At 38.3% G+C, this 288,358-nt stretch overlaps 7 protein-coding genes across 15 annotated transcripts in view; 4 read left to right on the top strand and 3 right to left on the bottom strand.

Annotated features, from left to right (window-relative positions):
• Nucleotides 1-5,742, top strand: part of rasd2.L (RASD family member 2 L homeolog) — a 6,515-nt gene extending 773 nt beyond the window's left edge. The window contains 2 exon segments of the mRNA NM_001092617.1: nucleotides 2,745-3,024; nucleotides 3,995-5,742. Of these exon segments, the coding sequence (NP_001086086.1) occupies nucleotides 2,754-3,024; nucleotides 3,995-4,524 (801 nt within the window). The 5' untranslated portion in view covers nucleotides 2,745-2,753 and the 3' untranslated portion in view covers nucleotides 4,525-5,742.
• A 57,414-nt stretch (nucleotides 5,743-63,156) lies between these two features.
• On the bottom strand, nucleotides 63,157-93,466 carry LOC108714465 (ubinuclein-2). Of its 3 annotated transcripts, none has more exons than XM_018258737.2 (17): nucleotides 92,801-93,464; nucleotides 91,074-91,166; nucleotides 87,042-87,143; nucleotides 86,464-86,601; nucleotides 86,200-86,306; nucleotides 84,937-85,417; nucleotides 82,782-82,852; nucleotides 82,295-82,424; nucleotides 81,295-81,413; nucleotides 80,582-80,695; nucleotides 80,348-80,491; nucleotides 78,108-78,158; nucleotides 77,582-77,624; nucleotides 75,656-77,404; nucleotides 72,296-72,542; nucleotides 70,492-70,581; nucleotides 63,157-65,935 (listed from the first exon to the last, which is right to left on the bottom strand). In XM_018258737.2, exons 1-17 carry the CDS (start codon nucleotides 93,230-93,232, stop codon nucleotides 65,886-65,888), a joined length of 4,161 nt encoding a protein of 1,386 aa, XP_018114226.1. In that variant the 5' UTR covers nucleotides 93,233-93,464; the 3' UTR covers nucleotides 63,157-65,885. The 3 variants fall into 3 exon arrangements, with proteins under 3 accessions (XP_018114226.1, XP_018114228.1, XP_018114227.1); XM_018258738.2 differs by lacking the exon at nucleotides 63,157-65,935 and adding an exon at nucleotides 69,707-69,889 and having other exon boundaries at nucleotides 92,801-93,466; XM_018258739.2 differs by lacking the exon at nucleotides 70,492-70,581 and having other exon boundaries at nucleotides 92,801-93,466.
• Nucleotides 93,467-97,097: 3,631 nt separating this feature from the next.
• ttc26.L (tetratricopeptide repeat domain 26 L homeolog) lies at nucleotides 97,098-126,613 on the bottom strand. Its single transcript, XM_018258736.2, has 18 exons — nucleotides 126,445-126,613; nucleotides 124,078-124,215; nucleotides 123,049-123,141; nucleotides 120,847-120,961; nucleotides 119,805-119,854; nucleotides 118,362-118,507; nucleotides 116,247-116,418; nucleotides 115,398-115,472; nucleotides 114,940-115,042; nucleotides 109,989-110,044; nucleotides 108,749-108,802; nucleotides 104,128-104,191; nucleotides 103,068-103,156; nucleotides 102,785-102,868; nucleotides 102,122-102,191; nucleotides 99,740-99,846; nucleotides 98,773-98,906; nucleotides 97,098-97,740 (listed from the first exon to the last, which is right to left on the bottom strand). The coding sequence occupies exons 1-18, from the start codon at nucleotides 126,445-126,447 to the stop codon at nucleotides 97,629-97,631; spliced, it is 1,665 nt and encodes a 554-aa protein (XP_018114225.1). The 5' UTR covers nucleotides 126,448-126,613; the 3' UTR covers nucleotides 97,098-97,628.
• Nucleotides 126,614-126,740: 127 nt separating this feature from the next.
• Nucleotides 126,741-129,588, top strand: shld2.L (shieldin complex subunit 2 L homeolog). Its single transcript, XM_018258735.2, has one exon. The coding sequence runs from the start codon at nucleotides 126,935-126,937 to the stop codon at nucleotides 129,296-129,298; it is 2,364 nt and encodes a 787-aa protein (XP_018114224.1). The 5' UTR covers nucleotides 126,741-126,934; the 3' UTR covers nucleotides 129,299-129,588.
• Nucleotides 129,589-129,732: 144 nt separating this feature from the next.
• On the top strand, nucleotides 129,733-137,685 carry LOC121403087. Of its 2 annotated transcripts, none has more exons than XM_041590643.1 (2): nucleotides 129,733-131,980; nucleotides 134,554-137,685. In XM_041590643.1, the coding sequence occupies exon 2, from the start codon at nucleotides 134,635-134,637 to the stop codon at nucleotides 136,885-136,887; it is 2,253 nt and encodes a 750-aa protein (XP_041446577.1). In that variant the 5' UTR covers nucleotides 129,733-131,980; nucleotides 134,554-134,634; the 3' UTR covers nucleotides 136,888-137,685. The 2 variants fall into 2 exon arrangements, with proteins under 2 accessions (XP_041446577.1, XP_041446576.1); XM_041590642.1 differs by having other exon boundaries at nucleotides 132,337-137,685.
• An 8,837-nt stretch (nucleotides 137,686-146,522) lies between these two features.
• On the top strand, nucleotides 146,523-198,124 carry gucy2c.L (guanylate cyclase 2C L homeolog). 2 transcript variants are annotated; one of them, NM_001085865.2, is made up of 27 exons: nucleotides 146,638-146,857; nucleotides 155,656-155,768; nucleotides 155,856-155,923; nucleotides 159,284-159,496; nucleotides 161,193-161,314; nucleotides 161,824-161,920; nucleotides 171,038-171,152; nucleotides 171,444-171,579; nucleotides 171,851-171,936; nucleotides 173,485-173,596; nucleotides 175,066-175,147; nucleotides 176,268-176,373; nucleotides 176,910-176,972; nucleotides 177,291-177,359; nucleotides 179,263-179,367; nucleotides 180,696-180,782; nucleotides 182,643-182,775; nucleotides 182,912-183,049; nucleotides 184,065-184,153; nucleotides 184,261-184,352; nucleotides 185,173-185,331; nucleotides 186,677-186,869; nucleotides 188,698-188,872; nucleotides 192,221-192,319; nucleotides 194,738-194,832; nucleotides 195,596-195,672; nucleotides 197,691-198,124. In NM_001085865.2, the coding sequence occupies exons 1-27, from the start codon at nucleotides 146,659-146,661 to the stop codon at nucleotides 197,863-197,865; spliced, it is 3,198 nt and encodes a 1,065-aa protein (NP_001079334.1). In that variant the 5' UTR covers nucleotides 146,638-146,658; the 3' UTR covers nucleotides 197,866-198,124. The 2 variants fall into 2 exon arrangements, with proteins under 2 accessions (XP_041445057.1, NP_001079334.1); XM_041589123.1 differs by lacking the exon at nucleotides 195,596-195,672 and having other exon boundaries at nucleotides 146,523-146,857; nucleotides 197,691-197,846.
• Nucleotides 198,125-204,599: 6,475 nt separating this feature from the next.
• On the bottom strand, nucleotides 204,600-264,094 carry atf7ip.L (activating transcription factor 7 interacting protein L homeolog). 5 transcript variants are annotated; one of them, XM_018258729.2, is made up of 16 exons: nucleotides 263,414-264,094; nucleotides 230,668-232,052; nucleotides 230,028-230,114; nucleotides 224,302-224,492; nucleotides 224,057-224,191; nucleotides 223,353-223,418; nucleotides 222,585-222,664; nucleotides 221,284-221,366; nucleotides 220,488-220,628; nucleotides 218,934-219,542; nucleotides 214,316-214,383; nucleotides 213,895-213,961; nucleotides 211,907-212,056; nucleotides 211,304-211,492; nucleotides 207,725-207,828; nucleotides 204,600-206,411 (listed from the first exon to the last, which is right to left on the bottom strand). In XM_018258729.2, the coding sequence occupies exons 2-16, from the start codon at nucleotides 232,043-232,045 to the stop codon at nucleotides 205,995-205,997; spliced, it is 3,765 nt and encodes a 1,254-aa protein (XP_018114218.1). In that variant the 5' UTR covers nucleotides 232,046-232,052; nucleotides 263,414-264,094; the 3' UTR covers nucleotides 204,600-205,994. The 5 variants fall into 5 exon arrangements, with proteins under 5 accessions (XP_018114218.1, XP_018114221.1, XP_018114220.1 ...); XM_018258732.2 differs by lacking the exon at nucleotides 263,414-264,094 and adding an exon at nucleotides 263,092-263,287; XM_018258731.2 differs by lacking the exon at nucleotides 263,414-264,094 and adding an exon at nucleotides 248,975-249,194.
• Nucleotides 264,095-288,358: the final 24,264 nt, after the last annotated feature.

Here is a 288,358-nt window from a genome sequence, read left to right as displayed (position 1 = left end):
AAGAGAGGTACTCTGAACAGTCCAATACAGAATACAGACCAATAATGATATGCAGAACACTGAAAAACTGTCATAAAAACTATCAGTGATATTGTGACATGTACCATGTGCAGATACTGTATGCAGAGCATTGTGACAGGTGTAATATATATATATATATATATATATATATATATATATATATATATATATATATATATATATATTGATAGATAGATAGATAGATAGATAGATAGATGATAGTGAATATGGTAATAATTGATAGATTGAATAGAATGTATTCATGCAGAACAGAATAGACAACTGAAGACAAAGCAATTGAATATAATAATATGCAGATCAGTGTACAACATTCTGAGTAAAGTGCAATACGCAAAACATGTTTACAGCATGCAGAGCAATGTAACCACAAGCACAAAATTGGGAAAACATCTGTAATAATTGTTTATTATAATATTGCCATTTAGAGCAATATAGTGAAAAGTCTAATATTTTAACAAAATGCAAATTAAAATGAGAGGCAGAGCAGCTGAAGTTAGAATAACTTATAAGCTTGCAGTTCAATACAGGGAATGCAGAACATATTAACAATTAAGATGCACAGAGATTTGCAACAATATGAACTGAAATGACATGCAGAACTCTGTATCATAGAATAGTATAATACATACAGAGCTATGTAACATGCAGAGCAATATAGTGACACACACCACTGTAAATATAATACAGAAATGTAGGTGCATTCAGAGAAGTGGAGCGTTGCATTAAAATGCAAAGTAATGCACACACAAAGCATTGAAACTACATGCAGAGTAATAAAGAAGTACAGAAATACAAGAGAAGAGAGTACAGTGAAACAGCATTTAAAGCATTGAGAACATTGCAGTGATATAGTAAGAATGCAAAGCAATGTGACACCAGACAGTAATATTGAGAAACATGCAGAGCAATGTGACAAGAGAGTAATAAAGGACCATGTAGTGTATTACAGTAATATAGTAAAAAGTGTAGCACAATGTGGCACCAGGAGAAATACGATTGGAACAAGCAGAGCATTGTACAAATATAGCGAGACAATGCTAGGCAGTATAATAAACAGACTGTAGACAATGCAAAGCAGTAATATAGTGAGATATGCAGAGCAATACAACCCAAGTAAAGTAATATAGACCATATCAGTAATAGAGTAAAACACTGCAGTACGGGGTAAGAAAAGACATGGACAAATGGGCACAGATCCATTCAGATAGATGTATCTATGTGTTGTACAGAAATAGCAACAAGCCTGGCATGTCCTATGCTGTTATATGCTGTCGAAAATGTATTAGCCAGAAGGACCATCAAAATTTGGATCTGTAATACCTTCTGCCTTGTAAGGTGTATCGATTACTGGCCTGGTTTATGGAAATCTCCCATTAATGAATTGTGTTTAGGCGAAGGATACCAAAGTTATTCAATTTGGTTTCTGATAAATCTGGTATTTCTAGCCAAACACTGAGCTAATTCTTAGCCTTCATTTACATATTCACAGCTGGAATTTCAGTTCTGTATGATACTAATGTTCCAGCTCAGTGATAATATAAAACTTAAAATAAAAATCCACCAATTAATGGAGGCTAATCATATTGTGCATTGTCCAGCAATACAGACTGATTGACAGCACCTTTTGTTATCATCCTAAATTGTATGCTTTACTATATGATTCTGTACCCTCTTTGATGCTTATCTGTTCCACTGGAATAAAGGAATATTTCAGGCCAGATACTTCAGTTCAGGTCACTTGTCTTTCATATTTTAATCCATCATGAAACACTACATCCCTGACATCCCTACTACTTCCCTACATCCCTGCCTGTTTCATTCTGCCTAATTTTAGATGAACTTGCAAACCTACAGTCTCTACTGTTTGACGCATTACTTTTGTGCCATTGATTTGCTATGAAAGCTGCAAATCAATGCACTGTAGTTGAATAGAATCTACTTCATATTTGTCACAAAAGCAGCTATGTCATTTGAGATATTGTCTCAGTAGCTGGATGATCGATCTCCTTTATGATGCCTTTAATTTTACAAAATAATTGAGATTTCTCACTTTTTTTATTGAATGTTCTAAACAATAGCTTTGTTGTTTGGGAACTGAAAGCATTTTGAAGTGAGATACAGCTCTTTGTGAAGCAGTCTCAGCAGATGTATAAGCAGACAGAAATAAGCAGACAATTGTGCGACAGCGGCATACATAGAAATTACTGTGCTCTGCTGCAAAAACTTGGGTCAAAACTTGGGGAGATGTTTAAATATTTTTAAATTGTATATTGAAAGAAATTGCACAGAATTCCTGGACCACCCAGCAGTCACTCTTACTCCAGGGTCAGAGTCATTTGAACCCCATGTTGTACCAGAAGGTTATGCCTTATCTTAATACTGAGTGTATGTGTAATATAAGGTATTCAAGAGCACAGACATTGATTGTCCTTGCAGGTAATGCCCTTCTAGAATCTGGTGCATTTACCACCTAAAGGCACTCAAGTGGAGATAATAGACTTTGAAAGTAAAAAAAGGTTGGCGATATTTTGGGACGTGCTTTTGCTCAAGGGTTTAGAGAAAAGATTATACTTAAATATTTGGGTTTTTTGTGTGTGGTGGGTGCAGCTCATGGGGTCAGTTTGTAGAGTTTAGACACGTGTTGAGCACATGCTGAGAAAGCTAAGGATTGCAGTCAAGTATAAAAATATTCTATGTCACAGGTTGAAGCCATGATGAAGACTCTCTCCAGTGGGAACTGCACACTCAGTGTCCCAGCTAAAAACTCTTATCGGATGGTTGTCCTTGGAGCATCCAAGGTTGGCAAGAGCGCCATTGTTGCTCGCTTTTTAAATGGACGATTTGAAGACCAGTACACACCGACCATTGAGGATTTCCATCGTAAGCTCTACAACATCAGAGGAGACATGTACCAGCTAGACATTCTAGATACATCTGGAAACCATCCATTCCCAGCCATGAGGAGGCTGTCGATTCTCACAGGTAAAGAAGGTGCACGTATATAATGAATTGAATGGTGGTGATGCACAGTGGAGTTGATTTTCTAAGATTGGCGCTAAAATACAACAAAGCAGCCCATAGCAAAGCGTTTCAATCCTGATCAAAATGAATTGCTGATTGCTATAGATACCAGTAATTGCACTTGTGTAAGTACAGGAGGTGACCAGAAACATTCAGCTTATGCACTAGTGTAACCAATTACATTCAGCTTATGCACCAGTGTAAACAAATTTTCAATTCTTCAAAACACATGACTTTACCTTGTGTGTTGTCTCACCTAACATCATAGATCACACTGGCAAGAGTAATGTATGCTAGAAAACTCTAGAAACAGGTTTTTACACAAGTGGACTGGAGCTGTGTGCAAAATAACAAAATAAAATCATAGGAGGTGCTACTTGTGATAAACTGCTTGGCTAGCAGTGGGTTAAATTATTCTTCTGTGTTAGTCCAAGTGAAGCAGACAGACAGTAACGTTTGGTACATTTATAAGAACATAGCAGGTAATATGACCTCCTCCAGGCTTGCTCTCAGCTTTAACAGGAAGAGGGAAACAGGAACAGGAATATGAATCATAAGGCAATAGCAAAACAGCAGGAATGACCTTAACCAAAATGTCCACACAAGCAGGTTACTATACTGCTAAGTTCCTTCAACACTTGTATCCCCAACGTTTCCACAACATATAAACAACTCTACTACAACAGCTGTTCTCACTGCCATATTAAATCCATATTAGTTGCACCACTCACATGGATGCCAACACAAAATACAGTATATAGAAAATGACTGGGATGACTAGTGAGTGGTCTTCAGTTATGTTACAATAAATCATTGTTTACATTTCTCCCTTGGTGTGCAGAAGCTAATAGCTGGGTATATGTAATAGCTAACAATAAGATATGTACCAGCATATGTACCAGTGTAACTCCAACATATTCTTTCTTTCCAGGTGATGTGTTCATACTTGTTTTCAGCATAGACAACCGGGACTCCTTTGATGAAGTTAAGAGGCTTAGAAAGCAGATTCTGGAAGTCAAGTCTTGTGTCAAAAACAAAACGAAAGAGACCGGTGAATTCCCTATGATGATTTGCGGCAACAAAAGTGATTATGGTGAGCATCACCGTAAGGTGAGAGCTGAAGAAGCGGAGCGCCTGGTGTCTGGAGATGAAAACTGTGCTTACTTTGAGATTTCTGCAAAGAAAAATGTAAATGTAGACAAAATGTTCCAAGTCCTGTTTAGCATGGCAAAACTGCCCAATGAAATGAGCCCAGCTCTCCATCGGAAGATCTCAATGCAGATTGGAGATACATTTCACCAGAAATCTTTCAGGCTGAGAAGACTGAAGGAGGTAGATGCTTATGGCATGGTCTCACCTTCAGCTAGACGTCCCAGTGTCAACAGTGACCTGAAGTACATCAAGTCAAAAGTACTGGGAGAAGGACAAGGACGAGATAGGGAGAAATGCTCTATTCAGTAAAGATTCTGTTGTGCTGGGGGCATCCCAAAGTGCCTTTTCAGTTGAGAGGACTGTGAATGGAGAACATTCATTTTGGCAATATTATGCCTGCTTGTCCTGAGCTTTGTCCTGCTCAGTAGAACAAAATCCTAATTCCTTGCTTTACAATTATTTATTAATTAATGCCAAAGGAAGAGTTCACTTTGAAGCCTTTCACTATACTGGCAGATCAGTGGATGGTTATAGATGGTGTCAACACCAACTTGAAGAAACTGCACAACTCTACCGTTTCATTACAATTCAGAGATTTATCTGATTATTTAAAAGAATGAACTGAAATTTAAACAGTATATGGACATTTGGTTAGAGATTTGATAGTTACATTCATGCCCCTAACCTTTAGTGAAAGGATTTCTCTGGACTCTTTGCAATGTCTCCGCCTGGTTTTCCAAAGAATTAAAGTAGAATAGATGAAGTTATACTTGAAATATTCCCCATTTCCAAGGTAGTGGACATTAACAAACACTGACCATGTAAATTAAGCCATTTTGTTTGTGGTTTGCTGCATGTGAGCCAATGAACATTTTTGTTTTTGTGATTGTGAACTTCAGCCATGAAGCTTCTGTACAACAGCAGAAGTCAAGACTTATTTCAATCATTCAGTCTCCACTGTCCTGGGGAACACGTTGCAGCTGTTTAAGCACCGGATGGGAAATTGGACAGTGGAGTTTGTGATCAAAATGCAGCTTTTAAGGACCAAAAACAGAACAACTTATTTTGATTTCTTTTATTGAAAAAAACATAGTCCCAGTATAGACCCTTTAGGCCATGCATTAGGACAACCCCCCCCCCACCAATATAAAGACATAAATCATTCAGCTAAGATGGAAATATTGAACCTAGTTAGTCTGTTTGGGCAATGCAACAGTGGAACCATGTTTCAGCATAATTGACAATATTTTAGAATACTTTTGTTTTGGTCATATCATAAGGTTGATTAAACTGTATTTTGTTTTTAATATCAAGTATAATGTGTGTACATTTGTCTTTTCTTGGTGCATTCTTTACAGCTGTAGAGCTGTATCCAAAAAAGTGACATCAGAGTGCAGCACTGGAGCACTTTGTAAATCTACCTCATATTACACTTATGACATCAGTGGGCACTGTAAGTAGCTCTAGGGTAGTGCTGGTATTAAATGGATAATATTATCAACAATAAAGCGTATTTGTTCTGAAAAACTGTGTGCAATGTTTAGTAAAGTAGTTTAGTTTTTGGGTAAAAACATTTTGAAAAAGCTATACACTTTAGTGCTTGCATGGGTTAGTATTACAGTGCTTTAGTCTCCTTTCTTTCTCTGTCTTTAAACCATAGAGGCTCAATGGCAGTAATTAAATGAAAACTATTTCCCCTGAACAATATAGCTCTCTATAAACATGTATTGCAGAAAACAGCTCATAGGTAAAACATTGCTTCATGTCAATAAATCATTTTAAAAGTAATATACTTTTTTGTAGTATTTCCCATTAGGTAATTCTAACCAAAAAATTGCCATTTTAATAACTAAGGGACGTCCCCTGGGATCCTACAATTCACGGTGCACACAAACACAGCGCCGGATTTTACTTCTGGGCGCCCCTAGGCCGCGCGGTCCGACCAGGCGGCCGCGCGGTCCGACCAGGCGGCCGCGCGGTCCTAGCGCCCGCCGGCGAAAAAACGCCGGCGCAGCTGGTGCAGTTGAACGGCGGCTGGGCGGCATGCCGCCCCTATTTCTTTGCCGCCCTAGGCCCGGGCCTATGCGGCCTTGCCGCAAATCCGGGCCTGCACAAACAAACCATACATGTTAGATCACATGAGCCAATTAACAGACAGAGTTGTGTATTTTGCTTCCACACTTCTTCCTGTTACAGTTAGAGTTGCAGTATTTCTGGTCAGGTGATCTCTGAGGCAGCACACAGACCATCATGAAATGGTGACTCAAGGTCAGAGATGTAAAAGGACAATATTTACTGATATTTACAGTATATTCCAGTTTGGTAAGATTCTTTAATAAGATACTTAATATGGTATTTGTTGCTTGTGTATTCAAAGTTTTCCTTTAAGATGTGAAAAGGTAAGACACAAAATGGAAAAGTTCACCGGCATTTTTATATATGTAGTTCTATGAAAACAGGTAAAATATAGTATAAAAAACATTTGGACAATAGTATAGTTTTAAGTACAAATTTGACCACTTAGAGAAGAGTTTACAGAGTGTTATTTTTGCCTACTCATTAAGTGGTCACAAGGATGAAGTTAGGAGTATAGGGGTCACTTGTAAACCAGAAGAGCATTAAGAACTGTGGCTGCCTCCATGAATAAAGCATTGCCTGTGTTTTGGCAGCATTGTATTTATGAGAGGTGGAAAGCACATAGGCATCCTACTTCCTGCCCCATATCCATCCATAACATGCAAATTAGACACAACTTACCTCCTAACCTATGGCAGGCATTAATAACAGGGCAGGCCTCTGGCCCAAGGAAGAAGTGCTATCTCAATGAGCACTAAAGGGCGTTCTCTTGCACTTCTGCCCCTGGTCTTAGCAAATGAACACTTATATTTTGGTGGCAGCTCATGGTGAAAAGAATGGCATTTCAAGATGTAATGACTAATTTACTAATTATATAAATTATACTACCACACTGCAAACCCATTAGTACACATGTTACTTGCACATGGTGCTAGGTGCTGAGCTGTTGCGCTCTGCACCCTTCTGCACCTTCGTTTGCACATAGGTGCAAGGGGCATTGCTCCATGTACAAGGGAACTGTGCACTGAACAACTGGCAAGTATTACATGCAGGGTTCCGAACCCACTTTGTGGGCAGAATAGCACCTTTTAGCCCTGCCACTTACATGGCTGGTACAAGTTGAGCTTTATGTGCTATTTGATCTTTACATTTGAGAACTGTGCAAGGCAGAAAAATCAACGTTACATTCACAAAAGCCAGCTGTGGTCAAAATGGGACCACTTTCCCATCTTACATCAAACAAGAAACTCCAGTACACAGTATATGGTGCTTATCGTTACTTTACTAATGCATCCCTTGCTTTTTGTTATTGTTTCTTGACACAAACATTTCAGGAGGGCTGGACACAATTAATTCTGCTTGAGTATCCTGGAAGAATGGTATGCACAGGCTGCTTTTTTCATTTACAATCACTGTTTCTTATAACGACAAATACCTTCTTCTTGCTGCTGGTAGCTCATCCCTGCTCATTCTTACTGTCACTGTACTGTGCTACATGTCACAGCTCATTATAATGCTGTAACCTCTACAAGTCCCCTCATTATTTTGCCTTCTAATGGAAATCATTGCAGAGAAGAGAATTTAGAAGGAGGAGGAATCCGCACCAAGTCAGAATGCATCAGTCAGCTCTAAACCATGAAAGGACTGTGGGAAGGCATAAATATAATATGTTTTCTGGGCCACTAGATTTAACAGGGAGCCCTTTATAACAATTTCTGTCACACAGAATAAAAACATCAACAAATTATTCAATAATTCAGAAATTACAAAGTAATATAGGAATAAATTAATAGTAGCAGTATATTTCATGCTCTGGCTCTTACATATGCCTCCACGGCAGAAAATCCAGATCCCAGTGAGATTTGTCGTATTGGACTTCAGGTTCTAACAGGTTCATTAAAGTGAGAGCTCTATGACAGCCATCGTGGGTCATTTGCTCTTGACCCTACACTGCAAAATTACAAACCAATGCTATTTTAAGCAAATTTCCATTGCACTGGGACCCTTCCCATTTCTTAAATTTTGTGCTGATGAATGTGGAAAAAACTATATCCAGTATCATAGATTTTGTGCGCTAGCGAGAAAGAGAAAAAAAGAAAAGTGTCTGGAATCTTCCCATACCTTCCACCCCCAAAATCCTGCCAAAAACAGGAACAACTCACGTCAGAACCAAATCTAGGGGGAGACAGCAGAGTCATCTACCAAGGGCACAACTATTTTAGAATCAGTGAACTGAGATTCCTGATGACATCTCATAATGTTTACTGATGTTTTCTAAATCCAATTAACTATTACTAATAGTGCCTTTCACTTTAAGAAAACAACATCCATGGTCTTCAAAACAGGCCCTGGGGTGTCCTACAGTATATGCTTGGTGAAGAATCACCATTACATCTCTTAATAATCTGGTCAGCCTGGTTCTGTTATGTAATGTCCCTGGCATTTTGCAGGTATAATCAGCAAAGATTTAAAGAGAAGGACAGACATTGGGGGTCATTTATCAACACTGGGCAAATTTGCCCATGGGCAGTAACCCATGGCAACCAATCAAATTGCTGCATTCATTGTTCTACTTGCAGCTGGCTTCAAAAAGCTAATCACTGATTGGTTACTATAGGTAACTGCCCATGGGCAAATTTGCCCAGTGTTGATAAATGAGCCCCAGTGTGTTCAGTTGAGGTCAACCAGCCTGGCACAGCATTCACCCTGGTTTGCACAGCAGCAGGGCCAGATTTGTGCTGAGGCCACAAATGCCCAGGCCTAGGATGAGAAAATGTCGGGCCGCATTCTAAGGAACACTGGGTAATGGTGTTGTAGGGCTGTGAAGGAGAAACATGTTGCAACCTTACCTTAGATCCCAAAGCAACTTTAAGCAGCATACTGTGTGAAGAGAGCAGATTTGCCAAAATATTGGACCAGCATACGGCATGCTATATATTTTGTGTAAGCGCAAGGAAAACTCCATAGGCATTGTATACAAAGGGGCAAATTCACTAAAGCGCGAAGCGGCTAACGCTAGCGCAAATTCGCCAAATTCACCAAATTCACTAGCGAAGTGGACCTACTCTAGCACTACTTCGCACCCTTACGCCAGTTGCACTATGGTGAAGGGAAGTAACTACGCTAATTCACTAACTTGCCCATTTTACTGAACGTTACCTCTTGCGCCAGACTTTACTTCACCACCTCAGACCAGGCAAAGTGCAATAGAGTAGATAGGGATTGCAGTCCCAAAAAACGCTGGCATCTGGGCACATGTATAGGGCAAAATAACAACTCTATTTTATTTTATGAAGGTTTCCCAGCCTTGTGTAGTGTAATGTATTTGCTGCTACACATACGTCCATTGTACTTTAACTTGGCGCCGTATGCAAATTAGGCATCGCTAGCGTAACTTCGATTTGCTTGACGAATTAACGCTAGCGCAACTTTGCTACCTTTTGCCTCCCTGAGCGCAACTTCGGATTTTAGTGAATTAGCGGCATCCTGGCGAAACTTTGCCTGGCGAAGTGTCGCGAACTCCGCAGGTTAGTGAATTTGCCCCAAGGACTTGGCAAAGTGCAAACTAAAATAAAAGCAGACTGTTTTTTAAACGTTGCCCTGTAGGTTGTGCCCACAATGCGTTATACTGAATGCTGATTATTTGCCATGGATTACCGCCCAGGTGCAACATTGCTTAGTGTTTATAAGATCACCTTACCAAACCCCCTTAATTTGCTGCTTTTTAAGAATTTATATTTTAAGTGTAAGTGCCCCTTAAAGTGAAATCAAATAAATCTATGTATTTCTGCTTATTAGAAGGTCTTATTTCACATAACAGCACCTTGATGTTTGCAATATTAACACTTCAATAGTGAGCCAACTTCAGGAGAACAGAAGCAGACAAGATTAAGACTAATTTACACTTGATTATGTCTGGCAAACTACGTCAAATGGGAGAGGCCAAGCTGAGACAGACAGTAAGGATATGAATGTACTAGGTGCAGACGCAGCCCAAAGTCCCACTCCAATCAAGTCCATAGCCACAGCGTATGATTAAAGGTGGGCTAAAAACAACTTGAGAAGATATAATCACATAATAAAGAGCAACATGCAACCAGCATATAAATCTGCTCCACGCAGGTACAATCAGCCATGGGAACAAAATTCTTATTATTACCTTCCCAGGAAAAACAAGCAAATTCAACTCTAAAACCAAAATCTGCAGACTCCCACACATCTGATAGGCAGCTGTAACTAGTAAGAGTACAGCATGAGGCAACTCCCATAATAGTACGAGAGGAAAAAGAGAGCACGTGTGTAGGGCTGGGCAAATTTGACCCATTTTGTTTCTCCAAAAATACGCCGCCAGCGAAATGTCGTCGATGCCCATTAAAGTCTATGGGCATCAAAATCTGTTTGACTCGTGGCGAAATTTTTTTTGACGCATGCTGCAAAACAAGTCTATGGGCGTCAATTACACGGTGAAACAAGCCGAAAAAAATCGCCAATCCCTACACGTGTGCTAATATGAGCACTCAAGCTCTTCTAAGGATTCGTTTAGAAATTATGTCCCTCATGCAAAGGGATTGTTTGTGTAGCCCAGGATCTGTATTGCCCCTTAGCGTCTCTTCTTCCAAATCGTGCCTGACTTTCTCCCTCCTGCTCCAGACAGTCCCCAAACATGCTTAAATATTATTATTTTTTCAATCTGTAGTGCAGGTAATTGAGATAAAACAGGAACAACCCTGTTGTAATCGATGCCATTTCTTTAATGCAGGAAGGTACTGGTTACTTCAGAAAAAAACTGTTAAAAGAGGAGACATATTATGTAAAAAATAAGAATGTACCAGTGCATTAAACTCTTTTAAATATAGAACGAATGTGCTTTAGAAAGTTGTGTTTCTGGTTACTTTATTGAAAATTTCTGCAAAAACCCTACTAGTCCCACCCATCAGTTTCACTTCCTACTGCCTCCTATCGCAGGCTATGCAGGGGAGCACTCAGCACACTGCACTATAGGACAGGAACCAATCAGCAGCTAGGCTGACCTGATAGGGAACTGAAGCCTGTCTTTGCTTGTGTGACTTCAGGGCTGTGATTGGCTGTCCATCTCCTACTGTTGTTCTAGCAGGGACCGTTAGGACACGCCCACCCCTCACTTGAAACACAGACAGGGACCAGAGAACCTCTATAGGAAGCTCCAATAAAGGGGCTATTTTTGAAGTCTGCATTAATTTACAGCCAAAAGTAAAATGAGATCACCATATAGTATACATTATTGCCTACAAAAAAGGGGGGGTTTCATTTATCCTAAATGTCTTCTTTAAAATACTTATAATTAAAAACATTCATATGGTCAGATTGCTATGATATTTTCTACATTTCATGGTTACATTGAAGCCATTGCAGCCACATGTATCTGAAATGATTACTAACTCGCCACACAACATGTTTTTATGTACTAATCCTTGCTTGTCTGCTTACAAAAAAATGAGGCCTTCTTCTGTCTCATCTCCTGTCTATCGAACAACGCCGACAAATTAAAACATTACATTGCAGCGATTAATAATTTATGTACATCTTCAGCCCCTCGTGAAAAGGCCGACACAACCTGTATACAAAATGATGTTTTTTTTTGGCATGATGGAACGCATGGGAAAATGTTGAATTCATTTAGGAAGAATAGCGATTTCCTTCAGCTGGTGCCCCAGTGTAAGGACCCTGTGATGCCCTGTAGTGGATCTTTCCTGTGTTCCACCACAAGGTAACAAAGGAAGAAAAACAGCCCATTTTTTCAGATTGGGTTGTGCTCATTCGGGAGCAGGCTAGCGCAGAATGCAGGTGGATCGAAACTTAATTTTGCAGTAAGATGAATATCTCCTTTTTTTTGTCTGCTCTGTTTGAACCTGAGACCTAATACTTTGCAGCTTTCTGTCCTTACCTCTATCCAGGCATGGACTGGTATTCAAAATAGCCCTGGCATTTCAAGTACACAGAGGCCCAAACAGCCCCTACCAGCCCAATAAATAGTGACTGTCTATGGCATCTTACAGCAGCCAGAATCAACTAATTTCCTGCCTGAACTCTCTGAGAGAGAGACATATGGTGCACACCATAGACAGTTGTTTCACCTTGGTGCCTAAGCTAAGAAATAACACAAGCAATGCAGAAGAACGGCACTCACAAGACTTGCTGAATCAATCTTCCAAAGGTTTATTTTGCTCAACGTTTCTGTCCCACACAGGGATCTTCGTCAGTTGCACTCTTTGATTCCTGACGAAGGTCCCTGTGGGGGACCGAAACGTTGAACAAATTAAACCTTTGGAAGATTGATTCAGCAAGTCCTGTGAGTGCCGTTCTCCTGCACTGCTTATATATATACATATATATATATATATATATATATATATATATATATATATATATATATATATATATATATATATCATAATCTTGTTGGTCTACCCTCCTGTTTAACACTTTCCAATCACTAAACATTTAGGTTAGTATTACTAAATAATACACAAAAGCCATGAATATCTTGTAAATTATATCCTTATAAACGGTGAGTAGTGATGTCATCAGTTATAAACGGTGAGTAGTGATGTAATTTCTGTCACATGACTCACTAAAATTTGTGTATTATAATTAATAAAGTACCCCCAGTTGTAAAATATGAGGATATTATAAGTTACCTCGGAGTTCCATGACCTGTATAAAAACACTCGGCCTTCGGCCTCGTGTTTTTATATGGTCATGAAACTCCTCAGTAACTTATAATATCCTTATATTTTACAAGAGGGGGTACTTTATTCACTATATTATTGTCATAACTGAGAGTCTGACAAAAACCGTTTGCTAAGGTTTAAGTTGACCAGCTCATTAATAGTAATACATTTACAAAAAGAAAAGGAAAATATATACTGATTTTCTGTGCCACTGAAAAGCAGAAAACAGTCAGTCAGTGCAGAAAGAAAATTTAGAAGAAAAACAACTTAAACACTCTTATAGAATAAGTGAAACATTCAGCCAAAATTGCTGCTGCTATGGGTGTTAGCAATCAGCAGACTCTGGCTGAAAAAAGCAATTGTGTATGGAGAATGAAAGGCTTGTTGGAAGGCTGGAGGATGCAGAGGGAGCCATTGTATCTTTTGTTCCATCCTCCAGCAGGACAGAGTTAAAATTACAGTTAGACAAGCAGAGTACTATAACTGCTGCTTTATAATATACTATACTTAATGTGCCTGATTTTGAAAGCTGCAGAGTGGCAGGTACATGCTATTTGGGCATGTTTACAGAGCCAAAGAAAATGTAGTTGATTTAGAAACCTTGGGGATATAGGAATATGATCACCATGCTGCTTTTGGGAATTATACACAGAAAGACCTATGCAAAGTTTGACTGGACTGTTTTGTTTGGCTGGGCAGATTTATCAAGGGTCAAATTGAAAATTCGAAATTCAAATATTTTAATTTCCTTATGGTCAGAACTGTCAAATTTGACTAGGGAGTTATTCAAATTTGATAACTTTTTTAAAAAAATTCTAATTCGATTTATCATACTCTGGCCCTTTAAGAACTCAAATTCGACTATTCCCCACCTAAATCCTTCCGAATGGTCAATGGGAGAGGTCAGGGATCAATTTGGAGTTATTTGCAGCCTTCCTGACATTCGATTTTTTTCAGAGAAAAAACTCGAACCGAGTTTTTAAAATTTAAATTGAATTTGATTCAAGTTTCCAGGTCGATTCCATACATCCGAGTTTAAAAAATTACATTTTAATAATTAATTTAGATTGGTCGAATTTCCAGTTTTAAAAACTCGAATCGAATTTGATTCGAATTTGCGAGTCGATCGTATAATATTAGATTTTTTTTTTTTAATAAATTGAAATTGGTCGAATTTCGAGTTCATGGGAGTTTTAAATAACTCCCATGAACTCAAAATTTGACCCTTGATAAATCTGCCCCTAAGTGTCTGCCCAAAACCAATAAACTAAAATTATGAATTGAAAAGGGCAAAAGCAATAATTAAAGAAATTCTGTCATGATTTTTATGGTGTAGTTTTTATCACTAAATGACACTGTTTACACTGCAAGTAATTCGTTCTATATATAAAATTGTATTCTTGAACCAATAAGTATATTTTTTGTTGTAATATTGGTGTTTAGGCAGCTATCTCAGGTCATTTTCTCTGATGCAGTGCTTTTAGAAAGAGCCAGCACTTCATGGTGGAACTGCTTTCAGACAGGCTATTGTTTCTCCTACTCAATGTAAGGAGCCACAGGGGGATTTGGCTTTTTACCATTGAGTGCTATTCTCATTTCTCATATCTACCAGGGAGCTGTTATCTTGTGTCGGGGAGCTGACACAGGGGGAGGTGATATCGCTCCAACTTGCGGTGCAGCTGTAAAGAGTCACTGAAGTTTATTAAAGCACAAGTCACATGACTGGGTGCACCTAGGAAATTGACATGTCTAGCCCCATGTCAGATTTCAAAACTAAATTTAAAATAATCTGTTTGATCTTTTGAATAACTGATTTCAATGCAGGATTCTGTTGGAAGAGCGCTATTATATGATACATTTTGTAAAAAACATGGTTTCCCATGACAGGAACATTATCCATCAAACAAATATAGAATAGCAGCCATAGAAGGCCATGCCACAGTATTAAGAAGCTTCATCTTTAAGCTTTCAAAAGGTCAAAGGGACCCTTTAAAAAGGGAAAAGTCTTCAAATGCTTTACATGTGGGCAAGCTGGTCATACACATAGACACTGTGATTATTTTAAAGCGAAAGCTACAGCACCATCAGCTGTCCCTTCACACGGGAATTTGTGACAAGAATTAGCAGAGATAAAAAGTAAATTAAAAAACAGAGCAGAGATAAAAAGTAAATTAAAAAACAGAGCAATGCAAACTTCAATTCATATTGCTGGGCCCAAGTTCCATTTGAATTGCTATACAATTCCCAGTCATTCTGCTAATGTTCCTTTGTGGGAATGTGTAGCCTCCATCCCTCCTGTAGTGGAGGGGTATTTGTTTATGAAAATGGAAAGATCTGCTTTCATAGTAAAGAAAAGCATTGTATTATCACTTACTCATACCTCCCAACTGTCCCATTTTTCTCGGGACATATCCAATAAACAATCAAAATTGACCAATAAACAAAAGAATATGTTTTTGATAATAAATCCAAAGTAAAACTATTTTTGTATGTATATTTGAACTGTTTCGGGAAATCTGGTAAAGATTTCCTCTCTGACTGGCACCTGGTGAATTAAATATAAGAGACCACAGGCCTACTGGGTAATTTTTTTTTTTAATTCAATAGCAAACTATCACTTGCGTCCCAAAAATACATGGGCTGAAGGTGACTAGGCAAAATAAATTTATGTTGAAATTCAGAACTGGGAGAAATGACCACACACAGCATGCTCATATTTTTTAGATTTCCCAAAATGGTTACTCCAAAATGGTTACTCCAATTTTCAGTTCCCTTACCTCTTTTGACCTTAAATGAACATATGCTCATGCAACAGACCACCCAACATATCCTTTAAATTAAAAAAAAGACAAAACAGTCAAAGGAGGCAACCAGGAGGCAGATCGAAACAGCTTGGTGGGATCAAGTATGCAGTGACTAGCAACATCAATTTATTTGGATATGATATTTTTTAAAAATATTGATCCTCATTCAGATTTCAATTCAAGTCAAGTCAAGAGGATTTTATTGTCATTTCAGCCATATACAGTAAATACAGTAAATAGTACAAAACGAAATGACGTTCCTCCAGAAATCCCCGCTAGTACACAGTCATGCTGGGCAAAGTGGACATTTCAGTTCCTTATGAATATATTCAGTTCAGTCCTTGGGAGTTGAGATACCTGATCAGCGCTCAAATACTGCGGTATCTTTTACAGGATGGCAGGAGGGTAAAGAGATCATGTGCAGGGTGGGTGCTATCCCTGACAATGCTGGTAGCCTTCTGGAGACAGTGGGTGTGGTACATATCCATAATGACAGGAAGCGAGACCCCAATGATCTTTTCCGCTGTCCTCACCACCCGCTGCAGGATCTTGTGATCTGATACAGAGCAGTTTCCATCCCAGGTAGTGATGCAGCTGCATAAAATGCTTTCAATAGACCCTCTGTAGAAGATAGTGAGAATGGGTGATGGAAGGTGGGCTTTTTTCAGCTTTCGCAGAAAGTAGAGACGCTGCTGTGCTTTCTTCACTATAGAGCTGGTGTTAACGGACCAGGAGAGGTTCTCCGCCGGATGTATCCCAAGGAATTTGGTGCTCTTGACAATTTCCACCGGAGACCCCTCAATGTACAGTGGAGAATGATCCCCACGTGTTCTCCTGTAGTCAACAACTATTTCCTTTGTTTTGTTTGGATTCATAGACAGATTGTTGACTTTGTACAAGTCTGTTTTCACCATTTCACCTCTTGTCTATATGCTGACTCGTTGTTCTTGCTGATGAGACCTGCTGATGAAAATATTGTTTACCAGTGACTATACATATAGAGGGCTCTCTTTGTGGATTTGTTTGCCCTTTATGGGGGATTTGTAAGAAATAACTCTGAAGTTAGCTTGCAGTAATTTGCTCTTATTAACAGGGCTGGATTTACATAGCTGTGCCCCTAGGCCCTCTGTTCGTCACATGGTCCCCTCCCTTTTATTCGATCAAATTTTCATCTGGACCGGGATTGGCACACAGGGAATTTAAAAACGATCATACCTGTGCATCCCAAGTGTTTCTGAACCAATGTCGGTGTGGTTGGGCAGCATGCCACCCCCTAAAATCCTGCCGCCTTAGGCCCAGGCCTTGTTGGTCTCTCCACAAATCCGGGCCTGCTTATTAAAGGAGAAATAACTGGAGGGGGTTGAGGATGGGCTATGGCTTTGTTTTCTTCAATGACAAAGAAACAGGTGAAAAGCCATAGGCTTAGACAAGAGGTCCCAAACTACTTAAGGATGAGCAAACTTTTTCAAAATAAGTTTTTTTTCTGTGAATCCACACTAGAATTTCTCCATGCAGTCTGTTTCACCAGGAAAAACATTCTCCCAGCAGACATAATTATTCTGCCCCTTGCCTTCCACATCTGTTGCTTTTTTACACTTTGAAGAGACAGCTGCATTCACTACAGTGCTTCTCTATTTAATTCACTACTTAATGCTTAAATTATATTGATAATTTGGGGAGATTTAGTCGCCTGGCGACTAATTGCCTCTTCTGCGGGGCGTCAATCTCCCCAAACTGCCTTCTTTCTGCCTTCCACCTGCTTGAATGAGAAAACGCCAGTGCAATGCACTCGCGGCGCTACGGGTGATTTCGGAAATCAAAGCGCCGCGAGTGCATTGCACTAGCGTTTTCTCATTCAAGCAGGCGGAAGGCAGGAAGATGGCAGTTCAGGGAGATTGTCACCCTGCAGAAGAGGTGATTAGTCGCCAGGCGACTAAATCTCCCCGCATCTGCCCATCTGCCTCTACCCTTAAGGGTTTCAACGTAATGCATAAATCACGGTTATCTAAAGCTTCTTGTGATGTTGTGCAAAAAGCTTGTCCTAAGCCATGTTAAGACTGAGAGATAACAGGATCTTAAAAGTCTTCCTTTATCCATTATGCGAGAAGCTTTTGTAGCCAAGACAACTAGGGCCCACACTGATTTTTGTTTTGCCTGTTTAGCCGGATATCCTGTGGGGGTTTAGGCTCCAAACAGTATGAAAGATAGTCCAATGTACCCTATGGAGTTTTGGAGATAACACCTCTTTGTACAGGGGTTTATCTCTAAACACAACTCTGCAGGCCCAGAAACTGATTTACAGCCAAAGACTAGTAACTAATATCACTGGTAATTGTTATTTGCAAGTGGAGTATAGTAAGTATTGTTCATTAGGTTATATTACTTGTTATATTACTTGTTAGGTTATATTACTTGCAATAATTTGCAGCAACTTTTGTGATCTTACTTGCTAGATTGCGGACTTTTACCTGCTACATTAGGATTTATGGTTTGAACTGTACATTGTTTTTGGCTTCGTAATATTAGATAGTCATATTGTCAATAATAAAGTACAATCTGGCAAGCCAGGTAGAAGGGCGAAGCTGTTGCTAAAAAAATATATCAATACATGAACATATTATTGTTTGATTCTTTCCTGTGACTTTATTTTATAATGTGTATCATTCCTTGCCATGTCTCTCTTTAAGATGTATGGTTAGAATATTGTTATTGGTTAATATTAGTATTATATATTAATATTATCAAAATGAATAAATAAATACACTCTGGGTGTATGGCACCCAAGTATATGGGTTCCAGTGGCTGGTGTAGGACCTCAGATGGAATATGTAGGTTTCTCTGATTGGTATCAATGTAAGCCAGCTAACCCAGCTCATTGGATTGTTGGTTGAATCCAAGTGGCTCAGGTCAGATTGATATCTAATAAGGTTTTATGGGATGTGCACAGCATATTGGACTGACGTTGACCTGACTACGGGGAGAAGGTAAGGTGAATTCCTTCATAGAGTTACCTTCCAACATGTAAAGTCAACTTTAGAATCGTTGTTGCACTATTGGATAAAAAAGGAAAATGATACTATTTGTAAGCAGCCTGTACAGATGTTACATGTGGGCTTTTATTGTCTTTTAGGTGCTTGGAAAGATCCTCCAGTGGGAGGTTTTAGTATATGTGACTGGGTAGGACCAGGGGCGTAGTAATCAGGAAGCAGACCCTGTGGCTGCAGGGGGGGCCAGGAGGTATAGGGGCCCCATGAGGTCCTAATTCATATACAATTTATATATTGGTAAAACAGATCAAACTCTAAACATTTTGGGGACCTGAAAAATAGTTTGCTGTGGGCCCAGTAATCTCTAGTTACGCCACTGGGTAAGAGTTAGGCTTATTCTTTGCATGGTGGGTGGATTTGAGTGCAATAGGAAGGGCAAGGACCCATGTGAGTGCATGTTAATAAGAGAGAGAGAAGTTTAGAGATCTGTTGTATGTACTATGTTAGCACAAAGTAGTTGAGTAAAGATGGAGCGCTAATGGAGCTAACAATATGCAGGTTGTGAAAGAGTAGTATAGAGTTCTCTAAAGTGGCCCAAGTGAGAACCAGTACAATCATGTCCAGGGGAGCTGCAGAACCAATCATGTTAACATGTAAACCTCTGTTGACATTTCATTAAAAAGCAATTTGAGGAACAAAGCTGGTGCCTTTATTAGATGTACCCTGCTCTTTTCTTCACCCTTCCATGATCCCATGTGAAAAGCTTGCCACGTTACATGCGTATGCCACAGAACATCATTAGATAAGCTACACATCCATATAGCACTGTACACCCAAAAGTCTCATGAGAACTAAAATAATATATTAAAAAACAAAAGAAAAGAACAAGGTCAGGTAATTTTCATGCTTTATACAAGGCAAGGTATTTTAATGTGTTTTATGTAATAGATACAATTAAATAAAATTAAAGACAAAAATAACCATCCCGCATCTGAAGCATTATCTGAAGCAGAGTATTAAAGCATGATTAATTCCCAAGTGTATTCTCACTAATGAATAATAATTCTTACACTAATTATAAAACATTAAGAAATAGAAAACATAGACATTTTTCAATGAAGTATCTTGTGTGTGTCTTATCTGTAGTAAATATGATCTGTTTTCTCTTGTAAGAGAAGATAATGTTCAAAATCAGGAAATCTTGATGTTCTGCTGTATGTGGCGATATCACGCTGAGACATATCCATAATCCCTAACTAGCCAGATTCTATGAGTCAGAGTTGTTGCCTTCTGCACATTGTTCCCCCTGCCTGGAGGAAAGGAACTGGACAATGTATAAAGCTGGAATTGGTTGGATTAGACAGCAAGTCCCACTGTGAGAACAAAACGTTTCAACTACAGTTTTTTTCCCTAGTAATTTCTTTTATTAATCACTTGTTCTGCTCCCATATTAAGTGAGACATTTTGTAATCTGACTTTGAAATAGCACATTTTCCATAAATGTTGGATAAATAGAAGTATATGTTATGTAACACACTGACAACTAAAAAGCTGAAATGATGATAGTTAAAATTGAATAAGTCTAATTTAGAATTTGGTACTGCAGTTATTATGGTATCATACACCTGCTGCTTTGTATGGCTGCCCATCCATGGCATGTCTGAGTGTGTGCCCACCATGTCTCATGGCTTAGATGGGCCCAGCTTTGGCACTGCTGATGTTGCAGAACTGTTCCCCTTTACACTACTACAGGGATACAGGATGTAGTTTTACATCATTTGAAATGCCTGGCTTATAGTTTGTACAGTTTCATCTATTTGTCGCTGGGCAATGTCAAGGCAAACAGTTGTTTTTCCAGTACCTGAACATCATGTACCTAATAACCCTATAATACACTAAAGCCATGAATATCTTGTAAATTATATATCCTTATAAACGGTGAGTTCTGATGTCATCAGTTATAAACAGTGAGTTCTTATGTCATTTTTGTCACATGACTCACTGAAACTTGTGTATTATAATAAATAAAGTACCCCTTGTTGGAAAATATGAGGATATTAGAAGTTACCTCTGAGTTCCATGACCTGTATAAAAGCATTCGGCCTTGTGCTTTTATATGGTCATGGAACTCCTCTGTGACTTATTCGGCCGAGTGCTTTTATACAGGTCATGGAACTCAGAGGTTACTTCTAATATCCTTATATTACAAGAGCCCTGGGTGGAACTGAGCACTTAATCTGTATTGTAATTATATTTTATATTTATGTGAATTGTATTTCTAATAATACACTTATTGTTACTTTTTATTTTAATCCCCCCTTGTTTGTTACTACTACTTTATTGTTTTACTGTACAGTGCTTTGCCCTCAAGGAGCACTATACAAATAAAAATATACATACATGGGACCATTTCCCAAGAAGGTACCAACCAAACTTTACAAAATAAAGGAATACTGGCCCATTCTCCAGTCTGGCAATTCCCTGCACTTCCTAAACCCATACATCACCATGCCTTGCCACCAAAATATAAGAGGAGGATGGTGGGATGCTGCTTCAACCACTGCTAAACAGACTGAAGTGCTGTGTCCTTCCTTCTTTCCTCACTCAGTAACCAATCCCCCTTGCACCACAGATTACTTAACCCCTTCCTCCCTAAGCCTGCTTTATCCACTCGAAGCTCCGCTACCTCAATTACATTCATCTGGGAAGCTCTAGTCTTAGGGCGAAATGAAATACAATTCGCAAAGAGCAAAACTTTGCACATAAAAATGTGCCTGTCGCAATGTAATATTCTTCGTTAGGCTTTTATTGCATTGTGAATCTTAATTGCGTTGTTTCATTAAATATTTTGTCGCGAAAAACAGTTTGCGATTGCAAAATTTTATTACATACACTGTGAATGTTCATGAAAGCAATTTTGTCACAAACCTTGCGAGCAAATCGTTGAGGTCTTTAATCAGTCAAAAATGGCGCAAACATGGTCGCTAAAGTTCACATCTTTTTTTTGCTAACAAAGCATATTATATTCCCCCTTAAGACTTTTGGGCTATATTTATGAAATTGGAAAATCCAAATTATGCTTATTTTAAAAGCATGTAGAATTCTAACTTTGATGATCTGGATACCAACTCTTAATTCCACATCTTTGCCCCACTATACATAGGACATACTAAAGACAGTCTGGCATTAAATTAAATGTCAGGCCAGAAAAACCCAACCCACACTGCTCTTTAAAAATTCAAAAAACATATGGATGTTTAATAAAATATGCATTGCATAAGGAGTTCTACCCTACAGACTGAACAACTGCAGCCATTAAATGCCTTTATTGCTCTATCACTCACGGCATAGCAGGAGCAATGTTTCATACAAGGGTACAAACAAAAATTCATGCTTTTTTAATGTACTGTAATAGACTGACTGCTGTACACTTAGGAACATTCTAAAAAGACAATTAGTGCAATTAACCAAATTGTTGTGAAAAAATATCTATTTATGAATGGTCGCAGCTGGTATAGCCTTTGTGACCGACCTTTCTCACACGCATGACGCATGTACTAAAGTTGATTGAGCATTTGTGTTAAAGATGAGTACTTTTGTGTTAAAAGGATACTGTCATGGGAAAACAGGTTTTTTTCAAAACGCATCAGTTAATAGTGCTACTCCAGCAGAATTCTGCACTGCAATCCGTTTCTCAAAAGAGCAAAGAGATTTTTTTATATTCAATTTTGAATCTGACATGGGGCTAGACATATTGGCAGTTTCCCAGCTGCCCCAGTCATGTGACTTGTGCCTGCACCTTAGTATGGAACTACTTTGGGCAGGTTGTTATTTCTCCTACTTAATGTAAATGAATCTCAGTGGGACTTGGCTTTTACTATTGAGTGTTGTCCTTAGATCTTCCAGGGAGCTGTTATCTTGTGTTAGGGAGCTGCTATCTGGTTACATTCCCATTAGGGTTGCCACCTTTTGCTAACTTTTTTACCGGCTGGTGGGGGCGGGTACAAAAGGGGCGGGTGTGATGTCAAAGGGGGCGGGCTGTGTCATAAAGGGGCGGGGTCACGGCTCGGCCAGGACAAAAACGGAGGAAAAAGCTAAGTTTACAGGGGATTGGGGGCGGACCGAGGGGTCTTTTTAAGGGTATTACAAATTTACCGGCAGCTACATTGCCAGCTAGGCCGGTAAAATACCAGCCGGGTGGCAACCCCTAAATACCATTGTTATTTTGTTAGGCTGCTTTGTGGGAGGGGGTGATATCACTTCAACTTGCAGTACAGCAGTAAAGAGTGACTGAAGTTTATCAGAGCACAAGTCACATGAATGGGGGCTGCTGGGAAACTGACATGTCTAGCCCCATGTCAGATTTCAAAATTGAAAAAAATCTGTTTGCTCTTTTGAGAAATGGATTTCAGTACATAATTCTGTTGGAACAGCACTATTAACTGATGCGTTTTGAAAAAAACATGTTTTCCCATGACAGTATCCTTTTAACACAATTTGTCTTTACCCGTGACAACATGACAGATGGTTTCCTAGCTGTTTGTAACCTACACATACGTCAGTTGTCTCCATTATTTTGCCATGTAAATGTAGTTGTTCGTGTTCCTTGTCATAACATGAAGATATAATTACGGATGCACCGAATCCACTTTTTTGGATTCGGCCGAACCCCCGAATCCTTCACGAAGGATTCAACCGAATGAATCCGAACCCTAATTTGCATATGCAAATTAGGGGTGGAAGGGGAAAACATTTTTTACTTCCTTGTTTTCTGACAAAAAGTCACGCAATTTCCCTCCCTGCCCCTAATTGGCATATGCAATTAGGATTCGGATTCGGTTTGGCCGGGCAGAAGGATTCGGCCGAATCGGAATCCTGCTGAAAAAGGCCGAATCCTGGCCGAATCCCGAACCGAATCCTGGATTCGGTGCATCCCTAGATATAATGGACATAGTAAAGGTCATCTACTCTACCCATTAGCCCCCAAGTTATGTTTCTAGGTTAATTAGTGCCTGTTGTGGAGCGGAATCCAACACAATATTAAAACAGGAGTGGAGATACACACAGCCTTGTGCTTTGCTTATTGTTATTGTAGAGAACATGGCAGGTGGAACCCTCATAAATGCATTTGGTGAGACATTGTTTTCTCAGGAATTACCTTCTCTTGGAAAGTTTTCCATATAGTGGAATGAATGAGGGTATCAAAGGCTTGCTCAAAGTCTACACATGATAGACATATCTGTAAGGGAGAGCAGACGTCCAAAGATTGATTATATCATTTCAGGATACGTTTTTTAATTTAAATCTGTTTATTCCTTCCTTTATTAATATGTCACTGACACCAAAAAGGCAGTTATGATTATGAAGAATAGTGGCAAACAGAGTAATTGGAGTTGGAGGGCACCATCTTTTGCGGATTAATCTTCTCTTGCAAATGATCACTGACACTGAGCATGCACAGATTTAGCAGCACAAGATTGCAACCTCCAATCCGCTGTCCTACTCTGATTTCTCTCCAAAGGTAATGAAAATGGGGCAGTATTGGGAGGGGAGTATCTGTTCTCTCCTTGCCTCAGGCATCAGTGCCCAGCCCACAAGTTACCAGGTACGGCAAAAAAACAAAACAGAAATTTGGCTCTTCTAGTGCAGAGAGAGCAATTGTGCTCTCTGTGCTCCTGACACGGCACCCCTGGACCCCTTCTGGCGAAATAAAGGGGAACGTGCTGGGGAAGTGCATTGCAAAAGCTGCTTCTGGGAGCTTTTGAACTAGAACCTCCCCTGAGGTGTAATGATGCAGTTCAAGGGGGAGATGGGAGGCCTTTTATCAAGTCTAGATATTTAATAAAAGAATTAAAGTAAATGTAACTAATTCATTCTGTGTTGTAACCAGTCTACACCTTGGTAACTAGATGTTTCAGGGCCCCACTGCAAATTCAATTTAAGGCCCAAAAATATTGATCAAAAAATAAGATATATTTAAATTGTTCATTAATGAGGAGCTCACTGGACCCGCTACACTGCTGGGCCAGGGTCTGCTTCTTCTTCAGTTATGTCCTGCTTGGGTCTGTTCTGGAACCTCTAAAATCTAGTCCCCCCTCCCAGCAGGTCATTATATGAAGGATTTCAGCCATAACAAATACCTTCTATTTTGATTACTCTTACAACCGGTACCTTTTTTTATCAGCAAGCACAAATAATGAGCATATGCCAATCTTCTTAAATCCTTATGTTTCGTGAATAATTGATGCCCATAGCCTGGAAGCTGTGAAAGACTTCATTTTCATAATAAGAAAATCTGCACATTCAAGCAACAAAAAAAAAACTGCAATGAATTCTGGATTAAAATCCAATGTTTCCATAATTAGGAGTGACTAAGGAGTGCTACCTTGAAGTCTGTTTTTGCATGTAATTGTTAGAAAATCAAACTCGTTATTTTTAATGTCAAAATAATGCTTGTTATTATATCAAACAATAATTAGTACACACAATTTTGCAGATTTGTCCTACCTAAATTGTCTAGATGAAAGTGAAGACTGCAACTGCAACTGCTGACTGCAACGGCAACTTTCCAACACTCCAGTCAGTTTTCAAGATAGACACAATATAAACCCAATATTACATTGTTAAATCACTTGATTAGAAACGGCTAGTACTTATCCAGCACAGGAGGAACCCTTCAGGGACTGAGCTGAATAGGAACTGTAAGTAAATGATATAAAATACTTGGCTCTGGTCCTGAAAATCCACAGGCACAGTTTGACAGCACCTCCTGCACCCATAACAAAGTTACACGCTATGGGGACACTTCTTGCTTCATTTTACCGTTTCCATAGAGACTACCTGCAATATATAATGGATTTCTTGTCAGTCTGAAAACAATTTAGTCGATGATGCAATGAGACAGGTCGGTAACGCTTCAGTCTCCATGGCAATGAATCTTCACAATGGGGATCTCTGTTGGATAGAGAAGCAATATCATCTGCACGGAGAGCTTTGATCTGCATGATTGATTGGCTTCCATACTGTTTATAAGGACAGTCACACACACGAGTCACCAGAGTGCTGCAGGGAAGATGTACTGTACACACAAGCACACAATGCGTTTTCCAAAAATAACTTGCTGCTCTGACCTCACACACAACTCTCTTGCTCCATTTGTCGCAACGTAAGGAAGGATATAGCAAGAATGACTCTGCAAGGATTGTCTGACTATACCAACAGAGGCTTCAACAGATGAAAACACAGGGCACCCCCAATGGCAGAAAGGGATCCTGTAAGGTCTATAGTATACACCGTATATTGTTACTGAGAACAATTGGGCCAGAACTGGCAATGAAACATGGACACAGCTCAAATAAAACACACAGAGCTACTAGCAGCAACTACTTGGCTTCAAAATAGACAATTATCACTACTGTATATTTTTAGTGATGGGCGAATTTGCGCCGTTTCGCTTCGCCGAAAAATTCGCGAATTTCGCGCGAAATTCGCGAAACGGCAAAAAATTCGCGAAACGGCGCCGGCGTCTCGTTTTTGACGCCGGCGCCCGTTTTTTCGGCGAATTTTCGCGGGCGTTTCGCGAATTTATTCGCCTGCCGCGAATCGCGCAAATTCGCCGCAAATTCGCGCCTGGCGAATAAATTCGCCCATCACTATATATTTTGTAGCTGCGACAAGTAACGACTACTAATAGCTCTGTGTGTCTTCATCCTTAGGGGGGTTCTAACGTTCAGTGTCTGCCATAGGCATAGTTTTTCCCCATTATTTGCTATGCAATGCAATTAAGGAATTTTGGACTCCAGCTTTTCTCCATTAGGTGTTCGCTTTCATTATTCAAAACTGAGTAGATCACTCATTGATTTGTGGTTATGGGTAAGACGAGAGAAAATGTGTCCATCTCTGGTTCTTCCCTTATAAAATACTGAAAATTATACATAAAAGCGTCTGCAGATATTAGCAGTTGCCATACACACTGCATAAAAACAGGATTTCTGCAACAAAGGAAACATCTTTCATAGATTATAGACAGTATATGAATTGGAGACAACTGGCATATTAAAGTCAAATTAATGGTTAGGAGTTGTCTTTAAATGAACACATTTTAAGTGAATGTTAAGTGAACATACATTCATTATAAATTTATTGAAAGCAGCGTTTGTCTGTCCCTTTCTAATCTCTGCTCAAACTGTTGATACAATGCTGAGCAACTAAGACTTTTACAACATTGTTTTAAAACAACCAGGAGCTAAGCAAATGCTGTCTTCAATACCAATTGTTTTTACAAATAACTTTAAAAGTACTGAAAATGCTTACTAAATGTATGTGGAAAGTTGCTTAGAATTATGTTTTCTTTTATTAGACAAATAATTATTTAAGGTTTGGCTTGCCCTTGTGGGGCCTATTTATCTTATTTTCTTGAATTTCGTGTTTTTTACACCTGGGGGCAGATTTACATAGGGTCAAATATCGAGGGCTAATTAACCCTCGATATTCGACTGCCGAATTGAAATCCTTCGACTTCGAACATTGAAGTCGAAGGATTTAGCGCTATTCTTACGATCGAACGATTGAAGGAATAATCGTTCGATCACTTGGGGGCAGATTTACATAGGGTCGAATAACGAGGGTTAATTAACCCTCGATATTCGACTGCCGAATTGAAATCCTTCGACTTCGAATATCGAAGTTGAAGGATTTAGTGCTATTCCTATGATCGAACAATTCAAAGGATTTCAATCCATCGATCGAAGGATTTTCCTTCAATCAGAAAATTGTTAGGAAGCCTATGAGGACCTTCCCCATAGGCTATCATTGACCTCAGTAGGTTTTAGGTGGTGAACTAGGGGGTCAAAGTATTTTTTAAAGAGACAGTACTTCGACTATTGAATGGTCGAATAGTCGAATGATCTTTACTTCGAATCACTCGATTCGAAGTCGTAGTCGAAGGTCGAAATAGCCTATTCGATGGTCGAAGTAGCCATATTCGACCATTTGAAATTCAAAGTATTTTTTCTTCTAATCCTTCACTCGAGCTAAATAAATAGGCCCCTTAAAGAGGATATATTGCGAAAATGAAAATTTACTATAAGCTTCATCTTGCTGAAATAAGAAACTTTCTAAATATAATCAATTAAAAATGATCTATCATTTACGCAGCGTCGGACTGGGGGGCCCAGGACACCCCAGACCATCCCCCAGCCGTAAAGTTGCCTCTGCACTATCCCACTCCCACCCTGGATTGCACGCTTACTTCTTTCCGGCACAGCCGGCTTCAGGGACAGAGGGAGAGGAAGTGCAGGAGTGGGTTTGGGCCGGCGGGGCCCAAAAGACCAGGGCCCATCGGGTTTTTTCCCAGTGTCCCGCTGGTACAGTACAACCTTGCATTTATGAAATAATCAAGTTACTCTTCACTTTACTATTAAGTTACTATTCATTGTGTCTTCATGCTGAAGGTGTAGTCAGTTTTTGATTGACAGTTAGGTCTAATACATCCTTTGGGGGGTTGCACCCTTAACCTAGTTGCTCGCTCTTTAATAATAACTGGCTCTGATGGAAATCCTGTTTCTCTGAGTGCAGGGTATTTGCCAGAGTCCGTTATTTTTTTACCTTTTGTTTGTGCTGCAGTTGGTTATTTGAGTTATTCTGCTAAGGAAGGGAGCCCCCCTAAAAGAAGTATTAGACCTACGTGTCAATCAAAATCTGACCCAGAAACAGAACAAAATATCCCACAGTCTCCGGAAGCTATGCTGCTGAATCTATAAGGAAAACTTCCAAACAAAACTTTAGAATTTCTGACTTTCCAAATACTAAATGCGTGCAGACTTTTGATTGCTAGAAATTGGAAAAACAAGAAGTCCCTAGTATTACCCAAGTACAAAGAGAGATGACCAACAATTTAGAATACGAAGAAGCAGTACCGAGGAGTTTAGGTGGGAAAAATACTGTTTTGGAAGCTCACAAACTTTGGATGTCTAAGGTCAATATCTAGTTTATATACAGTTTATATGTATTGTATGAATTTAATTACCCTGAGAGTCATACAGATAATACAAGTTACACTTCCTTTTTTCTGTTTGTTTAATTGTGTGTATATTATTTTGGTTAATGCAATGTTTTAAACTGTTTTTAGAAAATGTCTTATTTCAGTGATATGAAGCTTATATTACATTTTAATTTTTTGTGATAGATCCCTTTTAATAAATTTCACATTTTTAGAGCTTATTAAAAAAAAGAGAAAGCTACAAATTTTCCATTGCACTTTTTTCATTTGGATTTTTAAATTAATCTCACAGCATTCATAGCTTGCAAGTTGAGTTGCAGTTTCAAAAACCACTAAAACCAACCGTTGATAAATAGGTTCCCAAGTGTCTAAAAAGCAGAGTAGGAAATTTTATTTCCGTGTTGCTTTTTACACGTCCTTTATAAACAGGGGCCTACAGCTTTTGCGATATATGCAAAGAGCATTTATCATCATTATTCATTTACATTAACTTATAAAAAACAATAATTGAACAAACAAGGGTTACAGTGCAGTAAATACACTTTCCACAAGCTATTTGGTTCCCAGGGCACAATTCTCAGTTTCAGACAGAAGTGATGTTGGGATGAGAGAGGGCCAAGAATGCTTCTTATTTAATGCACAGTAAGCCCTATTTATTCTCCTGTTGTGCAGGATCGGCTTGTGGAAAAAAAGAGATGCATCCGGGGAAAAGAGATATAAGGAACACTGTATTTCCATCTGATATTTCAGCACTGTGTGTCACTGCCTATTAAATGACAAGCTGTAAGGAAAGTAAGGAAAGTCCCTGCTCAAGCAAGATTCATGCAAGTTTATATTTCGTTTTTTGCTCTTGTAACAGATAGTTGGGTGCTTCATTGTTTACAGCAGTGATCCCCAACCAGTAGCTCGTGAGCAACATGTTGCTCTCCAACCCCTTGGATGTTGCTCCCAGAGGCTTCAAAGCAGGAGCTTATTTTTGAATTCCAGGCTTGGGGGCAAGTTTTGGTTGTATAAAAACCAAGTGTTTTGCCAAACAGAGACTCAATTTAGGTTGACAATCCATAAAGGGGTTCCAAATGGCCAATCACAGCACTTATTTGGCATCCCAAGAACATTTTTCATGCTTGTGTTGCTCCCCAACTCCTTTTACTTCTGAATGTTGCTCACAGGTTCAAAAGGTTGGGGATCCCTGGTTTACAGCTTCAACAGTTCGACAGATAATCTGTACTGTGCCATTGGTAATCTTTTATATATATATATATATATATATATATATATATATATATATATATATATATATATATATATATATATAAAATCCAGTAAATGGACCCGCACTCGTTCATATTAAGTGAAATAAATGTGTCTTTATTCACAGGTTCATTTCCAACGTTTTGGTCCTCTCTGGGACCTTTTTTCCTTGAAAAAGGTCCCAGAGAGGACCGAAACGTTGGAAATGAACCTGTGAATAAAGACACATTTATTTCACTTAATATGAACGAGTGCGGGTCCATTTACTGGATTGCATTATCAAACTTTGACCAACGCACCACCATCGACTGAATTATATCCGGAAGGAGTGCGTTCACTGTACCGACAGTATATATATATATATATAGATATAGATATAGATATATATATATATACATATATATATATAAAATAAAGTTATATTGTTATTTTGTGAAATAGAAGGACAGATAACTGATAACTAATCACAGTTCATGTGGTTCTGTAGTATTAAAAGTGCAGACTACTGTTTTGGCAGCCAAGAAGTGCCTACCCAGTTTTGTGCTCCTCTAATACAGCAGGCCTTACTACTCTTGGGAGGGCATCCCATTAATGCAGAAGACTTCAGGCCAGGCAACATTTGGACCCAGTACAGTGTTCACACTCTTTTCTTATCTAGTTCAGTACCTCTTGTACAGCAGTGTCCTCTTGCTGGAACTTCCCACACTCCACTAATATAGTGAGTTCAATAAAGAGCAGATAAAAACACTTAGTTAACAGATTCAAATGAGTCCACCTGTACCTTCAATAGAGACATCTCAGTTCTCTCTTTCCACTGTTTAAATATACAGGCTGAACTCCATGAACACTGGGCAAATTTGTACATGAGCAGAAACCTGTGGCAACAAAACAATTGTTTGGCCAAACAAAGCTAAGAACTGACTGGTTGTCAGGGGGGGTGAAGGACCTGGGGCCCAGAAAGTTCCACCACTGATTTCAGTGCTGAACAATAAATGATATCATTTCATATCTATAGACCTCATCTATAAATTAGCTAAAGGTTCCTTCATATATTTCCACAGCAGTGTCATTCAATTCACACCAGTGCAACTATTGTCTTGCTAAAGCCATATGCACTTCTTTGGACATTAAAGCTATTTATCTTACAGAAGGAACATAAAATACATTTGACTTATACTCTTATCTTATTCTTATATTTATATCTTATTTCACGCACTCCCTTTTTGTCTTCTCTGTTTCTTCCACATACCTACCAATCATGAAGGACATGGACGTGAGTGCCGCCAGAATTATACTCAAGCCGTTTAAACCAATTTTGTTCCCGAAGCATTAGCTCTGGTTGCAACTCTGTTATGTAGACACTACAACTCTGCCCTCAATTACCATCACATGCATGTTATCAGGCCCGGACTGGCAATCTGTGGGTTCTGGCAAATGTCAGAGGGGTTGCTATAAGGTGCCGTAAAAAGTCAGTATTTAGTGGGCTGGTGGTGGCTGTCTTGGGCTCTGTGTGGGCTGATTGGGCCACTGTGTACCTGAAATGCTAGGGCCTATTTTAATTCTCAGTCCGGACCTGCATGTTATCCATACAGCTGGCAGATGCATAACCAGCAGAAGGTCAAAATTCCCATCCACTTACCAAGCCAGATGTGCCACTGTAAGTACCCAGTATATGGCAGATGAGGCAGGATTGTAGGTAGAGTTTTTACAGTATAAGCCCATTATTAGGTCAATGGTGCAGGGGTCCATGACGTGGTTGTACCTGGCTCTACAAGTTAGTAGTAGTGGCTTACTAAAATCTAAAAATCTAGAGGATCTTTACTAATGTCCAGTACCTATTGTCATTGCTCTACTGTCACTTAATATCTAAAGATGGGCACATGATGTCAGTATGTAGGATATCTAAACAAATAGCCCTTTGGCTGATCAGTTGGATATTTCTGCACACAGAGGGCCAATTGCTTTGGTTTCTTCCCAAAGTCCATTCTGGTAGGTTAAATGGCTCTTGTACTAACAGTTTGATTAGTGGAGGTGTGATGAAGAGAGACCCTTGCGAGCTTGATAAATGCCAAGATTCTAATGTGGGCAAAGAAGATTTTGCTATAGAAAAAGTAACTTCTAAATACTTTATCACAGTGTCTACGGACTTATAATACAGTTACATATTAATGATCTCCATAAACCATGCATTCTAAACAAGATTTCCTGCTTTCTCTACCATGTCCTGTAACGTACGGCAGTTACATCAACAGCCCGAAAGCTGCACGAATTCTCCCAGGAGACTGACTCATTAATTGTAACACACAAACTGTTCCATTGCTTGCTTTTCTCCGGCTATCAGAGGATAACGCACTCATTACTGAGCCTCTGTCGTTGCCTGTGAGCTAACTGGTGGCAGTGGAGTAGAAATGACTTATATTTCTGCTCATTTGACTGCTATGGGACTCTGATTAACCACATTCTGTATGAGGAAATAACAACCAAATCTGTCAGGAGTACTGCTTGATTTCCAAACTGCAGATTCCGTGACATGTATAGCATAGTGTTAATGTGTTGAGGAATTCCCTGTTAAAAATAAAAGAAAGCAACTAAAGGAATAGTTTAGGCAGGAATGTATGAGTTTTAAAAAAAAACTGCTTGTAAGGACCTGTAAAGAGCGATTTTAGAAAAACAAATTTTATATACGGGTATAGGATCCATTATCCAGAAACCCATTATCCTGAAAAGCTATGAATTACAGGAAGGTTGTCACCCATAGACTCCATTTTATGAAATAATTCAAAATTTTAAAACATATTTTTCTCTGTAATACCAAAACAGTACCTTGTACTTGATCCCAACTAACATAAAATTAATCTTTATTGATGGGGGAACAATCCTATTGGGTTTAACTGTTTTTTAGCAGTTAGGAATATCCAAATGAAGGAAGATCACTTTTCCGGAAAACCCCAGGTCCCGAGCATTTCCTGGACTAGCATTTTACATTTTCACTCTTACGCGTTATTATTTTAAGTAATTTCTTGCTAACGCCAGGCACCTAGTCTCTCTCTCATTAAGTTGCAATTTGTAAATCACTGCAAATGCTTCTGTTTTCACAGCTGTGTGCCTTGCAAAACTTTGGCAGGTAACTACCAGATTGTGAGACTATAGTTGTGCTGATGCATTCTGTTCAGCCTCCTGTTTCTGTGTATTGGTGCAAGGCTACCCTGGAGCTACCGGAAACTGCTGGGGGCAATTTCAAGGTTCCAACTGTGGCCTAAGTCCAGTGATTCTTGCCCCTAAGGCTCCCTGAGTCGGTCGCTGTGATGCTTTGCAATTGTGCTCTCTGCTCTAGAAGAGCTGGATTTGCCACCCCTGGTAAGTTGTGGAGGAATGCTGCCTGAGGCAATACATGTAGTTGACATACGCCTGCACGGACAGATCTCATCTTTACTCCATGCCTCAAAATGGCTGCATCTCAACTTCCCCAAAATTCAAATCAAAACTTGCACAATTGTGACAGATGCAACTCCCACTCACTCACGAGTAGAAAAAAAGCTGATTCAAGCCTTCCACTACCTAAATGCTTGAGCCAACAGACACAAGATCAGCCCATTAGAGCACATACAGAGTGGATTTCAGCAGGGAAATGCCAAAGTATTTTGCTGCAAAATCTACAGTATATGCCAGCATAAAAACAACCCTTCCCCTAAGGTAAAATACTCAATGGCACCCCAACCTCTCTCCAAGAATTAGCTTAGACACTCACCCTCTGGACACTTTCAAAGAAAACATAACTGGCACACAGTCTGAGTCTTCTATAGTGTCCATTAACCTAAGACTCTTGTGGTTGAATGGAAGCAAATTCCAACATCTAGTGAGAAGCCTTCATAGAAGAGCAAAAATGTTAAACCAATGAAGGGAGGATCAACTTCATTTTCAAAACCCTTGATTTATTAATGAGATGTTAAACAGGCAGGTGTTCACATACTTTTGATAATGTAGTATATCAGTAAGGTAACAAGAGCCCAAGAAAGAAAATATAGATTGTGTAATCTTACAGCAGTGAAAATCCTGGAAGGGTTAGATTAGGAGATGCAGTTCAGGAATATATTATGCATTGATTGCAGACATTCAGCTTGGTATGAATGATTGCTCATGTCAAACAAATCTGATTAGCTTCTATGAGGAAGTAAGTTGCAAACTGGATCTGGAAAAGGCAGTTGATGTGATATAATTAGATTTCCCTAAGGGCTTTTATACTATTGAACATAATAGTATTATGCATTAAATTAGGGTGTTAGGCCTAAGGAAAAGGGTTTGTAGAAACAAGGATGACCAACTATAAGAATAATTTGTTTATAACAATGTGTGTATTTTTTTTATTGCAAGTGTGCTAAAGTTGTACCAGTAGGGTAGGATACGGTGCAGTCTTTTAATATTTATTATTATTTATAAGACACACCTAAGAAGGTTCGGTGGTTGTATCTACTGAAACCAAAAAACTTAGTTGATTATTGAATCAGAAATGAGCAGTTGCCTCATTGAGCATATTTAGGCAACTAGGCAAGTGAACTGCAGAAGGGCTCAGTGTAAATTGACCAAATGCATTCACTTAAGCCAAAGTTACAAGAAATGGATAGGGATGCTATATATATATATATATATATATATATATATATATATATATATATATATATATATATATATATATATATATATATATATATATGAAACAAGTTTTTTTAGCAGCACACAGCGTTAATCACTAGAAATAAGGCTGATACAATATAAACGTTTATAAAATGGAATTTTTTCATAGACTAGCTTAAAAATGGAGAAAAATTCGAACAGCCAAATATTAATTAAGGTAATGGATGATTTCACAACAGTAATGCCAGGACTGAACAGGAGTGTATAAAAGGTGGCCCACAGACTGCATGAGACCTGCAGGTGGCTGTTCTGTGGCCCACTGGCTTGTACGCCATACTCCTCATTTAGTTTATTCCTTCTTCAGTGAAATAGTAATAGAGCTCCTGATGGAAGCAGCACAGAATGGCAGAGCAGCGGTAGATGTTTGACAGCTGTTTCATACATTCCAAGCTGCTCTTTTGTTTGTGCTAAGCAGGATCTCTCTGCATTTTACAAAAGCAAAACAAAAATGAAGAGAAGGTAAAACGTTTACATTAGCTCCCATTTTAAACAAAGGAGGAAAGGGGATGGAAGTGGAGAGTGAGATGACTAAATGGAGACAGAAATGTAATATAAAAGAGAAAGACAGAACTAATGAGAAAATGACTAATGTGCCATTCAGGCATGGAGCGCATAAAGCTATAGGCTGTGGGGTTTCTAGATTTTACATTATGCTTTAATAAAAACATTTTTGGGAATAATATTGGAGTGCAGAACAAATTTTCATGCTTGTAATTAGAAAAGCAACTTGGGTGGGTTCAGCAGAGAAAAAGAGAGGAGGCAGGACAAAGCCAAAAAAGAAGACAACAGAGAAAAAGAAGAATTCAAGGAAAGAGAAAAGAGGAATTTTAGGAAAAAGCAAAGGGAGGAGAGGAAAAGGAAGACAGTGGAATAAATGAAGGAAAGGGACACGTTGGGCACAAGGAAAGGGAACATGGTGTAACATACTCTAAGTGAAATAAGAGAAAATGAGTCTGGGTGCAGAGAAAATTAAGCAATAAAATGTAAAAAAAAAAAGAAGATGGGGGATGAAAAAAAGTGGAAAAGAAAGGCCTATACAAGACCAAAGGTTACATTAAATGAGAAGATGGCAGAAGAAAGAGATAAGTTGGAAGAGTTGCAAGAAATACAAGACAGAAGGAGAAATAATAAGATTGGTAGAAGAGTAGGTCAATCAGAAGAGCTAAAAGTGAAGGATCTAAAGGGTGTCCACATAAATAGGCAGGGTTGGACTGACCCACCAGGATACAGGAGAGATTCCAGTAGGCTCCACCACCCCACACTTCTCCAACTACATGGATCCACTAACATGCCACCTGCCACCAGTCATTTTGTCCCACCACCAATTTGTAGGGATAGCATTTGACCAGGGTGGTTGGACCTTGGGGTCATGTTCTCTGCTGGGCCCAGATACCACAATCTAACACTGCACCTACCATTGCTGATTGGCCAGGGGCCCCATCACTTACAGTATGTAGGGTAGAATTAATATTGATAGTCTTTGCAATGGTTGTTGTTAAACCCTTTGAGTATCAGCCATGGTGGCCCCAACGGGCACTACAAATTGCCTATCATAGGGGAAACATACATTCTATAATCTATAGGGATTAAAGGAAAAAGTTGGGTCATATGAATGCTCCTCTAATCTGATCAGCTCTCCAACATCTAACACCAATACCACATGGTCCTCTGTCTGTTAGACTGTGGACAGTAATGATCTATATCCTTCATGTTGTTCGAGGAGTCCGATATCCCAGCAGAAAGGGTTTACTCCCTTAGGACAAGAGCACTAGTTAAAAATTTCCAATGATTCTCAGATAAATTTGGGAATTTTAATACACAGTCACACACTGTGAGGTGCAGCCTTAAAAGGAAACAAGGCAAATAGTTAAAGGACACATAGTTCAGCTTTTATTCCACTCCAGACACCCTCTGAGAAACAGTACAGTTCAGCCCCCCTTCTCTCCAGCTGCAGATGAAAGTCATGCCAGAAAACCACCAGTCCCTTAGGGTAAATTTGTTGCACAGATTCAAACAAGATGTCCCAAAAACATTCTGTGTCTTGTACAGCTCTAATTCTATCTTCAGTGTAGTTTATATCAGAAAAGGTTGTAGTCCATACTGTTGGTTTCAGTATTGGCTGTTTGATATCTTATCAGGGCAACGTGGCAATCAAAATACAATATGGTTTTCAGTAATTAGACATACCATCTAACACCACAGATATACTTGGTTACATGTGGTTACTGGAGACTGCAGAAGTGATGGCATTCTAGGACTCAATGATTGAATATGTATGGGTAGGGTTGCCACATTTTCTAGGAAATATATTCTAGCCTTCCTGTAATCTCTTCTTTTTTTCCTATTATTAACATTATTAACCCTAGCTATAGTATATAAGTAGTGGATCCCTGTGTTGGCTAGTGAAACAGTAAGGCAAATGGCACACATGCTGTCTTTTCCTCTGGTAAATAAAAAACATCCTTAACCACTTACCATTTAATTTAAAGGAGAAGGAAAGTGTTCTTCCACTTGGGGTGCCAAATGTTAGGCACCCCCAAGTGATTGTATTCACTTACCTGAAACCCCTGGCCGGTGCTCCTATCAGCAGAAAACTGCACCGGGTTATACCAGTGAGCACCACAGAGCGATCCTCTCCTCTTCTGTCTCTTTCTTTGCGTGGCTGCGCATGTGCAGTAGAACCTAAAGCTGAACTTTAACTAAAAACCTTGTTCTACAGCGCATGCATCTGCCCTGGTAATTTTGAAGAAAGAAGAAGTGGGAATAGGATCGCTCTGTGGTGCTCACTAGTATAACCCCGGGCCGGTGTAGTTTTCTGCTGATAGGAGCACCGGTCCGGGGTTTCAAGTAAGTCAATACAATCACTTGGGAGTGCCTAACATTTGGCACCCCCAAGTGCAGAAAGACTTTCCTTCTCCTTTAAGGCAACATTGCTCTTACAGGCAGAAAACACGTTTCATCCAGAAATACACCTATACGCATATATGGTTCTTCATGTTTGGACTCCGCTCAAAGTAAGCAGATAGATGGGCTTGATAACCTGAAGCAGCATGTTCAGTAAGGAGAAGTCTGAACCCTAAGGTCTGCTAAGCACCTTAGTGGTAGAAGTGGAAAGACACCCCATGATTGAGTGTGAGCAGGGGCGCTCCACCAATGAGGTGAGTTGAGACACTCGCCTCAGGCGGCAGCGCCCCCCTGGTTGCCAGGGGCGGCAAAAATGCCGCTCCTGGTAACTAAGAGCCGAATTTCCGGTTTTCAAACCGGAAATTCGGCTCTTCTAGTGCAGAGAGCGCTATTGCGCTCTCTGCACTAAGCGTCGCGGACTGCCCCTGCCCTCTCCGGCGCTATAAAGGTTAGTGCCGTGGGGAGGGGTGGGGGCGGCGAAAGAAGGCCGCCTCAGGCGGCATTATAGCCAGAATCGCCCCTGAGTGTGAGACAGCCAGGGCTGCTAGTATGAATTGTGAAAAGGAACCCAGGGTACATTTTATTCCTCAGGATTCAATCACTGAAGTATACACTGCTGATCACCTCCATATGTACGTATAATAAGAGTGAACAATCCAACAGGTAACAGGGATGCTGCATAATCTACATTGAATATCCAGTATACTAAGTGAAGATTTGTCTTTTTCCTTTATATTGTTGTTCAAAAAGTTCAGTATTCCTGTTTAAGAACCACTGGCTCCCAAGATTTCTTCCAAGAAAGTGTGTGTAATGCAAATGTTCACTACAGAAACTGTGGGTGGGAAATATTTACAGGAGTCAGGTGATATTCTCATATTTTACATTTATATATTACTATTATATTACTCTTTAGAATACACAAGTTTCTGGGGCTCATTTATAAACACTTGGCACCTGGGCAGTAACCCATAGCAACTAATCAGTGATTAACTTTTTTCAGCCAGCTGCAGGTTGAACAGGGAAAGCATCTGGTTGGTTGTCATGGGTTACTGCCCAGGTGCAAATTTGCCCAGTTTTTATAAATTGGCCACATATTGAGTGACAAATGAGATCACTAAGCACTGTTATAAGTATATCATGTATAGGAGGATATCCATGGCTCTTGTGTATTATTGTTAATACTGAGACAAACGACAGCGGTAGCTTTGTTCTCTGTTTCATATATACATACCTATTCTGCAGTAGCTGTATTCCTGAGTCATTTGAATTCTGATGTTATTGTTTTGCTTTACTGTATTTTTTAATTTTAATCTTTAAAGGAACTGTCATGCCAAAGCAGTATTGCGCTGTCATTATGAGGGGTTAACAATAGGGACATTTGGTTTTAGGCCACATAGAGACTCTTAATTAGACACTTCTGCAGGGGGCGATGCAAAGCTGCTATCCATGTCTGCCTTCTGAGACAATTCGGATTCACGCTATTTGGGCATGGAAGCTGTTTTTTTTTTTGTGACCTGGTGATCAAAGAACAGAGCGGTGAACCTAGAGCTGCAAGGGGAGTAGTTATGAGAAAATATGTGGATTTTAAGAAGATTTCCCCCCTCATTAACCACATATTGGTTATGAGGAGGTCACATGCTTCCTAATGATACCAAACAGGGCCAGCCTATAACCCCCAGTCAGGAGGGATGGTTCCTGGGGTATTGGAACATAAAAGCCACCGCTCATGTTTGGTATCATTCTTGTCGCCCACTTATGGATCACCCCATGCCCCTATTTTCATTATAATATTGGGTACTGGCAAGTTCCTCTATTATCTTGCAGAAAACTGGCCTAAAACCCACAACCACCTACAGGGGGTAATAAATGACACATCCATGGGCACTTCTACCTTATGCATAAGGTAAGGAGGAGAATGTCCCAGCAGGCAATAAAAAGGTGACAGATTCAGTACCCCATGTCATACAAGGAGGCTCTATACTCGTGGATTGTATGGCCAGTCGTTCCCAACTCTTGCCTCAGAGGGCACAACAGGAAATTCCTAAACTTAGTTAAGGGTTTTCTTAGTGTTTTTTATTCACTTTCGTTTTATTTACTGTCTTGCAATTCTGCAATTTTCTTTGTAACATATTTTATATATATATATATATATATATATATATATATATATATATATATATATATATATATATATATACGGTATGTATGTATAAAATATGTTACAAAGAATTATTTATATACATGCCCTGATTATTGCTGTACTATTAAATATAAAATGTAATGAGTTTTGTCCTTTTGCTCTAAGAACTCATAGCCTGTACGAATGCTTGTGTCATGCTAATTAGGTAACTAGCTGAATGCTAACAGGAGAGGGTGTTTGAATGTACTGTTTTGAATCTACTTTAACCTTTTGACTGCTGGAGTACTTGTGAATTAGTAGAACTAACCCTGACTACAGTGAGAAAGTGCCTATTAAGTGAGGTATTTACTATTATAGAGAACAGGAGAATTATAGAAGGGCTCTATCCACATAGAGGTTAAGGATAGATGAATGAAATTTGCTGGATGTTGGTATGTTTTGGACCCTGGCCCACTGGGGCTGTTGCTTCTGGCCCCCCAAACACCCCCCCCCAGGCTTCCCCCCGGCAAAGATACCTAAGGCCCCCTGCTCCGCAACCCCCCTCCAGCCCCCATGTGCCTACCTTTTTTCCTGCTCACAGCAGCAAGGGGTTCAGGGAATTTAGGGATCAGCGGCCCACTGGTGTCCCTCTGGCCCAGTTCAACCCTTGATGTTAGTCTAACCTGTATAGTCACGTGTGGCTGAGTGTTGTTTTCCTGACAGACCATTCCTCAACAGCATGGGGGCAGCAGACTAGCCATGCCTATAATTCAGAGAAATCCTCTGCAAAAGATAAAAACATAGACTCACCCCTACATTTGAACCTTTTTGTGTATCAATTACATTCTCTGTGAATGTCACACTGACATTATAATGGTCAGACTGCATCCCTCCAGCTGTAGACAAACTGGAACACCAAGGAATGAGCTGCAAGTAGTTGTATTACAATAAACATTTGGCAGACCCAGATTTACCATCCTATCTCATCAGACTCCACATCACAAAGATACCCAGTTGTATATTAAGCTGCCCTGCAGTGCATACTGTATACAAGGCATCACGTAGGCAGGGGACTGCGGATATTAGTATTATCTGCCAAATGAAATCTGGATGGTAATTTTATGATTCTAGGCTGCCACAGTAGCTTTTTTAATCTATTTAAGTCTGCATGTAAATATGTTAAATTAAATTTAGTGTCAAGTATAAATGACTGAAACAAATCTTTCAGATATCAAGATATTATAAGCTATTTCAAAAAGCCATGAGTGCCCAAACCAGCGTGAAAAGCTAAAAACAAGCCAGAGTCTCCTGGGCTACGGGGCTGTCAGTCATTGTAGTAATTCATAAAAATCTAAGTTCTTTAGCACATGACTTTATGAATAGCAACAATAACTGACAGCTAAGCTTCCCCAGAGCTGAACACGATAGGCAGGCTTTATTGCCCTGGCCTCTCCAATCGACAAGAGACTTCCCTCAGTGGCACGCATAGCAAAAATGAGATTCAGATGAGAACCTGATACTCTCATTCACTGGAAGCATTTTATTCCATGAGAAAATAAATTATAGGAAAAACACACCACTTACATATTCTCTCCCTAAAGGCAAGGGCACATTTATGACTGTTTCTTTCTCAGAATAATTGTGGCGATAAAACCCCAAGAATGATCTGCCAATGAATTCTGTGATTTGCTGAGTTAATTCCTGCATGGTGCCATAAGCTCAGTCATTGCCACTAAAGGTGCATTGGACATCTATGGGCAGTGCCACTTTCGATCAAGCAATACAGGTATGGGATCCATTATCTGGAAACCCATTGTCCAGAAAGCTCAGTTATGGAAAGGCCGTCTCCCATAAACTCCATTTTATCCAAATAATCCAAAGTTTAAATTTTCTCTGTAATATAAAAACAGCATCTTGTACTTGATCTCATTAATTAATCCTTATTGGAAGCAAAACCAGCCTATTGGGTTTATATGGGGCCCCTATACCTCCTGGGCACCACTGCAGCTACAGGGTCTGCATCTTCTGTAGTTACTCCCCTGAGTATAACTGTCACTTAAAAAATTAAAATGACTTTTACTGAAGTAGATGTTTAATAACTCTGTGATACACAGTAGCACAGGACTGTAATATTCCAGGGTGGGCTGATGGCTCCACAAAGCAACATCTAACAAGCATACTTGTCCACACTGTAATAAAATGCTGAGTATACAAGGTGTACCTGTAAAATGTACATCATAAAAGACACAGTGCTTGTTAAAGAAACAGTAACACCAACAAATGAAAGTGTTTAAAAATAATGAAAATATAATGTATTGTTGCCTTGCACTGGTAAAACTGATGTGTTTGCTTCAGAAACACTACTATAGTTTTCATAAACAAGCTGCTGTGTAGCCACGGGGCAGCCATTCACATCACAGGTTACATAGCAGATAACAGATGCCCTCTGCCGAATCCCATTATATTCCATTACAGAGCTTATCTGGTATCTGCTATGTAACCTGTGCCTTTTCTCCTTTTTTTCTCCTAGCTTGAATGGCTGCCCCCATGGCTACACAGCAGCTTATTTATATAAACTATAGTGATATTTCTGTAGAAAACACAGAACTTTTACTAGTGCAGAGCAACTACATATTACTGTATATTTGAATTACTTTAAACACTTTAAATTGTTGCTGTTACTGTTCCTTTACGAATTAGATCACTCTTGTATTACTTTGGTTGTGCCCATCGTTACAGTACAAAAAACATAGCATAGATTGAACAAAAGTATTTGCCGATCTTTAAGCCGTTTGGTCAGCAATATGCCTATAGAGATTTTCATACATCCAGGTTATGATATTCACTGTAAACTGAAGTCTACAAGTCTAGAATTCTAAAACCCGCTCACACTGCTTCTTCAGTTCAGCGGAGGCAGAGGCATAACTATAGAGAAACAGACCCTGCAGTCATAGTTACATAGTTAAATTGGGTTGAAAAAAGACAAAGTCCATCAAGTTCAACCCCTCCAAATGAAAACCCAGCATCCATACACACACACCTCCCTACTTTTAATTAAATTCTATATACCCATACCTATACTAACTATAGAGCTTAGTATCACAATAGCCTTTCATATTATGTCTTTTCAAAAAATCATCCAAGCCATTCTTAAAGGCATTAACTGAATCAGCCATCACAACATCACCCGGCAGTGCATTCCACAACCTCACTGTCCTGAGAACAGGGGGCCCCGGACTGGACTGTGGGGTCTGCTTCCTCTATAGCTAATAAGAAAACCCCCTCCCCAACTCCCCAGCCGCTCTCTTACCTGTACCAAGGAAGGGGGATGCAAATCAGCATGGATGGGGTGGGGACAGAGAGTGGGCGGAGTCAATTGGGGGAGTGGGCAAGGTTGGGTGGGAATTGAGTGGGAGGATGGGGAATGGAGTGCGCCGGGCCCCTCTGAAGACCCTAGTTTGCCACTAAGCGGAGTGAAACAGTTGACTCATGTATCATAGTAGCACTGAAGGCAGTGTCTTACTGGGACCAGGGGCCTACCCAAAAACCTTTGACCAGGGGCCCACCAATTAATCTTAGACCAGGGGCCCGCTCCCAGTACTATTATTCTTCCTCTCTTCTCTCAACCTCTATTCTCCTAGTCTCTTGTCTTTATATACTATACTGTACTCTATTATTCCATCTATTTAGTCTCTTTGTTCTCATAGAAATAGGGAATGGCCATGAAATAGGCCAAAGGTTTAGTAGCATGAGGGGCCACTGACACCTGGGCCCACTGGGACTTTTCCTGGTATCCTGGTGGGCCAGTCCGACACAGACTGAAGGAAATGTGTTTTATATAAATTTATGGAAGCTGTGCAATCACAGTGAAGGTCATATTGATGCACAATTGATGTGTTAGGTAACTAACTGTATACATGCAATGCAAAACAAAAACATAAAATAAAGTCATTAGAAGTTGCTCCTTTATACACCTATTTGCAGCATATTGTTCCTAATTACATCAATATCCATAGGGAAAATGTGACAAAGCCCTTTATTGCTATGAGTGACCAACAAAAATGCCATATGTGTGTACATAAGATTATTTAAATGGCTGTCAGAATGTTTACAACAGCCCAGAACCATTTACTCTCATTAGCAATTGCGCACTTTCTTTTTAGGAACATCCCCCCCCCCCCATTCTTTAATTCCCAGTTACGTCAGCTGTGACTTCTCTTCCAGTTTTGGTCCCACTGCAAATTCCTGAGTGAGCTAAACAGGGGCAATATACTTATTCTGACATTCTTTTCTAAGAGATCTTTGGTATGAGGATGTGTGTCCAATATCCTTATTATTTTCCGTAGGTAAAAATAGAATGAACAGCAGGTTTTCCATACGTTCAGCTTCCCCTCTTCATTAACTAACATTTTATTGCTTTTTCTTCCTCCAGGTTACAGAATTTGAGTGGGGTTGATGGTTCCATCAATATCCTTAGGGCAAGAGAATGACAGTGAGGGCTGCATTTATACTGGCGAAAATTGCAGTATTTAAGGGCTTAATAAACCTTTCTACCTTACAAGGAGACTTCATGTGTGTTTGCTAGGTTCCAAAACCATTCCTCTAACCAATGCTCTGCTTTCTACTAGCTGCCATTAGCATGTGGGCCTCTTGGAGAAATCATACTGTGGTTCCATTTATGTGATACTGTTCCCTTTTCACAGGATTGTGTCAATGTCACTTTCAGAATCTTGCATCGAAACTGAGACCTTTCCCTCCACGTCCAATCCCCACTTTTTTCTTGCTAAGAGGAATGTTGGGCTTCAATATTCATTTTTTCATTGCAGCTGAAGCTGGGATTTTGAATTAGAGGCAGAAAAAATATCCAAAAGGCTGGAGAAATTAGGAGTCATTTACAAAGCATCCTGCAGTCTGTAAAGTGCAAAAAAGGCCACGTGATGCCTTACCTGCATTGCCAAAGGCCTCCTTTTTGGAACGCAGAGACCTGGATCAACAGCTGCCTGTGTTAGGAAGCACTCAATCCAAGACGGACAGTCGGGGGGAAGTGTGGCATGAGGGTGCACCTTTCAGAAACTAGCATGATGGACTCAAGTACCAATAAAATCAGTAGAGGGCAATTACTATACTTTGGGGCACAAGTGAGGTGAGATACTCGCTAGGGGTGGCAAAAGTACGCTCCTGGTAACTTAAAGAGCTGAAATTCTGATTTTTAAATCAGAATTTTGGCTCTTCTAGTGCAGAAAGCACAATTGCACTAGTAAGGGGCCCCCCTCTACCTGCTCCGATGTGGAACGTTTTAGTGCGGGGTGGGTTGAGGGGGCAGCATAGACTTGCCCCTGAGTGCTCTGTAAGTCAGCAGTAATAGGCACACATTTGTGTCCTCCACAGTATAGTCATTGGCCTCTACTGATTTCATTGGCACTTCAGCCCGTCATATCTTTGCCTGAGCCTGAGCCTGATGTCACAGCTTCTTAAGAAGTCACTTCAGAGTCCAACACATGTAAATATTGGGGCATAAGGGAGTTGCTTTTGAACGTATGAATTCGGCTAGGTTGCTTTTTTTTGGGTTTTTTTTTAAAGATTTTTATTTTCAAGCTTGCTAGGTTAGTTTTCAAAGTGTCTGTGAGAGTGGTAATGACATTTTCCTGTAAAAAAAAAAAACCTTTAACTTTCAGTATCACGTTATTTTTCAGTCCAGACCTCACCCAGTCTTCTTAACGTATAGGGAAAACAGACCCAATGTAACAACTTACCCCCCTGGTGGTCCAGTGGTGCGGCGGGGACGCCCGCCTCGCCGTCATGCTGCTCCAGTATGCGCCAGTAACTTTGGGGCACGCGGGGCGCCTTCTGCATTTATAGGCGCATGCACGCTGGCGAGTTGATGCCAGCAAGTAATGGCGCGAAAGTTTAAAGTATTTAAAGTGCCAATATACATTTGCTCACTGCCTATAGGTTCCAGGGCCGGAACTAGGGGTAGGCAGAAGAGGCACGTGCCTATGGCGCAAAGGTAGAGGGGCGCCAGGCACTTACCTCTTCCGACGCCTTCCCCTAGTTCCAGAAGCAGTGTTAGAAGTTTTCCGTTCCTCTGCGCATGCACACTTGTGCACCCCCGACGCGTGCGCACGCGCTTCCTTGGCGCATGAGCACTTGCGCCTCCTCGGCGCATGCGTACTTGCGCTTCGCGTCCTTGGCGCATGCGCAAATGGTGGGGGGGGCGGAGTAGGCGCTGGGTTGCCTAGGGCAGCCGGCCTTCTTGGCCCGGCACTGATAGGTTCATCTGTATTGAGTTCCTGGTGCTTCTGTTCTGCGATTTTGTCTGTTTCCTGATTCCTGTTTTGACCCCTGCCTGTTTTCATGATTCTGATCTCTAAAATCCTGACCCTGCCTGGTAACCGACTCTTCTTATCTGTATCCCTCCTGATTGATCTCCTGGTTTGACCCTTGCCTGTCTGATTCCGCTCGTACTGCCTGCCCCGACCAGGTCTGATTTTACTCCGCTTTCTGCCTACGTCTTGTACTGCGAACTTCTGCCCAAAAGACTTTGCTTTTCCGTCTTGCCCTTTGCTCATCCAGAACCCTTTGCTTGGCACCTCTCTTATTAAGACCTGGCGGCATCCGATTAGCCAAGGGCTCCTCCCGAGGTGAAAGGCGGTTGTTAAAATCAGAAGCAAGAACCGAGAACAGGGTGCTTAGCATTGGTTCTGGATTTAGGGTGCCGACCGTGACCCAAACAACCACACAACCATTGCTTATTTGCAGTTCCAGAAAAAAACATTCATTCCCCCCCAAAAAAATTTTTTTTGCATATTGCTTACCTTGCGTATACTAAGTACATACTGTACATTTAAATATGTAAAAGTCAAGAAGTGAAATGCACATACACGAAAAAATAAATCAGAGGAGTAGCACAAACATATCATATGAGGAGGCAGCTACTGATACGATAGGTGGTTGTACTTCCAGCACCAGTACAAGTACAAATATAAAGAAAAAGAATACCTCTAACACTGTATGCACGTTTGATATGAATAAAAATAGAATAGAGAATAGAAAATCGAATGCAATAAAACCTATATTGATGCCAACAGACTAAAGCGGCAGCAATATCTAAGTATACTAGATGCAGATATGAGATACAAAACATATACAAAAAATGTGACTTTCCATTTGCTTTACAGTAAATGGGATCCAATAGGCTTATTCACATTGTATTCCACAGAAGACGTCCTCTCACCAGTGTTAATATGCAGACATGCTCTTAGATATATACTGCTGCACTACATGAATATTTCACACATGTATTCAGGCATCAGGTTTGGCCTATCGCCACCAACAAAAGTTTTATCGCCTTTGATTATAAGGTTTTTTTTTTATCTATTTGTATTATTGCAGGTATGGGACCTGTTATCTAGAAGGCTCAGGACCTGGGGTTTTCTGGATAACAGATATTTCTGTAATTTGGATCTTCATACCTTAGATCTACTAGAAAATTATGTAAACATTAAATAAACCCAATAGGCTGGTTTTGCCTCCAATAAGGATTATTTATATCTTAGATCAAGTACAAGATATTGTTTTATTATTACAGAGAAAAAGGCAATCAGTTTTAAAAGTTTAGATTAATTGGATAAAATGGAGTCTTGTAATACTTGTATTGCATGTGTATATATTATTAACGTTGCTCTTTTCCATTATATAATTAGAATATAGGTATATTATCCGTTACCCGGAAACACATTATCCAGAAAGCTCCGAATTACGGGAAGGTTGTCTCCCATAGAGTCCATTTTAACCAAATAATCCAATTTTTTTTTCTCTGTAATAATTAAAAAATACCTTGTACATTATCCCAAATAAGATGTTATAAATGCTTATTCGAGACAAAACAAGCCTGTCGGTTTCAATAATATTTAAATAATTTTTTAGTAGACTTAAGATATGAAGATCCAAATTATGAAAAGATCTGCTATCAGGAAAACCCCAGGTCCAGGGTGTTCTTGATAATAGGTCCCATACCTGCAGGGTCGGATCTAGGGGTAGGCAGAAGAGGCACGTCCCTAGGACACAATGGTGTGGGGCGAACCTAGGGCCCCTGGCTGGCTTGGCCCGGTGCTGCACACCTGCACCATTTCCCTCATTTAATCACACCTATTATATTCTTATACCTATTATTCCTGTATGTCTTTTAGGAAACATACCTCTTGTAACTAACCCCACAAAACAGGCATCTTAATTGCAAAGGCAAATAAATCCAAATAAAACAATATAAACAATAACAGAAGCAAATGTCTGGTCGCTATGTGGCAAATCTGCCTACTGCATAATCCGATTAGGCTCTGGTTAAAAGCCCAATAATAATAATAATTAATGTAATTTTATAGGTATAATTTTAAATGAAGATCTGTTTGTAAGATCTGCCCACGTTACAGGTAAATTGCAAGTTCTGCTCTTATTAGTCAGGTTGCAATGCAGCAGGTCTGACAGTTTTATTACAGTATGGAGTATACATTATTGTGGACACACAGGGGTATTTTCTCATGAAGACTCATGCCAAAACAAGCTGCTGTTCACATCCCATCATGTCAGCTGGAGAGAGGCCGTTGACGTTTATATGTCACAGACCTTTGATTCTTCTGGCTGGTTTCCAATGGGATTAAATAATACAGAGACTGAGGGACTGAAGGGACCAATGGTTTAAGAAAGCTAGATTTCCAGGATATACAAAAGAAAAGAACATAACGAGCGGGATCAATGCAAAGAATGAATTTGTTGGGAAAGAGAATGCAGACGCCCAGAGAACAGTTTCCTAATTTGACTTGCATCTGTTTCCTAATGACGGATCTGCTGCAGATCTGTGTTCTGGTTTCTACATGGACAGTACGACGCACAGATGAAGCACTTAGCAATGCGGCAATCACATCATACTATTACAGCAAGAAACACAGCCCCCAATAGTGTTACACTATATTGTAGCTTGCCTTACAGATATTTTATAAATTAAAAACCCATTATTTAGGAACATATACATATATAATCAAAGTTTGGAATAAAGTATTCCTGAGCCAGCACATATGGAACACTATTGGCTAAAAATTGTTAACCCTCTGAGGTCACTTTGGCGCTATTTTGTATTGTGATCACTATATAAAGTTTTATTGCACATTGTGTACTATCCTTGAGAAAGGTCCCAAGAGGGACCGAAACGTTGGAGCACTGTGATGTGTGTAAAATAAAAAGACACTTGTTTCACTAAGGGAAGTGCTGGCCCAGGAATGCTTTATTCCAAACTTTGATTATATGATTGAAAATTGCCCGTTCACCCCTGAGAAAGCTTTCTGGTTCCAATTTGGTTTCCCAAAATGGAAAACGAAAAAACAAATTTGTGGTTTACAGGTTTACAATATGATTATGAATTAATGTTAGGAGCTTCTAATACTTGCCAAGCATATATCATTTCTGCACCAGCCTTTCTGTTTTGCCCCTAAAAAACTTGTGACCCAAGATATAATTAGTTTCCTTACAGCACTCCCTCTATCCACCTATATTTCTCAGCCCCTGTGTGGAATTGTGGGTTTGAACCTTGCAAAATGTATTGCGATTGTCATTCAACTTTTGGGCAAGATCTACAAGGTCCCCTTCAGGAAAAACTTGTAACTTGTAGGAAAATATTTGTGCAGTGTTGCACTGCCATTTCATGTACCATTCCCAGGTATCCCTAGTGCTGATTTAGCCAAATGCAGAAGAGTAGAATTCAAATATGTTGCTCTACTGACTGAAAATGGACACTTGGGAGAGATAAAATGGTGGTACTGCGCTGCATTGCCCCCCCCCCCAGGTGCATTTTTTCTTTAAAAGAAGTGCAAGCATTGGGAAAAGCTTTGTAATTTGATTCATCTAGCTGCATATTGGCAGCCCCTAGGGAATCAGGGTTTCCGTGTCCTTTAATACCCTACAGTTACAACCCTGTTGGTCCAGGATTCTTACAAAGAGGCGCTTAGCCGTATTATTACTTGACTTGGATATCCAATCCTATGTATTCTGACAACTCCAATAAAGAGTTTCTTAGGTTTCCTTAAATCTGATAATAAAGAAGTAAAAATCATTAAAAGAATATGTAGCAAAGAAGCCAAGACACAGCCCTAATTAAATCAGAAAAACTCAACTGCACATCAATTATTTTTCTCTGAAGGGTTATTAAAGACAAGAGATCTGATGATGGAAAATGTTGACCTGTCAATAAACAACTGAAATAATATACATCTTCCATCCCATTGTAAACGAATTTTCATCACTCATAGTAATAGTTTGTTTGCAAAGAATAGAAATCATCCATAGCGATCTATATTTCTCAGCACTTGTTTATGAAGTTGTGGCTTTGTTTCTCTGCAATTGTCTTTTATTCTCTGGGAAAAAATCTAATTTTTGTTCCCCTGGGGTGCCCTTCAGAAGAATTAATTCCTAAAAAAAGAATATGACTAGAATGGTGTATTTTAGATTCTTAAGCTGGTTATTTATCAAAGGTTGAATGTTAGAGTTTGTTGAACTCACAACTTGAATGGTTTCTTATTTCTGCAAATTCAAAAACTCAAATTGATTGAGTTTTCGCTGAAAAAAAAAACCTTGAATTGCTCAAATCATTTGAGTTTTCAGACAAACTCAAACATCATAAAGGCTTTTAACATCTTCAAATGGTTCAAAGGACCTCTGCCGTTGACTCCTACCTTACCTCAATGGGTTTTAGATGGTGTATTTTCAGAGTTGGGGTATAATAAATCTCAATACATTTTTTTGAAAAATTCGATTTCATTTTTAACTTGAAAATATGAGTTTTGACCAAAAAAATCAACTCAAATTTTCATGGAAAGCACAACTGGAACCCTAATAAAAGAAGCCCTAAATGTGTGAATGCCACACATTGGCACAAACTTCATTCTATTCTAATGGTCCCCTACTCCCAATCACCATAAAGCCCTACTATTATAACCCTCTTATATTGTTTAGTAGGTCTGTAAATTGAGACTGAAAGGTTAAGTTTGGGGTAATTTGCTTCCTCTGGATCATCTAGCAGTTGAACAATGCAGGTTCACTTAGAAAATAAAGGTTGAACTTGATGGAAATGAGTTTTTTTGAACCTCATCTGTTACTGTGTTTAGAATTCCTGAACAAGAAAATTTATTTTGTTTGCCGCAATCCAAAAAATGATTAAATCAAAATGAATTTGAAATAGTGCATAGGTCTTAACCCCTATTTAAATGCATTCTACCCAGTATGGGAAAATATAAATACTTTAATGTTTTTTATATGACTACTTTGTTCTATTACAAGTATGGGAACTGTTATCTGGGGTTTTTCTGCTTTGGTGCTATTCTCATGTCCACCACTAGGTGGGGATTAGCAATGTAAACAAATTCTTCAGCAGAGTTGTCAGGTAGCTGCCATCTGGTTAGCTGCCCATTGTTCTGTTGATAGGCTGCTGATGGGCTGCTGGGAAGGGAGGGGTTATAGCACTCCAACTTGCAGTGTAGCAGTAAAGTGTGACTGAAGTTTATCAGTCACATGACCTGAGGGCTCCTGGGAAACTGACAATATGTCTAGCCCCATGTCAGATTTCAAAATGAATTATAAAAAAATCTGTTTGCTCTTTTGAAAAACGGATTTCAGTGCAGAATTTTGCTGGAGCAGCACTGTTAACTGGTGCCTTTTGATAAAAACATGTTTTCCTGTGACAGTATCCCTTTAAAATGGAAGGAAAAATTGTGTAACGTACAGGTAAAATACTGCAAAACAACCTGTTTGAGGTTGCTAAAAACCTGAATCTTTGGAGAAAGTTATCTTTCAGTAGTATAATTATCTCAGACACAAGTCAAAGTAACAGTGGAGTGGCTCAAGAACAAAATGATGAATATCCTGCAATTTCCCAGTCACAGACCTGCCAAAATTACTCACAAACAGTGTACAAAGCTGGTACAGTATGTGCTTGCTTTGGGTTTCTTTGAAATAAAACTATAGATAATTCAGTTTTAGTATAGTATCACTATGGCAATAGAGAACTGGTCAAGGGAATTAGTACTTTGCAAAGCACTGTATATAATCTTAATACTTGTTTTCGACAAATTTAAAGTTAGTAAAAGGTCAAAAATAAGCAGTGCTCATAACTGCACTATATCACTTATTTTCTATACTTTTTCTTTTATCACATAGAACAAAAGAGATTGTCAAGGGAAGGGTTAATCACTAAGAGGAGCCAATTTCTTAGGCGAAGGGATAGAGGTAGTCATTTAAAGAAGCCATGATGCAAAACATATTTAGATATTCTTAAAGGAGTAGTTCCCCTTTCAATTAACTTTCACTGTGATGTAGTAAATTCCAAATGGTTCTTGTTGCAGCCATGGAGTCCCAGGTTTGATGGCAACCAGGACAATATCTGCAAGGAGGTGTTCTACATAGTAACATAGTAAGTTTGATTGAAAAAAGACACATCCATCAAGTTCAACCTTATGTCTGTTAATAACCTGCCTAACTGCCAGTTGATCTAGAGGAAGGCAAAACCCCCATTTGAAGCCTCTCCAATTTGCCTCGGGGGGGAAAAAATTCTTTCCTGACTCCAAAAGACTAGTCCCTGGATCAACTTGTACTATGAGCTATCTTCCATAACCCTGTATTCCCTCACTTGCTAAAAATCCATCCAACCCCTTCTTAAAGCTATCTAATGTTATATTAGCAAGTATGACTAATTCTACATCTGAGTGGGTTTCCACCAAGTACTCTGGTTTCCTCCAACACTCCAAAACACACTGGCAGCTCAACTGGCTCCTAGAAAATCTCACCCTGCTGTGTGTATGATAGGGACATTGAACTGTAAGCTCAACTGGAGCAGGTGCTGATGTGAATGGTGTATAATGTTAGCAGCTACTTGGTTGCTAGAGCTGGATTACCCTAGGAACCAAGTCAGACTGAAGCTGAATAGAAGAGCTTCTATACAGAAGGATAAGCAAAAAATATCATATAACCTTCACATTCAGTCTGTTTTTGGGTGTCAATGCAATCAGGCAGCATCAGGGTTGGATTGGGGGGCACTGGGCCCACCAGGGCTGTTGTCACAGGGCCCACTCCAGGTCCCCTGCTCCCATCCCCCTGCTGCGGTGGACCGCAATTGCGTGTGTATGCGATTGTCTTGCCGCAACCAGAAGATCAATTCTGCAGGGAATGGGTCTGGGCTGGCAGGGCCAACAAGAGCCCACCAGGTTTTTTTCCGGTGTCCTGCCGGCCCAGTCTGACCATGGGCAGCATTTTTGGTTGTATGCAAAAGACCAAGAAGAAAAATCTGTCTGAACAATCTATGGAAAGGGAAGACAAACACTCAGCTGCACACCAATTATTTGGATTTTCTTTGACCAGTTATTAGGAAAGATATAAGGTCCCGAGTCCTGTCAATAAATAACTTGACTAATATATTTGTTCCATACCACTGTTAACATTCTGGGAATTTTGCATCATTAATATTACTATTGTGTCTGCAATGTACAGGAGGCAAAGGTTAATTAGGCACAGGAACAAGTTGTGTACTGGTGTATAGAACTATCCCTGGTACATCGGGCAGTGATGGATCACAGTGAATCCTGCTTTCCCAGCAGCTATTTATTACAGTAAACTTTTACTACACAGGTTTTAAAATAAACAAAGCTTACTGAATCAAAATTATTGAACAAATGCATCTCTTTCTCTTTATACAGGCATGGGACCCCTTAACCAGAAACCCTTTATGCAGAAAGTTAGATTATGGGAATGCCATCTGCCATAGACTCCATTTTAAACAAATAATTCAGATTTTTAAAAAATGTTTTCTTTTTTCTCTGTAATAACAAAACAGTAGCTTGTACTTGATCCCAACTGAGATACAATTAATCCTTATTGGGGGCAAAACAATCCTAATATGTTTAATTAATGTGTAAATGTTTGTAGTAGATGTAAGGCATGGAGGTTCAAATTACAGAAAGATCCCTGATCCAGAAAACCCCAGGTCCCAAGCAATCTGAACTTGAAAATGTGACAAAAAGTTCTTGAATGCAATTAATGATTCCCAAAAAAATTAATTTCTTTTTGAAGATACAACTGTCATTGAGTTCTACGTAAACTTGTAATCAGGGGCGTAACTATAGAGGAAGCAGACCCTGCGGCTGCAGGGGGGCCCAGGAGGTATAGGGGCCCCATGAGGCTTTAGTTCATATACAATTTCAATAAATATTGATAAAACAGGTCAACCTCTGGATATGTTGGGGGCCCTAAAATGAATTTGCTGTGGGGCCCAGTAACATATAGTTATGCCACTTCTTGTAATCTTTTAGCTGCTGATTTTTTTTGTATTTGGGGTTTTTGGACTATGTTGAAAGTTTGAGTTTTGGAAATGCCATTATGATGCTGTCGGGCAGATGAAGATCTGCTCTGCCACGAACATATCTGAAAATGTAATTATTTCACACCAAAAGCCAAAACCTCTCTACTCAGCAAAGGATGATTGGGTCATATAATGTATTTTCTAATGGAGAATGTGAACTATTTCACTGCACTGCACTGTTTTTAAGCCATGGCAACATTATTGGGCAAATGTAGTTGAGTTTTTGCTTTGTTTCACAGGTTTTCGTTTGTGATTTTATATATATATATATATATATATATATATATATATATATATATATATATATATATATATATATATATATATATATAGATATATATATTCCCAATTGTATTTTTCTCCACCAACTAGTTTTTCCAGAAGCTTTTCCAGAGGCTATGAATCTTCACAGGTTTTAGCTAGTGTGGTAAAAAGGTGTGTTTGGCCTTTGATTTCTCATTTCTCCCTATTGATTGAGATTTGCTCCAGGAATGGAGTTAATAAACAGAGAGTGGTTTCTCTGTTTAAAGATGGAGTGCACCTTCCACATGAAGGCTGTCCTGTGGAAAGGATTTTTAAGAATAATTGGAGTGTTAGGGAGAGTCTCTCAGCAGGACACAGCAGGTAGGAGACCTGGCTGTGTTAGAAACTGTTAGCTGGGGGTGCTGCCTGTGTAGGAGTTGCCCGGGACTGTGAGCTGGTCGAGGTTCTGGATTGAGAGTCTGGGTTCAGGAGGCTGAACTAACAGGAAAAGTCCTATGAGTACAGGGATGAGCCCAAACCTACGATTAAGTATTGTGAGAGCAGGAAACGCATAAGGCTGTAATCCAGACTTGTACTGCAATAAAGACCTGTTTTTACTACTACCGCCTGGAGGATTGCTCTTTGAGTGCCTACCCTACAAACAATATGGTGATGAGCCCAAACCAATGTTTTGTTTTGCTGGTAGTCCACAAGGGGCCCAGTCTACTTAGAGACTTTTTCAAATGTGTAAAGGTAGTGCCCCATGGGCAGGATTTTATTGTATGATTTCTGTTTCTATGCTGCAATGCTCAGCCTGTGTATGATTAAGTGACAGTGTCATTTAAAAGCTGGAAACTAAATGGATGTGTTTCTCTGAAGAAGCCTTTGTCAGTGTCTTTATGCTCCTGATCCTCTGCTTACCTGCCTACCATTTGCTAATTCCCTCAAAATTGCATATCCAAGCAGCCAGCTTGTCACACTAGTGAGAAAAAAAAATCATCATCAGTTTATGTGCAGTTTATGGACAAACAATTACTGTTTTCTTCTAAGTAAAGCTTTTTTTAGTAGATTTTTTAACAACGTATCTTAATTTTGCTAATTTATTAATATGGGTGAGCGCAGAGGATATCTTTATCTGTTTGTATGAATGATGTGGCCCGATCCTTATTGCACCCATCTCATCATTTTATACTGTTTAGTTTAGAGCAGAACTTTCCCTTTTGCTGTTGTGTGTGAATGGCATAGGGACCTTAGATTTCTGGCTCTAATGGGTCAAAACATTGAATCAGCACCATATACAGAATATTACATCTCAATAGATGAATCTATGGACTTCTGTTACCAAATCAATCTCCTGCCTTGTACCATGTTACTCATTTTTTTTTCATTCCCCCATATGTAATAAAAGGCACTAAATTTGCCCAGGAGCAGTAACTGGCAACCATAAGATAGCAACCAATAAGATGTTTGCTTTTAAACAGGTGACCAGTAAATGCTCCTGGTCAAACCTAGAGTCTTTTATTACATAACCCCCATTATGTTCCCTTTTATTTTCATTGTAGTGCTAAGTAAGTATAATTGGAAACATTGTCTATATTTTGTAGGTACACAGAAGAGCCTTTTAACCGGGGGAAAGAAACCTGAGGTCTGTGCTGCCGAATATTCAGCTTACTACAGGGCAGGCCTGGACTGGCAATCTGTGGGTTCTGGCAAATGCCAGAAGGGCTGCTATAAGGTCCCATAGAAAGTCAGTATTTAGTGGGCTGATGGGGGGCTGTTTGGGCCTCTATGTGGGCTGATTGGGCCTCTGTGTACCTGAAATGCCAGGGCCTATTTTAATGCTCAGTCCGGACCTGCTGCAGGGTAACCCCTTCGGATGGGGAGCCAACATATGGTTTCAAAATTAGTTGTCAAGAAAAGTGTGGTATCCACTGGAACAATGAGCTGTCTTTTGGTTATTTTGGTTTACTAGCAGGGTACTGTCACTTTGCAATATACTGACTGCAGGAACACTAGTAAGATGTGCCATGTGCTGCCTGTGACCGAATCCCACGAGGACATTCTGTGCTATTAATTCCAAGGGTCCATGTGTGTCTCATAGACAGTGGCAACCTGCAATGTGATGCACTGAAATGAATGGAAAGCTGTGCCATGTTAAAGGAATACAACTATTCTGAAAGATTATGTAATGTCATTTATTTATTATTCATGACCTTTTTTTGTGCAGTGTTTTAGAAGTAATGTGCAACATACATGAGTTACATCTAAACTAGATTAAGCTTTTGAGCATTTATCAAGCAAGACTCAAGTGATCTCCTGATTGTATCAAATCCCATAGGTAGGGAGTCAAAGCTGCGGTTGATTGGTAGTGATTTGGTGACAGAATTATGGTAAGGAAAAAACCCCACAATAATCAAAATCTCCCCTACAATTCTATATGTAGTTCTAATGCACCGTGGGGCCACAGGTACAATGCGGGTAAAACTCCTGGCTGCCAGTTGCAGTGTAGCAGCACAGACAATCAGCCTCATGACATCACACACATCTGCAGTATATTGCTAAATACAACATTCTCTTTCTATCACTCTCATGGCCATATGATTACCAATAGTCCAAAAGTCATCCATGTCAGCCCACAGTTCCTGCTCAGCTCCCTACAGCTGTATTAACTCCTGTGTTTCAGTCGTCCCTGTGCTGCAGAATTACTTGTCCCTAAACCAGATGTTCCAGCTGTCTGTTACATGAATAACCCCCCCCCATGTCAGCTGACTTCATCAGCCTCCTGCAGTATCTAGAACTCCCCAAGTCACCCAGCTGTCACATTCTATCAGTATATGGCATCGGGATTGTCCCAGCAGCTACTATAACTCATATCAGCCTCTGCAGCATGAACAGCCACTGGCTTATCCCATGTAACAGCTAAATCTACAGACCTACTGTAGAAGGATACCCTAGCATGCCTTCATTTATTGGCCTCCTGCTCCTGTATTATACCAATACCTGCCCTTTTCTGTCAGCTCTTTTGGCAGGATTAACCTGAGGCAGCTACTCGGGACCCATAAAATCACAGACCAATAAGCAGTTTCAGTATAAATTATTCTGAGATTTTTGGATAGGGGGTTAAAATAATTTTGCTGTTGGATCAATCATGTTTTAGTTACACAAAAATACAGAAGGATTAACCCCCTAGTCCCACACTTGACCTTCCCTACTCCATCAGATTAATGGCGGTCCCTTAGTCGTCAATCTCTGTGACCCCAGGCTAACACTCTTGCAGCAGTTTTAATCCCCAATGCCCAACACACCTGCAGTCTCAAGAACTGAATCTGTACCAAGATCTGCAAAGGATTGAGCTGCAAATAGCAATTCATTTCTCACATCCCATTATCACACAACATAGTAAAATTAAATCTAGTAACTGTACTCACATTTCGGGGGGTTATTTATCAAAGGTTGAGTCTGTGAGGTTTTTTCTTCCTCGAATATACTCACAATTCAAATGTTTGCTTACTTATGAAAAAACCCAAATGTAAAAAACTCGATTGAATGAAATCGGGGTGAAAACCTCAAATTGATCTGGTTATCGAGTGCAAACCACTGAAAAGCCCCCAAAAATCAAGAAGGCTAAAAAATCTTCAGATAGTTCAAGGGACCTCTGCCATTGACTTCTACATGATCCGACAGGTTTTAGCTGGAATATTTTCGGATTGTGGCTCTTTGCAGCTTTGGGGGAGTTTTTTTGTAACCCGAAAAATTTGAGTCTTTACTGAAACTACCCTCGATAAACTCCCTCACAACTTGACCTTTAATAAATAACCCACTTATTAAAACTGTATTATTATTATTATTATTAAAACTCCTCCCTATAAATGTCTATGCTGCCTTTATATCCAGCATGCCCTGCTTTATCCATGTAACTGACAGGAAGGTCACTGTCCCCTGTTATGATCAGCTACACTTGGCCATTGAACAGTAATTTATATATAGTGCTGGGGAAGGGGGCCTGGCAGCAGGTTATTGGTAGATCATGTTATTGGGCTGGGGGGGTACAGAGGCTGGGGATTGCCAGCTTTGGGTGCCAGTATCACCTGACCTGAACAATTCATAACCCGGAGAAGGTGCTTATAACAGGCAAACTTCTTCCCTGTAGCTGCATTTTGTATGAGTTCAGCATCTGGAACACAGAGTTGCAGGACAACCTTACATGAAAGGAAAAAAAAAATTACATTTCAGTACAGGTATGGGGCCCGTTATCCAGAATGCTCAGGACCTGGGGTTTTTCAGATAATGGATCATTCAATAATTTGGATCCTCATACCTTAAAGGATAAGGAATGGCATCCTGCACTTGGGGGTGCCAAATGTTAGGCACCCACAAGTGATTGTATTGACTTAACTGAAATCCCCGGCAGGTGCTCCTATCAGCAGAAAACTGCACCGGCCCGGGGTTATACCAGTGAGCACCACAGAGCCATCCTCTTCCGGCTTCTTCTTGCTTCAAATTTCCCGGGGCAGACGCATGCGCAGTTGAACAAAATAGATGACTTAAGTTAAAGTTCAGCTTTTCGTTTTACTGCGCATGCAAAAGCCGCACAAAGAAAGTGGAAGATGATCGCTCCGTGGTGCTGACTGGAATAACCCGGGCCGGTGCAGTTTTCTGCTGATAGGAGTTCCAGCCCAGGGTTTGAGGTAAGTAAATATAATCACTTGGGTGTGCCTAACATTTGGCACCCCTGAGTGCAGGATGCCTTCCTTCTACTATAAAATAATTTAAACATTAAATAAACCCAATAGGCTGGTCTTGCTTCCAATAAGGCTTACCTAAATATTAGTTGCAATCAAGTAGAAGGCACTGTTTTATTATTACAGAGAAAAAGGAAATCATTTTTAAACATTTGGATTGTTTTGATAAAATGGTTTCTATGAGAGACGGCCTTTTAGTAACTCAGAGCTTTTGGGATAATGGGTTTCCTGATAACGGATTTCCTATCTGTACCAGAGAATTTTACATGAAATGAAATGTGTGCAACAAATTTCTCAGCTTATCTTAAAGCAGAGGGGCTATGTAAGGATAATTTCATAAGAATCTTAATATAGCTATGTTTTCAATGTCAGTAAAACATTTAGTATGCTTTTAGAAATAATAAGGAAAAAATATGGAAATTACACTGTCTTGTGCTATAAACTAATCACATATATTCCAGTTGGTTACTGTTTAAATAAGCACCATACACAAAGATATACAGCACTGCCCTCTAGTGTACAATAGACATGACACGGTAATATATCTTCTTTATTTAATGATTATATCCCTTATAGCTGCTTCTTGCCCAGTTCCAATTGGAGAAATCCTGCCTTCTTACCACTGATCCTCCATCGTCTTTATTAACTTTGTTACACACCTTCCCAGTTCTATATTGTCACTTATATGAACTGGATAATAAAATGAGCTTAATAATTTATTTAGCACTCACACGGGTTATTGGTATGTCAGTGAATATAAAATGCATACTTATATTTGTCTTCCCACTTTCTTCCATTCAGTTGTTTTCAGATTGTTCACTAGAATAAAGATTTGTTTGACCATTTGTCTAATATTAGCATTTCAATACTCATTTTTCACCTTTTTGTGTTTCCCCCAGTGCAGCTGGGACGGGGGGGAGCACCAACTCTGTTCTACAGAAATAATACATTAAGTTTATACATTTGCTTGTAGAATCCCTCATTAAAGGCAGCTGTTAGAATTGATACAATAATTGCTAATTTTACAAAGAGAAATGCTTCAACTAATGTAGCAAAATTGTAACTGTTCAGTATCTGCACCTGAATTAATGAGCTGCCAGACAGGAACATTAAACTTTTAAAGGGGAGGTTCACCTTTAAGTTAACTTTTAGTTTGTTATATATGGTAAACTACCCCTTTAATTTGCCACTTTGCTGCCCATTTGACTAGCCCTGTGTCACAAATCTAATGACATGCATGTATTTTAACTTGTTTTCCCATAATACTGTAACTGACCTAACCCCTATTGTCTTGCTTTAACACTTCTCAAGTTGCCTGTCATCCTTTCCTTAGTACAAAGCATCCACTTCAGATAGGAACAATCTATGAATTAAAAATGCATTGGAATTAAATGATCAAATTCATGTCCTTGTGCCAGAATTGTTGTACCTAATTTCTCCATACAAATTGAAGTACAACTTCAATTTTAAAATAGTGTTAATGGGTAAAATCTTTTTGAGTAAAATTTTTTTTCAAGTAGGGTGAAGAAAAAGAAAAGTTGCAGTTCATCATGAATTTTTCATTTGATGATTTTCTGGAGTAAACACGTTACCTCCTATTTAACACCAACTCAATTGTGAATTCACCCAGTTTCTAGAAACAAATACCATGCTGGTCAGCGCAGAGATTCACGGTTAAACCTGGACACAGGACAATTTCTAAAAATCTGTAGCTTCACCTTCATTCTACAGTATATCCTGCTACCACTGGTAGTTTCAAGAATCAAAGAGAGGAGATACTGTACACTTTAGGTACTTTCATAACTTTTTTACAGGATTAATGTCAGGACTTTAACTTGGCCGTTCAAACACATAAGCTTTCTTCCACTCTACACATTCTTTGTTAAATCAACCTATATTATTTATGGTTGTTGTCTTGTTCCATGGAGAATTCTTTTGACACTTTAGTTCACAGATGGATAGCATGACATTTTGCTGCAATTTGCTGGTACATTTCAGACTTCATAGTTCCATCAATAATGGAAAAAGGTTCTTGTGCTGGAATGCAATGTTTGCCTTTTGTAGAATGAATTCTTTTCTTGCAAGCCAAAAAGTTCTATTTTGGTCTCAACGGTACACAGGACATCTCTTGAATAGCCTTCAGACTTATCCACATGGTCTTTTGCAAACTAGTCAACGTTCTTTTTGGATAGTAGCAGCTTTCTCTCTTGAAGGTAGACTCATGAATATTGACATTTGGCAACGCAAGAGAGGCCTTTAGTTTAGACTTCGACATGTGTTCTTTGAGATCTCCCAAACACTCCTTGCTCTTGTGGTGATCCCCCCCCCAAGAAGGAAAAAAAAAACCACTTATTTTTCCTGCTTGGGTGCTATTCTCATGTCTACCCCTAGGTGGGTGACCCATGCCTTGGTATAATACAATGGGAAATGGAGAAACAATAGCCTTCTCAAAGCAGCTCCATCCAGAAGTGCTGGCTCCTTCTCAAAGCTCAGGCACAATGCACTGAGATGTTTGTCTCCACTCCAATATCACAACCAAAAAACTGTCATTTAGAAATAAAAATTGTGACAGAATCCCTTTAAGATCAGATTTGGATAAGGAAGAGCCATATTTCTGTTCTTTAAATAAGACAGGGCCTCACACACAAACTTTATAATCTTCCTAGAGGTTCACTTAGTTTCCCCATACACAAATATTTAACTTTGGATAATTTTCCACAAAAAATAAAGTGTAATGTTTTTGCCCAATTTGTTGAAATTATCTAGTTTTAGAACTTGAGTGAAAAACAAATCACATTTAGGTAATGTTTATGCAGAAATACTAAATATTCAAAAGGGTTCAAAAACTTTCAAGCACCACTGAGTGTATTTTAAAAACTATAACTCTAGCTTAAAAATACACCTTGCTATAAAATGTATTTTTATTCATTTAAGAAGGCCAAATATTACAAAAATATTTTTATGGGCCACAAAAGAGTGTGGTGTTAAGGGACCCTTGTAGCCATTTAGACTAGATTCAAAATTAGCCATTTCTTAATCAAATGATCACTATTACAAAAGGACAAGCCTGTGAATAAGCCATAGACCGCCTGGCAAGCTACTTTTGAGTAGTTGCTCAGGTTGAGGTACTTCATCTGCCAATAAATCTTACAAGCTGATCTAACGAGGCTTATTTCACATTTATGTCAGAGAAGATTTGGACATCAGATTTTTTTTTTTGCCCCACTGAAAAATAGCAGTAACAGTAATAAAACAGTTCTCTGAGAGGTAACCACTCTAAAAGAGAAAATCTCCTAGACTGGCACTAGCCCAAAGAGTAGAAAAATAGCAGCACTCCCAACTTGTAAAAATAAAACAACCTTTATTATTCATACAGCAGCTCCAGATTTATTTTTACAAGATGGGAGTGCTGCTATTTTTCTACTTTGAGCTATAAGGTATGAGGTATGAGAAGGTGAACACATCTTTTGCGTGATCCTCCCAGTAGAAAATACATATATTGTGTGCTGGAAGATTGTTGTTTTTGGTGACTAGCCTAAAGAGTGACTGAAGTTTATCAGAGCACAAGTCACATGAGTGAGGGCACCTGTGAAACTATCAACATAACTATCACCATGTCAGATTTCAAAATTAAAAGCAGCACTATTAACTGATGCATTTTGAAAAACATTTTCCTGTGAGATAATCCCTTTAATTCCTTGAGAATAATTTACCAAAACCTTCAACCTTAACCCATTTGTGACTGCAGCAATTATTTTTCCATTGCAAAACAGATAAAACATTGGAAAAAAGGCAACATATACAGACATACAGCAGTCACAAAGAAGGTTAAATATGATAGATAACGTACAATGTTTATTGTAGGTGGAGAGGGCACAAATTAAAATTGCAAAAAAGCAGTGGTTATTCTTAACAGCAGAGACAGAACATACCTTTTCTTTGAACGCGTCATAAATAATCACACCAAAAGCAACAAAAAAAATATACACATTACCGAGGAAAAAAAAAAACCACAATGTAGTTTTAATAGTTTTTAATATTTAAATACTAAGTTTCTGCACATTTCTCTTGCCCCAAAAATTGCACCCACTTAACCCCCCCCCACTCAAAAAAAAAATCTTTGCGTTTCCACAATCAACGGGATTCTACTGTCGGGATTGCCAGGGTTGTGGATATCCCTACTGCCAGAAAAGGCACCTCTTACGGACACATATACATAATAGACAGAACACTCATTTTTTAAATTTTTTTTAGAGACTACCTGGATCAATTGAAAAGCACGTAAAAATGTCACAATTTTATTTGGGATCCTCTTCAGAATAAGATTCACTAGTGTTGGTGACAGGTAATGAAAAATCGATGCCGAATTTCCTCTGAGTAGACAGGGTTATAAAGTACCTGGCACCATTATGAGAATTTAAACTAAAGAACAAGAAATAAAAGGCACTTAAATAGTGATCTGTAATTTCAAAGGGTAGATGGAGACTAAAACAAAGTAGTACAACATTTGCATTATGGAATAGTGAGAGCTGTGTCAATGACACAGACCCAAGATTCTAATTGAAACTTTCCCCAACAGTTCTATATTATTCTTACAGTTACTTCCGGTCTTGCGTAAAGCAGCATCCTATTAATTTCTAGGTCTGGTGAAAGTCAAAAACGAATTACCACTTGTATCCATTTCTAGCAATCCATTAGGAAATTAGACCCGCAAAAATCCCTGAACAAAATTGTACATAAAATGGTTGTGACTAAATGACTCTTCCAAGAGGATGATGATCTAACTCAAGTTAATGGGTTATTCGATTCAGTTCAACTGTTAACAGGACGTGTGAAGTGAAACAACTGTAAACTATTTTGAAGCTTTTTCTGCAAAGGTCAGACTTATAGCAGCAACAAGGACCACTTTCTACCCCAAAGTCCAAAACTACACACTGCATTTCTCCAATAGCCAGCTGAAATACAGGTCTTCTTGTGTTAATTGTGGTGGTTAAATATATATTTATATATAAAACAGTCCATCCCTTTATTGCCCTCCAAGCAGGAGAACTGGCTCATAGCAGTTACTCTTGCTAGATGTGTTTGTAACTGTGTTCAACTTGACTGGCTATAAGAGATGCAGGAAAACCAAACCCACTGCAATGCCATCTTGATACAATAACAGAGAATGTTCAGCAATGATAATGAGTCTACACAAATAAATACTATCATCTGCTATTAAGTAAGACAGAATTATTGCTTTTTGGTAGCAAAACAAAATTAAGGAAAGGGGGTGGCCAGATAAATGCTCTTTCAAAATAACTAAATTTCGGATGAACCAAGGCTCTAAGTCAAATAAGCAAGGCAACGGAGAGAGCGAACCTTTAAATCTAAAAGAGTTCATAGAGGAGGTCCAACTTAGAGGTCTTATGTGCTCCATTGTTCTTGTCCGGAATGTCAGTTTCACATAAATCCGTCAAAAGTAGAATTATGCAAGCATTACTGAATGTCCCTTTGGGATATTTAATTACCAGTGATAAATCCAGCAAAAATCCAAGTGCAGCTGATGAATCTCAAGTAACACTGCAGAGCATTTTTGAGACTTGAGGACCTTCCAAGCACCAGTCTGAAGCCCAGTAGAAGTTTACATGATTTTGCCTGCTGCTTTGGCAGAGGCCACTTTCCTCAACATCCTCCCTTTAACTGAACACTGTAAAATAACATATCTGAAAGAATGTAACTTGCATTGAAACATTGCTTTAAGTTTTTTCTTTTTCCAAGAATTTCGGCAGTGAAAAAAACCCAATTAAACCTTTGTTATTCGATAGTTAGTAACAGCAAAATAAACCTATGTTAAAACCTATGTTTAATTGTAGAGGGTATCCACCATTTCAGTCCTCTCTTTTCCTAAATTTCCTCTTGTAGGGTTACAATAATTCTTTCACTGTTGTTTAACTGGAAATTTCAGCTTGGTCATTTCAATGCGAACATATAAATTTAACTTTACTGCCGATGCAGCACTTGCTTCAACCTATGGATGAATTAATAAATTACCTGCTCAAGACAGGGAGATAAAATGCCCACACTAAAACACGATTTGCAAAGTAATATTCTAATATTTTTTAAAAAGCTACTTTTGAAAAATATGATTTTTGGATGATTTGGATATAGCTATCTATTATGGCAAGAACTAAAGACAGACAAGGGTGGGCGCAATTATAGATAGAATTACTTTCTCTAATGATCACATGTATTATTGAAAAAAAATAAGTTTCCACTCCTCATTTTGCTCCATTTCATCAATACCTGATATTTTAAAAGAGGGATGGGGACAACATGTTCACGTTTTTTGTTTTTTTTGTAATTGAACATTGTTAAGCTTGTGCTGTAATCCGTTCCATAAAATAAAATGGAATGCAAACTTCTGAACAATGATTGCACGGTCTTTATGATCAGCAACAAAAATAAGAATCTATTTCAATGTATTAGGGAGGGGGTAGTATGCTTCCATCATTTTGTGCATCATAAAAAAACCTTTTGTAGATTTGTAGCACAGTCTTATAGCCAGTCATGCACAGCCCAGTCTTTATCCAGTCTTCTTTTTGATCAAGTAATTCTTCTGCTCTGCACAGTGCTTGGGATAAGATTAATGTAAACATAGACCGCACATGGCAGCTTGTGCTGCTGGAAAAGCACTTTCTGATATGGCAGCTCCTGGCCAATCAGAAAAACATAAACCTTTGATCTCTTCTTTCACTTTCTTAGCTGTCACCGATTTTTACGTGGTAGTTTTGCGTCTCCTTTATTTTGACCCCCATCTGTAGAAAGGGAAAATAAAATAAAGACTAGTGAGATTCAGTGTTTGAAAGCATGTATAATGTAAAAATAAACATGCTTAAAGAGATACTGACTTCAGAAATTAAACCTTTTTTTTTTTTTTTTTTACATCTACCATAACCCGTCTATGAGGGGGCTGCCATATTTGTGCAGCAGGAGTCCGTTAGCATTAGAAACTTTAACCGACAAGCAGAGATGGGACAGTCAGGTTGGAAAAACAGTCCGGTTTAGAAACTTCAACAACTCTCTCAGCAAAAAACAATCAGCATTACCTATAGGTAACTTAATGTACATATTTTAAAAAGTAGTTTTTGTTAGTGTCAGTATCACTTTAAGAGTTTAAGAGAAATAGAATTCAGTGCATTATCTTCCTGCAAGTTTCCCTGGGTCATTCATAAAATGCCCAATGTGCCACAAGCCTAAAGGAAAACGGATGAAATGAAAACTGCAAATGTGCAGAGCTGTACAGAGCAGATATTTGTACCTCCTGAAGTGTAATATAGATTATATATTTTTTAAACCCACACATTAACTATTTATCTGTGTACGTAAGTGAATTATTTTCGATCAAATTTTACATACAAGAAATGTCCTTTATAAATTAATTTTATATATAACTTATCTGTATATGTGCAATTAAGGGTGCATTAAAATATAACACTGCTGTCCAACACAAAGTGCTACCACTTTATTGTGGTATCTCTTAACCTACAGGAAACCAGTTTTGTGATAATAGTGTCCCATTGAAATCAAAATTACAAAACGTTTTTTTATTTGTACAAACTAAAGGGAAACGGCCATGAGGAGGAGAACGCCAGAGAGTGCTAGTGGGGGAACAAGGGTAGGCGAAAGAGGAAGAACGTACTTGGCACCCCACTTCGTTGCACCCTAGGCACGTGCCTCTGCTTCTTACCCTTAGTTCTGGCCCTGGCTCTAATACTTCTAATCTTCTAGGCAAAAGGGGCCTCAAAGGGCTACATTAGATCTATCAATCAAAATCAGACTACTGAATGAACAGAGAATGTAAAGAGACAGATGTTGAGATGGAGATAGCAAAGATTAACTTGATTATTTCAGACAATAGGTCTGAATTTTTAACGAGCGAGACAAAGCTTATAATAAATGCTTATTTTTGCTATATTCCCCCTTTACCATCTAATATGGGGTAATGGACAGCTCTATAGATAAACAAAAACCCAATTTAGCTGCAGGCTGCGAAACTCACTTCTAACAAAGAAATGCCACACACACTCACACTTTAATATGCATGTGTACTACATGGCAGATCCTTGTAGTTCTTAAGAACTGGCCCTTACTAATCATTTCATAACTCTTGGATGGTGACAACGCTGTACAGTGAACTACTTCTTGCTATCCAGCTGTTACAAGTTTGATGCCTACTTTTCTGAAAATTAAACTAATATTGATAAGCGTACAGTTTGATAAAGTGACCTTTTCTTCTAACTGCCGTTTTGCTCCTGACCACAGTAAACACATTACCCTCAATGCAAAAACTGGCTTTAGTAACGTTTTTTGCATGGTACTTCATGCACAAGATTGATATTGTTTATTGTGAGCTCAGAGGTACATCAATCTTGTTAATGAACTTTTATTTTTTCATAGAATGTACCATGCAAAACGGTAAACAGCCATCAATAAATACCAAATCTACACAGTTTAGGCTGGAGGAGGTAGAAGATTATGGTTTACATTTTCAGAAAACTGTTCTAATGCAAAACCCATACTGGTTACAGTGGGTCTACCTGGACAATTTTCATTTCTATTTTCACTTACTTGAAAATGTTGACAGTGCCAACTTTTGGAGGATATAATAACCAGAAAAAAATTAAAAATAAAATATTGGAAATGTGTTAATAAACGGATTTCATCTCTTATTAGAGAGTGAAAGATTTGTGGGACCAAGTTGTTTAAAAACATGTGGAATTAGGCTTTTGAGCTACAAAGGTAAACTTGGAACTGTTGCTTACGTGACTAAAGCTGGCCATAGATGTAAAGATTTTTTTAAAAGATCCGATCGTCATCGTGAGACCACTATTATGTCAAAACAACCGTACGAATTGTCCATCAACTAAAAAGACCATTTACCAGGAAAACAAAGGGGAGCTGCTTGCTTGTCCCTGCAAACATAGATAGATTGCACTGGGACCGATTTTTTAACCTGGCGGATCAATTTTCTGACAGATGTCGGCCGAAAAATCATAAGATGTACGATCGTTCGAATCCCAGTAACCACACAATAATTTCGAAGGATTGGTCGGACTTCACTAAAATCAGTCGTTCGGCAAGAAAAACCTTTGTGTCTATGGGGACCTTTTGGGAGGATAACTGCAATTCCATATAAAGACATGAACATTCCAGCAAAAACAAACACAAACTGTTAAGTATCCCCATTGGTTTGATGCATGTGAGACAAAAAAATTCTGCTAGTAAAAGAGTGTATTAAATAACGAACAATTTCAAGAAGTGTTTCTCCAGTCAAAAATATTCTATGAGGGTGAAAAATACTTCACAGGCTACAGCCACTTATAAAACAGGAAGTTGTGGTAAATGTATAGATAGAGATTATACAAAAGGGTAAAATGACCAATTAAGATACAGTATAAAGGGGTTCTGTCAATTTTTATTGTTAAATTATACTGCGTACATTGCAAATAATCCATTCTACCATTTAAAACATTATTCTTGAACCGATACATGCATTTTTTTTCTATAGTTGCAATAGTGGTGTATAGGCAGCCATCTCAGGTCACTGTGCCTGAACTTGAGCTTTCACAAGGAGCCAGCACTTCACAATGGAACTGCTTTCAGAAAAGCTTTCTTTTTCTCAATTTAACTGGAGGAATCACAGCTGGAGCTGTAATTTTGTTACCTTCCTATTGTTCTGTTGATACAACAGATAGGCTGTGGGGGGGCAACATCACCCCATCCTGCAATGCAAAAGTAAAGAGTGACTGAAGTTTATCAGAACACATGGGCACATAGCGGAGGGCACCTGGGAAACTAAGATCTTGTCTAGCGGTACATCTAAATTACATATTAAAAAAAAAAACTGTTTGCGATATGGAAAATGGATTTCAATGCAGGATTCTGCGCTATTAACTAGTGCATTTTGTAAAAAAAAGTTTTCCTGTAACAGAATCCCTTTTTAAAAATAATTTTAACGAGAAGTTATAATGTACAGGTTTTGACCTTTTAGATTATAGAATTTATGTAAATATATATTTTTCTCAAACAGGAGCGCATAATTAGTATTAATATATGTTTCTTCTCTGCTTTTTATGGCTAGGCTTGGGTATAAGCAGTTTCTAAGTTTTAATGACACTGAATCTAAGCATAGAATTGCTTTAAGTGCTCAAAACTAATTATGAAAAAAAGTTCAGTGGCATTATCTTGTGTGGTTTTGTGTTTTTGTTTTCTCCATTGTTTCTAACTTAGCAGGTCGGAGGTAAAATGCCTCTTTATTGAGTAGGAAGCTTGCATCAATAAAGAAAAACTGAAGTCTTATGCAAAATCTAAAAGTAGAGTTAAGCTGGCCATAGATGCAAAGATCCAATCGCACGAATCTCCATTTCATATTATTTTCGGGCAGTGTGTGGAGTGTCCCGACATTTTTCGTGCCATGGCAATCTGTCGTTCAGACGATCAGACAGGTTAGAAAATTTCTGTCGGCTACTGATAATATCTCTGCATGTATTGCCGATCTAACTATATCAGAGGGAGTCTGTCACTAGCTTTGGTCAGACATAACTTTCGTACGATTGCTGTCAGGGGCAGAACATCGGCTGATCTGTTCTTCTACCACTTTATTTAATCTGAATGGTTAGTGTCAGGTCGGGAGATGGCAGCGAATGATCGTTCGTCCAATGTGAAGGTAAATCTGCACATCTATCGCCACCTTTCAGCTAAAAAAAAATCTGTTACAAGAAAATAAGACAACTCAATAATTAGCTTCCTTTGCTAGGAAATGAATAGCAACAAAATATTGATACATTTCCATATGTATTTGAGTAACTAACATTTAGAAACAAGTAGAAAACTGGTTGGCTATGGCTTGATGCTTTAAACTCTTTTGTGTGGATTTACTTGACAGCACTTCGAAATTCTTTAAAACCGCCTTTAATAGTTTGCAGTTATTTGCACAGCAACATGACATCGGGTTGCTGTGCAAATAACTGCAAACTATTAAAGGCGGTTTTAAAGAATTTCGAAGTGCTGTCAATGGATATTTATTTGCTTATCATGGGAAAGCTGCTGTGAACAGGCTCCAAGACGTGCACTCAAAGTGACTAATTGGAATTGCTGTGTGGATTTACTTGCCACCAGTAAATAAAAAAAAACCAAAAAAAAAACCAAAGGACTTTGCTCATACTTTAATGTGGAAAAAGCAATATAGCGCAGAATGCCAAAACTAAAGGAAATAAATCTACCACCCCTTCCCAAAATGCAATTTGATGTAAAGAGTTTATATTTCTAAAATGAGGCAGCCATGTGACAGCTGTTTGGGAACTTCCCTTACCTGTGAACTGTTGTTGCAAGTGAGGAGGCAAACTGGAGTGAGATATCGTGGGTGTGTGTGGAGAGGTGGTCTGTAAGCCTTTTAGTAAATCTAAGAAAGGAAAAACAAAAACGAAAGGAAGACAGAAGGACTAAAGAGCAATGAGTTCCCAAGAACAGGTTTGGCATGAGTACACTACTACGTGTAAGGTAGAACAGAATGAACATGCCAGATCTGGTGCAAGGAAAGAGCTTATCAGCAGGATACTTATTTACAGATGATTAATACCAAGGCCACATTAACAGAGAGCCAATCTCCTTTACCAACAAGGCAGGGGAACACGCCTGTTGGAGGAAAATCATCTTTGTCATAGAAAGGATAAACTTGGGTGAACAGAGAATACTCTGCATCCTTAAATTAATAACTGCCTGTGCATGCTCACAATTATCCTTTACATCTATTCTACAGCTATTGCATTAACCTGCATGTAACATCCTATTGACAAAACACAAATGTACTAATTTACTAGGATTGTAATAATTAGTGGAAAAAAGCATGCTCTCAAAAGCAAAAACATAAGGGGTTTGAAACGGGTGCATTACAAAACTTTCCCTTTTACTTTTTATTGAAGGGCTGAAGTTTTTTTTGTTAAATGTAAACGTTTCTTCAGATTCAGAATATGTATATTATATATACAAGGAACTATTAGGGAGATTGAATATGCCATTCACCTTAAGTTAATATTTAGTTTAGTACATTATGGAATGGCACATTCTAAGCAATCTTTCAATTAGTCTTCGTTATTTATAGGTTTAATTATTTGCCTTTTTCTTCTGACTCTTTCCAGCCATCAAATATGTGTCACTGACCCCATCTAAAAAAAAGTGTATAGTTATTGCTACTTATTACTCATTTTTCAATTTAGGTCCTCTCCTTTTCATATTCCAGTCTGTTATTCCAATCAGTGCACAGTTGCTAGGATAATTTGGACCATAGCAACCAGAATGCTGAAACTGAAGAGTTGCTGAATATGAAGCTAAATAACTCAAACACAAAAAAGAAAAAAAATTAAAACCTATTACAAGTTCTCAGAATATAACTTTCTCATCATACTAAGGGGGTTATTTATCAAAGTCCGAATTTGACTCAATATTTTCTGCTACAAACTCCAATCAAATCCCCTCCGTTTTTTTACGCTTATTTATTACACTTTCCCGAAAATTTGCTTTGCAGGAAAAAAAAATCAGATTTTCACGATGTTTTTTAGATTTCCCATCTGTTTTTCACGGTTTTTTTTCCCGGAATTTTCAGCAGAAAACTTCAGGCTATTGCACAAAACTCAGCGCACATCAAAAAATCATTGAGACTTCACCCATCTAATTTTTTCGTGATTTTTCATTCAGCGTTTAGTAAATAACCCCCTAGTTTAGAGGTGAACAACCCTTACAGGGATAAGAAAGACTTGCCAAGACAGTAGCCTGGCTCTCCGTTAGTTTAAGAGCTTAGATCTATGGCAACACCCAAATCCTGGCTATTGTCTATCTGGAGTGGCAAGAATTCTGAGATGATGTGTTTCCTGCCAGCATTGCTACAATAAAAATAAGGATTCTAGAGATTTCCTTCCGCTAGTTTTCACCTAGTGGTAGAAGGAACATTCTATTACTAAACAAAATTTTGAAGTTATGGATTAGGGTTAAAAATAGAGGAAACCCGTTATAGTGAATCAGGGCAAGTTAATAGTTTTGGTAATACTAGTGCTTTTAGTTGCCATTTACTCATAAAATATCAAAATGATAAAAAACAAAAACAAAAACAGAGTCCTTACTTTGAGTGAGGTTGTGATGGAAAGCTGCAGAGGTCGAACCTGGAGATGTTACCACACCAGGGGTGTCGCTTCCAAAACTGAGCAGCTCCAAGGGAAACTGGAATGGCATGGTGACTGGAACCAAACCGCCAAGCATTCCAAACGGGCCAAGCGAAGCAGTCGTCACACTTGGATTTGTTACAGAGAGCGGTGATGTCATAAGGGTCAGAGGTGACGCATTTGCAAGAATAGAGGCAGCTGCTGCAGACTGAAGAGATTGTTAATATTAAAAGTTGTAATGTAACACCTATAGCCAGGTGTAAAAGTAAAAACATGAAATCATTACATTAGACAAAGACACCCTGGTAGAAGAGGGAAAATGCTAACAGCTACCACAATGTGTGCTACACTTTGGCACTGAAACTCAATATGGAAGATTAGGATAGTGATCACAATACAAAGGGAGATATTCTAACCGAGAAAATTTTTAATAAAGGAAAACTATACCCTCAAACAATGTAGGTCTCTATAAAAAGATATGGCATAATACAGCTCATATGTAAAACACTGCTTAATGTAAATAAACCATTTTCATAATAATATACTTTTTAAGTAGTATGTGCCATTGAGTAATCATAAATAGAAAACTATTTTAAACATTTTAAAAAATAAGGGCCGCCCCCTGGGATTGTAGGATTCACGGTGCACACAAACATACCAAACAAACCATACATGTTAGGTCACACGAGCCAATTAACATACAGAGTTATGTCTTTTGCTTCCTCACTACCTCCTGTTACAATTAGAGCTGTGTTATTTCTGGTCAGGTGATCTCTGAGGCAGCACACAGACCATCACAAAATGGTGGTTCAAGTCAAGAGATGTTAAAGGGCAATATTTACTTAAATATATATTCCAGTTTGGTAAGATTCTTTAATATGCCACTTCATTTGATATAAACTATCTGTTGCTCAAGTATTCATTTTGAGGGTATAGTTTTCCTTTAATGAGCAGTTACTTTGTAATAAACATTCGAAAGAGTTGGTATTTTTTTCTATCCATATATACAAGCACAAATTTAATAGGCTTATGTTGCCAGAGCCAGGTCTCTATGCCGGAAAATGAAAAGCCGATTTAACTAATGGAGCTTATCAGGTTGTCAGTGCTAGACCGGGGCACTAGGTACATTTTAGCTGTGTGCTCAGACCTAACTGTTTTTTAGAATAATGCACAGGCAATATTTGCAGATGTATGGACAACATTCAATATGACATTTATGTTGTTGTACCAATATTTAAGACTAGCTCTACAGAATTACTGAGCATGTGTGTTGCCACAGGCACTAGGATGGATCGACCCATCAAACACAGAAGAGAGTTCCAGGAGGTGCATTTAAGGGTAGGACTACACAGACGTATTCAGCAAGATCCGACGCGCTGCGACAAATGGCATGCAACGGAAATAAGAAAAGCGATAGAAATGTCTGATGAAGTCACAGCGTTGTTCATTAATGACTTAGGGGAGGGTATTGTAAGTAATGTATCAGTGTTTGCAGATGACACAAAATTATCCAGCCCAATTAATTCCATCCAGGATGTGGCATCCTTGCAACAGGATCTTGACAAACTGGCAATCTGGGCAGCTACTGAATCAGTTGTACAGGCTGATACATTAGATAGCTTTAAGAAGGGGTTGGATGGCTTTTTAGCAAGTGAGGGAATACAGGGTTATGGGAAATAGCTCATAGTACAAGTTGATCCAAGTTGATCCGATTGCCATTTTGGAGTCATGAAGGAATTTTTCCCCCTCTGAGGCAAATTGGAGAGGCTTCAGATGGGTTTTTTGCCTTCCTCTGGATCAACTGGCAGATAGGTAGTTAATAAATAAAAAAAAAAAAAAAAAGGTTGAACTCGATGGACATGTGTCTTTTTTCAACCTTACTTACTATGTTACTATGTTACAACACGACACGACTGTCTGATCCAGATCGCGTCGGATTGCGCCGAGAACGTCTGTGTAGTCCTACCCTAATACACAAATCATTTCTGTTCTGGAGTGATACATTTAATTTGCAGCATATATAGATTTTGATGCAACAATGACACAAATTGATATGGTTAGAAATGGCACATACAAGTTTGTTTCTATAGATATATAACTTGTACAAGTTGAGCTCAAAACAAACAAGAAATGTTTTTCTCCATCAAACATAGGGCCAGTGTCAATTCAGAGAGAAAAAGGTTTATCACTTTAAAACTAATGGGCAAGATTCAATTTGGGAAGCAATTCAATTAAGAAATAGGTATCTCGAAAGAACTGGAACCTAAAATTGAATCATGTCCATACGTTTCTAAAATGATAAAACCATGAAAGTTACCTTTTTCTAACCGAATTATTTAATCTGGCCCTTGGTACTATTAAAAAAAAAAAAAAAACAATTACGCAATAAGTTACAATGTGAAGCTCTCTACTGCCCATAGTGACTAAATTGTGCACCACTGGTAGCCTACTGCCAAAAACAGCAATGGGTATCTGCAGATTTGTGTAGAAGGGTCTCTGAAGGCATTGGTCAGGGAAATTTTTAAATGGTGGCCATCATAGCACCCTATGCTGCATCCTGAGCTATTCTTTCTCTGGGCTCATATACAAAAAATGACAGTTTGATCCTTTAATGTACCCCTTTAGCTATAAGAGAGTCAATAGTCAGCTGGGAAACAATGCATGCACCACCCCCAAGCAGTTTTCATATATTTTAGATGGTAAGCTCTTTTGGGTAGGGCCCTCTTCAAATCTTGCATTAGCTATTGGTTGCTTTGTTTTCAATACTGTATGTTTAATATGGAGTTTGGCCAGAGTGTGGAAGTCAAATATAAAGAGAGAGAGTTAGTTGCAGCAGCCATATCAGATTGAGACTAGCAGTACTGTCTGGGGCTCAGAACTTGCCTGCGACAGCTAATGATATGTTGTTGCCATTTCGGCCTATTGCAAAAAGCCTAAACAGCAACAGGCACTGACTGAGCAAACATCTGGTTTTGCATAGACTTAAAAGTTCAATCATTTAGTTATTAGATTATGTCTAAGGTTTTATAGAGAAAAATAAATACATGAATAGCATCTATTATCTGGGACACTGCTAGTATTTGGATAATAATTGGTGGTGCAAACCTAATAACTCCTATAAACTATGTATGATCCTTACTACAGAGGAGTATTTGTTGTACCCTCCAAAAGCATAAACAGGAACTTAATAAAACTTTTTATCATACAGATTTTTATGCTGCTGTTATAAGAAATCAGTACGATTAAGCATTACCAAGTACAAGTCCACAGAGAATAACCTTTTAGATATGAACATTTCAATATAGATTTCTTAACTCTCACCTGCACAGTGGCAGCTGCAACTGGAGACCCTGAGGCAGATGGTTGTCTATGAGGCGTTGGCTGTTTGGTAGCACCCAGAGTTCCATTACCTGCACCAGGAGTAAGGTTAGTCCTGTTTATAGAGCTTGAATTAGAAATTATTCTGCTGTTAGGAATATTCAAGACAGCATTAGCCACTGTAGTCTTAACAGTTCCAGGCGGAGTAGTCTTAACAGTTCCAGGTGGCGTAGTCTTAACAGTTCCAGGTGGCATAATCTTAACAGTTCCAGGTGGCGTAATCTTAACAGTTCCAGGTGGCGTAATCTTAACAGTTCCAGGTGGCGTAATCTTAACAGTACCAGGGGGCATACTCTTAACAGTTCCAGGTGGTGTAGCATTAAGTGGTTTTGTAGATGGAAATAAATGCTTTGGAGACTGGTTGGGTTGTTTGGGTGAAGGGCTTTGCATTTTTGGTAAAGCAATAGGTATTTTCAGGGGCTGGGCAGGCATTTTTGAGGAAGGGCTAGGTTGTCTGGGAGATGGGGAGTTTGGTTTGGGAGAAGCGTTTGGAAACTTAGATGGAACAGTTGGACTCTTTATCAGGTGTGTTGTTACTGTACCTCTACCAGCAGGCATCGGACTTACTGTGGGTGAAGAACGCCCAATATTAAGTCCACCTGGCACCTTGTGATGCGTAGTACTCTGGGAAACAATGACAACAGAACTGGAAGAACTAGTGGTGGGCTTACAAGATGGTGCAATAGTGTAAGGGGACTTAAACCCAGATGCAGATCCTTGGACACCCATATTTTTCACCAAAAAATTACTTGAGGTAGACAAGGGTATTGTACGAGGACCGGGTGCTTGCTGGTTGCTAGAGGAGGGGGAAGAGGGAGGTCGATAGCCAGTGTTTTTTTCAGGGATCTTTATAACAGGAGAAGTGGAAGATATCTGAGGACTGCTGGTTAGTCGTACAACTGGGTTAGTGTGCGACTTGCTGATAGTTGCTTGTAAGGGTGTAACATAGTTTTGTTGAATCGGAGATTGCTGATTAACTTTTACTATTTGCATGGAGGCAACATTCTGGACTTGTGAAGATGAGGAAGAAACATGAGCCTGTGAAGATGAAATTACAGATGTTGAAGGGGTAGATGACGAAGAACACACTGCTTTGGCCACAGCTGCAGATGAAGCCTTCACTTTTACAGGTGTAGATGAAGAAACTTCAGCTTGCAGAGACCTCTGCATTCCTTGTTGAAGTAACTTAGCTGGTAGTGGTTCCAAAGATACTTTGGGGTTTTGAATGGAAGACCCTGCAATAAGCCCAGAAATCACCGTGGAATGGGCTGCTGCTAGATCCTGGGGTTTCTTTGGTACAGGGGCTGAATGGCCTGCAATTAGACTAGATGCGTGTGAAGGTTGATCAGCTTTTTTAGTACCACCTAATGGCAACTTGCTCATGATAGAAGCAAGTTTCTCTTCTCTTAAGGCAACTTTGGGCCTTGAGGTGGGTGTTTCAATGCAGGAGCTTGATGAAGGGGCACTAGCTCCATTATTTAGAACAGCCAATGCATCTGAGATAGAATCTAATGAAGGTGGCTTTAAAGAAAGATCTTCATCCAAAGAGTCATCCAGACAAATGGTCTCTGAGGTGGGGGTACAGTTGGAGTTGGAAAGTCCAACAACTGGAGTAAGTGTGTGAGGAGTAGGGACACGCGCAAAGGAAGAGATAGGAGTGGAGGTCTTTTGCTCCTTTTTTGGACTAGATTCCTAAAAGGGAAAAAGATAAAACTTTGTATAAAAGGCACCTCATTGCAAAGTAAAGAAAAAACAAAGCATATAACAATTAACAAGATTATAGAAAGCTACATGTGTCTATAAAAATCAGTGCAACATTGTAATTAAGTGCAGCACGGTAACTGGAAATCTTCATTAAGTGTAACTTGCCTTGACTTTGGGTTTAGGGGCCAGGATAACTTTTTTCTTGGCACTGTGGAAGAAAAAAAAAAATATTAAAAAGGGAAATTTTAGCACCTGGCACAATTATTTTCCTTTTTCTATGTTTTAAAGTATACAGAAAGCTTTGAATAACGAGAAGTCCATCTCCCATCGACTCCATTTTAATAAAAGAAAATTTAAAAATGATTTCCCTTTTTTCTGTAATACCTTGTGTACTTGATCCTAACCAAGATACAATGAATCCTTACTGGAGGCAAAACACAGATTTGTGCTGTAGTTTACTATTTTTCACTTACAAAATTTACTAAAAACACACTTGACTAAGTGGACAAACATTTTTCTACACACAGGTAGACAATGTAAACACCTAAAATTGTTGAACTAACTTAACTATCCAGGGCATCCTGATAAATTATTTTGGTAGCCAGTACTTCATTTGCATTGGCAGAAGAGTTGCCCTGACAACAATGGATAGTTTTAACATATTTAAAAAGGAGAAATGCTCTCTACTTACGGTGCAGAAGTAAGATGATTGTGTACTTTGCGGCTTTCTTTAAACAGCATCCTATAAGAACAAATTTTCTATTTTACATTATTCGCCAACAAAATTTAATGTTTGCACCATCATGAAAGCAGCTACAATGCCCACTGAACTTGCTGAAGAATGGACAATACCTAAACTACATTTTAGATCAAACCAAAAATAAAATGTTACCTAATCAAAGAAATCCATTAAACATGTTTCAGTGCTTTTAAAGTTATATGTAAATGTAATTACTAATGAAAGTTGAATTTGTTTGTCCGCTTCTATTATCTTGACCTGATATAGAAGAAGCCAGCAGATTACCAGACCGATTTAAGCTGAAGTAGTATGACTTTAAAACATTGTTTTAAAAGAGATGAAGGAGTAAAGTAAGGGATATTCAATCAATGCTTCCAATAATTACATTTTTAAATAATTTTACAATTACTGTGCATTAAAAAGAGACTCAGAACTGAATTTTTCCATCATACATTATGTTAGTTTTGGGTTTAAATCCTTTTTAAAGGAACAGTCAGACCAAAAAATAAAAAGGGTTTTAAAGCAGGAGTGCCCATACCTTACTAATGGGTGGGCTACGGTTAGTGATGTTGTGCCATTTGGATCTACATCAATAATATCCCTGTTAGCATTCTGTTCCATGGAAAATATTACTTAAATATATTGATTAAATATAAAAGAAAATTTATACTACTAAATATAAAAAAACTATTTCTTCTGTAACCTTAATGAAAAGAATAAAACAGAAGGGTAACTTAGTCGAGCTGTTTTTTGACAGTGTCTTGAAATCTACTAATCACCAACTACAGGTCTACTGGTAGATCCCGATCTACCTTTTGTACACCACTGTTTTAAAGTAATTAATATATAATGTACTGTTGCCCCGCACTGGTAAATATGATCTGTTTGCTTCAGAAACACTACTATTGTGTAAATAAACAAGCGGCTTGTGCAGCAATGGAGGCATTTGAAACAGGGCTAAATGGCACAGGTTAAATAGCAGATAACACAAACTCAGCAGAATACCATTTTATTCTATGAAGCTTATCTGCTATGTAACGGAGACTTTTCTCCTTTGAATGGCAGCCTCATGGCTACACAGCAGATTACTTATATACAGCTATGGGATCTATTAACCAGAATCCTGGGACCGGATGTTTTCCAGATAAGGGAGCTTTCTGTAATTTGGATCACTATGCCTTTAGAATGCCAACAAGTTATTTAACCATTAAATACATCATCAAATAAACCCAATAGGATTTTTGCCTTCAATAAGGATTATGTTTATCTTAGCTGTGGTCAAGTACAAGGTACTGTTTTAATATTAGAGAACAATTAAATAAATTTTTTTAAATTGAATTGTTGGCCTCAAAATGGGCTTTATAGGAGATTACCTTGCTGTAATTTGGAGCTCCGGATAAAGGATCCCATACCTGCAGTACTATATAACTTAGAAAAATATATAGACTACATATACTTATAGCAGTGTTTCTGACGCAAACACAGCAGTTTTACCAGTGCTGGGAAACCTTACATTTCTGTTACTGCTCCTTTAAGCCAAGACAGAGGTAGACAAGAGTGCTGGCTCTTTTGCTTTCAGTCTGTGCATCTTTTCGAGGCAGAGAGAAGCAAATCTGCTCTATGCTTCATCTCCATTGATATGAATAAGATCAGCTTGCATGCAGTCACATGCAGCTGTGGTTCGAGCAAATACAGGAAAGCGGGCATTTTCAGGCTGAACTACATTCTGCCGAGTATGACTGCATGCAAGCGGTTCCAATGAATGGAGAGGCTGATAGCACCGGAGTTCACTCTCTTTCTGCCCTTGGTCTTAAGACTGTGGCTAGCAAAAAAGATGTGGGGGCTTATTTATCGAGCTGTGTTAATTATTATACATTAAGTATAAAATAAAGGTTTCATAAAGATGCAATTCACTCCTTACAAAGCCCATCCCCATTACAGAAATCAGAATCCATTAAAATGGTCAAATGATGTGGTCAGTGAATGATGAGACCATTTTTTGACAAAACCTGTAGCAGAAGGAGAGGAGTCAATACATACGTTTTTTGTTTATGCCATAAAACAACAAATGTTTCATAATATAATTTCTTTCTATAAAATAATGTAAACTTACAAGGGGTTGTAAACTACCGCACATATTTTTTTCAGAAAAGCGGTGATGGATCAAGGGCATCTAAAATGAGATGTCTTACCTAGACTGCATCCAGCCTTTGGGCCATAATGGTTTCACTTCTGTCTCCATGAAAGTTTTTAGATAATCCTCTGCAGAAATGCTTTTATTGGGCTCAAGTTCATAACATCCAAGCTTAATTCTTACAAGATTACAGAGCAATTCTCTATATAGAAATACAGAACAAAGAAAACTATAACCCCATTAACATATTACAGACACATCAAATACATACTGTAATAACATTATCGCCTACCTTAAAGCATCATCCCAGCAAAACTTTTTTCTTGGTCCCATTACTCTTTTACCAGGTTTCTCTTCATCATCCTCTTCTGATGGGTTTCGATCCTTATCATCTTCAGCTTGGTGCCTTATGGAAATAAAGGGACAACATATATTTTTGAGGGTTTGAAAAAAAGTAGATACAGACAAGTTCAAGAAGAGAGAAAAAAAAAAATTATGATATATAGCCATCTAGTCTTGAAGATTTTCTAAACCAGTCTGTCCTTTCAACTATAGATTTTTTAATAAATAATGTTGTTTTTGTTCAACAGTTTATGTTCAGATGGCTGTGACTAAACAGTGTTGATGTTTTCCATTGTGATTTGGGGCCCTTTTGGCTCTTAACATCTGCTGAAAACTATGATATGGAAGGGAGGTAGTCAATAAACAGTCCTTTACATTTTATTGTTTATGTTTTTCATCCATTATCTTCACTACCCTGTACCTTTCCCATGGAGGGAAGCAAACAGCCATGCATATTTCAAGATGTGTTGTAGTGTTACATGGACATGTTTTCCATACCTTTACACTGTAAGCAATTGTGAGCATAACAATCAGAATATCAATATCGGTATCCACAGTGCCCACACACAGCAATAAATACTGTACACTATGCATATCATTTTCACTTTCTAAATTGAAGCACATAGCACAAATATTCTGGTTTGAAAAATGAAAGGTACATACTTTGCATTTTTGGCCTGATTATGTGCTTGGCAGTCCTCTTGATATCGGTTTATCTGACCAGGCATAACATTGTTAATAGCCAGTTTCAGCCTTTGAAGAGGCACTTTTAAAAGATCGTCCTAAGAAAGATGAAAAGTACTAGTTCAACACGGCACATAAACAACTTTATGTAAATGAAAGCACAGACACATTATAGGGTTAAAACAATGTAAAATGTGGCATGTGCACGTCAGCAGTGTTTACAGCATCATTAAACCACGGGTGAAATGGCTTCTTTACCTCTCATGCTCAGTTGCTTAGGGCCATATGCTTAACAATTGGGTCAATTCCATCTAAATACCAAGTAAAATCTGGAAAAATTCAGACCATCTGAAATTGTGTTCTTAATTTTAATAATTTTGCATGCTCCCAAAACAATGCAACTAACTTTAAGGAAAGGCTTCATACACTTGGGGGTGCCAAATGTTAGGTAATCCCACCTAACCGGCCACCGGTAATGCACCAGCCCAGGGTTATACCAGTGAGCACCACGGAGAGATCCTCTTCTTCTTTCCTTTGCGCGACTGTGCATGCTCAGTAGAACGAAAAGCTGTACTTTAACTAAAAATTCGGCTATTTCGTTCAACTGTGCATGCATCTGCCCCGGGAAATTTGAAGAAAGACGACGCCGGAAGAGGATCACTCCATGGTGCTCAATGCCGGTGCAGTTTTCTGCTGATAGGAGCACCGGCCCAGGGTTTCAGATAAGTCAATACAATCACTTGAGGATGATCGTTGGACAACCCCACCAAACCAGCGCATCTTTAGTGCATGGTCAGTTTTAGGCTATTTGGAAACCTTTTCATATAAAATGTTCTGAAGAGCACAGTTACGAAGTTATTCCAAGTTACCCCCGTACGTGCATCCCTAGCAATGTGTTTGACCGTTGAAGATTTTTATGGAGTGCACAACGAAACAATATTAAAGCAACAAACAGTTTACGGCATAAGACCACATATACCTGTATATGAAGATGAAGTTTTTTCAAGCGCTTGACAAGGGCGTCTTTACTACATGGCACAAACGTCTCTATATGTCCATATACACCATTCCTGTTGCCTGGACTTAGTTCTTGTAACTGCAGTTCAATACTGCCAAAGAAAATAACTGGAGCTCAGATTAATGAAATTCTGCATCGTATTATAAAATACAATATAGTTATTGTTCTGTTAGCAAACAGTTGCATGTATGCAATGAAAAGCTCCATTTTATCCCTGAAGGCAAGAACAAGCTTACAATTTAAATTCTAAGTCTGAAATCTGCAAAGCAAAAAAATGTAAATAAAAAAAAACAAAAAAACACTTGCTAATGAGTATACAAGCAGCATTTCTACATGAGAGAGTTCCTACAGCCAATTTTAAAGTGGGCACATATTCTGTGATGCATATTGTCTTTGCAATTGTTAGGGTTAATTCCATTGAATACAGATTTTAAGAATATATACATACTCTAACAATATGTTATTAATCTCTTGAGTGAAAAATTTCTTGCGTCCTCCTTCATCAAAGATTTTTGCAGCCTGTAAAAGAAGCATAATGATCACTTTATCAAAAGCGCTATCTTGTTCAGAGTTCTATATGATTAGCCCATTACAATGCATTGTGAGCATAATAAAATCTTACATTTTCATAGATAACACTGGCTTAAAAAATATGACTTCAAACCACAATGTTACTTAACTGGGAAGGAAAAAAATCAAACATCTGTGACCGTGTTTGGTTTAAAAAAATAAAAAACACATCAGCAGTTAACATCCCTTGGTCTACTATGCTTACATGATAAACAAAAAGTCTTTATTTATGGAAAATTATATGAAAACTGAAAAAAAGTGCTGTTGAACAACCCCTTTAAATTTATAATTTGTATTTGCATGTAGTTTTGTAAGAAAACTTGTGAATAAAAAAAATTCACTATGGTTAGCAAAGCATTTCAAGGACTGATTGCATGCCTGGGAGAAGTATCTGAATATTAATGCTTTCAAAAGAATATAGAAGTATATATGTATAGGAGGGCTCAAAGCAGTACATTTTACAGTAAATATGGCATTGCAAACATTCTGCCTGCAATAAGGATAGGAGTAGAGTTTTGTTCTAGAAAAGTCTACTACAGGATAACACCAAAGCCTGTCATCTCCTTAGTGATGGCATAGTATTGAGAAAACAGCTTAAAGTATTAATCCTCACTATTACAAGTTTACCTAGGAGCGCAGTAGATCAGCAGAAATGGAGTACACTGTGATATACTGGTTATTACAGATTGGCAAAGAATTGTCAGGTTTTCTTAGACAGACCCTGTAGGCTAGCACAACCAGGGCCGCAATCAGGGGGGGCACAGGGGGGACAGTTGTCCTGGGCCCGCAGGTATTTGTGTATAAGGGGGGTCCGGCCATGCTTCACTTACTTTATTAGCCGTGCCCCCCCTGCAGTCAGCGTGCTGAACTCTTCAGTAAAGAGCAGAGGAGCTCCGTGCGTGTATGACCAGTCTCCTTTTCTCTTCTCTGTATCCTCATTGGTTGATTAAGTTTAAGTCCCGGTAAAGCTGTACAGGGATCGGATTGGTGAAGTAGGATCTTCCCCTCTCCTCCTCAACCAATGAGGATACAGAGAAGTGAAAAGGAGACTGGTCTTACACGCATTGAGCTCCTCTTTTCTGAAAATTTCAACACGCTGACAGCAGGGGGGCCCGGATAATATAGTAAGTGAAGCATGGCCGGGCCCATCTTAACCCTGGCAAGCGATTTTATTTAAATTTTGGGGGGGCTGTCCACCATTTTTTTTTTAACTTAAAGGAGGGTCCACCAGTGGATTTTAATAACTTGTGGGGGGGGGGGGACAGGCCATCAGTGTTTTTTCTTTACATTCAGGGGGGCTCCTGATCACCAATAACTTTTTATAACTTGTGGGGGGGGGGGGGTGCAGGCCATCAGTATTTTTTTTTTTTTTTTACTTGCAGGGGGGCCCCTGCAACCAATGTTTTTAAAAAAACTTTTATATGGGGCCCTGGCCAACAAAAGCTTTTTATATACTTGTGTGTGTGTGGGGTTTAACTGTGGAGTGGGTGGGATCTGGGCGGGCCCCGAAAATTTTGTTGTACAGGGCCCCCGTGATTTCTAATGGCAGCCCTGAGCACAACCATGAAGCTGACTCACTCTTGTTCTAGGGAGTGAGGGGGGGGTCAGTCTTAAGGAAGAAGACAAGAATCCTGGGAAGGCCATGTTAAATCCCCTTTAAGAAGCAAGCAAAGTATACTGGGAAGTGCTGTAGTGTTCCAACCCTCAGTGAGCATATACCCACTGATCCTCTTACAATCTGCTGCAGGTTACATTTTGCAACTTTCCTTTTAGGCAAACCCCATCAAGCTAAAATATCTGATGTACCTGCAAGCTGCCCTCGCTGTTTTAGGGAACAACTAATGATACCAAATGTAAACTGGAGCCAAAAAATAAAAAATTGGAAACAAAAGATTGTAACCAAGGATAAAAAAAGTTCTGAACCAATAACAGGGAGCAACTTACTACTACTTACTGCAAGCTTACTACGTAATTGTGTTACATTTTCAAAATTCCAGAATTGTATAATATAATTTACACCACTTGTCACTGACCACTCGTAAATCAGCAATACGTTTTTCCAATGGAACTGGAAGTCCTTCAGGAAGAGGTGGCACTTGTTTTGGTAGCTGCACCTCAGGAGGGTTTACAGATTGCCCAATGCTACCATTCTCTCCAAGGTCAGAACCTGCTGGGCTGTCATTAGATGCAGAATCCAAAAGCTTATCAAAATCAAAGTCACTTAGCATCTCCAGAGCGCTCTCTGCTTCCTGCATGAGCTCCCTCTCACTTCCAAAGATGGCAAGAACTGGATCGTTGCCAAGTCCAAGGTCAGACAAATCAGTTGAAGCAGCAGAGACTGATTTAGGAGCAGCATTAACCACAGTTACAGTCGGGGGATTCTGTTTGTTTGCTTTTTTATGTATGCCATCTTTCTCTTTTTGAAATTTTCTCAGCATGGCAGCAAGGGCCAAAGAGTCTTTATAAAGTTTTTTCTTTTTCTTGTCAGGTTTGTGGGAATTGAAGGCCATGACACTGTAAATGTGAACAAAAAAAAATGTTTTTTTGGAAAACAAACTATATCTCCAGACATGGGTCTTTGAGTATAGTGGTTTCTTAGGACCACCCTTAGCTTTGGCCACATTGACTTGATGGTCTACAAGAGCACAGCGGTGTTACAAGGCAATATCCCAAGTCTCAGACATGGATTTGGATAATTACTCATGTGTTGGCCATTACATATAGTATATACAATTTATAATAGCCAATCAAGATTTTCCATTCCATGGAACAATTATAAAACATGCCAACAATACGAATTTGGCCATGCAAATTTTAAAGCCGGCAGACAAATTGGTATTTTAGGTTCAGAGATTATATAGGTATGACCAATAGATCATTTTTGCACAGCATTATAAAAGTAAATAAAAGGGAATACTACATGTAGTCTATAATTAGGAATTCCTGCAAATTGTGATTACAAAATAATTGCTTTGTAGTCAATATGAAAATACATTTCCTCTGGGAGACATTGCTTTATATCATGACTTAACAGGTTACCATGGAAATAATAATGATAACATGACAAATAAGGGACTTGTCAGATAGACAGGTGTATTATCATCCCCTGGGAAATCTCATCTCCCATGGGTGATAAAGCATCCAAAAATACCTGTATAAACACACACTCAGTTGGGAAAACCAAATGTAAAATAAAAAATTAATTTACTATGGAACAGTACAATTACTATCCAGAAGCCCTCATTACAATAGGGACATCATCATTACAACTGATAAATGTTAATCACTAAACATACCCTATCTGTTTAGCAGCTTTAATTTTCTTCGGCTTTTCTTTCTCTGTATTCTCCTCTTTCCGCTTTCGTTTCTTCAAGGATCGCTCATCGTCTTTAATTTTTGATACCTTTGGAAAAGTACATTCAAAAGTAAAGTTTGGATTTTAATCAAAATCACCAAGACACACGTGTGTGTGTGTGTGTGTGTGTACACATTTACACAGTTTATAGGGACCCTTACTGCATGCATACAGAAAAAATATAAGAAGATTCCCAAAAACTCACTTTTGATGATTTGTGCTTCTTTTTCACAACAAAGTCTTCATTCTCGGAATCTGAAGCCTGCCTAAACTGCAGTGTTCCTGTGTTGATATAAAATCCTCCATATTTTGTATTCAATGAAGCTGGCACCAATTCATCATACTAGAAAGAATTGTGATGAGAAGAACAAAATAAAACAGTACTTTATTGACCTGTTATTCTCAAACTATTTTTCTACAATGGAAAAACAAACACACAGGCTTCCTACTTTTGCATTATTCTACAACTTAACAGTCAAGGAAACAACTATTAAAGATGCAATAAACTAGAAGTTTACATATTGCTATACTAAATAGATTCTAATAAACCATTTACAAATGTTTTGTAAACATCCTGTAGAAAAGAGGCAAAGAGAAGTTGTGTATGAAAATCCAAAAAAAGAACACACTGAATACCAATAAACATGCTTAAAGTGCAAACATTAAAATTCTAATTAAGAAAAACAAGAAAGTAACATTACAAGAGTTGCAAACTGGAAAGTGGTTAAAAGGGAGGGAAAATAAATTAAGAATTCTAAATAATGATCTGCACAGACTACTCACTGCCTCAGAGTTGTCAATAAAGGGGTCTGTCTCATCATAGCCATAACCAATATCAATCAGATCTTCCATGCGGTCTTTACGATGACGGTGACTTTTAACACCCTTGAAAGAAAAAATGCAAATAAGCTCAATATAAAACTGTCCATAATATATCTTACATACATCATTCAGAACAAAAACATCAATTCTGTTCAGAAATATATACACATTCAGAACTCCCCATACACTATTGAAAAGAAAAAATTACCATCCATTTTGTTTCTACCATCAAGATATAAAGTTCATACCATGCCTGAGACAAAGGGTATTAGCCATTTTGAAAAAGCAACAGGTTTGGTGTTTAAATGCCTACCGTCGTTTAATCCGTGAAACACATGCACATGTGTTTACCACCTTCATTTCAGAAGGCAGCAGTCGTGTCTTGCCTTTGTTAAAAAGAGCACAAATTAGTCTGCTGCTTAAAATGCAAAAGGAGGTGATTATGACGGGTTGCTGAAAGCAGCAGTTTCAGATGATCTGAAGGGAAATTTATTTTGAGTGATTTATTGCTTTAGTGACAAAGGAACTTGTGTGTCATTGCCCTCAGGAAAGGGTTCCCCCTTTTGCTTTGTTGCTAATCAATTTACCAACTCCAGTTTAGCATACTACTTTTCTGTTTCCTGTGATTGTCTCTATGCACCAAGTACTGCCTCATCAAATACTCAGTTTTAGTGATTGCATTTCAGTCATCTGAACTGGGTAAACTGTTTTTGTCCTTCCAAATACTCTTATGTTAATGCACTGCAGCTATCCAATCCCCCGTGTACAAATTCCTGCTGACTGCGGCTCATTGGATTTGCCACTAAATTTGATGCTGTGTGCCCAAATCGATTCCCGGTTGCCTACATTGCTAGTCCCTCGTTACATCTGCATTGCTGAGCTGCATCGTCCTAATATTCAGAAAAATGTACTACAAGCTTTGCAAAAATTTACATAATGTATAAATTTCCTTCATGTAACAACCTTTTCAAACAGCGATTAGCAGCAAGTTAATGGAAATACTAGTTGTTTCTGGATGTTTGAGCACTATAAACCTGCCCTTCTCCAGTGTAAAACTAGAAAACAAAGAAATAGTCACATTTCCATGTGCCATGGTGATCCTGAGAGTAACATTCAATTTCACTTAGACAGAATTCCTGTTATAGGGACAATGCTGTCATGGTGCAGTCATGTCTAGTTTAGGAAGTAGCCAGAGGCATACCAAACAAATAGCCTAAGGTCGACTCCAGGCTGGATAAGCATGGTGGTTAATGAAAGAAGGTAAGTTTAGGTCAGCGATCCCCAACCGGAAGCTTGTGCGCAACATGTTGCTCTCTGACCTCTTGGATGTTGCTCTCAGTGGCCTCAAAGCAGGGGATTATTTTTGAATTGCAGGCAAGTTTTAGTTGCTTAAAAACCAAATGTACTGCCAAACAGAGTCTCCTGTAGGCTGCCAGTCCACATAGGGGCTACTAAATAATCAAAGCCCTTATTTGGCACCACCCAGAAACATTTTCCGTGCTTGTGTTGCTCCCAAACTCTTTTTAAATCTGAATGTTGCTAATGGGCAAAAAAGGTTGGGGACCCCTGGTGTAGGTAAAGAAACCAAATGGGCATAACACAAAATAGATCGAAGCATCAGAGAATTTTAAGGAAAAAAAAAAACCACACACTTGTTACAGAAGAATAAAAGTGCACATACATCCTTCTAGGTTTCAAGTCCCGTCCTTCCCATACAACAGCCCCTTTAATGTTATGCAGATATTTGTAGTCTATTAAATAAATGGAGCAAATGAAGGGGAAAGCATATACCATCAAGCTATAATTTACATTCAATTTCTATAGAGGTTCAGCCAAGCATGCCCAGAAGCACTATTTTACAGGCAAACACGGTGTGCATATAAGCAGGAGCTGTTTCACATCTGAAAAACCAGTAAAGGTGCCCTTAAAATTTCATTAGCAATGCAGGCCTATGGTATCCATATTATGACTGAATGCGTGAAGGAATCTTATACCTCGTTTACTGGAAAGGTAACATTATAAGAATGCTGATGTATTATGTAAACATTTACGATCTCAAGATGTTCAAAATGTAACTGTATATACTTTTTATATATGCGAGTGTAAAGGTGAAGGCTATATATATTTTATATATGGAGATTAATACACCAGCATAAGGGTGGTGACACACACTAAGATTTAGGGAGACTTAGTCACCCAGAGACAAATCACCTCTTCTTCGGGCTACAAATCTCTACGAAAAGCCTTCCCACCGGCAAAATTGTAAATCGTCGATGAGATGGCACTCTGAGCGCTAAGTTCTCCAAAGTCTCCCTAGTTGCTTCACGAGGAAACTTTGGCCAACTTTGAGTTCCATCCCACCGGCGATCCCGAATCTTAGCATGTGCACCACCCTAAAGTTTCAGGATCTTGAGAACAGTAATGATTCAGGCCTTCAAAGTTGTCACAGAAACTCCCCCAAATTGGATTGTGTTACAAGTCTCAGTCTTTGGGGGCACAGAACTACCCTGTTAAGAGCTATGGCGGCCTTGGGCTGGTATAAAAACTTGAATAAACTCACAACTCGAATGTTTGTATTCATGAAAAAACACGAATGTAAAAAACCTCAAATCAGTGCAATTGGGGAAAAACTTGAATACTCAAATTGACAAAGTTATTGGTGAAAAAAAAAACAAAAAAAAACAGAAGAGAGTTTTTGACCAAAAACCACCGAAAAAAACCTGAACATCATGAAGGCTAAAATCTCTTCAAATAGTTCAAGGGACCTCTGCCATTGACTTCTACATGACCTCCACAGGTTTTAGCTGAAGTATTTTCAAATTCAAGCTTCTTGCTGCTTCGGGGCAAAATAAATCTCAAAAAAATTGAGTTTTTACCGAAACTACCCTTCAAAAAAACACAACTGAACCTTTAATAAATAATCCTCAAAATGTGTACCATTACTATCCTACAACTTTGTTTGAGTTATTGTCAGTTTCCAGCTGCCAAACTTTTCTAAAAAAAAAAAAAATATAATAATTAAAAAAGCAAGCAGATGCAACTAGAGAAAACAGTTCAAAATTAATTTTCATCTTGACCTTTTGTTAAAAAAATTGGAAACAAACTGCAATCTAAGATAAGTCCAATGTTACCTTAATATCACTTATGTTGACTGGGGTTAGATCTTTGTTCCCACAACTGATTTAAAGTAGAATTGACAAGACTTTGTCATCCATGCAGAAAACAGGTGTTTATTTGCTACTCAGACTGGATTAATGAACCACCCAGGACATTCAGAGATGTCAGTAATAGAAAATATATTTACTTACCCTTTATATAGAGTTACAAAACTCCAGTTACAAGTGTCCAGTGAAATAGATTTAGCAAACCACAGGAAACGACCAATACCATGATATGCTTGTTAATTCATATTTGTCCCTCAGCCAGCAAGTTTTAGGCACTTTATGTTGGATTTGAAAAATACTAGCACTTACAGGGTACAGTGGACTCAATACAAAACCTTAAAGTGCTGGATAACTAAGTGAAGTTGATGTTATTTTTCAAATTATGAGAAATGTATTAAGCATAATTTATGGGTGGGACCACAAAAACAACAATGTTAAACGAGGGAAAACATAAATCAGGGGATGTCAAATTAAGGTTTTACAGTATTACGAGACAACAAATCAGACCATTTCCAGTTCAACCGGTTATTAATTTTAATTTGTTATATGCTATAGATCACGGGATGATTCACAACTAGCTAATGACAGAGCTGTTTTAAGTCTTCTCAGAACAGATATTAAATTCATTTGAAAAAAAAATTATTCTGCTTTATATTCTGTTTATTTACAGCATCGGACCCAGATTGAATACTGTAGACAAACTTTCGCAAGGACCTGCCCTAAACAGCACAGCAACCCATACTGGGGCCATGACCCAAAGGTTAACAATCTAGATTTACAGAAAAATTACAATGTTCCCATAATACTTACATGTTCCCATAATACTTACATATTTGGCTTCAAACTTCTTAGCCATATTTTCTACTTCGAGCCTCTCTCGCTCGTCGTCATTAAATGGATCATGCGTTGGCGGAGGCTTTGACTAATAAAAGGAAAAAAACTGTGATCAGTACCCGAAATACACGTTTTAATCTTCTACCTTTACCAAGAGAAGCCCATCTTACAAGACCTGCATGTGTTGAAGGTGGTTCACCTTCACGGTAACTTTTAGTATGTTAAAGAATGACCAATTCTTGGCAACTTTACTACACTATTTATTTTTTATTGTTTTTGAACGCCTTTGCCTTCTTCGGACTCTTTCCAGTTTTCAAATGTGGGTCACTAACCCCATCTAAACAACATATGCTCTGTAAGGCTACAAATGTATTATTATTGCTACTTTTTATTACTTGTCTTTCTATTCGGGCCTCTCCTATTTATATTCCAGTCTCTTATTCAAATGAGTGCATGGTTGCTAGGGTAAATTTAACCCTAGCAACCAGATTGCTGAAACTGCAAATGGAAGAGCTGCTGAATGAAAAGCTAAATAACTCAAAAACCACAAATGATAAAAAAAATAAAAAACAATTGCAAATTGTCTCAGAATATCCCTTTCTCCGTCATACTAAAAGTTAATTTAAAGGTGAACAACCCCTTAAACTGGATAGTAGAAAACAAATGACCTTATTTGGTTTATGCTACAAATGTAACAGTGCAGAGTTATATTGGCAAAATCCCAGGTATTATTAACACTGACATGTTTTCTCTTCTGCTGTATCATCTTACCTTTATCATACCAGTGTTTAAGTTTAGTTCTTTTATATGACTTTTCAATTTATAAGGTATTTTACTAAGGTATTTTTAAATGCAGGATTGCCCATCTGTTCTGTGAGTGTTGTGTCATGAATTAGAGATTCTCTGTTAATTCAAATCAAGAGATTCAACCAAAACTGCCAGAAAGGGGGCAATACAAACAGGAAATAAATTCCATCCAAGGACAAAGAGTCAAGTGTCTTTATTTTATTTTTACAACACTACGACAAAAATATTATTTTCACTAACCTCTGAATTATACATATAGTCACAAGAACCCCACACTATTTGGGTAAGAGTCATTTGTCGGGTCATAAACGTTAGGGCTGCCCCTTACAGGCTAAAAGCAGTATATAGTGGAAGATCTGAAATTAGTAATTGTGTCAAGATTATAAACTAAGGGAGGGGCTGATGATCTTTGCTCTACATAGGGATGCTTCAACTTAAAAATAAGTTCTTTCCTGGACCACACGCCTATTTATTTTTTAAAAGCAAGCAACATCTCAAAGATAAAAGTTCTTTTGTTCATCAGAACCACAGAAGAACAGCTAAAGAGCCCTTTAAGATACAGGGGTTAATAATAACTTTTAAAGTCACCTTTTTTTTTTAAATAGAATTGGTCCCTTTTAAAATACAGCCATAAGAGTGTTCTTATTAACAGGTCATCCCAAGCTGGAGTTAACAAGCATACATCTACCCCAATTTAATTCATTTACTCTCTGCTTTGAAACATGCAAAGCTGAATGTCACATGACCCTTTTACACAATAGAAAAAAAGAAAAGTTTTCCAGCAGTTTGGCAGCGGGGAGATGTAGTTGAAGCAGCTCGAGGTGCCATTCTGCAGATTGTGGCAGTGTATGTGATAAGAATGAGTGCAGAGTAGAGACAAACAGGAAGGCCTATATATGTTGCTGCGCATCTCACCTGTCCAGCGACTTCCTTGGCCGGAACCGGGATCCGTGCGCGTCCTGCCTTCTGCTCGTTCTGCAGCAGTTTGGGGTAACTGAATTCCGCACAGCCCTCCTCCGTGGGGTCAGTTAGTGCCAACTCCAGCCGCACAGTCCCCGGAAGTTCGTGACTGTCATCCCCGAGGGGTTTGGGGAGCGCCTGACCGATGTCAGCCTCTAGGGCAGGAGTCGAGGGCTCACGTTGTAGCCGCTGCTCAAGCGCTTGCGGAGGAGGCCTCTGCTGTAACATGGCTTGGTGTGAGGCCCTGGGCTGTGGTGGCCTTTGTGCCGGCGGCTGCAGTGGAGGTGGAGTTCGCTGGTGCTGCTGTTCCACAGTCAAGACTGGGCCGGTCTCGCGTGGCTTCATGGGTGACAGACTTACAAACGGAACCCTACGCGGCTCCGCCATTCTTTCCTCTCTCACACACACAGCTGCCTCTAGAAAATCCTCGCGTCTCCCGCGTGCTCTTTTCCTTTATTCACAGTCTCCGTATCCGGCGCAAACTTGCGTTCCACTGGTGACGGCTCCCTTATAATTGTTTCCCAAGTGCTGCAGCCGCCGCCAGCACCTCTCTACGTGCCGCTGCCATCTTGGACCCCACATAAATAATAACAGGGCCACTCACTATAGCGCATGCGCTTCTGGGACCTCGGATGTAGGCGGGTTTGTCAACGTCATTACGCAACACGTGCTGTCTTCTTCGCGTTTGTTTTACAATGTACGATATCTACGCATTCTACGTTAATTTCGGTTGTCAAGGTAGCAGAGACGCGGAACTCTGAAGGGATAGTGATTTAAAGGGATACTACCATCAAAATGTAAATGCTATGCTTGTGGCTGTATAGTGCACAATACACACGTTTCAGTAAGTCATGTGACAAACCTTACACTACTAAGCACCAATTATAACTCATGATATCACGAAGCAATGTTTACAGTGGTGTAACTAGATGTTACTGGGCCCCACAGTAAATTAATTGTAGGTAGGGTTGCCTCCTTTTCTGGAAAAAAATACCAGCCTTCGGATTCGGCCGAATCCTTCTACCCGGCTGAACCGAATCAGAATTTGCATATGCAAATTAGGGGTGGGAAATCGTGTGACTTTTCGTCACAAAACGAGGAAGTCAAAAAATTTTCCCCTTCCCACCCCTAATTTGCATATGCAAATAAGGGTTCGGATTCGGCAATCTTTCACAAAGGATTCGGGGATTCGGCCGAATCCAAAATAGTGGATTTGGTGCATCGCTAGTTGAAATTGCTCATTATTTGGGCCTCCTGAAGTCCCATATGCCACCTGGCCGCCCTGCGGACGCAGGGTCTGCTTCCTCAATAGTTACAGCCCTGACACAAGTTTCCGCGAGTCATATGACAGAAATGACATCACTAAGTTCCGATTATAACTCATGACATCACTAAGCACTGTTTATAAGGTTACAGTTTAAAGGATATTCATGGATTGTGTATTATAATGTTTCTATAGTTGTATCAATCTGGGGGAAAAAATCAAGGAATATGCTGCAGACGGAAAACCCTTTACTAGGTCAAATACGCATACATGTTTTCACCCACAACCCATCTATTTCTTGGTGCTTGTGTGACATTTACAACTTTCTGGTACTCTAGGGCTGAGGCATACCAGACACTTTTTTGGATGTATTTGGGTCCTTGGTGCAATTGCACTTGAGCCCACCTCTGCTGGAGCCTGTTGGGAGTAGGGTTGCCAAACTAACAGAGGCAGGTATTACAAATATATTGCTGATAAATTTGTAATGCTCTCATGTTCTGCCCCTGGCCTGCCCATTTAAACCCTGATATGGACTAATATTTATCAATTTCTCTGCCCAATTGTGGAGAATCTGCCATAAAGATGCCCTTGCATGCCATCAAGCCACCTACGCACACCATTGCTCTGCCTCTTTACAAGATCACCACACCCACCCTCTTGACATCAGTGGCTGCCCCCTTCCACCAGAAGTGCCTTGGCTGGTATGAGTCATTTTAAAAGGCAGAAACCCTATATGGGAGTACTGTAGAATGTCTGCCAGAAAGCCTGCCTGAACTCTGCAACTCATGCAGCACTGTGGCAGTATGTTTCAAGAATGGAATAAGAGGCTATGTACAAAGGTGAGGTCTCATTTTGAAAATTTTCAGAGCTATGATAGGATATTTTACTGTTTAGGCATGTAAAATACTAGCCAGGTGGCAACCATAGGACAGGGCCAAAAAGCTCCCAGAAATAATCTGCAGACTTTAGATGTGTCTGCTGCTGAAGGGCTGCATTTTCGTTCAATAAGATGAAGCAGCATTGACTGTTGTTCGTCATTAAAATACATTAACTGTCACAGACCTATCTAATAACCCAAGCTTTTAGAGCCTAAGGGGCTTAATTAAGAATTAACTAGGGTTCACTCAATCCATAGATAGACTGTGCAAAATAAAAAATGTTTCTAATATAGTTAGTTAGCCAAAAATGTTATATATAAAGGCTGGAGTGAACAGATGTCTAATAAAACAGCCAGAATCCAACTTCCTGCTTTTCAGCTCTATAACTCTGAGTTAGTCAGCGACTTGAAGGGGGGCCACATGGTACATTTCTGTTCAGTGAGTTTGTAATTGATCCTCAGCATTCAGCTCAGATTCAAAATCAACAGATATGACCCATGTGGCTCCCCCTCAAGTCTCTGATTGGTTACTGCCTGGTAGCCAGGGTAACCAGTCAGTGTAAACCAAAAGAGCTGAAAAGCAGGAAGTAGTGTTCTGACTGACATGTTATACATCAAATCACTCCAGCCTTTATACATTACATTTTTGGCTAACTAACCATTAGAAACATTTTTTATTTTGCACAGCCTATCTATTTACCCAGTTTTTATTTTTTTTACACTGAAAAATTCCTTTAAAACAACAGCAACCAGTCTTAAAGGGAACAATCATAAAAACGAACATTTAATACAAGCTAAATTTTATTAAAATGTAACCAATTTAAGATTTCTATAAACAGTTTTCAATAATGTGCCACCTCAATCTAATTGCTCTTCATTCTCCCCTTCCCCTCTCAGGAGTTATCTCTAATATTTTGTCTAGGTATAGGGAGCACACACCGCTTAGAGTAATCAAACAAAATCTCACACCAACATGAGGACAGACAGATTTCTGATTATATTTAGGTTTTTTTTGTTATATATATTTATGTTTTTAAAAACACCCTCCCTCCTGCAGAGGTTTCCAGCTTATTTGTACAGAAAATCAGTTGCCTATTATATATGATGGCATTGTCAGGCAGGAATCAGTTAGGAATGATCTCTCTGTGCACCACATCCTTGCTGAAACTGATCTAGATTTACCTGGGTGAATAAAAAACACCTATAATAAGGTCACTATACTTTAAAGAAGTAAATCTTAAAAAAGAAGTAGGACAGGAATGCTGCATATAATGTTTAGGGCTTCTCTACCAGCCCCAGACAACCTCATCCCTTTACAAGATCTGTGTCTCCAAAGATTACCCCAATAGCTCCCCATACTCTGTGCTGCTGTCAATTACCTGAGCTTAGTGACTGACGTAAAATATACTGTATATATAAAATATAAAAAGTTACAATACAAGGCTGATTAGTGATTAATTCAGATTCCTGTTACATGGCAGCTCAGAAACCAGTGCAATTTGCATCAGAATTTAATAATGAGCCGTGTAACATCAGCTTCTATGACATGTGAACCTCCTTTTCTGTTTTGCAATGACCCCTAAACGTATCTTCTCAACAGCTGCCCAAACCACACTGTGCATGTGAGTGTCACTGACACTCCTAAAAAAATCCAATATGGAGAGCTCCTGTGACAACTTTGACCTGAATCATTAATGTTACAGGGCTGCTGTACCTTTAGGCTGGTGCTGTAAGTTCAGTATATAAAATATGGCATTTCAAGCATTACTTTGTTACCCGTTATACATTAGCATTAGGTGTTAATCCTGGAAGTGTATGTTTTCTTTTTTTCCTCTATCTTACATTTAAAATAATCTGCCCCAGTTTAATATTTCAATCTTCAAGTCAGTCTTGTATAAGCCTACATTGTTCTGTCTGGCTCTCCACATATCCTCATTGTGATATTCACTTTAAAGAAGCCAGTGAAAGCCAAAGATTCATCACTTGTACAGGGAAAAATAGCCAGTATTGGAATCATAGTTACAGCAGGAACCAAAGCATAAAGTTTTGTCAGCGAGCAGAGGTTTCTTAGTACTAAGAACAATAACTTGCCAGAAAAATTTCACAGTATGTTAGCCATGTAACTCAATTTTATTGAAAAAATGATCGAGTTTGCATTTTCAAGAACCAGATTAAAAACACACAAACAAACATACAAAACCATTTCTGGAACTCTGTTCAAAGAGAAGATCCCCGGAAGGGAGTGATATTCCCTAAATTCCTGAATATTCTCATATCCTGAATTCTTGTAAAAGAGAAAGAGAAGTATAGAACAATAAAAATGGAGTCCATATACCATCAAGATTATAGCAAATAGTTCCATGTTTTATATTTCCCTCCAAGGAGTTTAAATCCTCTTCTTAAAAAAACTCCAGTTCCACAAATACTTCCAGTCGTAAGTACAAAGATCCAAGTACATCTATTTTACAGGTGTCTTTGGCATGACCTAAAGTGATCTCACCACATGTTCCAGCTATGCCACAAGCTAATATATAGGGTTAACTATATATCACTGTTTTATTACAGGTTTTTGTTTTTGGTAGAAAGACTGCGTCAGAAGGATCCTGCGTTTCCTATTTCCAGGATGATTTTTTGGGTGATGATCAAACTGGTACTCGATTTTCTTTGCCCCATTTCTTCAGGATTCGGATAATGTACTCGACCTGTGTATTCCCTGTACTCCTTAGCAGATTCAGCACTTCTCGCAGTGTCTCTCTGATAATTATAACAGATGGAAATGATTTAAGCCCCTTAAGCCATGCAGGATGTCAACAGAAATCTGATATAATTACTCAAGTCATATTTTGAACTGACTTTACTTACTAATTCTGTTTATTTCTTTAGAAACAGATAGATGTGCAAATAATGCTGAGAATTTATCATTTCTGGTGGAACACTATACTATTTCTATCACTGCCTTTTCTGATTTACAGTCATTTGCTATATTTCCTAAAACACAAACAAATACCCGGCAGAACTATTCCTTGATTCATGAAATAAAGCACATCAATTCCAGTAAAAGCTTTTGGCATTCCGTTTGTTTTACTGAATTACAATCCTATATACCAACCCTACATTTTTGAGCCCTTGTCTACTGCCCTTGGCTTCCAGATGTTTTCCAGCTGGACAATCTCTATCATTTTGTTGGTGATGGAATTGAAATGCTTGTATGCAGAACATTATGGAATGAGTTTACTAATGTAGTTGCCATACTGCATGAATGCAGTTACCCATTACTACAAATCCTCCTTTAACTTTGATCAGTCTTCTACAAAATAAAATGAATAACCTAATTGACTGCTATAGGTAAACATAGCAGTATTGTATTGGCAAGGAAAGTATAGATGTAGAGGTAATCATGCTGCAGTATAGCAACACAGGAAATCAGATAGAGCCATAATCAGTGATAGTATATTCAGTGATACAAGCCTTATAACAATTTTCTTTTCCGGTTGCTTTAATTGTTATTTAATGATTTTCCTCTTTCTGTCAGTCCCTTTAAATGCTTCACATTGGACTTTTCTTAGAAATTTGAATCTGGAACACCTTTCATTTTTTTTATACATATTAATATTGACTCGATTATGTAGATTCTGGGTACATGGTGTAAGGCCAATTTAAGCCTTTTAAAACTATGGTCTTCTGAAACTGTTCTCCATTTAAAACTATCACATTCTTATTATACTGTACAGAGAGAGAAAGTTTACCATATATAATTTTATTTTAGCTCACATCATCACTACTTACTTGGGTTCACGACCTGCCAAAATCATCTGAAAGATTCCCACACAAGCTCCTCTCTTGCCTTCCCAGTATTCAGGACTGGGATCCAGTCTTTCTAGTATATCAAATGCTTTGGCGGAATAATAGAAGTGGCCCATCTGTTTAAATAAAAAAATAGTAGAGTAATAGAGTAAATAATAAGCACTAATTTAAAGGGATAATTCACATATACATTTTTAAACTTTTTGTATGATGTAAACAGCAATACGTTAAGACAATTTGCATTTGAGCTTCATTTATTCTTTATTTTTTAAATAATAAGTATTAGTAAATCGTATTTTGTTTAGCACCTCTTTGTAATTTCAGCAGAGGTTTGAATAATTGACTGGAAGATGAATAGGAGAGTTGGAATAGAAAGATGAAGTAACAAGAACAATAAAATTGTAGCCTCACTGTCTGTTAACCCCATTTGAAAGCTGAAAAGATGTTGAAAATGGTAGCAAATGATTAAAAAAACAATAAATAAATATGAAGATGAATTATATCCCTTTCATAAGTATTGTTCATCTTCCCATGGAGCTATAGCGGAGACTATTGTAGGATTGTATATCTGTAACTGAGCTACATAAACATGATCAACTATTAGACCACAAACAGGCTTTAATATACATTTTAAAATTGTTTTGTTTCACAATGTTAATTAAGGTGCCCCAACCAGTATGCCAAAGGAGGTCTCACAGACCTAGGTCACTCTTTAATGTTACAGGATTAGAACCACACACAATTAATTTAGGATCTGGAGTGCTAAATAGGCTCCAATTACTCACTATTTCTATGTGAGAGATACATTAAAAAAACCCTTAAAAATGTGTTGTTGGAATGTAACTGTAAAAAATAGAGAAAATATACTTTTTTTACCAAAAGTAAGGTTTTATATTTTTACAGGAAAATGGACATAACAAAGGCATTTTAAAAATTAAATATACCTTACCTTGTAACAATCATTTGCAATTAGTTGTAGAAGACTAAATGACTCTCCCGAGGTCTCCATCTTTAAGTATAACTCCCAGGCCATCCTTGGTTTCTTGTTCATAATATCTTATTTGAAGGAATGATAAATACATTGTTAAATGCACCTCTTCATACAGTTGCTTACAGTTTTGAAAATTACCTAGTGCCAATTATTATCATTGCTTTTGTAAGAAAAATACAAATGTCACTTCTATATACAGTTGTTTAGAGATGGGATTTACTGTATTTGTTTGTACAATATCTGCTAGAAAATTCTAATGTAGTTGGATTGTCATCAAACACAAGCAAAGTCTTTTCTTGAACCCTTTTACAAAATATTGCCATTGGGATTTTGCTCAATGCATTTCCAAGATAATCAAGTGATTTTCATGTAGAGCAAGTTGTTAGGTATTATGATCAATTCTGCATCACATGTGGATAGCCAAACTGCATGCATCTAGCACTATGCAGAAAACACAGCGGGTGGCTGGCAACCCAAGTAAGTGATAGTGTGGCATGAGAGTGGAAGTCCAGTGGTGTTTAGCACCAGTTATAGTAGACAGTTTTATAGAGTAAAACAATTAACAGGTATCTGCCTATTCTGCTGCCTGACAATGGTTTCAGAGGGAACATAGGGCTGTGGCTGTGTCACATAGGCATATTTAAGGGGATTATTTATCAAAGGTTGAATTTTAGAGTTTTTTATACCTCAAATGAACTCAGAACTCGAATGGTTTCTAATTTAAGAAAAAACTTGAATGGAAAAAACTTGAATCAGCAAGCTCAGGGTTAACAACCCGAAGCTCAAATTGATTGAGTTTTCGGCAAAAAAACCTCGAATCGCTCGAGTTGATCGAGTTTTCAGCCAAAAGCCTCCTCCAAAAAAACTCGAACATTATGAAGGCATCTTGAAATGGTTCAAGGGACCTCTGCCATTGACTTCTAAATGACCTTGACAGGGTTAGATGGTGTATTTTCGGATTCAAGCTATTTCCAGGGTTGGGAGATAATAAATATCCAAAAATTTAGTCTTAAAAAAACTCGAAAAATGTGAGTTTTTTTTTTTAAGACTCAAAATCAATATTTGACTTCAAAATATCCTCGAAAACTTAAATTTTTTGTGGAAAACACAACTTGAACCAATTTATTGGTCAAAACTCTCAAATTTGAATTGTGAATTATCCAAACTCCATTTGAATTTTAATTAGAATTTCGATATTTAACAATCCTTGGCCCTTTAAAATTTTCGAATTCAACTATTCACCACCTAAAACCTGCCAAGTTCACGTATCAGTCAACGGGTGAGATCCAGTGATCATTTGTAAGCTGTTGGTAACCTTCCTGACATTCGAGGGAGAAAAAACTTGATTTGAGTTCAGTCTAATTCTATTTGAATTCTATTCGTATTTTTGGGTCTGTAATATTCGTCCGAGTTTTAGATATTTGATTTTTTCATTAGATAACCCCCCAGTCGAATTTTGAGTATATTCGAATTTAAAAGAGTTAAAAAAAAATTTACTTTTAATAAATGTACCTCGAAGTGTGGGGGCAAATAGATGCGTCACGTGTATTGTGTGACAGTTTCCAACACATTTACATTTTATGTAGGGGGTTATTTATCAAAGGCCGAGTGTTACAGTTTTTCATACCTCGAATGAACTTGCTACTCAAATGGTATTTTCTGCAAAAAAACCTCAAATCACTAACATTTTCAGGCTCGAACATTAAGCAGGCTGTTAACACCTTCCAATGACTCCAGGTTTTAGATGGTGTATTTTTGGATTCTAGTTACTTCCAGGGTTGGAGTTTAATAAATCTAGAAAATTTGAGTTTTGATCAAAAATACAACTCGAAAACTTGAATTTTTGTGGAACAACTCGAACATTGATGTGTATTGTCAACTCCATATGCACAGAAAACTTGGCATTTGGCATCTTTCTTTTACTTTTTTTTGCAAAAACACGAATGCAAAAAACACGAAAAGTCTATTTTTTTTTTTTTTTAAATCGGACTTTTAAATAATCACTAATTTTTCGGAAATGGAAAAGTCTGAATTAGAAAATCCGGCACTTCAGACCTGTTGAGGTTGCATATAAGTCAATGGGAGAAGTTCCAATGATTTTTTGATGTGCAATACCCCGAAGTCTTTGGGTGAAGATTCCAGAAAAATCGTGAAAAATCTGATTTTTTTCCCGCAAAGCAAATTTTCGGGAAAATGTAATAATAAATAAGCGTTAAAAACCTGAGGGGATTTGATCGGAGTTTGTAGCAGAAAATATTGAGACACATTCGGACTTTGATTAATAACCTTACAGTATTTTAGAAATATAACTGCCCTGAATATGAAAACAAAATAACTTACAGCAACGGGCAAGCCAGCTCAGATAAATGTAGTCATTTTTAATCTTCTCATTCTGAATTAAGAGGAAGATCTTTAGAAAAAGAAAACGCATTAATAAACTGAACCCCACACCCATAATTCCAAGTTGTGTTCTGTAACACATGGAGCTTTAACAGAAAGCTACAAAAACAATTGTTTTGGAGAATGCCGCAAGACATTGTTTTATTAACTATTATTTTACTATACTTCATTTTGTTTCTAAATGGGTAGAACTGGAAATAAACTAGATACACATGATCCACAAAAATCTGGATTGGCATTTTGTGATTTTTGTGGAGGGAAATCAGATGAGCTCATGAGATCAGATTGGCAGATGGCCTACTAGGTTTATGTTTGCTGTTCTTTAAATTAGCATGGAGGGTACATTCTGAACTACTAGACAGCCTTATTATACAGCATTGATCCCCACCCAGTAGCTCGTGACCAACATGTTGCTCACCAACCCCTTGGATGTTGCTCTCAGTTGCTTCAAAGCAGTTGATTGTTTTTGAATTCTGGGCTTGGAAGCAACTTTTAATTGCATAAAAACTAAGAATACTGCCAAGAAGATTCTCCTGTAGGCTGGATATTTACAGGATATTTGTGGCTCTTATGTAATATACCACATACAACAATAACACTCACCTCCTCTGCCTCCTTGTAATTTCCAACTGCTGCTTTTGCTTGAGCATAATTAAAGTTAAAGGTGTCATCATTATAGAAGTAACTCTGAAGAATAAATAGCAGGGTAACCATTAAGCTTAGGTAACTATTAGCTTATATGTATATACAAACAGAAATAAGATTAAGATCAGTGATACAATATTTTTCCTACCTAATCTGCCATTTAATCCATGAGTACAGTAACTGGTCAAATTTCCAACCAAACAAACAAACTGAAACGAATAAAGAAATACACAGCACTTACCTTTACAGAGTTAAGGTAGATTAAAACATCATCAAATTGCCGCAAAAGGAAAAAGCAAGCAGCCATGCACTGCCTCCCAGGAATTGTATCTGTATATAGGAAAGAAGAAGGAAAATGTTTAAGCCTGTTTATTTCTTACTGTTTTTCCAAAATCTAAGTTTAAAATGTAAGCTTCCTGTCTCATGTGTTTCAGTCTGGCAGCTCAGCAATTTAGGTGCAGATTCTGAGCTGTTACAATTTTGCAATATTTAGTTGATTTCTCAGCAGCATCTCTGGCGTATTAGCAACTATTGTATCAACTCTAACAGCTGCCTGTAATGAAACTCAGGGACAAAGATAAGAAATGTATCAACAAAATGTATCAACTTAAATCAGATTAGAGTCTGCGACCCCCCCCCCCCCCGAGCAGCTTTAGAAAGGTGAAAAATGAAACTTTACACTTCAATATTAAAAAACCATCAGACACAGAAAATGGAAAGTAATTGAAAAGTCTTTATTTCTGGTGAATTATCTGAAACCAACTAAACTGAAAAAAAGTGCTGGAAGGTGAACAACCCCTTTAAAGCAAGTTATCCTGTTTTTCCTTGCCTTGCAGGTGCATTTAAACGTGCATGTGCTATAAAATCTCACACAGCAACATAGGAAGATTTGGGGGTGCGTTCCCTATTACTTTCAACTTTCTTACTTACTGCCAAGTAAGTTCTCCAAATAATATCATCCCTAGCAATAATAAACAGAAAGTGTTGCAAGTGTTGGCAATGGAATAATATTAAATGAAAGATCCAATGTATTTTTAGGAGTGTAAATAATCAAAGAAAGAACGTTCTATGCCAACAGTGACCTACTTACTATATTGTCTCCTTAGAAAAAACTTACCAAAAACTTTTATACTATCTGGATAGGTATGTATCAAAAGGGTAAAATTATAAAAATGCAAAGTTGTCTGGATATAGCTGATTTACGGTTATATTTGTTATTGAATGTTATAATGACAAAATTAAAGTTAACATCACCCCCATGGTATTTGTACTATGCATATAGGTAAAGCAATATCACCCACCACATTCACTGGCAGAGCCTCCCACAAGCTGGAAAAACTGTTGAGCAATTTTGAGATGTTCTCGCTGCAAACGAAACAAAAGGTTATAGTGATGATTTTAGATGCTTATGCTAGATAGAAATATTACATGCTTATGTTATATACATAATTCTGCCTCAAGAAGTAACTCAGCTATGATTCAAAAACTACAAAATATTATGGCAGAACCTACCAAAGAAGAAATATAAATTTAAAATGTATCCTTTGGACATTTCCCCTCATTTTCATATCACTAGCCCAGAAAATGTGAGACAGTAGATGCCTGATTTCTGCTGAAAACCTCTGAAGCAGGTATTTTATTTGGGCCCTGTGCACTGTGACAGATGGACACTATTCTTGTCACTCCTAACAGTCACTGGAAGAATTGGCTTCATGCCAGCCTAACTGGTAAATCACTTGCTAAGATCAGGGCCTGTATATACCAGAAAAATTTGTTATGCCCCTAAACTCCCTGCCTCATTGCAATTCCAAATTTCGTTAAAGGGGAACTGAAGTCTAAAATAGAATAATGCTAGAAATGCTGTATTTTGTATACTAAACATAAACATGAACTTACTGCACCAGTAACCTAATAAAACAAATGATTTATGCTTTTAAAGTTGGCCACAGGGGGTCATCATCTTGTAACTTTGTTATACATCTCTGCAAGACCAAGACTACGCACATGCTCAGTGTGGTCTGGGCATCTGTTGGGAAGTTAAGCTTAGGGATCGTCATAAATTATCAAGACAGCAAAGTCAAATAATATCTGCCATAGAAGCTGATATAGCAAGACTGATTAATAATCAGAATATGCAAAGAGTCTGCGGATACAAAGCGCTACACAGCCGCCAGTTGCTTTACAGGAAGACAAACAAAGATGCTCAAGTTCTGGGAAGTAAGGTGGGGGGCTCCCCCCTGCCATTTGAAATTATGATCAGTTTCCCCTGCAGAACAGTTAGAGACCGTCTGAAGTTTCCTATTCACAGCAGTCAAAGCAAGTAAAACAAAGGGGGGATTTCATTGCATACAGTCAGGTTTATTATAAAAAAAAGTACACATTTTTTAATTAAAGTATATTGGAGATAGATTTATTTTTCATTAAAGAAAGTAAAAATGGGATTTTATTTTATTTTTTTGCCTTTACATCCCCTTTAATATACCCCTTATTGTAGGAATTCAACCTATCCACTTTATTGACAGTAAGGTATCCTGAAGCAGGAGATTGTGGAGATTTACTGAGGCAGCTGAAGAAAAGAAAGGGGGCACAGTGAAAAAGTGTCCTTTTTAAATTGGAAAGTCTGTGTGTCCAACAAAAGGAAATGGGAGTTTAATTGACCACTTTTAGTAAATTAGCCCCAATGACATATAATGTAACAGAAGGTAGTGTGAAAACTTCAATTTAGCCTCCTGGTGTTTCAGAGTTGCCACAGGTCCCCTCTCTGTGGGGTGGAAGGGGCACACATGTAGGCAGTCCCCTGTTGCGCACCCTAATGTGTCATGTTAGAGAGTGGCAGAAGATGCAGGTCTCAATGGGGGCTTGTCCTTATGGCCTGCATCTCCTGACACTGTGGTCGCATTTCAAGATGGATTTTTAATCTGGTGCTATGAGCTGAGTGCAGCATTTCCCTGATCAGCATCTCTGAAACTTGGATGTTCAATACAATTTCACTTGTGACCTTGAGAGTTACAACCTAACCTACCCAACCTAACCTACACTTTTAGTATGTTATAGAATGTCCAATTCCTACCAACTTTTCAATTGGTCGTCATTATTTATATTCTATAGTTTTTAATTATTTGCCTTCTTCTGGCTTTCAACCCTAGTAACCACAAGTAATAAAAAACTAAAACAAATTGCAAATTGTCTAAAAAAGTTAACTGAAAAGTGAACAACCCCTTAAACTAAAAGATTTCCAGCCTGTGGCCTTCCAGCTGATAAATTCAACAACATCTGGAGGGAGTATTTTTGTTTACCCCTAATTTGAACTATGGGGGGTTTTGTGAAGTATAAGATTCCTATTTTGGGTGTAATGTGCACAGTATAATGTGATTGTGAGGGATTATAGTCTATGCGATGCAAGAACCATCATCTATCATGATTTTTGTGGAAGTTCCTCTATAAAGTTAGTCTGGCCAGGAGTTACTCTTGTAAACAAACATGAACAGGCAAGTTATACACACGCACACCCATAAGCTTTATTTATCTATTGTTTGGGCTGTAGAAGGAACTGATATACTTGCTATGAATACAATTAAAATGTGCGTAAGGAATTGGTATGACTGCTCCCATAGTAATAAAGATTATTGCTCTGTGGTTTATATGACACAAGAATTGATCCATGTTTACATCTTAAAGCAGCAGTGTCCTTTCACTCTGTATATGAATCTGTACTAGCAAATACAAAAGAAAAAAACCCAAAAACCTCTAAAAGCTTGAATTACAGAAAGATTTTACAATTGGAAAAGGAAAAATCCCATTAACTTCTATATGAAAACTTTTAGAAGGCAAAGTTTTTGAGTTTTTTTCCATTTAATAAATTTCATGTTTTTTTTGGTCAATAAATGATGTATTTTTCATGGTTTAGAGTTATTCATTATTTAGCGTTAACAACAATAAGTGAAAACTAACAAATACAAATGTCAGTACAACGTCCCTGTATATTTGAGGTACATGTCATAGTGACAGACCTAAGTAGATTTTTCTGTGTAGAGGTTTGCTCAGTTGCAGTAATCCATAGCAACCAATAAGATCAGTGGTTTAACTACCCATAGCAACCAATAAGATCAGCGGCTTAAAGGAGATCTAAAGCTTAACTAAAGAAGTAGGCTAGAAATGCTGTACATTATGTTTTGAGTTTCTATACAAGCCAAGGCAACCACAGCCATTTAGCATGGAAGATCTGTGTCTCCAACGATGCCCCAGTAGCTCCCCATCTTCCTTTCTGCTGATTCACTGCACATGCTCTGTGCTGCAGTCAGTTACTGAGCTTAGAGACCCACTCACAATATACAGTACACATAGAATATAAATATAAGGCTGATTAGTAATTAATACAGATAATTACTACATGGCAGCACAGAAACAGTGCAATTGACATCAGAATTTATTATTTAGCCTTGTAGCATTAGCTTATATTACAGACAAACCTCATTTTCTGCTTGATAAATTAATACAACCCCTAAGATTAGCTTCTCAACAGCTGCTCAGAGCCCACTGAGCATGTGAGTGTCACAGACACTTTCCAAGATGGTGACCCCTTGTGACAAGTTTGAAGTCCTGGATCATTGCTGCTATTGAGAAGCTGAAACTTTAGGCTGGTGCAATAAATTCAGTATATAAAAGATTGCATTTTTAGTCACATTCATTTTAAGGGTTTAGTTCTCCTTTAACTACCTATCAGCAGCCCTTGCCAGGACCCACGTTCCGCTGGCACCCACTCTATTACATGCAACCATGCCGTTGGTAACAAACAGGTACATTCTACCTGCTGATTGTTGCTATAGTTTAGTGCACCTGGGCAAACTTAGTAAGGGTAATTTACCTAACAGAAGGCAGTGTTCAACGTGCAAAAACAGTAAAAGTTCTCTCATTTTTTTGCACTATGCACACTTGTCTTTCTTCATTGCTGAATTGCTGGAGTACTTTGCATTCTCCCGATGCTGAACTCTGCACCTGCACAGCCCCATTCCAATGAGCAACATAGGGAGCAGCAAAGGCAATAAGGGCTGGGTTGGCCTGTGTCTACGGATGCTGCACTCTTCACCTTGCACTGGACTTTTTATCTTCAAAGTGCACTACACTACTACTACCAGTATATAATTCCTACTATGGCCTGTATTTCAAAGGACAAAGGATGTTTTTTTTTTTAACAAATAGAATGCTTTAATACTAAAGAAAGCGCCAGTACATTTTCGAGAGTGTACAACCCACCTGCCAGTTCCACCTCATGTCTTAAATGCTGATTGTTTGAAAAACTGATCTACTTTTTTTTTGTATCCAATAATTGGCTGTGTGTTAGAATTGTGTGGTTGCACAGATTAAAGGGAACACTGCCGTCTGGCAACTTCCATATAAGTATCTAGAAATATTGCACTCAGAACTTGCTATAAAATATTTCTTTTTTTATTGTTAAAGGTCAACCAAAACATTTTTTTTAAAAAAAAGTTTGTTTCCCATTTACCCATCCCGAACAACATGAAGCACTGCCCCAGAGGCTGGGGCAATCACAAGCGTGCTCATTGGAAACCAATGTGGTTCTGGCTTCGGGCATCTTGTTCTGACATGGGGCATTTTGTCACCAAGCTAAAAATCACATGGCATGGCATGCCAAATTTTTAAAGGTGATCAACTGCATAATCATGAAAAAAATGCTTCCCTCCCACTTTGAATGAACCACTATTTTCAGGCACAACCTTTTCCACTTCCCCTAGCAGAAGCCCCCCATCTTGAAGCCCAGTGTAATAACTCAAATGGTAGGGGAGCTTGATGCTGGAAACACCCTGCTAAATGTGTTTCTTTTCAAGTCCAAAATTGGTCAGTAAAATTTCCCTTATTAACTGCCCAAACCTTATTAAGAAATAAAACAGGAGGTTAACTCACCGAGCCTAGTTCCTGGCCAAGGGAAGCATTCACTACACCCTTTAGGATATACTCCTATGTGACAATAAAAATAATGATATTTATTCAAGCAAAGTGACATTTTTAATTATATACATAACTGCATTTGCAAGTAGAAGAAGCACATTTACAGAATAAAAGAGGTTATACCCAATTTTTATATACTAAAAATATATACAGGTATGGGACCTGTTATCCAGAATGCTCGGGTCCTGGGGTTTTCTGGATAATAGATCTTTCCGTAATTTGGGTCTTCATGCCTTAAGTCTACTAGAAATTCATTTAAACATTAAATAAACCCAATAGGCTGGTTTTGCTTCCAATAAGTATTACAGAGAAAAAGGAAATCATTTTTAAAAATTTGGATTATTTGGATAAAATGGAGTCTATGGGAGACAGCCATTCTGTAATTTTGAGCTTTCTGAATATCGGGTTTCCGGATAAGGGATCCTATACCTGTATTATATAAATATACTACAAATGTCAACTAGGGATGCACCAAATCCACTATTTTGGATTCAGCCGAACCCCCGAATCCTGCACGAAAGATTCCGCTGAATAACGAACCAAATCCTTATTTGCATATGCAAATTATGGATGGGAAGGGGGAAACATTTTTTACTTCCTTGTTTTGTGCAAAAAGTCAAGTTATTTCCTTCCCCACTCTTAATTTGGATATGCAAATAGGATTTGGATTTGGTACGCCCGGGCAGAAGGATTCGGCCAACTCCTGCTGAAAAAGGCAGAATCCTGGTCGAATCCCAAACAAAATCCTGGATTCGGTGCATCCCTAATGTCAACAGCAATACAATTACAGTAATAGTGAAATAGAGAAGGGTGCATGAAACGGTTATGTTCAGAAATTTTGAAACCCACTTTGAGGTCTAGTATTTGGTCTGGGCACCCATCAGCTCACAAGAAAGTTACAGAAATATGAACACATTATTGTATCATTTGTAGTTCAAGCTGGGCTTTTAGAAATATTTAGAGTAAATAGGCATGGTATTTTCCAGCCCTGAACTGTTATAAAGTGAACAATAAGAGCAGGGCACAACATTTAGCTGTAATAAGCGTTAATGTAGCACATGGAGCTGTGAAGCTCTAGCTTGTCAGTTAAGCTGTGAATACTAGCCGACTAGACTTTGAATGCTAGCCCACCGTTATTAAGAAATAGAAACACAAAGTCATCAGAAAAGTAACAGAACACTGCTTTGTATTCTACCTGTGGAGTCGATGGTTCCAAATCTTTAATTAAGTTAAAGGCTTCTTGAACATCATCTAAAAAAATTTAAAGAAATTATGAGTATAAAAATGGGGAGTCCCAGTCTTTTCTTAAAAAGTCAGCAGAATAAATACTGTGTGGTTATGTAAATTAAAAACCATTAATGCTTGTCGCAAGATACCCAATTCCACAATATGAGTACAACAACAGGTTATTTCACATGCAATATCAATACAAAGATGATTTATGCATATTACTGATATCCAAAATAGCAAAGAAAGAAAAGTAAACAATAAATGAAAATCTGCAAATTTTGCTGTAATGCCTAGGTTCTTGTCGCTAACTGTTCAACTCACCATGAATGGGCTAATTTATACTCTTTTAGTATGTCAGTAATGCTCTAGATCAGTGCTGTCCAACTGTGTCCTGTGGTACAGAGGGCAGGAATTTTTGTGGCCTACCTGGAGGAGGGCCGATAATGGAAGCCAGTGTAAGTGAAGTCCCTGTTTTTAATCTACACCCACTTTAAACCACACCCATGTTACTAGAAGAACTTTTAAGTCCACATCCACATTAATGGTGTTAGAACACCAAAATAAACAAATGGTCGGTGTGCACTGCAGGGATATCACTCATAAAGTTTATTATGTCATATTAAGACATGGCCTTAAATCCATATGTCTCATCCTCCCCTGTGGATAACACAGCAACCCCTAGAACATGATTATACACCTTGAGGACCCCCCTAACAAGTATTTCCAAATGCTAACAAACTCCCACCAGGTTCACCCTCCACAGGCAGTATGACACGCACTGGCAGCATAGGGCAGGCAGAATATGGCACACACAGGCAGCATGGGGCAGGTGGAGTATGGCACACACAGGGAGCATAGGGCAGGCAGAGTATGGCACACACAGGGAGCATAGGGCAGGCAGAATATGGCACACACAGGCAAGGGTGATTCTTGCTATTATGCTGCCTGAGGTGGCCTTCTTTCGCTGTCCCCACCCCTCCCCACGGCACTAACCTTTACAGCGCCGGACAGGGCAGGGGCGGTCCGCGAAGTTTGTGCAGAGAGCGCAATAGCGCTCTCTGCACTAGAAGAGCCGAATTTCCGGTTTGAAAACCGGAAATTCGGCTCTTAGTTACCAGGAGCGGCATTTTTGCCGCCCCTGGCAACCAGAGGGGTGCTGCCGCCTGAGGCGAGTGTCTCAACTCGCCTAATTGGTGGAGCGCCCCTGCACACAGGGAGCATGGGGCAGGCACAGTATGGCCCACACCGGGAGCATGGGGCAGGTGGAGTATGGCACACACAGGGAGCATAGGGCAGGCAGAGTATGGCACACACAGGGAGCATAGGGCAGGCAGATTGTGACACACACACAGAGAATAGAGCAGGCAGAGTAGGGCTCACACAGGGAGCATAGGGCAGGTAGAATATGGCACACACAGGGAGCATGGGGCAGGCAGAGTATGGCACACACAGGGAGCATAGGGCAGGTAGAATATGGCACACACAGGGAGCATGGTGCAGAGTATGGTACACACAAGGAGCATGGGGCAGGTGGAGTATGGCACACACAGGGAGCATAGGGCAGGCAGAGTATGGCACACACAGGGAGCATAGGGCAGGCAGAGTATGGCACACAGAGGGAGCATAGGGCAGGCAGAATATGGCACACAGAGGGAGCATGGGGCAGGCAGAGTATGGCACACACAGGGAGCATGGGGCAAGTGGAGTATGGCTTACACAGGGAGCATAGGGCAGGCAGAGTATGGCACACACAGGGAGCATGGGGCAGGTGGAGTATGGCACACACAGGGAGCATAGGGCAGGCAGAGTATGGCACACACCGGAAGCATAGGGCAGGCAGAGTGTGACACACACACAGAGAATAGGGCAGGCAGAGTATGGGACTCACAGGGAGCATAGGGAATGCAGAGTATGACACACATGGAGCATAGGTTGGCAGAGTATGGCACACACAGGGAGCATAGGGCAGGCATTGTAAACAATGCAGGTGCCAGTTAATCTCTGTAGTGATACCTTTTAAAGCTAACACAAAAGTAAGCAGTCACAGCAGGCAGGCGTTCTTGTGGGGGCCACACAAGGGAGGGGGGGTCACAGGTCGCCAGTTGGACAGCACTGCTCTAGAGTATACTGTATAATGTAAACTAAACCTAAGTAACAAAATGAAACTTACAGGTTTTTTTTATACACAAATGAAACAAACTATTACAGTCAGCTTTATTCCCCAATGACGTGTATCTTGGTTTGATGATACATGATTGTATTTCCCTTTAATAATTTGAATAATTAAATGCATATATATCTTCCCTAAGGGGAAATAAAATTAACAAATAAAAATTTGCATGTCGCAATGTAATTTTCTTCATTAGGCTTTTATTGCAATGCGAATCTTAATTGCGCATTGCGAACCTTTAGGACTTTTTCATTAAGAAGTTTTATTACATACACTGCGTAAACTATAAAATCGCTATCCAACTGTCGTGTGAGGGGCAAAGGCAAAATTGCCCACTTTGCAAACATTTATTTGAATTTCAGAAGATTTATTTTAGTGACCAATATTAAATTCCCCCATAAGTGCTCTTCTCTGCCCTCAGTAGCATTCCACTAAATCTTCTTTACCTTTATCACCTTTAATAAACCTGGTATCTCTCCATTAATACTATAAAACATGTAATCTGTGCTTTCCTTTTTTATCTCCCTAGAATTACTAGGCAAATACTTGTGTATACAATTTCCTGACCTGATCTGTATCACTGAAGAGATACAAATGTTTTGCGAGTCCTGAGTCCTCTCCTGTGATTGATTGCAATGTATGTACAGTATATTGGTATGTACTTTTATATATTTATTTATTTTCTTTAATCACAGTGATTTTAATTCTCTCCGGTTTAGGGATGCAACAAACCCTCTAATTCAGTATTTGGCTGAATCCACAAATATTACAGCTGAACACCAAACCCAACCCTCAGGCGAGCTGGAAAATGTTGGCGTGTGGGTAGAAATGCATGCACGGCAAATTTTTGCTTTATATAGGGTTTCGATTTAGTTAGGCTCTTGTATTTGGCCAAATCCCCAAACTAATCTGGGATTTGATGCATCCCTACTATTGCTAAGTACTCTGTGTTACTCTGTTAAAGGGCCAGTACAAATATTTTATTTATGTTTGTGTATTTATCCAGCACCTACGAATACACTGTTTCTTGGCAAAAATGTCCTATTTTACATAAGAAATGTTTTCAGTCTATAGTCCTGTGGAGAGACACGAATGACATTTGACCCTATTTATCTTTGTAAAAACTAAACCCCTTGTATTCTATACAGCTTATCTGATATCTGCTGTGTAAACGTGTCTTTTTTTGCTCTATTCAGCTTGAATGGCTGTCCCTATGGCTACATCAGCAGTTTTTTTTATAGCAACTACAATAGTGTTTCTGAAGCAAACACATATTTTTATCAGTGCAGGGTAACAGTACATTGTATTTAATGATGTATAAAAACACATTTTTTTTGGGTTTTACAGTTTCTTTAAGGACTTTTGTAAAGTGCCATGTCTCAGTACAAACTGTGTTTTCAACCCCAAAAAGCTCAGTATAGCATTACTGGCTAAAAAGGGCCTCAAATTTCTCCCAGCTATTAGGCTCACCTATCAGAGTCGAGGGTGCCCGGCCAAATTTGAAAAAGTGTGGTCCCCTTGGCTGGATATTCATCCAATGAGAATCATTTGTAACCATTAATGACCCCTGACTTCCAGTGCATTGTAGAAATGGATGCTGGTTTAATATATATGCATTGTTTGGGCTGATGTGATTATTAATGCTATATGTCACGATGATCAGATGTACACTATCTTCTTTTTGTCTTGTTACTGTTTTGAAAATGCAATAAAAATACCTTTATAAAAAAAAAAAAAAAAAGGGCCTCAAATGAATAGACAATGGGCCAACTTCACTAACCGGCAAAAATTCGCCAGTGCTGGCTTCATGCACATCGCAACACTTCACCAGGCGTAAATTCGCCTGGACAACGCTAATTCACGAAGATCCGAAGTTCCGCACAGGGTTCTGAATTCTTGCAAAGTTGCGTTAGCGAAAATACGATAAGCAGTTCGAAGTTACGCTAGTAATGCCTAGTACGTAAGTTGCAATAAACACGCAGGGCTTTGCCCGCATGCATTGAGCTCTGAGTGCCAGTTTTCTTCTTGCTAACATGCTTCATTAAGGGTTGCCGATCCCTTTCAACTGTGCACCGGGCCAGCTTATATCAGAGAGGCCAGGGAGTGCTGGTGGGTTTTGGAACTAATTACATTACACTACACAAGGCCAGGGAACCTTAATAAAATTATATAAAGTTGTTATAATGCCCTACAAATGTGCCCACAGTATAGTTTAGGTGCCATGTTAGCAAATGTAGGGGGGAAGGAGGGTACCCAAAAAAATATTTACGATCTTTTTCAGTTATCACCCTGTAAATAGGAAAAGACGCCAGCGTTTTTTGGGACTTAAAATTTTCAACTTTTTTTGGACCAAGTCCTATCTACTCTATTGCGCTTTGCCTGGTCTGAGGTGGCGAAGGCAAGTCTGGCGATAGAGGTAACGTTCAGTAAAATCAAAAACTTAATGAATTAGCGTAGTTACGTCCATTCGCCAGTGCGAAAATTCGCCTGGCGTTAGAGTGTGAAGTTGCGCTACAATCTCCTTCGCTAGCAAATTTATGCCAGCGCCCGTTAGTAAATCGGCGAAGTGGTAAAATAAAGTAACGCTGGCTAATTTTCACCAGCTTTAGCCACTTCGCCTTTTAGTAAATTTCCCCCAATGGCTTATTTGAGGGCTTCTCCAATGGTCAAAATGCACTGGCAGTGAATATTATAATAGTACATATTACACATGCATAAAAGCAATCAAAAACAAAACAGCTCTCACCTTGTCTGAGATAATAAATCACTAAATTCAACCGTGCTTCTGGAATCACATCAACCAGGGGTGGTAACACCTGCAGTGCACCTTCACCTGCACGAAAGACAACCTAAGACGAAAGATGCATTTTTTTATACTAAAGTGACTGGAAAAAAAAATCTTAACACTAGACTATAACCTGAATGCATCCATAAAGACAGATACATATACAGTTTATCTTGTGCATGGCAACTTTAAAATGGGGTATCTTGCAGTATTTGCCTACATTTTACATCATGCAAGATTTCCAGTCCTTAAAACTTATTGTGATTGTGTAATGTTGAAGGGAAAAGGTGGATTACAATCAAATTCATTTCCAATGAGCCTCCAAAATCTTGACTATTTTAGATAATTAGTACACTAATTGAAAAAAGGAAAACAGTCCAAGTTCTTGATGCAAAGAAGCATGTAGCATGAGAACTTACAAGATTGTGTTTAATCAGCTCCTTCGCAAATTCAATGGGTGATGAGGTACTGTCCATCAAACCTTTCAATTCTGCCTATAAAATACAAATTTACAAATATATATATATATATATATATATATATATATATATATATATATATATATATATATATATATATATATATATATATATATACATACATATATATTAAACAGATGTCTAGATTCATGTTTAACATTATACCCCCTTGTCCAATATGAGTGCAATGATTAGAGCTTGTGCTGAACATACTGTTTAACTATTGTGTTTAATCTATTTTTTTAGCTATTCTTTAGCTAAACAGGGCAAACAGGGAATTTGAAGCTACTTGATAATTGCCCCTTGCAAAGGTAGATATGTGCACAGATAATCTCCCTGGATTATGGACTCCTGCTAAAACAGTCACAACAAAGGGTGAAGGAAGGGGGCTTTATATTGGTTATCTGACTAGCAATGGATAGCCAAAGTGAAGTCATCCAGTTTTTATGGATATACAAATATCCCCTACAGGTGCTGTTAAGAAGTATTCACAGAGCAGATTTTCTCTGCACATATAGATTGAAGTATATATTTTTTTTTTGAAAGCTTTACTTTTTTTTAGATTTAAGTCTAACTTAATCACGGAAGAGTCTGTTTAAACTAATTTTTAAGAGGCCAATATATAGGGACACAGACTAAATTGCTCATTCATATTAAACTGTGTATGGCTATCTTTAAACTTAAAAATGAGTCCGCCCATATTGTCAACAGCACTGATAAAGGTGTGCAAGAGTCCATTTACAAAAACCCATAAATAAGTAGGTAGTGAAAGCAAAATTATTATATTACCTCAGCTGCCTTTCCATTATACAGTCGGAAATGATTGCAGGCTTTTAGATTCAGAGCTATTGTGCTGTCAGGAACCTGCTGTAAATATACAGCAAGTACCTCTTGGGAAACATCATAATAATCAAGTTTATAGTAGCACAAAGCCACATAGACATTCAGAGCAAGAAAATCCCTGCAGAAGAAAAGACAGTTTAAAGGGGAACTAAAGTCTAAAATAGAATAAGGCTAGACATGCTGTATTTTGTATACTAAACATAAACATGAACTTACAGTACCGGAATTAAACAAATGATTTATGCTTTCAAAGTTGGCTGCAGGGGGTCATCATCTTGTAACTATGTTAAACATCTCTGCAAGACCAAGGCTACGCACATGCTCAGTGTGGTCTGGGCTGCTGTTGGGAGGTTAAGCTTAGGGATCGTCATAAATTATCAAAATAGAACAAGTCAAATAATATCTGCCATAGAAGCCAATACAGCAAGACTGATTAATAATCAGAATATGATTGTTTCCCTGCTGAGCAGTTAGCGACCGTCTGAAGTTTCCAATTGCAGCAGTCAGAGTAAGTAAATGAAGGGAGAATATCACTGCATACAGTCAGGTCTCTTATAAAAATGGTAGACATTGTTTAATCAAAGTATATTGGAGACAGGTTTCTTTTTCTTTAAAGAAAATAAAGAAAGTAAAAATGGGATTTTATGTTTTTGTCTTTACATCCCCTTTAATTAAACCTACAAACACCAGCCTACCTCTTAGAGACCAACTGCAATACATGCAAAATGTTAAATGTGCCACATCTTATGTATAGATTAATGAAAGGTTTAGGAGTCTGAAAACCAAACAGCCTACGTTTTAGTCAACAATATGTCAATAGCAGAAGCTGTTAGGAAGTACCTTTGTAAGCCAGAAGTAGACAAAAATGGTTATAAAAATTGTGATATGTGATATATGTTCCACAGCAAGAAATAAGGGGAAATTTGCATCTTAACCAATCTGGTAACTAGGTTCCAAATTACCCAACCATGCATTGAGTTGAATAAGAGACTGGAATATGAATAGGAGAGGGCCTGAATAAAACTATAAACAGTAGATAATGAAAACCAATTGAAAAGTTGCTTAGAATTGGCCGTTCTATAACATAATACAAGTTACCTTTAAGGTTAAATACCCCTTTAAAGGCCGCATATATTACAAACATCTAACTCTCACTAAATCATGCAACTCTCACAAGTAACACCTGTTTCTAGGAGTTGCATGACACATTGGATAATCCTATCACAGTAACTATACAGAATCAACACCTCTGTGAATTTCTTCAGATGTCACCTCTTTGAAGAGTAACAATGGACCATTGTGATTGGTGTGGGAAGTTCTCGGCAAATAAACTCTTCCACTAATCCAGTCAGTTGAACTGAAGAAGCTGCTCGGATGAGTAGTGAAACGTCTTCATTGATTTCTCAGCAAGTCCAGTTGTTTTTAGATTTACTTATACTAGATAAACATCTAAATACCTTGTATAGTTTATCAATACAAAAAGCTAAATGGTTTTTCCACACAGTCATTTGCTTCTAGCCGATATATCAACCGGCTGGTACCTGAACCATTTGGCTTATTTTCGGCCCCAAAGTGGTTTTCCTAAGGATTTTTATGTTTGCATTTTTGTTTTGCTTGCGGTTATTATACATGTGATTATTAAAAACGTTATCTTACTGGACCGTGGCCTTTCGTGCCTTGCAAAGGAAATGTTATATTATATGCTCTACACTACATTATCAGTTTTTATTTAGTGTGTTTATAACTTAGAAGTGTTCTTTCTTGAACCTTGAAAATTGTTTTTTGAAAGACATTTTTAAGTTGTGATACAGATCTTATACAAGTATTTCAGGAGAAATATAATTTTTTTTATAATTTATCGATCAGGGAAGCCCGTCGGGGGGTCCCATACACGGGCCAATAAGCTTCCGACTTGGTCTGTCGCCAGCTTTTATCGGCCCGTGTATGGCCTACCTTAAGTAGTAGAAAAAACTGCTCTTATAGCAGAAAAAAGAAATCAAAAGCTAAAATGTAACTGCTAACATTTTAACTGCAACATTTGATGTAATTTAAACATACTACCTGTTTTCTAGGAGTATCCTCTTGTAAATATCTATGGCCTCCTGGTAATGTGATCGCATGTAATGAATAGATGCCAAACTAAGCTGATCCTCAATGACATCTTGAAGGTTCTGGTGAAACACCATGAGCTTCTTCTCATCATTGAACTGAAACAAAGATGACATATTCATCACTTTTTATGTGCATTTGGAACATTTTTTCTTAAGTCAGCTGATCAGAAGCTAGAATACCAAGCACATAACTTAATGGTTGCTCTGACAAGCACACAATTCAATTCCAATCTTTATTCACTGTACTTTTAAATAACCTCTAAGCTATAAACTCTAAGATATACAATAAGTAAGTACAATAAGTACCGGTAATTATTTTTGCTCCCTCCATACAGCATCTATCTAAAACACAGGCAAAAACTTGCTTAAAAATGAGAATGAGTTCCAAAGAATATAACATTAATGATTAAAGCGAATGCCAACTTAATAAATATTTTTTTACTAATAAAAAAAAACATTATTCTATTTTTTGCAATATTGCAATATCCATTCATTACAAATGTTCTATGGTTTTTAAGTTATTAGTATATGTATCGCTATTGTTTATCTGTCCCTTTCTATTCTCTGCCCTGATGGCTCAGACTGTTGATACAATGTAAGGCAAGGCCGTTGAGTAACAGACCTACCTGTCTTTGCTGGGACACTGAGGGGCAGATTCACATAGGGTCTTATATCGAGGGTTAATTAACCCTCGATATTCGACTGCCAAATGTAAATCCTTCAACTTCGAACATCTAAATCGAAGCATTTACCGCAAATAGTTTGATCAAACGAAAAATCGTTCAATCGATGGATTAAAATCCTTTTCGAAGGATTTAATCATTCACTCGAGCGATTTTTCTTCGACCAAATAATTGCCAGGAAGCCTATGGGGACCTTACCCATAGGCTAACATTGCACCTCGGTAGGTTTTAGGTGGCGAAGTAGGGGGTCAAAGTTTTTTTTTAAAGAGACAGTACTTCGATTATCGAATGGTCGAATATTCGAACGATTTTTAGTTCGAATCGTTCGTTTCGAAGTCGTAGTCGAATGTCGAATTAGCCAATTCGATGGTCGAAGTAGCCAAAAAAAACATTTGAAATTCTAAGTTTTTTTTATTCTATTCCTTCACTTGAGCTAAGTAAATGGGCTCCTTAGACTTTTGCAACATTGTTTAAAAAGTAACAACCAGGAGTTTAACAAATGCTGCCTTCAATAGCAATTGTTTTTAGAAAAATAACTAACAGCACTTAAAAATTTTGATATATGTATATGAGAAAGTTGCTTAGCATTATGTTTTCTTTCGTCAGGCACATTTCCATTCATGCAAAGTAAATTTGTATTCAGAACACAAATAACTGAAAAGTAATATGGTGATGCAATCATTAAAATGTTATGAGAGTCATTTTCATACCTTATGAGCCAGATGGAAAAGCAATCGATTCTGAAGGCGACTGTTGGGTGCTGAAATTGACAATAACAAGCAAGTCACTAAATGCTGTTATACACTTGAAATATAAATCTGGTCACACTGCCAATGTTTTTGTAGCAATAACATTATCTTACGAATAACACTTTTAAAGCAGAAGGAAAGGTTAAAACTAAGTAAGCCTTATCAGAAAGGTCCATCTAAATAGAACAGTAAAGCCCCAAAGTAGTGCTGCTCTGAGTCCTCTGTTAAAAGAAACACTGCATTTCTTTCCTTCTATTGTGTACACATGGGCTTCTGTGTCAGACTTCCTGCCTTCATCTTAAACCTCATTGCCCTGGGCAAGAGCATGCTCAGTTTGCTCCTCTTCCCCCGCCCCCTCCCTTCTCTGCTGTAATCTGAGCCCAGAGCAGGGAGAGACTCAGGCAGGAAGTGATGTCACACCACATTAATACTGCAGCTCCCATCCTAAACAAACAGAGAGTTTCTAGAGCTTTTTACTCAGGTATGGTAAAACATTCTACAGAATAAATATAGCATTCTAGCTTGCACTATTGCAGCTAATCTATTGGCAATAAAATGCCTTTGTAGCTTTCCTTCTCCTTTAATAACTAGCTGACTGCAGCAGATCATTTTCCCATCTTCAGCAGGCATTTACAAAATAATGAGACTGTGCTACACTTGCTACCTTCCTGATATCTTCATGTCTTCTGCCAACATCAGAGTAGGGAGTTTAACCATGATCATGACCTGCATCAGCCCCTGTACATTTATGCTTATTCACAGGTATCTTTTCTCCTGACCTGTGCATAACATGGGACATACCACTACTACTGGTATCCTGCATGACACCTGAATGTTGCCATATTTTATAGGGAATAATGTACTCCCTATTGTAAATTTTAAGGATATCATAAGTCACTGACAAAATTGCTGATCAAAGTGCATCAGTGAGGTGATCCTAGCAGGAATATCAGACAGCTGCTGATTACACTGTTTCATACACAGAGCAGTAATAATCTCTTACCTTTATCGGCTGCTTCTTCTGCCTCTTTGTACATTCCTAGGAAAAAATAGGTGCAAGCCAGATCCACCCAGACATCAGGATTACACCCTTCCTGAAGGCTCAGAGCTTTAAATACCTAAAAAAATGTCATAGCCTTATGTTAACTTTTTCCTTGTAATCTTGTATAACAAGGAGATTAAAACTATATGTTAGGGGGTTATTTACTAAAACTCAAATTTATCTCAGTTTTTTATTAAAACAAAGTCGACCTTACTCCCATCCACAAATTTAACTAATTTATAAATAATTCTTCTCAAAAAGTTGGTGCGAAAAAACTTTGCGAAAAATTTGTGCTTCAATTCGATTGTATGATTGACGTTCCTGAAAACTCGACTTTATTGAATTGTCACAGCGAATACTCAACTTTATTGGATTATTGGAGGAAAACCAGCACAGATCACTCTATCAAGAAACAACTTCAGGGACATCTGCCATTGATTTCTACATTAGCTCGACAGATTTGACATGGAGTATATTTGGATTTTTTAGCACGTTTGGGATATAAGAAAATCTCTAAAAAAAATCGAGGTTTCCCCTTTAAAAAGCCAACCAGAAAATTTTGAGGTTTAATCAATGGGCCCCTTTAGTGATGATAGATGATTGGGTGTAAGTTTTGGACACGCAAGTATATGAATACTTATAGCTGCCACACAGCCTATAGAAAAAGCATTCAGGCACAGTTAAAGTTACAGGTATAACTTTCCTTGCTGGTTTGGTTAGAGTTTCTGAGCAAAGGGTAAATTAATATGTTGCACATAACGCACACTGTTGCTGGGGCCTCAGTGAATGAAAATGCTCCTATAGTTCCGGAGTACAAATGGTGAACACCATATAATACTAAGGGGTTTAATGTTTGAAACGGTTTTAAATGCACTTCAAAATTTATTACACAGTAAGCAGTGTAGTTAACGAGGGACCCTGACATGCTGACCAAAATGTGGTATAACTCAGTTTTTGTAAAATTTATTTTAATGGATTCACACAGATTAAATTTGGGCACTGCCATTTTTTTCTCATTTGTGGGTGTTTGAGTATTTGATATTATCTGTGTGCTGTGACAGCACCTTTTCCATATGTGAGACAAAAACACCAGGTAAAATGCCCATTGGACTGTGCCTTTATTTTATTCACAAGCAGCAAACAAAAATCAAAGTTATTTGCATACAGCAAAAAACATATATAGGTTTACTATAAGACCTCTAAGTAGGCTCAGCAACTTGCAGCTTTCATGAACATTACCCATGGCAAGGCACCATCCAATGTTGTACTAACTAAGTTCAACAGAAATAAGTGTCAATTGCACTCAAAGCCCTTTAAGATCCTTTGTGCTTTCTCAGTAGCAGCTTGCACCTCACTCCCTCTCTGGTTTAGCAAACAGAAAGTCCTGGCTACCTTTTCCAAGGGACCCACGGCCATGGTTAGGGTAAATTAATCCAACACCACTGAAATGAAAGTTACATTCACAGTGTCTAGGGGTTTTCTCAGCATCTCACACAGCCAGAACTCCCCATATTACACTCAGAACAGAGCAGCACCTACCTCCAAACTACACCTTTTAATTAAACATGATTCTCATTAGACCTCATACTGAAGCAGACCCCTCATTTTTGCAGCTCTCTGTGCGGTTTCATTAGAAATTCTGGGGGGGGGGGGAGTTACACCTTCCTACTATGATTTCCCATCCGAGTAATCATGCTAAAGTACATATGAAAGGATGTCAGAGCTTATGCAATTAAGTAAAGCCTTGAGGGAAAAGCAAACATAAGAGTAAATACAAGGAGCAAAAATGCATTCAGGTCTGACAGTTGGAAATATTAACCTAAAATCAGCAGTGCTCCAAATGTAAATTAACATAACAATTAATGGGAAATTGATCATTTAATCCTGAAATGTGTCATATAAGACTACAGCTTTGATTCTTTGCCATAAAGCAAGCTGTATTATGCCAAAAAGTGAAGATTAAGTTCCAGAAAATACACCTTGAAAGCATAAACAACTATACATTTTTCATGGGCCTTTCAGAACATTGAAGCACATCCAGCATCATTTTCAAGTCATTCACAGGGCCAGATTTGTCACAGCTATCTCAGTTAGGTACAAGGCACAATTATTTACTGCAAATTATTGGAATAAATATCATTATGATAGCACATGCTTTTATACCTCCAGAGATCTTTTGTAGTCTCCCAGATGAAATGAACAGTAGCCAATCCACAATTCTGTGTCATCTTCACTTTCCCCAACCTGGTGCTTAAACTATGAAAACAAAACCAGATATCCCTGTTAATAGGCACACTGAATACAATGTTTATAATATTTGTATGATTAAATTTTGATCTCAGTTTTGTAACTGATCCTTTTTTTTAAGCTCTAAATGGATGCCGTACAACAAGCAAGACATTTCTGCGTTGAACATTTTTAACATTGAAGTTATGTTATTCTTGTTATCCTGCGTTTTTTTTCCACAACATATTGCTTTGTTAATATATAATGACCTTTTCACTTAATAACACATTCAGGGCTGAACTTTCTATATAAGCACTCAAGGGCACATGCCTAGGGGGCAGCCCTCAGGTGCCTATTTAAAATTCATGTTTTTTTTCTAGCTTGCCCCTGCCATTCAACAGACAACTTTAGCTGAATCCATCAGTGGAGCTGGGTGGAGGTTACCACTCTCCAAGCTAATCGGAACATTGACAAAGACTTCCCAAATAGATAGGGGAGGAGGTGACTGGCAGGGGCAGAGGAGAAAAATACTTTCATGAAAAAACAGTTAGATGCCAGCAGTTTATAAAGGGGTGGTTCCCATAATTAATAATAATTCCCAAATACCCATAATTGATATTCAATCTGATACTGAGTGATACTGAAGCCTCAAGACACAGTACAAGAGTTTTGCATTTAACATAAATAAGGGTCCAAATAGTCAATCCCTGCATGCAATTTGCATCAGAGATTAACAATTTGGATCGATATTGATCTGAATGCTGCTTAGCACTAAGGTGAAGTGTTAGACTGCATAAAACAGTCAAACACAATTTTACAAATTGGCGCTTTTATCAGAAAAATATTCCTGGCAGTCAGAAAAGTTATTTTCTGGTATTCTGGTACTTTATAAATCAGCCTCTAAGTGTTTGTGCTCAGTTGAAAAATAAAGTTTGAATTCCAGTGCTCAGCTATTTACAGCAGTACCTCAAGTAACGTGGTTGCTCCAGTAAAGTCTCTCTGTGCAAGAAGCTCATCCAGTTTTGGAACTTTTTTTCCTTTTTTCTTTCTCTTATCTTCTTGCTGTACATCGCTGCCTACAGCTGGTTTGGCTCGTGAAAGCATCTGAAAAGAAAGGTATATGATAAAAAAACAGTCTCAGCCTGTATGCTGGCAGCTTCTTTCTTCTTTACCTGCACTTGGAACAATTGTATACGCCCGGGTGAAGGCACAAGTGGCATATTTCGGTGAAAAAATCAAAGGTTGCCTGCACCCAGACGGACGTAATTGTTCTAGGTGCAGAGGAAGAAGAAATAAACTGCCAGCATAGTTTAATTCTTTTTTTTATGCAGCCTTGAGATTAGCCCCATGTGGCATTAGCCTAAAGGTTTTGATAAAGGGTATTGAATATGCTGTCCTAGATGTGTACTGCTGTTTATTTTATGAAACTGCTACTAAAGTAATGAAGACATTACATGCATTTACATTCAAAGAAAAGTCAGATCTACAGTATTGGAGAAAAAAGTTAAATATGCAATGAAAACTTTTTACAGGCAGCACTTTATATATTGGAAAAGGGCAGGTCTGGGCACATGGACCTGCTGTTTTCAATGAATAAATGCACCCTTTAATCAGAGATTATAACTAGGCCTTTGCATTTTCAGATATGCCATTATATAGTCAAAGCTTCATCTTTGTAGTTTTTGACTGCAACTGAAGCAGACTAATCTAGATCTGGTAAAATCAACTGGAACCGGAAAGAAAATAACGTGATTTTTTTTTTTTGTAAGCAAATTTAACTTCTAGATACATTGATTGTAGGACCATTTCACATATTCTGTAACTGCTTATCAGTCAGTGCCATAGGACCTCACCAGAACTCATATGTTCTGCTCCCTCTATAGCAGGACTATACCATACTTTACTAATACGAGGTCTAGTTTTAGTGATGTTGTGCCAATATGATCCACATCCATAAAAGCATTGTTAGCATTCTGTTTCATGGTAAATATTACTTAATTGTATTGATTTATATTAATTTTTATTACTATATTTGAAAAACAACTATTTCTTATGTAACCATAACAAACGAAATATTGAATCAAAAGAATAAAACATAAGGGTAATTTAGTCAAGCTGTTTGTTGACAGTGTCTTGAGATCTACTGACCACCAACTAAAGGTCTATTGGTAGATCCCGATCTACCTTTTGGGCACCCCTGCTCTATAGTGATGCCCCTGCCCCTGTATAAGATGGTAAGTATAATAGGCAGACAAAAAACACTATTAAACATAAGAAAATACTTTCACCATCTACCATTGAGCAAAATGGCTACAGTACACTATGATCTGCATGCAAATATATTTTCCTGAATTTTATTGCATTTTAAGTTCTTCTTTTGGCACATGAGCAGCAGCAGGCAACTAAACTTACCACCCATCAAGTTGCCGAATGGGGAACTATTGCAAAAATAAAAATTTAATAAAATGCATCATCTCATGAAAATTAGAAACGTTCAAAATTTAATAAATTAAAAATGATTAGCCGTTTCTGAAACAATCGATTTACTCTTCACTATCTCCCTTCCAATCTGGCTCTCTTCAAGCAAGAGTCGGGGTCAGATTTTGATTGACAGGTAAGTCTAGCACATCTTTTGGGGGGCTCTCTTTTCTGGCATATTTATTAGAGCTATCTCAAATAACGGAGTGCATCAGAAACAAACTATAACAAAACAGCTAACTTTGGCACAAATCTAGCATGTAGAAAGACAGCATTTCTGGCTATTTTGAAAGAGTGAGCTCAGATACATATTCTAGGTAAAGGGAGCCCTCTAAAGGATGTATAAGACACAACTGTCAGTTAAACTCTGACTCCTCCACTAGAAGAGAATCAAGTGAGTAAGATTGTAGAGTAGGGGATGCTTGAGATTAGTTTCTGAAACGGTACAGGTTTTATTTACGTTTCTTATGTCAGTGTAACAAAATGTATATTACAATTTAATTTTTGCAATGGTACACCTTTAAAAGTTGCCCCTGGGCATACGTGTATTGCAACTAGGTATTCTACAAGTGCCTGTTAGTAAATAGGTTGGCTTACATGCCATACACACAATCAGGCCCATATTCCTCAGGTAGAACAGCAAGTGCCAAATACAGAATCCAGCACAAGCAAATCTATAGTCCTAGAGTATGTGCCAAGCTTTCCTGGTGGAATAAACAGGTAATAAAACACAGTGAGGAGCCTCTTCTTTACCTACACCCCAGTGTGGCCTTTGCGATTAAGACACTGACAACTTCACAAGTACCAAACCTGGTGCGTCTATATGTGCATTGCTAGACATATTATTGACCTCACCATCTTTCCGTGGCGTTGATTGCGGAGTAGAAGCTGAAATGAAGGCTCGTGGAATCGTCACGCGCCCGTTCCTCTCTCCCAGGAAACCGGTACATAGCACAGCCGACTCTGTTACCTTAGTAACAAGGACTTTAGTTGCGCATGCGTCAAATGTGCGGTGACGTCAGCCCTGCAGAATTCTCTCCGCGGCCATGGTTTGTAAGGGCAAGGTGACTGTGTGTGCATATAAATATATTGCGATCTCACGCTATTTGACTGGCCAGTTACATCATGTTTTACTGAATTTTGATAAACTCACGGTTGCTTGTATAACTCTATTATGGGAACGTTCAACGCAGCTTCCGGTTTCGTTCATTAAAAATAGAGGCTTGAGACGCATTTGTGAAAGCCGGAAGTCAATAAAGAGATAACTTTGAAAAGTGTGCGTCGTAGCTTTGTAACAGGAAAGTGTTGAAACCTCTGCGCTATTACATGGGAATAACGAGAAAGGATGACCAGTTCGGGGAGAATTCATATATTTCTTGGCGCCCCTTTGATACCTGCTCTGTCAGGCGGTGCTGAGGAGAATGCTGAGGTGAAGCATTACATTGAAACATGGAAAGAGCAAAGATGTATTTATCAAAACCAGCGTATCTGTTTTCAAAGTGAGAATATTGCAGCATCGCATGATGGAGCCGAAAAACAGCAGCTTCAGGAAACGTATACTCAGGGGGAGTCTGGGCAGCAGGTTCATACTATATCCCATGCTCCGGCCAATACAATGGGACGAGAAAAAGAACGTGGTTCTAAAAGTATGAATGATTTGCTCTTCATTACACAACATGCTCAGGCTACCCCAGATCCTAAACGATCGCCGTTAAACCTAAACAACATTCGTACAGATGATCTCCATGCCGCTTTACCTAAAAGGCCAGAAGAACCTAAAGGAACACGAATTCCCTGTGAGAATTTGTTACCTTCAACAAACACTGAATTTCTGTCCGTTTTTACATCCAGCCAGGTAGCTGTATTGGGTAGTGGGCATGTTTATGAGCAAGATGACGAAGCCTTCGAGGAGAGAGAAATAAATAATTTAGGTGCTGAGATGGCACTTGGTTTTAACCAAGAAAATGCTGTATCATCGTGTTTGTTTCAGAAGCAGAAACAAGAATATTCAGACAGTTCACTTGAACTTTTTACACCACCAACTGATGATGCTGAAATCCCGTCCTGTAAACAAATGGCGCAGTGTCAAGGCAGCATGAAGAATTCAGAACCAAAAAACAAAAGTTGTGACATGGTGAGGACAGCTATCTGTAAAAGGCCAAGGGTCTGCGAAGATTTACCAGCCTTTTTCCAGGCTCCCCTCAGAGTACACAGTGCTAAAAAAGTTAAGCAATTGGATAACATTGATAAGCATGAGCCCAAAGATAGTAGGCATAGAAATAATCCTAAACTGAAATCATCCAAACGGGTGTTCCTTCTAACACAGTGCTCTGAAAAAAAGAGAGAGTACAACGTCTTGGTTACTGTTGTACATCCCTGCTATTTAAAAGAAATACATGTAAAATCTGGACCCAACGCTGGTTCTCTAATTCCTTTAGCTACAATAGTAGTTTTGGATCAGTCAGATGTTGAATGCAAAGTAGTTTTGTGGAGGTCTGCTGCATTTTGGACTTTAGCAGTATTTCCTGGAGACGTAATAATGCTGACAAATTTGACCGTCCACGAGGACAGATGGAGTAATGAAATTTTGCTGCACTCTACATCTCAGAGTCAGCTGCTTAATCTTGGAAACTGTTCTACTGTGAACTCTGAAGAATGGTCTCACATGGTGGACTGCACAGCCCTTCAGGAGTTAGTTAAATATTTATCAGTCAAACGTTTGTATCTAACGAACATTGTACCTCAAAAGACCCAGAAAATGGACTCTATATCTTACATAAGGCTTGAAAAATTACAGCCTGAATCATTAGTACACTCTGTCCTGAAAGTCTGTGGTATTTCTTTGTTGACAGAATGTGTGTATCACTACAAAGGACAAAAACAAAACAAAGTGATTCTGACTGTAGAAGAGGTCAAATGGCATACACATACCATGGTTCTGTGGGGTTCCTGTATTTCTTGGTGTGATCAAATCCGACTCAAAAGAGATCACATCTGGGATTTTAGATATTTATACACCAGGCGAAATCCAGTCTCTGGAGAAATAGAGCTACACACTACCCCATGGTCAACTTGTGAATGTTTATTTGATGATGATAAAAGGGCTGTGGATTTTAAAAGGACCTATTTCAAAAATGAAGAAAATTTCATTAGACAAATGGACCTTTTGTCTCTCTTAGAGGAAAAATGTTCAGGTGAGATTCAAATTAAGGCCAGTATCTCAGAATTGGAATTTCTAATTCCAGGATGTAGGAGTGTCTTCATGGATCACAGAACTCAACTTTCTGATATTTTAAAGTTTCTGCCTACAGTAATATACTCTGGCTGTGAGAAGTGTAGGCGTGAACTTAAAACAGATGAAAACCAAGTATATGAGCAGTGTTTTTTCTGCCTCCCATTTAACAAAGTAAAGACATTCTTCAGACTGGTATTAATGACTATTGTGAGTGGGGAACATGGGATCTGTGTGAATGTTCCATCAGATATTCTAGAGAAGATATTTTTGAATATATCACCTAACTTGCTGAATAAGCCTGTAGCTTTTACAACTGTAACATATGGGGTTATTGTAGCAGACCTGTGCCACTCACTTTTGGCAAAAACAGCAGAGACGTATTTATTGAAAATCAGAAGCAACTTTGTGCTGGATGAAAACAGCATTCCAATTTATCAGGAATTTTATTTACTGGATTTTCATATTGAACTTTGATGCTCAGTGCAAAACAAGTCATGGTTTATTTTTTTGACGTCTTCATTCATCTTCTGTAATCATCAATTCATATTCAAGTTGCTTAAACAGTTTTAAGTAGTGAGAAGTAAAATTGAAGTACAGGTATGATGTTACTTAAATTGAAATTTACTGTATAGTCCAGACAGCACATTCTTTTTGTATACCTGTTTTTTATTTGCAATACTATATTTTGTATTTTCTGAGATATCAATATATTTATTGATTTTGTTTTATCTAAATATGACATAATAAAATTGAATTCAGATCAAGGCAGAGAGATTTTGTTGACAGGTGATTTGTAATGGTAAAATAATATATATATTAAGAGAAGCACAGACCACACACCCTTTCTCTGTTGCAGGTTACTCAGCTGGGTGAAAAACTGTATAAATAGCAAGCAGAGATTGATAACCATTATTCATTTTATATTTTCCTCAATCTTAGTTGTAACAAATATATCTGCCTAACATAGATGTGACAATACAAAGTACTGATATTTAGAGAAATGGAACCAGCACCATTATTCCCATTGTGTACTGCTGTTCAGACTAGGCATGTGCTGGGCCGGCCCGAAGCCCGCAGTTCAGGTGGGTTTAGACTGACACGCACAAAATGTTTGGGCTGCGGGTGGGTGCCTTGCTGTCCTCCCTGCCCACAACCTAACAGAGCCCCAACCTCCATGTTGAGTTGCGCCTATATATAGACGCTTGCCGCCCACCCCTCTGTGATGTCAGAGATAGGGGCAGGCACTGGTATATAAGGAAGCATGGAATTGCTGAGTTGGGTGCGGATCTTGATGCGTCGAGTTAGGGTCGGGTGTGGGTCGAGAATTTTTCAACCAACATATCACTAGTTCAGACTGCCAGTCATTACTGTGAGCTTTGTTGCTGTTATGATATAATAGCTTCTGTTATGTTGTGTGCTATAATTGGGGCATATAGATAGTAAGACTTTTAAAAAGCTATTCTTAGCTACTAGTTAACTAATATATGTATCTTATTCATATATTTGTGCTTTATGTCACCAAAGAGCAGTATAAATAACCTAAAACTCTTCTATTAGGGAGTTGCTCTGTTGACCATCCTCACCAAGTACTCTGGGAACCTCTCTATACTTTTGGCCAGAAAAACAAGTGGATTTATGTTTCTTGACAGAATGCAGAAAGGCCATAATTGGTGCCTTAAACCGTTTCCCACTTCACTCTTATCCTTCATTTTATCCAGGATGGGCCCCATTTCTTATTATACCTGGGGGTGAAGTGGTTGTGTGGTGTGCTGCCATGGTCTTTAGGTTTCCAGTAGCCATGTGCTAATCCAGATATGAGCAATATGTCCTGGGTCATGGGTGGACAGATGACCAAACAGCAGAGGATTGATTTGAACTGATTAGCAGAACTTAATCTGCATAGCTGGAAATGAGCAAGGCTTCTCCAATAACAAGATGTTTCTCACTGCTGTTGAATGTAAACATGATAGTATATTCATTAGCTGTAGTGGAAGTTAATTTAACTTTAGCAAATGTACAGGATGCACCATCATTGATTCTACATCCGATTTAAGCAAAGGTGGGATTTGTTTGTTGTTGCAAGGAATCACTGTATTAATAGGACATTTGCAGCCTGATGTTCAAGCCAAGATTGTACTGTAGGACATAGTGCTGCTTAAAACCATGACTGGTGTGATCTTTGTTCTTGAAAGGGATTGCAAGGGGCTAATGTCTCTTCCTGCCTGAACACTTGATTGCACAAGTATGCTTCTTATCAAATACACACAAGTTGTAGACTGTGTAAACCTACTATAGCCACTCAGGTGTTCAAACATTACCAAATATAGGGTAGTTACATTGTGTATGACATCACAATGGAATCTCTTTGTTTACCATGCTATATAAGTTGTAGTACTACCCATAATAAACTGAACTTGTTTTGCAACACACAAGCCTACAGTGTCGTTCATTGCAAGTTCCCTGATCAGCACGCTTGGAGAGATGATATCAGATGGTTTGCCGTTGCATCAAGTATAAGATGAGCCGGCTCGCAGCTGCAAGGACAGTGCAGGGATAGCACAGTGGAGTTTAGTGGCCCTAACAGTTTTCTGGTGTCAGAAGTGGAACGGCTGGAAATCCAGAGGTAAGTAGAATCACTGTCTGAACTGACGGTGTTTTCTCTTACCTTTGGCTCTTTCCGATTGTCCGATTCTTTAGTTTAAATAAGTGTCTCATGTATGGTTGAGACTGTCTCATGTATGGTTGAGACAAGGGCATGATTACCAGTTTAAATAAGTGTCTCATGTATGGTTGAGACTGTCTCATGTATGGTTGAGACAAGGGCATGATTTGCAGCTAAAGTGTCTCATGTATGGTTGAGACTGTCTCATGTATGGTTGAGACTGGTTATAGAGATCCCATGGTAGTATAGTAAAATAGGGATACTCAGGTTGTGCACGGAGACCATTTCTTACTGACTGATTCATCTTTCCATGCGTATTATTGTCTTGTCTTGTCTGTGTATTTGTGTTTTAAAATATATCTGTGAACAGCTGCAGCGTTAAGAGTGATCGCGAGTTGCTAAACGGGTATTGTTGGGACCTTGATCTCAGTTCAGCCCTGGCTTCTCTGTTTCGTTGCAATCGTACATGACACGTTCTTTGATAAGAATTTAAGGTATTGATATATTTGTTTTTTTATTGAATTTAATAGTCCACATAATTGATTAACCAATATTTCTGTTGACTCTATTTCACTTCTCTTCCTTCGGCCTATTCTTATCCCATTATACACCGTAGACGTATAAACTCTGCGTGTTCAGAGTTCGAGGCTATTTTTCCTGCAAAAAGTTTAGATTTAGGAGTCCAGGCAGTAGGTGAATAAACCTGGAACAGAGAGTCAGCCTATAATATAAGAACAAATAAACAGTTCTCGTTAGGAAAACTGTGAGTTACATTTAATCATTACACCACTAATTAGTCTATCCTATACCTTCTTTTTCTCTTTTTGATACTTACTAATCTTATTTGTAGACTGTACTTGTCTTGAATCAAGATGGGTGGTAAGACTTCAAAAAATTTACCACCGCCCCTCCTTAATGAGACTTGCAAACAGTATGTGTATAGATGTAGTCCTACTGGAGGATTTTATGTTGACCCCTGGGTAGATAATCTTGCAGGTTGGTGTGAACATTTAGAGCTAGACAATCCTTTTCCACGTGATGGAGCTAATGATTTATATTATATGAATATAGTTTATCAAATGTGTGTTCAGAAGAAAGAAGGTGACCCTAAATGGGATTATACATATATGACACCGGGTGGGAAAATTGGCTCAAGATTGCCCCAGGTTGGTACTCTACACCTTCCCTCCCTAAGAACTACAATCCATGAAAAATTGGTGTTTTAAAACTATTCAACAACACAATTCACAATGCTCTACAACCTGTGATCAAACTGTTAATATTACCCCAACCCCTTACATGGCTATCTACCCCAATTTGACACATAAACCAGATACCGTGGAGGATGATGAGATTTGCATTGCTGTAGCTTCTGCTCCTATAGTACCCCAAGCTGCCCCTATAGCACTAGTCCAAGCATCCCAGTTGGTTCAACAACCAATGCCTGTCCCTGCCCCCACCCCGTATGATTAAACTGCAGCCTACCCATTGCCGGCCTTCCCCCTATCTGGCTTAGATACAGTAGATACTGATAAAAATCGAGATACCCCAAATGCCCGAATTAGAAAAAGATATGGGGATAACCAGGTTCTACATAGGGCTGCCCTGAAGGTTGTACCCCACTTTTCCCTGTCATCTCATCCTCATTCAGTGCAGACCCATACATTGTATTAAACGTTGCAGGAGTGGATTTATTATTCCTAGTGGACACGGGAGCCACCACCGGGTACTAACTCCCACTTTCCAAACACCGCCTTTACCTATTGTATGCCCAGGCTCTACCCGTACCATTTCACACCCATTTACACTCATCCCTGGGTTCCCCCGAAAAGAGATCTATTCCACAAGTTAGGATTTCAATCCATCAGAATTTCCCCTGATGGGGGCCTTTCTGCAGATATTTTTGTTTCCGAAACTAACTCTATTTTTCTAAATTTTAACGACCTTTTTACTAACCCTTCCATTCTGTCTGTATGGGCTAATGACAAATTTGATGTGGGCTTTGTTGACTGTACACCTTACAAAGCACTACTTAAACCACACTCACATCCAGTATACATAAAACAGTACCCTCTTTCACAGGAAAAGTTAGATGGTATCCGTTTGTTAATACAGATATTCCTTAATCAGGATATCCTCACTAGTGTTGTGTCTCTTTACAATACTGAGAATACAGATGAGACAGCGCACACTCTTACAGAATCCTAGACAGATAACGTCCGGTGCACAGTGTCAGGAGTACGGCTTCTCCCCTCAATCAGTGAAAATAGAAACACATTGGCACACGAGGCGATTTAATGCAGGGTTCTCCCCTTTACAATACTCCCATCAATCCAGTTCCTAAGAAGAACAATGAATTTCGATTCGTACAAGATTTAAGAACTATTAATTCACTAATTATACCAATTGCACCTATTGTGCCAGACATTACGGTTCTTCTTACCTCCATTCCGTGTGATGCTTTGGTGTTCACGGTTTTGGAGTTATCTAATGCATTTTTTATGGTTCCAGTAGACCCTGAGACACAGTTACTTTTGGCTTTTACTTTTGAGGTGTTCCAACTTACCTGGAAACGCCTCCCCCAAGGCCTAGTGGATTCACCAGCGGCTTACTCCCTGGTGCTCCAGCATACCCTTAAGTCATGGGCCCCCGGCCATGGTTCTGTCCTGCTTCAATATGTTGATGATTTATTGTTGTGTAGTCCAAACCAGGAAGCTAACCACCATGATACCACCTCACTGCTGCAACATCTGGCAGCAGAGGGTCATAAGGTTGCTAAACATAAAGCTCAGATGGGGGCTGAGACTGTTGAATATTTGGGATTCATTCTTTCCCATGGCCAGAGACAATTAAAACCCAAAGAGAGTACAAGCACTGACTAAGATAAAAAAAACCTGAAACTCCAAAGGAAATGCTGTCCTTCCTTGGCATCGTCAATTATTGCCGTCAATGGATACCGAACTGTTCTTACTTTGACAATATCTTAAGACAATGTACTAAAAAGGATGCACCACCTTACGTACAATGGACTGAACAAATGACTAATGCTTTTCATTCTCTCCTACAGACATTGGTTACAGCACCTGCGCTTGGTTTACCTAATTATGTTAAACCTTTTCATTTATATGTCAAGGACACCTGTAAAACCATGGCTGCGGTCTGTGCTCAAGAATCTGGGGGAAGTTTTCGTCCTGTGGCCTATTTTTCCAAAGTAATGCCGCTTCCGGTACAGGGGATGCCGGCGTGTCTCAGAGCTTTAGCAGCTAGTGCTATGGCTGTTGAACTGTCACAGTCTGTCACAATAGGCCACAATACTATTTTGCACACCTCACATCAAGTTACACACCTATTGAAGAACATTACCACCCAACACATGACCTCCCAAAGATTAAGTGGCTATGAAGTTATTCTATTAGGTACTGCAAATTTACAGATCAAATACGCAATCAACACTCAAGGGCCTGCTGCCATACTGCATGCTCTATTACATCTGTCTGACCCTACTAATGCTTTTATACTCGATCCTCATGACTGTGTTGAATCTATCCACTACTCTACCTCACCTCGACTCAATCTAACTGACACTCCTTTGTCACATGCTACTAACGTTTTTGTTGATGGTTCCTGCTCCAGGCCTTCCGATGACACCTACAAAGCAGCATATTCAGTTGTCCAACTCCCTGATATTGTACTTGAGACTAAGTCTATCCCTGTTAATTCTGCACAAGCAGCAGAACTTATAGCACTCACCAGGGCCTGTCACTTGTTTGCCAACCGCCCTGTTAATATATTCAGTGATAGTAGATACGCTTTTGGGGTAGTTCATGATTTTGGCAAAATTTGGCAACAAAGAGGTTATGTTACTACAGATGGGAAATCCATCGCACACCCTGCCCTCATTGATAATCTTTTACAGGCCATCCAGCTTCCTTCTGAAATTGCAATTATCCATTGCAGGGCACATACCAACAGAACTGACGAGATTTCCCTTGGTAATGCCCTAGCAGACCAGGTTGCCAAAACTACTGCATCCTCTGCCACTCCCACTGTCATCCCCATGTTTCTCCACACACCTCCGAGTTGTCCAGACAGTCAAATTCTACAGTATTTGCAAACATTTGCCACTCAGACTGACCTGCATTTTTGGGAACAGCAAAATCTTACCCTTGACCAGTTTGGTCTTTATTCCATCCAAGGCAAAGTGGGTATCCCCGAAAACAGTCTACCCCTACTTATCTCTCAAGCTCACGGCATTGGCCATAGGAGTTCTAAGCTCACTTTGGCTGAAATGCAAAAACATTTCATCGCAAAGAATCTCAGACAGCATTGTTCTACCTTTGTTAAAACTTGCCTCACCTGTCTTAGGGCCAACACCTTAGGAACACACAAAGTACACCAAAATTTGCCTCCCCCAATTGCACCTTTTTCTCACTGGCAAGTTGATTTTACTCATATTCCTAAAATTGGCAAACTACAGGAATATTTGCTCGTTTTTACCGACCATTTCTCTCGCTGGGTAGAAGCTTTCCCTTGCCGTCACGAGGACGCCAAAACCGTTTTTAAGTTCCTAGTTAATGACATCATACCCCGATTTGGTTGTCCGCAACAAATTAATTCCGATAATAGCCCAGCTTTTGTTAGTAAGGTCCTCCAGCTTCTAATTTCCACCTTACAAATCACATGGAAGTTTCACATTTCTTACCATCCACAGAGTGCTGGTGTTGTTGAGCGAATGAATCGCACCATAAAGGATAAGCTCACCAAAGCCACATCTGCCACATGGAAGTCCTTTTTACCTGCAGTACTAGCTGAAATACGTATGACACCACATTCAGTTACTAAATTATCTCCTTTTGAAATTGTTATGGGACGCCCATTTCCCACTCCCTGGGTCAAAGGCCCCTTAGTCATCCAACACACTGATCTTAATTTAATTCAGGAGGAGTATGTACGTAATCTTATTACTACATTGAATGGCATCTATGGTGATGTTTCTTTGTCTTTTCCTTTGCCCCCCCAGGAGCCGACCCATCCATTTCGCCCAGGCGATCCTGTTGTGGTTCGACAGCTCCATCGCTATCGAAAAGGGGGATTCCCATTTGGCCCACGAGTCACAGTGATTGCCATCACACGGACAGCAGTCCTCACCGATGCCAGCGACCATTGGATCCACGCTTCACGAGTGAAACTCGCGCCAACACTTCCAACGCCGGAACTGAGTAAAGCTGACAACACGGAACATGACACCACCACCAAATCCGTCACAGAAGGACCCGAAGATGACGTCTCAGGACCTCACACCCCTACCACCGATGATGATGAGGAAGTCGACAAAATATGCACTATGGTGCATAATTGGCACTTTCCTTTTTCTATTTTTCCCGATTATGATAATCCTTAACTGCATATGTTACCCAAACCCTCACAGCCCTTTGGGATCAGTTTGTTACCAGTTTTTCAAGAGCAATACAAGACTCCATCGCCATGAACGATCAAACCCCATCGCCACCTTAGGAGGTCAGTCTACTAATGAATGATAAGTTGCAATCAAACAAAGTGATGGCACTACCACCTTCTGGTATAACTCCATTGGCAAAAAATCTTAGCTCAGATCGGTGTCACCTTATTGATTGTCTTAATTTTTGTTTCATTTCTTTTCTGCTGTATAATTCCCTATAACAGGAAATTAACTTCATCTTTAATTACTTCTTCTGAGGGCTTGCAACTTAAGCTTATTCATGCTGCTAGCGTATAGTCACTTATGTGACTAAAAGGGGGATTGAAAGGGATTGCAAGGGGCTAATGTCTCTTCCTGCCTGAACACTTGATTGCACAAGTATGCTTCTTATCAAATACACACAAGTTGTAGACTGTGTAAACCTACTATAGCCACTCAGGTGTTCAAACATTACCAAATATAGGGTAGTTACATTGTGTATGACATCACAATGGAATCTCTTTGTTTACCATGCTATATAAGTTGTAGTACTACCCATAATAAACTGAACTTGTTTTGCAACACACAAGCCTACAGTGTCGTTCATTGCAAGTTCCCTGATCAGCACGCTTGGAGAGATGATATCAGATGGTTTGCCGTTGCATCAAGTATAAGACGAGCCGGCTCGCAGCTGCAAGGACAGTGCAGGGATAGCACAGTGGAGTTTAGTGGCCCTAACAGTTTTATTTTGTAATTTTTATTTTATAAATAAGACACTGCAAAGTATTGTAATATTTTTTATAGCTTTACATTACATTAGTGTCAGTTAAATGTTGTCTTATTTATATTCACATTTGTATTGATTTGAAATATATCATTATACATTTTTAATGTGGTAGTTTCCTAATATATACCCCCCTCAAGAATAAGATCAATATTTCTACTGACTGACAAGGCTATATGTGTTAATAGGGCCATGGACGGAAATTATTAAAACAGTTTAGACCTGTCAGATCTATGGCCCTTTTAGCGGTTGCAGGTTGGGCAATACTGAAATACTGATGCAGACAGGATACAACAAGATTCCTCGCTGCACAGGAACATTACTGTGATTCAAGACAATAACTACAAAGTACTTAACAAGATAAAGTATTATATACCATCATGCACAGCAATGTAATATACATGATAACATACCCAGGCAATATACTTTTAGTCTTATCAGAGCAATATACCAAAATGAAGGGCAATAAACAGACACGCAGAGCTATAAAAGAGATGTAGGGAAGATGTAATTTAATATGGCAGTAAAATAACATGGGAAACCAGCTTTTGAAAATACAAATAAAAGCTACTGCACCATTGTAAGTCCCGCAGATCATAATAAAGCCATGTGGCTTAATAATGAACAGTGAGTTAGATGTTAAGTGTTAAAATATCCCAAATGTCAATTTAAATAAACATCAGTGGGCTCTGATATCTATCACATTATTCTTGGGAAAGGCAATTGTGGGGAATTTGGCCTAGCCTAAAATTTAGCATTTAGTTCATTTTTTTAGCTGTCACATGATTTATATTTCCTTGTCAAATGAAGGTAAATGCATCAAGGTACTATATTTATAGCTCTTATTTTTATTGGTGTCTCTAGAGCTATAAATTACAAAGAAGTTGGTCTCTGGGTAATTCAGCAGTGAATCAACAGGTAAGAAAAGGCAAACATGTAACAGGAAAACAAGAGTATTTTTCTTGAGGTACTAGAAGCAATTTAAATAATCTGAAACGTGGGGGTTCACCAATCCAAATAGCTTTGGTTTACAATAATAAAACCCTGTTTCCAACAAAATTAGGAAAATTTAGTAAAATGTAAATAAAAAGAGAATGGGATGATTTGCAGATCATTTTAACACTATATTTAATTGCAAATAGTACAATGAATTTGTTGCCAGACACATTCAAAAAATATTTCCCACTGTGTTGCAACACATTTGGGAACTGAGGAGACCATTGCTGTAGTTTTGAAAGTAATAAGTTGCCAGATTCTTTCCTGATACAGAAGTTCAGCTGCTCAGCTGTTAACTTTGTTGTATCTTTCATTTCATAATGCACTAAATGTGTTCAGCGAGTAACAGGTCAGGACTGCAGACTACGGAACCATGCTGGTATAACATTTGCAAACACAGTTTGGCATTGCACTTGTGGATGCAGCAACAACCAAACTATGTTCACAGACAATGATTTTTGGAAGTATTCCTGAGCCCATGCAGTCATTTCCACTACAGGATCATGTCTGTTTTAAGGGGGGGTTCACCCTCAAGTTAACGCTGAGTGTGCTATAGGCTAATTCTAAGCAACTTTTCATTTGGTCTTCAGTTTTTCTTTTTGATAGTTTTTAATGTTTTTAAAATGTTCCCCTTCCAACACTTTTTTTCAGTTCATTTGGTTTCAGATAGTTCACCAGAAATGAATACTTTTTCCAATAAATTTCTATTTTCTACGTGTGACAGTTTTTCTAATATTGAAGTGTAAATTGTCATATTTCACCCTCTAAAGCAGGTCTGGGGGAGGGTTTCCACCTGGCCAGTATTTTACCAGCCTGCCCGGTAAAAATGATGGTTGATCCCAATGTTATTAATAGTGAAAAATTATAAATATATAGGAAGGCCGGTATTTTTTTCCAGAAAAGGTGGCATCCCTAACTACTAATGGTGTACTCCTACTCTTTGCACTTTGCCCATAACACATAAAGATAATATAACATAAAGCTAAACTCTCCATTTTCAGTAGGTCTGGTTGTCACATAATTTTAATGACACATGCAGATATATCAAGTGCTTTGGGTGCAAAGTTTTTGGGCTGCTTAAAAGCATGTTGTGCAAATCTCATAAAAGTATCCCATATACTAGGATTAGTTGATAGAAGTCTTACCTCTCCACAAAGCAGAAGAAAGCAAATCTCTAATCCAGTACATACAGTATGGATGACACCATGCTTTGGAGATGCTATTTATCTACATAACATATCACTATCCAAATTTACCCAAATCACAAGAGCTAAACAGTCTGGAATACTTTTTCCAAACTCAGTATATCTACAATAATTGGTACCATCTGTCTACTTGGCCTGGGCACTTCCTTAAAAGCTCACCGAGTGACAGACCCAGCAAAGAAGAATTCCAGTCTTCACCAACATCCCTGTGGAGCCCTGGAACTTGCTGCAGCTGCACCATCAAAGGAACTGCTGTATTTCAGAGGTCCGAACTGACAGCGGTGGAAATTGTTGAAATTCTTTGCTTTTTTTTAGGATTTGTTTAGCCAGGCTCTTGGATTCACCCAGATCCACATACTCCTGAAAAAGGCTTGGATTTGGCCGAATGCCAAATCAAATTCTGGATTCAGTTCATCCCTAGTATATTTATTATTTCATGTTACTTTAAAGGCATAATAACAGAACAATGTTCTCACAGTGATAGAATAAAAGAGGAAGTGTTATTATCAGACAACTGAGGAAGTTGACCAGAAGAAAAAACAAGAAATCTGTTTGCAGAGGATCAGTGAGATCCTGGGCACCACAGATTAATTTGCTTTTACAATCTGAAAGCTTTGTATCTATGATACTATTGTAGATTCTAATAATCCTTTTAAATTAGGTAAGACTGAAAAAGCCATATGCTTGGAGATGGTAACCTATTGCTTAGCTTCCCAGCCTTCTAAAAAATATTTAAAGAGCCAGTACACACTACAACTATTTCCTGCAAGAATAAAAATACGTATGCTGTGTAGTACCTTATGCCTAGGCTATGTGAAAACCTAGGGCGTTATCCCTACTAAGAGTTACATTTTTGACTTTGTCTCACATCAAACTACACTCCTGGACTGCTAGGTCATACCCTTCCAGCTCTTTGCTAGGGGATTGTTACTCAATAGCAACATGAGATTAGGGTCATTTAAGGCTAATATAACATGAAAGGCTAGAAAAATCTAATCTAGTACAGGGATGGAACGGAGTATATAAAAGGTATGACGAGCCATGTTATTAAGGGATTCTGTTTTTAAAAAGTTGTACTGTGTAATCTGTCACCAGGACCCTGCAAGCCAAACAGTGGGTCGTTTGCCAGGTGCTACGGTGCATGTGATTAAATGAAGACGGGTTATTGGGTGGGGGCGAGACAAAGTGGTCATAGTACAAATAAAAAACAATGACAAAGTTAAATGAGAAGGAAAGCTACGGAGGCATTTTATTGCCAATAGATTAGCTGCAATAGTGCAAGCTAGAATGCTATATTTATTCTGTAGAATGCTTTACCATACCTGAGTAAAAAGCTCTAGAAGACTGTTTGTTAAGGATAGCGGCTGCCATATTTGCTTAGTGTAACATCACTTCCTGCCTGAGTCTCTCCCTGGTCACTTATACCTCTGGGCTCAGATTACAGCAGGGAGGGGAGGGGAAGGAAGTGGAGCAAACTGAGCATGCTCACGCCCAGGGCAAGGAGGTTTAAGCTGAAAGCAGATAAAGAAGCCCATGAGTACACAATAGGAGGAAAGAATTGCAGTGTTTCTTTTGACAGAGGACTCAGAGTAGCATTACTTTGAGGGTTTACTGGTATATTTAGGTGGACCTTTCTGATAAGGCTTACTTAGTTTTAACCTTTCCTTCTCCTTTAAAGGAAGGGTTGGAAATCCTCTAGAATTATTCACAAAATGAGGTAAAAAGCGGAAGGCAAGTTCTTCCTGGGTGCTCATGCCACATGTTACTTTAAGCAAGTAGTGTAAATTTAGGGAGATTAATATATGACTTGGATATTGTTTTAGGAAGGTGGGCTTTTAAAAAACTGGCCTGATTTTACTCTTGGCTAAAGTTTTTTTAAGGGGCTGCGCTAAAGAAAACAATTGTACAGCTATAATTAAAGATGACTAGTAGGTTGGAGGAGATGCTGAATTAGACATACAACAGCTTTGCTCTAGGTATTGGAACGATATTTTTGGAATTTGCTTTGATTCAGGCACGAGTATTAGTGAGGTTTTGTATTGATACTGGAGCAATCAGGCCTGGCTCACTGCATTCTGCAAGCCAATTCAGTATAAATCACGCTTTGTGAACAAGACATTTTCATGCTGAAATAGGAAATGACCTTCCCCAAACTATTACCAGAATGTATGAAACACAGAGTTGTCAAGAATTTAATGATAAGCTGTAGCATTGAGGTTTAGTTTTGTTGGAACTCGAGGGCCCTAAATGAACCCATGAAAAACATCTCTAGGCCATTATCCCTTGGCAACATGCATTGAGGCAGGTGGAGTTTTCTGGCATGTGAGACTGCCAGTTGTTGAGGTACAATATATCTTCAGTAATCAGCACTAAAATGCCGTAGGAAACGTTGCCTTAGGCAACGTTTCGGGCTACGCAGGCCCTTTGTCAAGCCATCAAGGCATTTTGAGGAAAGTTTTTCACTTTTTTCAATAATAAAGAGCGCTGCTGTTTTCGTTGGATTTGTGCTATTTAAGCCTCCTTCCTCAGATCCCCTGTGCTGGATCATTAAAGGACACATACTGTGTGAAAACCAAGAAAGTGCCAGTTTTTTGTTCTCAGATGAAAGATTTTTTATTTTTATATTTCTCAGATTTAAATATGCAGATAAGGGTTTGGATTTTATTCAATATTTGACCCATTCTTTTGTTGAGGATTCTGTATTCAGCTGAATCCCTAATATAAACACAGATAAAAAAAAAAAAAAAAAAGATTAGTCACCCCGATGACAATCTCCCCGAACTGCCTTCCCCTACCTTCCCGCCGGTTATAATGAAAAATCGACAGCGGGATGGCACTCGCGGCGATACGTTTTCCGTAGTCACCTGAAGTTGCCTCACAAGGAATCTTCAAGTGACTTTGGAAAACGAAGCACAGTGAGTGCTATCAAGCTGGCGTTTTTTCATTATAGCCAGCGGGAAGGCATTTCGGGGAGACTATTGCCCTGAAGAAGAGGCGATTTGTCGCCGGGGTGACTAATTTCCCTGAATCTGCTGTGTGCCCTTACCCTTAGGGGCATATACAGGTGCTGTTGGCCAAGATCAAGTGTAGTATCTGTTCTTATCATGAGGGGGTGGGAGGCTCTTCTGAGACGCAGATAAATACTTGATACTCTGGCCAAAGGCCGGATGATATGGAGCCTGAGCTTTTATGCGCCCCAGGCTTTGCACATCTGGGATGCCTGACATGATCAAAGTGGTAGGAGCACCATGGTCAATCACGCCACTTGCACACTTTAAGTCTCATGCATTTTAGTGCTGGCACTGCTCTTTCAACCCAGCCATGGCTCACCTTATTTTTCCTCTTGTTCATCAGCACTTTGCACTGCAGTCCTCTGGGGCAACACTGATCTAGGGGGAGATGTGTGGCCATGTGGCTCCTTCTCCCCATGAACCTGGCCCTGGATGGGCACAAAGACTTGGACAAGCCATTAGGCCGAAAGGGATTTGGATAAAGGGGCCCCTTTGACGAAGGGGGGTTTGAAGACCCTTGCCCCTTGCCTGTGCTTCATACCGGGGGGGGGGTCAGGGATAAAGGGGTCTGCCCTAGCCTTCAAGACCTGAAGACTTCAAGACACGCTGTGCTTTTTGGCCGGTGCCTCTGAGTTTTTGAGACTATTTCCAAAAGTCCAAAGCACCCTTATGCACGCTTGCACTTTTGTGTCTGCACTTTTTGCACTGGGTGGATTGTTTTGAAGTAGGGATGCACTGAATCCAGGATTCTGGTTGGGTTTGGCCAGGATTCGGCCTTTTTCAGCAGGATTTGGATTTGACCAAATCCTTCTGCCTGGCCGAACGGAATCCTAATTTGCATATGCAAATTAGTGGCGAGAGCGAAAATGCGGGACTTTTTGTAACAAAACAATATGCAAATTAGGATTCAGTTCAGTATTCGGCCGAATCTTTCGCGAAGGATTCGGGGATTCGACCGAATCCAAAATAGTGGATTCAGTGCATCCCTATATGAAAGCACTTGCTCAGGCTTCAAAAGAAAAAAAAATCAGTTATCCAGAATGCTCGGGACCTGGGGTTTTCCAAATAAGGGATCTTTCCTTAATTTATCTACTAAAATATCATGTAAACATTAAATAAATCCAATAGGCTGGTTTTGCCTCCAATAAGGATTAATTATATCTTATTTTGGATCAAGTACAAGCTACTGTTTTATTATTACAGAGAAAAAAGAAATTATTTTTAATGATGATGATGGTGATTTGGATAAATGGAGTCTATGGGAGACTGCCTTTCCATAATTCAGCTTTCTGGATAACGGGTTTCCGGATTACAGATCCCATACCTGTATATTAAAAACTGCATATTCTAAGGTACTTTTCTCTATGTAGAAATGCACTAAGCACTATGGATCATTCTATTTGGCTTAGCAGAGTTAAGGAAGAAGACAACATTTTTTTAAATGTATGTTTTATAGCATTTTTAAACAAAAACTGTATAGTTTTCTTCTTACATAGCAATTAAGAAGAATATGGGGAAGGAAAGGAAAGTCTGAGATGGAAGATGGAGAAATGAAGATGTAGGGAGAAGATCAATAATCATCAGTTGGCAAAACATATTACCCGCCTGTAGAATTGGTATACATAAAAAAGGTTAATAATTCCTATGAGAAACAATAAAAAAAGACAGCATTTAAAGAACAAGGAAAGCCTGTTAATGATCCTTGCCAGCAGACAGTCTTCTGCATATTTAATGCAACGTTTCACTGTTTCCATGGTGATGAGTTTTACTCCAAAAAACCTATATCCTCAGTTTCTTCGCTAGGTTATTGTACATCTCTAGTCCAGCGAGTGAAACTCTGATTTCAGCGAGGTTTAATCAGGCCGCCTATTTAAACAGTACTTTTCTTCATTCATTTGTGTGAGCTTCCAAGCCTGAGAAAGATGTGCAATAATATCAAATAAAGATAGAGCGCGCTTCTAAGACTTAGTCGTTTCCTGGAAAAAAGAAACATGCCAATAGTGTATTATCCCCTTAATTAAATAGCTGTAGTTTTTGGGTAAACCTACTCCTATTTGGTAGGAAAGATAAGACCTCATTTAGGATTGTATCTCGCTTCGGTTCTGGATTGATGGATTGACCTGCCAGTGAAAAGCTGCAATCATGAAATACTGTGGGGACCTCCCTCCGGTGGCCCAGATACAAGTTATACTTACAGAATGGAAGCAGTAACACACATATCTAGAAGTTTATCGGTTGCTCTTTCCAGCCGGTCTTTCTGAAGCGGTATTTCTGACGTTGGTTTCTCAATCGCAGGGAGATGGATACCGGTCCGGTCTCGCTTTACGTGTGGATGATAACCTTGTGGTATATCCGGTTTCTTCTGCAGTCAATCTCTGTGTTTCTCCAAACTTTGCAAAACTTTTACTTAATAGTTTCCTATGAGTAAATTAGCAGATCGGTAACGGATATTATGCAAGGGGGGCTCCTTGTTTCGATAAATAGTAGAATTTTATTAATAATAAATGAATAGCCCAACGCGTTTCATATATATGTATACTTCCTCAGGGGCGATACACACACTACAGCTTGGCCTCTTTTAACCAGTAGTGGGTCATTACAAATAAATTAGCATAAATTATAGAGTAATTAGTAGTATAAATTACACAATTGAGTATACATATCAATTTAAAACATGATTAATTGAAAAGGGCATTTTTTATTTAAAAAAATGAATTCATCAATTTAAAAGATTAAGGGGGTTATTTATCAAGGTCCGAATTTATCTCAGTATTTCTAATATCAAACTTAGAGCAACTCCGAATTCCCGAATGGACCTTAAAAAAAGCCTAAAAAAATAGGGTCGGGCAAACTTCGGAGCTTTCCCCGAAAACTCTGAATTGTTCGGAGTTTTCTGCAAAAACTACGATTTTTTTGGAGTTTTTTCTGCCGAAACCCCGAAATTATCGGATATCAGTACGGACATCAGCGCAGACACTGGAACCTTCCCCATTGACTTATACAGGACCACGAGAGCTTTTAGATGCTGGGTTGCGGATTAGGAGTTTTTAGACCATCAGACTTTAATAAATCTCGAAAAAATTTGTATTTTTTTTTTGCTCCGAAAACAATGAATTATTCGAGGTTCGGATATTTGGAGCTTGATAAATAACCCCCTAAATGTTATATCTTTTAGTTCATATCAGTTAAAAAAACATTGCAAATCAATTTCAATACCTAAACCATTCGGTATGAGCGTTTTAAATTTATGAATCCAGAATGTTTTCTCTCTGGATATCAGCTGTATCATATTATTCCCACACCATTGTGGATATTTTTGCCCTATTCCAATAAATGTCAATAATGACGGGTCCGGTTTTATTTTAAAATGCGCTGATACACTACACTGATACCTTTCCGGATGTATTCTAGTTTTTAAACATCTACTTGTTCTTCCTACATATTGAAGATTGCATTGTGACATTTTAACAAAAAAACATTTTTATTGCAAGTTGTATACAATTGTGACAACTTACACAACTCTGACCTTTCTCTTCCCCAATGCCCAGCTAGAAACAGAAGTAATCTTTCATTTGTGTAGGGCGGTTAATAGTTGACCAGATTAGCAAGAAGAGGTAGTAGTAGGGAGGAACATAAAATCATTGTGGCAGGATCAGTTCCTGTTTTCCTTAGTTGTCTTTGAGCATCTGTGCTGTCTCTCTCCACTAATGCCATGCAGAAGAACTAAGTTAGAGGAGACATGAGGAAGGAACACACATGGCTTTGCTTACAGATAATACTGTGGCTGACAGACCTTCTAGAAGCAAACTGCATGAGTGGCAGTTTAACTATGAATGTCATTATGCTGAATGACTCAATGACAGAATGGAATATAAAAGCAGTTCAAGAAGCGGTATCTATTGGCATGCATGTTGTGACCAAGGATCTGGAGCGAGAGGGTATGGCTTTTTCATTTCATTTCATCCGAATCATATTTATTATTGGTATAAGAATTAGAAAAACCTCACCAGCATGTAATTCAGTGGAGGAAAATGTGGGTCACTGGTTGAACATGGGATGCCCTGCTAGGGCATATTTATTATTATTCCCCAACAGTACATGGTAGCTCTGACATATAATAATTGCAGTATTTTGTCACGTGAGCTGTTTAAATGGAGACATTGAAGTGTGTGATGACGAAGGTCTCCTGTGTGTTAGGCTAATTTATTGCATGTGTATAATAAAGATGTACATTTTTCAGGAAACAGTGACTTTTATGGCATGACATGACACTGTAGGCAGTTTCAGGTAGAATATTCTGCATTAAATGAAGCTCTCCTGTACGTATCTTCAGTATCCGTACATACATACACACACACACACACAGACATAACAGCTATGATTGTTTAGGCAACAGTAAAATGGTTCTGTATATTACTGTGTATCTGTATATAAAGCGTAGGAGATGTGCTTTATTGGGTCACACCTATGTTTTATAAAACATATCTAACTAAAATGTATTAAGATTACCTTTTCATGAATTCATTTTTTTAATATGGCTGTTCTGCTACTGGCACATTTGGCATATATGAATCCTGAAAGGCTGGGCACCACATGGCGTTTTTTTTGCTCATGGGCAGCATATGGGCAGACCTGCAGTTTCCATGATGATGTTTTCCCCAGTCTTCTGTCCACAGTAACGTCTCAGCAGGTTTCACTACAGCTTTCCCTAATTAAAGAAAACTCTGCCTTTAGAGAATTGAGATCCCTTCTCCCATATGTAATAAAAGGTTATTTAATAAAAGGCACCAATAAATCAACCAATAAGATGTGTGTTTTTAAACAGGTTACATAGTTATGAGTGACTGGCTTTTTCAGCTATCTGGAGGTAAAACAGTGAATGCAACAATTTTGATTGGTTGCCATGGGATACTGCCCATGGGCAAATTTTTCCAGTGTTGCTAAATTACCCCAATTGTGTTGGGAAGACTTGTTGTTGAATACTTGGCATAAGGACCATGTAGTGCAAGGAACTGCAAGCACCATCAATCCTTGGTTCTTAATGAAACAGTTGAATTAATGAAACCGACGCAGCCTTTTTTGAGGGGGAGGGGATTCGTTTATTGTTCATGATTTTTATTTAGCGCTTTTGTAATGGATTATAACAATATACATATATATGACATTTATTTTACATTACTTTTTACAGTTTTTAAGGGTGGAAGAAATTATTTTACATTGTATTATAAATATGCCCCGTGGCCAACATTTCATCTTTTTTTTTTATATATATATATATAGTCCCCCCAGAGGCCACCCAATGCTTTTCTACAGGCCTGCAGTTTCCATGATGATGTTTTCCCCAGTCTTCTGTCCACAGTAACGTCTCAGCAGGTTTCACTACAGCTTTCCCTAATTAAAGAAAACTCTGCCTTTAGAGAATTGAGATCCCTTCTCCCATATGTAATAAAAGGTTATGTAATAAAAGGCACCAATAAAGCAACCAATAAGATGTGTGTTTTTAAACAGGTTACATAGTTAAAGTGACCAGTAAATGATACCTGATTGATTACTATGGGTCACTGCTTCTGGAAAAACTTAGTACCTTTTATTACATAACCTCATTTATCCTTTAATCTCATTGGAGGATAGACTATAGAATCTATATATATATATATATATATATATATATATATATATATATATATCTATCTATCTATATATATATATATATATATAGTTCATAGAATGGGCGGCACTCCGCTTCGGAACATCACCCAGTTGCACGGTTAAGATGCATGCATGCCTTACCAAATATATTCCTTTCACTATTATAAATAACCCTATGTTGTTGGTTCTTTCCGAAACTATATATATAGATATATATATAGATACAGTATATATATATATATATATATATATATATATATATCTATATATATAGCCGGTAAAAATGATGGCAGATCCCAATATTACTAATAGGGAAAAAAGATAAATATATAGGAAGGCCGGCCAGAAAACGTGGCACCCCTATCCATATATAATGCATGTTCTTTAAAAAAAAAAAAAACATTTCAGGTGGCAAAAATAACTTGTGCACCAAGTGATCACAGGGTGCTCACTCCTCAGGGAACCCCAGCAAGGAAAAACAACGGGGACAGGCCTAATATGTGAAACAAACAGGGAAGGGGGTTGGAAAGAGACCAGGGAGCAGTGGAGGAGAGGAAAACATAGGAGGAGAGTGAGAAGTAGAAAGGGGAAGTGTTTAGGCAAAGTATAAGGTTGGTGAAATTAAAATAACAAGACGGGAAGGGGTGACAAACAGAAATGGTAGAAAAGAGGAAGTTGAGAGCAGGATTGTGAGAGGGAGAATGTGGAAAGGAAGCAAAAGTGGAGTCTTACATGAGACCAGCATAATGTGTAGAGGAATGGACATACTCCTAAAGGGCTTGTTCACCTTTCAACTATTTTTTGATTAAGTTGTTTTCAGATAAATCACCAGAAATAAAGATTTTTTGCAAATACTTTCTATTTGTGACCGTTTATCTAATATTGAAGTGTAAATCAAAATTTTCACCTTCTAAAGCAGCTGGGGGTGGGGGGTCACTGACTCTAAAAACTGTTCTAAATTGATACATTAGTTGATACATTTCTTATCTTTGGCCCTGCCACAGAATCCTTGAGTTTCATTAAAGGCAGCTGTTATATTATTCCCACAGATGCTTCTGAGAAATGTAGCAACTAATGCAGCAAATTGTAACAGTTCAGAATCTGCGCCTGGATTACTGAGCTGCCAGACTGAAACATCAGAGACAGGGACGTTAAACTTTAATCAACACTGGAAAAATGGCAAATGATACAAACTGGAAAGCAAAAAGACTGAAAAGACTCTTTATGTTTGGTGAACAATCTGAAAACCACTGAAATGAAAAATGTGTTCAGAAGAACAATCCATTTAAGTTAATAAAAGGTAAAATAATTAGGAAAAGGAGGAAGAAAAAAAACAAAAAAAATAGTGCCATAAAAATTGGCTTTAAAAAGAAAGTAGGTTATAACTATAAAAATAAATTATATAGTGAATAAAATACCCCTTCTTGTAAAATATAAGGGTATTATAAGTTACAGAGGAGTTTTATGACCATATAAAAGTATGAGGCCAAAGGCCGAGTATTTTTATACAGGTCATGGAACTCCGAGGTAACTTCTAATAACGTCATATTTTGCAACAGGGGGTACTTTATTTATTATAATATACAAATTTCAGTGAGTCATGTGATAGAAATGACATCAGAACTCACCGTTTATAACTGATGACATCAGAACTCACCGTTTATAAGGATATAATTTACAGGATATTCATGGCTTTTGTGTATTATAACATGATACTGAATCTGACAAAATAATTTGAATGTGGGGTGTTGCATGTTTTATGGCTATGGACTGCCATGCTTTCTTGGGTACAGGCCACTGTTAGGAATGAACCAGTAGTTTATCCATAGTTCAGTACACACAGCTCAGTGCAAATACCCTTCTTTTCTCTGGCACAGCAGCTCATTCTGATTGAAGTGGAGTGATATGTATAACTGTCACCTGTCTCCAACCACAGTGACCTGCCTGTTATCTACTAAGCATTGGGGACATGCTTTGCTATACCTTGGCACAACCAATGATTCATGGAGGGAGCCTGGAAATCGAATCTATATCTGGAGGGTGGCTGATTCCTCTGGCCTCTCCCTTGAGCCACCATTTTGTGATGGTCTCTGTGCTGCCTCAGAGATCACCTGACCAGAAATACTGCAGCTCTAACTGTAACAGGAAGAAGTATGGGAGTAAAAGACAGAACTCTGTCAGTTAATTGGCTCATGTGACCTAACATGAATGGTTGTTTGTGTGCACTGTGAATCCTACGATCCCAAGGGACGGCCCTTATTTTTTTTTTAAATGGCAGTTTTCTATTTATGATTACCCAATGGCACATACTACTAAAAAAGTATATCATTATGAAAAGGGTTTCTTTAAATGAAGCAGGGTTTTATATATGAGCTGTTTTATGCAATATATTTTTATAGAAGCCTACATTGTGTGAGGGGTATAGTTTTCCTTTCACTGAATGAAGTGCATAGCCAGTTACAGTCATTGATACTCTGGACCTTCAAAAAGATCTGTTGAACCAGCCCTGCTGAGAAGTATAAAACTGTCTTAAACTGCAAAAGTCTTTAAGTTAAGTTAACTTTTAGCATGTTTGAGAATGGCCAATTCTTCAAAAAACTTTTTTCTTCTTTTTTTCTTTTTTATACTTTTTCTTCTTCCTCTTTCCAAAATTCACATTGGAGTCACTGACGCTGGCAGCCAAATACTATTGCTCTGTAAGGCTACAATTTTATTGCTACGTTTTATCACTCCTCTTTCTGTTCAGGTTCTCTACTATTCATATGCCATTTTCTCGTTTCTCATTCTGGTTGCAAGGGTAATTTGGATCCTAGCAAAGAGATAGCTGCTGAAAGAAATTCCAAACTGGAGAGCTGCTGAACAAGAAGCTAAAACATTTAAAAAAAACACACAAATAATAAAAGATTAAGATCAATTACAAATTGACTCCAGATACCATTGCACCATACTGAGAGTTAATGTTATGGTACACTTTTAAAACAGAAAATAAATGTAAATTGTAAAATTCCACAGAGGAATAAAGAAGTTTATATCAGCTCATATATTGGGGTTTAGAATCCGTTGAATGTTTCTCATGCATTCTAATATTATATTTGATAATAGTTTATGTTTCTTATAACTTAACTCCTTTCAGATAAGAATGTAATCTCCAACTGTCTAGTAATCCTGTAGATTATCTGGATGGGGTATGGAGGTCCATCACTGCTTCTTTTAACCAGCTAAAAAGAGAAATGTATATTCTAAATATATAAATCAACAAAGTATGTATACCACACTCACAGGTCATAGAAACAAAACGAAAGGGTTTTTCATTGAAAGTGCGGTATACTTTGTAAATTTGTTTACAATTCTTTTTCTGGCCCTGATCAGACCTGAGAAGTTGCAGACTCAAAACAGAGTGATAGACATAAGATTCTACTTAACTATAGAATAATATACATGAATAACTTCCAGAAGGAGGTTATACAGCCTTCTCAGGCATCAGACTAATATTTCTCATTTAGAAAGAAAATATATTCGATTATGCGGTTAACATTACAATAATAAGTTATTATTAATAAGATGCAATTCAAAAAATCACCAGCAGATGTCACTGTAATATAATAATACAATGTACTACCAGACAAGTAGTGATTTTTTAGCATGTGATAAAAAATGTATTCTGTATTTCTCCACTAACTACTCCTGTAGCTCCACACAGCTGCAGTGTGTTTAACCACAAATGTTAAAGGTTCCTCGTACATCTGAGAAAAATAACTTTCTTAGTCCAAATACTTGGTAGATCATAATACAGTGGGGGAACTTCACATGGGCAAAATCCAAACTTTTTACTTTTTTTTTTAAACTTTTTACTTTACTTCTCCATTAATTATGTTCAGCAGAGCCCTATTCATTGAACTGAAGGTAGACTGGGGAGTGTGCTGCCCCTTTAAAACAATACAGTAAATGGAGTTACTTGTGTTTTCTTGCAAACATCATGCAAATACTGTATCTATGAATATGTCTGGTTCTAGCTACAGTAATATACACAGTTCTGTCTAAATCGGCATTAGATTTAGAACACTCTGATATTCTAAATAAATAAAGAACAGTTAAGTAACTCAGGCAGGACTACTAGAAAACCAGAGAATAATATAGTAGAATCTGCATATGATATCTCTCATATACATTATCTAACTAATCTAATGAATTCTAGCTTCTAAGCCAAATAAGTAAAAATAGTATGGATTTGAAATTTGGTCAAAGACTATAATTTTTTTCCTGTTATCTGGTAAGAAACAAAATTGTTACACTATTGAGATGTTTCTTAAACCTCTAAATCATGCTACATATCAATTACTCAATAGTGGAGGCATAGGAAATGTGATGGTGTTTAAGGGTAAAGACACATGGGCAGATTCGGGGAGATTAGTCGCCCTGGCGACAAATCTCCTCTTCTTCAGGGTGACAATCTTCCCAGACTTCATTTTTCGAAGTCGCCCGAAGCTGCATCACGAGGAAACTTTGGGAAGAAAAGGAGATTTGTCACTGGAGCGGCTAATCTCCCCGAATCTGCCCGTGTAATGAAAAATATAATGAAAAATCGCCAGCGCGATGGCACTCGCGGCACTTTTTTTTCGAAGTCGCCCGAAGTTGCCTCACGAGAAAACTTTGGGCGGCTTCGGAAAACTAATTAGTGGCTGGGGTGACTAATCTCCCCGAATCTGCCTGTGTGTCCTTACCCTAATGCGGTATGAAATAGAACTGGCTCATATGGACTACTGTATCAAATGAAGGTCGCCATCTTTTACCTAGAAACGATCCAAACAGGGGGTAAGCTTGGTGATGTCAGGGTTGGGGTCAGAGTCGATGATGCAGACCAATGGCCAGGCATTAGGTTTGGACTGGGAGTCAAAATATGCCCTGGCATTTCACGTACACAGAGGCACAAACAGCTATGGCAATTTGCAGCCCCTCTGGCATTTGCCAGAATCCACAGATTGCCAGTCCAAGCCTGTGTGCCATGCAGGGATTGACTGAATTTTCAGGGAGCAGTGTGCCCCATTTTAAACCACTGAAACCCCAGACAGGAAGTTTTGAACCGAACAGTTCCTATAAAAACTGGACTCTCCGATTAAAAAGCAGACAGATGGCAACTCTGTATGAAATTTGGTTTCAAACTGGGCCTGCCTTCGAGGGACCACCAGAGAACCTGAAACAAGGAGCCCACTCTCATACAAGTTAGATGTAGATGGTGCTACATGTTATATATTGTATATTGTGCTATGGTACAAATAAGAAGGGTTTAAGGAGAAATGTCCATTGGGGGCCACCAGGGTCTGGGTGCACAGGAGGTCCTCTGCTACTCCAGTAGGTCAGTCCAGCTCTTTTGCTTTCATACAGGCCCTTTATTTGGAGACAAATAAAATGTTTTACTAAAATATTTTTTAGTTGTTCAATTCTAAAAGGATATTCTTGTAAACCCAAATTAAAACATACTCCTTTTGCAGCTTGGATAGTAGGACACCTTTAAAAGAGGCAATGTAGATGAATACTAATACATTAAAATCTATTAATATAAGAATGGGGGTTATAGTTAAAGGAGAAGAAAAGGCTAAAATTAAGTACGCTTTATCAGAAAGGGCTATATAAATACATCAGTAAACCCTCAAAGTAATGCTGCTCACAGTCCTCTGTCAAAAGAAACTCAAAATTTCTTTCCTTCTATTGTGTACACATGGGCTTCTGTATGAGACTTCCTGTTTTCAACATAAAACGCTAGGACATGGCTTGAGCATGCTCAGTTTGCTCCTCTCTCCTCCTCCCTTTTCCCTCCTCCCCTCCCTGGTGTAATTTGAGCCCATAGCTATGGGAGAGACTCAGGCAGGAAGTGATGTCACAACAAGCTAATATGGCAGCTGCTATCCTAAACAAACAGAGAGAGCTTCTAGAGCTGTTTACTCAAGTATGGTATAAAGCATTCTGCATAATAAATATAGTGTTATAGCTTGCACTATTGTGGCTAATCTATTGGCAATATACTGCTTCTGTAGCTTTCCTGCTCCTTTAAAACTCCTGTTAAGATGATAACAATCAGGGCCTAGTTTGCCATTTAAGTTTAGTTAATACTTTCTTTTCCTCTTTTAGCATTAGCCGAGAATACATTTTATGTTTTTCTGATTTATTTCTATAATACAAAGACTGGCATTAATTTCAAACATTTTTGATCCACCACTCTTGTTATTTAGTAGCCCATTGCTTACTGGCATTGCTGTTTATAGGATAAGTAAGCCTTTTATCTTAAAATCTCCTAAAATTACTCTAAACAGCCCCCAGAATAAGATACCTTTCTTTTGTGGTCTTCATAGTCGGAGAGAGAAGAAGTGCTCAGAAAGCATAGGGGGCAGAGCTTCCCGCTAGACAAGGAAGTATCTAAAAGAGCTGCAGTTGAACTGACTGTACTAGAGAAGCGAAATAAATCTGAATGCAGGGAGAAAGTTATGTTATTATGGAAGCTGTTTAAAATAATTATAGAGATATAGGTATGGGATCTGATATCCAGAAAGCTCCAAAATACAGAAAGACCATTTTAATCAAATAGTTCTAATTTTTAAAAACAATTTCCTTTTCCTCTGTAATAATAAAACAGTACTTGTACTTGATCCGAACTAAGATATAATTAATCCTTATTGGAAGCAAAAAACAATTCTATTAGGTTTATTTATTGTTCAAATAATTTTTTATCAAACTTAAAGTATGGAGATCCAAATTACAGAAAAAACCCTTATCTGGAAAACTACAGGCATTCTGGATAATAGGTCCCATACCTGTAGTAAAAAAGGTTTACTTATTTTTTAAGTTGTTGATTCTTTTTGGTTATTGTTTTATTCTCTTGAGATATTTTGTTGGGTTAAATTTAAAAAAAATTGGTTTCATGTATTTTTTAATTTATTTACATGTAATTTTTATATTTGCAGTTTCAGTTTTAGTCAACTGAGTCTGATTTGACTGTTTCAGAGCACCTATCATTCAATTTCCATTTCACAAACACAACTTGTAAATAGTTTCTCTTTTAATTCATCTTGTCGTTATTTATAATATATTATAGGTATTAAGGTGACTATCAATGCTGATTTTCAAACATTTAATACTGACTTGTATGCAACTCCTGGATGTGTATCCAGTGGCTGTGAAGGTGTGGAGAAGCTGAAGAATCTTCGTGTAAGTTTTTCTTATCAGCTTACGGGGATATTGGTTTCCAGAAGAACATTCAGTATGAACAATTCACATTCACCTTTTTTTCCTCAGCATACAAGAAGACTGGGCTGTGTTATCCTTGGTCCAACATGTACTTATGCCACTTACCAAATGCTTTCGTGAGTATAACGAATTATGAAATACCGGTAAATGGAATTGAAGAGATATTTGCCACCATGATGGTTCAAAATGGTTTATGTCACCAAGAGACACATTTACTAAGGGTCGAAGTGAGTTCGAAGTGAATTTTCGAATTCAAAAACTTCGAATTTCAAAGTAATTTTTGGGTACTTCGATTTGAATTGAAAAAACTTTGAATATTCGACCATTCGAAAATCGAACTACTGTCTCTTTAAAAAACGTAGAATTCTACGCCTTAAACCTGCCAAATTGCTATGTTAGCCTATGGGGACCTCCTAGAACTTATAGCCAATATTTGGCTAAGTTTTTAGAAGTTTTTTTTTTTTTTTTAAATGGTTCGATCGATCGATCGATTAAACGATTTCTACGATCGATCAAACGATTTTAATTCGATTGAAAACAGCTAAAGTCAAACAAAAAAAACCTTTGGCTATCGAATTTTTTAGCACTTCGAAATTCGACCCTTAGTAAATGTGCCCCCAAATAATTTGATTGATTAATCTAGTTCTTTAAAAAAATTCTCAAACAATTACAAATATCATTTTTTAACTATAGTAATAAGTCAAATCAACTGGACTTGCTTTATATAGTTTTTGCTCTTGAAGACATTTTACTAGTTATCAGACTAGCTTTCTCAATTCAGAAGGACTTGTACAAAGAACTTTCTGGAGAATAGATAATCATCAATTGTCTGCCACATACAATCTTGTTTGGCACCTCTCCCTGGACGGTTTAATAACACCTCATAGCTTGAATCATGCTAATACAATCAACACCTTGTCTCTGAACCCATGCTAGGTATACTAAAAAGGATTATGCTGATTGAAGCAAGATTCCAGGGTATTTAACTCCAGAAATAACTTTGTACAAGTCATTCTGAATTGAGAAAGTCGTTTGAGAACGTCTTCAAGAGCCATGACCTGTATCACGGAGAACCTTCGTCGTAGACATACATTTAGGGGGTTATTTATCAAAGTCCGAATTTATCTCAATATTTTCTAAAAAAACTCTGACCAAAATCCGCACGGGTTTTTTTGGCTTATTTATTAATACACTTTCCCAAAAATTGTGGTTACAGGAAAAAATTGTGAAAAATCTGATTTTCACAATTTTTTTTGATTCTTCATCCAATTTTCAAAATTTTTCGAATTTTTCACCCGAAAACTCATTTTTCTGATGTTTTTTGCCTAAAAACTCAGAAAACTTCGGGGTATTGCATGAAACCCCGCGCACATCAAAAAATCATTGGGACTTTTCACATTGACTTATATGCAACCTCAACAGGTCTGAGATGCCAGTTTTTCTGATTTAGAGTTTTCTATCCTCAGGTTTAATAAATTCCGAAAAATTCAGATTTTTTAAAAGTAAGATTTTATATTAAAAAAATCACAAATTTTTTTGTGATTTTTGCATTCGGAGTTTATTAAATAACCCCCTAACCTTCATCTAAATGTCTAAGAAAACTATCTTACATTCTTGATGGAACAAACCATGATTCAGTAGTAGAAGTCACATTCCTTCTGCCAAAGACTGGGTATTTCTTTTCATCTTTCCCTGTACTAATCCTATCTTCTGTCTCCCCAGTCCACCAATGAAACTATCATTTCTTGTGCATAGTTTGTTTCCATAAGTAAGCAAACTGACTACTATTAAAATTATGGACTTGTTTGTAAAAATATACTTTGCCTTTTTGTGGTTCAGTTGGTTAAAGGATAAGTAAACCTTTAAAATAAGTGAATGTAAAACGTATGAGGCTGCTGTTCTAAAAAATGTTGTAATGTACATTCATTATTTATATTGTTTTTATTCCTAGATATTAAGGCATACATGTACTGTTAATATGAATGATTTTGTTACAACAGTGCCGCGTGCTGGTCATTTTCCCACCAGTCTGACCATCAAGTAGTCAAGGAATTTGTCAGGAGAAAGAAAGAGGCTGCTTTGATGTACTTCTACTTAGGAAAACAATTAGAAACATTTCTCACACCTTTCCTAAGCAGAAGAACATCAGAGCAGCCTCTTTCTTTCTCCTGACAACTTCCTTGACTACTTGCTGGTCAGACTGATGGGAAACTGACCAGCACGCGGTGCTGTTATAACAAAATTCATTCATATTAACAAAACATGTATCTAATATCTTGGCAATTAAAAACAAAATAAATAATGAATATACATTGCAAAATATCTTAGAATAACCCCATCATCAGTTTAACATTCATTTATTTTAAAGGTCTACTTATCCTTTAAGTAAACAAAATTCTACAGAGGCCAAGAGAGAAATGTAATTTAAAAGCCTATCTTAAAAACATAAGATGCCCATGCACAGGGATCGAAAAGGACCGTAAAATGACCTCATTTTGTGTCACCCTGCCACTTTCTTAGAAGTGGAAAAAAATCCCATAATCTTATAAGGCTCTTGCTTAAAGGACAAGGAAAGGCAAAAAATAATATCTCATTTCATGGAAATGAAAAAGAAACCTATCTCCAATATACTTTAATTAAAAAATGTTTACCGTTTTTATAAGAAACCTGACTGTATGCAGTGAAATTCTCCCTTCATTTACTGCTGTGGATAGGAATTGTCAGATGGTCCCTAACTGCTGAGCAGGGAAACAATCATACTTATGAACAGCAGGGGGAGCCCCCGCCTTACTTCACAGCCATGCAGAACTCAATCAGCTTTGTTTATGACGATCCCTAAGCAGCTCAGACCACACTGATGTTTACCAAAGTTACAAGATGGTGACCCCCCTGTAGCCAACTTTGAAAGCATAAATCATTTGTTTGATTAGGCTTGCGGTGCATTAAGTTCATGCTTATGTTTAGTATATAAAATACAGCATTTCTAGCCTTATTCTATTTTAGACTTTCCTTGTCCTTTAAAACATTGTCCATCACCTCCACACAAAGACTAAAATAACAGGCCAAATACAATTAAGGAGGACAGTTTTGCTCAATATAATATTTATTATTTAAACATTTTGAAATGTTGACTTTGATATTGGCAATTTTTTTTGCTCGTTGTTTATGAGCATGTAATGTTTATAACAAGAATAATAAAAATTCACTTTTACATTTTCCTCTGCTCGGTGGAATTTTGTGTATTAATGGCAATATACACTGTCTGGAGGTTTGGTGAGACACTAAAGCACAAGTTGACATTTATTGACTGGTTAGAGCTTTTCTTTATTGTGCCACTAAAATTAAACTTAGAACCCGCTACTTAAACCATTGCAATGCATTTGGTATAATGGCTGTACTGTTGGGAACATTTTGCATTCTTCCTGCAGAGCGATGAGTTATTTGGAAGTCTTGTGCTTTTTTCTTTTCTTTTTCAGGTTAAAGAATACCTTTGGTGTCCCCCTAATCTCAGCTGGAAGCTTTGGGCTGTCCTGTGACTACCACCGATCTCTGGCCCGCATGTTATTGCCAGCAAGAAAGATTACTTATTTTTTTAAAGAGTTCTGGCAATATGAAGACTTTATCAAACCAAAGAAGTGGCAATCTGTGTATATTTATAAATGGGATGGTAACACAGAGTCCTGCTTCTGGTATATTAGTCTGATTTACTTGAATAGCTGTTCAAAAAACAATGTACAGGTATGGGATCCATTATGCGGAAACCCATTATGCATAAAGATCCAAATTACGGAAAGGCCGTCTCACATAAGACTCCATTTTATCCTAATAATCCAAACTTTTAAAAATTATTTCCTTTTTCTCTGTAATAATAAAACTGTACCTTGTACTTAATCCAAACTAAGATATAATTATTCCCTGTTAGAAGCAAAACCAGCCTATTGACTTTATTTATGGGCAGATTTATCAAGGGTTGAATTGAAAATTAGAATTTGAGTTTTTTGTGGCCAAAACTGTCAAATTCGACTAGGGAATTGTTAAAATTTGATTAAATTTTTTTAAAAATTCAATTTTCGAGCCTTATCATACTCTGGCCCTTTAAGAACTCAATTTCGACTATTCACCACCTAAAACCTGCCAAATTGCTGTTTTAGTCAATTGGAGAGGTCCTGGGATTAATTTGGATTTGTTTTCAGGCTTCCTGACAAGTTTTTTCAGAGAACTCAAATCAAATTCTATTCGAGTTTTTGGGTCGATCCTATTCACCCGAGTTTAGAAAATTCTATTTTTTTGATAAATTTCAATTGCTCGAATTTCGAGTTCATAGGAGTTTATAGGATTTTTTTTTAAAAAAACACGAATTCGAAATTTGACCCTTCATAAATCTGCCCCTTAATATTTATTTGATTTTTTCAGTAGACTTTGGGGCAGATTTATCAAGGGTCGAAGTGAATTCGAGGGAATTTTCAAAGTAAAAAAATTCGAAATTCAAAGTGATTTTTTGGATACTTCGACCATCGAATAGCATACCATGACTTCGAATTTACTTAAAATAGTTTGAATATTAGCCCATTCGATAATCGAAGTACTGTCTCTTTAAAAAAAACTTGGATCTGCCCTATTCCTGAGGGCATTAGCAGGTTTCATTTTGATAGTCTGTAATGTTTGTTTGGTGCAAATAAAGAAGTCGAAGTAAAATCGTTCTAATCGTTCGATTCGAAGGATTTAATCGTTTCATGGAACGCTTTTAATTCGACCGCAGAATACCCAAATTCGATATTTGAATTTGAAGTATTTCAATTCGATGGTCGAATTTCGAAGTATTTTTTACTTCGAAATTCGACCCTTGATAAATCTGTCCCTTAAAGTATCAAGATCAAAATTATGGAAACATCCATTATCTGGAAAACCTCAGGTCTCAAGAATTCTGGATAACAGGTCCCATACCTGTACTTCATACTTTAAATATAAGGATATTAGAAGCTACCATGTAGTTCCATGCTCTGTAAAGAAATATAAAAACACTTTGTCTGTGGCCATGTGACTTTATAAGTCTTGGAACTCCTCTGTGACTTCTAATATCCTTATATTTTATGCAGCACTTTGCACAAAGTATTCAAATAATTTGTTCTTATAACACCTAATCCCAATTAATCTCCTTGTGCCCCATGTAGAATATTCTTGAAAAACATTCAATGAAATCCTAACTGATCATTCATTCAAATTTCATCTTTAATGTTCTTCTATTTCCATTCCATCATTCCCTTGTTAGGACATGTCCCATGGCTGACTGATGCAAGAAAATAGTTATTGTTGTTATTTATATAAAGTAATGCACGAACATTGATTGTACTATAGTGTTGTATTGTTGTGTAACTTTCATTATAGGTATATTAATGCTTTGGAGTCTGGAGTGTCTTATTTTAATAATGCTTTAAAGTTCAAAGAGATCTTAAGGACAGAAGGTGAATTGATGAAGGTGCTCCAAGAAAATAACCACAAAAGCAATGGTATGAGCTACACATTATCACACAATTCACGTATGTAAAGCAAATTGTCCAGTTAATAAACCAATGCACTCACAGACCTTACTGTAAAATACAATCTATATTTCATTGAAAAGTATTCAGAATTTATTTGATAGCATAGCTGAATGTGGTTAGAAGGCACACACCCAAATGATCAATAGTGAGGTGCAAATCCACAGGAGGGCTACCATCAATGTCTCCAAAGAAAATTATACTAAATAAGTAAGGAGTATTGCACACTCAATAAAAGATGAGAAAAAGCTGATTTAATTCAAAGTATCATAAGACACCATATCCTACCTGTTTCGACCAATCGGGTAGGGCATGCTGTATTATGATATTTTGACTTAAATAAACCTTTTATTGAGTGTGCAATCCTCCTTACTTGGTTTATTTCATAGCATGACCATGTCCATACATAAAGCAGATTAATAAACCTTTCCTTGATGTTTACAACTTTTGCAAAATGTTAATGGCCTTCTGTTTTGTAGTAATTCTAATGTGTGGGACCCCCAATGACATTTGGAACCTTCACAACAAAGTAGCAATACCTCAAGATAAGGTCCTTATTCTGCTCGATATTTTTAAGTAAGTATTAAGCTAAATTTTTAAAGATATGTTCCTCTAACATATTGAATGGCAGGCAGGGAAGTGCAATGTTAGTCCTATATTTCTCTAATCTACATACTTGAGATCTGTCAATAGAAAATGTAGGTGATCAAAGTTTTTTTTCCCACAATGATGCCATAAGCATCGCCTGCTGGTTGCCCCTTCTATTCCTCTCTACCAATTGTAGTACAGCAGTAAAGAGTGACTGAACTTTATCAGAGCACAAGTCACCTGACTGAGGACACCTGGGAAACTGACAACATGTCTAGTCTCAACTCAGATTTCAAAATCAAATATAAAAAAAATCTGTTTGCTCTTTTATAAAATGGATTTCAATGCAGGGTTCTGCTGGAGCAGCATTATTAACTGATGCGTTTTATAAAAAAACATGTTTTTCCATGACAGAATCCCTTTAAGCATAAAGGTTCTGCCAGATTACTGGGATTACAGAGAAGCTGTCTGCTTCTATTAACTTTATTATTGACATTGTGGAGTGCTTTGCCTGTTTGGCTTGAACAAACAATAGCTACTCTAGAACCAGACAAAGACAGAAGGTGCAAAAGTTTACCTCCAGGCAGTAAATGTATATGTTGGTGCATCATCCATGAGGGTAGTCAATCAATAGGAGGGCTCTGCAATAGGGATGTCGCGGACTGTTCGCCCGCGAACTAATTCGCACGAACATCGACTGTTCGCGTCCGCCGAATGTTCGCGAACGTCGCGCGACGTTCGCCAATTTGGGTTCACCTTAGCTGGCGCTTATTTTTGACCTCTCACCCCAGACCAGCAGATACATGGAAGCCAATCAGGAAGCTCTCCCTCCTGGACCACCCCCACACCCCCTGGACCACTCCCCTTCCATATATAAACTGAAGCCCTGCAGCGTTTTTTCATTCTGCCTGTGTGTGCTTGGAAGAGCTAGTGTAGGGAGAGAGCTGTTGAGTGATTTGAGGGACAGTTGATACTGCTCTGTATTGTAGGGACAGAACTCTGCAGGGATTTGAGGGACATTTTAGGTTAGGTAGCTTTGCTGGCTAGTAATCTACCTTCTACTGCAGTGCTCTGTATGTAGCTGCTGTGGGCAGCTGTCCTGCTGCTGATCTCTCATCTGCTGACTGCTGCCTATAACCCAATAGTCCGTGTAAGGACTGCTTTTATTTTCTTTTTTGTTTTTTACTTTGCTACTATAAGAGCCCAGTGCTATTAGTCTAGCTGTGTTGGGGAGTGGGACTGGTGTGCTGCTCCTAGTAGTTCAGCACCAACCAGAGTAATTTTTTTTTTAATATATATATATTTTTTTTATTTTACTTATCTTACTGTTCTTTAACGTGTCCAGTGCTGTTTGCTGTTCTTCATAGTAGTGCACCAATAGTAGTGCACTTGCAGGCATTGTTTGCCCAGTGTGTTCTTCAAACAACTGCCACCTAGCTGTGTGAGCTTGTTCACATTCTGTCTAAATATCAATAATAATACCGTCTCCAGAAACACCACCTGAGTGACGTTTTTCAAGCAGCAATAATATATTCCGTATCCACTGCTGTAGTGTATACGTTGACCTTGCAGACGTTGTTTGCCCAGTGTGTTCTTCAAACAACTGCCGCCTAGCTGTGTGAGCTTGTTCACATTCTGTCTAAATATCAATAATAATACCGTCTCCAGAAACACCACCTGAGTGACGTTTTTCAAGCAGCAATAATATATTCCGTATCCACTGCTGTAGTGTATACGTTGACCTTGCAGACATTGTTTGCCCAGTGTGTTCTTCAAACAACTGCCACCTAGCTGTGTGAGCTTGTTCACATTCTGTCTAAATATCAATAATAATACCGTCTCCAGAAACACCACCTGAGTTGTTGTTGTTGTTTTAAAAAAAATGCCAGGCAAAGGCAGGCCGCCACGCAGAGGCACTAGGGGCCGTGCTGCTATGCTATCCTGTGGCCCTAGGAAATTGCCCAGTTTTACAAAGGCAATTACCCTGAACTCCCAAAATGCTGAAGAGGTAGTTGACTGGCTTACACAGCACACCCCATCCTCTACCGTTTCTAACTTTGCCACAACATCCTCATCCTCCTCTGCTATGGGCACCCCACGTAACACTTCCTCCACCACCGGCGCCCCTTCTTCACTGGAGTCAGAGGAGTTATTTACACATGAGTTTCTTGAACTGAGTGATGCGCAACCATTATTGGCAGAAGAAGATGAAGGAGATGAGGACGTTACACCAGATATAATTCTGGCAGACAACACAACATAGATGGACATAATGAGTGATGAGGAGGTCCCCGCTGCTGCTTCCTTCTGTGAGCTGTTAGAAGAAATTGATGCATCTGAGGAGAATGATGATGAGGAGATTGATGTTTTGTGGGTGCCCAGTAGAAGAGAGCAAGAGGAGGATAGTTCAGATGGAGAGACGGAGAGTCAGAGAGGCAGGAGGAGAATAAGACTTAGAAGAAGCAGGGAGGACAGCTCGCAGGGAACAGTAGGGCAACAACATGTATCGGCACCTGTGGTCAGCCGGCCAACGCACCCGCCATTGCCGCCAACTTCTACTGTTACCGCCAGATTGCCAGCTTCAAAAAGCTCAGCAGTGTGGGATTTTTTTTAATGTGTGTGCCTCTGACAAAAGCGTTGTAATTTGCAGTGAGTGCAGTCAGAAACTGAGTCTTGGGAAGCCCAACACCCACATAGGTACAACTTCTATGCGAAGGCACATGAACGGCAAGCACAAAGCACTATGGGAGCAACACCTCAAAGGCAGCAGACAAACTAAAAGCCACCCTCCTTCTGGTCCAGCATCTTACTGCTCTACCTCTGCTGTCCTTGACCCGTCTGAACCACCCTCCACTCCGCCTTCCACCTTGACCACCAGTTCCCAGTCATTTGCCCCCAGCCAAGTTTCTGTGAGGGCCATGTTTGAGCGTAAGAAGCTAATGTCTGCGAGTCACCCCCTTGCCCGGCGTCTGACAGCTGGCTTGTCTGCACTCTTAGCCCGCCAGTTTTTACCATACCAGCTGGTGGACTCTGAGGCCTTCCGCAAATTTGTAGCAATTGGGACACCGCAGTGGAAGGTACCCAGCCGCAATTTTTTCTCCTAGAAGGTAATACCACACCTGTACCACCATGTGCAGAGCCAAGTCACCGCATCTCTGTCACTTAGTGTTGGGGCAAAGGTCCATATGACTACTGACGCATGGTCCTCCAAGCATGGTCAGGGCAGGTATGTCACCTAGAGATGTCGCGAACTGTTCGCCGGCGAACTTGTTCGCGCGAACATCGGGTGTTCGCGCTCGCCGGAAGTTCGCGAACGTCGCGCGACGTTCGCCATTTTGGGTTCGCCATTGTTGGCACTTTTTTTTGCCCTCTCACCCCAGACCAGCAGGTACATGGCAGCCAATCAGGAAGCTCTCCCCTGGACCACTCCCCTTCCCTATAAAAACCGAAGCCCTGCAGCGTTTTTTCACTCTGCCTGTGTGTGCTGAAGAGATAGTGTAGGGAGAGAGCTGCTGCCTGTTAGTGATTTCAGGGACAGTTGAAAGTTTGCTGGCTAGTAATCGTTTTGATACTGCTCTGTTATTGGAGGGACAGAAGTCTGCAGGGGTTTGAGGGACATTTAAGCTTAGGTAGCTTTGCTGGCTAGTAATCTACCTTCTACTGCAGTGCTCTGTATGTAGCTGCAGTGGGCAGCTGTCCTGCTTCTGATCTCATCTGCTGACTGCTGCAATAACAGTAGTCCTTGTAAGGACTGCTTTTATTTATTTTTTTGTTGTTTTACTACTACTACTACTATAAGAGCCAGTGCTATTAGTCTAGCAGTGTTGGGGAGTGGGACTGGTGTGCTAATCTGCTGCTCCTAGTAGTTCAGCAGCACCAACTTTAATTTTTTTTTTTTAATATTCATTTTTTTTTATTTTACTTTTTTTTATTTTACTACCGCTGTAGTAGTGTATAAGTTGACCTTTTAGGCATTATTTGCCCTGTAGGCATTATTTGCACACTGTTTTCTTCAACCCGCCATCTAGCTGTGTGACCTTGTTCACATTCTGTCTAAATATCCATAATATTACCGTCTCCAGAAAAAACACCGGAGTGACTTTTTTCAAGCAGCATTCATATATTTTACGTAATCCGTATCCACCGCTGTAGTAGTGTATACGTTGACCTTGTAGGCATTGTTTGCCCAGTTTTTTTGGCCGCAGTCACTGAAGCACAGAGGCCAGAAAAAATATGCCATATAAATGCTGAAAATAGTCATTTTTTGCCATACGTTGACTCAACGTATATGGCAAAAAATTACTATTTTCAGCATTTATATGGCATATTTTTTCTGGCAACTGTGCTTCAGTGGCTGCGACCAAAAAAACTGGGCAAACAATGCCTACAAGGTCAACGTATGGCAAAAAATGACTATTTTCAGCATTTATATGGCATATTTTTTCTGGCAACTGTGCTTCAGTGGCTGCAACCAAAAAAACTGGGCAAACAATGTCTACAAGGTCAACGTATGGCGAAAAATTACTATTTTCAGCATTTATATGGCATATTTTTTATGGCAACTGTGCTTCAGTGGCTGCGTCCAAAAAAACTGGGCAAACAATGCCTACAAGGTCAACGTATGGCAGTTGTTTAAAGAGAACAGTAGATTACTAGCCAGCAAAGCTACCTAAGCTAAAATGTCCCTCAAATCCCTGCAGACTTCTGTCCCTCCAATACAGAGCAGTATCAAGCAGATTACTAGCCAGCAAACTTACTATCATCTGTCCCTGAAATCACTAACAGCTCTCCCCCTACACTATCTCTTCCAAGCACACACAGGCAGATTTTTCAGATACATTTTTGCCCTTGATCCCCCTCTGGCATGCCACTGTCCAGGTCGTTGCACCCTTTAAACAACTTTAAAATCATTTTTCTGGCCAGAAATGTCTTTTCTAGATGTTAAAGTTCGCCTTCCCATTGAAGTCTATGGGGTTCGCGAACCGTTCGCGAACCGCTCGCATTTTTGCGCAAGTTCGCGAATATGTTCGCGAACTTTTTTTCCGACGTTCGCTACATCCCTAATGTCACCTACACTGCCCACTGGGTGAACTTGCTTATGGCTGGGAAGCAGGGAATGCGTGGCTCAACAACAACAGTGGAGTTGGTGTCACCGCCACGGATTGCACGCGGTTCTGCCACCACCTCTACTCCTCCTTCGCTCTCTACCTCGTCTTCTTCCTCTGCTTCCTCCTCCTCTGCTGCTGGGTCCTCCTCCTCCACACCTGTGCACCCCCAGCTCCCCCTAGGCTATTCGACATGCCAGGTACGCCGTTGTCATGCTGTCTTGGGGATGACGTGCCTGGAAAGCAGAAACCATACCGGATCTGTACTCCTGTCATCTCTGCAGTTACAGGCCGATCGGTGGCTGACCCCACACCAACTGAAGATCGGAAAAGTGGTGTGTGACAACGGAAGCAATCTGTTGGCAGCACTGAGACTGGGCAATTTAACACATGTGCCCTGCATGGCACATGTTCTGAATTTAATAGTCCAACGTTTTGTCTCGAAGTACCCAGGATTCCAGGACATTCTCAGGCAGTCCAGGAAGGTGTCGGCCCATTTCAGACGTTCCTACACAGCCATGGCACGCCTTGCTGACATTCAGCAGCGGTACAACATGCCAGTCAGGCGTTTAATTTGCGACAGCCAGACTCGCTGGAATTCAACGCTCCTCATGTTGGAACGTCTGCTGCAACAACAAAGAGCCGTCAATGAATACCTGTTTGAACTGGGTGGTAGGACTGGATCTGCAGAGCTGGGGATTTTTTTCCCCCGTTACTGGGTGCTTATGCGCGATGCCTGCAGGCTCATGCGCCCTTTTGAAGAGGTTACAAACATGGTCAGTTGCACCGAAGGCACCATCAGCGACCTAATACCCTTTGCTTTCTTCCTGGAGCGTACCGTGCGACGAGTGACAGATGAGGCTGTAGACCAGCGTGACGAGGAGCAGGAAGCGAACGAGCCCAGGCACCTGCTGCAACGCAGGGAGAGGTGTCAGAAGTGGAGTCAGAGGAGGAAGGTGGCTTTGTGGAGGAGGAGGACCAACAGGAGCAGGCTTCCCAGGGGGCTTGTGGTGACCTTTTGGGGACCCCTGGTCTTGTACGTGGCTGGGGGGAGGAGACCGTGGATGATATAGTCCTTGATAACGAGGAAGCGGAGATGGATACCTCTGCATCCAACCTTGTGAGTATGGGGTCTTTCATGCTGTCATGCCTGTTGAAGGACCCCCGTATCAAGAGGCTTAAGGAGAAGGACCTGTACTGGGTCGCAACGCTACTAGACCCTCGGTACAAGCATAAAGTGGCAGAAATGTTACCAACGTACCACAAGTCCGAAAGGATGCTGCATTTACAAACCAGCCTGCAAAACATGTTGTACAATGCTTTTAAGGGTGATGTCACTTCAGGAACTCATCAACATTCCAGGGGCAGAGGTGCCAGTAATCCTGCCACGAGCGCACCTGCAAGGACAATGCACTTTGGCCACTCTGTAACGTCAGACATGCAAAGGTTTTTCAGTCCAAGGCAGCGCCAGAACCCTTCGGGATCCACCCTCAAAGAACGCCTCGACCGGCAGGTAGCAGACTACCTGGCATTAACTGCAGATATCGACACTCTGAGGAGCGATGAACCCCTGGACTACTGGGTGCGCAGGCTTGATCTGTGGCCAGAGCTGTCACAATTTGCCATGAACCTCTTGTCTTGCCCCGCCTTAAGTGTCCTCTCAGAAAGGACCTTCAGTGCAGCAGGAGGGATTGTAACTGAGAAGAGAACTCGCCTAGGTCACAAAAGTGTGGATTACCTGACCTTTATTAAAATGAACGAGGCATGGATCTCGGAGGGTTACTGCACGCCGGAAGACTTGTTCTGACTCCCCATGCAGCTGTCCTTCTCTGCACGCCGCATGACTCCACACACAGCTGTCCTTTAGCGTCCTCCTCCCTCCGCCACCGTTACAAACTAGGGTGCAAATCCTACTGGTTTCATTTCAATCAAAACTTTTTGGACAGGTAAATCCTGAGTTTTTCTGGCCTCTGTGCTTCAGTGGCTGCGACAAAAAAAATTCATATTTTCAGCATTTATGTGGCATATTTTTTCTGGCCTCTGTGCTTCAGTGGCTGCGACAAAAAAAATTCATATTTTTAGCATTCATATGGCATATTTTTTCTGGCCTCTGTGCTTCAGTGGCTGCGACAAAAAAAAATAATATTTTTAGCATTCATATGGCATATTTTTTCTGGCCTCTGTGCTTCAGTGGCTGCGACAAAAAAAATTCATATTTTTAGCATTCATATGGCATATTTTTTCTGGCCTCTGTGCTTCAGTGGCTGCGACAAAAAAAATTCATATTTTTAGCATTCATATGGCATATTTTTTCTGGCCTCTGTGCTTCAGTGGCTGCGACCAAAAAAAATTCATATTTTCAGCATTTATATGGCATATTTTTTCTGGCCTCTGTGCTTCAGTGGCTGCGACAAAAAAAAAATCATATTTTTAGCATTCATATGGCATATTTTTTCTGGCCTCTGTGCTTCAGTGGCTGCGACAAAAAAAATTCATATTTTCAGCATTTATATGGCATATTTTTTCTGGCCTCTGTGCTTCAGTGGCTGCGACAAAAAAAATTCATATTGTCAGCATTTATATGGCATATTTTTTCTGGCCTCTGTGCTTCAGTGGCTGCGACAATTTTTTTTTATATTTTTAGCATTCATATGGCATATTTTTTCTGGCCTCTGTGCTTCAGTGGCTGCGACAAAAAAAACATAATTTTTCAGGAAAGTACACATGCCTAATTTTTCAGGGTTCTGCAACAGTGGCAAAATCGCATCTTTTATGGTCACCGCAGGTGATCAATAAAGTAGACCAAAACTGGGCCCACACTGCAGAATCAGTGTTTTTTGGTTCACTTTACTGTACATTGAATTACCTCTGCCTGACCGTGCACGTGCGCACAAGCACGGTGACTGCTAAACACACCACTACAGAAATATTGCCACCAACAGGATGAACATCCTGGAGGTGACAAGCAACTAGTAATTAAAAACTATTATTTGCTCACTTGACGGTATCATTCATGAAAGCTCTTTGCGTTTTTTTGCGTTGCAGTAAGCGCCGCGTTTTGTCTTTGCGTGTGAACAGGCTGTAACCTTTACACGACTTGATTGGCATGTAGACGCCGGACGTTTTAAAGCAGTTTATTACACAAGTTTAGAAATGTAGTGTGATTTCTGCCATTTACAGCAAAAACGCAGCGCTGTGTCAACAATGTATTTTTCAGATACATTTTTGCCCTTGATCCCCCTCTGGCATGCCACTGTCCAGGTCGTTGCACCCTTTAAACAACTTTAAAATCATTTTTCTGGCCAGAAATATCTTTTCTAGCTTTTAAAATTCGCCTTCCCATTGAAGTCTATGGGGTTCGCGACGTTCGCAAACCGTTCGCATTTTTGACGCAAGTTTGCGAATATGTTCGCGAACATTTTTTCCGACGTTCGCTACATCCCTACTCTGCAAACATAAATCATTGTGTAAAGACAAGCAGGGGAACTGTCAGACAGTTACAACAGCATGCACTTCAGCTCAGTGTGTAGCACTTGCAGCAGAAAAAAGTGGGCTTCATACACCTGCACCAAGTGCCTCAATTTTGACTCAGAGATGGTTTCATTAGGTATGGCATCATTAAAGTTAACTTGTCATCATGTCCAACAATTTTAGACTGTTCTACATGCAACTATCTGAAATAAAGCTAATCACTGATTGCTGGTTGTTAAAGGGCACTGCCAAGGTACCAATTTGTGTATATAAATGAACCCCAGTACTGTGTCCTTCAGCTCATTTATTGTCCATGTGCAAATAGAATACTGAGGACCAATAGACCTTGTAGTAATCTTGTATGTTGCACTGTGTCAATAGCCTTTGCACAATGTAAAAATCAAAGTTGCTGTTTAACCTGTTAACTTTTCCATGAACACAGAGAACACAGACTGGCCAAACATCTTTCAAAAATAATCTGTACTCTGTACAATAAGCCCTAACAATGTTTCTTTCACTCTTCCCACAGCACTGTGTACTATGATAATAAGTCCTCTCCTTACTATATGGAGAATGTCCTGGTGGTGACACAACGTCCATCCAATATGAGCAAAATATCGAACCAGACTGGAATCGCTAAACTTGTATGTCCGTCTATCAGTATACGGTTTTGGCTAGTAGATCTAAAAATCTCCATTAGGATAGAAAAATACTCATGATTAGATTAATTTATAGAAGAAAAATGTTTCTAGGATTTTTGTGCCTAGCTGTTAGCAAGACTTAGAAATGAACCAGAATCTGAACAAATATCAGTTGACCTGAAATTGTAGAGAAATTCAGACTAATCAGTGACTTAGGATTCTACTTTATGCAAGTCTCCAGTGGGTAGTGTTGTCTGTGCTCATATAGCTGCTAATTGTATTCTCTAATTCCAGCTTGAAGATAACTATGCAGCAGGGTATCTTGATGGGGTCCTTCTCTTTGGCCATATCCTAAAGAAGTTTCTTGGATCAGTAGACATCAATCAAACTTTCTCTTTCATTGATCAGTTTCGGAACATATCAATAATAGGTTAAGAATTACAATATTTTATATACAAATATACCGCCCTGTTCCTTTACTGAGTCCAACCCCCAATTTGTGCTAATGCAAAAAGTTATTTTTATAAATGTCCCTTGTGTAAGTAAAAAATATATACTGTATATATATTCTGATCGTCCTAAATTGATTTCTGAATAAGTTGTTTTCTGGAGAACATTGAATAGGTCAACCAGTCTAATTATAGTACTGTAGGACTTGTACTGCATGATTTCTACAATAACTATCCTAATTTTTCTGATAGGTGCTTTAGGGCCACTTATATTGGATGCGGCTGGTGATCGAGAGCTAAATTTGACCCTGCTCTACAGTTCAACTGCTACTAATAATGTGAGAAATGCTTTCTAATGGCATAAGTATACTTATTGACTCTTCTCAACCTATTCTGATGCTACCAAATCTAAAATTCCAGTAGCATACTAAATTCTTAAAAAAACTATGGTGCAAAAAAATGTTTGGAAATCCAGTCTTTTTCCATCTTTTTCATCAACATATTTGTAGTCCACACACCACTCCTGTTAATTTCTGGGTTTATAACCACGTCAGCCAAAATGGCTCAGTGAACAGATTTTGTCAAATTTGAATTTACTAAGGGGCAGATTTATTAAGGTTTGAATGGAAGATTCGAATTTTACAAATTGGAATTTCGAGTTTATTTTAGTGTAATTCAAGGGAATAGTCCAAATTCTATTTGAGTTTGAAAAAAATTCAAAATTTAAGAAATCAAATTCGACTATTCGCCATCTAAAACCTGCCAAATTGGTGTTTTAGCCTACTACAATCAATTTGGAGTTGTTTAGTGGATTTTCGAGTTTGCAGGTCGATCCTATTCACTCAAATTGAAAATTTTTTATTTTAATAACTTTAGATTGGTCGTTTTTTTTTCTGAATTTATATAAACTCCCATAAACTCTAAATTCGACCCTTGATAAATATGCCCCTTAATATGTTACTGACTCATGTTTAATAGTGTAAAACAAATTGTTACATGATCTTAAAATAAATACTGTACATGTGTTTCTGAAAGGCACCAGAGTTTTGTTAGGAAATATAGGTGCTACTACACCAAAGTGCTTCTCCCCTCCCACCCCTCATAAATATAGCAATGAGAAATGCAGGTACCATAGGTGGAGTCCAGTGGCCTGTGGCATTTTGGCATGGAAGAGTGCCTTTTTTGCACTTTCCACACTGCCTAGGAGATTGGAAATTATCTATTATATCTAAGCTAAGAGCATTATGATGACTAAGCTGGGATAAAATAAAATACTAAACCTAAAAACTGGAAAAAAAATCACAACCACAGCTTATACACCAAAGCAAGGTTTGGGCAGATTGGACCTGTTTCGATTCAACAAAAATTTGCGCATGGGTGAAAATTTGCCAAAATACATTACAGTCTATGGCTGAATTTTTTTTTTCTTCGGGTGCAACATTTTTTAGGACACACAACATTTTTTTTTCCAATGAAGTCTATGGGCATCAATTCCATGGCGAAACACGCCGAAAAAAATTGCTTTTCCCTAATATGTAAGAAGAGGCTAACTGTGAAAAAGCTGGAGAGATCCACAGCTGAGATGTGAGAAACTGTCCATGTTAGTAGATTACATTTGTGAGTTGGGTTAAATATTGTCTACATTATTTAGTTATTCTAAGTTGCATAAAAAAGTTAATCAGAAGTTGTGACCTCTTAAAGCAGTCATAGAAAGAATTGTCTAGCAGCATCAATAATTAGTTGTTAATATGTGCAGTAGTGATGGTATATTAGATAATGAGGTGTGGCTTATGTGGGGAGAGAAAGATACCATGGACAGTAGATGCAACTTTTTCCTGGAAGTTCATATAAGAATTTTTTACAGATGAGTGTCCATTGCTTTGCAGTATACTGAACTTATTCAGTTTGACACAAGCACCAACCAGACCACTGTGATGGATACCAGCCCAAACTTTATATGGAAGAACCACCGACTTCCCAGTGACGTTCCTCAAAGTGGTAAGTTCTCAGGAGTTCATTTAACAGTTACTCCTGCTACTATTTATTGTGTAAAACAGATAATAAGCAATAGTGGTGAGAGATATGGAGAGATGGTTAAAGCATATATACACACGGTATATTGGAATTCAGACTTTTTTCTTTTAAATTCTTTACCCAAGAATTGTTTTAACTTAATGAAAGAAAAAGGAATTCTAAGCAACATGCCAATATATATATTAAATAATATTTGTCCATGGTTTTAAGTTAAAGGAAAGAATCCAAAATTATGTTCCACCTTTAAGACAAGGATTCGACACATTTAATGGTTTCTTTTTAAAAAATAGATTTTTCTCTTTTTTTAAATAAAAAAGTCTGGCCCAACTAGAATCCACAATTGGACCTTTTGTATTATTTCAAAAGCACAATTTAATCGGATTGGGGACAAACTCAATAAAATCGTGCGAAAACCAGAATTATACGATTTTTACAATTTTTCGCGTTTTTTTCCCGAAAAGCCAGAATTTTTGCCTGAAAAGTCATAAATAGTCAGATTTTCAGGCTAATTCCAGCACAGACCACAGAAACTTCCAAATAGGATAAAGACCTCTCCCAATGACTTATATACAACCTCGTGGGTCTGAGATGCTGGATTTTCAGATTCAGACTTTTTCCAGCCTCGCAGTATAACAAATCTCAAAAAATTTTCAGTTTTTTTTTCCCACTAAAAGTTTGGATCTAATAGTTTTTGCCATTCAGTCTTTAATAAATAACCCCCGTACAGTGAGCTTCCTTAGAGTGCAGAGTTCTTTTTGCTTATTGGTTTCCTGCCTGCACAGTAATTTACTTTCCTCTATGCTCCTTACACTCCCTACTACTCCATTGAGTGTCTACCTGTCTCTGGAACTCCATATAGAAACCAGATTTCAATTATAGATTTTTAATTAAAAATTATCCTAGCAACCATGCATTGATTAAATAAGAGACTGGAATATGAATAAGAGAGTACCTGAATAGAACTATGAGTAATAAAAAGTATCAATAGCAATACATATGTAGCCTTACAGAGCATTTGTTTTTTAGATGGGGTCAGTGACCCCCTATTTGAAAGCTGGAAAGAGTCAGAAGAAAAGAGCAAAACATTAAAAAACGCTAAAAATAAAACTAATAAAGACCAATTATAAAGTTGCTTGTAAGTGGCCATACTCTGAGCTTCCTTAGAATGCAGAGTTCTTTTTGCTTATTGGTTTCCTGCCTGCACAGTAATTTTCAGAAAAAAAGAGCAAATCATTAAAAAACTATAAAAATAAATACCTAATGAAGACCAGTTATAAAGTTGCTTGTAAGTGGCCATACTCTAACATACTAAATGTTAACTTAAAGGTGAATCACCACATTTAGAGATTTAGTCTGGAGAATCCTAAATCCATCATACAAAAATCTAAATTTGGACTATATCTTATAAGCTTTGATAAAATGTATGTTTCTAGGACCTCATATCCTGACGATTGCTGTATTCACCCTCATTGTAGTGGTGATTCTTGTTCTCATCATTGGACTTCTTGTGTTCAGGTAAGTCTGTCCTAAAGTTTTTTTCATTTAAGAAGAGTCCAGCAAAGAAGTCTAACATTAGGTTTCTAAGTACAGATATGGGATTCATTTTCCAGAAACCCATTATCCAGAAAGTTCCAAATTACGGACAGGCTGTCTCCCATAGATTCCATTATAGTTAAATAATTCAGATTTTTAAAAATGATTTCCTTTTTCTCTCTGTTATAATAAAACAGTAGCTTGTACTTGATCCCAACTAAGATATAATTAATCCCTATTAGAAGCAGAACCAGCCTATTGGGTTGAATTAATAAGTACAAGATTTTCTAGTGACTTAAGGTATGAAGATCCAAATTAGAGAAAGACCCGTTATATGGAAAACCCCAGGTCCCGCGCATTCTGGATAACAGGTCCCATACCTGTACTAAGCAAGGGCTTGATATAATCACTCACAGCGATTTCAGCATTCAAACGTTCCTACTGATATTAGCTTGCTATTTATTTAGCATTATCTGCTTCTGTTAAAGGAGAACTAAACCTCAATTCCAGACCCTATTCATTGGCCTCATCCCAACACCACCCATTACTGTCAAAAGTGTTCCTATTTTTGTACCTGCTCAACAAATATAGAGTTACACAGTGGTGTTGGCAGGACCCATCACACATTGCTTTGAATTTTTGTCTGTCATAACGCTGACATTGACATTGAGCACATAGGAGTTGAAGCCTATATGTACCAAGTTTCAACTGTGCATGCTCCAGCTGTTCTCTTTTAACAGAGTCATGACCCTGTGGATAGACAAAGTATGGATGGTCAAGAAGATCCGGAGATATAAGCAAGTAGACTGGTACTTAGTTGCCCTTAGGAAAGCCAGCAATATAGGAATTCCAGGTGTGTAGGTGTGGATACAAATGAGCGCAGGAAAATCTGCTGAAAAAGGTGCCTTTATTCAAAACACGACATGTTTCGAGCTCTTGCTCTTTATCAAGTGTATGATTTTCCTGAGCTCATTTGTATCCACACCTACACACCTGGAATTCATAAGAAGGTCCATAAGATGGAGATAAGCAATCAGACTTTTGGATATACTATAAGGATAAAGACATCATTTTCACTAACCCTATCACCTTTACTGTTTAGAAGATATCGTCTAGAAAATGAGCTCAGACAGAAGAAGTGGTCCCATATCTCTGCAGAGAAAATTTTACCTCTCAATATGACAGAGACCTCTCATGTCAGCTTAAAGGTGATTTACTCCATAAACCCTGACAATCAGGCTGTGTACATTATTTAACATACTCATAAAACTATTACTGTTACTGTTTCTGTGCAATGTGACTATATATAGGGGCAGATTTTCTAAGGTTCGAATGATATTTTTGAATTTGAATTTTTCATCCCCTACCCTAGAAATAACTCGAATTCGATAGGTCGCCGCCTAAAACCTGCCGAGTTCATGTAGAAGTCAATGGCAGGTTTCCGTTGACCCATTTGAAGATGTTAATAGCCTTCCTGACATTCAAGTTTTTTCAGAGGAAAACTCGATTTGAATTACGTTCGAATACGATTAGAGTTTAGTACAAAAAACCTCACATAAACTTTGCGAAATAACCCATATTCATTTTTTTTTATTCACATTTCTCCTGGTATTTAATAAATTGGCCCATTTGTGTGAGCCATTCTTTTTATTCAGCAACCCAAATACCATACACAAATCCGCTTCTATTTTCTATTTGATTAACTGTAGTAAATATTTTGTCTTATTTGTAATTTGCTTATTAGATTGATGATGACAAAAGGAGAGACTCTGGGCCTAGATTACAAATAAGAAAATATGACAAAAAGGTAAAATATGAATTCAACATTTTTTTAATAATATGTTTGTCCTCTTCTTTAGATTTTTCTGACCTTATGGCCTGTTATGTAGAAAGAGAGATTATGTGGATGTGTCTTTGAAGTTATCACCAATGATGCTCATGGTTATTTAAAGGGTGAACAGAAGCTCAAAGATAAAAAAAAAATGTGTTTTACGCACAGCTGAGGATTTCTTCTAAATGACATTATAGAATTTGCTATCCAAAAAGTGCACAGTGCAAAACCCAAATGATGGAGGTGCAAGAAACATAACGTCATATAATCTATTCTAAATATTTTTTCCTAAAGGTTGTAATACTCAAAGACTTGAAACATGATGAAAACTTCACAGAAAAACAGAAAATGGAACTTAATAAGGCAAGATTGTGTGAGAAATGTGATGCTATTATGTATTTGACTTTTCATTCAGCATATTTAACAACCCTGATTGACATAAAAAAGAAGGCAGTGTTTTACCACTTAATATGTGATACTTACAGTGGCATATCATAGGTGTTAATAATATAGGGTTTGCGTTAGAGCTCTGTTGCAGAGGGACAGGCTCCGTTTCAGGACCTTGGACCATGGGAAAGTTCCTGTCTTCAGCTATTGGCTGGAATAAAAATGTGTCCCTTGCACTTTGCACAACAGACTTTTATAGGTATCCCCAGGTTTCACTTTAAAGATTTGGTAACCATAGAATAATAATGTATCAAAAATTACAGTTATACTGTATATATAGGATACACAGTTCAAAGCTCTGGGGTTTCCAGAGAATCTGTGCACCAACATCATTGGAAAGCAGAGAGTGAATTCATAACAAGGTAACAAGGTAAGGGAGGGCTTACATTTAGGCACTATGGCACTGATCTGCCCCCAAAATGCCACCACCCTGCCCCCTGTTCGGACTTAGTGTTTTCAAAAGGTGGCAATCCTACTTGCACTACACTGTCAAACTAAGGGAGGTTGGGAAATGGTTTGTGCTTATGTCTGATTCCACAGATTAAGTCTGTGTAAAAAAAATTATATTTAGTTCTGGAAGTTCAGATGTTTATTGAAATGACCTGTAGGTGTTACTGTACAAGACACTGTGTATACATAGTACTTTCTATACTGCCAAAGCATTAGAGTGGATGTTCCTGCTAGTGATGTGCGGGTCGGCATTTTCCCGACCCGACCCGAACCTAACCTGCCCGCCCGCATCCACTCTTCCCGGTTGCTTTTATAGACCCGCTGAAGACGTCACAAAGATGATGTCACAAAAGGGGTGGGACAAGCAGGCGCAGCGTCTATAAAAGACAAACCCGGGAAGTGGGAAGCCAGCGATGCGAGGTCGGCTCGAACCCGCCCGACTGGTATACCTGCTAATAGTTGTAATTGCTACAAAACTTAATGTGCACCTTTGCTGCATAAGGTTAAGATGTGAAACAGGTGATTTCCTCTCTGTTATTTCTATATTAGGGTCCTTCATACAGAGTAGAGGGTCTGTCAAGCCTTCCCAACCTTACAAGTTAAAGGGATTCTGTCATGATTTTTATGGTGTCGTTTTTATTTCTAAATTACACTGCAAATAATTCACTCCATTAACCATGTAAAATTGAATTCCTGAATCAACAAGTGTATTTTTTTTAGTTGTAATATTGGTGTGTAGGCAGCCATCTCAGGTCATTTTGCCTGGTCATGTGCTTTCAGAAAGAGCCAGTGCTGCACTATGGAACTGCTTTCTGACAGGCTGTTGTTTCTCTTACTCAATGTAACTGAAAGAGTCGTACTGGGACATGGATTTTTACTATTGAGTGCTGTTCTTATATCTACCTGTTATCTGGTTACCATCCATTGTTCTGCTGATGGGCTGCTGGGGGGGGGGAGGATGACATCACTTAAACTTGCAGTGCAGCAGTAAAGAGTGACTAAAGTTTATTAGAGCACAAGTCACATAACTGGGAGCACCTGGGAAACTGACAATATGTCTAGTCCCATGTCAGATTTAAAAATGAAATATAAAATAATTTCAGTGCAGAATTCTGCTGGAGCAGCTCTATTAACTGATGCATTTTGGAATAAAAAACATGTTTTCTAATGACAATATCCCTTTAATAACACATTTCACTCTGGAGAAACCATCAATCATGAAGTCATGTTTCGGATCCAAAGATTAGGTGCTCAGTTTAGCTTTGCCGTGTAAACCAAAATGAATCAGGTCATATCAAAAAGGTGGGGATATTTTCTGCTGTGATTTAATTAGGCACACAAACCACTGAATTTCCATCTCTACCTGCAGCTTTTACAAATAGATTACTACAACCTGACAAAGTTCTATGGTACGGTGAAGCTGGATAATATGATATATGCTGTGATTGAGTACTGCGACAAAGGATCACTCAGAGTAAGAATAATCTTAAATGCTTTTACCAGGTTTACAATTTAATTTCAAATCTGAGTACATACTAATGTCATGCTTGTAGACTGCAAAGGATAAATGTGACAAGGGCCCTATTTTATCAAAGTAAGTGTATTAGTAATTATGCAAGGAAAGGTCAAGTCATGGTAATTTAAAACCACAACCAGGATTACAGATCTTGACAGTACTAAATGAGGAACTATATTTTATGTAAAATAATCTGTTAGATTTATTTTCTCAACACAATTTATCGAATTATTGAACTTTTGAAAACATTTTAACACCAGTCCCTACAGCTGTCAAGGAGCATAACACTTCAGTGTTTCTCTCTTTGCCTTGTGGCAGCCGATCCCTATCCTGTGAAAGCCATTATAAAACAGAGAAGAAGGCATGTAAAATTATGAATTCTGCCTAAATGTGTTACCAACACCTCGGGGCAAATTTACTTATGGTCGAATATCGAGGGTTAATTAACCCTCGATATTCGACTTCCGAATGGAGGTTGAAGTATTTACTGCAATTCGTTCGATCGAACTATCGAACGATCAAACGAAAAATCGTTCGATCGAACGATTAAATCCTTCGAATCGTTCGATTCGAAGGATTTTAATCCATCGATCGAACGAATTTTCTTCAACCCAAAAAAGCTTAGAAAGCCTATGGGGACCTTCCCCATAGGCTAACATTGACTTCGGTAGGTTTTAGGTGGCGAACTAGGGAGTCAAAGTTTTTTTTTAAAGAGACAGTACTTAGACTATTGAATAGTCGAACAATTTTTAGTTTGAATCATTCGATTCAAAGTCATAGTCGAAGGTCGAAGTAGCCCATTCGAGGGTCGAAGTAGCCAAAAAAAACATTCGAAATTCAAAGTTTTTTTTCTTCTATTCCTTCACTCGAGCTAAGTAAATGGGCCCCCTCATATTAGTAATAGATTTACATTTTAAAAAGGTCAAATTTGAGAGCAGACAATTCTAGAAAACAAATGGTATTATTTGTAAGCTAAACATCTCATTTAAATTACATTTTTTATGATGTGGAATTTCTTAAACACTGATGAATACACAAAATGCAGGCATGGGACCTGTTATTAAAAATCTTCGGGCCTGGAGTTTTCTGGATAAGGTTTCTTCTCTAAGCTTTAATTTAAACATTAAATACACCAAACAGGATTGTTTCTACACCAGTAAGAATTAATTATATCATCGTTGGGATCGGGTTCAAGGTACTGTGGGAACAATTTATAAAAATAGAATAATTTCCTTGAGTTGTACTTTACATGTATATAACAGACAGAATAATATTCCTCTTCCCAGGACGTTCTGAATGATAACATCTCCTATCCTGATGGAACATTTATGGATTGGGAATTTAAAATCTCTGTAATGTATGATATAGCAAAGGTAAGAAACTACAGATGTTTTACAGTTATTATCTTGTGTACTATGTAACTTAATTTGAGATCAATTCTACTCAAACTGTTATCATCTCGAAATAAAATATTTCCTGTTATTTGTACCAGGAAAAGGTTTGCATCCTATATATCTGAATGCAAACAATTGCCAAATGACAGATTCAGTTAATGTTGTAAAGCATAGCATAGTGCACAACTACTGCAGGAATCATATGCTTATGCACAGCCACATTTTGTTTTAACTTTTAGACATGGGAACAAAGGAAATAATAGTTGTAACGTGCAAAAGTTTGGACAGCCTTTTTTTTTACTTGTGAGCCATAGTCAAATGTAAACAGAGTTGGGGAACAACACACAAATGAAAAGTGTTCCCGGGGGGATGCCAAATAAGGACCGTGATTGGCTATTTGGTAGCCCCTATGTGGACTGACAGCCTACAGGAGACTCTGTATGGCAGAACACCTGGTTTTCATGCAACCAAAACTTGCCTCCAAGCCAGGAATCCAAAAATAAGCAACTGCTTTGAGGCCACTAGTTGGGGATCACTGGCCTAATAAATTTAGTAAAACTCCCTATGGCACAGATCACAGCTTGTAGATGCCTTTTGTTTTCAGCTTAGAGTATTTAAATTCTTGATATGGGTATATTCCCTCTGATTCCAACATCTACCCACAGACTTTCTGTGATGTTAAAGTCAGGGGACTATATGGACCATTCCAAACCCTTTATTTAGCTTGCTATTCTTCAGGTAGCTCATGGTGGCTTTTGAGGTCTGTTAAGGATCATTGTCTTGTACATAATGATAAGTTGGGTTGAAAAAAGACCACTATGATGATTAAACAGGTATGGGACCGTTAATATAGAATGCTTGGGACCTGGGGTTTTCTGGATAAGGGATATTTCTGTAATTTAGATCTCTATACTACAAAAATCATTTAAATGTTAATTAACCCAATAGGATTGTTTTGTATTCCAGTTCAAATTTATTATATTTTAGTTGGGATCAAGTAGAAGCTACCATTTCACTACTACAAAGAAAAGGGACATCATTTTAAGAAGTTTGAATCATTTGATTATATGTGAGACAGCCTTTCTATAATTCGGAGCTGTCTGGATAGCAATTTTCTGTATAATGGAGCCTATACCTGTATTCAATTTTCATTTTCGAGGAAGTTTCCCTTTAACAGTTGGTAAGGTGTGGTTTCATCAGATGCGCTTCCCTTTTTTCCCTCTTTTTCACCAAACAAACTTTTAAGGCTAATAAGGTAATTATAGTCAGGCAACGTCACTGGACAAGCTGAAGGGTGTCCAAACTTTCACATGCCACATTTACTCTATCCTTTGTTCCTATGCCTTAACATTTGTGAAATAAATTGTAAATATGTTGCAAATACCTGCTGTATTTGTTTTACAAAATTAAATAAATATGTAATTTGTCAAAGGGTGCCCAAACTTTTGCATTTAACTGTAGGTGTGTAGATCACCATCTAAAAGCATTCCGTTCTATATAAAGCATGACAAGGGAGCATGTAATATAATAAATAAATACATTTACTTGTATAACACACAAGCCATGGTGAACACCGTGGTAATTGATTTTGAATTATTTTTTCGTTTCGTATCTGCTCCTTAACTTGTGCTGCAAGTGAAATCCAGCTGCCTGAAAAAATCCCATCAGAGGAGAAGTGCATGAGGCCGTGGGTATAGTCTCCTCCTAATAAGTCTGCACAGCTCCCCCATGTTATATTATACTTTGGCCAGTCTTGATCAGTCTTGCTCTACCACCAATAGGCACCAGCTATAAGAAATATGTGCTGATGTAGCATATAAAATGTAATGTTTTCTGCAGGGTATGTCTTATTTGCATGCCAGCAAGTGTGAAGTTCATGGTCACCTGAAATCGACAAACTGTGTAGTAGATGGCCGTATGGTTGTAAAAATCACTGACTTTTTTGGGAAATCAATACTCAGTCCTGAAAAAGGTAAGATGTATTTTAATAGCAATACGAATATTATTATGCAGATTTTTTTTTACTGCTGTAAAAAAAAAAAAAAAAGTCAAAACAAAGCTTATACAGCCTTCCTGATTAATATTCTATCAATATTCTTTTTACAAAGACCTGTGGACTGCTCCTGAGCACCTACATCAAGAAGGTTTCTCTCAAAAGGGAGACGTTTACAGCTATGGTGTGATAGCACAAGAGATCATCCTAAGGCAAGAGACATTCTACACTGAACAGTGTGATGATACAAAAGGTAAATATAAATATTTGGAAGAACCAAAGGATAGAGTAGTAAAATTAATTAAAATATGTAATTCATTGTAAAAAGAGAGAGAGAGAGAGAGAGAGAGAGGGGAGAGAGAGAGATAATAAATAGATAGATAGATAGATAGATACAGGGGCGCTCCACCAATGAGGCGAGTTGAGACACTCGCCTCAGGCGGCAGCGCCCCCCTGGTTGCCAGGGGCGGCAAAAATGCCGCTCCTGGTAACTAAGAGCCGAATTTCCGGTTTTCAAACCGGAAATTCGGCTCTTCTAGTGCAGAGAGCGCTATTGCGCTCTCTGCACTAAGCGTCGCGGACCGCCCCTGCCCTCTCCGGCGCTATAAAGGTTAGTGCCGTGGGGAGGGGTGGGGGCGGCGAAAGAAGGCCGCCTCAGGCGGCATTATAGCCAGAATCGCCCCTGGATAGATAGATAGATAGATAGATAGATAGATAGATAGATAGATAGATAGATAGATAGATAGATAGATACATAGATGATACATAGATGATTGATTGATAGATGATACATAAATGATAGCTGATAGGTAGATAAATGATAGCTGGTTTATAGATAAATGACAGAAAGATGAAAAATAGATAGATAGATAGATAGATAGATAGATAGATAGATAGATAGATAGATAGATAGATAGATAGATAGATAGTCAGACAGACAGACAGATAGATAGACAGATAGACTGGGGTCACTAAATGGGGCCACTAAATCTCATGTTTCATTCCTGACCTTCTGCGTAGGTGACTGACTGGCAAGAAACATATCTTCTCTTAACGTATTGTCTGATATTATAATAAACCAGCACTGATGAAATCATGGGGCTGGTAACAGTAATTCCCTTATGTGAATGAACTAGGCCTACCTTACACAGGCTGCAGAATTATATGTGTGCTGTAAAGCAATATGAATAATTATAAAATGCATACTGTTTAATGTTTCATTTTCTTATTTCACATACAATGTATTTTCTTTGTCTGCTGACATTCAGAAAAAATATCCAGAGTTCAGAATAATAAAGGAGAATGTCCCTTCCGACCAGACCTAAATCTGGATTCAGCAAACGAAAGAGAGATTGAGGTGAGAGTGTAGGATAACATAAATACATGAGTTCTGCCTCTAATTGTTATAGGAAAAAATCCATATTATTTCTTTCAGTGAGTTGAAATGAATGTTCTTTTTTTCAGGTTTATGTGTTGGTAAAGAGCTGTTGGGAGGAAGATCCTGAGCGGAGACCAGACTTTAAGAAAATTGAGAATACTCTTTCAAAGATTTTTAGGTAATTGACCTAGTTCTGTTGTTTGGGGAATGTAATAGAGTTTTAGCTGTCTCTGTCATGAGAATTAGGTAGATATATGTAGTGCCTTAGTCCAATGCATAACTAAATGTTTTTTTTTAAGAGTGATAAAAGATCAGAGACTGGTGGAGCAAATGAGGCTTATTACAAAGTCAGTTTTGGTTAAAATATACTTTATGCAATAGGATGAATCTTTTTCAGAAAAAAAACAATAAAATACTTGTCTAGAAGAAAAGAGATTTGAGGATCAACAGAATAGGGACTCATAATTGTTATCGTCTAATAGAAGAGTCTATGTCATTATTTTAAGACAAGTTTTCTTATTTTAGTCTTTAAAGGAACAGTAACACCAAAAAATAAGTGTTTTAAAGGTATGAAAATATCATATAGTGTTGCCCTGCACTGGTAAAACTGATGTGTTTGCTTCAGAAACACTATTATAGTTCATATAAACAAGCTGCTGTGTAGCCATGGCAGAAATTGAAAAAAGGGCTATATGGCACAGGATAAATAATGGATAACAGATAACTCCATTATGTTCTATAGAGTTTATCTGCTGTGTAACTTGAGCCTTTTCTCCTTTGAATGGCTGCCCCCATGGCTACACAGCAGCTTATTTATATAAACAATAGTAGTGTTTCTGAAGCAAACAGATCAGTTTTACCAGTGCAGGGCAACACTGCATTATATTTTTATTACTTTAAAACTCTTTCATTTTTTGATGTTACTGGTCCTTTAAACATAATTTTTTGTAAAATTAATTTTCTTTTAAGTAAAAATGAGCTCATTATTCCCATCCCAGTAACTTTCATAGCCAAACCACCGAGAGTTACATGGACACCCTCATACGGCGGCTCCAGCTCTACTCCAAAAATCTGGAGCATCTGGTAGAGGAGCGCACCCAACTTTATAAGGCTGAAAGAGACCGCGCTGACCGCCTAAACTACTTGCTACTGCCTGGGTAAGTGTTATGATGGTAAAAAAGGGTGGTTCAATGCACATTAATAAAAAACATTCATATTTCTCATTATGTGGAAAAGGAAACATACATTTCATTTTACAGTAATGCACTGCTTAATACATGGGTGCAATTGATTATTACCATTCACTGTATAGTATAGCTCAGTGATTATCTCTCATTAGACTCTGACTCAAGGACATTTGTGTTCAATTCCCACCTCAGCTCCCTGGCTAATACAGGGTACAGCTGAATCCTATAGTATGGGTCAGCAAGGTTCAGGCCAAAAAGGGTACATACTGCTTTAACAACTGGGACTGATCCCTACACAGGTTAGAGTCTGGTGTGAGTCCATTTTTCTGATCTGTGCCTCACTACTGGACAAATTACTTTTTTTGCTGATAAAAAAATACTAATATTTACTATAATCTATCTGTAAATGGTTGAAAAAATTATTAGAGACATCTAATAATAAATACATCATGTACAGCAGTCTGCACAGTATGCACCAATATTTAGTTTGAATTAGTACTGAATATTAAAGATTGTAAGGGAAACCTGTTATCCAGAAAGCTCAGAATTACTGGAAGGCCATTTCCCATAAACTCCATTTTAATCATACAATTCTGATTTTTTTTCAGATTTTTAAAACTGATTTACTTTTTATCTGTGATAATAAAAAAGTTGATTCCCAACTAATATATAATTAATCCTTATTGGAGACAAAACAATTTTATTGGGGTTATTTAATGTTTAAAGTAGATTTAGGGGGTTATTTACTACAACTCAAATTAATCTCATTTTTTTTTTAAATTAAAACAAAGTCGACCAAATTCCCATCCACGAATTGAACTAATTTATCAATAATTCTTTGATAATTTGATAATTCTATAATTCGAAACTGATGTTCCTAAAACTCAACTTTATCAGATTATCTAGCGCAGATGACCATGTCAAGAAACAACTTCAAGGACATGTGCCATTGACTTCTACATGACCCCGACAGGTTTGAGATGAAGTATTTTCGGATTTGGATTTTTAGCAGCTTTGGGGTATAATAAATCTCAAAAAAAATTTCCCTTTAAAAACTCAACCAGAATAATTAGAGATTTAATAAAAGTAAAAAATACAGAAAGATCACTTATCTGGAGAACCCCAGGTCCCCAGCATTCTGGATAATAGGTCCTAAACCTGTACTTCAAATGTTTAAATATTAATCACTTCAAAATTCAAATGCTTTGTATGCTACTGCCATGTCGATACAGTTGTTGGGCACATTTTTTTCACCGATACAGATCTTTTGTTATCTGTGTATTAAGGTGACAATATTCTCCTGAATTAATTACAGCCCAGTGGTAATGTCACTGAAAGAGACAGGCCGAGTAGAACCAGAGTTTTTTGAGGAGGTCACCATTTACTTTAGTGACATTGTGGGCTTCACTACCATCTGCAAGTACAGTGCACCAATGGAAGTCGTGGACATGCTTAATGATATGTACAAGAATTTTGACCATATTTTGGACCATCATGATGTGTACAAGGTAGGATATACGTGTGTCTACAATGGCATTGTACAGTTAGGTCCATAAATATTTGGACAGACAATTCTTTTTTCTAATTTTGGTTCTGTACATTACCACAATGAATTTTAAATGAAACAACTCAGATGCAGTTGAACTGCAGACTTCATTTCACTTGATTTCAGGGGTTCAAAAGTAATTGGGCAATTGACTCAAAGGCTATTTCATGGGCAGGTGTGGGCAATTCCTTTGTAATGTCATTATCAGTGAAGCAGATGAAAGCCCTGGAGTTGATTTGAGGGGGGGTGCTTGTATGTGGAAGATTTTGCTGTGAACAGACAACATGCAGTCAAAGGAGCTCTCCATGCAGGTGAAATAAGCCATCCTTAAGCTGCAAAAACAGAAAAAACCCATCCGAGAAATTACTACAATATTAGGAGTGGCAAAATCTACAGTTTGGTACATCCGAGAAAGAAAGAAAACACTGGTGAACTCTGGAATGCAAAAAGACCTGGACGTCCACGGAAGACGACAGTGGAGGATGATCTCAGAATCATTTCCATGGTGAAGAGAAACCGCTTCACAACAGCCAAACAAGTGAACACCACTCTCCAGGAGGTAGGCGTATCGATATTCAAGTCTACCATAAAGAGAAGACTGTGTGAAAGTAAATACAGAGGGTGAACTGCAATGTGCAAGCCACTCATAAGCATCAAGAATAGAAAGGCTAAATTGGACTTTGGTAAAAAAAACATCTAAAAAAGCCAGCACAGTTCTGGAAAAACATTCTTTGGACATATGAAACCAAGATCAACCTATACCAGAATGATGGCAAGAAAAAAGTATGGAGAAGGCGTGGAACAGCTCATGATCCAAAATATACCATATCATCTATAAAACGGCGGAGGCAGTGTAATGGCTTGGGTGTGCATGGCTGCCAGTGGCACTGGGACACTAGTGTTTATCCATGATGTGACACAGGACAGAAGCAGCCAAATGAATTCTGAGGTGTTCAGAGACACTGTCTGCTCAAATCCAGCTAAATGCAGTCAAATTGATTGGGAGGCATTTCATAAAACAGATGGACAATGACCCAAAACTTACAGCCAAAGCAACCCAGGAGTTTATTAAAGCAAAGAAGTGGAATATTCTTGAATGGCCAAGTCAGTCACCTGATCTGAACCCAATTGAGCAGCATTTCACTTGTTGAAGACTAAATGTCGCACAAAAATGCCCACAAACAAACAGCAACTGAAAGCCGCTGCATTAAAGGCCTTGTAGAGCATTAAGATGGAGGAAATCCACAATCTGGTGATGTCCATGAGTTCAAGAACAAGTGTTTGCACCTGAGTATGGCATCATTGTAAAATAACAATGTCTTATAAAAAGTGTGAAATAGGGCATATTAGTAATATTTGGGTTAAACTTCAGCAGTGTGACCCCAAGCCCAGGAGAAATAAATGCCCCCGTACAGTCAGAGGTTTTCAATGGTAATTAAAATGTTGGGATACAAAGGTGTGTGAGACGAGGGCAAAGAAGAAGAACTAATAAATAAGAATGGAAGAGCAGGACAGAAAGTGAAATTGTCAGTTATAAATGCCTATTTTATGACTATAAAAAGCAGATGTGGAATAAGGAATGGAGAGCAGAAGACAAAGTGCAACGTGGGGAGGAAGGATTATTAAAAGGAAGAATCAATACCAGGAAATGTAGGGAGAAAACAAGATTGCGCAATTCAGTAGAACCAGATTTAGATTTTCATCCTACAAAGCAATAATAGAAACTGCCAGTAAATGTTTATGATTTAGCCTGGCATTGTGCGTTTGTACCTGACTGTTTCTCTCCGCAGGTTGAAACAATAGGGGATGCCTATATGGTGGTGAGTGGCTTGCCAAATCGAAATGGGAATAACCATGCAGTGGATATATCTAGGATGGCTTTGGATATCCTTTGCTTCATGGGCTCTTTTGAGCTACGCCATTTACCAGGTTTACCTGTCTGGATAAGGATTGGAATTCACTCAGGTATGAATCCCACAAACTATTTACTATAGTAAATTGTATAAAGTAAGAAGATGGAGGTAATAAATATTTTAGATTTTAGATCATCCATTAATTAATCCATAATGATGAATCTCATTTAAAAAAGTGGGACAAAGTGTTTGCAAAGTGCAAAAAATTGGCACAAAGTGTCATATATTTTCCTCTTTGCACCTTTCCCTCTGCATGGAATTTTTGAGCAACAAGGAGTGCAAAGAGTTGTGCAAAGAGTTGTGCAAAGAGTTGTGCAAAGAGTTGTGCCTTTCTCTGAATTTGGTGCTTCCAAAACACCTGGCTGTTCATTTATGCAGAAAAAAACAGAAAGAATATTGGGCACACTTCCTCGTGAAGTAAAATAAATACCACTATTTATTAATACATATTGTGAAATGGACACCCAACGCGTTTCAGGAACACCTCTTAATCATAGCCTGTGTATTAGCCTATGTGTGAAGTGGGAAATGGCTTATCAGTGTAGTGTGTGGAAATATAAGTCTATTTTTAGCATTAACAGTTAATAAAAGATTTGTGGTATAGCAGAAATGTGATGTATTTGAGGCATTTTAAATGAGTAACATGAGTGCTAAGGGGAGAGGTCATACAGACAAATACAAGAGGTCCTCTGCATTAAACCCATTATCAACATATTAAAGGGGAACTATTGCAATAATGAACATTTAATATAAGCTTCAGCATACTGAAATAAGGAACTTTCTAAATACAATCAATTTTGTATATTTTCTGAAATAATCTAGTTTATCTTCACTATCACTCTTGTTGTGTCAGATTGACAGTTAGATCCAATATATCTTATAGGGAGGCTTCCTTTCCTAGCAGATGAATTAGAGTTCACTCAAATACTGTAACTGATTCCAGTACAAACAAAATCCAACAAAATAACTGCCTTTTGCACAAATCCTGCATGTAGAGAGACTGGATTTCTGGTGATTTTAACAGGGTGAGCTCTAATACATATTGTAGGCAAAAGGATATATTGGATTTAACTGTCATGCAAAATCAGACTCTCAACTCCTGCATGAAGACAGAATGAAGAGAGACAGAAGCTGAGAGGGGGAGAGTGAAGAGTAACTTTAATATTTCAGAAACGTTTCAGAATTTTAATTGATTATATTTTGAAAATGTCTTATTTCAGTTTGATGAAGCTTATATTATAAGGATGCACCAAATCCAGGATTTGGTTCGGGATTCGGCAAAGATTCAGCCTTTTTTTAGCAGGGTTGGGATTTGGCTGAATCCTTGTGCCTGGCCGAACCGAATCCGAATCCTAATTTGCATATGTAAATTATGGGGAGGGCGGGATTTCACGTGACTTTTTGTTACAAAACAAGGAAGTAAACCAATTTTTTCCACTTTTTCCTTTCCCGCCCCTAATTTGCACATGCAAATTAGGATTCAGATTCGGTTCAGTATTCAGCCGAATCTTCCAAGATGGATTTTGGGATTCGGCCGCATCCAAAATAGTGGATTTGGTGCATCCCAATTATATTACATTTTCATTTTCGCGATAGTGCCCCTTTAATGACATTGAGAGACTTTGTGACTTAAGCTACTAAAGATGCCTTACCCTTTAAACAAAGCAGGGATTGTTTGTCCATATATTGCAATATATTTAAGCTGTGTGGGATCGCGGCTTACGTGTAGCACGCTGGAGCTTCGCATGGGTCGGTAAGTGCTCCCACTATTGTTAAATTCAGGACAATATATTTAAGCTGGCCAACTACGTCAAAGTCATCCCATATCTGGCCAGTCCTACGCTTAATTTTCATCTGATTCATTAAGAATTCAATTGCTTAATTATACATTTTACCCAGGGACTAAGTTTACCTGCAACTTACTTACTGCTTTCAAGGTTAAAACTCCCAAACATGTTGCCCTTTTATTGGCCTCCACTGGGATCACCTGACTATAGCTGGGAAGGGTGGGAGGTACAACGTGGAGCTGGTCACTGCTCCTGTATAAACTATAACAAACAAGGGAAAATTGTGCTCACCATTAATTTTTAAACCATTAGGCGGGGGTGCAATGAGGCTGTGACCACAAAATACATATAAACAAAATACAAGAGTCCTCTGCACTCATCCCATTATCAATATATTAAGGACATTGAAACATTGTGTGTCTTAAAGTGATACTGACACTAAAAATGAATTTTAGCATATGAATGTACATTAAATGGTACCTATAGGTCATGTTGATCATTTGTTGCTGAGAGGTTTGTTTTTGTATATAATTGTTAGTTGAAGTTCCTAAGCCTGACTCTCTGACACTCTGACTTTGCCAACCTGACTGTCCCATCTCAGCCTGTTAGTTACAGTTTCTAATGCTAACGGACTCCTGCTGCACAGATATGGCAGCCCCCTCATACAGGAACATGGGGGATCAGACAGGTAATGTAAAAGCATCATGCAAATACTTTATGGCAAAGTTAGAAGTAGCTTGCAAAGCCAATATTATAATAGATGTAAAAAAAAGTTTAATTTCAGGTGTCAGTATCTCTTTAAGCTACTAAAAAATGCCTTACCCTTTAAGCAAAACAGGGATTGTTTGTCCATATATTGCAATATATCTAATCTGGCCAACTACGTCAAAGTCATCCCTGGTATGGCCAGTCCTACACTCAATTTTCATGTGATTGTGATAGTGATTCTACCGCTTCATTATACATTTTACTCTAAAGAGAAAGGCACCATTATTGCATGATCTGCAACACAAATGTTTGCTGTTCTGCTTCTTCCCTCAAGACAGACAAACCAAGGATGTATTCCAGTGTTTAAATATTATTCCACAAGTATATATATATATATAAACACAAGTTCTATTTGGTCTGTGCAGTCAACCAATCTATTGCTGCTGATGCTGCACTTTATGATAAGTTCTTACACATACGAGGGGTCGTTTATTGTATGTCTGCCGAGTGCAATTTCGAGTGCAGTCGCCATGTTTTTTCCCCACAATGCAACATTATTGTAGATGCAAATGGGCGCTGAATCTTATGCAATTGCTCTGAGCCTGGCACAACTATTATTTATTAAAATATTTTCCATCTGGCATCATTTCTGACTGCCCTATTCTTTTGGTGTAACTGTGAAGATCTCATTTTGACACACGTGCCAAAAAGTGGTTTTACAGGTAACAGACTACACAGAGATGTACCAGCATTGCACTTACAGTCAGAAGTATATCTACTCTATATGAAGGGTACTGGTGCACTCATTCTATGCCATAGAGGCTTTTTCTTCACTCATATTGTTGATATTTAAAAGCTATAACTGTACTAAAAAGAGGATTCTCCCCCCCTTTTCTCTAACCAAGGGCCCTGTGCTGCTGGGGTCGTTGGAATTAAAATGCCAAGATATTGTCTGTTTGGGGATACAGTGAACACTACCTCCCGGATGGAATCTACCGGCCTGCGTAAGAATAAGGCAATATATTATATATCTGGCTTTCATATGTCTGATCTATTTTATTAAGGAAATGTGGTTTGTATGTAACATATAGGTTAGTGTAGTCTCTTATTAGTGAATGTGAATTTGAGCTAATTTACATAATACATGTGTAATACTGGAAGTTTTAGGAAGGGCAAGACTATGAGGTAGATTTACTAAAGGGCCAATTGTCACCTTTGCACCACTTCATCAGGCGCAAATTCGTTACGACTACGCTAATTCACTGAAATGCGAAATTGAGTCATGGGCGACGAACGCTGGCGACTTTTCACTAGCATTTTATAGCGAAGATTCGCTGGCGCTCATTTATGCCTAGCAAAAAGTCGCATAGGTCAATTTGAATAGGGCGGGTGCATTAAAGTTGTATGCACGTCTTTATTAGAGATGGTGCAAATGCTTGAAGTTACCAATTTTTATTACAAATGTCCAAGGAACCTTAATAAAGACAAAAGAGATCATATAATGCCCTACACATGAGCTCACTGTAAAATGCATGTTCCATGGCCCTCAAATGTCTGGGGAAAAATGTTAACCCCAAAAAGGTTTAAGTAAGGACTTTTGCAGCCAAACCCGCTTAAAAAAAGCATTTTTTTTTTCAACTTTAATGCATTTTCGTCAGACAGGATATGATGTAAGTGACGTAAGATTGAGGGAGATGTAACTTCATTTTAGAAGTTCACCTGGTCTGAGGCGACGAAGTCAACTCGGGCGAAAGAGGTAACGTTCAGTAAAATTCGCACTTGAACGTGAATTTGCGGAGCAACGAAAAGTCGCCTGTCGATAGAGTGCGAACAAATGCTAGCGACGGTCTCTTTCGCTAGTGAATTGTCGTCTTTGCCTGTTGGCGATGCCCATTGCGGATGTGATTTCTGGCGTTAGCCACTTTGCCCTTTAGTAAATCTGCCCCTATGTCCCAATTGGTTTTCCTTTTTATTATGTGTGGTTATTTTATTCAGCAGCTCTCCAGTTTGCAATTTCAGCAATCTGGTTGCTAAGGTCCAAACTAGCTTAGCAACCATGTACTGATTTGAATAATAAACTGAAAAATGAATATGAGATAGTAGGAAAAAGTAGCAATAACAATACGTTTTTACAGAGCATTTGTTTTTAGATGGGGTCAGTGACCCCCATTTTAAAGCTGGAAAGAGTCAGAAGAAGAAGTCAAATATTTCCGAAACTATAAAAAATAAACAATGAAGAACAATGGAAAGGTTTCTTAGAAATGGCCATTTTATAACATACTAAAAGTTAACATAAAGGTGAACCATTCCTTTAATACATAGCAAAGTGTTCAGTGTAAAAATAAAAACTGGGTAAATAGATAGGCTGTGCAAAATAAAAAAAATGTTTCTAATATAGTTAGTTAGCCAAAAATGTAATATATAAAGGCTGGAGTGAACAGATGTCTAATAAAACAGCCAGAATCCAACTTCCTGCTTTTCAGCTCTATAACTCTGAGTTAGTCAGCGACTTGAAGGGGGGCCACATGGTACATATCTGTTCAGTGAGTTTGTAATTGATCCTCAGCATTCAGCTCAGATTCAAAAGCAACAGATATGACCCATGTGCCCCCCCTCAATTTTCCCTTTTTTATAGTTTTTGAATTATTTGCTTCTTCTGACTCTTTGCAGCTTTCTAATGGGCGTCGCTGACTCCCTTCTAAAAAACAAATGCTCTGTAAAGCTACAAATGTATTGTTATTGTTACTCTTTATTACTTATCTCTCTATTCAGGCCTCTCTAATTCAAATCAATGCATCATTGCTAGGGTATTTGTACCCTAGCGACCAGACTGCTGAAACGGCAAAATGGAGAGGTGCTGAATAAAAAGCTAAATAACTCAAAAACCACAAATAATAAAAAATGAAAAACAATTGCAAATTGTCTCAGAATATCATTTTCTACATCATACTAAAAGTTAATTCAAAGGTGAACCCCTTGAAATCCTCAATAAATATGGGGGTCACCACCCACCCACTATTCATGTATACATATGAGTATGAGCTGCACAGGTGAAGACACATGCATAGAACAGCACATGCCTGACAGTCCCTGACCCATGCAGAGCTTACAATCACTAGCCACATACACAATCACTAGCCACATACACAATCACTAGCCACATACACAATCACTAGCCACATACACAATCACTAGCCACATACACAATCACTAGCCACATACACAATCACTAGCCACATACACAATCACTAGCCACATACACACAGTAGGGTACATTTTATCAAGGGTAGTTAACCAGACAGTATGTTTTTGGAGTGTGGGATGAAAACCAGAATACCTGGAGGACATCTGTCAATGTGATGCTTGTTATTGAAAAACAGAACAGATATCAGTGATGCTTTTGATTTCAATTTGCACTGCAGCTTTACGAATACATGTGAATAAATCAACCATTTCCATTCTGAGAAGAACAGACTGTGAATTCCAGTATGAAGTAAGAGGAGAGACCTACCTGAAGGTATGAAATGGTCTTATTATATAGTGACCCTGGGGAGATGCCTTCTGGTACATAGATTCAACAAAACAATTTACCTCCAGCATGAAATGGTTCTCTGAGAGTTTTACGTTTTATACATCTTTTGTGTATTATATCCTTATAATACACAAAAGCCATGAATATCTTGTAAATTATCTCCTTATAAACGGCGAGTTCTGATGTCATCAGTTATAAACTGTGAGTTCTGATGTCATTTCTGTCACATGACTCACTGCAACTTGTATATTATAATAAATAAAGTACCCCCAGCTGCAAAATATGAGGATATTAGAAGTCACCTTAGAGTTCCATGACCTGTATAAAAACACTCGGCCTTATAATATACTTATACTTTACAAGAGGGGGTACTATACTCACTATATAAACCGGGTCACTATTAGGGCGAGTGGGTTACAAGTAGATGAGGAATTTACACAGCTGAAGAAAAAGTAGAATTCTTGGGTGAGTCTCCTCATAGCTTGGTGTAATTTGATCATTAAATTAATTTACTCTCATTCCATTTCTTTGTTAATTTATTTATTTATTAGGTTCACTTCAAATATTTATATATTTATGTCCCAATATAGAATTTGTGATATTTATGATGTAGTTTTTTAGTGGACATGCCCTTCCTTCGGTTATATCCACTAAATTTATAAATGGCTCCCCTGGTGCTCTGTGGAAAGAGATTATTGTGTTTTATTCCCTAATCTGCATTTCTCAGATATTTAGCTTCATGTTTTAGGGAAAAGGCCCAGAGATTACCTACTGGCTGACTGGGGAGACCGAGCAAAAATATAACATACCCACACCACCATCTGTGTAAGTACATGAACACCAATAACAGGTTCTAAAAATAAACTCTTATAATAATCCCTTGCAAAATATTCTAAATACGGGTAAACAACACTGGCTTTATGTCAGGAACAAATGCATGTGGATCAGCAAAGGAGGGTTCGGTTTTGTGCGTAAAAAACTGGGGTCTACTATATGTCCAGTAAACACTGGGCAAAAAAATTTAATTTTGTGAACTCAAGATCATGAGCTGCTCAACCCAGCATAATTGTCAATGTAAAGCCAAGCCACCAGTTGTAGCCAGACTGACTGTCAGATGCTGGACTTGTGGACTTTAATATTGAGGAAGCGTTTCCCCTTTAACAGAGGCATTTTTTTTTAAAAAAATCTGGTCTTCGGAAGACACTAGGGGACTGATTTACTAAAAATCTGGATTTCCTTTTTTTCTTGAATCATATTTTTCTCTAAAAATGTGTTTTTCAAAAAAAATCTATAAACCTTTAAAAAAGTCGAGATTTTTTAAGTGTAAAAACAACAAAAAACTCCAATATAAAACTGTGCCAAGTAAGGTCTAATCCTATTGGACCTACCATTGGTCCTATTGTACTTTTAGAGGTTTTGAGATTTTTTTTTTCCGCTAATAATTGTCCGAAGAAACTTAAAAATTCTAAAGGTATTCGTATTTTTCCTTTCAGATCATACAGTGTTTTTTTCGGTTCATACTTATTCAGAACTTTCATGGCATTCGTGATTTTAGAGAAATAGAGGGAAATAAATGTAATCAAGTTTGCAACGAATTTGCGAATAAAAAATAGTATGTTGCAATTAGGGATGCAGTAATCCAGAATTCGGCCAGGATTCAGTCTTTTTCAGCAGGATTTGGGCGAATCTGAATCCTAATTTGCATATCCAAATTACGGGTGGGGAGGGAAATCTCATGACTTTTTGTCACAAAACGAGGAAGTAAAAAATATTTTCCCCTTCCCACCCCTAATTTGCATTTGCAAATCTTTTTTTTTTTTTATTACATACACTACACACTGGTGCAAATGATAAAATCCTTCTGTCATGGGAGGGGAAAAGTGTTTGCAAAGGCAAAATTGTTTAATTTGCGAACATTCATTCGCATTGCAAACAATTTTTGTGTTAGCGACCAATATTACATTCCTCCCATAGAATTGAAGTGTGGTTTCAAAAAACTCTAAAATCACTAAAATTCTGCTTTTAATAAATGGACCGCCAGGCTTCATGTGAAAAAAAGGTAAAGAATGGGGGTAACAGAGTGTGAAAGGGGAGGAGCAGACCTCCCAACATTTTGGAAATAAAAAGAGGGACAAAAAAATTTGCCCCCTGTAGCGCAGCAATTTTTTTTGACCATGTCCATTTTTGTGGCCACACCCCCTAATTACCATGTTCATTATACAAAATTTGGCAGGTTATGAAAGTTTCTGGGTTTTTTTTCCAGTTATTACAGTTTTGCTAATGAAGGTGAATTGCCCTTTAAGCTTTGAGTCTAACTTTTCCCAAGGGACCTGTTATCTTATATTGTTACAATTACTTATTTGCTTACCTAGAAATTGTTACAAAAGTTTCTTATCTTCTGCTCTGGCTGTTCTGGGCTCTCTGCCAAAAGCCAAGTAAGTTAAAAACTTTGTTTCTTTTTCTGGCTGTTCAGTGCAGAGAAAAACGGGACTTTCCAGTACAAATGAGGGACTGTGGGTTGAGCTGTCAAACGAGGGACTGTCCCTCTAAAAACGGGACAGTTGGGAGGTATGGAGGAGGAGAGGAGAGAGGATGAAAGTAGAAGGAAATGAGTGGAGATAAAAAAAATAAAGAGAAGTAGTGGAGAAGAGAGAATCATAAGATGAGAAGCTGGGAAGAAAGAAAGTTGGAGGGAGAAGCTTTGCTGGGCACTGGGAGCTAAAATATCTCCTATAATGTAATCAAGGCATCTATGCAGAAGTTGCTAAATGTTATATACAAAAACCAAGTTTAAAGAATAGTTTCAGTTTATCATTTCATTCTTAAAACCTCCTGTCACACAGGGAAAACCAGCAGCGCCTGCAGTCTGATTTTGCAGAGATGATAATGGAATCTCTGCAAAGGAAAGAAGCCGACGGAGACAAAAAGAAGATGCCAACGAGAGTGGCGAGTTACAGGAATGGTACTTTGGAATATCTTCAGTTAGGCACCAGCGACCAGTCCAGCACTTACTTCTAAACACCACCTCCAAGTTCCACATCCAACTAATGAGACATGAGATTAAGTCACAACATAAATATCTCCTAAAACACCTTTACTTGTAAAACCCACCGGACCAGGGTTGGTCACATTCTACTCACTTTATCTGAGTAAAGGAAATACTGTAAGATTCTCTTATTTGTTCAAATAATTATATTTAGACATATTCTTCAGAAAAGTTTTATTTTATATCTGTTTTGTAACTGAAAATTTTTACTTAAAAGGGTTTTAAAGATGCAATGATTTGACATGGTTTTTATTTGTGAACGTGTATATTCCACATTTGCTTCCACATTACAGAGCTGTCTGGCTGTCTCCATATAGTGGGTAAATTAGCTGATATACTGCAGGTTTATCAAAACAATGTCATAAACAGTAGTACAGGTATAGGATCTGTTATGCGTAAACCTGTTATCCAGAAAGCTCCAAATTGCGAATATGCATAGACTCCATTTTATCCAAATAATCCAAATATTTCAAAACGATTTCCTTTTTCTCTGTAATAATAAAACAGTAGCTTTTACTTGATCCAAACTAAGATATAATGAATCCTTATTGGAAGCAAAACCAGCCTATTGGGTTTATTTACTGTTTCCATGTTTTTCTAGTATGAGGATCCATATTATGGAGTGATCCATTATCTGGAAAACCCCAGGTCCCGAGCATTCTAGATAACAGGTCCAATACCTGTATATGGAGGGAACAGGAAAAAAGATACATTGAAGGGCCTCATCTAACCCTAAGATGTCTTAAACCCCCAAATAAGAGACTATAACCCTCTCTATTATGAATAGAGACATACACGTTACTCCTTTATTTCCTTTTGAACAACTATGCATCGAGAAACACTGGTTTAATAGCAGACATATATTCTCAAGGACAGACTATGCCAGCAGCCCATACCAGCTCCCCATGCCTCTTCTAGTGATGTCGAAAAATTTGCGAAATGGCGTTCTTTCAGGCGAATTTTCACCAGTGTTTCGCGAATTTATTTGCTGGTGGCGAATCGCGCAAATTCGCAGCAAATTCGCGCCTGGCGAATAATTTCACCCATCACTAGCCTCTTCCTCATCTCCCCTCCTGGCCCCAACCGACTTGGGTCTTGCAGAAAGAAAGGTACATGCAGGGCGGGGTTGGGTCTAGGGTGGGGGGCCAGGGGTGGTAGCCCATGACACAGCCACCCGGTGGGCCCCAGTCTGACACTGTATAATTTAACAAATGTATCAACATTCAGTTTTTCATGGTTGAAAAGTCACAATCAAATTTTAAATTTGAGTTTTCACAACACAAATATATAAGAAAAATGGCAGCTAAAAGCTTGTAAATTTATGTAGAAGTCAGCGGGAGGGGTATTTTCTAAAAAATAAAAATTAGGATTAATCGGCCTCATCAGAGCCATAAATCCCAACCTGCAGACATGCTGCTTTGATCTTATTAGATCTCATCAGTAGAACATAGTGGAACATGGAGGGGTAGGACTAGGGGCCTTACTTATCAGGATTTGGATTTTGTGAAATTTTAGAGTTTTAGAGAATTAAAAGACAAAACAAATGTTACCTTGTTTAGTAAAAAATCCGATTACAAAGTAAAAAAAAATCTTGAAAAAACCTTGAATACAGAATTTGTGAGTTTACAAAGCTCAAAGAAAAAAACTTGAAAACTTGAATTGAATAAATAGTTTAAATTTTGCCTAGGACAGCTCCCAATGACTAATGCATGACCTAAAACAATTTCAAGTTTTTTAGCTAAAAAAAAAAATGATTTGAATTTATAATTCGAATATTGAGTTTTAATTTAATTGTTTACCTAGGAAAACTATACATTTTTTACATTCATAGTTTTTGAACTTTTCTAAATCTTCTGGAGCTTTTTCTAGTATTTCCACTTCTAGAACGAGATTTAAAGCTGTAAAACTGGAAAAAAATGAAAATTGCTGTTTTTCATTACCGTATATACTCGAGTATAAGCTGAGGTTTTCAGCACCCAAATGTGCTTATATTCGAGTCAGTAATTTACGCTGATAGACGGTACTGAATATGCAGTACATGGGCGGCGTGGCTAGCCAAGCAAGCGCATGGTGGCATTTTGGGACTCTCCTGGGGCTGCAAGGATAATCTCTCCTCATTCTTCCTCCCCACCTTACATACCATCACAGAGGCTATCCATAAGGCAGAGGAGCAGTCCACTCGTAACTCTGAGCAAAAACGAGCGCTCCAGCACCGCCAGCAGCTGAGAACGCAGTGCGGCCTAGTCACGCATGGGAAGCCGCGGACTAGAGTAACTGCTCTTCCCCAAGCGCAGCAGACCGGAAGCGTGGTTCCATGAAGTTGCAGCCTAGAGTTCGCACCATAGGGTGAGTGAGCTCCGGACCCCATAGACACCAGCCCAGACTCTGCCTGCGCAACATAGACCTAGGAGCAGGGTATATAAACAGGGTCCCTTGACACTGGTGGATTGCACTACCTGCAGAAATAAGCCCAGTGTCTGCAAACACCAGCTAACACTTAAACCCAACAGTGGTGCCAAGTCCCCAAACTCTGCCCTACCAGCTGACAGGACACTCTGCACCAAGCAGTGGCTGACCTAGATCTCCCAAATCCAACCTCACAGGAGGAACTAACCCTGGCCTAGTAACAGGGAGAAGCTGGGGACCTGTGTGGGCCCATCCCCTGCTAGAGGCCCAATTGGAAGTTGAGCCTGGTGCCACACAATTAGGCAAGGTAAAAATGTCCTGCACTCTATAACTGTTTTTGTTTTTTTGCATGGGGGAAATATGCATGTTTTACTTAATAGTAGCTGCTGCATTTCTCACCCTACGCTTATACTCGAGTCAATAAGTTTTCGTAGGTAAAATTAGGTACCTCGGCTTATACTCGGGTCGGCTTATACTCGAATATATACGTATATCAGAAAAAAAATTTCATTTTATGCCCGAAAATCCAACGGATTTGGAAAGCCTCATGTCTCTCAAACATGCCAATACTAGATACAGTATGTATAGTTTTTATATTTCTAAATTGTATAGAAGTAACACATTTTTAAATCACTATAGAAGAAATTGGTTTAAATTCCAAAGCAAAAAAATCAGTAGGTTTACCCCACGAAACCATACGTTATTGAAAACACATTCTAACAAATCCAAAATAGGTAAACAAGTCTACTAGCAAACGTAAAAGCTTTTTTCTGAAAAATCTTCTCAACTTCATACCTCCCACATCATTAGAAATTACATTTAAAAAATCCTAAATATGAATTCCTGGGGTCCTCCAAACAATTGGATGCCCAAAGAGGCAAAACAACTAATCAAGAACACTGCAGTATGCAATAAAATCACTAAAACCACCACATTTTAAGCTAGCTAATTGGTGGTCCAAATCCAAAGTTTGGTTTGATTTGCCCAAATAATTTTTATGTGATCAAATAAGCAATTAACTGCTACGTAGAGCTGAAAATGAAATAAAATGGTGAAAAATACAAAATCACCAAAATAACTTTCAACAGATATTGCACAGTGTGATTAGCAGATATGCAGGAAAAAACACACAATGCATTAAAATAGCTACAAAATTGTGTTTGTTCAGTGTACACTTGGCAAATTGTGCATTGTATGAGTGTGTGAGTACTTGTGAGCACTGTGAACTTGAGTGTAAGGGGGTTATTTACTAAGCTCCGAATACCCGAAATTCCCCGAAATCGTGATTTTTTTTTTTGTTATAATAGGCTTAAAAAAAATCACAAATTTTTCAGAATTTATTAAACCCCGAGGGCTAAAAACCCGGAATATAAAACCACGGCATCTCAAACTGTCAAGGTTACATAAAAGTCAATAGGAACAGTCCCATTGATTTTTGGTTGTGTCGGGGGTTCGGGCAATTTCATGTTGTTTTCGGAGCTTTTGGAGGAAAACACCGAAAAATTCGGAGTTTTCAGGGAAAATTCACGAAAAAAACGTTAAATTCGCAGCTTTTTCCGAAAAGGTAATTTTCCCTATTTATATAATTTACAAGATATTCATGGCTTTTGTGTATTATATAATACACAAAAGCCATGAATATCTTGTAAATGATATCCTTATAAACGGTGAGTAGTGATGTCATCAGTTATAAACCGTGAGTAGTGACTCACTAAAACTAGTGTATCATAATAAAGTAACCCCTGTTGCAAAATATGAGGCTATTGGAAGTCATGAGGAAGCCGTATCTGGTGAAACGTGTGTTGGCGGTGTGGAGGTACAGCAAGAAAAAATGTTGAGTTCCCCATAAAGATATTGGCATGACTTGGAGGTTTCCCCTTTTCGTGATTCGGCACAGAGGGAAAAAAAGGTGGATACCTGAGATAAAGCGAGATCGGTACAACTGTTGGTTTTTATGCCATTGAAGAAACCTGATGGGTGGTAAAGAGTGTAGTGACTTTTGTTTGGATGCAAGCTGACTGCAGAATAGCTGAGCACTCTCTCTTTGCCACATATAGTATTGACTGAACTCCCAGCAATTCGCAACATTGTAGCTTTACGTGACAGCTTGCACCAAAATGATTTTGATACAGTTAACATAACGCATGTATATATTGACTTAGAAACAGTTACCGTCTGAGTACAAGGAGCTTACTCCTTCTGCAAACAAATATCAGTGTCAGGTGGAAATAGAGACTGTTGGTGCCACTTGTTTCTTATTAAGAGCTCTTTACCGTTTGTTTACAACTGAAAATTACAAAATAAGAGAAAAAAAAAAAGAGCATGCTGTATAATACCTCCAAGAAATGTTCTTAAAGAGCATGTAACTGAAAATAAATTCCCATTTTTACTTTCTTTAATGAAAAAGAAACCTAACGCCAATATACTTTAATTAAAAAATGTGTAACTTTTTTTTTAATATAGGAAACCTGACTGTATACAGTGAAATTCTCCCTTCATTTACTGCTGTGGATAGGAATTGTCAGATGGTCCCTAACTGCTGAGCAGGGAAACAATCATACTTATGAACAGCAGGGGGAGCCCCCGCCTTACTTCCCAGCCATGCAGAACTCAAGCAGCTTTCTTTGTTTCCCTGTAGAGCAGATGGCGACTGTGTAGAGATTTGTATTGGATTTTATTTTTGCCTTTACATCCCCTTTACTGTTTCCAACTCCAACTTCAGGAACAAAGATCATGGAGCCAGATTTAAACAGATAAACTGGGATTCTATTTGGAGGATTATTTTGCTGCAGCCACTGGTTTTGCAGAGTTGGAGAAAGTTTGTATTAAACAATACAAAAACTATAAAATCCACATTAGATTACATGACAACACAGGACCCAGTGCAGTCTGTCTATTGTGATTATTAATCAGTCTTGCTGTATCGGCTTCTATGGCAGATATTTGACTTGTGCTGTTTTGACAATTTATGACGATCCCTAAGCAGCCCAGACCACACTGAGCATGTGCACAGTCTTGGTCTTGCAAAGATGTTACAAAGTTACAAGATGGTGACCCCCTTGTGGCAACTTTAAAAAGCATAAATCATGTGTTTAATTAGGCTTGTGGTGCAGTAAGTTCAGGTTTATGTTTAGTATACAAAATACAGCATTTCTAGCCTTATTCTATTTTAGACTTTACTTCCCCTTTAACAGGAATCAATTCCGTAATAAAATTATGGTCTGCATAATCACATGAACTTTTATTTAAATAAATGAATTTCAACTGATAAAATTTTGGATAAGAGGCAATACATTTGATATGGTGATTTATCAAGGTGTGTTTATGCTGATGGAACGCCAGATTTGACACCTTTATGTATTTTATACCACTTCAGACCTCACACAATCCATCAAGTTCTGGTGGGAAAAAAAAAAACTGATAAAACTCATGTTTTCCCATGGCTTTTTTTTTTTTTATACACAGAAATAGGCGATTGCTGAAAATCAATACGTAGCTTGATAAATTTTTACACAGTGATACCCAATGGTGTATTCTGTTGCCATGTTTTTTTTTGTTTTATATTTTTACACAGCATGATAGATAGGCCTGCTAGGGAAGTATTTATTGACATTGGAGACAAACATTACCGGTGATGTTGCCCATAGCAGCCAATCAGCAATTAAATTAGAAAATAAAAGGAAAGATCTAATTCGCTCACTGGTGAGGTTCTCTACTGTTGTTAATAAATATGCCCCTTAGTGTATTCTAGTGATGTGCAGGTCCAGCATCTCTCAACCCGCACCCGATCCAAACCCGGCCCCCTCCCAAACCTGGGCCCACTACTGCCTGCTTTTTATAGACACGTGCCTGCCCCACAGTGACATCTCAAAAGGGGCAAGTGGAAGTCTATAGTTTCCGGCGCCGGAAGCCGGCAGTACTGGGTCGTGGGTGGGAAGAGCTTGACCCGCACCCACCCAGAAGTTTTTGTGCGGGCCTGAACCCGCAGGTTTTAGTTCAGCCTGCACGACTAGTGTACTCCCATGACATCAGAGAGACAGTTGAAAGTCTACCCAGCATGCTTTTGGTTAGAGAGGCCCCCTGCATACGGTATTAACCCCTGATCATTTTGGAAAATTCTCATATTTATGAATTTATTATTTTTTCAAGTCTTTAGTTAATCTTTATAATGATTATTGCAACATACATAGGTACTATAGTATCAGCACTGGTGACCACCCTATTATTCAAGGCCAGAACATTCACAAAGTTGTACAAAAGAGCAGCGATACTTGTTTATAGCAGGGAGACCATACAGTTGCACGTTTGTAAAAAATATTTATTATTTATATACAAGGTAACAATATTTCTTGAAGTAGAGATTTCCACCCTGTTTATCAGTGAGCGTGTGACGGAAGAGTATGTCATTTAGGGCTGAACGGTTACGACCACGTGTTTAGCGTTTTTGCTGTAACCGGCTGATCATCTGTGTAATGCAATTGTAAAATACTCACAATACTAAATATACTAGTTAAAATGGAATCAGAACACAAATAGATACAGTGAAGCCTGCAGTAAACAAACATCGGAGTTCTTCTAGCTAACAAGTTGATAACCTCCTATTTGCTTTGCCAGGTTTTACCTCAGGAGTTCATAGCTGGAGAAAACGATACGAATACAAAAATAGTTATCCTTCACGGAATTTGTTAGAATACACTGTACATTTAAAATAATACATGCATGTTTTTCCCAAATCTATTCTTCGGTTTATCTTGGGGGCAAAACAAAAAGAAAAAAAAACAAAAACTGTTGGAACTGCCATATCTGAAACCAGTGTGAGTAAGCGGTTTATTTTTTAAAAACACAGACAGACACGGGACTGATATAAACGGTAGGAAGGCTGGAGACTGACAAGACCTGCCTCGTATAATAGGATTGCAGGCTTATTCCATCTTGGTCTAGAATGCAATAGGTACAAAAATTAAATTAAAAACTCTCCATAATTAAAACTACTCCTCTTTGGCGCAGGGATACGGATAGATTTCTTTCTACCAATATGCATGGCGAGAGGATAGGCAGTTAAACCAAAAATGAAAAATACTAAAAAAAAAAACAAAACAAAAAAAAACACATTAAGGCACAAAAAAAAAAAAAAAAGTATTTCCACGTTTGTTTTTAACCCCATAGATAATTGTCCAGTTCAGAATCCCCAGCCAGTGGGGAACACATGTTGAACGTTGTGTATGAGCTACACACACACAACTCTGCTCCTCTGTAATACTTGTCTTGCCTAAGAGCTACATTTACCTTGGCTGGGAAAAAAAAAAAAAGTATTTTATAAATCCCTAAATACATTGCAGAACTTATTTCTCTGCAAATATCTGTTCTCTGTTTTATCTCTCTTTAACCATTTTACTGAAATACTTAATGTATAACCTTCTCAATGCATTGCCTGGTTGCTGATCTTAACAACTAGATGACGGCAAATTTGCTCCAGAAAAACAGAAAAGCTCCGCTTTATCCATATTTTCAGGAGACTGGTCCAAACGGGTGGCTGCGGTGGATTCAAGTCTTGGCAGAACATTGATTGTGTGTGAAGATGCTGGGAAAGTGCTGTACACCGATCCCTGAATGGAAGCTGATCAGTTTCAGTCTAAGTCAAGTTCATGCACAACAAGGAAAAGGATGAAATAGCAATTAACACTTTCCTGTGCTTCTAACTGCTCTGTGTGGAAATGACATCTGTTGACTGTGGGTCACAAAATTGTCCAAACCGGCCATAGATGTCCTTTGCTCTTACAGCAAAATAGTACTTGCTCCCAGACACAAACTGTGTTAGAGTACAAGCCATAGGAAGAGGCAGAGCCTTTACTTCCCCGATCTTCTTCCACTGTGAAGGTGAGGTTGCATTTGGGTCCTCATGATATGCATACAGGTGATAGCTGTCCACAATGGCACAAGAGCGATCCACTTCCAGTACACTCCACGAAAGTACAATTCCATTCTGGCTTTGCACTCTGGCAAGTTTCAGATGAGGTTTTTGAGGAGCTGAAGTACCTGTTGCTTCTGGAGGAAGTCTCTGTGGTTGCGGTGCCTCGGGAAGTGGAGCTGGGTGGATGGGTCTTGCAGTTTCCTGTTTAAAATAAATATTTCACTATAGAGATTCTATGAACGGGTTGTTCACCTTCCAAACACTTTTTTCAATTCAGTTGTTTTTCAGATTGTTCCCCAGAAATAAAGAATTTTTTTCAATTAATTTCCATTATTTATTTTTTTACTGTTATTCCAAAATCTAAGTTTAAAGTTGAATGTTCGTGTCTCTGGTGTTTCAGTCTGGCAGCTCAGTAATTCAGGTGCAGACTCTAATCTGTTACTATTTTGCAATATTTAGTTGATACATTTCTCAGCAGCATCTCTGGAGTATTAGCAACTATTGTATTAATTCTAACAGCCGCCTGTAATGTAACCCAGAGACAGATAAATGTATAAACTAAATGTATCAATTTAGAACAATTTACAGGGTCGGCGACCCCCCCCCCTCCCAGGGCTGCTTCAGAAGGTGAAAGACACTTGACACTTCAATATTAGAAAAGTCACACATAGAAAAGGGAAAGTCATTATTTCTGGTGTTGTATCTGAAAATAACTAGTTGAACCACCCCTTTAAAGACAAATACTTTGCCCTGGCCATCTACATAACATTTAATTTGGACTTTAGGGGCGGATTTATAAAAGATCAAAGGGAAAATTCGAATTTCGAATTCAAATTTGTTTTGAGTTTATTTTAGAGAAATTAGACTAGGGAATAGTTAAAATTTGATTTGAGTTTTAAAAAAAAAAAAATCTAAATTTAGAAATTTATCATGTACTGTCCCTTTATGAATTGAAATTTTGACTAATCACCACTTTAAACCTGTCAAATTGCTGTTTTAGCCTATGGGGGACATCCTGGTATCAATTTGGAGTTGTTTCCTGTCCTGAAAATCTAGTTTTATTTGGAAAAAAAACTCAAATTTGAGTTTGTGGGTTGATCCCATTCACCCAAGTCTGAAAAATTCTAATTTTTTCGGTTGTTTTTAATTCGAATTTTGAGTTCAAGGAAGTTTATGGGAGTTTTTACAAACTAACATGAACTCTAAATTCAATCCTTGATAAATCTGTCCCTAATTCTTCATTTTTACAAAACAATTTGTTGGACCACATTATGTAGAATGGACAATCCCATTTCCATGAAACTCATTCTCAGTGCTCCAGCGCCCCGATACAGATTATAGGGTATCTGGGCGCTGGGTATGGGAACAGTTTTATATCTTTTGCCTGTTATATCTAGTAGATGTAACTCCATCATGAAAGCAATGAGAAAAACCCAAAACACTTATTATTCCCCTCTTTTATTTCAATAATAAAGAGAAATAAGGGCTATAAGACAAATATTATGTTTGCCTACCTGAGGAGGTCGATGGTGGACTGTAAGCTGTGGTCCTGCAGATCCCATAGTCATTCCATTATTCACCACATATGCTGCTGTCTGCTGCATTCTTACAGGCACCCCTAAATACAAGGAGGTGGTTTTTATTTTTTTTTATAGACAAGCTAAGTTTATATTATAGTTAAGGCATCATTCTTTATTCAGATGGATTGATAAAAAGTGCAGGAATTAAAGAAACCAAGCTTTATATTTGAGTTGTAAAATTGACCTTTTATGGCCAAAGACAACTAAATATAAATTCACTGACATCTGAATATTAGTAAGAAAAATATTGCTTACAAATACAGGCCATTTATAAAACAGCAAGTTATAACACAATCAAATTAGGTGGCGTTTTTTTAAAAATATATCATACTGATCTAGTTTAAAAAACAAACTTTAGAGCTTTTTATGAATCACTTATGAGAACTGATCCATTCAGGACTATTGTTGGGTACCAGAATGCAAACAAACGATCTTTATTCTAAATTGTTTACCAGGAGCAGTTTCCCTGAACTATACAAATACTTTATAGTTGGAACAGCATGGTATCGTCATTCATATTAATAAGCAAAAATATGCATTTTTGGTAAGATAACTTAAACCAATATTATTTATATAAAAGTCTAGCATTTTAAAAAATGTCTTAACTAGCCAATTAGTAGTACACACACACACACATACCATATATACTCAAGTATAAGCCGAGTTTTTCAGCATCCAAAATGTGCTGAAAAAGTCTACCTCGGCTTATACTCGAGTCAGCGGGCAGTAGCTGAGATTGCAGTCACTTTTAATCATTCCTATACCAACAGTTCGCTTGGGGAGAGACTGCAATATCACACAGCGCCATCTGTTGGTTATATGAAAGAATAACAGTGCACCCTCTATTGGTTATATGAAAGATTAACAGTGACTGCAATATCACACAGCGCCATCTGTTGGTTATATGAAAGAATAACAGTGCGCCCTCTGTTGGTTATATGAAAGATTAACAGTGACTGCAATATCACACAGCGCCATCTGTTGGTTATATGAAAGAATAACAGTGCGCCCTCTGTTGGTTATATGAAAGATTAACAGTGACTGCAATATCACACAGCGCCATCTGTTGGTTATATGAAAGAATAACAGTGACTGCAATATCACACAGCACCCTCTGTTGGTTATATGAAAGAATATCAGTGACTGCAATATCACACAGCGGCATCTGTTGGTTATATGAAAGAATAACAGTGACTGCAATATCACACAGCGCCCTCTGTTGGTTATATGAAAGAATAACAGTGCGCCCTCTGTTGGTTATATGAAAGAATAACTGACTGCAATATCACACAGCGCCCTCTGTTGGTTATATGAAAGAATAACAGTGACTGCAATATCACACAGTCCCATCTGTTGGTTATATGAAAGAATAACAGTGACTGCAATATCACACAGTGCCATCTGTTGGTTATATGAAAGAATAACAGTGCGCCTCTGTTGGTTATATGAAAGATTAACAGTGATGGCAATATCACACAGCGCCATCTGTTGGTTATATGAAAGAAGAACAGTGCGCCCTCTGTTGGTTATATGAAAGATTAACAGTGACTGCAATATCACACAGCGCCCTCTGTTTGTTATATGAAAGAATAACAGTGATTGCAATATCATACAGTGCCCTCTGTTGGTTATACGAAAGATTAACAGTGATGGCAATATCACACAGCACCCTCTGCACATGGTAGTGGGACAGTGGGACAATGCACACAGTAATCCGTTTGGCAATTCTCTGTCACCATCAACTTTGCAAAGTAGTCCGGTTGATCACGGGGGGGTCGCTTTGGCGGAATGTGCGCTGCTGGGAGACAGGGCTGTAGTTGTGTCTAGGCTTATACTCGAGTCAATAAGTTTTCGTAGGTAAAATTAGGTACCTCGGCTTATACTCGAGTATATACGAATATATATATATATATATATATATATATATATATCTCTCTCTCTCTCTCATCATCATCATCATCATCATCATCATTTTTTTATATAGCGCTGTCAAGATACGCAGTGCTTTACTGCAGTTATAGCAAACAGGGAATAAATGGTGGATAACAGACAAGGATTACAGAGTACAATAGGGTTTACAAACTAAAAGGTTAGGGTACAATTGAGACATTAGGATTATATAAACACTTTGTCATTTTTGATGCAGCAATGATTAATTAAGGTACATCGAATAGGCCTCTTTAAACAGATGGGTCTTTAAGGAGCGCTTGAAAGTTTGGAAGGAAGGAGAAAGTCTGACAGCTTGTGGCAGAGAGTTCCAGAGAAAAGCAGACGCCCGAGAGAAGTCTTGTAGACGAGAATGGGCAGAAGTGACCAGAGGAGAAGTGAGGCGAAGATCAGAAGCAGAGCGTAGGTTTCGTGAAGGAGTGTATTTGGAGATTAGAGATGAAATATAGGGAGGGGTTTCATTATTAAGGGCCTTGAATGTGAGTGTAAGTAATTTGAATTTGATTCTAGAAGAGATTGGGAGCCAGTGAAGGGACATACATATGGGAGCAGCTGATGTTGAGCGGCGAGCTAGATGAATGAGTCTAGCGGCCGCGTTTAGAACAGATTGGAGTTGTGAAAGGTGACTTGTTGGAATACCTGTGAGGAGTAAGTTGCAGTAATCAAGGTGGGAGATGATGAGAGACTGAATCAGTGTTTTAGTTGATTCTGGACTGAGATAGGGTAGTATTCGAGCAATGTTGCGCAGTTGAATACGGCAAGATTTTGCAAGTGTTTGAATGTGTGGTGAAAAAGACAGATGAGAGTCTAAGATAACTCCTAGGCAGCGTGCCTGTGTGGTGGAATGAAAGGTGGTGTTGTTTACGGTGAGTGATATCTGAGGGACAGGGGAAGATCTTGGAGGAAATATGAGTTCTGTTTTAGAAAGGTTCAGTTTCAGGTGGCGCTGTGACATCCAGGAGGAGACAGCAGAAAGACAGTCTGTGACTTGGTAAAGGACAGAATTAGAAAGATCAGGAGTAGACAAGTAGAGTTGGGTGTCATCAGCATAAAGGTGATACTGAAGTCCAAATGACTGAATGAGTTTTCCAATTGAAGTTGTATAGAGCGAGAACAGCAGGGGGCCAAGAACAGAGCCTTGAGGAACTCCAACAGAGAGTGGGAAAGTAGTAGAAGTAGAGTTAGAGAAGGAAACTTTAAAGGAACGGTCAGACAGATAAGATGTAAACCATGAAAGAGCAGTATCCCGAATGCCAGATGAGTGTAGAATGTCAAGGAGGAGTGTGTGGTCAACTGTGTCAAAGGCTGCAGAGAGATCTAGAAGGATTAGAATGGAATAATGACCTTTAGACTTTGCCAATAGAAGATCATTGGTTACTTTGGTGAGGGCAGTTTCAGTCGAGTGTGATGGGCGGAAGCCAGATTGCAAGGGGTCGAGGAGGGAGTTGTGAGTATATATATATATATATATATATATATATATATATATATATATATATATATATATTTTATGTAAAACTGATATAGAATAATAGGGGAACACTTTTTAGAAATGCTGCCATTTACCTCCAGCTTGAGGGGTGATTTGCCTTAGATTTTGGCTTTGCATTACAGTATTGCGTACAGGTGTCTGGACTGGGGCTGCAGTGAGGTTAGATGTAGTGTAAACCATCTGCTGATTGTTTGGGGTACGAGGTGCCGAAGTCCTTGTGATCTGAGTTCCTGGCCGCTGCGTTATATTCACGGTTGTCTGAGCTGTAATTCAAAGAATTTAAAATTGTTAATTCTTATATTGATCTTGAATCTTAGCAATATGGCTTCTAAAAAGCTGACAGTAATCTAAAAATTAAAATTGTCATTACCTTAATTTACTGAATCAGGTCCAAAATGTACATTTTAATGTAAAATATTAATTTTCTGTTAGTAAAGGATAATTTATTTTCCCCTGTTCGTTATAATAATGGTAATAAAAATATTGTGCACAGCATGTTGTTAAACAGAGAGCAGACATTCATTGATAGGTGCCTGAACTTGCTAAAATGAATACATTTGCCAGTAAATTTTTGTTCCAATAGTCTTAGACGAACAAGAATATCAATTCTTTAAAAAGGAAGAATGTAGGATTTAAATACAAAAATGCAAAAGGTAAATATCAGAAAGCTGAAGTACCTGTAGGTAATACATGTATGGTGGCTTGAGAAGGTAGACTTGCAGATGTAGATGGTGACTGCAAAGTGTTTGGTTGTGGAGGTTGTAATGGCCGACTTATCATTTGTGATTGGACGTTTCCTGCTAAACCAGTACTTGTCCTCCTGGAATCTAAATGTTATAAGCAAAGATTCAAATTAATAACAACACAATAAAAATTCACCACTTTACTGCTCTTTTTCCAAATAAAACAGTTTTATAAATATACTGTCCTCCGTAATGCTTGAAATTGTATTTAAGTAAATTTGATAAAAAGCCATATATATATATATAAAAAAAATAGAATAGAAATTACTATGTATAATAGACAATTCAACATTTGTTGTGTCTTCTCTTTAAAATGCGGGTGAATAGAATTCTTGCCAACTCTTGTAATAACAAAGAGTACTGCTGTCAAAAAAGAGAGGTCGGGTAGAGACATTAGAATTTAGAGCTCTGAAAAAAAAAAAAAAACCTAAAACAAAGTCATAGAGCTCCACATTAATATTTTCCATTTACCATCTTTGAATGGGTTTTTAGGTCGACATCACTGGAGCACAAAATTACATGCTGGATATACTGGAGACAATAAATTAAAACTTTCCTCTCCACAGTACATCCTTCATACACATGTTAAACGTTCACAAACCTATTAATATTATTAAAATTTTTGAGTTTTGACACAATTTTTTTTTTTGAAAATTCGAATTTACCATTCAACTTTAATAAATCTGCAACCTAATGATAAAGGCTCAGATATTAGTTGCACTGCTCACTATAGAGAAGCAGCCATTACTCGTGTTGGATATCCAGCACCGACATGATTGTTTATAGCTCAATGATGGGGCACATGAAATTCAACACTAGTGCAGGTCTCTGCACATTCAGGCATGTGGTGTAGAGTCCATTTAAACCTTAAAAACACCCACAGTTAAACTATTGCAATGGCGTTAAGCACCATTTGTTTAATAATTACATTATTAGTGAATACCAAATTCCTGCTAACAATAGACATCAGTACTTGGCATTTAATAAGAAATCAGCTGATAAGAAAATGTTACCTACAGCATTCAGTATCAGGGGTCTCAGCTGATACCAACTCTTCTAGTTTGTAAGTGGGAAGAGGGCATTTTTGGCATCTCAATTGTCAGCTCATGACAAGTCTCCAAATTGACCCTGGACCTCTGCTCCTGCAGTAGATTATTGTTTCTGCATGCAGTATTATGTCTTACTAGGGAGCTTTACTAGGGATGCATCGAATCCAGGATTCGGTCTTTTTCAGCAGGATTTGGATTCTGCCGAATCCTTCGGCTCGGCCGAACCGAATCCGAATTTGCATATGCAAATTAGGGGCAGGGAGGGAAATTGCGTGACTTTTTGTCACAAAACAAGGAAGTAAAAAATGTTTTCCCTTTCTCACCCCTTTCTCGGATTCAGTATTCAGCCGAATCTTTCACAAAGGATTAGGGGGTTCGGCCGAATCCAAAATAGTGGATTCGGTGCATCCCTATGTCTTACAGCGCGTTCAACTATTGTGCTCCACTGCAGATTACCATATATACTCGCGTATAAGCCGCCTGAGTATAAACCGAGGTACCTAATTTTACCTCCAAAAACTGGGAAAGCTTATTGACTCGAGTATAAACCTAGGGTGAGAAATGCAGCAGCTTCTGGTAAGTTTCAATCAAAAAATTTAGGGTTTCTGCTCCCATTGGAGTCTTGGAGACTATTCTTGTACGACGGCGACTATTCTTAAGACGCTGGCGACCACTTTTGCACTTGACCCGAGTATAAATCGTGTAGAGTTTTCCAGCATATTTTGGGGGCTGAAAATCTCGGCTTATACTCGAGTATATACGGTAAGCAGTATTGTGATCACCATTACAAGATTACAATTAAAGCTTTGCTTTATAGTAACTCATTTTGGTTACAATTCTCTGCATTTTTAACGCCAAGAAAAAAAAAATCACCTTGAGAGGTAATCTCAACATCTTCTTCATCTAGTGTGAGGTCAATAACTCCACCAGGTTTTCCACCCTACGGAAACAAATTAATTTGAATTAAACTGAATTTTGGGCATTATAACAACAAAACAGGTTTTTCTGGAGTGCTCTTATAAGAAACATTCTTTAGAAAAGATATTAAGATTTTCATACAGTCCCAATTATGGAAACATCAAGTTTTAGATAAACTTGACAAGTGTATAACGAATGTTATGTATACCCAAGTGTATGCAATATATCTGATATTTCTACTTGTCACTATGAGGGGGAGCTTTAACACACATTCGTTTGCTATGCGTGGCAAAAAATTCTATATAATTACTGACTAAAGAATAAATCTTGAGAAAGGAACCAAAAGGAACACACAAATACTTAAGCCTAAACCTACCACAGCTGAGTTTTCAGCTACCCTCTTGCTGGAGACACTTTCTGCAGATGTTCTGTTGGCTTGCAGTTCTTAAAGAAAAAAAACAACAACAAAAATTATTCTTGAAACTGGGTGAAAATAAAAATGGCAGGCAGATTTCAGAAAGCTAAGGGACACCAGTTTCCATAATAGGCCATGCCTTCTTACACTATAAATATACTGGAGAGTGGTATAAAATATTTATTTATAATACACAAAAGCTATGAATATCTTGTAAATTATATCCTTATAAACTGTGAGTTCTGATGTCATCAGTTATAAACGGTGAGTTCTGATGTCATTTCTGTCACATGACTCACGGAAATTTGTGTAATATAAATAAAGTACCCCCAGTTGTAAAATATGAATATATTAGAAGTTACCTCGGAGTTCCATGACCTGTATGAAAACACTCGGCCATATGTTTTTATATGGTCATGAAACTCCTCGGTAACTTATAATATCCTTACATTTTACAAGAGGGGGTACTTTATTCACTATTTAATATACCTTCATGCATCATTTACTTAAGCTTAAAGAGATGCAAATAGCTTAAAACAAAACCATAAACACCTGAAATCATTATTAGAAAAAATTATATATATTAATTTTAAACATGGAGTTTTTAAAGGGGAACTCACAAAAATTTTATATAAGCTTCCTCATACTGAAATAAGAACCTTTCTAAATACAATCAATTAAATATTCTGCATCGTTTCTGAAATCAAGTTTATGTTCACTATCCCTCTCTCAGCATCTGTTTCTCTTCATTATACCTTCATGCAGCAGTTGGCTGTCAGATATTCATTGACAGTTAGATCCAATATATCTTAAGAGGGGGGGGGGCTTCCTTTCCTAGCAGATGAATTAGAGCTCACTTAAAAAAAACGGATTCCAGTACAAACAAAATCTAAAAAATGAACTGCATTTTGCACACATCCTGCATGTAGAGAGTCAGGATTTCTGGTGATTTTAATAAGCAAAATAATTCCAAACAGCATGGGGGTTATTTATCAAAGTCTGAATTTATCTCAATATTTTCTGCTACAAACTCTGATCAAATCCGCTCGGGTTTTTTACTCTTATTTATTACATTTTCCTGAAAATTTGCTTTGCTGGAAAAAAATAAATAAATCAGATTTTCATAACTTTTACCTGAAAACTTTGAGGTATTGCCCAAAACCCAGTGCACATCAAAAAATCATTGGGACTTCTCCCATTGACTTATATGCAACCTCAACAGGTCTAAGATGCCGGATTTTCAGATTCTGACTTTTTCCATCCTCGGGGTTTAATAAATTCCGAAAAATTTGTGATTTTTTAAAAGTCAGATTTTATATATAAAAAAATAATTTTTCATGATTTTTGCATTCAGAGTTTGGTAAATAACCCCCTATGGTTGGAAATGGCCAAACTACCAGAAGAAATCTAGGGATGTAGGACAAGCTTAAAGGAATCAACATTAAAAACTGGGTAAATATATAGGCCGTGCAAAACAAAATAATGTTTCTAATATAGTTAGTTAGCAAAAAATGTAATGTATAAAGGCTGGAGTCACTGGATGTCTGACATAATAGCCAGAACACTACTTCCTGCTTTTCAGTTCTCTAGGTTTCCACTGACTGGTTACCCTGGTTACCAAGCAGTAACCAATCTCTGACTTGAGGGGGGGCACATGGGTCGATACCTGTTGATTTTGAACCTGAGCTGAATGCCGAGCATAAATTGTAAACTTACCGAATAGTTATTTCCCTCCCTTCAAGTCGCTGACTAACTCAGAGTTAGAGAGCTTAAAAGCAGGAAGTAGAGGTCTCTGATGAAGTACATAGTTACGAAACGTGTTCTTTTTAATCTGATGTAAATCAATAAAGGATGATCTTTTAAACAAAAACGAACCCTAAGCGATCTTTTTGACTTTGGAGTGCGCTGCAACGTCTTGGATGTGCATTGTGAAAACTTCTCCCTTAGAGACAGACTCGGGGCGGCAGCACCCGGGTCACCCCGTGGAGAGGGTAAGCTGATCCTTGTATTTATCTATGTGTGCAAATAACCGTTGGAAATAACGTGTGAAGGATTCTGTAATAAGTGCAGGGCTCGGGGCAGGTTCACCCAGCCAATTACTACCAACGGTGAGCGGCCTTTAACCGCTATAAATCTTTGTATTATAGAGGATCACGCAAACAAAAAAGATATATATCTGTCTGAACCTCAAAATTGGCGTTGGGATATTTTTGGAATAATAGAGTGCTGGCTATTATGTTAGACATCCAGTGACTCCAGTCTTTATACATTACATTTTTGCCTAACTATATTAGAAACATTATTTATTTTGCACAGCCCATTTACCCAGTTTTTATTTTTACACTGAACTGTTCCTTTAAAGAAGGACAAGGAGCACAAAGTCTATGTGATAAAAAGGGTTTCACTAACTTTCTTTATTAAATTGTTTCGTAAAACTACAGTACACACAAGGGTAAAAATAATTCGTAGAAGGGAGAAGAGAGGAAAGAACCTTGCTTTGTGACTGCAAACTGCCTTCAACGGTTAAAACCAACCCTCACCTCTGTAGGCCATGTATTGAGTCTTTCAGCGACCAACTTTTTCATTCACCATTCGGTTAGTGGAAGTACATAAAATTCCTCAACTTATACCGAAAACGTAAAGTGCTTAAATAAATACAACCAATAAAAAATTGATTGTCGCTACACCAAATCTGTGTATATTTTATCAATTGTTGAAACTAAGAAAACTCTAATGCTGGTTAATTTAACAATTCCTGGTATTTATATTAAAAAGGAGAGAATTATAATTCATTAATATGCTTTATAAAGTGCCTGTGCTCCACTAATTGATAACGGACCTCTTACGTCGTTTGTATCGTGATAATTGAGGTAGTAATATACGAGAAAAGTGACTGGTGCTATTAATACAAAAGTTGGTTGAGTAGATTTAAAACAGTGCTACTCAGTTGCAAAATTACCCAACCGCTCCTTGAGGATAAGAGAGGAATTGTGAAAAAAGATAGTTGGTGGAGTTGCTCCCAAGATTTCTAGTTATATTTTTCTAAGTCCCTAGGAGCACCACAAAGTGGGAGAAGGCAGAAACTGAAGGGCTGCGGTCTCGTTGGTTAATCTTTTCTGTCTAAAAAGAGAGGCTATTTATCCCTAAAAAACCACAGACCATTCAGTTCGTGGAGAGAAAACAGATTTAAGAAAAAGTATAGGAAGAGTTCCTATTCGTTTAAAAAGTGCAATATTCGTTCACCGTAGTGAAATAATTAAAAGAAGATCAAGAGTCAAATCATATTAATGAATTATAATTCTTTCCTTCCACTAACCGAATGGAGAATGAAAAAGTTGGTCGCTGAAAGACTCAATACATGGCCTACAGAGGTGAGGGTTGGTTTTAACCGTTGAAGGCAGTTTGCAGTCACAAAGCAAGGTTCTTTCCTCTCTTCTCCCTTCCACAAAGTCTATGTGGGCCTTATAAGGATAACGAATGAGCCTCACAGGTAAACCTGGCCTCTCAGGTTTGTGAAACACTGATTTAAAGGGTCACAAGCACGAGGAAAGGTTACCATTCAGTATGGTCAAAATTGGCCAAACCACACTCCAACAATAGGAAATGTTTAACAAACTTAAAAGGACCATGAAGAAAAAGAGAAAAAAAAAAAACAGGTGGTGCTTTCATAGCAGATACAAAATAGATGAAGTGGATTGCCTATACACTGCAAAACAAAATGTACTTCTGCTACAAATAAAACATTGTTACATGTACAGGACTAAACCAAAATATAAGCAATTTCAAAATATTTGGTTTTACTGGTCCTCTTAAAAACAATATGTATACAGATTTGAAATGAATTTAACAAAAAACTATTTAAGTAATCTTTGGAGATATACATCATTACAAGAATTGCCAAAATATCAGCTATGGTTACTTTATAACTGGGCTTTTCAGTCTTATAGGAGAACTAAACCCTACAAACCAATATGGGTAGAAATGCTGTATTTATATACTGAACTTACAGTCCTAGTCTAAAGCTTCAAAATCTTTAACACCAATTAAAAGGCCTTAAATGTTGTGCACAAGAGCTCACCATCACATGCTTAGTGTGATCTGGGCAGCAGTTGAGTTGCCACAAAACATCACGTTCATGTTATTGAAGTTGATGCCATAGGGCGGATTATTAAATTCTGATGCACATTGCACTGGTTTCTGTAATCCCAACCTGAATTAATTACTAATCACCCTTGTACAGTGACTTTTATATTCTATGTATGAAGTATTTTGTGAGTTCGTCGCTAAGATCAGGTAACCACAGCAACACTGAGCATGTAAGTTGAATCGGTAGAAAAGGTGATGGAGAGCTATTGGTGATATCTTTGCATTTACAAATCTTGTTGCCTGGGGCTGGTACAAAATCCCAAAACACAATGTACAGCATTTCTAGCTTGTGTGTTTGTTAAGCTTTAGTTCTCCTTTAATGCCTTTGGCACGACCAACTACCAGGTACATATTTTAAAACTAATTCAGATATGGACACAATCCTATATTAAGTAGTATATAAATCTTGTTACTCAGCCATGATTTAACACACCTCTAGAGGAGCTTGTTGCTTCAGCTGCACTTGGACTGTTAAATACAGACAGTGGAGATTTCAGTTGGGAAGTGGTGCGATTGTTAGCTTGATTGTAAGTTCCTGAAGATACTGTAGATGGCAAAGAGGGTCTGGATGACTGTGCAACTGAATGTGTTGTTGGGATAGACTGTACAGTCAGAGCTGATGATACAGAGTTTCCTGGAGAATTCCGCTGTATACTTGGACTTGGCATTGAGGGACTGTTAACAGTTTTATTTGGTGCCAAGGACACTGGAGTCGCTTTAGTTAGATTACTAATGGAGGACTGATTTTGTACTGGGATGAATTCGACATTCCCAGACTGTTGGTTAGTAACGAAGGTTCCTGTAGTGCCTTGCATGAGCTGTGACTGAGACTGCATTGAGACTGGGACATGAAGAATAACTGGCAAAGACTGAAGGGATACAGACATTGGCTGGGAGTTACTGCTGGACACTTGGTTGTTCCCTACAGCAGTCGTAGTTGCAGGAACAACAGAAGTCATTACTGAAGCAGAGGTAACAGGTGGCAAAGGCTTATTCTGGTTGTTTAGAGTGTTTTGAGGAGTTCCAATGCTGGAAGCATTAACTGTAGTAAAAGAAAAATAAAATACCACAAATAGTTTAGAGTAAAGCCCATGAAACTAAAATTATTAAACATGAACTCCTACCTAAAGAATTTGCATAACAAATGAAAGTGCAGTTAAAACCAATTTGCAATTACTCCAAATGATACAATGCTTAAAGGAGAAGGAAAGGCTAAAATGAAGTAAGCTTTATTAGAAATACACCAGTAAACCCTCAAAGTAATGCTGCTCTGAGTCCTCTGTCAAAAGAAACACTGCATTTCTTTCCTTCTATTGTGTACACATGGGCTTCTGTATCAGACTTCCTGTTTTCATCTTAAACCTCCAGGGCACGGCCTTGAACATGCTCACTTTGCTTCTCTCCCCCCCCCCCATGCTGTAATATGAGCCCAGAGCCAGCAGGGAGAGACTCAGGCAGGAAGTGATGTCACACCAAGCCAATATGGCAGTTGCTATCCTAAACGGAACACTTCAAGAGCTGTTTTCTCAAGTATGGTAAAGCATTCTGCATTATAGTGTTATAGTTTGCAGTATTGTCTCTAATCTATTGGCAACAAACTGCTTCAGTAGCTTTCCTACTCATTTAAAATTACACTATTTTTAGGTGTATGAGAAATTTCTATATCTATATGTTGTATACCATAATTTTGCTAGCTCCCATTTGAACAGCATTGTACGTTCTGTAATGACTGCATCCCTTCACCATAATGTATGCATAGTGATTAGCTACGGTCAATGAACTTGTGGTGCATCTTAGGACATACAAGAACTTCTCAAAACTGAAAGATAAAATGCTAGACAAAGGAATAACATTTACCTCTAGTATGACAATACTTCGTTAGATATGATTTCTGCCTAGAATGCACAATGCAGAAGATTTACAGCAAACAACATAGAACTGTGGATGTAATAAGTGACCAGTGGATGGAAAATCACAGCATACTTACTTCTTTGTTGAATTAGTTTCCAGTCAGGAGGCGCCCTTGCCTGTATACTGGTATTTGCAGTTGACTGGCTTACTGACACCTGAGTAGTAGTGCTAGGAGTACGATGCTGTAAACTAGATGTTGTTGGAGTTGATGGCTGACCTTGAATTAGAAATAAATTTTTTTTACATTAAAATCAGTGAAGAAGCTAAATTTAGGGTCAATTGTGATGTATATTTAAATGCAAATAGACTTAATATCTTAAAGGGATGGTTCACCTTTAAAGTAACTTTATTATGTTATAGAACGACCAATTCCAATTCAATTGGTTTTCATTTTTTTTTTTTTAGTTTTTGGTGTTTTTCTTCGGATTCTTTGCAGCTTTCAAATGGGCGACGGTGTCCCCTTCTAAAAGAACAAATGCTCTGTAAGGCTGCAAATGTATTGTTATTGCTACTTTTTATTACTGGTCCTTCTATTCAGATTCTCTCCTATTCATATTCCAGTCTCTTATTCAAATCAATGCATGGTTGCTAGGGTAATTTGGGCCCTAGTTGCTTAAAATGCAAATTGAAGAGCTGCTGAATAAAAAGTGAAATAACGCAAAAAACTTCAATAATAAAAAATTAAAACAAATTGCAAATTATCTCAGAATATCACTACATCATACTAGAAGTTCTCAAAGGTGAACAACCCCTTAGTAGATAGAATCCTTTAAGACATTACAGTTTCTCAAGAATGTCTGCATTATGGTTTACAGAAACAGAAAACGTTCTGTTAAAAAAAAAAAAGGAGATAAAAAAATTAAATTCCTTACCAGTGGTTGAGGGCTGAAAAGTAGCTACTGTCTCTCCAACATTTCGTTTTGATTCCAGCATTTGCCTCACTGTGCTGCCACCTCTAAATAATAAATGCACTTCATCAAGACAGACTGCAAAAACACTTTTCTATACATCTATAAAAGCTGATTTTTTATGAAAAATGTGGCAAAAAAGCAACAGAGCAAGACAAACAGATAAAGCAGTTAATGATAAATGAAAAACTCTGCAAGCTCTAAATACATGAGCTCTGTATTAATACACAGGCCGCCTTTGTTGCTTTCTGTATACAAATAGCAAGACAACCATTGTAATTATGTTAACAGTCTATGTAAAGCTAGAATGGAACAAAAAGATTAAATTACTGCATAGCGTTAGCAGAAAGGTGAACATTCTGCATAGAATTAATAGAAAGGTGAAAGTTCTGCATAGAATTAATAGAAAGGTGAATGTTCAATGAAAGGCTTCTGTGCAACCCTTTTAACCAAGAAAAATCTTATTATTTAGTGTTGTACTTCTTGCAAGATAATCAAGATTACCAGTGAAAAGATAAACCCCTGCATACTGGATTTCTGCTTATCTGTAAGCCAAACCCATCACAACAGAGTCTCCTGGAATGGATGGTTTAGGGTGGTGGCAGACAGGGAGATTTGTTGCCTAGCGACTATATTGCTTTACAATAAAACAAACAAAAATCCGAAAAAATCTATTTCCTTCCCAAAATAAATTCAAACTATTTTTTTTCTGTGTGTTGGGGGTCGAGTTAAGCTCTGGAAACAAAAACTCTGTATCTACTACACAAAAATTAGATATTAAAGATTGCACTCTACTGGAGGAAAATTGTCATTTTACAGTGATTCGGTTGCTTTTTTTAGATATATAAAAAGCAGACCATCAATAACCGCGTAACACCTTATTTAAAAAGTACAACAAAGGTTACACAGTATCAAAAGGAGGAGGCATTGGAGGGCTCAGTTTACAACCACTATCACCATCTTGTTACCGGTGTCATTTTATGCAGACTGATGTTAAGTTTAAAAGAATACTAGTTGATTTCCAAAGCTTTACTTCAATACACACACATAAATTGAAAAAGCAGCAACACACAGGAAGAACAAGTACAGTTTAAGTGTGAACAAATGACCACATCCCAGATTCCAAAATGGCTTAAAACAAGCTCAAATGAGTATTTGCCAGAATAAAAATATAAGAGCATTTGACACAAGCAGAGCATATTTTTGAGACCTACTAAGCAGTTTATTTGGCCCAATGCTGCAGATTTTTAAAACACTTGGCTCACCTGTAGCTCAGGGAGTTATTGCCAGTCGACGCTTCATTTGCAGCTTTTCCTGGGGATGCAGGGAGGACTGCTGTAGATTGCTTTGTTAAAATAAGAAATGCAAAAAATAAGGATATAAGCAACTGAAGTGCAAAAAATAAAGAGTGTGTAAAATTGAACTGGGATTAAGGTACATTTTTCTTGCAGTAATGCAGGTATGGGATCTGTTATCCGGAAACCAGTTATCCAGAAAGCTCCAAATTACAGGAAGGCCATCTGCCTTAGATTCCATTTTAAGACAATAATTGTCATTTTGTATTTCCCTTTTTTCTGCAATAATGAAACCGGTAGCTTGTACTTGATTCTAACTAAGATGTAATTATTCGTTATTGAAGACAAAACAATAATTTTGGGTTTAATGAACTTTTAGTAAACTTAAGGTGAACAAAATTACAAAAAGTTTCCTTAAGCTGAAAACCCCAGGTCCCATACCCGTATAAAGATGTTTGCATAAAGTACTAAGATGCTCAGTCAGGTTTGAACATTTAAAAATACAGGGTAGAACTTAGTAAATAAAAGGCTGCAATGCAACCGTGTTCTTGTCTTGTAAGCGGTTTACATGTATCTCAACATCCCTGTATGTATTTCTGAAAACATAGCCAGAACATTTTAACCTCGAAATTTAGTTTTTTGGCTAATGTATCAGTGAACAGTAGTCCCCTATTCCACTGGCAAATTCTAAGCAGATTCTTGATTTAAATCATACACGGCTTGCCGAGTTTGTTTTACCTCTGGTCTTTTCTTAAGGTCTTCCTTTGCTGCACCAAAGCGTTTTGTCAACCTTGCAATTTTAGCCTGAAACAGAAAAGAAAACAGATTAAACATTAATTTTAGAGTTTTTGGCTGAATGGATATAATGATCGTGACAAAAGTGGCCATCAACTAGTCTAATAGGCTACTAAAATCAGTCCTTTCTGATTGCTTAGACCATGGGTCAAAGAACAAATCACTTTAAAGGCCCAACTTTATTTTTTACATTCCTATGAGATAACTTTGGTTTTGCTCCCATGTATAAGTCAATGGGCTTCTGACTTAAATAAAAGCATTTGAGTTGAAAGCCATAAACATGCTCATACACTGGCAGTCAACGCAGGCCTAGCTAATGGCTTTATGCGTGTGTAGCCCCTTGTTGCATTGTTTTTTGGTATTCAATCTATATGAATGATCTGTAGAGCACAGCATGGCTGCCACATAAGGCTGAGGTCCCACACATCACTCATCAGACCTCCTGTTTTTGGGATTCCCAATGCGACCATTTGAGTACCAAGCAACTATTTTAAAACAGAGCAGATATTTTCACCTTTATGCAGGATCAGTACAGAAATTAGTTTAAATAGAATAATTGATAATGGCTGTGCAAAATTGATCTTTAAAAAAATCCAGGACAATGCTAATTCTTCCACATAAAATAAATACAATCAATAAAGCCTTACCTGTATTGCATACAAAATATTTTCGTGTTTTTTGCATTCTATCTTCTCCACTCTGGTCTTAAGATCAGCTACAGTCTTCTCAAAGACTACACACTGCAAAGTGTTCAGCCTCTCCTCAAGCATCTTCTGGATGACCTGCAGACAAACCATTCAGCCAATTCAGGGTTGACAATTTAAACACAAGTAATTTTTTTTAGATTTATATGAACTATAATAGAGCTAACTACCGACTAATGGTTACTTACATTCTGCAATTTCTTGTTGAGATCATCGCCAGCTGTAATCTTTACTTGTAATTCAGCCTCATACTCTTCCCCATCATAACGCCGTCTCTTTGAGCTTTCATTGTCAAGGTCCTCTGATTTAGAGCGCTTTCGGCGAGAGACTTCACCTAGAGAAACGTCTCCTGGAGAAACGCCACCTGGAGAAACGTCACCTGGATAAAAACAGATCTAACTTTATTTTGAATAACCACTATGGGTACTACAACAATGTCAACATCATAAGCAAATAATCATTTAATGTGATACAAACAACAAAAATCGTTGCTAAATAATACGCCAGTGCCATTCCATGACCATTATCCTGGGGACGGAATGTCATTTTTTTGTTTTGTTTTTGCAAACTGATGTATGTAAGTAGCCCAAAAAATAGGATTTATATACCTACCAGTAAATCCGTTTCTCTGTAGTTGACAGGGGGACACAGGAGACCAGTGGGGTTAAGCTCCATCCTCCTGGAGGCAGGACACTTGATGAATAATCAAAAAGGGGGCGTGCCTGGATGTTCCGGCTTTACCCCTAGTACTTCTGTTCAGTTGGTACCAAGTAACCGTACACAAAGAGATAAGTAGAACAGTAACACTATTTCAACATTTAACTATTTACAAAGGGTGGGAAGTCCTGTGTCCCCCTGCAAACCATTTCCTTGTTGTGGGGTATGGGGTACAACAATTAAAATACCAAATAATAGACAATGTTCCGAGAATGCGGAGAGGTGGTGATAGAGTTAAAATGTTATTAAAAAAAGAAGCGAGATGGATTAGAAAATTGGAAACGTTGGCTGCCCATGGCCTCAACAGGGAATATGATTTAAGTGAAGTTTATCGTTAAATACATCTTTTTAACAATGTTTTTAAAAGTAAATTATGTAAAGTATTTTTTTTTTTAAAGTTATATTTTTCTCACAAGGAAATTTATGGACACTAAAGAAATAAGGACACTTTATTGCACAAAGGTAGAGAGAAATAAATATTTATGTATTGTATAGCAAAATTTAAATTGATACAAATGTGATGGTTTGTAAATGTGAAACATTGTATTCTGAAAAAGAATCACTAGGGGTCACTGTGTTATTATGTATAAATAACGGAGCACAGGTGTTCATGGCGGTCTGAAACGTTGCCAAGTGTATCGGGGTCTGAGCCCATGTCTCAATAAAGGCATTTTAAGCAAAGAAATCCATGACTGGTGCTGTCAATATTTGAAAATTGTCAGTCCTGTGTCCCCCTGTCAACTACAGAGAACAGATTTACCGGTAGGTATATAAATCCTATTTTCTCTGGCGTCTCCGAGGGACACAGGAGACCAGTGGGGACTTTACAAAGCAGCCCCAACAGTAGGGAGGGTGAAATAGATTAGAATGTTTGGCCTTTAGTCTTGCACTGCTGCGTGCAACACTTTGCGGGCAAAGGCTGCCTACGAAGTAGCAAAAGAATCGATTTTATAGAATTGAGTGAAAGTGTGAACTGATGACCACATGGCCGCCCTGCAGATCTGCTCAGCCGAGGCAGAGTTGCGCCAAGCCCATGATGCCCCCACTGCTCATGTGTAGTGTGCTCGAACCCCAAATGGGGGTGCCTTTCCTTTAGCAATGTAGGCCCTGCAAATGCATTCTCTTATCCATCTGGCAATGGTGGTCTTGGAAGCCGGTTGACCCACTCGTGGTCTGGCTGGAATGCGAGTCAGCTTAGATCGTTATAGGTAGATTTTTAGCTCGTACCACATCAAGGCCATGTAGCCGTTTTTCCTTGGAATTCTTGGGCTCCGGACATAAGGATGGTACTATGTCCTGGTTGAGATGGAACGATGAAACCACCTTCGGTAGGAATTTTGGGTTGGTACGAAATACCGCCTTTTCTTTGTGAAAATTTATGAGGTGAGGATCACAGGAAAGAGCCCCTAGTTCCGATACTCTGCGTGCTGATGAAACTGCTAGAAGGAGAACTACCTTCCAGGTCATCCATGATGGCTCCACTGAGTTTAGTGACTCAAATGGAGGGTCAAGGAGTGCATCTAAAACCACATTGAGATCTCATGTGGACGTTGGTGGTTGTCGTGGAGGGACTATATGTGCCACCTCTTGAAGTAATCCTCCAGCGCCAGTTTGCATTGAAAAAGATACCTGAACCTTCAATGAACTTAATTTCAGGCCTATTTGTAGAAAGGAGAGAATATCCGGAAGGTAGCCTCTTGGACACCATGTCCAATATGTCTTCCATTCTCTATGATAAGCTTTGGAAGATACTGTTTTCTGGCTTGTAATAATGTGGCTATCACCTCGTCTGAAAAACCTTTCCATCTCCAGATGGATTCCTCAACCGCCAGGCCCTCAATTTGTACAGGCCGGGATTGTGATGATTGATTGGACCCAAACGTAGTAGGTCTGGTATGTGAGGTATAGGGATTGCCTGGACTGCTGATAGTTCTTGTATATTGTGAAACCACTTTCTTCGTGGCCAAAAGGATGCTATGACGATCACGGACAGTTGAGACTGTCTGATCTTTTGGAGTACTCTTGGAAGCATGGGAAGGGAAGGTGTATGCCAATTTGAAGTTCCAGGGCTGCGTCATTGCATCGATTCCCTCTGCCAGCGGGTCTCGACAGCCTACGAAGAACCTTGTGTTTACATCTGGACGCCATGAGATTGATCTGAGGCCGTCCGCATACCTGTACTAGCTCCTGAAACACCTCGTGATGTAGTTCCCATTCTCCTGGGTCTAGAGGATGACGGCTGAGGAAGTCTGCCTGTACATTGGACACTACCGGAATGTGTATTGCCGACAGCTGTAACGAATTCTTTTCTTCCCACAGAATGATTAGTTGCGCTTCTTTGAAAGCACCCTGGCTTTGTGTGCCACCTTGCCGGTTGATGTATGCCACTGCTGTGGCATTGTTGCATTGGACTTTGACTGCCTGATGGAGTCGCCCAGTGGTACAATGCTTGACGAATTGCCCTCAGCTCTAGGACGTTTATCGCCAGCTGTGACTCTTGGGGAGTCCAAATGCCCTGTGCATTCTTGCCATTCCATGTTGCTCTCCATCCGGATAGACTTGCGTCTGCTCATGACTGTCCAGTCTGGGGTTGCCCAGACGTTGTCGGAACTAACCACCACTGGAGAGACTCTCTGGTTTGTGTGGACAGCAGAAATGTCTGAAGTAGTGAGCCTCTCTTCCAGCTTTGAAGGATTTTTGATTGCAATGAGAAAAGAGAACCGCTTCTATTGATGCCACCATGGACCCCAATACCCTCATGGCCATTTGTATGGTCGGATGGTTGGTTTGTGCTAGATGCTGAATCTGGTTGTGAAGTTTGAGTTGTTTGTCCTGTGGTAGAATTCTGTGTCGAATTCCAAACCCAAGAAAACCATTCTATGTGAAGGATGGACTTGAGACTTGCGCCAATTGATGGTCCACCCGAATTGTTGGATCAGGATGAGCGCTAGTTTCAGATCCTGCTGGGCCTGTGCAAGCGAGTCCGTCTTGATGAGTAGGTCGTAGAGATATGGTGTTAACGATATCCCCTGTATTCTCAGTGCTGCTGCAGTGACTGCCATCAGTTTCGTGAATACCCGGGGAGCTGAGGTAAGTCCAAACGGAAGAGCCACGAACTAGAAATGTTGATTGCCGAAGGCAAATCGAAGGTACCGGTGGTGAGGTGGCCAGATCGGAATGTGGAGATATGCGTCCTTGATGTCCAGGGAATTCAGGAGATGTCCCCATTCCATTCCCCGGATCACCGAACGCAGGGTTTCCATCTTGAACCATACAGACCCGGAGTAGTAGCCGTAAAATCTCTCTTGCGGGGGAACTAGTTGTATCACGCCTAGGTACCAAAGGGGACTGACGCTTTCCTTGAAGGCTTGTGCTCTGCTGGGAATGGAAGGGACCTTTGACATGAAAAATCTCCTGGGGGGGGGGGGAGTGGATGTGAAATCCAGATGGAAACCTTCTGTGATAATCTCTTCCACCCAAGCCACGAAAAAATCTTCCCCTTCGAGGAGCAGATGTTGCCCGTGACTTGAATTGGGGTAGAAAGGTGCTCTTACCCCCAGTTGCTTGTGAGATAATCTTCTCCAATTCCTCCCCGAATAGACGCAGTCCCTTGAAGGGTAGGATAGTCAAGGATTTCTTAGAACTGGTGTCAGCTGACCAGTTCTTTAGCCATAAGGCATTTGGTTTCTGCGATGCAACGTGCAGTTTCAATAAATTCTGCTCGGGGTGTGCCCTCTTGTAGTCCCGGAATGAGTGAGGATGTCCATGCTTCTGTAGCTCTACTCACCCATGCTGAGGACAGGGATGCTCGTAGAGCCAATCCTGCGGCTGAGAAAATTGCTTTTAAGAATCCCTCCAACCTTTTGTCGGTAGGGTCTTTGAAGGCAGCAGCATCTGTGACGGGTAGAGTGGTTATTTTGGACAGTTGTGAGACTGGTGCATCAACTAGTGGTGGTACCGCCCATTTGTCAACTAACTCCTTAGGGAAGGGGTGATGCCTGGAACTTCCTTTCTGGTGCGTTCCACTCGTCCTGAATTATCGCGGTGAGCTGATCGTGTGAAGGAAAACAAGTTGCAGATTTCTTGTGTCTTTTAAAAAGACCTTTGTGATGAGAGGAGGAATCTGGTGTCAGGCTTTAGCACCTCTATGACAGCTCTAATTATGCTATCGATATCATGAGAGGTGTCCTTTTCCCTGATGTTGTCCTCGTCTTCCTCTCCTGAGTGGTCAGGTGAAGAAAATACTTCCCCTTCGGATCCTGAGAGATCGGATCTCTCTGGGGGGAGAGGTGAGAGAGCGAATCATCCCGCTTAGATAAGGGCCGCTTGCGCTTCTATATAGGAGCCTCTTGAACCTTAGACATCGCTTTTTCTACTGAACTAGCTATAGTACCAGCAATGGTGTCTGCTAAGGAAGGTATATTCTGAAAGGATGCCAGGGATTGGGACAGTTGAAGAGCCCACTGGGGGGCCTCAGAATCAGCGTGTGAGCCTGCCACACGCTGGTCTCTGTGATGAGCCTTTATTGGCGTCAGATGAAATATGGCGGAGACGCCAGAGAAATGCAGACCAAACTGCCTAAGGAGCAATTCAAGATGGAGATAATTTGAAATAATTTTCAGACAGTTGAAATGCACATCAGCCTAAGAGAAAAAGAAATCGGGCTACTAGGTGATTTTCAGGCCAGGTATCAGTCGGCAGACCTGTCAGGAGGCAAAATACACAGGCCTGGTAGGGCTGAAATGTCAGCTCCTATTGGTTTGTATATGGCCACTTTAACCTATAGCAAAATTGTGGCAAGTAGCAAGTTTAGCATAACGATCAAAATATCTATTTGGCAAAGGCAAAATGTTGTAGGTTTTTAACAGAAAATGGAAAAAAAGTAATTTTTTCAGATGTCATTTTGCAGCAAGCCAGAGCACTTGAAAACCCAAGTGAAAACAGGAACTGATTTCAATCTATTGGTTGCTGAACACAGATGGTCGAAGGTAAGTAGTGCCAACTAAACTTACAACAGTGCATTTTAACAAATTTGTTGGCGAAATGTCCCGAAGCTTTACTCTGCATATGACCACTTGAAGTCACAATGTATGCTATTGCACCCTTAGAATTACACAATCACCACTGTGGCAGCAGTGAATGATATGCAGTATGAAACACAATGGTGCTATATATAAGGATACTATAAATGACTTACTTCTCTCAACTTGTGGTTCCTTCACACTTTCCTCTTTTTGTTCTTCCTCTTTTTCTGCCGACTTTTCCGCAACATCAACATCAGTATCTGCATCGGAGAAGAAAAATATGGAAAATTATTTAATTCTATAGCAACTAAACCCAGAAACCTATTTAATAGTCAAGATCTTTTTTTATGCTTGAAAGTGTTTTCATGTTGTCTAAGGAAAAGCAAAAATGACTTCTGAGATGAATCTGAGGAAACCCGTATTCAAAGAAGCTGTATCAAACAGCACCTAGAAAGTAGATATCATGCTTCTAGCATATTCTTTATGATGCTGAAGTGCAGAAAAAACATAGCTAGTATATATATATATGCAGTCTGTTACAATGAACTGTAGTACTAACAAATACATACAAGTTGAAAACTTTAAAGGGATACTGTGATGGGGTATACAGAGGCAAGTTATGCTTTTCTGCATTGCTAAAGATGGTGTTGGGTTTCAAGATGTAAATTACTCATGGGAAACTTTCCATTTAGCATGCAAGCAAAAACACTTTTCCTACTTTTAGATTGTTCCTAAAAACAAGATACAGAACACATACAAATTATATTAGCGATAAAGAGAAAACCCCAAAGTGAAAAAAGCAATGCGCTATACCTTGTGAGGCTGATGTCTTTTCTACTACTGGTGAACAGCGTTCATCACTAGGTTCTTCCTCATCAGAAAGTACAAGGAATGCTTCACTGGGTAGAGATTCTCTACTATCTTGCTTGCTTGGTGAGGTTTCCTCATTGCCTCCCATTTCTTCTTCATTATCTGCAACACTTTCAGAGTTTAAATCAGCCTTTACAAAGTCCACAGGCTCATATTCCACTGGTGCAAGCTTTTCAAGAATTGGAATGATTTCATCTGTTTCCATTGTGTCTGGAATTTCTAATCCAGATTCTGTCTGTTCCTCTAAAACAGATTTTTCTAGATTAGATTCTAGGACAACTGAACATTTTTGCTCTTCAGCTTTCATACTCTGGTCAATCTCCATACTGCTAGATATAGCCTCTTCAGCTGGCTGAAGGTCATCTGCTGGAGTTTCTATATGCTCTTCTGAACAACCCCCTTTTTGTACTATATCCATGTCCTGTGTGGCTTCTTCCTCTTGCTGTCCATCTACTAGATCATCGGTTTCCTCGGAAATAGTGGCTTCATTTTCAGTTTCCCCCTCCGGTTCAGTTTCTTGTTGATGTACATTTTCTGTTGTTTCTTCCAGTATTTCCTTTGACAGTACTCCCGTTCCCTCCGCAAGATGTGATTCTACACCTTGCTCATCTGTAGACTCTTTCAGGTCATTACTTTCTTCTTCCATTTGTACAATTTTCTCTTGCTCCTCATGCTCTACATCCATATTTTCTTCTGTCAGTGCCCTTCCATTTACCTCTTCCTCTGGCCTATCATCTTCTAACTCATGAATTCCATCTAAAACAATATGACTTTCCTCTTCCCCAGAATTGTTGACCTCAGATAATTCTTCTGACAATTCAATATTAGTGGTTGTCTTATCTAATGACTGTAAACCATCAGCTTCTTCTTGTGCCACATGAGTACTGTTTTCTTCATGTTGCTCTTCACATTTATTAGATGGCACAGGTACCTTCTCTTCATACGCCAACACATTGGATTCATTGTCTTGACATACATGACTCTCAGTAGGCTGAAGTTCAAGTTTTAATTTTAAGTCTTTGGTTTGGTCAACGTTTATTAAACCTTCCTTGATGTCTGGAAGCTTGACAATTGGAACTTCATGAGACTCAGAGTTGACATCTATCATGCCATTAAGTTCTTTTCTGTCTGCCACAAAATGTGTCTCAGCAATTGTATCCATATCCCCATTTTCATGATTTCCATTCAGTAGCTTCACCTCTGTTGGTTTGAGCAATTCCTCTTTTGCCTTGTGCACTGCGTCTAATTGTTGACGATCACTTGCTTTCATTGTTTTCCGAGCTTTGAAAACTTTTTTTTGAGGTTCTTCTGATGCATCCATCTTAAACCTGTAAATAAAGTGGCACACAGAACATTTTACTTTTCCATCCATTATAGTTAAATCAAACAAAAATGTCATGGCAGAACTTTTAGTTTACAAACAGACTATGCTGCACACATGTTTTTGAACTTTAAGCTCTCTGTACATTTTTAGCTTCAGTGAGTTACCAACTCTACCTAACTGAAGCAATAAAAACCAACTCTAAGTAAAAAAGTCAATAATTTCTTATGTGACCTTAATGTCCTATTCTTACCTGACAGACTCCATACAGACAACATTAAGCACCTGTAACATACACTTTTGTTTAATGGACAAACATAAGTAACTTTCCAGTATGCATTAACATTTTTCAGTAGTTTATTATTTGCAAAATGAACTGCAATTAAAAGTAGTATCTGTCACTTGTTGCATTGCTTACAATCAAGAGAGCAAGAAGTCAGCTCTCCTCCAGCCAAGGCTTCAATTCTCACAATACCTGCATGCTTTGCCAGTCTTTCAACTCATTTTTGCTACATTGTTTCAAAAGTCAGAACTACTAACGTAGAGAATAACAAAAGACAGATACTGCTCCCAATAGAAATTACACTTACAAATAAATTTAAAACTACGTATACTAGAAGGTTTTTGAAAATACATTTTCTTTCATTAGGCAACAATTTAATTTTTGGATGAAATATAATACATGATTGTGTTACCAAAAACCACATCAAACAATTTGTAGATCAAGAATTAACGGTATATGCTCCTGAAATTAGTAAATCCTGGGGTTCTCTTGTGAATGGGCAGTTGGCCATGCCTATAATCTGACTAACAGCGTCACTGACCATTAGAAAGGCTTGTAAATCAAGGGGACGGTGCAGGGTTGGAAAAATTGGGAAAAGGTCAGAAATCTCTGAATTTACTGATATTCTGACATGCAGCTTTGTTTATTGGGTTGATGACAGGGTTTCTTTAAGCAGTTGAACACAGTGGCCTAAGCACAAAGTATTGTAACACTATTTACACACTTATTTGAAATCAAAATACAATACTGTGGACAGAAAGCTTGTAAAAGATGTTATTGATCTGTGTAAATGTCCTTTTCTTCCATATTTTCAAATGTACATACACAGCATCTAAATCTGAAAACACTTGTATTTTCTGTTTTGCTATTGCTTTTCTGTTTGTTTGATTAAAATAGAGTTTAGCGTAGAATGCAATTTGTTGACTTACACAGATGTGAAATATTAAAGGGGTTGTTCACCTTCAAACAACTAGTTGTTATCAGATAGATCACCAGAAATAACGACTTTTTCCAATGACTTTGTATTTTCTATGTGTCACGGTTTTTCTAATATTGAAGTATAAAGTGTCATTTCTCTCCTTCTGAAGCAGCTCTGGGAGGGGGGGTCGCCGATCCTGTAAACTGTTCTAAATTGATACATTTAGTTGATACATTTCTTATCTTTGTCCCTGCTGAGCAGAATCTCTGGGTTTCATTACAGGCAGCTGTTAGAATTGATACAATTGTTGCTAATACTCCAGAGATGCTGCTGAGAAATGTATCAACTAAATGTTGCAAAATTGTAACAGTTTAGAGTCTGCACCTGAATTACTGAGCTGTCAGACTGAAACACCACAGACACGAACATTCAACTTTAAACTTAGATTTTGGAAAAAACGTAAAAAATAAATAATGGAAAGTAATTGGAAAAAGTCATTATTTCTAGGGAACAATCTAAAAACAACTAAATTGAAAAAAGTGTTTGGAAGGTGAACAACCCCTTTAACAACTGGATTCACTGCTTTCTGTTTTAAATAACCCCTTAACATCAAGCTACTTACTACAGCACTATAATTAATAGTAACAGTTTGCATTACGCAGATTTGAAAACATTATGCACGTTTAGTTTACCTTAAAAATATCAGTGATGGTTAGTAGGTTAACTTTAATTAGGTTTACAGATTAGTTTTGGTTACCTTAGGAGATAAATTACAATACACAGGACAGTCCTATAATAGTATTAAATAAAATATTAAATTAAAGAAATTAAAGAGTCAAAGAGTCAAAGAGTCAAACAACATTGTTGGAATGTTAAGATGAACAAAAACATAGAAATTGCTATCTAGACTACCCAAATATAACAATCATAATTATACAAATGTTTAGCTTCAGCACAAAGACAAGACTAACATGTCATTTTTTCCCAACATCAAGCTCATTTTACATTTTCATTGCTTAAAAACCTCTAAGAGTTTCAGTATATCATTGATCGTCACTGCTAGCTGGAATAGTTTACAGAGCACTTAACAATAAGTTTGTTTTTGTTATGAGATTTAAATTAGGAGTTTTATTAATTTTACAGAAATATTCACTCATTTTTTGATAAACCATATTATCTAAAAATAAATAACCGGATACATTTCTCCTCACATAAACAACAATATACACCAACTTAGGTAGGTTAAAGAAATATCTGGCACACTGGGAATTAAGCATATGACTATATGCTATTTATATTTTTTTTTCTGAGAAAAGAAAGGCTTAAAACACATCTCTACTTTGATAAAAAAAAAAGAAAAAAAGATGCTCCAATAATATAGACACATATACACACACAAGCACAATCAGCGTCACATATATATGCTAAACCTTGAAAAGCACTGTATTCATAAGAGATTAAATCAGAATCTTTTTTCCTATTACAAATATAAAATGAATTTGAATATAAACAATCAAGTCAAACCTTTTCAATAAAAATACATTACACAAAAGCTGAAGCTCAACATTACTCAGAACCATGCACCTATCATGCACCTTAAAGACTCCCATCATTGTAGAAGCATACAAACCTTTTAAAGCAAAGGGCCCTGTTGTACAATGTGCAGATATCATGGCCCTTGCATGTACGGAACAGGAAAAATTCCCAGCCATATCCACAAGAGTGCTCCCTGCAGCCACTACTGAACAAGAATGCAGGAGAGAAGCAGTCGACTAACTGAAGGCAAAAAGGAGGATTGCATGCAAAAAGGGGACTTCTCACATTTGTGCAAGCCAATAACTTGCCTTTCTATGCTATGCTTTAAATCAATCCTGCAGACACTTGAGGATATACAGCATTATTCTACAACTCTTGGCCTAAAGGGAAACAAAGTAGCAATGATGTCTATTTAAAATAATCATTTAATAAACCTCTAGACAGTTTTCTTCAGGTACAGTCATATTTTTAGGATTTATAGAACTAGTTATAAATTTAGTGTCCTAGCCCAAATGAGGGTAAGGTCTGGCCCCAAATTTACATAAGTATGTATCAACGTGTTATTTTTTTTTATTATTAATTTAATATATTACCAAAACCTTTTATTTACAATGCCAGCATTATAATAAGACAAATTTAATGTAAAATACCATGAAGATATTAAACACACTTTATATATATATATATATATATATATATATATATATATATATAGACACATACAAGAGTCCTCTGCACTCAACCCATTATCAATATATTTAAGACAGACATTTTGTGCATACTGCTACTAAAAAATGCCTTACCCTTTAAACAAAACAGGGATTGTTTGTCCATATATTGCAATATATTTAAGCTGGCCAACTACGTCAAAGTCATCCCATATCTGGCCTGACTATAGCTGGGAATGTTTTTAAAAAATAGTGGTGAGCACAACTTTCCCTTGTTTGTTATAGTTATACAAGAGCAGTGACCAGCTCTATGTTGTAGCTCCCACCCTTCCCAGCTATAGTCAGGTGATCCCACTGGTGTCTAATAAAAGGGCAGCCAAGTATGGAGGTTTACTTTGAAAGCAGCAAGTTAAGTTGCAGGTAAAACCTAGTCCCTTTGTAAAATGTATAATGAAGCAATAGAATTCTTAATGAATCAGATGAAAATTAAGCGTAGGACTGGCCAGATATGGGATGACTTTGACGTAGTTGGCCAGCTTAAATATATTGCAATATATGGACAAACAATCCCTGTTTTGTTTAAAGGGTAAGGCATTTTTTAGTAGCAGTATGCACAAAATGTCTCTGTCTTAAATATATTGATAATGGGTTGAGTGCAGAGGACTCTTGTATGTGTCTATATGTATTTTGTGGTCACAGCCTCATTGCACCCCCGCCTAATGTTTTTAAAAAATAGTGGTGAGCACAACTTTCCCTTGTTTGTTATATATATATATATATATATATATATATATATATATATTTAGATCACTTAAAAGCCTCTGAGCTGCTTATTTTAATAATATACATTGTTATGTGGGTATGTAAAGAATGATCAAGATATTGTGCAATATTTTATATTATGCTACTGTAATCTCATTAAAAAAACACATTAAAACAGAAGGCTCTGCCCAGATTTCTAATTCTAGAACATAATTCTAAACTACTAGGTGGAAACTAGAGGCTGTAGACTTCCCTTCAGCAAATTTGACATGTTTCAGTTTATAGAGTGAGGTCACTGTATAGCAGCAAACAGGGAATATTAAAATAAAGTCCTCTGATAGGCTTAAACATGTCTGCTCATATGAGCTGCTCACAGAAACAACCAACCAGCTGTACGACAGCAGAAACTTGCCCGGCAACAAGGGAAGGGAAGACTTTGCTAGGAAGCTGTGTAAACAGCTTGAGGGCAATACAATTGCTTCTGACCATAATGTAAAATCTTCATGTGGCGCATCTATGGAACCAAAAAAACTGAAAGATAAAGACACTTCATAGAAATCTAGTTTAAAAAAAAACAAAAAAAAAAAAAACAAAACAATAATTTCAATAGTTCTTTATTATGTATTCAACCACAGATTCTAAAATCTTTATTTATTTGACTTTCTTTGTTGGAAAGTGATCTTCTTATAACCCCTCCCAAATCCAATGATTACCAGAAATTCAAGATTAGTTATTTTTCAGATGCAACTAATCCATAATATTTGGACTTGGCTGACTACTCCACAAAGTATTCGGCCGAATACCAAACCCTTATTTGCATAATCAGATAAGGGATTTAAAAAAAAAAAAATAACTAAATAAAAGTTCATGACCAACCATTAATGAAAACAAACACTCCCTGTAATATTACACACTGTGTCTAATCAAAACCAGTTACTTTAGTTTCAAACTAGTTACTTTAGATAAAGCCAAGAAACTGCGTATTTTTAATAAAAACACCTGCTATGAACACAATAATCCAGCAGGTGGTGCTTTACTAACCTATATAGGCAATACTAAGAACAAAGCAGAAGAGGGAAAGTGGTATAACACACACCAGAAAGGATTCATATACCTATTTTCTTACATACTCTCCCCACCCATACTGAGAATGAGCACCTAAATAAACCTATATAAACAAAAACAGATGTTTCTCTTACAAAATGGGAAGACACCAAACAGAAAACAGAACAGTGATGATGGGTTAAACAGGAAGATAGAAAATCTAAAGTCAAACAGGGAAGCCATCTGTAAGATCTGCACACATAATCCCAGAGTAACTTCTAGTAGTTTAGCTGCACCATGTGTATCCCAGACTTCTCTCACTAGGTGGTGCAAGTTTATCTTAATGAGCAAGCTTCTGGGAGCTCATTATTTGTGCACGCAAAGTGCTCTCTGGAGCCTAAACTCAGCAAAGCAGAGCTTTTTTCTGAAATGGGGGGCCCGGACATTTTATCTTGCCCTGTTCTCTCTGGTCTACTGTTGTTTCTGACTAAAACATCCCCCAAACACTGCAACACTATAGTATAACAGCAGTCTCAACAATAAATCCATCTGAGCCTCGCCGCGTGTGCATTAGCGCAGGCGACTTTGCGCTGTAGCCTATGAGGTAAAAACGCTGAGGCAGTTCGGGGAGATAGTCGCGCAAAAGACGTGGCGATTAGTCGCCAGGCGACAAAAACTCCCCGAATCTCCTCGTCTGGCCTTACCCTTAGAATATATTCAAATATCAATTGTAGCAGACAAATGGCTATAAAAAGGAAGAACAAAGACAGCAGAGAAGTAGATAAGGAAAATAAGCCAGCACCTTACTGTGTGATTAGATACATCAAATAATATACCAACAAATATTCAGAACTATTTACCCCTTCCCTACATTTCTCAAGAACTCTGTCTTCCCACTCAGTGATATTATCTGCGGTTAAGTAGCCATGGTGTCAATGGTATAAGCACTTATGGTAAACTTCTTACCTGTAAATAAACTTTGAAGGGAAAGATTCAAACAAACGTGCTGCTATTAAAGCACTAAAATTATGCGTAGAGACAGGACCAATCAGAATTTAAAGTTTAGCAGGGAAAAACTGCCTTTCCAAGAGATAGGCATAGCTCAAGATCATGCTGTCAGTCAAAAGTAGTTTCTCATGACAAAGACCAAAAAGGAGCACAAATAAGACCAACAACTTACCATTCCTGAAGGTGTTAAGTTCAAAAGTTATTCAACTTTTATAATAACAAACCTAAATTACTTATCTGACATTATTACAGCCCTATGGGTAGAAAAAAGTGCCCTATGCAAAATCTGGTGAAAATGTATAATCTTAAAGTAATAACCCATTTCCCTTGTATTAAACACACTCTGCAATGCATTCCCTCTGCACTATTTGTTATTTTATTATATTACAGGCAATGCAATCTATTTTAAAAGTATTTAAATTTTCTATCAATTTTTTGTGTGTTTGAAAAAGTCACTTTAGATTTACAGTCAACTACTGTTATATAAACTTTCAATATAAAAATTGTTAGAAGAATGTGTGGCTGAACATTACAGAAGTGTACTGAAGTAACAATTCGTCACTTTTTTGACAACATTTGAAAAATCTGTGGGGCTATAAAACATGTGCTATATGCCTGATTGGATGTCTGCATAAAACAGAGAGCTTGAGGGTTTCCAAGCAAATCTTTTACTGGTATTTCTGACATACAACTATATCCTAGAAGTACAAATTTATTTCTGATAGCAACTCAGATTTACTTTAGACCCTAACCCTGAAATGGAAGCATACAAACTAATAAGATAATGTTACAATAATAATGGAACATCAATTTACGGATACATAGCAAACAGATACAAATGCTAGCTACTGCTTGGTTGCTATGGGTTATTCGTAGCAAACTTCAGATTGTTTAATACATTACATTATGTAATATCTATTAGAAAATCAACCACTGACACTAAAATATTTAAGAAACAGATAGTATACTGAAGGATTGTGATCACGACATGTCTGGAACCAACTGGAATACACCCAATCAGGGCCGGGCCAGACCAGCTGGGTGCCCCAGGCAACCCAACCAGTCGCATTGCCCCCCTCCAACGCGTGCACATACGGGAGCACGCGTGCACACTGTCAGGCCGCGCACACTCTCCTCACCTAGGCGCACTTGCATGCGAGCATTGCCCAGGATTCTTCAGACCGGACTGGGGTAGGCAGCAGTTAACGGTACGTTCCAGCCCTGCACCCAATATTAAAAAGTTATGCTCATAGTTTCAGAAAATGTAATAATGCTTGTTGCTGAAAGTTACAAGTAGTAAAATAACTAGGTTTTCTGCTTACATTTTTGCTTAAAGTTTGAAAAATTACATTTTGCCCCTGACAGAACATGATTGGAAAGTTAAAGAATTATACAGCTTTTAATGAATTCTCATTTAGCATTTTAATTCTAACTGATTTGTCGCCACAATTTTTAGCAGTCTATAAATGGGTTTTATAGTTCCCTATGGAGGCAAAACAGACTTGCCCCATAGAACTAGGGATGCAGTGAATCCACGATTCAGTTTGGGATTAGGCCTTTTTCGGCAGAAGCCTTCTGCCCAGTCGAACCATAACCAAATCCCAATTTGCATATGTAAATTAGGGGCAGGGAGGGAAAGGTGCGACTTTTTGTCAAGAAATAAGTAAAAACAGTTTCCCCTTCCCACCCCTAATTTGCATATGTAAATTAGGATTCGGATTCAGATGAATCTTTCGCGAAGGATTCGGGGGTTCTCCGAATCCAAAATAGCGGATTCGGTGCATCTCTACATAGAACACTATGAAAATCATTGCTACTATATAAACAACTATAAATAGAACAGCTTTATAACAGTTAGTGTGTATCAAATGTGTATTCTTGGGAGCTGCCATACTATACACTTACTTAAAGGAATTCTCCCAGACATGTTTAAAATAATTAAAACAAACAAAACCCAAAAAAAACAACCCATTAAAGTACTCAAAGTGTCCAAGTGATTTAATATTTGTTCCTCGCACTGTGGCCAGTTGGCAGTAGCATCAAGATTGCATCTATAATCTTTGACAAGAGTAGTCATTATTTTCTTTCTTAGGCAGAATAAAGTACCAAGACAAGCAAAACATGGTAGTGCCTTTATAAAACGGAGCATGCAGAGAAGAAAATATTTTTTTTTGCACACGGATAAGATTTGCCCTAATACTAGGAAATGTTCACCGATGAAAAAAATAGGCAGAATATCTACATACATGCGAAAGGGTGGAGCATCAATCACAGTTTTAGCGCTAATAGGGGTGGAACCACATCCTACATGAGCACATTCAACATTTAAGGTATGTTGATAGCTATAGAGCAAAACAGTCAAAAATAAGTCATTGTTTAAACATTTCACCTTGCTACATAATACATGTAACTGGAAAGCTTTTTTTTTGCATAGCGGCTTATGTCTGATTTCTCCCTTATATCAATCAAATGTTATTTTAAATAATTTTACATACTAAGATGTTCATATAAATCAAATCCAATGATTGTGTGAACTGACAAAACAAAAACCAAAAATAAGTAATGAAATGACCTTGCACAATGACAAAATCTAAACCCAAAACGGCCTTGTGCATACGCTGGACAATTTTTTAAAAATTTTTTGGCACTTGCTGATGGGCCTTCTTGGGTGCCTCTGCCCACTGTTCTATTCATATGTGAAGTGAATTACATAAAAAAAAGAAAAAAGTATTTTAGTCTTGTTCTTTGTCCGCCACTTGACTACTCCTTAAGCAAATGCCCACATCCTCACAGGATTCGTTTTCCGGGGTTATCAGTCCTCAAAGACACATAATATCATATAATCTGACGTTAGGATCAAAGCAGTTTCCCTTAGTAAGGATATATATGAATGCAGTTCTTTGCATCAACATGTGATGGTGCTGTAACAAGTACCCCATAGTAGGCATACAATTTCAGACTAAGACGGCAGAATTACATACTATAGCGCTTTCAGCATTATAAAAGGCTTTGCATCATAGCTTTAAGCCACTTTCTGCATAATTGTAATTAGACTTTTGTAATCCATGAATATTCAGTGCCTTCTTTCTGGCCCAAAAGTGCATCAGAAAATGCAACCAAGCCAACTGAAAAATTTTTTTGAAAATCATTACCACAAGATAAATTGCTTGCTTAACATAGGCTGACTGTATGTTGTATAGCTACATCTTGACGCAGGATCCTAAAACTGAAAAAAAATAAATTAGGAAATTTTCAGAAAATATGAAAACATACCAGAAAGGGAGCCCCCTGCAGCCATGGTGCCATCATAGATGTGCTCTCCCGGCAAACAAGCTATACCAGACCTGTCTGATGTCAACCGACACTGGCTGATTTGCATAGTCTCTATCATTGGTGGCTGGGCCTCACATTATGCACACCAATCATGACAAACAGCAGAAAACTGGATGCACAGAGGAGGAGGGAATGGAAAAGTCTGCCCAGCAACAGATAGACGGGATAGAAAAAAATTATGGTTAGGGATCGGACAGGGGTTGGACGTGGATGCAGTCCTTAGGAACTTGAGGCTCGGAAAGTATTCTTATACAAGATATATCTGCGTAATTTTCCATTTTAATAACTGGAAAAAAATGTAATCTTAATTACATGTACTGCACAGTGTTTTTCAGTAGGTAGATTTAGATAACTTAGTAATGAGATAAAACACTAGCAAACAATATAATTTCATAGTGTAACATCAAAAAGGATTTTCAAGCTGTACTGATAATTTTGCAGTTAATTTAGAACAGGTTTCTGCTGGAGCAATAACAGCCCCGACCACATCAATTCTATGGTGGTTTAAAAAATTTAAATTACATTAAAAAAATTACAGTAAAATCTATACATAACTAAATAAATCTTACATTCATATATCAGTACAAACAGAAAATCCCCATAATCACAAATCTGAGGTCAATATGCCGTGAAGAACACCTTGTATTGTTTTACATACGCAGCAGAATTGCTGTTGCTAACCACCTAATATCTGAGAGCTGCTAGCATTTTATTCAACAAAAACAGTGTTACTTTATTTTAACAAATATTTTATTTCCGAAAAATTGTAAAAAGGCTGGAAATCTGAATGTGAATGTATATGGATAACAAATATATATTGTCATAAAGAGATTATCAATATTAACTAAAATAGATGTAAAAAAGATTTAATTTCTGGTGTCAGTATCTCTTTAAGGTAAAACTGGGGTCAGACTATTTGTTAGGCCTCCCATGCACATAACACATTTAACTTCATGAATCTTAGCCAAGTTTATACCCACTCATCCACAATTGTGAAATGGAGAATTCAGGGCCCAAGTATAGTCTCCCAGCAGTCAGTAGGGTTTACAAACAGAAACTGCTCACCGTTTTAAAATTCAAATAAGTTTATACGCGCGAGGGCAGACTGATCAAATCTCCCCATTTGATTAATACGTTTCTAAAAATCCCATAAGAAAGAACAAAAAGGAGTTTACAGTGTTCAGCTCTAACTTCACACTTGGATAAATGTTCCAAAATTTCTCAATGCTCAAAAAAGTTTTGCATGTGGTAATGTCTAAAATGTGTATATTTTAAAGGATTTGTTATGTTCCCCCATAAAAATGTTTCAAATGATTTGTCAAGTTCCCCCATAAAAATGCATTCTATTACATGACATTTCACACAATATTCAGTACTTTTCAGGGAGTTTAGCAATAGGGTGTTTACCACTGCAGGAAAACTATATAAAAAGAAATTTGATTCAACTGCTAAAATCAGGAATTTCCTAGCTCTTATTTTAAGTACATCTGCCTCTTAGTGTTGCACTGCATTCTAAATGTAAACCCTCATGGCACATGGAGAAGTAGTAACACCAGTGTCACTAATTCACCAAATTCTGTCCTGTTTAAAGCGATGCAGACACATTCCATGGTCTAGCTATAGGAATGTGCCAGTATTACTAGGACTGTATTGTTTCATTTAGAAGACCCCCTAAACCCGCCTCCCAATGAGTGCCAGTTCTATGGAGAAGTCAGGCCTTCCTGCGGTTGCACGAGGCTAGGGGTGGTATAATCTTTCCATAAAATACTGCCAACAGTACTCCAGCCAATGGAAGATCACACTGCAGCAAGGCCAGCATGCCTGATATTCAGCTTTCCACGCTCCTGCAATATTAGCCTGATCAGTGTGTTAGGGCAAGTGCAGCTGGATTGGGGGTGGTTTGGGGCACTTTTGAATTGAACTAATAGCTAGGGATACACCGAATCGAGGATTTGGGATTGAGCAGAATCCTCGTGCTTGGCATATGCAAATTAGAGGTGGGATGGAAATCAGGTAACTGTCACAAAACAAGGAAGTAAAAATGTGTTCCCCCACTTTTGCCCTTACCTTCCCAAATTTTAATATGCAAATTAGGATTTGGATTCAGTTTGTTATTCGGCTGAATCTTTCATAAAGGATTTGGTCCATCCCTACTAATAGCAGTCCTCCACCTTTAGTAATATTGACACATTTCTTATGGAGTATGGATACTGTATATGGTCACTTAAATAAAACATACTTGCTTATCCCCCCAGCCTCCACCCCACTCCCAACATGGACAGTCTTACTTTCTGTCCTCCGTTCTTGCATCTAACCAGGCAAAGCACCACCTTTGGCTCTGCTGAAAACAGTTGCACCCTCTGCACCCCATAGTAGCTACTAGTAGTTGTATGGTCTCTAAATGCTTGTGTGGGCTTCCTCCAGATAATCCCACAATCCACAAAAATACAGGAAGTTTATATGGTTTCTGATAAGTGTGAGGCAGGAACCAATGCTCCACTGGGACACAGACAAATTCATGTATCATCTCTGTAAAGCATTGCTGAGCTTTTTAAAATAAAGGATAATAACCAGCGACAAGATAAAGCAGGATCAAAAACACTTTACTTGAAAGACTTGGGATGCATGCCGCTGATATAACACAGAGAATCTAATAAATAAGGAGGCTTAGCTGTATAAACAGGTGCTTTGAATTTATAAGATGAAATACATTCATTCTGCATTGGTGGAGCCATGCTGTCATGCAAGGGGCTAATCCACCAATGCAGGCTTTTTATGAGAACCCATTTGCCTCTATTGGGGGGTGCGAAAGAAAGAATGCAATCTTTCATTTATCTTATTTATTTTTTAAAGTATTTTTAAAGAAAATAATAGCTTAATAAAATACACATTACACAAGTCATAGTGGGGTCGGCTCAAGATGGACGCATTTCAGTAACATTTTTAATTGTACCAAGGGCGTAACTACAGAGACAACAGACCCTGCTGCTGCAGGGAGGCCCATGAGGCCCTAATTAATGAGCCATTTCAATATATATTGGCAAATCAGGAGAACCTCTGGATATTTGGAGGGCCATAAAATTAATTTGCTGTGGGGCCCAATAACACCTAGTTACAGCACTGACTTTTACTGTATCAAAGGCTATAAATGCAATATCAAGTGAATGTTCACATACTGCAAAGATGAATTTAAAAAAAACAAAAGCAAAGCACAATAATAAAATGGCTTCATTTCTTCATCCCAAGCAAAGTTTGGGCACAAGATCTGCATTCGCTAGAATTAACCTTTTTTTTTTTTTTTTTTTTAATTGCTTTCTATATGTTTGATGGTTTTTCTAAAATTGAAGTTTAATTTTAAATGTTCATCTCTATGGGGTTTCAGTCTATTATCTCAGTAATCCAGACTCTGAACAGTTACATTTTGTTACTTTATACAGATAGATCATACCAACATTAGCAACTATTGTACCAATTATTACAGCTATCTTTAACATAGTAGCTCAAAAGATGAAGGCAGCACTCTGGTTAGGTAAAAAAAGGAGTAACTCCATAAACGCGTCATGTGATGTGGGTCAGTGACCTGTTGGAATAAACCACCTTTTTTACCTAACTGGAGTGCCACCTTTTCATCTTTTGAGCTAATATGATTCCAGTGGGGACACTGATGGCAGAGCACCAGGATGATTTCAATTAATTAATGGAGCTACACTAACCAGAACACACAGGCACCCCTGTGCGGCCTATTTTCTTCTTTTTACGCTGTATTTATCTTTAACATAACTTAGGGATTCTGCTCAGCAGGGACAAAGATAAGACATGCATCAAGTAATGTATCAAATTACAACAGTTTAAAACGCACTATGGCAATTCACACAGGGTGATTGCAAGCCGAAATCGGCCACAGGACACCAATATTGGTGTTTTTCAGCAGAAACGCCAATACATCAAGAAACTACCAAATCGATAGACTCTATGGGATCTGCACGTTTGAAACCACACTTTGCGTAAATACGCAGCATATTTTAAATATGGCGTCCAAATTCTCAAGGAGAAGTGCATGTTGGGAAAAGAAACCTACGTGCTGAAAAGCGCATGTTGACTGTCGCGTGTGGTTTCAGTGGCGTATTTACACCCGGCGTTTCTTTTTTAAAAACGCAACGTAAAAACGCCACGTCTGGGCTTGCCCTAACACTTTTCAGGGAAAAAAATTCTGCTGTACTATCAAATATTTAAATATAGGTGGGAGTTATCAGTATAACTCTAATTTTACGTAACTGGAAATTATGTTGGTTTCCTGCAAATAAGCACCATTCTTTCCTTTCAGATTTTGTGTTTTCCAGGAATTTACTTTTTTTTTTCCAGTCCCAAGTAGAACATAAAATAAAAAGTATACTATAAAAACCATGGGTTGGCAAAGTGGTGTTTATACATTACATGACTGCATAGAAATCAGTGCAGTCTGCAGCACACATATACATTCAGTATTAGCCAAGCATTATGTGGATGTTTTACATCTGTTGTCATCTTTACCTGCCAACAACACAGCATGTATACATGGCAACATTCCCTCCAAGAAAAATGCATTGAGCAGGTTACACTGAAATATATACAGCCGCACATTAAGTATTTCATAAGTGTACCTTTTCAATCAACGGTTGTGTGTCCTTAAATTTTTGAATGATGGGGCATAAGCTAAACTGACAAACATGCATACAGGCATAAATGATGGTAATTACATATAGCATTACACCTATTAAAATGTCTATAATCTTCAGTTTTTAAATGTAGACTGATCCACAGGAAGGGGGGAGTTGAAGGCGGAGGCAATTTAAAAAAAAAAAATTGTAATAGGCATTAACATAATTTGTTAGGAATAACAAGCATATATTAATTTCAACAACTTTATTAGTGCTCATGCAGCCAGTTTACACCCAGGGAACACACACTTTGTAAGTAATTAGGGAAACATCCCCTTCCCTAAGTAGCAAAATGGTAGAAGCTGCAAAGCTCTGACTTGATACATAGACTGTACTACCATCCCCTGCCCCCTCCAACAGATGAAACCGGTCGTTAAGGTAAGCTTGTGGACTGAGACCGTTATCAAAATTATTGTAGTGTTGTCATGGACATAAAATCTATAAGGATAAATATGCAACTTTCAATTAGCGCAACAATTGTGCAAAATGGTTGCTTTATTTTTTGTTACGTTTGAGTCAGTGCAAACCAGCAATTCATTCATGAAGTAGTAATGAATGTTCATATATACAGTTACAGCTTCTAATATATTGTCAAAATCATAATTTATTGCCAGAGCAAAGTGCCCCTTGCTACCCTTCCTACAGAAAGCAGCACAAAACACATATTTCAGCCCTCTGTCTCTGTTCACATCCACTTTCCCTGTGTTTTATTTCTGCACAGCCCATCTCCTCCTCCTGTTTGCAGGTACTGGTGCACATATTTCTGGGCAAATATGAACAGGAGGGCCTGCTGTGAGCAAGTTACAGAACCTTATTGCTACAGACGGATACTGCCAGTGGTAAGTAGTGCAGCAGCTTTATTATGAACCAGTAAGTAGAGCCACTAACCTCTACTAGTATACATGAAAGTATATGTAAAATAATAATCTAGTCCTGAAATAGATGCCAGTTAAGTTGGTGCCTTTACATTTACACAGCACCAATATATTCTGCAGCACATTCTATCACTCACATCAGTCCCTTGCTACAATCTAAGGTCTCAAGTACATGCACGCTATGTGCAATTTTATCAATTTTAAGTCAATAAACCTCCATGTTGCTGGAGTGTAGGAGAAAATCCATGAAGACGCAGGAAGAACATACAAACTCCTTGCAGACTGCACTGCCTGGAATCTAAACTGTATCGGCACAGTGCTAACTACTTCCCCTATCACGTTGTCCACATATAATGTATGATAAGTGAATATACCTTCTAAATGAATTCACTTAAATAGCTTGAGGGGTATGCAAATACAATCCATTCAAAATGTTACATATCTTATAGCACACATGTAGAATAGTGGTTACCATACATACATACATACAGTATACAAACCGTTCCTCTGTGTGCTCTAGCAAATGGTCCTGTATGCTATGCATATCTCTTATTCTTGTTGGCATGGGAATATCAATGTTTTACCTAGTTAAAAGGGCCCACAAAAGAGATTTATTTTATGTAAACTGCTCATATTAGCCATGCACATTGTAATGTTTCATGTTGCAGTTACCAGGGTTATTGTGCACACACGCATGTGGACACCAAGGTGCCAAAGCCTCTCATTGGCTTGTTGGAAGTTATCCGCTAACCAATTAGTGACACGTGTTGCACTAACTCCATGATTTGTTGTAATCTGTTTGATATGAACAATACTAAATAAGCACATCACTAACAGGAAACACCAAGTGCCCAACTGTACAATGGTCTGATCAGTTGGTATTCTAAATCAGCCTGCCTTTAGGCAGCTTTAAATCCACAAAGGGCTGCCGTCGGAATCAGAAGAACAGGCCCATGCATTAGTACAAAATGAAAGCCATGCTGTCAGAACTTTTCTCTCTGTAAGGCCAACAACAGTGCTCAGTTGGCGGGTTCAACACTTGTTTCATGCAACACAATGAACCATAAGCCAAAAAAATACACCCCATGCTCTCAGAATTGGTCAGTTATGCAGCACTATAATCTACAGAAATAACTACAGCATTCCTATACAATAACATATTAAACTAGTATGCGCCTGTGGCTTTTGCCTTCCTTCAACAATACAGGATACAATTTGACCTACACTATATTGCTGTAGTCTGCTGATAAACCCAAAATGTGTATGAAAAAACTTGCAAAGAAAGAGTGGAATTCAAAGGGTTACGAGAAACCTTCTGCAGAACTCTCCATGTGATCCATAAAGCAGTACGGCAAATAAAAAGCCACAATTTTTGGTCCTCCGTACTATATTAAACATATCATGCAGGACAAATTGCAAGTTTAAATATTCAATAAAACAAGCATGTGCGCTAAAATACTATGTATGCATATACAAGAGTTGTATAATTTAAGTGCCTACAAAATTTGTGGCATTGTACTTTAGTATTACACAACTGGGCATAAAGGACACGGTCTATGAGCTTATTATACAATCAAAGTATTGTTCTATTTTATAGCATGACTGCATAAGAGACATAGAAATATTAGTTAAGCCCCTAGAAGGAGGTGCTTAAAACAGAATCAATGCATCTTGGCATTAGCCACTCCCCCTGCCTATAACCATGAGCTCTCAATGGACATTTGCATATGTGTTCTGCAGCTTTAAATGACAACTTTCAACTCATATAAACAATTAATTTAGTTACAGAATAGCTCTTGCTTACCTGTTTAGCAAGTGAGCAGCAAAGGTCCTCTTTGAGAAACACCGCCAAGAGCAATTAAATATGCTTTCAATATCACCATATCATTGCGCTTTTACATTAAGCACAATTCTCTAACAAGCAGTCTTGTAATTAAGAATGGACAAGTGTCTAGAAAGAACTGCAAAGAGAAGGCACTTAGGAAAATTCTTTACAGGAATCCAAGCTAAAGCACAGAGTAGAAAAAAAAAACCTAAGGCTTCAGCTAAAGTAACAGTGTACTTACTAGCTTCTGAACTCTTTGTACTGATTTCTGTGCTTGCCAACTGGAGTACTGCAGCAACTGTGTGCAGCAAGCCACATCCCACTTGCAAAGCAGCACCAAAAGGCAAAACTAATCTACTACTGATAAAATTACAACAGGATCACAGCAGTAAGCACAAACTGCTAACTAAGCTAAGCAGCAATCAGGCAGAAAAAGCTGCAAATCAATTGAGCATAAAAATGTAAAGGCAATCATTTGCCAGGCTATAGGCAAACTGCAGTTACAGCAATCTGGCGCCAAAGAACATTTACATAAGCAAATTCAGGGTTTTGGGAGGAGCTGCAAAAGACTAATATTGTCTGAAATGCCTTTGTTCTCAAGCAGCAGCTGCTTCTAAGTGCATTCTGTCTATCTACTGCAACTATGTAACACACACACACACATTAGCATTGCTATACCAGTAAATATCTCCCAATGTGAAACATGGAAAGATGGCCCTATGCACAATTACACAGGCAACGATCATAAGATTTTACCGGAAATCAGAAACCCGCCAAATTAATCACTGAGAAACAAACTTTGCATTTACAGCCTAAACATAATACTAAATACAGGTAAGAGATCCATTATCTGGAAACCCATTATCCAGAAAGTTTAGAATTATGGAAAGGCCATCTCCCATAGACTCAATTTTAACCAAAAAAAAAAAAATCGACATTTTTAAAAATGATTTCACTTTTCTCTGTAATAAAACAGTATCTTGTGCTTGATCCCAACAAAGATATAATTAATCCTTATTGGAAGCAAAACCAGACTATTGGGTTTAATTAATATTTACATGATTTTCTAGTAGATTTAAGGTATGACGATGCAAATTACGGAAAGATCAGTTATCTGGTAAACCCCAGGTCCTGGACATTCTGGTAAACAGGTCCCATACCTGTACTGCAGAAATCAGCATCCATCAGTTTATTATGCGCTTGTAAACATGATGAGGGAAGGAACACGCCTATGAATATATGTAAACGAGCTTGCAACTGGTAGAAAAGAAGAACAATAATTACACCAGCGAATATAATGTCCATGAATTAGATGTAACATAATCTAAGGCCAAATAACAAGTCTCAGCAGAGGGTTACTTGGAGTTACAACAGATTTTCTAAAAACACATTCTTTGTTAAAGAATATGATTCTGTAGTTGAGTTATTGAATAGGTTATTATTTAGATTAGGAACTTTATTAGATGAATTAAGCATGCAGCAAGCATACTGAGAAAGCCATAGCTACATGTTAAGGAGCACAGTGATGCCCTGTTTACACTACAAAGTGGACTCGCTTCTACCCTGCTCTCTGAACACAGCTAATGTTTACAAGCTGGTAACTAAATAAAAACCAGTACTCCACTCTTCAGTTTTAATCAACTTTTACAGTGTCAATCAAAAACGGTTTTCCAGTCTAGGATATTTCACAGCAATCTGTTGTTTTCTATAATTTTTGAAAAGTGGTAAATTTAACTCAAATGTACCCCCTCACTAGGCTCTCTTCAGATCTATTGCAGCTACGCTCTATTCATTATGACTGGGACTCGAGTTCTGCCAACAGCTCTTTTGTGTCTTCTGGAGGTGAGTCATCGGAAAAACACAGCTCCACCTCCTGCATTCCTTTCACCCTTCCCCCTATGTTTCCAGTACATCAAGCTCTTAAAAACACCCTTGCACTGCTGCTCTTGCATCAGCACTAGCTGCATCCGGAGGAGTGAGCTTGCATATGCAAAACTGCAGCTATTATCAACACAAAGCTGAAGTTTCAAGGTCACATTTAAGACAACAGCTGACAAATAAAGTGCTAATTGAAGCAGGGAATCTAAACCAGGGGAACAGCTCATCTGATTTCCCCACCACCAGAGATCATGGCCAGTCTGCTTGCTTCAGCCTTCAGAGCTGTACAATGCCCCTCCCACAGTTCTCAATGTTCTGAACTCATTACAGAAAGCAGAGCTCACTTTTCCTCCCCAGAAATAGGTGAAATGTGGTAACATTTTGGCAAATATTAGTTGGTTATTAAGTGATTCTCCTTGTTATTATTAATAAGCCCTTACAAAGCACAGCACTGTACAATAGAAGGGTTCATACAGCAAATACATATTGACAGATGCAGAAGTAAAAAGGGCCCTGCTTATTAGAATTAGAAATGTGATACTGTTACAACATACAGTATCTAGAGTTGTCACCTCATCCCTTTAAAACCGAACACATATGGAATCCGCAGTCTGCATGGCTATATAGCAATCCATTTAGATGCATGCTGCAGACTGGACTGATTAATGCGCAGCCATGCATCATGCATTGAATACTAATTAGCCATGCAGGCTGTGGATTCCATACGTGTCATCGATGCCATATGACGTCATCAGGCAATATTAGGAATTTTAAACCCAAAATAGTTAGAAACTTCGGTAGCAAGACATTTTTTTGAAATGGGACATAACTCAATGCAGCTTAAATGGTTAGTACTCAAACAGGTGAGACTACCACAGCCGGGTAGTGATATCGGTAAATTAGTACTCCAAAGAGAGGTCTTTTGGATTAAGAGACTGAACACACTAATACCAGAAGGTCTGAATGATACGTGGAGTATTAAAATGTTTTTTGTAATGTCAGCAGTGCCTTACATTTCTTTTATTTTCTAGATTGTGGGGACTGCCGTAACCAAGAATAGAGTAAAGCAGGCATGTCCAAGTTCGGCCCTTTTTCAAATTTACACCAGCCCTCAGCCTCCATCATGAAATTAATAATAATAATAATAACAATAATAATGAGGCCCCCCCCAGCACAGTGCGATCAGGAATCCCATAGCTGTAATATTAAGGCACATTAGTGAAATGATCTGCCACTTGGTCTATACTGCTGCCTGTGTGCGGAAGGTGTTAGCAATAGACAATCTTACCTCCTAACTGTCCCTTTTTCGGAGGGACAGTCCCTCTTTTGACAGCTCAACCTGCAGTCTCTAATTTGTACTGGAAAGTCAATATTTTCTCTGCATGAACAGCCAGAAATAGAAACAAAGTTTCTAACTTAATTGGCTTTTAGCAGAGAGCACAGAACAGCTAACAGGGGCAAATAAGATACTTTGTAACAATTTTGAGACACAAAAAAACTGTTTAGATAAGGAGAATTATTTTCAAACTTCATAACCTGCCATATTTTGTAAAATAAACATGGTAATTAGGTGGTGTGGCCACATAGGGGGGCGTGGTGAAAATATAATCGATGCGCAACGTGCGGTAAAAAAATTTGTCCCTCTTTTTACTTCCAAAATGTTGGGCGGTATGGACACATACTGGCACGTAGAGAATCGCATCTTTAGGGCTGAAGGTGTCCATAGACGTACTGACGTGCCAGTACAGTAAACTAAAGAAGTATGGCATCAATACGTGCCGGTATGTGTCTATTGCTAACACCTTCAGCACACAGGCAGCAGTATAGACCAAGTGGCAGATCATTTCACTAATGTGCCCAAATATTACTGCTACGATTACTTTAATTTAATGTTAATGGTTCAAAGAATGTCGGGCTGAATGGTTGGCCCCCACACATTTTCACCTCACCAAATCTGGCCCTCGTTGCAAAAAGTTTGGGCACCCCTGGAGTAGAGGTAGTGCCCTCAACTAACAGGTACCCTAGGATAAGATTAGATAAAATGACTGCCAGTCATATATAAAATGCATATCCTTTATAATGTGATAATTGTTTCATTGTGTTCTACCCCTGGTAGGCCTGAGGGGCAGTACCAGATATCAAGTTTCATTCTTTTTAGGTTTGATCTTGATTTAGGTAAATGATAAAGACTTTGTTTCACATGGATGACCTGTTTTTTGCGATTTACCCTCTCTTTGGATGGACTACTTGTTGTGGACTTTGGGCTTCTTATGAACAGTGATCACAACCTACTTGACTAGGATTTATATCTATATTTGTAATTAATTAGGTTAATTGTAAGGAAGAATTCAGGGGAGTGTCCAATGGTGATGTTTGGTTATTTATTCTCTCTCTCACTTGTAACACTTACAATTGATAAAAAGGGTTTGACACCCGAAACATATAGTGTAAATCACTTTGCAGTGATTTCTGCTTGGGCTTTTTCCCACTTCATGAATGTTCTAGTTGTATTAAATGTCTGGACGTTTTTAACTATAACAGTTTACACCCCAAGACCCCATATACTGGGAATGGAACAACTGTTTTGTGTGCAACAGTACAGCTTCTGGAACATTCGTCCATTTCCCCTTTAAGAAGCAAAGTCAGACTGCTGGCTGCATGTATCAGAAAGGGCTACTGGTCAGCCTTCCAAGGCTACTTAAAAGAGAACTAAACCCTAAAAATGATTATGGCTAAAATTATTTTATATAGTGAAATTAATGCAGCAGTCTAAAGATTTAAAATTTCTATAGCAGTTATGATTCAGGCCTTCTAACTTTTCACAGAGGTTACCCATATTAACTCTGTAATTCCTTAAATAGAGTAACAGAGAAAGTGCTACTAAGTATCCCATATTAACTCTGGTTAGTCAGCGAGTCCACATGGGACATTACTGTTCAGTGAGTTTGCAATTGATACTCGGCATTCATCTCAGATTCAAAAGCAACAGTTATGGCCCATGTGCCCCGCCCCGTCTAGTCACTGATTGGTTACTGCTTGGTCACCAGTCAGTGGAAACCAGAAGTAGTGGTCTGTTACACATCCAGTCACTCCAGCCTTTATACATTACATTTTTGGCTCACTATATTAGAAACATTTATTTTGCACAGCCTATTCATTTACCAAGTTTTTATTTTTATACTGAAAAATTCCTTTAAATTGCATATTATGATTCCAGCAGAAAAGAAGATGGGGAGCTACTGGGGGGCATCTTTAGAAGAACAAATCTTTCTGCTAAAGGGCTGTGGAAAATATTACACATTGATTAGAGAAAATGAATATTGCTATATTTAACAAAACAATGATTCCTTGTGTAACTTTTAAAAGGTATTCTGTCATGAATTTCATGATGTATTTGTTTTTTCTACACTGCAAATAATTCACTCTACCATGTAAAATGTCATTCCTGAGCCAAGTGTATTTTTTTGCTGTAATATTGGTGTGCAGGCAGCCGTCCCAGGTCATTTTGCCTGGTCACGTGCTTTCAGAAAGAGCCAGCACAGGATGGAACTGCTTTCTGGCAGGCTGTTTTCTCCTACTAAATGTAACTAAATGTGTCGCAGTGGGACCTGGATTTTACTATTGAGTGAGTAGGGAGCTGCTAACTGGTTACCTACCCATTGTTCTGTTGATTGGCTGCGGGGGGCAGTGATCACTCAACTTTGCAGTACAGCAGACTTGTGCTCTGAAGTTTATCAGACTGGTGACTCCAGGGAAACTGACAATATGTCAAGCCCCATTTTAGATTTAAAAAGTAAATATAAAAAAAATATCAGTTTGCTCTTTTGAAAAATGTATTTCAGTGCAAAAGTCTGAAGCAGCACTATTTTTATGATTTGTTTTGAATTTTTTTTTTCCCCATGACAGTATCCCTTTAACGTAATAAATAAACAGGAGGGTGACTTAGACGAGCTGTTTGTTGACAGTGTGTTATGATCTACTGATCACCAGCTAAATGTCTACTGGTAGATTCTGATCTACCTTTTTGGCTTTAAGGTTTAGTGACAGCAGTGAAGAAAATTGCTTGATTGAATGTATACATTATACACAAGTAATAGGCCTAAAATATCCATTACCGAAAACTACACTGAGCATTAAATACAGGGCGGGGATGTTAATAAATCATTTATAAAAAAAAAAAAAACATCAGTTCTAAAGAATTTTCATATTCTCTACTACTGGTTCTTTAAACACAGTATCTAAGTTCACATCTACTAGTAAAATTTGATGGCAGAAATTATATGCCTCGTCTTTCCCAGTGCCAGTAATTTAACTAACAGCAAAACCCCATTCCATAAACACTACAAAAAACCTGTACCGCACATTCATATTAAAATTGTGCATCAGTCAGATCCCCATTAAACTCCTGCTTTTTCTGAAGCCACTAAGTTTCCCATTCATATTGTTACATCCTGGCCAATAAGGCCACTTACTATTAGGCCAGTGGCATGCCCAGTGTTGTTGATCCATTAAAAACTGAGTAAAATTTGAATTTTAGGCATTTGTGTTTATTTCATGAATGTACCGTATATACTCGAGTATAAGCCGACCCGAGTATAAGCCGAGGTACCTAATTTTACCTACGAAAACTGGGAAAACTTATTGACTCTAGTATAAGCCTAGACACAACTACAGCCCTGTCTCCCAGCAGCGCACATTCTGCCAAAGTGACCCCCCCAGCGATCAACCGGACTTCTTTGCAAAGTTGATGGTGACAGAGAATTGCCAAACGGATTACTGTGTGCATTGTCCCACTGTCCCACTAACATGTGCAGAGGGTGCTGTTTGATATTGCCATCACTGTTAATCTTTCGTATAACCAACAGAGGGCGCTGTGTGATATTGCAGTCACTGTTATTCTTTCATGTAACCAACAGAGGGCGCTGTGTGATATTGCAGTCACTGTTAATCTTTCATATAGCCAACAGAGGGCACTGTGATATTGCAGTCACTGTTATTCTTTCATACAACCAACAGATGGCGCTGTGTGATATTGCAGTCACTGTTATTCTTTCATACAACCAACAGATGGAGCTGTGTGATATTGCAGTCACTGTTAATCTTTCATATAACCAACAGAGGGCGCTGTGATATTGCAGTCACTGTTTTTCTTTCATACAACCAACAGATGGCGCTGTGTGATATTGCAGTCACTGTTATTCTTTCATACAACCAACAGATGGCGCTGTGTGATATTGCAGTCACTGTTATTCTTTCATACAACCAACAGATGGCGCTGTGTGATATTGCAGTCACTGTTATTCTTTCATATAACCAACAGAGGGCGCACTGTTATTCTTTCATATAACCAACAGAGGGCTTTGTGGGATATTGTGGGATAAGTGTACTGTTGGTATAGGAATGATTAAAAGTGACTGCAATCTCAGCTACTCGGGTCGGGTACCGCTGACCCGAGTATAAGCTGAGGTAGACTTTTTCAGCACATTTTGGATGCTGAAAAACTCGGCCTATACACGGGTTATATACAGTATTCATTCCCAATTTTTATATTCAGATTTTTTAATAATATAAATAACCTAACAAAATGTGAGTTTATAGGAAAAAAAAAAACCTAAATTACACAAAACAAATTTTGATAAATAGGCCACTAGCCTTAGTTCATAAAATTATTCTTTCACCTTTGTTAGAGTAACAATCATGTAATTGCCCTTTTGTCAACCTCATTTATGAGCTCTATTTAGTCTGAGACGCCTTCTGCCCACATTTAGAGCAACGGCTGTTTCGTTTCAAGTACAATGTAGCAGTGATAAACACACCCACTAGGGATGCACCGAATCCATTATTATGGATTTGGCCGAATATCGAACTGAATCCGAACCCTAATTTGCATATGTGAATTAGGCTTGGGAAGGGGAAAACATTTTTTACTTCCTTGTTTTCTGTCAAAAAGTCACGCAATTTCCCTCCCGCCCCTAATTTGCATATGCAAATTAGGTTTTGGTTCGGCTGGGAAGAAGGATTCGGCCGAATCCTGCTGAAAAAGGCTGAATCCCGAACCAAATCCTGGATTCGGTGCATCCCTAACACCCACTATTTGAATTGATTGTGCTTTGGCACACAGGACATTTTGATTGCTTCTACTTGCCATGGATCCCTTGAAACAACTAAAAAGAGAGTGGATGCAGACACGAATGGGTATTTGTATCGCCATGTTTTTCCTCTCAGATAGAACAACATCTCACTGCGCTTGTAGCAGAAAAAGAGAAAGTATTTATTTACAACAGTATTGGTTTTCATAGCCCTTATAAAGATAGTATGTAACATATTCCTTTCTCATGTAGCTCATTAATTACGCTTCTTGGCTGATTTTCCAGAATATTCTCTATCCCATCACAGCAGATCCACTTGAGGTTATGTGTAGAGACCGGAGAACAAAATATATATTATATTTATATATATATATATATATATATATATATATATATATATATATATATATATATATATATATATATATATATATATGTGACTCTTAATTTTACCTCAAGGAAGAATATATAGCGAATAAAGTACCCCCTATTGTAAAATATAAGAATATTATAAGTCACGAGGAGTTCCATGACAATATGCTTCTTCTGCCAATAAATGATCATTCAGGGACTTACAGTTAGAACATACATTATTTTCTGTCAGGTGGCCAGTGATTGACACAGAACAAATTGGTGGCAAAACATGGCAATATCGGATACATACCAATTTGAAAAGATTCTTTAATAGGGCCCTTATAATAAGAGATTTATTCTGAAGGCAGTTTCTTCAAGAAATATGGCAGAATGTTTGATTAATTTAATATTTCAAGTAAGCTGCTCTGATGTTAAAGAGGTGTTATTTAATTTTGAAGGTAAAAATTTTATCTATGGATGGTCTACAGCCATCAGTAACATGCAAACATTGAATAAGGGAGCATTCAGTTAGCCACAGATCACACATCAGGCTTAATTTCTAATTATTCCAAATACCCATTAACAAATGGTCCATGAAACAGATGATTAATGGATTATTCAAATTAAGTTGAACATGGACTGCATGATCTATTCATTTTAGGAAACAAATTTGCATTGACATACCGGTTATTTGTATCCAGTACTTGTAGAAAGTGTTCCTCCTGAAGTAAAACTTGTGAATTTTAGCATCTAAACTTTATAATTTCAGGCAAGTATCAGAACCACTGTATTCAGTTTAAAACAAAAATCTGTGTGTTAACTGCAAAGGCCGTAAAAAGCTAAAGGACAATGGATAAGTATTTATAACACGTTTAAAGAACTATAGGACCAAAAACATTTTTTTTTTATGTCATTGGTTGTTTAAAGCAAGAAGTCCTATTTAACATGTTCTGCTGTCTAAGCACCCTGGGTATATTGTAACGTTAACATCACATTCTGGTGTCACCGACCCGTAACTGCTTAAATTAGATTAAAAAAAATAAAAAATACATTCGCCTTTGGTTGCTGCTAGCAATCAAGGGCTATTAACTGCATACACTACTACATTAGATAAAGACCACATAATTTATTTTACAGTTATTTCATGATTAATCTACTGCAAATAAACCAAAAAAATATTTTCATTCCCAAATCTGTTTACTTTTAAAATCAAGTAATTGTACTCTCCTTAGCACACCAAACACATTGGAAGATTGAAAACAGATGTAATATAACACAAAGTGCCAATTCTACATTAGCAATCGTTTTATACAGAGTCTACAACTAGCACCGATGACTAGGGCTACGGAGGTTCCAAATGATAAATTGCAGTCCCTTGATTTAACCAAGTTACCAAACAATGCATGTGTGATTTACTTACCTTTGGACAGATTAGCAGATCCTACTTAAAGAAACATGGAAATAATACATCATTGCACCTTCTTTCCTAATGTCACTCTCTCTGTTAAGTAAAAACTCATAAATATATATATAAATATATATATATATATATATATATATATATATATATATATATATATATATATATATATATATATATATATATAAATAGTTTTGAAAATGGACCCGCTCTCCTTTTATAGTGAAAAACAGTGTTTTATTCATAATGCATATCGGCTCACATATCAGTCTTTGCAATTTTGGTCCAGTAAGTGTGCACACTGAACATACTAATATATATATATATATATACACACACACACACACACACACACACACACACACACACACTTCCATTGGGTTGTAGTTGGGACGATGTAAATGTTATCTTTGACCAATATGTTTCTCTAATAATTGTATGATACTATTATCATGTTCTGTTGACACAGGTGTGTTATATTGTTTAAGCCTATGGATATTGGTCTATATATATTGCATGGTAAACCACATCCCACTTATGGGTGTGGCTTACACTTATGGCTTTAAAAGGATGTGATGTCATTCAATACTTTATTGCTTGATAAAGAAGCGGGAGCTTCGAAACGTTGTACTTTTTACTTGCTTGATAAAAGTTTTTTCTTGATGAACAAGCAAGTTGTCCGGACTTTTTTGGTTGATATATAATTTGTCCTTTGGACTAGGTCACAGACCAGGGTTAATCTCCACTCCATGTGGATAACATACAGGCACAAACAGGAGGGAAAACTGCACAAAGATTTAGATGGCCCTAAAGTTTCAGGACTGGGCAGGCAGTGCTCCAAAAGGTAGGACGAGAGTTTGTTTTTCAAGGCAATTAGAGAGTCTTCTTTATGGAGGAATTCAGGAATACAATTTCAGAGGTAAGAAGCAGCAAGATAAAAATTTTAAAATGAGAGATGTCGTGGGTGTGGATGGCGTGAAAAGATGGTGGCTCTGAGAGGAACAGAGGAGACGGCTAGGAACAAAAGTGAGGAAATGTACTGACAAGAACAGGAGTGAAGAAGCCATTTCCAAATTATATAACAAAAAGATCTGCCACCAACCAAGAGCACCCTTCTTCACAGACAGTTCACACACAGTGAACGAAGCAGAGGAGGTAGGTCGTGTATTGCATGCAGTGAAAGGCCTTCTGAAATCATAAGGTATTTAAAGGTCTCATGCTTCAAACATAGCACTGCCATAAAGCCAAAAATGAGAGGCTAAAACTCTCACTCAAGGAATCAAGGGCGGAGACATGCAAATCACTCCTTAATATTCTTGTAGCCAACTATGCACCTAAAGCCACTGGCTGTATCTGTGCTATTAAACTACTAGCAGTTCTGTATGTATAGTTGGCCACAGGGACATTTAAGGGATACTGTCACAGGAAAACTTTTTTTTTCTCAAAATGCACAAGTGTTCCAGCAAAATTCTGCACTGAAATCTGTTTTTTCATATCTAATTTTGACATTTGGCATGGGGCTAGACATATTGTCAGTTTCCCAGGTGCCCTCAGGTAATGTGACTTGTGCTCTGATACACTTCAGTTACTCTTTACTACTACACTGCAAGTTGGAGTGATATCACCCCTCCCTTGCCTCCACAGCAGTCCATCAACAGAACAATGGGTAGCCCGATAGCAGCTACCAGACACCTCTGCTGAAGGATTTGTTTGAATTGCTAAAAATTATTCTTAGTGGCAGACATAAGAATAGCGCCAAAGCAGGAAACCCCTGCTTTTTCCTGCATGGTTGCACATTCAGCAATGCAAACACAACCTAGGGTTGCGGTATAATACAATGGGAAGGGGAGAAACAATATCTGTCTCAAAGCAGTTCTATCCTGAATTGCTGGCTCCTTCTAAAAGCTCAGAATCAGGCACACTGCAATGAGATGGTTGCCTCCACACGGTTGCAATGTAAACAGTGTAATTTAGAAATAAAGTGTTAACCATAAAAATCATGACAGAGCCCCTTTAAGCAGTGATTTTCATGTCCTCCCCATTAATACTAGAGAGTTTAAGCCTATTTTTTTATTTTAAGGCAGTGCTATGTGTGTAGCATGAGACCTCTAAATACCTTATGATTTCAGAAGGCCTTAAGCTGGCCATAGACGCAAAGATCCAATGATTTTCGGACCGTGTTTGGACAGTACCGTCATTTTGCGTCCCACGGAGATCGGTCGTTTGGACGGCCAGGTTAAAAGATGTTGGTTGCCAATGATTTCTCTGCATGTATTGCCGATCGGACGATTTTCAGTGGGAGACTGTCACCAGCTCCACTCAACTTTCGTACGATTGCGGGCAGGGGCAGAACATTGGCTTATCTGTTCTTTTACTACTTTAATTGATCTGAATGGTTTGTGGCAGGTCGGGAATGGGGAAGTCCGATCGTTTGAGGATTCGAACGATCGGATCTTTGCATCTATGGCCAGCTTAACACTTCATCTCTTGAAATGTGAAGGGCTCTTTGGTTGCTTTTAGCCACTCACCCTAAGCAGGAAGGTTTCTCTGCTTTAACATCTATATTGTGATGGATTCACTAGTGTTCACTTCCAGTTGGTAAACAAGGAAACTTACAAGTGTTACACATAATGGTATAAAGTTAAAGCGAAGTTGTGTTAGATGGTGTTTCCTTCATCCAGAAAAACAAGTATGGTTTGTTGGTATGTTTGTGTGCACGTTGATTCGTACGATCCAAGGGGGCGGCCCTTATTTTTTTAAAATGGCAATTTTCTATTTATGATTACCCAATGGCACATACTACCAGAAAAGTATATTATGAAAATGGTTTATTTACATGAAGCAGGGTTTTACATATGAACTGTTTAATGCAATATATTTTATAGAGACACACATTGTTTGGGGGGTATCGTTTTCCTTTAAAAGTATAAAATCACCAAAACCTTTAATTTTCTATCTGTATTTGGCTAATGGCCAATGTTAATGCATTAGATATCAGTTAGAGAGCTTACCTACAGATTTTATCAATAGTGTTGCCATACTTACCAACATTTTGAGGGACAACACAATTTGCAGCACACAGTGCAGCAAATTTTTGATCAAAGCGAAAATCTGGACATTTCCTTAACAATCCGAGACTGCGGGTTGAGCTGTCAAAATCCGGATTGTCCCGCAAAAACGGTACAGTTGGGAGGTACAGGGTTACTATTTACTCTGCAGTGCAGGAGTCAGGTCAGATAGATCTGTTTCTGCCCCGCTAAGTAGTTCCCTCAAGTCCTCCTGTCAATCTGATAATGGTTAACCAGAAAACACCAATGAGCATGACAAAGCAGTGCTCATTGGGCACTGCTTCTGCCTTGCAAAGGTGGGTTTTTGAGTTTGATTCCAGCCAGGCCACTAAGCCCAATGAGTTTGTATCTGTGGGTTTCCTCAGATATTCTAAAAACTGGCTTCTGATAAATAAAAACTTACCCAACCATGAGTTAATTAGATTTGGTTGAAAGCTCTGCTGTGGCAAGGACTGATGTAATGACATATTTCGATAGAGCATTGGGTAAATACGTAAGCACTATAGAGATAAAAAATGGGGTGTGGCCTAAGATTACCGTCAGCATGGCCTTCAACAGAGGTGAGTTTTATCAAGTGTTTTCCATTAAATACATTTGTAATTTAGCATCCCTTTCATTACACGTCCGTATTTTATTGATTTTGTTCAGCAACAAACGTAAACCTCTGTGAATGGAGCATAGAGATACCATGATGGACTATTAAAAGCAACACCAACACCTTCCCCCAGCCCCACGAACCTGCTTTGACCCGACCCTCCCACACTGCTAAAAGACCTTCTGAGCCGTTTCATTGACGCTGGGCGGCGGCACGATCCTTCCATAGGCTAATTACGAATGAAAACAGGGCTTCCGCCTATGGAAGGATCGCTCCGCCCCAGCATCATGGAAGTAAGGCAGAAGATCTGTTAGTAATGTGAGCATGTCGGCTGCTCAGAGGTTCGCAGGGCGGGGGTCGGCTTTAAAGGAAAATATTCCGGGTGCAGCAACTACTTGATACGGGCAAGTTCCTATGATTTTTATAGGAATGTGTCAGTATCGCTTTAAGCACAAGTTTTCCACTATAAATAGCGCATTCTGTCCTTTTTCTAATGACAAAGCTTTTTGTACGCAGAACTGAACTGGTCCAACAAGGTCATAAAATAGTTTTCAGAATTTAGCAAATATTTTTGAAAGTACATGATACCAAAAAATGGAATAAAAAAAAAAAAAAAAAACTACTTTAAACAGTAACTTTACATGTAAAACAGTAAAGCTATCTAATTGTTCTAGTCTGCAAAACTTTGTTACCTGTACTCAAAACCAGTGTATTCCCAAACTTCCCTTCAATGCTGCATGGGAAAAAAAATCCATGAAAATGGCGCCTGTAAAGAAGAAACGTGCATGCAGCACTGACTATTTCACACAAAGAAGCGAGTCTGTGACCTAGTCACATGTCAAGCAGAGTTAAGCACCTCCCACCTCTGGTGAAAGGGAGGGGGCGCTACAATATCGCTATCCTTGCTAGACAGCCCGGGCGCCATTTTAGAGACTGCCAAAAAGACGGAACAGATAACCGATGCTAATATCGCGACATAACGCATTTACAACTGGCAGAAGGCTGCTAGGATACCTTTGTGTGGGAAGTATCGTCGCACGACTGCTCGGAGATTTATCCGGGGACTGATAAACGGCTCCCTTGCGCTCTTCTTCAGCCGCTCCGCTGTTTGCCCTCTTCCCTCGGCGCTTCTCGCTCCGACATTCAAACCCAAACACCGTTAGCTCCGCCCACTTTCCTCCCTTTACATCGCTCGTCGGCCGTTATGCAAATTAGCAGTTTTATCGTCGAGTCCTGTTGGCTCCTCCCTCGACTCGATTTTTTATGAGTTTGGGCGAGTGGGAGGTTATGCTTCTTGACAGAAAAATGCGAGGGATTTTCAAATTAAGGACCTGCGTTGAAGGGTTTAAAGGTGGGTGGCCACGCCCAGTCATGTGTCTTTTGGCAGATGGCAGTAAGACTGAACAGCATATTTGCAGTGGAGCTAAACTGCCAGCTACTGACATAACCCAATGTCTTAGAGTAGATAGTTATATAGTTTATATGGGACTAAAAAAAGCAAAACAGCTAATCTGTTTTTATGTTTAGATTTATTGGGTGCGATTTGTAAACAAAATAGAATATTGATACAAAAATACAACTACGTTTAAAATTAAGCGGTCAGGGTTGAGACACAAGAAGGAGGTCCCTGACCTGTAGAGCTTACAGTCTATTTACAGACAATTGCTGTTGGCGCTATATAAATACAGGTTATAATAATATATTGCACTTTATAAATAAGCTCATTTGAAGCCTTGCAGGACTGTACTGCCAGGTTATTTAGCTTGTCTTCATTGATAAGCCATTTAAGATGCAATTTTGTAATGTTTTGGCACCATATTGTTCATAACCAGCAGTCATTTTGAAGTAATTTCTTCTAGACACGTATAAAATGACATCTTTTCTTATTCTAAACAAGGGCGTGGCTGGTAAGAAATAATCAGCAGTTGTCTGACATGATCATGCTAAACTATATATTTTATACAGCAAAAATTAATAATTTAGGAATGCACCGAATCCTGGATTCAGCTAAATCCTACTTTTTTTTTTGTCAGGATTCAGATTCAGATTAATCTAAGTGCCTTGCTGAATTCAAATGCTTTAAACCACATTATGTTAGATCATGTGATTAAGTAGATTGCTTTTCTATATATATATATATATATATATATATATATATATATATATATATATATATACATATACATATATACATATACACACACACACACACACACACACACACACACACACACACACACACACACATATATACATACATATATATATATATATACATATATATACACACACATATACATATATACACATATACATACACCATCCACATTTGTCCTTAATAACATTATGTTGTTAACATAACTTTGGCATCATTTTATTTAGCCCTGTCCCCATAAAACTAAGCACCAGTTCATATTTATTGTACATAAATGGAATGGGAGCCCCTGTGCATCTACTGTGGTCACTGGCAGTTTTTAGCCAGTGAAATAATGTTGCATGTGACATGTGACTGGATTGTACAGCTTTGTGTTCATCTTTTAGAGCAAATGCAATGCTGTTATATGCTACAGGCTGAGTGCCTATTTTTAAAAAAGATTACACACGCAAAAGAAAAAAAATAGTAACTCTTACACTGCACTGACAATATCTAAAAGAACCCCTATGGGCCATAAAAAGGCATTCGAAAGAGACAAAATAGGCGAGATATTTTCTACCATTGAAACACCACTTTGTAAGAATTGGTAATTAATCAAGGTCTTTGCAGAGTGTCAGAAACTTGGAAAGTTACACTTGTGTGGCATCTGCTACATCAGAGATCAACACCAATGCAGTTAAAATTGATCCACTGGGAAACTTAATCAATATACACCAGCGTGTCTGTGCAGTTGACTGTGTAGCTCACACATTGAATGCATTTAAAAACCATAGTATGTATTTATACCTGTCTCACAGCAAAACCCTAGCCGTAAAATTGACCAGCATCAGACATTATTCCAACACTGCAAAAAAGGGGAGATGGGTTGGAGCAATCCAAGGCTAAGTAAAAAATGTATTTAAGTGCAATGGAAGTGCTACTGATCTGGGCAAAAATAACTACAAGCATACAAAAAAGAGGGCGCTTTGCATGGTCCCCTGTCTCATAAATAATGTAGTATTTATACAAGTGCATGTATTTACAAAAACAGAGGGGTTTTAGTTACAAAGTTATGATCATAAAATTGGTAAGCAACCATACCACTTCAAGGTAAACCCCATATGGTGGTCCCTAACTATTTACCTAGGTCATAATATTCAAAGGCTGGCACCTCCCTGAATGATAGCACTTCTTGGTATCAGTTGTCTCCTGACCTGGGCATTGGTTCCAGCCAGAGGGTTTAGTCCTCCCCTGGCATAACTTTTAGAAGAGAGAGATTGCCAAGACCACAGCATTGGTTGCACAGGCTTAATCCTCCCCAGTTTTAGGCTTTTAAGAGAGAGAGACTGCCAAAACAAACACCCATTTTTAAAGGAAAACTATAGTACTATATTACTTGAGCAACATATAGTTTATATAAAATGAATTGGCTACTAAAGAATCTTGTCATACTGATATATATATTTAAGTAAATATTGACCTTTTACATCTCTTGCCTTGAACTACCATTTTGTGATGGTCTCTGTGCTGCCTCAGAGATCACCTGATCAGAAATACTGCAGCTCTAACAGTAACAGGAAGAAGTGTGGAAGCAAAAGACAAAACTCGGTCTGTTAATTGGCTCATGTGATCTAACATGTATAGTTTGTTTGGTATGTCTGTGTGCACAGTGAATGATACAATCCAAGGGCACGGTCCCGATTTCTTAAAATGGCAATTCTCTTTTTATGATTACCCAATGGCACATACTACTAAAAAAGTATACTATTATGAAAATGGTTTATTTACAAGAAGCAGGGTTTTACATATGAGCTGTTTTAAACAATATATCTTTATATATAAACCTGAATTGTTTAAGGGGTAGAGTTTTCCTTAAAAGGCATGGGACCGCTATTTAAAGGGACCGGTGTAAGGGTGCATCTGGCCAGTGTACAACTAAAGCTGGCCATAGACGTGTAGATTTACCTTCATAACGGACGAACGATCGTTTCGGCGCCATCTCCAGACCTGCCTTTAACCATTCAGATCAAATAAAGTAGTAAGAACAGATCAGACGATGTTCTGCCCCTGACAGCAATTGTAAGAAAGTTGGGTCCGACAAAAGCTGGCGACAGTCTCCCACTGAAATCGTCAGATCGGCAATATTTGCAGATATATTATCGGTAGCCAACAAATTTTCTAACCTTTCCGATCGTCTGAACGACCGATCGCTATTGCACAAAAAAAAATGTCAGGGCACTCCACATACGGCCCGAAAACTGTACGAAACGAAGATTCGTACGACCAAATCTTTGCGCCTATGTCCAGCTTTAGACCTAAGACCAGTAATGAAGCCTTAAACCAAATGTCTCTAGTGAAATACTAAGATTTTGGTGCCTCAGTGGGTAGCTGACTGATAGTCACGATTAAAGAGTTGACCTTCATGTAATTTGATTAGAAAGAAGATGTATATAAACACAAAAATTCAAGCAACTTAAAAACACTGCTCTATTCTATTGCATTAAGAAAGCATGCCAAGCGCAATGAATGCACAAACTGTCAAGAGTATAATAGATATGTTTAGGCGAGTTTAAATGCACATCAGATGCACGCACACAACTCCAATTCCCATTAAGCCTTGCTCACTGCTACTTATTTGAACACATTGCGGGAAAATGGAGTCTTGGCTAGAGGCGAGACGACTACAGTGCTTCAAAAGGTATGAATAATCAGAACAAGGAGTGGAAGAAATAGTAAGAGACACTTTCTTTATTGCATTTACAATTTTTTTTTTTTGCCAGCAAATATTATATCATTTGTAACAATTGATCTTTAAACAAACTTTTTTCTAAAATCTTGGGAAGTGCCACAGTAAGTACTGAAGCTACTGTATATCAACCAATTTATCTACATGTAACTACTGAATGTATCCACCAACGTATACATTTTAACAACTGAATTTAGAAACTATTTGAGAAGGCTTACGGAGATGCTACTGAGGAAAAAAGAACAAACTATATTTTAAACTTAACATTTACAAAAACAAATAAAAAAACTTATAAAACTACAGATTTTTTAATGGTTTTCTACTTTAAGACAAATTGTGGACATAACTTTTTATATATATATATATATATATATATATATATATATATATATATATATATATATATATATATATTGAAATGTATCTTAGCCTTACATTTTCTTTTAATAACCAGGTTTTTAAACATTATTTTAAAGACAATATTTAAACAATTTACATAAATGGCTGTAAAATTGAACCATGAATCAGTTTCGTCAAATTACAGTTACACTATTAGTACATATTTGGAAATAGTTAAACAGGAGATTTATTGGATGGTGTCAGATCACATCCTACAAGTCGGATGTCGTTGCATGAGTCAAAATATGGGGCAAGTGGATTAACAGGAGACTGGGGGAATTTCAGAAGAGTTGTCTGTACTATATACAGGGTATGTGGTTGTGTCTAAGCTTGATGTGAACCTTTATATTAGGCTTCTAAGCTTAGTTTCTGGTCAAATTAAAGGATTGGGCTGTAACCTGACATTTATATTTTATATAACAATAAACTAACTGTACATGTTGAAATTATAGCCTTGAACATTATACTTGTTATACAGAATGTGGGGGGGGGGGTTTGCACAATTTTGCAAGTTTTTGACAAACGTAATATATACGTTAATAACAGTATGCTTTAGTTCCCTTTTTGGGTGGTCTTGTTCATGAAACAATTAACAGCCAGGAAACTCACACATTTCGCTTACACGCTATCGTCATTTCTTAAAATGAATTTACAAAAATAGTTTGTCTATTTCCAGGCTATTTGTGACTAGGCAATCTTTCTATTTTTAAAGATGGATTATCTGCTGTTGACATCCAGTTTGATCACACTGGCATTCAGCATAAGGGTTTAGATATAATATTCTGTTCAATTATATATATATCTTAAAGATGCACAGTACTTTTATTTCCATAGCATTCTATATATTTTAAATTATTTGAGGTTTTTTTTAACTGCAAAATTTCTGATTATATTCAGTATAAGATTCTAAAGAGAATCTTGATAAGTATTTGTAGTCACAGTATAGATAGATATATGAATGTGAATATGAAATTACCGTGAAGGTTTTAATTTAATGATGAAATGTGTATGTTTGGTAATGTGATGCTCTAAAGAGATAAATATAACTATGCCAGGTAACTTTTGATTTCTCAATGTCTCCTAAAGTGTCATGATTAACCGATTTACAAATAAATAGTTGGGTTATGCAAAATACTTCTTAAACCTGTAAAGATGAAATTCAAGCTGAAAACCAGAAGGTGAAGCAGAATATAACATGGGGAATATGAAAGAGAACTGTTGAGATCCAACCTACGAAGAGCAAACAAGGAGGATGACAAGGAGACACTGAACAAGCCTGAAGATAAAGGGAGAAAAGAACTTGTAATAGATACAGGTACCCCAGTAGCAATTGAAGATGGTGTAGAGGTAAAGTAATCGGCTTTTGGTGTTAGATCTCATACAAGAGACCCTGCTTTAATTCCCGGTGGCAACTCCTTGACAAGTCACTTAATCTCCTGGTGTCCTGGCTAGTCAGTGCATTAACGGCTGCCTTACTTGTAAAACGATTTGAGTGCCACAAGAGAAAAGCAATATATAAATGATTCCCTCTACTTTTTTTGCCATGAAACAGATAAAAAAAGGCGGCAAAGCTCCAGGAAACTACAGCATCCTACCAGAGCTCAGTTTGGTGCATAGTACAGAAATTCTGCAGACACTTTTGAGGGATTGGAATGCTGAGAGCATGCTAGTAAAATTGCTAAAGACACTTCAAACATCATGTCAAAATTTTGTTCATTTAAACATGAAATAATTTAAACATTTGCCAATAATATGGATTCAAGCTGCTTAGTTAAAGGGACTGTTCACCTTCATGTGACAAATTTAGCTATGTGGCTCTGTACATCCTTTGTGAGTACTTTAAAAGTACAAAACTGCAAGTTTTAAGTTTGCCTAAATCACATTTTTTTTTCTTCTCCAGATCAAGCTGAGAGGTAGGAGCATAGTTCAGTCTAAATGAGTGGGTCACATGTTACAAGCGGATATCTCTGGCAACTTACTTTATTGTTATTAGTCCACAGCTCTCATTTTATTTATCAAAGCTACATGAAGGTGCCCTGTATTATTATTACAGAGAAAAGGGAATTATTTTATAAAATTAGATTTTTTTTTTGCTTATAATCGAGTCTGTAATTTGGAGTTTTTTGGATAATAGGTTTCTGTATAAAGGATCCCATACCTGTATCCTCTTAAAACTAACCTCAAATGTAAACTATACATTTGTTCCTACTAATTTTTTTCTTATTGCTAATAACCTCATGGTTATTAGTAGTGCATTTGTAAATTGCTGATACTGGAATCACCATGGTTTCAGATTACCGTATACATATCTAGTGATGGTCCACTAAATTTGCCAGGCATGGATTCACGGTGTATTCCCACGTTTCACCACCCGTAAATATTTTCACAAAACTGCGTCGAAAAATCAGCTGCGACAAAAAAAAAATGGCTGTGCGTCAAAATTATTTGAATGCCTATTGACTTCAATTTGTTTCGCTAATTTTCACCATTTCTTGAATTTTTTTGCCATTCTGCAAATTATTAGACTAAGCGAAATGCGACAGATTCGCCCATCACTACATAGTACTGTTCTTGTTACCAGTACCCATAAAGGACATTATAGAATGGAATAGTTTCTAGAAATATGATATATGGCATGAAGAAGCAAGATTTAAAGGAGAAGGAAAGGCTAAAATTAAGTATGTTTTATCAGAAAGGTCTACATAAATACACCAGTAAACCGTCAAAGTAATGTTTCTGTCAAAGGAAACACAGCATTTCTTTCCTTCTATTGTGTAAGCTGTTTTCAGCTTAAACCTCCAGGGCAGGGCTTGGGCATGCTCAGTTTGCTCCTCTCCCTCCTCCCTTCCCTGCTGTAATGTGAGCCCAGAGCTATGAGTGAGCAAGGAAACGCAGGCAGGAAGTGATTTCACACCAAGAAAATATGGCAGCTGCTACCCTAACAAAGAAGAGAGCTGCTAGAGCTGTTTACTCAGGTATAGTAAATCATTCTACAGAATAGAGTTATAGCTTGCACTATTGTGGCTAATCGATTGGCAATAAAATGTTTTGCTAGCTTTCCTTCTCCTTTAAATGTTAGATACACACAAAATTTTACACTTGAAAAGGAGAAGAAAACCTTCTTTGTGACTGCGTAATTTCTTGTGTATAGACAGATGTAAAACAGCTGCACATAGCACTTTATTTTTTAATTAATTATAAGTGGAATTGATTGGGGTGATGACAATATAATTTGAGAATACAGTTAGCATATAAAGTTACGATGAAAAGTTGTGAAAGTTCATTGATTTGAATAAATAAAAGTGACTGTTGGGGGGACCATTTATTTTGAATCTAGAAGATATCAAGTTGGAAATATTGAGAACTAAATTAAGAAAGATCCTTTAACTACAGTAGGTTCAGGAAATTGAAGAACGTCTATACCCAAGGGATTATGCAGTCACAAAGAAGGTTCTTTTCTTCTTATTTTCAAGTGTATTTTTAACTCCTTGATTATCTGAGGAGCAAGGAGATTATTTAAGAAGAGTTAATTAAGAAGAGTTAATCCTTTCCCCTAAATAAAAAATGTTTACAATGAAGAGGGTAAATATTTAAAAATTCTCTCTTTGAAGCAGTATTGTCTATTTAAATGTTTCAGGAAATAGCTGGTTGGCATTCTAGCAAGGGACAAAATGTTCAGTTGTTAATATATAGTCCATATAGCTAGGCTAGGGACTAGACACTTCCCAGTTTAGGGACAATACATTTTTTTGCATATTGCTGCACATTAATATTTTGCTTTCCAGGGTAATCCTTTTTTTACACAGTGAATCTGAAACTGTGAGTAATAGTTAGCAACTGCAAGAAATTCAAGGAAGCTGGTAAAAGAACTGGCAAGTATGCTCAATCTTGTGGTGAAGCTGTAAGGATTTTACCCCTTCTAGTGCAGTGTCTAGATTGTTGGAATACAATGGCAAGTAAATCAGAGGTGAAAAGTGTAGCTATGGAAATCTGAAACCATGGGTTAAATCCTTGCATTCTAAGCAATATTACTACAAAAAATTTATCCAGTTGCATATTTATGTATTGTTTTGCTGGCAATTAGCCACAAAAATAAAGTTTGTCAAAACATCGTGCCCATTTCTGATGAAAAAATGCATTGAGTCAGTGACCTAATGACTAGATGAGTTAGCAAAGTGATACTACACAGTGGAAGTCTAATTTACACAGATCCATTCATGACTGAATTGTGAAGATAGCCACACAACTAGTACTCCCTTGATCTGACAGAAGACATTCATTGCCCGGGTTTTCATCAAATGGTATCTGACTGAATCTGATTTTTATATTGAACAAACATTTGGGATGGGTTATAATCATGGATACTATTTCCAGAACAGAACAGCAGATTGGATATAGGGAGCCATGTCCAATCTGTTTTGTGAATCTTTCACATATTTCATATCGGTGTGTTCAAAGAAAAAGTGACAGTTCTATTTCACAGGAAATATAATCCCTTAAAGCCAAACTGCTTCACCCAAATGTAGTGTCAATGGAGCAGATTCATCGACATTCAAATTCAAGTTTATACCTTGCTTCAAGTTTTTCGAGGCAAAAATCATGAATTAAAAATTTCTGAAACAGATTATTTAGTATTAAAAAAAAAACCTCAAACTCAAATACAAAAATTGCCATCTAAAAGCTGGCAAGTTCATGAAGAAGTTAATTGGAGATACATTTTCAAATGTCAAGCCATTTTTAATTGGAGACTCATTGAAAATGAAGTGTAGAATGTGATTTCACTGCTTTTAAAAGTGATCGAGTTTAGCTCTTCTTTAAAGAGCGCATTTGAACTTTGAGTTGAAGTACTTTGAAATTCAGAAAAAAACAATATAATATGAATGTTTAAATTTGCCCCTCTAATGTATGAGAATGCATATCATGATCCACTATATTCACAGGAAAGGTTATTTTAAATAGATACATGTTAAATTAGTGTTGTTATGTTAGTGTGAAATAAAGTAATACTTATGTTTTTTAGGGGTAATAAACAGATTTTGTTGTAAGAACAACAGCTGTAAAACTCTTATTGTATTTGTGTGAATGGATCAGCGCTAAAAGCTCAGGGTAGACAAAAATAGAAAAATTAGTAGTATATATTATAGTATTTCTTAATTTGATAATTGCACCCTTTGGTGTTTGTGCAGATGGCTTGTAGATGTCACTGTGCCCAGACTTATACTGTGCATACTTCATACAGCTTAAAAGTGAAAGCTTACTGTTGTGTAATGCCTGTATGACTCTGCTAATAAAGCACTGTTATACTTTACTCATCCTCGGCTACCCAAAACATAACAAATGGCGACAAGGATGGCTCTTCTACCTCTGCAGCAGCTAGCACATTTTCTTCCAAATCCTGGTGAGCCTAACATACCTTTTACTGCTTGGATTCGTATGTTTGAAAATTACATTATTGCTGCTGACCAAGGGGAGATTTCTGATGCTAGAAAGCGTGCTTTACTTATTCACTGCCTGGGAGCAGAGGGACAGTGTATATTCTATACATTACCATTACCTGATTATACTTATGAAACTGCTCTTACTGCTATAAAGAACTTTTTTGTGCCAAGAGTAAATGTGGTTGCTGAAAGATATAAATTCTGCCAACATGGACAACGTAATGGCGAATCCACAGAACAATTTGTAGCAGCTTTGAGAGAGCTGGTTGTTACCTGTGAGTTTGGGAATCTAACCGATGAAATGCTAAGAGACCAAAAAGTGGAAAAAACACTCACCTCACATTAGAGAGAGACTGCTCCTAGAGCAGGATTTAACCCTTGCAAAGGCTATTACAGTTGCTAGTCAAATTGAAACAGCAGTGGCAGAGGCTAAAACTCTCAGTCAGGGAACTGCTGGGAATGTACAGATTGTGAATTCAACACTGTGGCCTAATAATGCACAGTCACAGGCAAAATACAGTGCTAAGGAAAGGGATTCACTGCAAAAAAGTGCAGCAAATACAAATAAAAAATACTGCTTTCGCTGTGGTTCAACACAACATACTGCAAATCATGTTATATGTCCTGCAAAAGCTTTACGGTGCCGCAACTGCACAAAAGTAGGACATTTTGCCAAGATCTGCTGTAGTTCTGCTATAGATGTTCATGAAGTCACTACTACAAATGTTACAGTATTGTGGATAAAGCTGGTTCATTTATTCCTGACAAGTTTATATGCACATGTCAGTGTCAGTACTGCGTCTGCTGACAAAAGACAATCCATTAATCAGATGCTTGATACAGGTTTAGCTGTTTCTATACTACCAAAGGATATTTTCTTGAAATACTTTGCAAAAGATCTGCTTGTTGCACCTGCCTTGAAACTGGTCGGTTACTTAAAGGATCCAATCCCTTGCTTGCCAGTGACTGTACAATTTGAATCAAATACTGCAAAATGTGACTTTTACATTGTGAATTAGGGTACTGCTATACTTGGAAGGGATCTCTTTGCTGCATTAAACCTACAATTAGTTGATGGTCTCATTACTACAGCACCAGTGCCTGCCACACAGCCAGTGTCTAAAATTTCACCACAAAGCAACACTTCACTGAGCACGTGCAAAGAACTTTCTACACAGTTGAGACCCGTTGAGGGTGATTGCCCTACTCTGTAAGGGAGACTGTCTCACAGGAACTAAAGAAACTGGTAGAGCAAGATGTTATTGAAAAATCAGAATCCTCTGAATGGGTTTCACCAACAATGAAGAAAACTGGAGGTATATGATTGTGTGTTGATCTCCGTGAACCTAATAAAGCAGTTGTTATGGATAATCATCCCTTGCCACACAGAGGAAATATTTTCAGAACACCGAGGAGCAAAATTCTTTTCTTCTCTGGATCTTCAGAGTACTTATCATCAAGTATTACTGCATGAGGAAAGTAGAGACCTCACTGCATTTATCACCCATGATGGTTTGTTTCGGTTCAAGCGTGTACCTTATGGACTGGCTTCAGCACCGAGTTGTTTACAAAGACTGATGTCTTCTATACTCCATGGCATACCTGGTGTAGAATGCTACTTGGATGATATAATTGTCTATGCTCCAACTATGGATCTTCATGACAAGTACCTAGAAAAGGTTCTGAAATGCATGGATTCTGCAGGACTGAAACTGAACCTTTCCAAATGCCACTTCAGACAAACTCAGCTGTCATTTCTGGGTCATATAATCTCACAAGATGGATTACTGCCTGACCCTGACCATGTCAACGTTGTTACACAAGCACCTCCTCCATTTGATTTCCAGACCTTACTTCATGGTATTCTAAGTTTATTCCCAACTATGCTTCAGTTGTGGAGCCACTTAGAGCAGCTAATTGTGAACAGTCCAGCACTAGCTTTATTTGACCCTGCACTACCCACTATGGTTACTACAGATGCTTCAGACTATGGCATTGGTGCAGTTCTCACATAGATTCATGCTGATCATACAGAGAAAACGGTTGCATTTGCATCCAGAACACTTACAGAGACAGAGCGTAAGTATTCCACTGTTGAAAAAGAAGCTCTAGCATGTGTTTGGGCAACAGAAAAATGGAGACCCTACCTATGGGGTAGAGAATTTACCTTATGCACTGATCATAGCCCTTTAACTATACTGCTTACAACAAAGGGACTAGGAAGAGCTGGAATGCGTATAGCTAGATGGTCAGCAAGGCTACTGAATTTCAACTACAAAATGCAATACAAACCAGGTTTGTAAAATGTTACTGCTGATTGTTTGTCACGGTTACCTTTACCTGCAGCTTTTGATAAACTGGATGAGGACATAGAAGTTGTAGCATTGACTGATTTACTATCATCTACGTTTACAGCTGCTGATTTTAAAGCAAGCTTGCCTCACATGTCCAATTCAAGTAAAACTACGGGACATCTTACAAAGCAAATGGCCAAATATTGAGAAGAAACTCAGTCCTGATCTTCAACCTTACTGCAGGATTAGACACAAAGTGTCCTTAGTAGATGGCTATGTTGTCCGTGGAGCTCAACGTTTACTGGTACCAGAGATCTTGCGAGAAAAGCTCATACAACTTACACATGAGAGTCATCAAGGAATTGTACGTACTACGAGAACTATACTGGTGGCCAGCAATGGATGTTGATGTGGTAACTGCCATTCATTCTTGTGTTTATCACAAAACAGCTATCAGATGGGCACTAAGTTGCATGTTGCCAAAATCAAACTTCCACAGAATACTGTGCCTACAAAATCATCTACTGCTGACATTGTGAAGTGTCAACAAGCCAAATGCAAGGCTTATACAGAAAACGTGGTGCAAGAGAAGTACACTTTCAGCCTGGATCTTTTGTCAGAATTAAGAAACCAGGAATACTGAAACAAGGACAATCTAAATTTACTACACCACTTGAAGTGAGACGCCAGCGAGGACCACACAACTGTCTGATGGACGCATATGGAATGCAAGTCGTCTTGCACCTGTTAGATATGACTTTGGAGAAGCTCCATTTGATGAAGGACATTTTCCTACTCCTGATGTCAACTGCAATAGGCCTGAAGAAAGTAAACCTATAAGGCGTACTGAGAGATTCAGAAAACTACCTGCATGGACCAAGTACTATGTCATGTGAAGAATGTATATTTGTCACGGTCGGCACCCAACACCAGAACAAATGCCAAGCACCCTGGTCTCGGCTCGTGCTTCACCTGTAGTGTGACCACCGTTGGCCTCGGGCGGAGCCCTCAGCTACTTGGATGCCACCAGGACTTAAACAAGAGGTGCAAGGTTAGAGGTTCTGGATAAGCAGAGGGGAAAAGTCTTTGGGCAGAAGGTCTTTGTACAAGGAGTTAAACGGAATCGTAGTTGGAACTGGCCGGGTCGAGGCAGGCAGAAAGTGAGCGTAACAATTTAACCAGCAGAGACGCGACGCGCACGCCCTAACAATCCGGCGCAGGAGGAAGAAGATGTGGTGGGCGTCCCTGCCGTCCCCCCACTAGACCACTAGGGTAAGCCCTCACAATATTATTGCTTTAAGATGCATTGTTGTTGATATTACATTTGCCCAAATGCTTTCCTACAATAGGGGGAATATGCAGTGTTTGTACAGATGGCCTGTAGATGTCACTGTGCCCAGACTTATACTGTGCATACTTCATACAGCTTAAAAGTGAAAGCTTACTGTTGTGTAATGCCTGTATGACTCTGCTAATAAAGCACTGTTATACTCTACTCATCCTCGGCTACCCAAAACATAAAACACACCCTTCTGTGCAGTTAACTTCTATTTCTTAAGCAGCGTGCCTATTATCCATCACCTGCAGGACTAGCTTGCCCTTTAACCAGTGTTTTTTTCAGAGACAATGGCACCTTCTGTGTGTACAGATTTTATACTCACAGACGTTTAGGAGTAGTAATCGGCGTTGAGAAAATAGTTGTTCTCCCTCTATCCCTCTATAGATGTTATGGACTTCCGTTGGTTCTAAAAAGATGTGCTCCATTTACTTTCATGTTCTAACGTTTTTTTAACCAGATCACCCCCTCTTCATTTGTTCTTCACTATTTCTATACCCCAGTATGTCAAACCTGTGGGATTCATTTTATGGAACTCTTTTGAAGTGTTTGGAGACACTGTGGTTTTCCTTTCCCTTTTTGATATTACTCACATGTTCCTGAATGCATTCTCTTAGGGGCAGATTTACTATGCTCGAGTGAAGGATTCAAATGAAAAAAACTTTGAATTTCGAAGTATTTTTTGGGGTACTTCGACCATCGAATAGGCTACTACGAACTTCGACTCAAACGATTCGAACTAAAAAATCGTTAGACTATTCGACCATTCGATAGTCTAAGTACTGTCTCTTTAAAAAATACTTAGACTACATACTTCGGCAGTTTAAACCTACCGAGGTTCAATGTTAGCCTATGGGGACCTTCCCCGGCACTTGATTTTTTATGATCGAATAAAAATTGTTCGATCAATCGATTAAAATCCTTCGATTCGATGGATTTAATTGTTCGATTGAACGATTTTTATTCGATCAATCTAAGTATTTGCGCTAAAATCCTTCGAATTCGATATTCGAATTCGAAGGATTTTACTTTGAGGGTCGAATTCAAAGGTTTATTAACCCTCGAAATTCGACCCTTGATAAATCTGCTTCCTAGTGTTCTGTTTGTTTTGCCTACATACTGTAGGCCACAAGGACACTGTAGACAGTATATGATGTTCTTTGTTTTACAAATGGAGAACAAATGGAGAGGGGGTGACCTGGTTAAAAAAAGTTACAACAGGAAAGTAAATGGATACACAGGTTGGAAACATATGTGCCCAAAGGTTTAAATGTTGATATTAACCTAAGAGCATTTTTGTAGATCACTCCCCTACCATTAAGTATTTGTGTAGAACCCCCCCTAATAAGCAATACAATATCCTAAAATTGTTTAAGATAAGGTTTATAGCACCTTTTAGATATAACCTGTCATAACTTGATAATGTGAAATCTCATCCTCAATCGTATGAATATATACTGTATATATATATAGTTATTGTTATTATAGTTAAACAGGAGCAGTGACCAGCTCCTTGTTGTAGCTCCCACCCTTCCCAGCTATAGTCAGGTGATCCCACTGGTGTCTAATAAAAGGGCAGCCAAGTTTGGGAGTTTTACTTTGAAAGCAGCAAGTAAGTTGCAGGTAAAACTTAGTCCCTTTGTAAAATGTATAATGAAGCAATAGAATTCTTAATGAATCAGATGAAAATTGAGCATAGGACTGGCCAGATATGGGATGACTTTGACGTAGTTGGCCAGCTTAAATATATTGCAATATATGGACAAACAATCCCTGTTTTGTTTAAAGGGTAAGGCATTTTTCAGTAGCAGTATGCACAAAATGTCTGTCTTAAATATATTGATAATGGGTTGAGTGCAGAGGACCTCTTGCATCTCTCTCTCTCTCTCTCTCTCTCTCTCTATAATATGGTATTTGAAATGTTGGCATATTTAACCTTGAAGACGTTAGAAAGTGAAATGTATAGAGATGTGCTTTTTAAGTTCTGATTTAAATGGAATATATTACAAAAGAGAAACAGGTTGCCATGGAAACGCGTGTAATCTGAAAACAGTAAGTAAACCTGAAGCAAAAGACGCTACCATGGATACCACCCGTGTGAAAAGGCGCACTTGCGCAATAGAGACTCTGAAGCCTTGAGAAAGTCTGTTAGACGAAATGCGTCGGCTATGACGTCATCCAGGTGAGCCCAGCATCGCACGCTTACAACGCCGGCTATTACCAGCTACAGCGAGCGAAAAATTGGGAGCTGCAAACACCTACGGATTGACTGTCTATACACTAATTTTAAGTGTACACATGTGAGTGCAATTCTTTTACTATAAGATTATTTATTAAAGGTTTTAACACAATGTTGAGCATATCTTTTTAGAACCAACGGAAGTCCATAACATCTATAGAGGGGGAACAACTATTTTTTCAATGCCGATTACTACTCTTAAACGTCTGAGTATAAAATCTGTACACACAGAAAGTGCCATTGTGTCTGAAAAAAACACTGGTTAAAGGGCAAGCTAGTCCTGCAGGTGATGGATAATAGGCACACTGCTTAAGAAATATAAGTTAACTGCACAGAAGGGTGCAATTGTCGAATTAACAAATACTATATACTACTATTTTTCTATTTTTGTCTGTCCATTCACACAAATACAATTATTGCCTATCTGGAGGAGAACGGATTATTGGAACCGGCAAAAGGGGGTGAACTACAGAACCTTGGATTTTCCTTTTTTCATATACTATTAGACAATTAAGACTAATTTTTCAACTTATCAACATCAACTAATTACTAGTGATGTGCAGGTTGACAAAAATTCAACCTAAACCCGGCTCAAACTTGGCTGGCACCTCCATTTATAGAGCTGCACCCAACTCGCCCATCATTAAAGGGGGCAGGGCACGCCTGGAACTATAAATGGAGGCTCCCAGAGCCTAAAGCCAGCACAGTAAGGTCGCTGGAGGGGGAAGAAGAGCTCAACCCGAACACACTTGTAACAAATTGTGTGTGGAAGTCAGCCCTAACCTGCCTTACCCGCAGGTCCTGCACATCACTACTACAACTATATTTTGGGCATGCTTGGGACTATATATAAAAAAAACTTAGTCCCTTTGTAAAATGTATAATTAAGCAATTGAATTCTTAATAAATCAGATGAAAATTAAGCGTAGGACTGGCCAGATATGGGATGACTTTGACGTAGTTGGCCAGCTTAAATATATTGCAATATATGGACAAACAATCCCTGTGTTGTTTAAAGGGTAAGGCATTTTTTAGTAGCAGTATGCACAAAATGTCTCTGTCTTAAATATATTGATAATGGGTTGAGTGCAGAGGACTCTTGTATTTGTCTATATATATATATATATATATATATATATATATATATATATATATATATATATATATATATATATATATAATTTTTTTTCTTTAATGCTTTGATTGAAAGGCACATTTATCAAAGGTCAAATTTCGAATTCACATGAGTTTTTTTAAACTCTCTTAATCCTAATATACTCAAAATTTGACTGGGGGGTTGAGAAAAAAATCGAATACTGAATTTTACTAACCCCAAAACTTAAGAGCCTTCTATTCAAATTCGAGCAAACTCTATTCGATTCAGGTCAGGAAGGCTACAAAGATCTCCAAATTCATCACTGGACCTCTCCATTGACATGAATTCAGCAGGTTGTAGGTGGCTAATAGTCAAATTTGAACTCTTAGTGTCAAAGTTTTATAAATCTCGAAAATCTGATTTAACCAGAACACTACTTCCTGCTTTGCAGCTCTCGGTTTCCACTGATTGGTTACCAGGCAGTAACCAATCAGAGACTTAAGGGGGGGCCACATGGGTTATAACTGTCTGCTTTTGAATCTGAGCTGAATTCCAAGGATCAATTGCAAACTCACTGAATTGTTATGTCCCATGTGACCCACCTTCAAGTCACTGACTAAAGCTGGCCATACACAGAGATCCGCTCATTTGGTGATGTTGGATCGAAGGGACCACATCTATGAACAGATGTGCCCGCAATCCAAAGGGATTTTTAACCCTGCCCGATCAACATCTGGCCGACTTTCGGTCTGTCGGCAGCTTTTATCGGCCCGTGTATGGCAACCTTAACTCAGAGCTAGAGAGCTGAAAAGCAGGACGTTGTGTTATGTTAGAAATCTTCTCACTCCAGCTTTTATAGATTACATTTTTGGCTAACTACCTATATTAGAAACATTTTTTATTTTGCACAGCCTATTTATCCAGTTATTTCTTACACTGAACTGTTGCTTTAATAAATCTGCCCCTAAGTGTTTTCATTATATTTTGTGTTTTGTGACCCATAAAATTATGTATGCAGCATTCAACAGGTGATATGATTCCTATGCATATTGGGTAACAAAATAAGAAGAGTCCTGGTGTGTACTTAAAAAAAAAAAAAAAAAAAAAAAAGAGATCTTATGAAGTTCAGACTTTGGAGGTAAGTTTTAGAAATGTTATTTTAAAAAACTCTGAGGGGGTTAGAAGGACATTTAACATTTTTGGATTTGGCATTTAGAGAGTTATTTACTAAACTTCAAATTTATCTGGTGGGGCTTTTTGGGGCAAAACTCGATTTTATTTTTTTATTAAAGGCCGATGCTGCAAAATCCCGAATCTGAAAATCTGCCATTGCAGACCTGTCAAGGTTGTGTATAAGTAAATGGTAGTGGTCCCTATCCTAATCAGAAGTTAGTGTTCTGCGCTGGGTTTAGCTTGAAAATACGATCATTTCATGCTGTTCAGGCAAAAACCTGAAAAAAAAATTCGTAAGATTCAGGGATAAAGCCAGAAAAAAAAAATCATACAATACTATTTCTCGTACGTTTTTTTCTGGGGGTTTCCTCAAACTGATTAATTTGAGCTTTTTAAATAATAAGGTCAAATCGGATATGGAAGTTTGGTTGTGATTTTTTTAACTATAATATAGTGAATAAAGTACCCCCTCTTGTAAAATATAAGGATATTATAAGTTATCGAGGAGTTTCATGACCATATAAAAACACGAGGCTGAAGGCCAAGTGTTTTTATACAGGTCACGGAACTCCGAATTAACTTCTAATATCCTCATATTTTACAACTAGGGGTACTTTATTTATTAGAATACACAAGTTTTAGTTAGTCATGTGACAGAAATGACATCAGAACTCACCATTTATAACTGATGACATCAGAACTCACCGTTTATAAGGATATAATTTACAAGATATTCATGGCTTTTGTGTATTATAATAAGATAAATTTGGGTTTTCATAAATAAGCCCCTTAGTGTAATTTAAATATGATTTGGGTTTCTGGGCTTAATTTACTCGGGGTCTCTACATTCCACATACTTTGGTAATCCTAAGCATACTGGGCATTAAATAGTTGAGAAAACCCCTTTTATAGTTAGTATGTTTTATCTTTGTATCAAAGAATGTGGGAACTTAGTTGCTGAAAAGTATGTTTTGTGTACAATTTCATAAATTTTCTAAATATTGAAAAATTAATAAATATGTATACAAATTTATGTATTTTTTCTACTTGAAATACTCAATTTTCTAAAACTTGAGCGTGAACTTATTTATAAATATGAATAAAAAACCATGAATTAAACTGAAAAAAACCCAAAACATTGAATTGGTAATTTATTCATCATTAAAGGAAAAAAGACAAAAATTAAGCAAACCACATAAATGTTTTCCTAGGACAGCTCCTATTGACTTGTAAATGACCTTGCAAACTTTTAGATGCCAAAGTTTTACATTTGAGTTTTCCATGCTTTTTGTGATTAATATAAAAATATATCTCTTCTCAAATGCACAACCTTTTCCTGCTGCTAGACAGGGAACAGGATTTTAGAAAAGCTTTTTCAAAAACACTTATTAAAATTCCACCATACATAGCTCTGCTGAAATATATATCAAATCATGAAGAGTTTCCAACTGGGTACTAGAGAAGGAAACATATGTACAAAAAATTAAAGGAAAGGGTTAATATTAATAAAGTAGAAGTTGGGGAGCACCATCCATCCAAAGTTAAAGACGGTGTGCAGGGTCAGATAATGATTTATGAAAAGAGAAGAAAAAGAAATGACCCATAACATTGCACCTTCCCATCCAAGTGTTGTAGATACTCGAGTGAAGTGAATTCTAAAACTTAACTTTTAATAGTATAATAAAAGGTATGTCTAGATAGCAATATTAAAACACTGGTACGATAGGGGGCTGATAGACAGATCAGCCGGGGGTAGGAAGGGTAAAATTGCCTAGGAGTAACGGTAAGTTGGAACAGATCAATGAATGATGTCAATTGTTTGACCATTGATCGTACTGGATACCTATAAATTCCGCCAAGTTTTAACCCCCAGCAGGCCACCCCTTCTCCCACCACAGGATCCCTCCCTTCCGGTGTGCGGTAACCTGCTGAATAATTATGGTATAAAGACCTAGAGTTCAAGCGGTTATATGGTAGCCAGGATTGTCAGAATAGTGGTAGCGAATTCTCTACCCCACGGATCATCAGATAGCCAACCCCTTCACCCTCCAAAGGTCCCCTCCCGATCCGTTCTCCCCAGTTAAAGATGCGTTGTCCCTATCAGACGCCTACCTAACCAAAATCTAAAATTGCGCCTGACGCGCGTTTCACCCGACAGTTTACGGGCTTTGTCAAAGGCATAATGGGAGAGCCGACGCTGCACTTGTATTTATAACCGCGGACCAACCGGTACGGATTTGAATGAGCCAATCAGAAGGCTCAGTCACGTAGTCTACGTCACACCCCAGTAGCAAATAGACATACTGGGCGTCATAGAGGAAAAGTTGACAGGTACTGTCAGGAACGCTTGTACATATGGTTGTCACCTTGTACAGATGATCTATTCCTTCTACCCATAGTGCTACAAGCGCTGGGCTAAGCGCAACGATGTGTCCACTACAGTTAAAGTACCAGATTGGAAACATCGTGCGATATCTAGTTGCCAAGAGCGGATAATGCTAAGCGCAACAATGTGTCCACTATAGTTTAGGTGCCGAATCGGAAACATTGTACTATACCTGGTTGTCAGGAGCGGACAAATATCATGAAAATAATAAATGAAAATATAGATGTAATCCAGCGAATTGACTCTTGAGGCCCATGTTAATCTATTCAGTCCTGCTCAGGATCGTCCGTATAAGGCCAGAATCATATATATAACATGGGGGAAACACTGATTGGTTATGGCAGCTCGCTGACTGTATATTTAAGGAATACCTCATAGAGAGTAACGTAGTAACAGTATTGCAGTTGAGACCAAATTATATTAATAACGTAACCAATGTGAAATTGAGGCTACCAAAGCTAGAGTGATCTTATGATTATCGCCCAACCCTAAATTAAAGGGTAATGGTTCTTAGAGCTATAGTTAGATAAATATATTCATTATAATACTCTCGTTAAGACCATTAGGGCTCAGCGCATTCATCAAAAATATCCACTCGCTTTCTTTAGATAGAAGAGCTGATTCAAGGTCACCACCTCTTATGCCCAATGTCACTTTCGAAAGGCCCATTGCTCTCAAGCCCAAGCTCGAGTGATTATGAGCCTCAAGGAAATGACGACTTACCGGTGGTAATTTTTTGTGGGCTTTCATTAGATCCAATGCATTATCGATGCTCAGAATATGCTCCATCAGTCTCTTTTTGAAAGCTCTATTGGTTTTGCCAATGTATATTTTGTTGCAAGGGCAAGTCAACATGTAGATGATATTATTGGTATTACACGTAAAATTGGCAGTAATCTTATGGCTTTTCCCAAATCTGTCAATCACCGGGTTCTGATTATGCATATATCTACACACTTTACATTTGCCACATGTAGATGTTCCATTAACCGTTATCTTGGATTGTTTGGAAAAATGGCTCTTTACCAACCGATCTCTAAGATTCGGTGCCCGTCTACAGCAGGTCAGAGGTCGAGGTCCCACTATTGTCGAAAGGACCGGATCTGTATGTAAGATATGCCAATGTTTTTTTAAAACTGAATCAATGGCAGGCCATTGTTTACAGAAGGTACCTATGAATCTGATAGGTTGACTGTGATTCTGCAAATTGTGTTTACGTGACTCCAATAAGGAGTTCCTAGGTGTCCCAGCTGCTCTAGTGTAAGCTTTGTGTATAACATTCTTAGAATATCCCCTTTGTACCAGACGTTCCGTAAGCTCGCTTGCCCTTTGTCGAAAAAGACCAAAATCAGAGCAATTGCGGCGTAGCCTGAGGAATTCGCCCACCGGGATTCCTCTTTTTGTAGCCATTGGATGATGGCTCTGGAAGTGAAGGATGGAATTGGTCGCAGTGGCTTTGCGATATAGATCAGTGCCAATGGTACCATCCTCCCTAATCGTGATGGTGATGTCAAGGAAGTCAATACTTTCTTTGCTGATGGTATGTGTGAGCTTGATGTTGAGATGGTTATCATTGAGGCATTGTATAAATTCAATCAAGTCATCCCTAGTACCCGTCCAAAGGAACATCAGATCATCAATGTATCGAAACCAATGAGAAATGTGTTGGGTGTATTGCGCCATCTGGTCCCCAAATACATTGTTAGCCTCCCACCACCCCATAAATAAGTTGGCGTATGTGGGGGCAAAGGCCGCACCCATGGCGACACCCCTTATTTGTAAATAGAATTTCTCATTAAACACAAAGAAATTGTGGTTAAGGCAGAAATCCGTCAGATCTGCCATGAAATCAATAAATTGACCATCCCAATCTGATTCCGTTTCCATGAAGTACCGTATTGCTTGTAAGCCATGTTTATGAGAAATGGAAGAATATAAGGATTCTACATCACAACTCACTATATATGTATCACTGTCAGCCTTAACTTCGACCAACTTCTGAAGCAAATCCCCAGTGTCTTTGATATAAGAGGGGAGAGTGATCACAAATTGGCGTAATTTTATGTCAATAAATTGACTCGCCTTTTCACATATGTTCCCATTGCCAGACACAATTGGGCGTCCAGGAGGTTTAGTTAAACTTTTGTGTATTTTGGGGAGCATATAGAATGTTGGGGTCACAGATACATCATTATGTAATGCTTTAGATTCGCTTAAAGTGATGAGACCAGTATGTAGGCCATCCAGAATCAGATTGTTATATAGAGTCCTGAACCCCATAGTCGGATCATTAGGTAGTTTGCGGTAACATGCAGTGTCATTGAGCTGTTTCAATGCTTCCGTCAAATACATTACTCGTGGCCATAAAACTACGTTACCACCCTTATCAGAGGGTTTAATGACTATATCCTGCCAGGTGGATATTTGTTGTATAGCCAATCTTTCTTCCTGATTGAGGTTGTCACAACCCTGGCTGGGGATGTTAATAAAATCCCTCATGACTAATTCACCAAACGTGATCACTGCCGAGCTTATATTTCTGGGGGGCATATATTTGCTCTTTGGTTTCAAGGATCTCTGAACATTACTCTGTTCGGCCAGCAAATCAGTCAGTTCTGATACAGCTTGATCAAAGGCTATTTGTTCAGTCACAGTATTAGATGCATGATATGTCAAATCATGTGGGTTAGCTGGATCAGGCATAGCCATTAGGGGGTTAACTAGAACTTGATCATTATGGCTAGACTCACCATGGAAATGCTTTCTGAGCAAGAGTTTTCGACAGAACAGGAAAAGATCTTTGTATAAAGTAAAAGGTTTTAAATCATGACTGGGGGAAAAGGATAGTCCCCTCTTCAGAACAGAGTTTTGGCTATCAGAGAGGATATGATCGCTGAGATTAATGATATTCAATGTCTCTGGGTTCTCTTCCCTCTGTGCCACCCCCGTTCCCAGTGATTCTGACGCCGATAGGCCCATTTGTCCCTGTTTCTTAGTTCTCTTCCCCCCCCTTCTGATTCTCTTGCATTTTCTGTCCCTAAAAAAGGTGCAGAGGAATTAGATTTAGTAGAATTCAAACTGGTCTCATCATCTGATCTCTCAGATCTGGAGAGATCACTCTGTGACATATTCCGATTATTGATCTTACGCCCCCATTTGTAAACTGTCCCCATGGCATAGTCAGTGGTATCCCTAAAGTATTTCTGTTTTTTTCTGTCGATTATTTCATGTGCAACTCGGTCTATCTCCGCATTAATTCTAGACATCCGTGATATATACACTTCATTTTGAGTATACTCTGACAACTGTTTTTCAATATCATTGATCTTGGTTGTAAGATCCGTTACCACATACTGCTCGTGTTCTCGAGTTAAGGTAAGTAATTGCATAGAGCAATTATGTAACACCTCCTCCCACCTCTTTTTGAAATTATCATCCAATATGTCAAAAGTTGGGAGTATCCTAATTCGCAAACCCCTGGGGATAATATTCCCTTCTATGTATTTATCATACGTGGAGACTGACCACCACGCTTTGGTCAGTTTAATCTGGTGTTGCTGGTATTCAGATAGCATGTTTTTCCAACTACCCTCTGATTGTGTACCTGGGTTCCCAGTATCCACTTGAAAAACATCAGATAATTGCGTGGACCATTTCTCAAAACGGGATTGCATATTAACAAAAGGTGTCGCCATGATCTTTAACACAACAAATCAGATCAAAAAGAATGTGTGCTGCACCCTGATTTTCCAAAGAATTAAAGGAAAGGGTTAATATTAATAAAGTAGAAGTTGGGGAGCACCATCCATCCAAAGTTAAAGACGGTGTGCAGGGTCAGATAATGATTTATGAAAAGAGAAGAAAAAGAAATGACCCATAACATTGCACCTTCCCATCCAAGTGTTGTAGATACTCGAGTGAAGTGAATTCTAAAACTTAACTTTTAATAGTATAATAAAAGGTATGTCTAGATAGCAATATTAAAACACTGGTACGATAGGGGGCTGATAGACAGATCAGCCGGGGGTAGGAAGGGTAAAATTGCCTAGGAGTAACGGTAAGTTGGAACAGATCAATGAATGATGTCAATTGTTTGACCATTGATCGTACTGGATACCTATAAATTCCGCCAAGTTTTAACCCCCAGCAGGCCACCCCTTCTCCCACCACAGGATCCCTCCCTTCCGGTGTGCGGTAACCTGCTGAATAATTATGGTATAAAGACCTAGAGTTCAAGCGGTTATATGGTAGCCAGGATTGTCAGAATCAGGGTGCAGCACACATTCTTTTTGATCTGATTTGTTGTGTTAAAGATCATGGCGACACCTTTTGTTAATATGCAATCCCGTTTTGAGAAATGGTCCACGCAATTATCTGATGTTTTTCAAGTGGATACTGGGAACCCAGGTACACAATCAGAGGGTAGTTGGAAAAACATGCTATCTGAATACCAGCAACACCAGATTAAACTGACCAAAGCGTGGTGGTCAGTCTCCACGTATGATAAATACATAGAAGGGAATATTATCCCCAGGGGTTTGCGAATTAGGATACTCCCAACTTTTGACATATTGGATGATAATTTCAAAAAGAGGTGGGAGGAGGTGTTACATAATTGCTCTATGCAATTACTTACCTTAACTCGAGAACACGAGCAGTATGTGGTAACGGATCTTACAACCAAGATCAATGATATTGAAAAACAGTTGTCAGAGTAT

This window comes from Xenopus laevis, chromosome 4L (genome assembly GCF_017654675.1).
Source record: "Xenopus laevis strain J_2021 chromosome 4L, Xenopus_laevis_v10.1, whole genome shotgun sequence".
Classification (NCBI taxonomy): domain Eukaryota; kingdom Metazoa; phylum Chordata; class Amphibia; order Anura; family Pipidae; genus Xenopus; species Xenopus laevis.
The sequence above is the reverse complement of the archived record's forward strand: the minus strand, read 5'-3'. Positions and strand labels throughout refer to the sequence as shown.

What these genes read in the sequence shown, in the direction of transcription:
- shld2.L (XM_018258735.2), top strand. Translation starts at nt 126,935, where the DNA reads ATGACCAGTTCGGGGAGAATTCATATATTTCTTGGCGCCCCTTTGATA.
- LOC121403087 (XM_041590642.1), top strand. Translation starts at nt 134,398, where the DNA reads ATGCTGTCCTTCCTTGGCATCGTCAATTATTGCCGTCAATGGATACCG.
- atf7ip.L (XM_018258729.2), bottom strand. Translation starts at nt 232,045, where the DNA reads ATGGATGCATCAGAAGAACCTCAAAAAAAAGTTTTCAAAGCTCGGAAA. An exon ending in AATAACTCCCTGAGCTACAG is followed by an intron (nt 221,367 to 222,584) that starts GTGAGCCAAGTG and finishes TTTATTATTTAG; the next exon opens with AGGTGGCAGCACAGTGAGGC. An exon ending in TTTTCAGCCCTCAACCACTG is followed by an intron (nt 220,629 to 221,283) that starts GTAAGGAATTTA and finishes TTCTAATTCAAG; the next exon opens with GTCAGCCATCAACTCCAACA.
- ttc26.L (XM_018258736.2), bottom strand. An exon ending in ACTACAAAAGATCTCTGGAG is followed by an intron (nt 120,962 to 123,048) that starts GTATAAAAGCAT and finishes ACATTTTTTTAG; the next exon opens with GTATTTAAAGCTCTGAGCCT. An exon ending in TTGCAAATGATTGTTACAAG is followed by an intron (nt 98,907 to 99,739) that starts GTAAGGTATATT and finishes TTATTTAAACAG; the next exon opens with ATGGGCCACTTCTATTATTC.
- gucy2c.L (NM_001085865.2), top strand. Translation starts at nt 146,659, where the DNA reads ATGAGGAAGGAACACACATGGCTTTGCTTACAGATAATACTGTGGCTG. An exon ending in GCCACTTACCAAATGCTTTC is followed by an intron (nt 155,924 to 159,283) that starts GTGAGTATAACG and finishes TTTCTTTTTCAG; the next exon opens with GTTAAAGAATACCTTTGGTG. An exon ending in CAAACGAAAGAGAGATTGAG is followed by an intron (nt 184,154 to 184,260) that starts GTGAGAGTGTAG and finishes TCTTTTTTTCAG; the next exon opens with GTTTATGTGTTGGTAAAGAG.
- LOC108714465 (XM_018258737.2), bottom strand. Translation starts at nt 93,232, where the DNA reads ATGGCGGAGCCGCGTAGGGTTCCGTTTGTAAGTCTGTCACCCATGAAG. An exon ending in CCAAGGAAGTCGCTGGACAG is followed by an intron (nt 91,167 to 92,800) that starts GTGAGATGCGCA and finishes TCCTTTTATTAG; the next exon opens with TCAAAGCCTCCGCCAACGCA. An exon ending in AGAAGTTTGAAGCCAAATAT is followed by an intron (nt 87,144 to 91,073) that starts GTAAGTATTATG and finishes TTTTCTTTCAAG; the next exon opens with GGTGTTAAAAGTCACCGTCA.